General features: G+C 42.8%; 12 protein-coding genes across 22 annotated transcripts; 10 read left to right on the top strand and 2 right to left on the bottom strand.

Moving 5' to 3' along the window:
• The first annotated feature begins 7,508 nt into the window (after positions 1–7,508).
• On the top strand, positions 7,509–38,605 carry LOC115153569 (putative zinc finger protein 286B). 5 transcript variants are annotated; one of them, XM_029699160.1, is made up of 6 exons: positions 7,509–7,590; positions 12,377–12,480; positions 13,042–13,144; positions 13,508–13,611; positions 18,458–18,554; positions 18,940–21,602. In XM_029699160.1, exons 5-6 carry the CDS (start codon positions 18,461–18,463, stop codon positions 19,818–19,820), a joined length of 975 nt encoding a protein of 324 aa, XP_029555020.1. In that variant the 5' UTR covers positions 7,509–7,590; positions 12,377–12,480; positions 13,042–13,144; positions 13,508–13,611; positions 18,458–18,460; the 3' UTR covers positions 19,821–21,602. The 5 variants fall into 5 exon arrangements, with proteins under 5 accessions (XP_029555020.1, XP_029555016.1, XP_029555021.1 ...); XM_029699156.1 differs by having other exon boundaries at positions 7,519–8,012; XM_029699161.1 differs by lacking the exon at positions 18,940–21,602 and adding an exon at positions 37,102–38,605 and having other exon boundaries at positions 7,523–8,012.
• Positions 38,606–45,439: 6,834 nt separating this feature from the next.
• On the bottom strand, positions 45,440–49,336 carry LOC115153568 (zinc finger protein 616-like). Its single transcript, XM_029699155.1, has 4 exons — positions 48,399–49,336; positions 48,155–48,258; positions 47,477–47,579; positions 45,440–47,169 (listed from the first exon to the last, which is right to left on the bottom strand). Exons 1-4 carry the CDS (start codon positions 48,682–48,684, stop codon positions 46,226–46,228), a joined length of 1,437 nt encoding a protein of 478 aa, XP_029555015.1. The 5' UTR covers positions 48,685–49,336; the 3' UTR covers positions 45,440–46,225.
• Positions 49,337–72,496: 23,160 nt separating this feature from the next.
• On the top strand, positions 72,497–76,174 carry mettl9 (methyltransferase 9, His-X-His N1-histidine). 2 transcript variants are annotated; one of them, XM_029699152.1, is made up of 6 exons: positions 72,499–72,868; positions 73,073–73,234; positions 73,545–73,735; positions 73,890–74,099; positions 74,160–74,344; positions 74,604–76,174. In XM_029699152.1, the coding sequence occupies exons 2-6, from the start codon at positions 73,139–73,141 to the stop codon at positions 74,813–74,815; spliced, it is 894 nt and encodes a 297-aa protein (XP_029555012.1). In that variant the 5' UTR covers positions 72,499–72,868; positions 73,073–73,138; the 3' UTR covers positions 74,816–76,174. The 2 variants fall into 2 exon arrangements, with proteins under 2 accessions (XP_029555011.1, XP_029555012.1); XM_029699151.1 differs by having other exon boundaries at positions 72,497–73,234.
• A 296-nt stretch (positions 76,175–76,470) lies between these two features.
• LOC115153567 (ER lumen protein-retaining receptor 2) lies at positions 76,471–86,281 on the top strand. The gene is made up of 5 exons (XM_029699154.1): positions 76,471–76,775; positions 78,536–78,636; positions 83,401–83,559; positions 83,679–83,931; positions 85,172–86,281. The coding sequence occupies exons 1-5, from the start codon at positions 76,685–76,687 to the stop codon at positions 85,204–85,206; spliced, it is 639 nt and encodes a 212-aa protein (XP_029555014.1). The 5' UTR covers positions 76,471–76,684; the 3' UTR covers positions 85,207–86,281.
• A 273-nt stretch (positions 86,282–86,554) lies between these two features.
• Positions 86,555–97,502, bottom strand: LOC115153561 (zinc finger protein 665). Of its 2 annotated transcripts, XM_029699145.1 has the most exons (8): positions 96,889–97,502; positions 96,298–96,500; positions 94,293–94,394; positions 90,019–90,114; positions 89,810–89,920; positions 89,584–89,707; positions 88,952–89,453; positions 86,555–88,210 (listed from the first exon to the last, which is right to left on the bottom strand). In XM_029699145.1, exons 1-8 carry the CDS (start codon positions 96,914–96,916, stop codon positions 86,734–86,736), a joined length of 2,643 nt encoding a protein of 880 aa, XP_029555005.1. In that variant the 5' UTR covers positions 96,917–97,502; the 3' UTR covers positions 86,555–86,733. The 2 variants fall into 2 exon arrangements, with proteins under 2 accessions (XP_029555005.1, XP_029555004.1); XM_029699144.1 differs by having other exon boundaries at positions 86,555–89,453.
• A 3-nt stretch (positions 97,503–97,505) lies between these two features.
• LOC115153562 (zinc finger protein 709) lies at positions 97,506–104,029 on the top strand. Its single transcript, XM_029699146.1, has 7 exons — positions 97,506–97,667; positions 100,162–100,364; positions 100,475–100,576; positions 100,742–100,837; positions 100,950–101,060; positions 101,170–101,293; positions 101,390–104,029. The coding sequence occupies exons 1-7, from the start codon at positions 97,640–97,642 to the stop codon at positions 103,840–103,842; spliced, it is 3,117 nt and encodes a 1,038-aa protein (XP_029555006.1). The 5' UTR covers positions 97,506–97,639; the 3' UTR covers positions 103,843–104,029.
• A 528-nt stretch (positions 104,030–104,557) lies between these two features.
• LOC115153563 (sn1-specific diacylglycerol lipase beta) lies at positions 104,558–115,733 on the top strand. Of its 2 annotated transcripts, XM_029699148.1 has the most exons (16): positions 105,239–105,329; positions 105,444–105,534; positions 105,711–105,862; positions 106,045–106,219; positions 106,372–106,639; positions 106,725–106,847; positions 106,929–107,056; positions 108,834–108,960; positions 109,074–109,157; positions 109,234–109,311; positions 109,578–109,658; positions 109,745–109,872; positions 109,989–110,057; positions 111,838–111,910; positions 112,043–112,293; positions 114,564–115,733. In XM_029699148.1, the coding sequence occupies exons 4-16, from the start codon at positions 106,104–106,106 to the stop codon at positions 114,757–114,759; spliced, it is 1,722 nt and encodes a 573-aa protein (XP_029555008.1). In that variant the 5' UTR covers positions 105,239–105,329; positions 105,444–105,534; positions 105,711–105,862; positions 106,045–106,103; the 3' UTR covers positions 114,760–115,733. The 2 variants fall into 2 exon arrangements, with proteins under 2 accessions (XP_029555007.1, XP_029555008.1); XM_029699147.1 differs by lacking the exon at positions 105,444–105,534 and having other exon boundaries at positions 104,558–105,329.
• A 259-nt stretch (positions 115,734–115,992) lies between these two features.
• On the top strand, positions 115,993–179,228 carry LOC115153560 (C-Jun-amino-terminal kinase-interacting protein 4-like). 4 transcript variants are annotated; one of them, XM_029699140.1, is made up of 29 exons: positions 115,993–116,639; positions 134,097–134,217; positions 139,348–139,418; positions 140,153–140,235; positions 154,577–154,721; positions 162,278–162,346; positions 162,997–163,510; positions 163,703–163,799; positions 164,052–164,188; positions 164,850–164,907; positions 165,311–165,463; positions 165,615–165,672; positions 165,765–165,895; positions 166,451–166,504; positions 169,345–169,524; positions 169,731–169,863; positions 169,984–170,079; positions 172,394–172,561; positions 172,669–172,840; positions 172,988–173,203; positions 173,830–173,998; positions 174,070–174,198; positions 174,285–174,433; positions 174,694–174,842; positions 175,808–175,979; positions 176,179–176,292; positions 176,445–176,618; positions 176,694–176,831; positions 176,953–179,228. In XM_029699140.1, exons 1-29 carry the CDS (start codon positions 116,340–116,342, stop codon positions 177,072–177,074), a joined length of 4,272 nt encoding a protein of 1,423 aa, XP_029555000.1. In that variant the 5' UTR covers positions 115,993–116,339; the 3' UTR covers positions 177,075–179,228. The 4 variants fall into 4 exon arrangements, with proteins under 4 accessions (XP_029555000.1, XP_029554999.1, XP_029555002.1 ...); XM_029699139.1 differs by having other exon boundaries at positions 166,451–166,507; XM_029699142.1 differs by lacking the exon at positions 162,278–162,346 and having other exon boundaries at positions 115,994–116,639; positions 166,451–166,507.
• A 2,379-nt stretch (positions 179,229–181,607) lies between these two features.
• On the top strand, positions 181,608–184,442 carry LOC115153564 (probable vesicular acetylcholine transporter-A). Its single transcript, XM_029699149.1, has one exon. The coding sequence runs from the start codon at positions 181,965–181,967 to the stop codon at positions 183,558–183,560; it is 1,596 nt and encodes a 531-aa protein (XP_029555009.1). The 5' UTR covers positions 181,608–181,964; the 3' UTR covers positions 183,561–184,442.
• Positions 184,443–185,269: 827 nt separating this feature from the next.
• LOC115153566 (C-Jun-amino-terminal kinase-interacting protein 4-like) lies at positions 185,270–190,082 on the top strand. The gene is made up of 7 exons (XM_029699153.1): positions 185,270–185,281; positions 185,542–185,690; positions 186,656–186,827; positions 187,027–187,140; positions 187,293–187,466; positions 187,542–187,679; positions 187,801–190,082. The coding sequence occupies exons 2-7, from the start codon at positions 185,610–185,612 to the stop codon at positions 187,920–187,922; spliced, it is 801 nt and encodes a 266-aa protein (XP_029555013.1). The 5' UTR covers positions 185,270–185,281; positions 185,542–185,609; the 3' UTR covers positions 187,923–190,082.
• Positions 190,083–192,122: 2,040 nt separating this feature from the next.
• LOC115153559 (probable vesicular acetylcholine transporter-A) lies at positions 192,123–195,296 on the top strand. The gene has a single exon (XM_029699138.1). The coding sequence runs from the start codon at positions 192,819–192,821 to the stop codon at positions 194,412–194,414; it is 1,596 nt and encodes a 531-aa protein (XP_029554998.1). The 5' UTR covers positions 192,123–192,818; the 3' UTR covers positions 194,415–195,296.
• Positions 195,297–196,308: 1,012 nt separating this feature from the next.
• LOC115153558 (choline O-acetyltransferase) lies at positions 196,309–222,903 on the top strand. The gene is made up of 15 exons (XM_029699137.1): positions 196,309–196,566; positions 196,926–197,040; positions 199,345–199,536; positions 203,003–203,121; positions 207,880–207,933; positions 208,578–208,755; positions 213,586–213,763; positions 213,952–214,121; positions 214,359–214,459; positions 214,729–214,857; positions 215,081–215,203; positions 215,450–215,591; positions 215,920–215,982; positions 216,551–216,688; positions 220,120–222,903. The coding sequence occupies exons 2-15, from the start codon at positions 196,993–196,995 to the stop codon at positions 220,420–220,422; spliced, it is 1,938 nt and encodes a 645-aa protein (XP_029554997.1). The 5' UTR covers positions 196,309–196,566; positions 196,926–196,992; the 3' UTR covers positions 220,423–222,903.
• Positions 222,904–249,706: the final 26,803 nt, after the last annotated feature.

Raw genomic sequence — 249,706 nt, 5'->3', positions numbered from 1 at the left:
ACGGATGGCACTGTGATAGACTGCATCCACATTATTGAGGTTGTTAATGTAACCGATGTGAAATGGCTAGTTAGTTAGCGGTGGTGCGCGCTAATAGCATTTCAATCAGTGACGTCACTCGCTCTGAGACTTGAAGTAGGGTTTCCCCTTGCGTTGCAAGAGCCGCGGCTTTTGTGGCGCGATGGGTAACGATGCTTCGGTGGGTGTCAGTTGTTGATGTGTGCAAGGGTCCCTGGTTCGAGCCCGGGTTGGGGCGAAGAGAGGGACGGAACCTACACTGTTACATTGATGCTGTTGACCCGGATCATTGGTTGCTGCGGAAAAGGAGGAGGTCAAAGGGGGGGTGAGTGTAACCGATGTGAAATGGCTAGTTAGTTAGCGGTGGTGCGCGCTAATAGCATTTCAATCAGTGACGTCACTCGCTCTGAGACTTGAAGTAGGGTTTCCCCTTGCGTTGCAAGGGCCGTGGCTTTTGTGGCGCGATGGGTAACGATGCTTCGGTGGGTGTCAGTTGTTGATGTGTGCAAGGGTCCCTGGTTCGAGCCCGGGTTGGGGCGAAGAGAGGGATGGAACCTACACTGTTACATTAACACAGTGTCCAAAGAAGGGCCAGAAGTATACAGAATGGTGTCGTCTGCATAGAGGTGGATCAGAGAATCACCAGCAGCAAGAGCGACATCATTGATGTATACAGAGAAAAGAGTTGGCCCAAGAATTGAACCCTGTGGCACCCCCATAGAGTCTACCAGAGGCCCGGACAACAGGCCATCCGATTTGGCACATTGAACTCTATCAGAGAAGTAGTTGGTGAACCAGGCGAGGCAATCATTTGAGAAACCAAGGCTTTTGAGTCTGCCGATAAGGGTGTGGTGATTGACAGAGTCGAAAGCCTTGGCCAGGTCAATGAATACGGCAGCACAGTATTGTTTCTTATTGATGGCGGTTACGATATCGTTTAGGACCTTGAGCGTGGCTGAGATGCACCCATGACCAGCTCTGAAACTAGATTGCATAGCGGAGAAGGTGCGGTGGGATTCGAAATGGTCGGTAATCTGTTTGTTGACTTGGCTTTCGAAGACCTTAGAAAGGCAGGGTAGGATAGATATAGGTCTGTAGCAGTTTGGGTCAAGAGTGTCCCCCCCTTTGAAGAGGGGGATGACTGCAGCTGCTTTCCAATCTTTGGGAATCTCAGACGACACAAAAGAGAGTTTGGACAGGCTAGTAATAGGGGTTGCAACAATTTTGGCAGATAATTTTAGAAAGAAAGGGTCCAGATTGTCTAGCCTGGCCAATTTGTAGGGGTCCATATTTTGCAGCTCTTTCAGAACATCAGCTGACTGGATTTGGGAGAAGAAGAAATGGGGAAGGCTTGGGCGAGTTGCTGTGGGGGGTGCAGTGCTGTTGACCGGAGTAGGGGTAACCAGGTGGAAAGCATGGCCAGCCGTAGAAAAATGCTTATTGAAATTCTCAATTATAGTGGATTTATCAGTGGTGACAGAGTTTCCTATCCTCAGTGCAGTGGGCAGCTGGGAGGAGGTGTTCTTATTCTCCATGGACTACAGTGTCCCAGAACTTTTTTGAGTTTGTGTTGCAGGAAGTAAATTTCTGCTTGAAAAAGCTAGCCTTGGCTTTTCTAACTGCCTGTGTATATTGGTTTCTAACTTCCCTGAAAAGTTGAATATCGCGGGGGCTGTTCGATGCTAATGCAGAACGCCACAGAATGTTTTTGTGTTGGTTAAGGGCAGTCAGGTCTGGAGAGAACCAAGGGCTATATCTGTTCCTGGTTCTAAATTTCTTGAATGGGGCATGCTTATTTAAGATGGGGAGGAAGGCATTTTTTTTTAAATAACCAGGCATCCTCTACTGAAGGGATGAGGTCAATATCCTTCCAGAATACCCGGGCCAGGTTGATTAGAAATTCTTGCTCGCTGAAGTGTTTCAGGGTGCGTTTGACAGTGATGAGTGGAGGTCGTTTGACCGCTGACCCATTACGGATGCAGGCAATGAGGCAGTGATCGCTGAGATCTTGGTTGAAAACAGCAGAGGTGTATTTAGAGGGCAAGTTGATTAGGATGATATCTATGAGGGTGCCCGTGTTTACGGCTTTGGGGTGGTACCTGGTAGGATCATTGATAATTTGTGTGAGATTGAGGGCATCAAGCTTAGATTGTAGGATGGCTGGGGTGTTAAGCATGTCCCAGTTTAGGTCACCTAGCAGCACGAGCTCTGAAGATAGATGGGGGGCAATCAGTTCACATATGGAGTCCAGAGCACAGCTGGGGGCAGAGGGTGGTCTATAGCAGGCGGCAGCGGTGAGAGACTCTTTTTTAGAGAGATGGGTTTTTAAAAGTAGAAGTTCAAATTGTTTGGTACAGACCTGGATAGTAGGACAGAACTCTGCAGGCTATCTCTGCAGTAGATTGCAACACCGCCCCCTTTGGCCGTTCTATCTTGTCTGAAAATGTTGTAGTTGGGGATGAAGATTTTAGTTTTTGGTGGTCTTCCTAAGCCAGGATTCAGACACGGCTAGGACATCCGGGTTGGCAGAGTGTGCTAAAGCAGTGAATAAAACAAACTTAGGGAGGAGGCTTTTAATGTTAACATGCATGAAACCAAGGCTAATACGGTTACAGAAGTCATCAAAAGAGAGCGCCTGGGGAATAGGAGTGGAGCTAGGCACTGCAGGGCTTGGATTCACCTCTACATCACCAGAGGAACAGAGGAGGAGTAGGGTAAGGGTATGGCTAAAAGCTATGAGAATTGGTTGTCTATGACGTCCGGAATAGAGAGTAAAAGGAGCAGGTTTCTGGGGGCGATAAAATAGCTTCAAGGTATATTAATGTACAGACAAAGGTATGGTAGAATGTGAATACAGTGGAGGTAAACCTAGGCATTGAGTGATGATGAGGGAGATATTGTCTGTAGAAACATCATTGAAACTAGAAGATGTCATAGCATGTGTGGGTGGTGGAACTGAAAGGTTAGATAAGGTATAATGAGCAGGGCTAGAGGCTCTACAGTGAAATAAGCCAATAAACACTAACCAGAACAGCAATGGACAAGGCATATTGACATTAAGGAGAGGCATGCTTAGCCGAGTGATCATAAGGGTCCAGTGAGATTCAGACAGCTAGCCGGGCCATAGGTAGCAAGCTGGCAGAAGATGGAGGGAGGTCTGTTTTTAGCCACCTCGTGCATTTCCGTCTGTAGATTAGTGGGGTTCCGTGTGGTAGGGGGGACCAATCCAAAACGAAAAATAGTTATAGTTATAGTGGCCCAAGAAAATTGTCCGATAGACCTATTCAGATAGCAGCCGATAAGACAGCTAACGATTAGCGGGCCGCAGATGGGCGTTCAGGCTATGTCGCGATGGAGGGGCCAGTTGGATAACTCCCTCGGGCAGATAACGTTGGTAGTCCAGTCGTGAAGGCCCAATGGGGCTCTGCATCGGCAGTAAAACGGACCCGGATAGGTGATTGTAGCCCAGGAGTGGCTGATGGAACTCTTCAGCTGGCTAGCTCCGGAATAACGGATGTTAGCTCCGGGACCGACGTTAGCCAATAGTCACTCGGATAGCAGCTAGTTGGCTGCAAAATCCAGGTGTAAATATCCAGAGCTTGCGGTAGAAATCCAGGGATATGGAGAGAAAATAGGTCCATTATGCTCTGGTCTGAGTCGCGTTGTACAAAACTGGCGATAGCTTTTCGAGCTAAGGGATAGCTGATGACCTCCAACCGTGGTTAGCTGAATTCTAACGTTAGCTAGTGAACTGGCTAACTTCTGGCTAGCTTCTGTTGTGGATTTCAGATTTGAGGTAAATAATACTTTTAGTTTTTTTTAAATTGGTGAGTCGGGTTGCAGGAGAGTGTTTTGAGGTTGAGTTTTTAGAAAAATATATATAAAAAGATATGCGAAGGAAAGATGTAAATACACTGCTCCAAAAAATAAAGGGAACACTAAAACAACACAATGTACCTCCAAGTCAATCACACTTCTGTGAAATCAAACTGTCCACTTAGGAAGCAACACTGATTGACAATACATTTCACATGCTGTTGTGCAAATGGAATAGACAACAGGTGGAAATTATAGGCAATTAGCAAGACACCCCCAATAAAGGAGTGGTTCTGCAGGTGGTGACCACAGAGCACTTCTCAGTTCCTATGCTTCCTGGCTGATGTTTTGGTCACTTTTGAATGCTGGCGGTGCTTTCACTCTAGCGGTAGCATGAGACGGAGTCTAGAACCCACACAAGTGGCTCAGGTAGTGCAACTCATCCAGGATGGCACATCAATGCGAGCTGTGGCAAGAAGGTTTGCTGTGTCTGTCAGCGTAGTGTCCAGAGCATGGAGGTGCTACCAGAAGACAGGCCAGTACATCAGGAGACGTGGAGGAGGCCGTAGGAGGGCAACAACCCAGCAGCAGGACCGCTACCTCCGCCTTTGTGCAAGGAGGAGCAGGAGGAGCACTGCCAGAGCCCTGCAAAATGACCTCCAGCAGGCCACAAATGTGCATGTGTCTGCTCAAACGGTCAGAAACAGACTCCATGAGGGTGGTATGAGGGCCCGACGTCCACAGGTGGGGGTTGTGCTTACAGCCCAACACCGTGCAGGACGTTTGGCATTTGCCAGAGAACACCAAGATTGGCAAATTTGCCACTGGCGCCCTATGCTCTTCACAGATGAAAGCAGGTTCACACTGAGCACATTTGACAGACGTGACAGAGTCTGGAGACGCCGTGGAGAACGTTCTGCTGCCTGCAACATCCTCCAGCATGACCGGTTTGGCGGTGGGTCAGTCATGGTATGGGGTGGCATTTCTTTGGGGGGCCGCACAGCCCTCCATGTGCTCGCCAGAGGTAGCCTGACTGCCATTAGGTACCGAGATGAGATCCTCAGACCCCTTGTGAGACCATATGCTGGTGCGGTTGGCCCTGGGTTTCTCCTAATGCAAGACAATGCTAGACCTCATGTGGCTGGAGTGTGTCAGCAGTTCCTGCAAGAGGAAGCCATTGATGCTATGGACTGGCCCGCCCGTTCCCCAGACCTGAATCCAATTGAGCACATCTGGGACATCATGTCTCGCTCCATCCACCAACGCCACATTGCACCACAGACTGTCCAGAAGTTGGCGGATGCTTTAGTCCAGGTCTGGAGGAGATCCCTCAGGAGACCATCCGCCACCTCATCAGGAGCATGCCCAGGCGTTGTAGCGAAGTCATACAGGCACGTGGAGGCCACACACACTACTGAGCCTAATTTTGACTTGTTTTAAGGACATTACATCAAAGTTGGATCAGCCTGTAGTGTGGTTTTCCACTTTAATTTTGAGTGTGACTCCAAATCCAGACCTCCATTCGTTGATAAATTGGATTTCCATTGATTATTTTTGTGTGATTTTGTTGTCAGCACATTCAACTATGTAAAGAAAAAAGTATTTAATAAGATTATTTCATTCATTCAGATCTAGGATGTGTTATTTTAGTGTTCCCTTTATTTTTTTGAGCAGTGTATTTATATATACACGGGACACGACAAGACGAAGACAAAGGATGTCTGACTGCTATGCCGTCTTGGAGAAATATCATGTGGATCGGACTCTACTGGAAGACTTCTACCAGAATGCGGCAGTGGTCCAATGGGGACCCCTTTCCATACTGTGTGTCTGAGCCTCAACTGGGTGCTAGTAACTGCTGCTCCCTGACCTGTAAGGCACACATTATACAGCACACTGATGAAATTAAGCTATAAGCTTAATAATTAAATAATATTTAAATATAAATATGTTTTTTATTTAATGTAGTGGTGGGCACCAATATGGATAATTTGATATATCAATACATGATATCGATATGAGCAAGGCATATCGTGATATTGGTTTATTCTTCCTGTTAACTGTAAAAAAAAGCATACATGACACAGGCTGCTTAACAAAAAAAAATGAACACTAAAACAAAAACGGGCTGCTTAGCATACTTCATTTTCTGCTGATGGGACATCAACTGTAGATGGGCTTCCCATCGTATTAAAACTGGTTAAGTAGATTTATGCCACCAGAACACATCTGGCCCATGGGAAATCCACAAGCAGTTGTCTGGACATCACTGAAAACTTCAGTTGCAATGTATGTACCATGAATCACAACTGATATTGTTATAGTATTTCCATACTGGTGCCCATCACTACTTTAATGGATTTATTTAATGAGTGATTGTAATGACTGAATGTATCATAGACTGTGTCAGACCATACATTTTTAACTGACACATTTATTGAAATGGGTGATTGAAACAAACAAATGCATCAAAGTGTGTTAGATCATTAATTTTTTGCCAAAACATTTTATGAAATGGGGGACTGTAATGAATGAATGTATCCTAGAGGTAGTTTTACCATTCATTTGAACTGACACATTTTATAAAATTGGTGACTAGTGATGGTGTACCTATAGCCTGCTTGATATTTAATGCGAATGAATTGTAAATAAACAAGATTTAAATTTTGACTAAAAAGTTTGCTTATGTGTTGACGTCAGGACCATGGACAGCACTCGGTCATTTGAAGGTGATTTCTACTGACTGCACTGAGTACTCCCGACCACACTTTTACCTCTGCACATAAAATCATTCTTTCCCTCTATAAGCCACTAAGTAATTTATCGGTCTACAGTGTATTGCATTGGGACCAATGGAGATGGTGGAGTAGAAAGTGTTGCTCGGCATATAAACCTCAACTGCTATGAAAGAACACCATATATAGATTTTACAGACCATAATGAGTAATACCAACCCCACTTTTACTTCAGCAGAATAGTTTGGGTTTAAAAATATTTTCCAAGGTCAAATTCTGGGGAATTTGACCTTGGAAAATATTTTTAAACCCAAATGTGTTGCAAATATCACTTAAATATGAACAAATATGTATCATTGTTAATGTATAGACACGTTTTAATTTCATGAATAAATACAGGTTAATTATAATGTTATACTATTACGTGGAGGACGTTTATTTTGAAAATGTCCTAAATTCCGGAAGTAACGTTACATTTATAATGTTGCTAACGACACCGTCGAGATTGACCAACTAACCCAAGAAAGACCAGAGCCTGTCGTTTCCAATAGGGAAAAATGAATCATCGTAAGAACAAACAAGGAGGTGGGCAGAGCCAAGCACGAGCTAGTGAGATTTTATTGGCGCGTTCTAGCATGTATTTGCACTTTGCGTTAGGGAACGCCTACTCTGAAGTGGCGTGTGCAATATGTCAATTCTCCCTTGCACACAAAACAACGCAAAGGGTCATGCATACAAATCGCAGAGCTCTCTGTTACACGTTTTAGAAACTGAATACTGTATAGAGATGAAATGTTTAATCGATGAGAAAATTTGCAGAACGTTGGCCAAAATCCATCTCGCGCCATTATCTCACACTGTGCTTCTTCTGGTAGTGAGTGGAAACGCGAACCGGATGCTTCACATTTATACATCCGGTGAAATACCTGGCTCATTGTTGTATCTATGGTCAAAGTGGACGAGACGCTGAATCGCTTCCCGTCTGTATTAGTGACGGCCAGATGCTGAAGAAACACTGCCGGTACTCTTTTGACATTTTAGTCTTGCTGCACTAAATTTGACTTCGAGGCGTCGGCATCTATACTTTTCAACAGCCTATTTCTTCTACACTTCACCCAATAACAATTACTTATTCTGAGGGCATTTTCGATCAAATAATGGCAAATTCCGTTGCCTTTCACACTCAGCTAGCCTCCATCATGGAGGTTTTGGCTAACGCGGCCGTGGCTGAAATCTGCGAGCTTGTTGACAATGGCTATGCGGTCCTGCATTTGGAGATATCTCAAGGGCAGAAGGAGAATGAAGCGTTGAGGAGAAAACTACGGATGATGGAGCTGAAAGTGTCTCGTGCGAGTGTCATGAGAGCGGGAATGGGAAGCTCAATCCTCGCGCACAGTCGCTTTCGAACTCACTTTGGCATGGAATCGAAAAGGACATCAAGCAGTAAGATTAGCGTTCCAATAGAGAGCAATAGTAATGGCGTCTTTTTGTAGGCACTAACTCCGCCTATGGGAAATTAATAGCGTTTTTGTAGAGTTTTTGGATAAACGCCGAAAATGTCTACAAGCGTACATTTTATACGTTTTGTTCTGAGATAATCTTCATCAGCTAGTCACTTTTTAAAACATTTAAGCATTTGTAATATAAAAAAGCACAAAGGCTTCATAATTCATAAAGGTAAGGTAAACTGACTGATATTTTCTTATAGAACAAAACGTTTAATATCTCCTAAACCTGTGTTAAACTCAGACCTTATTTTCAACGTTTATCCCAAAACCCAATAATTTCCCCCATCGGAATAGTGCCCCACAGTGGACACGTCATAAAACCCATACTATCTAGTGGTCAACACGGAAATAGTTCCAGTCTGTTTGTTCACTATTAATTCCCATAGGGAATTTTAGATCCACTTCAAACAAGGTTTGTTTCATGTAGGCTTTCCCGGGCGAGACGTTTTGAAAACTGTAAATCTCTCGGACAAGGTGACTTTTATAAATATGTTCTGCTTTATTTACTCTCAGATTCGAAAATGCTAATTAGCAAATAGTGAACCATGCATACATATGTCTTTCATATGTAACATATAAACATCTAACTTGAAGTAAAGATACAATTATTTATTCGTCAATACCACAAACCCGGGACATCGAAGAGCACCATATTAACTATTATTACTATCCGAGCGCGCACAGATTCTTCTGCTTGTCCATTTTGGGAATTGGACCATCACAAATAACACAATGTAAAACAGCATATTGCGATTTATGGTGGGTGAGTTAAAAATGGAGAAAAAAATGGCTAAGGTAGGTTAAATATAAAATACTGTGTCAACTCAAGTAGAATGAGAAACGCACTCAAGACTAAAAACAAGGTAGCCATGCCAAAACGCAGCTTTTTCAACATCCTTCTTGTCAATTTAACAGGTCCATTTTGCTGCTGTCAATTGTGAGCAGCACATTTGACACTGCATTGTCAAAACCCCAGAATACGCAGCAGGACAGCATTACACAGGTGAAAAAAAGTAGCAAAAACAGTAGTACACAGCAACACTTTTAAACGTGTTAATGAGTCTAGATGTTATCAAATCAGGAGAACAACAAGTGAAAGAAGCAGCATAGGGAAAATGGGTGCAGGTAGGGTGGACCATGGGGCATAAAAGGCCATGTGGAATATGGGGTAGCTAGAGGGATTGTTGGCCATGGAATAAATATAAAATGGTTTGCTTCTGCACCCCTTTTAGGTCGTTGTCACATATCCGGCCCATGTCCAGTTATACTCGGGGTCTCAGCGCGTGTCCCTCGACATCATTCCGTCTCTGTTGCAGCCTCGTGGTCATTGTGTGTCTGTGAATCACATTAAAGATGTTGACTGATCACAGCATTTCCACAAAAAGAGCCATACCCAATACAACTTAAGCATTGAGGACAGAATTTTGTTGACAACATGGTGGTTCACACTGTCTACTGTGTGAATAATGGAAGAATCTTACCCCAGCTGTAGGTCCATTTGAGTGTGTGGTCACTTAGGCCTGCACATCAACCAGTACTGGGACCATTGGAGACTTGGGATGCTTGCTCTCAAAGTTCTGCTTGAATGTCTTCGGGTCTGTGTCTAGAAAGGTCAAGTACAACATGGAGGAAGTTAATCTGTGGCTTCGATTGACTTGACATTTTACACAAATGATAAACTAAGCAATATGATTCAACAAACTACACATATAACAGACTGTGCCACACAGTACAGTCCAATAGCCTACACATGGAGAGGAACCTAAAAGCACATACAGTACCAACCAACACTACTCACCCAACAGACAGGGCAGGTGTGGATCAGTGCTGCCTTGGCTGCAGTCTTCTGGTTTGCAACTGCATCCTTAGCAGCCTCTGCCTTGGCATCAGTCAACAAGGTCAACTTGAGAGTGGAGCATGCGTTATATTAGTTGAGTGGCGACTGGTGTGAGGGGACTGGAGCTCCGTTAATTGCGGGTGGGCTATTCTTTGGATGCTGAAATCAGTCGTTTTTCATATGTGACGTCGGAGCTCCAGTCCGCCCACACTAGTTGCTGCTCAACTCCATCGTTAATTGTGGAATTGAGTCGGAAAGGCCCGACTAACTTTTTTCATCACTGTCCCAGAATCATCTGGAAGTGCAATTTAAACTGTCCCAAACTGAAGATGAACCTTCCCATAATAAAATACTTATTAAAAAAAGTAAACATTGATATGCCAACATGGGCCTACTCTAGGACCTAGGTCATTCACAGTGATTTAAAAGGCTAATAAATGGATCAATGGGGCTGTCAACTGAGCCAGAAATTCACATAACAAAAATTGCCTCTAAAAGGGCCATTGGAATAGTATTTCCATATATTTTACATAAATGTAGATACATAATTAGCCTACATGTAAAAATGTCACCTAGGTTATATGCATATTGGCTACAGCCTCTCATGTCCACGCTGACATGAGGGACACTAGAAAATGTAGGCAAACTTTAATGAGACTTAAATATAGGCTGACCGCCAGTCATGTTTGACAATTATCAAGTAGGATAATTAACACATTAGCGTCTAAAGGTTTGATTCTGTTGACATAGCTTTCTCGAGGCACAGTTAGTTTAGATCAAATGGTCACGAGCGTAGAGTGAAGGGCAGTGCCTGTTGCGCACTGCACACATCACACACCTTGAAATCCGAACGGAGGCAGTCAGCATTTTGAAACTATTTAACCATAAAGGTGATTGTTTAAAACCTGGAAGTTGTCCTTTTTTAGGCATATCTTAGCTTGTTTCAAAGTACCCTATAGCCAAAATCAGATCATAGAAATGTTGAGGGAATTGTTTATAAAAATGTCCTTATGCCATAGAAACCAGCATTTCTATGTTCTATTGGTTTTCAAACCAACTTTCTCTATTTTCCAGAAGGCAAAGACAACATCCTAGTCATATTAGTAACCCAAGCTAGTTGTTGCATCTTTAGATCGCTCCTCTTTCTAAATTTCTAACTGATATTTTCATCTTTGTCACATCAAACCTGCTCACATTTGTAGTGCATTTATTTTTTATATCTTTATTTTTGTAGAACTGTGTTCCTGCTAATTGTATTTTGGAACATTTACGCTAGGCTACTGCTGTGTGTGCATTTCTGTGCTTATAATGTGAACAAAATAATAGTTTATCAACATTTTAAGCTAAACCTTCTGATCTATTGCGCATTTGCCTCATTGCTTTTAAAATTGTACAGTAGTTGTATGCATTTTGGATCTATTGTCTCAGAACTACATATTTTTTTATCGTCGACGGGACAACCTCAATTTCGAGACCTGGCTACATACCCAGAGAGAAAGTACATCGTTCGATCCTCTCTTCCTTTCTCTGAAACTGTTGGATGATTGTTTCTCAGTTTCTCACCTTTCCTGTGTTGGCTCTAGTAATGATTGGTAGGTCTAGGGGCGGTCAGGATACAACAAACGAGGCAAACAAGAATTATGAGGGAGAAGTATGTAGCTAGCGAGTTAATTAGTTAGTTTTTCTCACATCACTTGTCATGACTACCTGCTGCAGCACTCTCTCAACTCTGGCCCACCCCTCCCTCCCCACCACTCAATTACTCACGCACTCATCAACAGCCTGCCTCACTGCCTGACTGTCAGCAGTAGCAGGTAACAGTGAAATTAAAAAAATAATAATTAAAGAGAAATGCAATTTAGAAGTAGCCAAAAAACCTGCAAACCACGACCAATACATTTTCACCCACAACATCGTTTTCAAAGTAGCCCAATTTTGCAAGAAAACCGCGGACATGGCAACCCTGCTCATTGGCCAAACCCTATGGAGAAATTAATTTGATTTCTTTTGTTGCAATTAGTGTATATGTATTTTGGGGATAAACACAGAAAATTAGGTATGTGGGAAACACAGGCTTAGGAGATCTGATACGTTTTGTTCTGAGAATCTTCATCAGCTAACGTCACTTTTGTAATCAAAACCAACACATAACGGCTTCATAATTCCGAAAGTTCATTTCTATTATCCCATAGAACAAAATGTATAAGATCTCCTAAGCCTGTGTTAACCGCAGACCTTTATTTTTGTTGTTTATCCCAAAATCCCATTCTCCAATGGGAATGGCTGAAGAACCAGAGGTAACTAATTTCAGTTTTTTTAGGACTACAAGCTGGCGAGCGCTATAGAACATATAGTAGCTACATTTATTGGTTACATCATTTTAGAAATGAACTTATCAAGACACCATTGATAAAGTGTGTTGTGTGTGAATGTAAACAATTTCTCTTGTCTGCTAATTTTAGGCGAGGTACATTGTCGGAGAGAAGTTGATTCCCAGTTGGTCACCAGCCTGTTTAGGGACGGAAAGTCCTCAGGTGATACTGGACAGACTACCACACAGAGAAAGGTAAGCATTTGTCCACACTTGTTTCAGAAAGGGCAGCCTAATATTTCAGTGGTTATCAACACAACCTAGGTCTGAATGTAAATATGACATATAGCTTACCCATGCAAGTGGTAGTCTTGCGATCCTGTGTTATCTGTTTACTGTTCTGTTAGTGTTCTTGTGTTACATATTTTTTTTCAGCTGTCTTTGACTGTGACTGTACAGAGTACATTTTCTCACAGTTAGTGGATTATTCCCAGTTATAAACTGTGTGGTTCCAGCCCTGAATGCTGATTGGCAGACAGCCACGGTATATCAGACTGTATACCATGGGTATGACAAAACATTTATTTTTGTTTTACGTTGGTAACCAGTTCATAATAGAAATAAGGCACCTCAGGGGTTTGTGGTATATGGCCAATATACCACGGCTAAGGGTTGTGTCCAGGCACTCTGCGATGCGTTGTGCATAAGAACAGCACTTAGCCGTGGTATATTGGTCATATACCACACCCCCTCGTGCCTTATTGCTTAATTATATCTTGCGTCCCAATTGATTTTACCCAACCTTGTGTCCAACAGCCTGCTGCGTTGGATGAGATAAAGCCCAAATCACTTACCATCAAAGAGGAGAGGCGGGAAGAAGCCTGGGACAATCATGACCAACGAGAGAGACTGAGTACCGGTAATTAAATGGGAAACGGGCTTAATCAAGTGTTTTCATTATGCCTTTTGGAAAGAAGTGTTGTATTACACACATCTCACTCCACTTAGGTTCTGGGCTGTACCATTTATCCTTTTCCCATAAATATGTTATACTGGTAAAAAAACATGATCAATTAATACTGTCATGTAAAATGATTGCAATAATGTTAGACGGCATACAATTCATAAATTGATTTAATAATAAGTACAACTGATTTCATGCCAATATTTTTGGCGTTCATATAGACTATAAATGGCTCATCCTTTGACTGATTTGTGATATTTGATAACCTTCATGAGCATCCAGTTCATAGTGATTCACATACTGTTGTTGATTTTGTAGGAGCTTTAAATCACAGTATTGATGGGGGAGAAAGGCATTCCAACATCGTCACAGAGGCTACTCAACCAATCAGCAAACAGGAGAATGCCAGCTCTTGTAAATGGGTGAGTGGCGAAACCGACAACAATGAAAACCTGAGTGTGAACAAAAGATCTCAAACCCCAGCATTGGAAGATGGTGATGGAATACTTGACCATGTGGGCTTTGATTGTATGATGTTTGAGCCCCCCAGACAACTTGGGGCCCTTAGCACCCAGGGTCCTGGGGCTGATCTTCCCGAGTGCTCTTACTCTCATGTGGATGTTGTACATATTAATTCTGATTCAGAGAATAGTTTTCCCTTTTCGATGAACAAGGTGAGTCACTCCATAACTGAGCACAAACAACCTGTAGCTTACAGAGACAATAGACAGAGGGTGCCGTTGCCCTCAGATGAGCCTCACATGACTGTGCGAAAAGGCATGGAGACTGGATCCAATGCCTTGGTAATGACGGATGGTTGGGTCTCCCGTGACAGTCATAATAACGACGCTGTGAATTACAACCAAGACGGCACAGCAGGTAACCGGTTCATTTGTAGTTTCTGTGGTAAGACTTTGGCTTGTCTAAAGAACCTCAAGACACACCTTAGGGTTCACACCGGGGAGAAGCCGTTCAGCTGCATGCAGTGCGGGAAGCGCTTCTCTGACTCCAGCAACCTCAAGCGACACCAGAGCGTTCACACAGGGGAGAGACGCTATGGCTGCAGCCACTGTGGCAAGCGCTTCGCCCAGTCGGGGCACCTTAAAGTGCACCTTAGCGTACACACAGGATGCAAGCAGTTCAGATGCCCACAGTGTGGAAAGACTTTCATATCGGCCAATCATCTCAAGAGACACATCAGTGTCCACGATGGAGAAGAAAGTATTTTACCAACCACTTTTCAGTGAGTGAAAGCATACTCAAACGTGCTCCAACCCAGCTTGAACGAAAAAAAGGAATCGGGGGCTCGACTGAAGGAGATGATCATCCAAAAAGTATTCCCATACACTTTTGAATGAGTGTTTTTGTAACTTATATCATTGAAGTTGTTTATCACTCATCCTCAGCCCACTGTGTAAAAATCAGTTTGCGGACTCAAGGTGTCTCGTCAGACACAACTGTTCACACAGGAGAAAGACCCTCCATCTGCATACAGTCTGGGTGAGGAGCTTACTGCGAAACACAACCTTACACTTCACCTATAGAGAAGCCATTCTGGTTGCTCAAGTGCTGGAGATGTATTGTCACTGACTATACCAGGAACACGATCATGAATAATTCTACTTTTTAACATTTTGACTGAACACATTTTTGTCTGTAGGCTATTTGTCATTTACAGTTTAGGAGTAGTCTTATAACGAAACAAAAACAATGGAATCAACAAATAATTTGTGTGCGTCCATTAATATTAATATTTCAAGTGCTGCAAGCAATATATGAAAGGTGCAGTACAAACAGTTACAACTATTGTTAATGTAAAAAATGCTACCTCTCTTTAGGAAAAACACTCCTCCAAGCCAATCACTAGTCAAATGCTATCTCGCAAAGGCTCACATATGACATTTTTGTAATAAGTATTCTGTTGCACACATTATTTTTTTCAGAATTGCCCCTGAAAATTGATGTTTTTGTGAAATAAACAATTTTAAGAAAAAGGCCACCACATTCCTGACTTTCTTGACTCTCATCCAGTAGGATGCAGAACCAGCTTCTCGTCAGCAACGCAAAAGAAGCACTTCCGGGTCATGTAATTTCTGAAATCTTCAAAAGTCTCCCACGTAATAGTAGAAGTGTCAATAACCTGTATTTATTCATGATATATGAAAATTGTCTAAACATTAACAATGAATCATATTTAAGTGAAATTTGCATTAAAGTTTGGTTTTTAAAACTTGTTCCAGGGTCAAATAAAGAATAACGCATATCGAAATACAGCACATACAAATATTGCACTGTACAGGAGAACATATTGATTGTATGTCATAAAACTACTATAGACCCTAGAATACAAAACAGATGACTTTGAACAAAAAGCTAGATCATAGGAAGTGTTGCTGGCTTTTCACTCTGCCCCTTCCATAGCCCACAATGCAACACACTATATGGCCAGCCAGCAGCATACCACCCTGCATCCAACTGCTGGCATGCTACAGAAGCTAAGCAGGGTTGGTCCCTGGATGGGTGACCAGATGCTGCTGGAGGTGGTGTTGGAGGGCCAGTAGGAGGCATTCTTTCCTCCGGTCAAAAAATAAATAAAGATCCCAATGCCTCAGGGCAGTGATTCGGGACATTGCTCTGCATGGTGCCGTCTTTCAGATGTGACGTTAAACGGGTGTCCTACCTCTCTGGACACTAAAGATCCCATGGCACTTAACATACCATCATGGCCACCTAATGATCCTCAGCTTCCAATTGGCTTATTCATCTCCTCTCCTGAGTCACTATTTCCCAGGTCGTGGCTTTAAATAAGAATGTGTTCTCAGTCAACTTACCTGGTAAAATAAGGGTTATACTATTTTATATATATATACATATTTTACTGTAGAGAATAATTTTACTGCTTGTCTCAGAGAAACTGGGGTGGAAAATACTCAGTAGGGTCTCTACTAACCAAACATAATTAGTTTAGGAGGGGGACTTTGTCATACAGATTGTTGCTGGCTTTCACTCCACCACCTCCATTGCCGCCAGTGGATAGATGCAGCTACATGTAGCTGATATAATGGAAGTCCTGTGGGCAAAGAGTTGAACAACTTTTGCAGGGATGGGGAGCATTCAAGCAAAGAAGATGAAGATTCTGTAAAACAGTCTTGTGCTGTTATGAAGGTAGATGACTAATAATGTGACAAAATGTATAATATCTCTTACCTGGGAAATGTTTACTACGGTTTCAGGCACCCTAGTTAAAATGCAGTACGTTACAGCCTTATTCTAAAATGGATTAAATATTTTCCCCCGCAACCTACACACAATACCCCATAATGACAGCAAAAACAGGATTTTAGACATTTTTGCTAATTTATTAAAAATAAACAGAAATATCTTATTTACATAAGTATTCAGAGTCTCTCCCATATTTAACCTAGATAGTTTGTGTATATGTATTGATATGTAGGCAACGTGCCTTTTTAATACATTTTTTTAATTGATGTAGTTCTTGTCTATTCATTTTATGTATTGTGTTTTGCGTGGACCCCAGGAAGAGTAGCTGCTGCTTTTGCAACAGCTAATGGGGATCCTAATAAAATACAAATACCAAGACCCTTTGCTATCAGACTCAAACTTGAGCTCAGATGCATCCTGTTTCCATTGATCATCCTTGAGATGTCTTGATTGGAGTCCACCTGTGGTAAATTCAATTGATTGGACATTATTTGGAAAGGTACACACCTGTCTATATAAGGTTCCACAGTTGACAGTGCATGTCAGAGCATAAACCAAGCCATGAGGTCGAAGGAATTGTCCGTAGAGCTTCGAGACAGGATTCTGTGGAGGCACAGATTTGGGGAAGGATGCCAAAAAATGTCTGAAGCTTCGAAGGTCCCCAAGAACACAGTGGCCTTCATCATTCTTAAATGGATGAAGTTTGGAAGCACCAAGACTCTTCCTAGAGCTGGCCGACCGGCCAAACTGAGCAATCGGCGGAGAAGGGCCTTGGTCAGGGAGGTGACCAAGAACCTGATAGTCACTCTGACAGAGCTCCACAGTTCCCCTGTGGAGATGGGAGAACCTTCCAGAAGTACAACCGTTTCTGCAGCACTCCACCAACCAGGCCTTTATAGTAGAGTGGCCAGACGGAACCACTCATCAGTAAAAGGCACATGACAGCCCGGTTGGAGTTTGCCAAAAGGCACCTGAAGGACTCTCAGGCATTGAGAAACAGGATTCTCTGGTCTGATGAAACCAATATTGAACTCTTTGGCCTGAATGTCAAGCGTCACGTCTGGAGGAAACCTGGCACCATCCCTATGGTGAATCATGGTGGTGGCAGCATAATGCTGTGGGGATGTTTTTCAGTGGCAGGGACTAGGAGACTAGTCAGGATCAAGGGAAAGATGAATGGAACAAAGTACAGAGAGATCCTTGATGAAAACCTGCTCCGGATCGTTCAGGACCGCAGACTGGGGTGAAGGTTCACCTTCCAACAGGACAATGACCCTAAGCACAAAGCCAATACAACGCAGCAGTGACTTCGGGACAGGTCTGAATGTCCTTGAATGGCCCAGCCAGAGCCCGGACTTGAACACGATCGAACATCTCTGGAGAGACCTGAAAATAGCTGTGCAGCGACGCTCCCCATCCAACCTGACAGAGCTTGAGAGGATCTGCCGAAAAGATTGGGAAAAACTCCCCAAATACAGGTGTGCCAACTTGTGGCGTCACATCCAATAAGACTTGAGGCTGTAATCACTGCCAAAGGTGCTTCAATAAAGTACTGAGTAAAGGGTCTGAATACTTATGTAAATGTGACATTTCAGTTGTTTATTTTTAATACATTTGCAAAAATGTCTAAGCTATTTTTGCTTTGTCATTATGGGGTATTGTGTGTAGATTGATGGGGGGAAATAAACAATTTAATCTGTTTTAGAATAAGGCTGTAATGTAACAATGTGGAAAAAGTCAAGGGGTCTGAATATTTTCTGAATGCACTGTATATATTTTGTCCTTGGTCTGCCATGGCTTGGAGAAACAGAATATTACAGTTCTTCAGATCACGTTGATAAGATAGTCTCGAACTGTGCTCGTCCAGTTTATTCTCCAGTGATTGAACGTTCGCCAATAGAACGGTTCATCCACTCGCCGACGTAGTCTCGTCAGGTATCCCGCAGGCCATCCTCTATAACAATACAGACCGTACTAACATAATTATCTATGAGACGTCATATTATTGAAAGCTTTTAAGAAAGAATGAATCTGGTTCCCTTACAGTATATGGTGAAGGAGATGAATAAGCCTGAGTGCATCCAATTCAAAGAGGAAAGACAGGAGGACACCATAAGCCTACAGAATGACTCAAGGACAAAAGGTGGGTGCTTATATTTGTCCTATTTCACACATGCACAAATTAATACGCATGTGTGAATTGAAAATGTGTTTTTTGCATATCCCACTCTCCCTGAGACACCCTCGGCGAGGGGTCAAGGCCATGGTCTGCCATTCAACGTTGACCGTGGAGCAATTAGGATTAAGTGCCTTGCTCAAGTGCAGATCGACAGATTTTTCACTTTGTCGGCTCAGGGAGAGTAAGTGCAATGCAGGCCTATAATAAAATGTAAAATGCCAGTCGTATGGAATGGATGATTTATCTATACTAAAAAATACCACCCCATCTTAGAATGATTTCTCCAAAAGTCAAGGAAAGGCAATTATCCACAATTTAGTATATTTTATCAATTATTTCCTCTCTATAGGCAGTGTTGAATCAGGTGCTGATGAAGACAAAAGGGGTGTGATTGGACACACTCAGACCGACAGTCTCTTTGAGGACTATGATCCGCACATCAACGCAGACCAAGAGAGGGAGCGCAAGATCCAGAAGTTTCAGCATACGAATGTTGCACACCGCCTACGGAGGCAGGGATACTCAGGCTTTTGGACACCAAGAAGCACTGAAACAGATTCTGAGGATCCAGCTTGCTCTTATTCTGAGGAAATTAGCCCCACTCATGTCAAAGCTCACACAAAGCAACAACAACAGACTTCCGTAGCTGAGGAAAGCAATTTGTTCGCTGTTGAATCTCACAATGTGAAACCAGTGTCTGCAATGCTTGATTCTGAACCCTATGAAGAAAAATATAAATCTAGCAGTAATGATAATGATTATTATGATAATGATAGCAGTAATAATTTGCATCTGCAAAACAGCATCTCTTATGAGACTAGTGAAAACTTTGGAAATCTTGCTGGGAGGTGTTTCTCTAACAGTCAAGTAAATATTAGAGGGAACACAGCAAGGCCAAAGATGGGCATAGTTCAACGCTACATGGCAGGACATAAAATGCAACACGGGGTTGGCAAGCGAGAAAAACGGTTTGTTTGTGGCTTCTGCAGAAAAAGTTTCACTTGTCCAAAGTATCTTCAGTCTCACCAGCGGGTTCACACGGGAGAAAAACCCTTCAGCTGCTCTCAGTGTGGGAAGAGGTTCGGCCAAGCTGTTTATCTGAAGAAACATCAGAACGTCCACACGGGAGAGAAACCATTTGTTTGCCCACTGTGTGGAAAGCAGTTTGCGGATGCAAGTAATCTCATCAGACACAAGAGTGTTCATACAGGAGAAAGACCCTTCATCTGAATACAATACTATGCATTGCTTGTTTTGTCACATAATCTGATATTAGTCGAAATATTCTAATTTTTGCAACCAGGAAATGACGGAGTGATTTCTGCATATTGCACCTTTTTAATATTCATATTTCAGAAGTGCTGTAAGCAATATATGAAAGGTGTAAAACAAACAGCAATTGTTACAACTATTAGTAATATGAAAAAATACTACCTCTATTTAGGAAAACCACTCGTCCAAGCCAATCACTCGAGTAAAATGATATCCTACAAAGGCTAACATATCACATTTTTCAACAATTTAAGAAATGCCACCACATTCCTGACTTTCCAGGCTCTCATCCAGTTAGGATACAGAACCAGTATCTTGTCAGCAACAGTTAATCACACCAGGCTGTTGGAAGTTCTGACATTTTCAATATAAAAGCACCCCACGTAATAGTGGAAAAGTGTCAATAACCTGTATTTATTCATGATATGAAAATACATTTTCTAAACATTAACAATGATTTATATTTGTTCATATTTAAGTGACATCTGCATTAAATGTGGATTTTAAATTGTTTTCTAAGGTCAAATAAAGAATAACATTTCTGTATGCAGAACATACAAATATTGCACTGTACAGGAAAAAATGTTGAAACCAGGGTCCAGTCTACTCACTATAGTCCCTAGAATACAAAATAGATGAGTTTGAACAAAAATCTAGGTCATAAGAAGTGTTGCTGGATTTTTACTCCTCCCCCTCCATAGCCTCCAATGCAATTCACTGTATTTGGAATACATATTGGACTGTAGAGAATACACTTTACACCCTGTCTCAAATAAACTGGGGTGGAAAAAATACTCAGTAGGGTCTCTACTAACCAAATATGGTAGTCTGGACCCTGATTTTATGGACACACAATCGATTGTTTTCCCCGCACATTGATACATTTGTACTGTATAATGTCCAGGCACCCCACATTAAGCTGTTTGACCACAGTAAAAGTCCAGTAATACTTGCTATGACCTAGCTTTTTGTTCAAAGTCATTTGTTTTGTATTCTAGGGACTCTAGTGAGTAGACTGGACCCTGGTTTCATGGACACACAATCAATATTTTTCCCTGTACAGTGTAATATTTGTACCGTATAGTGTCCAGGCATCCCATTTCAAGCTGTTTGACCACAGTAAAAGTCCAACAACACTTCCTTTTACCTAGATTTTTGTTCACTCACCATTTGTATTCTAGGGACTCTAGTGAGTAGACTGGACCCTGGTTTTATGGACACACAATCAATAGTTTTTCCCTGTACAGTGCAATTTGTTTGTGCAATACAACAAAAATACAGTAAGACTTTGCTTAAACACTACATTTCAAAATTGCATCCTTGAACAATAGCACCAGTAAATTAACAAGATGTATATAATAAAAATGCTTTATCTTTATTTTATTGAAGGTTTTTTAACCAGTAGACTATTATGTTCCTTACATTAATTTACTTAAGCTCCAACCATTTTTCAATGAGCTGCAATTTATATTTTTTCTTATATAAAGTAGAAACTCTTTTTAGTTTAGAGTTTTCCCCAATGTAGTTATAATTTTGTAACAATTTTAATATTATGTACTTTGCAAAGCTGCAAAAAATATTGATTTTGAATCATACACAGCGTTTTACTGCAGACTTTTATTTTGAAGGCCAAATACAAAAAACGGAAGTCTTAATGTGGCTAGATGAAGCTACATGTTGCTGCTATATCTGGAGTCCCGTGGGTAAAGAGTTGAACAATAAAAAAAACATCCCACGTTATGTCAAGATCATGACTTATTTATCTCATGAGCACTACATAACAAAAGTTGTTTTGTCGAGATACGAGATAGAAAAGTTCCAAGCATAATCCATTAATTTGTTCGGATGCACGATCACATCATGAAGGAGTCCTGTGACTGCTTTGATCAAAAATCTGGGCATTTAAGCCCTGAACGATGCCGGACAGTCAGGCCTGACTCCCAGGCTTCGTTCAGCCCCCAAGACCACTGCATGTCAAATCAAATCAAATGTATTTGTCACATACACATGGTTAGCAGGTGTTAATGCAAGCGTAGCGAAATGCTTGTGCTTCTAGTTCCGACCTTGCAGAAATATCTAACAAGTAATATAACCTAACAATTTCACAACAACTACCTTATACACACAAGTGTAAAGGAATGAATACGAATATGTACATAAAAATATATAAATGAGTGATGGCCGAACGGCATAGGCAAGATGTAATAGATGGTATGGAGTACAGTATATACATATGAGATGAGTATTGTAGGGTATGAAAACATATAAAGCGGCATTGTTTAAGGTGGCTAGTGATACATTACATCAAGATGCAGTAGATGGAATAGAGTACAGTATATACATATGAGATGAGTAATGTAGGTTATGAAAACATATAAAGTGGCATTGTTTAAAGTGGCTAGTGATACATCTAATTACATCAAGATGGCAAGATGCAGTAGATGGTATGGCGTACAGTATATACATATGAGATTAATAATGTAGGTTATGTAAACATTATCTAATATAAATAATATAAAGTGGCAAGTGATAAATTGATTACATACATTTTCCCATTATAAAAGTGGCTTGAGTTGAGTCAGTATGTTGGCAGCAGCCACTCAATGTTAGTGATGGCTGTTTAACAGTCTGATGGCCTTGAGATAGAAGCTGTTTTTCAGTCTCTCGGTCCCAGCTTTGATGCACCTGTACTGACCTCGCCTTCTGGATGTTAGCGGGGTGACCAGGCAGTGGCTCGGGTGGTTGCTGTCCTTGATGATCTTTTTGGCCTTCCTGTGACATCGGATGGTGTAGGTGTCCTGGAGGGCAGGTAGTTTGCACCCGGTGATGCATTGTGCAGACCTCACTACCCTCTGGAGAGCCTTCCGGTTATGGGCGGAGCAGCTGCCATACCAGGCGGTGATACAGCCCGACAGGATGCTCTCGATTGTGCATCTGTAAAGGTTTGTGAGTGTTTTTGGTGACAAGCCACATTTCTTCAGCCTCCTGAGGTTGAAGAGGCGCTGCTGCGCCTTCTTCACCACGCTGTCTGTGTGGGTGGACCATTTCAGTTTGTCCGTGATGTGTACGCCGAGGAACTTAAAACTCTCCACCCTCTCCACTACTGTCCCGTCAATGTAGATAGGGGGCTGCTCCCTCTGCTGTTTCCTGAAGTCCACGATCATCTCTTTTGTTTTGTTGACATTGAGTGCGAGGTTATTTTCCTGACACCACAATCCGAGGGCCCTCACCTCCTCCCTGTAGGCCGTCTCGTCGTTGTTGGTAATCAAGCCTACCACTGTAGTGTCGTCTGCAAACTTGATGATTGAGTTGGATGCGTGCATGGCCACGCAGTCGTGGGTGAACAGGGAGTACAGAAGAGGGCTGAGAACGCACCCTTGTGGGGACCCAGTGTTGAGGATCAGCGGGGTGGAGATGTTGTTACCTACCCTCACCACCTGGGGGCGGCCCGTCAGGAAGTCCAGGACCCAGTTGCACAGGGCGGGGTCGAGACCCAGGGTCTCGAGTCTTAATGACGAGTTTGGAGGGTACTATGGTGTTAAATGCTGAGCTGTAATCGATGAACAGCATTCTTACATAGGTATTCCTCTTGTCCAGATGGGTTAGGGCAGTGTGCAGTGTGATGGCGATTGCGTCGTCTGTGGACCTATTGGGTCGGTAAGCAAATTGGAGTGGGTCTAGGGTGTCAGGTAGGGTGAAGGTGATATGATCCTTGACTACTCTCTCAAAGCACTTCATGATGATGGAAGTGAGTGCTACAGGGCGATAGTCATTTAGCTCAGTTACCTTAGCTTTCTTGGGAACAGGAACAATGGTGGCCCTCTTGAAGCATGTGGGGACAGCAGACTGGGATAAGGATTGATTGAATATGTCCGTAAACACACCAGTCAGCTGGTCTGCACATGCTCTGAGGACGTGGCCGGGGATGCCGTCTGGGCCTGCAGCCTTGCGAGGGTTAACACGTTTAAATGTTTTACTCGCGTTGGCTGCAGTGAACGAGAGCCCGCAGGTTTTGGTAGCAGGCCGTGTTAGTGGCACTGTATTGTCCTCAAAGCGAGCAAAAAACTTGTTTAGTCTGTCTGAGAGCAAGGCATCGTGATCCGCGACGGGGCTGATTTTTCTTTTGTAGTCCGTGATTGACTGTAGACCCTGCCACATACCTCTCGTGTCTGAGCCGTTGAATTGCGACTCCACTTTGTCTCTGTACTGACGCTTAGCTTGTTTGATTGCCTTGCGGAGGGAATAGCTACACTGTTTATATTCGGTCATGTTTCCAGTCACTTTGCCCTGATTAAAAACAGTGGTTCGCGCGTTCAGTTTTGCGCGAATGCTGCCATCAATCCACGGTTTCTGAAAGGCCGCTCAGCAAGGAAGAAGCCACTGCTCCAAAACAGCCATAAAAAAGCCAGACTACGGTTTGCAACTGCACATGGTGACAAAGATCGTACTTTTTGGAGAAATGTCCTCTGGTCTGATGAAACAAACTGTTTGGCCATAATGACCATCGTTATGTTTAGAGGCTTGCAAGCCGAAGAACACCATCCCAACCATGAAGCACAGGGGTGGCAGCATCATGTTGTGGGGGTGCTTTGCTGTAGGAGGGACTGGTGCACTTCACAAAATCATCCTGAGGAAGTAAAATTATGTGGATATATTGAAGCAACATCTCAAGACAGCAGTCAGGAAGTTAAAGCTTGGTCGCAAATGGGTCTTCCAAATGGACAATGACTCCAAGCATGCTTCCAAAGTTGTGGCAAAATGGCTTAAGGACAACAAAGTCAAGGCATTGGAGTGGCCATCACAAAACCCTGACCTCAATCCTATAGAAAATTTGTGAGCAGAACTGAAAAAGTGTGTGTGAGCAAGGAGGCCTACAATCCTGACTCAGTTACACCAGCTCTGTCAGGAGGAATGGGCCAAAATTCACCCAACTTATTGTGGGAAGCTTGTGGAAGGCTACCTGAAACGTTTGACCCAAGTTAAACTATTTAAAGGCAATGCTACCAAATACTAATTCATTGTACGTAAACCTCTGACCCACTGGGAATGTGATGAAAGAAATAAAAGCTGAAATATATAATTCTCTCTACTATTATTCTGACATTTCACATTCTTAAAATAAAGTGGTGATCCTAACTGACCTAAGACAGGGAATTTTTACTAGGATTAAATGTCAGGAATTGTGAAAAACTGAGTTTAAATGTATTTGGCTAAGGTGTATGTAAACTTCAGACCTCAACTGTATATGCCTCGTCACAATTATATCTCGGAGCTCTACGGACGGTTTCTTTGACTTCATGGTATAGTTTCTGGTCTGGCATTCACTGTCGACAGGTGTGTTTCTTTCTAAACCATGTCCAAACAATTGAATTGGCAACAGGTGGACTCCAAACAAGTTGTAGTGACATCTCAAGGATGATCAAAGAAAATTGGATGCACCTCAGCTCAATTTGGAGTGTTATAGAAAAGGGGTGTGAATACTTGTGTAAATGAGATTTTTCTGTATTTCATTTTCTAAAAAGATGTTTTCACTTTGTCATTATTCTCATGCCCTAATCTGTTTCACCTGTCTTTGTGATTGTCTCCACCCACCTCCAGGCGTCACCCGTTTTCCCCATTAGTCCCAGGGTATTTATTCCAGTGTTCCCTGTTTGTCTGTTGCCAGTTCGTCTTGTCAAGTCAACCAGTGTGTTTTTTCCGTGCTTCTGCTTTTTCTTATCTCTCTATGATACAGTATGTGTATAATTAGAATGGACACTTCATGTTTTGTGGATAATATTTACAGTGCGTGAACTGTGGCGGTCAGAAAATTTAATCAGCGGTGACTGCCAAGCAAATAACTGCTGGTCTCACGGTAATTGACCGTTAATTAACATAAACACATTTATCATCTCCTGGCTTCCACACAGCCTTTGGAACATCTACATTTTAAAAAGTCTAATAACTCCATATAAAATTGCCTACACCTTCACAATAAATCAGTTATTTATTATAGACGGGTCTAAATAAACATGATATGAAGAATATGCAGTCTATTTCAGAAAAACCGAATAGCATGTGTTAGGTCCTGATCTGGCTATGCCATATGGCTGTAGGCTATACTAGTTCATTTAGCAGACAAGATTTGCTTAAAATTCTGTGGAACAGATTATTGTATGAAGAATACAACAATTGAACAAAGCTGAATTGAATAGAAAGGTGAATGTTCCATTGGCGGGAAAACGCCATTATCAAAAGTGACCGCAAATGCGATTATGCGTGTAATGCTTTTATTATAAAGGTGCATTTTTATGGTGAAAATAATCTTCCCCAAACATTAAACTCATGCGCTGCTTATGTATGCAAGGTAGGCTCTACACCCCTTATAAAGTGTATTAATGTGCTTAATTTTAAGTTATATGACCACTTTAGTTGTGATACAAACATTATCAAAACATATAGGCCTATGTGTGCAACTATTATTAGAAAAAGTTGCGAAAAAATTGGCATTGTTTCTTACCTTAGGCTGGGCATTATTCACAAGTGATAATATATCATTCACAAGTGAAAGGCTAATATTGTCACCCATCACAATTTTATTGATTTAATCTTGTCTTTACATATACTAAATAATATACAGTACCAGTCAAATGTTTGGACACACCTACTCATTCAAGGGTTTTTCTTTATTGTTACTATTTTCTACATTGTAGAATATTAGTGAGGACATCAAAACTACGAAATAACACATATGGAATCATGTAGTAACCAAAAAAGTGTTAAACATATCTAAATATATTTTAGATTCTTCAAAGTAGCCACCCTTTGCCTTGATGACAGCTTTGCACACTCTTGGCATTCTTTCAACCAGCTTCACCTGAAATGCTTTTGCAACAGTCTTGAAGGAGTTCCTACATATGCTGAGCACTTGTTGGCTGCTTTTCCTTCACTCTGCGGTCCAACTCATCCCAAACCATCTCAATTAGACGGTAGCGTCTCACCTGGCCAACATCTGGTGAAATTGCAGAGTGCGAAATTCAAAAATACCAAATTCAAATATTTAACATTCTTGAAAATGTGTTATACATCAAAATAAAGCTTAACTTCTTGTTAGTCCAGCCGCTGGGTCAGATTTCAAAAAGGCTTTACGGTGAAAGCAAACCATGCGATTATCTGAGGACAGCGCCCCCATACAAACACATGTAAATCATATTTCAACCAGGCAGGTGCGCCACAAAAGTCAGAAATAGCGATATAATTAATGCCTTACCTTTTGAAGATCTTCTTCTGCTGGCACTCCAAAATGTCCCAGAAACATCACAAATGGTCCTTTTGTTCGATAATGTCCTTCTTTATGTCCCAAAATTGTCAATTTATTTGGCACGTTTGATTCAGAAATACAGTGGTTTCAACTTGCCCAACATGCCTACAAAGTATCTAATAAGTTACCTGTAAACTTGGTCCAAACATGTCACACAATGTTCCTAATCCAATTTCAGGTACCCTAAAACGTAAATAATCGATAAAATTTAAGACGGAATAAACTGTTTCTAATACCGGATAAAAACAACGTGAAGCATGCTCCAGTTCACGCGTACCAAAACAGTAGAGTCCACCTGGAGTGACACTTAAAATGAATAGGACTACTTCTTTATTTCTCAAAAGAAAAACATCAAAGAATTTCTAAAGACTGTTGACATCTAGTGGAAGCCATAGGAACTGCAACCAGGTTCCTAATAATAAGGGTATCCCATAGAAAATCATTGAAAAATCCAATGACCTCAATTTTTTCCCCCTGGATGGTTTGTCCTCGGGGTTTCGCCTGCCATATCAGTTCTGTTATACTCACAGACATTATTTGAACAGTTTTAGAAACTTTAGAGTGTTTTCTATCCAAATCTACCAATTATATGCATATCCTAGCTTCTGGGCCTGAGTAACAGGCCGTTTACTTTGGGCACGCTTTTCATCCGGAGGTGAAAATACTGCCCCCTACCCAAGAGAGGTTAACATCTCGGACTCAGCGACCGCCTGCAGGGAGAAACGTTGTTATCGGGGCAGAGGAAAAAGAAGGAGGAGCATCGGGGCTAGTCGCATTAGAAGGGGTGGGAGATGGGGAAATGTTGGATGGCAAGGAGGCATGGCTGAGTCAAATAGGAATCCTGACTTAATGAAGTGGTGATTAAAGAGCTCAGCCATGTGCTTCTTGTCAGTAACAACCACATCATCAACTTTAAGGGACATGGGCAGCTGTGAGGAGGGTTTATTCTCCAGGTCTTTAACCATTTTCTATAACTTCTTGGGGTTAGACCCACAGAGAGAAAACTGCTCCTTAAAGTAACTAACTTTGGCCTTCCGTTTTGCCTGCGTGCACTTATTTCTCATTTGCCTGAACGAGAGCCAGTCAGCCTGAGTGTGTGTGTGCCGAGTGTTTCGACAAATGCAATTCTTGAGGTGGAGTAACTCTGCAAGATCACGGTCGAAGCAGGGGCTGAACCTGTTTTTAATTCTCATTTTCTTTTTGGAGGTGTGTTTGTTAACTGTCGTTTCTCTTTGCTCATTTGAGCTGTTCTTGCCGTAATATGGACCTGGTCTTTTACCAAATAGGGCTATCTTCTGTATACCACCCCTACTGTGTCACAACACAATTTCACTTCTAGATTAGACTACTGGAATGCTCTACTTTCTGGTTACCCGGATAAAGCACTAAATACACTTAAATTAGTGCTAAACACGGCTGCAAGAATCTTGACTAGAACCAAAAAAGAATCTCATTATTACGCCAGTGCTAGCCTCTCTACACTGGCTTCCTGTTAAGGCTAGGGCTGATTTTAAGGTTTTACTACTAACCTACAAAGCTTGCTCCTACCTATCTCTCTGATTTGGTCCTGCCGTACATACCTACTCGTACGCTACGGTCACAAGACGCAGGCCTCCTTATTGTCCCTAGAATTTCTAAGCAAACAGCTGGAGGCAGGGCTTCCTCCTATGGAGCTCCATTTTTATGGAACGGTCTGCCTATCCATGTGAGAGATACAGTCTCGGTCTCAACCTTTAAGTCTTTATTGAAGACTCATCTCTTCAATAGGTCCTATGATTGAGTGTAGTCTAGCCCAGGGATGTGAAGGTGAAAGGAAACGCACTGGAGCGATGAACCGCACTTGCTGTCTCCACCGGGATTCTCTGCCTCTAACCCTATTACGGGGGCTGAATCACTGGCTTACTGGTGCTCTTCCATGCCGTCCCGAGGAGGGGTACGTCACTTGAGTGGGTTGAGTCACTTACGTAATCTTCCTGTCCGGGTTCGCGCCCACCCTCGGGTTCGTGCCGTGGGGGAGATCTTCGTGGGCTATACTGTCTCAGGGTAGTAAGTTTGTGGTTGAAGATATCCCTCTACTGGTGTGGGGGCTGTGCTTTGGCAAAGTGGGTTATATACTGCCTGGTTGGCCCTGTCCGAGGGTATCGTCGGATGGGGCCACAGTGTCTCCTGACCCCTCCTGTCTCAGCCTCCAGTATTTATGCTGCAATAGTTTGTGTCGGTCTGGGTCAGTCTGTTATATCTGGAGTATTTCTCCTGTCTTTTCCGGTGTCCTGTGTAAATGTAAGTATGCTCCCTCTAATTCCCTCTCTCTCTTTCCATCCCCTCCCGGAGGACCTGAGCCCTGGGACCATGCCTCAGGACTACCTGGCCTGATGACCTTGCTGCCCCCAGTCCACCTGGTCGTACTGCTGCTCCAGTTTCAACTGTTCTGCCTGCGGCTATGGAACCCTGACCTTGTCCCGGACCTGCTGTTTTCGACTCTCTCTCTCTACCGCACCTGCTGTCTCGAACTCTGAATGCTCGGGAATGAAAAGCTAACTGACATTTACTCCTGATGTGCTGACCTGTTGCACCCTCTACAACCACTTATTATGGTCATCTATGAGCATTTGAACATCTTGGCCATGTACTGTTATAATCTAAACCCGGCACAACCAGAAGAGGACTGGCCACCCCTCAGAGCATGGTTCCTCTCTAGGTTTCTTCCTAGATTCCTGCCTTTCTAGGGAGTTTTTCCTAGCCACCGTGCTTCTACATCTGCATTGCTTGCTGTTTGGGGTTTTAGGCTGGGTTTATGTGGAGTACTTTATGACCTCAACTGATGTAAAAAGGGTTTTAAAAATACATTTGCTTGATTGGTCAGTTAAGTTGGCTAATGTTCTCAACATTTATCTGGCTAACTAACCTCAAACTTCCAAATGCCAGTTGTTTTTCGGTTACAGCTCACGAAGTACACTTCATCACCTTCTCACCCCCGTCTCCGTGATCAGGCTTCTCACCTACCTCTTCGTTATCGTTCAGGGGATGTGCTGCTGTAACTGGCAAACTGCCTTTCCACTCTCCGCTGTCTTTCCAGAGTGTACGTAGATGCTGTAACTAGCAAATTGGTTGTCTCTTCTCTCTTCAGTCGCATTCTGTTATGTGAACGATTGGCTGAGCCTTCGACACAGACAGTATTGCTCCAAACGCGCATCACTCGTTCGCATACAGCAAGTAGTAATCCAAAGCCCCCCCCCCCGTCCAAACTTTTCTCACCGGACCTATTTTCTCAAGTCACCTATTTTGGATTCAAAACAGCGAATTTCGCCCGAAAGGTGACTAGTTTGCATCCCTGATAAAGGTATCCGGATCTGGCCGTAAGCTCCCAGATAAGTAAGGCCAGGCCAGTTGTGTGTTTCTGCCCTACATTTTACCACACAACCCAGTTGTTAGTGATGCTAATGTCGTGTTTGATTTTTTTATTGTGTCGGGTCTTTTTAATCTGGTTGTGAACTGGGTAGGCAGAATGATGGATATGTTTGAGATGTTTTTAAATGGTTTCTGAAGTACAGGGACAGAAAATACTTAATGGTGTTGAATGACCTTTGTCCTGACTTTCAGGTGAGGCCTGATCGACCTAACTTGAAATGATAGACATTAGGTGAGATTTAAGTATAATATAAATGAGGGACACCTGTCTCTAGTCTATTTTACCATTACCTTATGGGATACAATTATTTCCTTATGGAATTATCAAGTGTTGTAATTCTTAATTCTAATTTGATTTGTTATTCTAATTTAAAAAAAAATTTTGTAACAGTAATTTTTGGGGAATTTCACAATTTTCACCCATATTAACCTCTATGGGCTAGGTGGGACGTTAGCGTCCCACTCTATTCAACAGCCAGTGGAATCGCGTGGCGCAAAAAACAAATACCTCAAATGCAATAATTTCAATATTTCAAACATATGACTATTTTACACCATTTGAAAGATAAGATTCTCGTTAATCTAACCACATTGTCCGATTTCAAAAAGGCTTTACAGCAAAAGCAAAATATTTGATTATGTTAGGAGAGTACATAGACACAAATAACCACACAGCCATTTTTCAAGCAAGCATATATCACAAAAACCAAAAACACAGCTAAATGCAGCACTAACCTTTGATGATCTTCATCAGATGACACTCCTAGGACATTATGTTATACAATACATGCATGTTTTGTTCAATCAAGTTCATATTTATATCAAAAAACTGCTTTTTACATTGGCGTGTGATGTTCAGAAATTGTATTCCCACCGAAAACTTCTGGTGAATTTACAAAACTACTCATGATAAACGCTGACAAAATACATAAGAATTATAGATACAGAACTCCTTTATGCAATCGCTATGTCAGATTTTAAAATAGCTTTTCGGCAAAAGCACATTTTGCAATATTCTGAGTACATAGCTCAGCCATCACGGCTAGCTAATTTGACATCCACCAAGTTTGGCCCTCACCAAATACTATTAGAAAAATTGGATTACCTTTGCTGTTCTTCGTCAGAATGCACTCCCAGGACTGCTACTTCCACAGCAAATGTTGTTTTTGTTACAAATAATCCATAGTTATGTGCAAATATCCCCGTTTTGTTCGTGCGTTCAGGTCACTATCCAAAGGGTAACGCGCGAGCGCATTTCGAGACAAATTTCAAAATGTTCCTTTACCGTACTTAGAAGCATGTCAAACGCTGTTTAAAATCAATTTTTATGGTATTTTTCTTGTAAAATAGCGATAATATTCTAACCGGACAATGCTGTATTCATTCAAAAAGGAAGAGAAAAAATGTTGAGGTCTCGTGAACGCGCATTTCCCATCTCTTAGCCACCAGGCAGTCCACTGACAAACTGTGCTCCGGTACTCTGCCCGGAGACAGGAGACGAGTCAATCCGGTTTCTGAAGGCTTTAGAGAGCCAATGGAAGCCTTAGAAAGTGTCATGTAACAGCTAAGATACTGTAATTTCGATAGAGATGCAACAGAAGGACTACAAATTGTCAGACAGGCCACTTCCTGCTTGGAATTTTCTCAGGTTTTTGCCTGCCATATGAGTTCTGTTATACTCACAGACACCATTCAAACAGTTTTAGAAACTTTAATAATATGCATATTCTCGTTTCTGGGAAAGAGTAGTAACCAGTTTAATTCGGGTACATTTTTTTATCCGGCCGTGAAAATACTGCCCCCTAGCCCAGACAGGTTAAGAGAGACAAAGCAAAAAAACAGCACTCACTTACACATGCCTGCGCATATATATATATATATATACATACATACATACATACATACATACATACATACATACATACATACATACACCATCTTCCTCTCCCCGCTTGGCGATTCTCTCACCCCATTCCCATCATTGCGTCTCTCAATACAAACAGAAATTAAACAAAAAAGCTCAGTTTAAACCAAGAAGTTAGGTTCCTCACATGGAACGTACAGTGTAATTCTGAAATGCATAGCTCACCACCATTCTAAGAGAATCCTTGCAGCATAATAGCTGATACCTCAGGTTCTAGGTAATTTAGATAAGGTTCCCATACTTTGTAGGACTGATCTGTTTTAGAATGCAATTTACATGTCAGATATTCTAGTGGCACCCATTCAAATAGTATCTTATGCCAGTCTTTAATAGAAGGAACCTTATCACTAATCCACTGTAAAAGGATGTTTTTCCTCACTGCGAAGGTAAGGATGTTGTAAAGCCTCCTCTTACCCACAGAAGTAACATGCCTACTAGGGAGACCTAACAGTAAAGAAACTGGGTCCAATTCTATATCAACCCCTAGGATCTTTTCAATTTCTTGCAGAAAACCAGACCAGTATCTTTGTATTTTGGTACATGACCATAAACAATGTGTTAGGGTGCCTGTATCAGTTTTACTTTAAGACACGGAGGAGAAGAAGAAGAAGGGGGGCTAAAAGCATGTCTGCGATTTGGGGATATATGCAATCTGTGTATTATTCTTAATTGGATTCCTCTAGTACGATTACATATAGATATTGTTTTTGCATATCTCCAAATGTCCTCCCACATCTCTTTGTCAATAGTAACAGACAATAATTTCTCCCACACTTGTTTTACCCTCTGTGTGTAGACAGCATATGTTTGAAAAATTGAAGTTTTTGGATTTTCGAGGAGTTTGTATTTCGCGCCACGCCCTATCATTGGATATTGGAGTGGTGTTCCGCTAGCGGAACGTCTAGATGTAAGAGGTTATTAAACCAGAAGATAATCGGCCTATACTATAATATAATATATAATGTTATAATATAGGAAAGTTATATTAGGAAAATTATAACTTTGTAATCTGAATATTTTCCTTGGTGCCCCGATCTCCTAGTTAATTACAGTTAAACGATTAATCAGTTTAATCGCGTGATAATAATAACAGGGAGTTATTTTGATAAACATGTCTTCAGTTAATGGTGCCCAAAGACACGACAAGAGCGATGGGCTCTGTCCAGCTTCACACGACCAGCCTTAGTGTCCATTTGCAGGTAGCCAGGGATCCATTCCTCAAAAACATTTACTGAACGTGTCCCTTCAGAATTTTCCGGGAGTCCCACAACACGGATATTGCATCTGCGTCCTCGATTATCCAAGTCGTCAATGTGCTCCGCCATTTCGCACACCTGTTTCTCAAGTGCTTTTATCTTAGTGTCCATAGATGTAGTTGAAGTTTCCACAGTAGCATTTCTTCCTTCTGCCTCATCCACACATTTGACAACCCTCTGTAGTTCAGCTGAATGGCCTGCTATTGCTTCCATGTCCTATCCCACCGATCACTTTAGTAATGTTATCCGTCATCCTTTGAATCACCAGGTCCATTGTACCTGGATCCGCAATGGTGTAAGTTTGGATAACGTTAGCTAGCTCCTCCTGCACATCTACAGCGATGGTGGTTTTGGTCGAGTTCTTAGTAGTTCTGTTGGGCATGTTGTCGGAGACTTTTGAGAAATAGCCATCAAGACTCATTGTAGGATAACTTATTTAGCCAATTCTACCACTTTTTCAAGCTAGGAGATTAATGTAAAAATATAAATTTACGAATGACATGGGAGCTTGCTGAAACACAGTGTTCTCTCTACGGCGCCATTTTGTCCCCCCCTAATTTGTTTATTTTTGATGTGTTTTTTGTTGTTGCATGAATCACGATGTGAGTCGTGTTCAAAGGGGAAATTACCGTTCCCTGGGGCCCTGGCCCTGTTGTAAATATGCAAATGGTTTTTGTTTAGTCTGCAAATAAAATAAAAAGATATGTTGATAATGGTTGACAATTACTCCAAATGGATTGAGGTTTTCCCCACCTTAAGTGATGTATTAAGGCTGTTGTTCTGGTTCTTGTTTTATGTCTTTGTTTCAATACAAATCTTACCAGATTGGGTCTGCTGTGTTGTCGGGATTTCTCCCTAAGGGTTAGCGCTCTAACTCCCTGACCCGGTAACTCTGTGGTGAGGTCGCCAGTATGATAAGGGAGTATAAGCCAATTTGGAAAATGGTTTCAACAGTGTGTTGTTATGCTCTTGGACATTTGTCTTAGAGATTTTGGTATTAATAAAATTGGGAATGTAAAAATTTGTCATACGGTGAATAGTTGGTCTGGATTTCCAGAATCAGAAATGTCTTAAACTGTTGTTTTGCTCTGTCCTCTCTCGGATTATGGCGAAGTGACCACAGATGGTGTCTTGATGCATGGAAGGGATAATTTGACCAAGAATAGTGTGAACCTAACCTGCTGAAGAAATAGTGACAAAGGCATTCACTACGACCTTGTCTTTCACCACTTCTACCTGTGATCTGAGTCCGAGCCAGCAACCTGTGTACGAGCGGCAGGAGTGGGGCATGAATCCTGAGACTGTGCCTGTGGAGTGAGCAGGGAAAGGGATCAAGTTCAAACTCCTCTCATGCTGCTGGTGCACTGGTTGGAAAATAGACCAGACAGAATAGACTGTACAGAATGGTGGTGGTGGCTCAGGTGAGAGATTTGTGTGCTTGGGAAAATCTTATTATTCCCCAGATAGTGAAGCCGGGACATTATCATGGGCCATCAGCTGTGACAGGCATGAGTTACATATGTGCCGTTGGGAAGATGAACTGTAACGCTATCTGAAGAAGAAAATTAAGATACAACAGAAGATGAGTGCCGGGAAGAAGGGGGGGTGGTCAACTGTGCCCGTGAATTGATTTAGGGTTGCCCTAAACTGTTTATTTGTGGTATTAGGTTGATTTTGGAGGTCTAAACACAGGGAAAATCATTGTAATTTAGGTTAAAAATGCATTGAGATACCGATCTGTCATTAACATGCCACTCGCGACAGTAAAACAGGGACAAACGGGGTCCGTAATGAGAAAAGTTAATATCTGTAATATAAGTAGTACATACTGTTTATGTATTTTCCCTGTTTGTAAATGTACATTCTAACAGTGTCAGTTGAGGGTCTTGAATTTGAGTGATAGACTCAATGTGAAGCACTAAGGACTGTCATTCTAAATTTGGGTTGGATAAGTTATGAAGTGTTTAATAATGATTCGGAAAGGAGAGAAAGAGAGACGCTGCCCCTAAGCTGTGAGGAGAGCACAAAGTGAACGGAGTGTGCACTACTCAGATTTATTGAGTCTAGGGAGGATTTCGTCCCAGGAAACCTTCTGTTAGTGTCCTCTGAGAGGGAGGTTATTAGAGAACCACTAAAACAGATGATAGCTTGGGTTAACTATGAGGGGGTATTTGATAGTAGGGGTTTAATTTTACCATGCCATCAGATTCCTAATGTTAAAGCGTATCAATACATATGGCTTGCTGGATGATACAGTACAATTAATTACGTACAAGGCTCATAGTCTGTCTTGCTTTGACACCCGAGGATGAAGACTAGCATTCCATTGGCATAGAACAGAACGGATGGACGGTTCTTTCCCCAGTCTTATTCGCATCAAGGGTGGTGTGAAATTATTAAACATGTATTTTCTATATCTATATCCACAGTAAAACGAGTCCTATATCGACATAACCTGAAAGGCCGCTCAGCAAGGAAGAAGCCACTGCTCCAAAACCACCATTAAAAAAAGCCAGACTACGGTTTGGAACTGCACACGGGGACAAAGATCATACTTTCTGAAGAAATGTCCTCTGGCCTGATGAAACAAAAACAGAACTGTTTGGCCATAATGACCATTGTTATGTTTGGAGGAAAAATGGGGAGGCTTGCTAGCCGAAGAACAGCATCCCAACCATGAAGCACGGGGGTTGCAGCATCATGTTGTGGGGGTGCTTTTCTGCAGGAGGGACTGGTGCACTTCACAAAATAGATGGCATCATGAGGAGGGATAATTATGTGGATATATTGAAGCAACATCTCAAGACATCAGTCAGGAAGTTAAAGCTTGGTCGCAAATGGGTCTTCCAAAAGGACAATGACCACAAGCATACTTCCAAAGTTGTGGAAAAATGGCTTAAGGACAACAAAGTCAAGGTATTGGAGTGGCCATCACAAAGCCCTGACCTCAACCCTATAGAAAATTTGTGGCCAGAACTGAAAAAGAGTATGTGAGCATGGAGGCCTACAAACCTGACTCAGATAACCAGCTCTGTCAGGAGGAATGGGCCAAAATTCACCCAACTTATTGTGGGAAGCTTGTGGAAGGCTACCTGACATGTTTGACCCAAGTTAAACCATTTTTAAAGGTAATGCTACCAAACACAAATTGAGTGTATGTAAACCTCTGACCCACTGGGAATGTGATGAAAGAAATACAAGCTGAAATAAATAATTCTCTCTACTGTAATTCTGACATTTCAGGGACAGGGAATTTTTACTCATTAAATGTCAGGAATTGGGAAAAACTGAGCTTAAATGTATTTGGCTAAGGTGTATGTAAGCTTCTAACTTCAACTGTATGTTTTCTAGGTGTCATGGAACGAGTGATCATTGTTCCAGAGGAGGGATTGTTGGAAATTGACTTTAGAAGTGACTAATGTGTTATGGGTAAGATGGAATGATTTATGTGCAAATGTATTTGTGGCTGGAGGCAAGGTATTGGAGACAGGATGTTTGCATAAGGGTGTTAATTGCAGTCTGGCAAGACCATATCAGTGTATTATGTGGAGTCCCAAAAACCAAGGCATTAACATTATAGGGAATTGGGAGAGCGGAATGGAATGTGACTAAGGAGATCTGTGTGGCTCATAAATTAAGGAAGGAGGTAGTATACCACTCCGCTGTGTATAATGATATCAGGAAATAGCTCGTAGGAGAGGAAGGACAGCTAACTGCACAATATAGAGACTACGAAGTTAAATTGAAAGTCACACACACCCAGATCATGGTGGGAGTAGCAGAGATAGTGTGATCATTTCAGACACCATTGTCAAATTTCAATGATGGGTTCGTCAAAGGTACAATGCTTATGGATGCTATAGTAATAGCATGGAACTGGACTATAGTGCAAATTAGGAGATTTTGAAGTTTTCATCATGGGCAGTATTAGTAGTAGCAGGGGTTACCTTAGTGGCATTGTTGGTTGGGATATCATCTTCTGAGGGCATTGATGTGAAATGTATGTACAGTGCTGAGTTACCTCAAGATGAGGTAAAGTTGATTAGGGCCACCGCACGTGTATATCGATCGGGTGGCCATGGAGGAGATGGGGAGCGAAGTGAAAATTACATGGCTTGGGAACACCTCTTGGAACCTGTGGCCGGACGGGGGAAGACTGGGTGAAAGCATGAGGTTTTTTAGGGCCTTCATTTTTGTGGTCCCCAGCAGAACAGTATCCTGAAGGTATAGTCAGGTGAAGAGTGGGAATCGTCATGTTATCAAACTTTGGTTTTTCTTATATAATTATGCATAGCTTAGCACATTTTTAATACTTGTTATATTTTGTTTTTTCTTTTCAAGTCTTGTTATCACTCTCTTAGGAACCAGAAGGAGAAAAATAAAATAAAAAATTGTTTATGTAATTTCCAAGTTTATATAATGTTGAACAGTGGAATTATTGTTCAAAAACGGGGGACTGATGGGTTCTGACTTCTAAACTTGAAAATATGACATATCCTTATTCATGTCACTGAGGGATAGAGGGGAATGCAGAATGTTAACATTCTGTCAGAACATGTTATTGTTAGACATCAGGTATCCTATGGAAAAGAGAAGGTCCACAGTCTGTTACAAGTCAACAGGACAGCCGTGAGTTGGGGAGGAGTGAGGAATTTGGGCCGAGGTCAGGTCAGATGAAGTGAGAAAGAACAGGCATCACTAAAGTCCAGTCTAGCAACCGAGATGTATTGACTGTCCAGATGTTTAAGGAGGAGACTCAGCATAGGACGAAGGTTAAATACCAGTGCTTGTGTAAATATGTCTTTGTCTTATGCAACTGTGACCTAGTGGGTGAATAAATTTGGTTTGAGCTTTACTAGTCGTCTGAGTTTTTACTCTATTTATTTAGAACCTAACACTGGTAATGTGAATGTGTCTTTCAAATCTTGGAATGTTCTTAAACCATTATTGTCCATGATATCTGCAAGGGTACGGATGCCACATCTGAACCATTGGCGGGGATGCAAAAGGCCGCCCTCCAGATCACAAGGCGTTATTGTGAAATACTGGAGTATGGACAAGCCATTTTGATTCCCAGTTACATTGTTTTTCAATAATAGGACCAAAGCGTAGTTTACATTGTTTAAGGTGTGTGTGTGTGTGTATATATATATATATATATATATATATATATATATATATATATATATATATCAGTAAAGACCACCTCTTCCAGGGCAATAGGAGACACCACATTTCTCTCTATACTCAGCCAGAAAGCTGAAGAATCATGTCTAAACCAATTTAGGATGGGGTGAAATGCTAGTTCATCAATCGATTGTTTTTCTTGTGCAGTGCAAATTGTTTGTGCAATACAACACAAATACAGTAAGACTTTGCTGAAACATTACATTTCAAAATGTGATTTAAAGGGGAATGGAAACACTTTAGGACGTGATATCCCAAGTATAAATACAGTAAAGTACACACACTAAAGGGAGAAAAAAAATGGTCTGACAAAATAGTGTTTCTTAGACACAATTGCAAGCTTCAAGGAGTTGGTTTGATGGTAAGTGGCGATGTCATCGGCGATGTCAGCAGTAAGACTGTCAAGACTCACCTGGACCACCTATTGTGATGTGCCTTTTGTTAAGTAAATTAGGTTAAAAGGAGACTGGAGTGCCACTTTAATGTGGATAGATCATAGAGATAGATATAGGACATATTTGTATATGTGACATTATAGTGTCTGTAACAGCATGGGCAGCGCCATTGAGGCTATCTCCCTTTTAAAGCAGGGGTTGGAACCAAAATCATTTTCTGATTGTTTTGATCTGAACAGAACCATTATTTTGGGGGGTCAATTCCACTGTTCGGAAAAGCAAAATAATGTTCTGAACCGGTTTGAAACAAAAAAAGTACTGGTTTATATCGTTCCTTTTTAATGCTCTGAAATCTTTATTTTATTTAGCTCAACATTAAAATTACTTCACCAATCAGTGTGGATAGAGCAGCTTGCTATGGAGCAGGAAGGCTATTTAATCTGTATAGGAAAGTCGATAAGAGCTAATTGTATTTTGCCATAACAGCATGGTTAAATCATGATGAAAGACAAACAAACACTGTGCTGCCAGTCACTATGGACAGACAAGTGTAGGCCACGAGATGCGACTGACATTTTGCGGGTGGGGAGAAAGCGAAAGTGGGTGGAGTAGGCGGCTTCGCTTGAAGCGCTGGTCATATTGTTATGACATGCATTATCTGAATTAGGCCCACAGAATTACACCTCTGGAGGAACTTTGAATGTTTTTGAACTTCTGAGAGTTGGCTTAACATTGGACCAGAGCTAACGTTAGCTAGCTAGCTAACAAGCTTGTGTGTGCAGAGCAGCACGAGAATTAAAAACACACCTTACCTTTTTGTAGTTAATAAATCCAATGTGAAATGTGATAATGTCTTCAGTTGGCTACAGAAACTTATGCTTCGGAGGGGGAGGGGGGGGGGCAGGTAGTACACGCGCACACTGTCAAAGATTTCCAGCTGGCAGGCAGACACTGGAATAAGTTTGAGTGACAGAGTGAGGGCTTTGCATAGGCACTTTGTTGCGATTTTTGTGGGACTGGGAAAAAATGCAGCGAAAAAAAAATAACTTTATTAACCAGTTCCCATGCATTTTTAAATAATGGTTCTGTTCTGGAACAGTATAAATCCCTTTCATTGCCGGTTCTGATTCTGTTCCTCATATAATTGTTATTTTTGGTTCTGTTCCATCCCGTTTAAAAGTAGTACATTTTCTTCCTATATCTACTTTAGTGGTGGATGGCAATGTCCATGCTAAAATGGGCAATGTCCATGAGTCCCCTATCTATCTCTATGGGATAGATGCAGCTACATCAGAGATTTGGATATAATGAGGAGATGCCTAACAATGGGATTCGTTGTCTACAGAGCGGAACGGCAGGCTGTCAACAACCGCCTGTTCTCAATGGAGAGTGAGATGCTATGCTATCCTCGTGAATATGCATAGGCCGTCTCGAATTTCTACAGGGACAGCACTGATATAAAGTGTTTTTTTCCGGGTTAAGCTGGCGGGTGTTAAGGAGCGCGGTTAGGCGGGTCATGTTTCGGAGGCCGTGGGGGGGTTGCAGCGATGAGACAAGATCGAAAATTGGGGAGAAAAAGGGTGTAAATATAACAATAATAAATTTATAACATCAATTTTAAGGGCCAATTCTGGAAAAAAATAATGTGTGCAAAAGAATACATATTTAAAAATGTCATGTGAGCCTTTGTGAGATATAATTTTACTAGAGTGATTGGCTTGGAGGAGTGTTTTTCCTAAAGAGGTAGTATTTTTTATATTAATAATAATAATAGTAGTAACAATCACTGTTTGTATGGCACCTTTCATATATTGCTTAAGCACTTTTGAAATATGAATCACACATTTTGTCTGTAGGCTATTTGTCATTTCCATTTGAGGACTATTGTAACAAAATGTGTGATTCATATTTCAAAAGTGCTTAAGCAATATATGAAAGGTGCCATACAAACAGTGATTTGTAATTTCCATTTGTCATTTCAAATGGAAATGACAAATAGCCTACAGACAAAATGTGTTCAGTAAAAATGTTTAAACAATTTAATCATTCATGACTAATTGTGTTCATGGTATGCTGACAATACAATCTCCAGCACTTGAGCAACCTGAATGTTCTCTCTAGGTGAATTCTAAGGTTGTGCTTTTGCAGCAAACCTCTCCCCAGACTGTATTCAGATGAAGGGTCTTTCTCCTGTATGAACACTCTTGTATCTAATGAGATTACTTGAGTCCACTAATTGCTTTCCACACAGTGGGCAAACAAATGGTTTCTCTCGTGTGGACGCTCTGATGTTTCTTCAGATAACCAGGTTGGCTGAACCTTGTGGTGGAAGAATCTGAATTAGTTGTGTAACATAGATAATTAAGATGTCTTATCTGCGTAATATGCTTATGTGATATACTTATTAGAATGTATCCCTTCGGACTCTTGTGTTGGCAGTTGCACTTCTTCCTTCAGTTGGGGCTCAGTCACCCGGGGCCCAGAGAGGAGAGGTCAGGCTTGTCTTTCACATGTCCCTGGTGCTATGCAGAATATCAGAAAGGGAAGAGGGCAGGAGGGATCATTGTCTTCATATGTGAATGTGTTTACCTATTCTTAAACCATGTGAAGGGATGGCGTGAATAATGGGGAACCAATTACTTGTCTCCACAATGTCTGTGCGCCAGTCACTCCCTCCCTCCTTTGGCATTGGGGGATGTGTGTGGTAGTGTCTGGAACCATTGTATGGCATCTCTGATGTTGCACTTATCCTGGGCTAGTGTATGACCTAGAGGCTCACTACCCTCAGTGACCTTGTCAAGGAGTGGGGTCAAGAAGGGGTTTTACTTGAGATGGGAGTATCTGGAGTTGACAATTGATTTATGCCATTGGATGAGTTGGTGTTTTTGTGCTATGAAGTACCAGGAACGAGACTGGAACCTCGTCTTAGGGGCCAAACTGAACGATAATTAATAGCGAATGCTATTTGGCTACGCCTTTCTCATTTAAAAAGTCTCACCTTGTGACCCGTTCAAAACATCTGTGGTTTGTTATGTCGACTAGGGGGTGGATCTTTGCTATAAAAGATCTCAGTAGCCTTTGTCTCGCCGCTCTCAACGGATCATCAGAAACGGTGATTCGTCGACCAGCCATTGCTATTGCAAAGCTCTCACTATTAAAGATTTTGTTTAAGTATAACTCTGACTTGTGTGATAAGTTTGTCTCTCCTCATTTGATAGTAAAGAAATTAACCACCACAACCTCTACCCACACAGAGCAGCTGAAGGGTTTCTCTCCTGCGTGAACCCGCTGGTGAGACTGAAGATACTTAAAACAAATTAAGCTTTTTCTGTAGAAAAACAAAATGTTTTACTTGCTTGCAAACCCTGTGTTACATTTTATATCCTGGAAGAGATGGAGACCAGCACACTGTCGAAAAAAGGAAAACATCCAAAACTGAGCCTTGAATGGAAAATCCAGATATTTATTAGAACACGGTGCCCAAAAAATCATAGTGCAAGAAAGGTTTAAACAAAACAGGTCATCCTCAGTGTAAATCGTCGGCACACAAAGTTGCTCATCCGTGTCCTAGTCTATTATACCAGTACTGCATTTTAACTAGGGTGCCTAAAACCGTATTAAACATTTCCCAGACAAGAGATATTATGGACTGTCACATTATTAGTCATCTACCTTCATAACAGCACAAGACTGTTTTACAGAATCTTCATTTTCCTTGCTTGGATGCTCCCAAACCTGCAAAAGTTGTTCCAACACTTTGCCCACAGGACTTCCATTATATCAGCAACATGTACAGTTGAAGTCGGAAGTTTACATACACCTTAGCCAAATACATTTAAACTCAGTTTTTCACAATTCCTGACATTTAATCCTAGTAAAAATTCCCCGTCTTAGGTCAGTTGGGATCACCACTTTATTTTAAGAATGTAAAATGTCAGAATAACAGTAGAGAGAATTATTTATTTCAGCTTGTATTTCTTTCATCACATTCCCAGTGGTTCAAAAGTTTACATACACTCAATTACTATTTGGTAGCATTGCCTTTAAATTGTTTAACTTGGGTCAAACGTTTCAGGTAGCCTTCCACAAGCTTCCCACAATAAGTTGGGTGAATTTTGGCCCATTCCTCCTGACAGAGCTGGTGTAACTGAGTCAGGTGTGCAGTTCCAAACCGTAGTCTGGCTTTTTTATGGCGGTTTTGGAGCAGTGGCATCTTCCTTGCTGAGCGGCCTTTCAGGTTATGTCGATATAGGACTCGTTTTACTGTGGATATAGATACTTTTGTACCCGTTTCCTCCAGCATCTTCACAAGGGTCTTTGCTGTTGTTCTGGGATTGATTTGCATTTTTCGCACCAAAGTACGTTCATCTCTAGGAGACAGAACGCTTCTCCTTCCTGAGTGGTATGACGGCTGCGTGGTCCCATGGTGTTTATACTTGCGTACTATTGTTTGTACAGATGAATGTGGTACCTTCAGGCGTTTGGAAATTGCTTCCAAGGATGAACCAGACTTGTGGAGGTCTACATTTTTTTTTACTGAGGTCTTGGCTGATTTCTTTTGATTTTCCCATTGAAATACATCCAAAAGGTACACCTCCAATTGGCTCAAATGATGTCAATTAGCCTATCAGAAGCTTCTAAAGCCATGACATAATTTTCTGGAATTTTCCAAGCTGTTTAAAGGCACAGTCAACTTAGTGTATGTAAACTTCTGACCCACTGGAATTCTAAGTTAAATAATCTGTCTGTAAACAATTGTTGGAAAAATTACTTGTGTCATGCATAAAGTAGTCCTAACCGACTTGACAAAACTATAGTTTGTTAACAAAAAATTTGTGGTTGAAAAACGAGTTTTAATGACTCCAACCTAAGTGTATGTAAACGTCTGACTTCAACTGTAGCTGCATCTATCCAAATTAAAAACTTCAAGTTTTCAGATTTTGCTTTCAAAATTAAAAGTCCACTGTAAACGCTATGTGTATTATAAGAAATCAAGATTTTTTGTAGATTTGCATAATGCTAGAACTGTTACAAAATGACAGCCAACTTCATCATGGAAAAATCTAAACCAAAGAGAATTACTACTTTATATACGATAAATAATATTATAAATTGGAGCACATTGAGAAATGGTTGGAGCTTAAGTCAATTCATGTAAGGAACATAATAGTCTACTGGTAAGAAAATAAAACAATAATACAAAAAAAGATTGTATAATTACTGTTAATTTACTGGTGCGATTGTTCAAGGATGCCTTTTGAAATGTAATGTTTAAGCAAAGTCTTACAGTATTTTTGTTGTATTGCACAAACAAATTGCACTATACAGGTAAAAACTATTGATGGTGTGTTCATAAAACCATGGTCCAGTCTACTCACTTGAGTTCCTAGTATACAAAACAGTTTGAGCAAAAAGCTAGGTCAATGGAAGTGTTGCTGGCCTTTTACTGTGTTCAAACAGCTAAAGTGGGGTGCCTGAACAGTACAAAAACAGCCCTGTACAGAAAAAAATTGTGTGTGCATAAAACCAGAGTCCAGTCTACCATATTTGGTTAGTAGAGAACCTACTGACTATTTTCCACATCACTTAAGCTGAGACAGGTAATAAAGTTTATTCTCTACAGTCTAATATGTATTCCATATTCGGTCAATTGCCAATGGCCGCTATGGAGGGGGAAGAGTAAAAAGCCAGCAACACTTCTTATGAACTAGCTTTTTGTTCAAACTCATCTGCTTTGTATTCTCGGGACTATAGTGAGTAGACTGGACCCTGGTTTTATGGAGACACAAATCAATAGTTTTTCCTGTACAGTGCAATATTTGTATACAGAAATGTGTTATTATTTGATCTTAGAACATGTTTTAAAACCCAACTAATGCTAATCTCACTTAAATATGAACAAAAATGAATCATTATTATTGTTTAGGCAATCATTTTTCATATGCCATGACTAAATACAGGTTATTTACACTTTTCTACTATTACGTGGGGGACTTTTTATTTAGATATTTTCAGAAATGTCATGACCCGGAAGTGCTTACTTTGTGTTGCTGACGAGAGGCTGGTTCTGCATCCTACTGGATGAGTCAAAAAAGTCAGCAATGTACTGGCCTTTTTCTTACAATTGTTTATTTCACAAAACCACATTTTCAGAGGAAATGTTTACAAAAATAATGTGTGCAAGATAATTCATATTTCAAAATGTCATACATGGGCCTTTGGGAGATATCATTTTACTAGACTGGTTGGCTTGGAGGAGTGTTTTTCCTAAAGAGAGGTAGTATTTTTTATATTACTACTACTACTACTACTACTACTACTACTACTACTACTACTACTACTACTACTACTAATAATAATAATAATAGTAGTAACAATCACTGTTTGTATTGTTCATATATTTCTTGCAGCACTTTTGAAATAATAATGGAGGTACACATACAAAATCATTTGTTTTAATTCCATTCCTTTTGTTATAAGACTACTCCTAAACTGTAAATAACAAATAGCCCAATAGAGACAAAATGTGTTCAGTCAAAATGTTCAAGTAGAATTATTCATGAATAGGTATACTCAGTAACAATACAATCTCCAGCACTAGAGCAACCAGAATAGTTTCTCTCTAGGTGAATTCTAAGAATGTGCTTCGCAGCAAACCTCTCACCCCACTGTATGTAGTATCTGGTGTGACTAATGAGATTACTTTGAGTCCACAAACTGCTTTTCACACAGTGGGCTGAGGATGAGTGATAAACAACTTCAATGATAAGAGTTACAAAAACACTCATTCAAAAGTGTATGGAATACTTTTTGGATGATTAACTCCTTCAGTCGAGCACCCGATTCCTTTTTTTGTTCAAGCTGGGCTGAAGCACGTTTGGGTATGCTTTCACTCACTGAAAAGTGGTTGGTAAAATACTTTCTTCTCCATCGTGGACACTGATGTGTCTCTTGAGGTGATTGGCCGATATGAAAGTCTTTTCACACTGTGGGCATCGGAACTGCTTGCATCCTTTATGTATGCTAAGGTGGACTTTGAGTGAGCCTGACTGGGCGAAGCGCTTGCCGCAGTGGCTGCAGCCATAGCGTCTCTCCCCTGTGTGAACGCTCTGGTGTCGCTTGAGGTTGCTGGAGTCGGAGAAGCACTTCCCGCACTGCATGCAGCTGAACGGCTTCTCCCCGGTGTGAACCCTAAGGTGTGTCTTAAGGTTCTTCAGACAAGCCAAAGTCTTACCACAGAAACTACAAATGAACCGGTTACCTGCTGTGCCGTCTTGGTTGTAATTCACAGCTTCGTTATTATGACTGTCATGGGAGACCCAACCATCCGTCATTACCAAGGCATTGGATCCAGTCTCCATGCCTTTTCGCACAGTCATGTGAGGCTCATCTGAGGGCAACGGCACCCTCTGTCTATTGTCTCTGTAAGCTACAGGTTGTTTGTGCTCAGTTATGGAGTGACTCACCTTGTTCATCGAAAAGGGAAAACTATTCTCTGAATCAGAATTAATATGTACAACATCCACATGAGAGTAAGAGCACTCGGGAAGATCAGCCCCAGGACCCTGGGTGTTAAGGGCCCCAAGTTGTCTGGGGGGCTCAAACATCATACAATCAAAGCCCACATGGTCAAGTATTCCATCACCATCTTCCAATGCTGGGGTTTGAGATCTTTTGTTCACACTCAGATTTTCATTTGATTCTGGCAAGAGGCTTGGGTCCGTTTCACCACTCACCCATATACAAGAGCTGGCGTTCTCCTGTTTGCTGATTGATTGAGCAGCCTCCGTGTCGATGTTGGAATGCCTTTCTCCTCCAACACTGGGATTTAAAGCTCCTACAACATCAACAACACAGTGTGTGAATCACTGAACTGGATGCTAATGAAGGTAATCAAATACTACACATCAGTCAAAGGATATGAGCAATTTCTGAGAAATGTATTAGTATAAATCTAGTCTATATGAAAGCCAAAAATATTGGCATGAAATCTGTTCTACTTATAATTAAATCAATTTATGAATTGTATGCAGTACAGTCTAACATTATTGCAATCATTTTACATGACAGTATTCATTTATCATGTTTTTTTCCCAAAAGGCATAATGAAGACACTTTATTAAGCCCGTCTCCCATTTAATTACCGGTACTCAGTCTCTCTCGTTGGTCATGATTGTCCCAGGCTTCTTCCCGCCTCTCCTCTTTGATGGTAAGTGATTTGGGCTTTATCTCATCCAACGCAGCAGGCTGTTGGACACAAGGTTGGGTAAAATCAATTGGGACGCAAGATATAATTAAGCAATAAGGCACGAGGGGTTGTGGTATATGACCAATATACCACGGCTAAAGGCTGTTCTTAGGCGCGACGCATCGCAGAGTGCCTGGACACAGCCCTTAGCCGTGGTATATTGGCCATATACCACAAACCCCCGAGGTGCCTTATTGCTATTATAAACTGGTTACCAACGTAATTAGAGCAGTAAAACTAAATGTTTTGTAATACCCATGGTATACAGTCTGATATACCATGGCTGTCTGCCAATCAGCATTCAGGGCTGGAACCACACAGTTTATAACTGGGAATAATCCACTAACTGTGAGAAAATGTACTCTGTACAGTCACAGTCAAAGACAGCTGAAAAAAATATGTAACACAAGAACACTAACAGAACAGTAAACAGATAACACAGGATGACTTGATTGCAAGATTACCACTTGCATGGGTAAGCTATATGTCATATTTACATTCAGACCTAGGTTATGTTGATAACCACTGAAATATTAAGCTGCCCTTTCTGAAACAAGTGTGGACAAATGCTTACCTTTCTCTGTGTGGTAGTCTGTCCAGTATCACCTGAGGACTTTCCGTCCCTAAACAGGCTGGTGACCAACTGGGAATCAACTCCTCTCCGACAATGTACCTCGCCTAAAATTAGCAGACAAGAGAAATTGTTTACATTCACACACAACACACTTTATCAATGGTGTCTTGATAAGTTCATTTCTAAAATGATGTAACCGATACATGTAGTTAGTATGTGTTCTATTGGAACCGCCGAATCTTACCGCTTGATGTCCTTTTCGATTCCATGCCAAAGTGAGTTCGAGAACGACTGTGCGCGAGGATTGAGCTTCCCATTCCCGCTCTCGGAGCACTCGCACGAGACACTTTCAGCTCCATCATCCGTAGTTTTCTCCTCAACGCTTCATTCTCCTTCTGCCCTTGAGATATCTCCAAATGCAGGACCGCATAGCCATTGTCAACAAGCTCGCAGATTTCAGCCACGGCCGCGTTAGCCAAAACCTCCATGATGGAGGCTAGCTGAGTGTGAAAAGCAACGTCATTTGCCATTATTTGACCGAAAATGGTCTTCGAATAAGTAATTGTTAATGGACGTGTAGTGTAGAAGCAATAGACTGTTGAAAAGTACAGCTAGATGCAGACACCTCGAAATCAAATTTAGTGTAGTTCACTAAAAAGTAAACAGAGGACCACCAGCGTCTGTCGCCTTTTCTTCTTTGATAAGGTTTAATGACAGTTGGCATCCAATAAATGTTGCATTACCGCCACCTACTAGACTGGAGTACAACTCCCTTATACTTTGCTTGAAAAAAAAAAATAAACAAATACCTTACCATCTACACCACTCACAAAAAAATCTAATAATAAAAAAGTAACACCACCAAACTCCACGATTTAATTGTATTTAGTCCTACCTCAGGCCAACAACCTGAAAGGATGGGAAACCCTGTAACTCTTCTGATGTCAAGTCTCGTATACCCAAATATCTCTCTGCAGCTGCCAACATAACCTACATTTTCTGCGACTTACATTCCATCCGTGCAGTACAGTTGATAACAATTTCAATAAATGCAAAAAATCAAATCTTACTGAAACATATCAATTGTTGGCCTATCCCTCTGTACTGGTACAGATCTACTACACACACCACTCCTTAACGTACGTCCTCTCAGGATCCCTCCCCCTTGACCCATCTTCCTCTACTTTCTTCACTGCCTCAGCATATGACAACTTCTGCACTACTCTAACCCTGGAAACCTCAACCTGCTTCTCTCACACGGGACATTTCTGATCCCCAGCCCCATGGGCACCCCTACAATTAACACATACCACTACTTTCCCCAATTTCTTCTTCTTCTTTTAGCTTTATTGGCAGACTACAATCGATACGGTGTATTGCTGCCACCTACTGTACGGGTAGTGAAAAAAATATATACAAATCCATAGCAACCATAAGCGTCTCTTGTCAGTACCAGGGTCTTCTTCTTCGTGGGAGAGGCTATACCAAAGATGTTTTATAACTAACCCAAGATAGACCAGAGCCTGTCGTTTCCAATGGGAGCAAATCAATTAAATCATAGTGGGCAGAACAAGAACAAGCAAGGAGGTGAACAGGGCCAAGCACGAGCTAGTGAGATCCTATTGGCGCGTTCTAGCATTTAATTGTATATTTCTGTTATGGAACGCCTACAATCAATCAAATGTCTTTATAAAGCCCTTTTTACATCAGCCAATGTCACAAAGTGCTATACAGAAACCCAGCCTAAAACCCCCAAACAGCAAGCAATGTGATGTGCGAGTGTGCAATAACTAAATTCGCCTTTGCACTCCTCAACAACATTTTTTTTTTTACTTTGGCAAAGGGTAAAGTCTACAAAACGCAGTCCACTCTGTTTGTTACAGATTCTAGTTTTGGAAACAGAAAATACTGTGGAGATCAAATGTTTCATTGATGAGAAAATTTGCAGAATGGCCAAAATCCATATTGGCTATGTTCTCCCCCTGGCTGCCACTAGGCTTCCTCCCACCACCATATTTGGTAGCGAGTGGAAATGCCAACTGGATGCTTCACATTTATACATCTGGTGAAACATCTGTATGGAGCAAGATACCTGCCAAAAGGTTTCACGTACGTATCGTTAGGCTCGTAAGAAAATCCATACGTAAATTGTTAGGATCGTAAGAAAAGCCATGCATGAAACATTACACGTAAATGTAAAATTACGTCTGTGAACATACAAACACCATGTTGCGATTACGGACTAACATTTTAGGCTTGAACAAATCATGTGTTGCAACTCTGATGTACAATAATACCTTTTAGAGTTTTGGCAGTTTCATCTCACCTACAAAAAAACGTACACCAAACGGCCTGTGAGGAGTGCTACGAGAACAAGCATAACACAGTAAAAAAAACAGAAGTCAAGGAAACCGGAAAGAGTTATCCTGCACGCTTTCAAGTTAAAAGTCTCCATTCTCTATTACTCAGTTGAGTTTACTTCACATTTAGGTAGCTAACGTAATGGATTTGTTTGCCAGCGTGAGTCTAGATAGCACTAGCTGTATTGTGCCTACAACAGTGAAGTTTCAGTCCGCTAGGTGTATCTCCACAGCATTGGCATCCCCATGCATGCACCTTATTAAAATATGACTAATCCAATATCGCACCATCCCATTCACTGGGCTCTGTCTGCAATCATAACCAGTAGTATCTACCAGGAATAATAAATCATAACCAGTAGTATCTACCAGTAATAATGAATCATAACCAATAGTATCTACCAGGAATAATGAATCATAACCAGTAGTATCTACCAGGAATAATGAAACATAGAATAATAATAGATGTTAGGTGAATCTATGAATTATGTATAAACACTGGAGTCTTTCCCACTGTTTATTTCATCTCTCAAAATCTTGCCAAAGCATATTCTTTAGGATTGGTTAATATGAATTTTAAATAATTGCAAATTATTTAACCGGGGTCATGAACTTGTGGACTTTGAAATGAACAAGGGAGAGGTTAAATGTTGACTAAGTCTGGCATAAGCTTATTCCAACACTTTACGATAACTCTGTTGCAGTGGTCTTAGGTCGTCTCCGTATAGGCTATTCCCTCCATCGCGACACTGCTGCCCAGTTGAAGAGCTTGTGATCTTCATGCAGAACCACAGCATCATGTGCCTTCAGAAAAGCACCCCTCAGCCTCAGAAGATGCCCTTCTGTAGGCATGCAGCCATAGAGTAATTATACCCTAATGTAAGCCTATTTGGCTACTAGCCAAATAAAGTGCAGAGCATGCATGATGCGTGCAACTTGTTTATTTATAAAGCACTTCTTTTAAAACTACCTCCATATATATCATCATTATTTTCCACTAGATATACTAATTTTAAAACCAGATCACAGATGTGGATTACATTAGAGACTCCTGCGGTCTCCACAGAGTTGGGTAGGACTGCCTTTAGTTCCTTTGCACCTTATTTATTGAACAAAATGCAGATCCAACTTAAGTTAGACACTCTGGTGTCCCTTGCCCATTTCAAAAATGTTATGGAGGATCAATATGATGTTGTCTGTGATTGTTTCTGTTGAATTGTGTCTTTGTTTTGTATGTTTGAAATGTTCTTGTCTGTATGCCTAAAACTGTACATGTCAACATGTTTACACAGGGCACAGCCGTAAAAGAGATCCAGGTCTCAGTCTGTATTCCCTGTTAAAATAAAGATTTTTAAAAAATGTTTAAAATAAACTTGTCATTCCAACATATTTGAACATTTAATTCATCCTTCATTCAGTTCAGTGAGTCAGTATGTCATCCATTCAGTAATTTGTCTGAGTTGCAATAGGAACTAAATCAAAGAGAATAGAACAGTCTTATCCATTTCATTATTGAAATCCATGTGTGTATTTAAAATTATGTTATTTAGCCTATCACTTTAATAATTCAACGTTTTAATTTAGGCATATCCAAATAAAAAATAGTCTTTCTACTTGTAGGCATTGCAATTTCGGCTATCATTTTGGGTACTGGTGTCTTGCGGAATCATTTTTGAATTCTATTTGTGTTTTAGAACTTTTTATTATTATAAGACTCCCCTTAAAAAGAGACCCTAGCTCACAGGCCTCTAAAAGTAGCAGATAAATCTGGCACTCTGTTTGATAGGTTTATAACAACATTTTTTTTTTTACTTTGGCAAAGGGTAAAGTCTACAAAACGCAGTCCACTCTGTTTGTTACAGATTCTAGTTTTGGAAACAGAAAATGTTGTTAGGCAAAGTTATTGTCAATTAATAAATCTTGTGACTAAGCTAAATAAAGGAAAGAAGAAGGGATTCTATCAGCACAAAATGTATGAAGTAAAGGCAGATGGGAAAAACTGTGGAGAACGTTGAACACTATTATGGGTAGGAATTTGAACGTCTGCCTCTTTTGTTGAATCAGAGGGTATATTACAAAACCACATGACATCACAAACTACTTTCATGAATATTTTACAGGCAAAGTGGACAAGTTGAGGAATGCTATGATTCCAACATATGTCATATACCCTTATAAAAGATTGTATCATGAAGGAGAGGCATTGCATGTTTGAATTTCATACACGTAGATCCCCTGAACGCAGCTCACTTTCCAGCTCACGTTCCAGCCCACACTCTCAAACACATAGATCCCCTGAACTTAGCTCAATCTCCAGATCCCAATCACCTGAATTCTGATCACCTGTTCACACACCTGTATGTCATTATCACACACTATTTAGTTCAGTTCTTTGCACCACATCATTGTGAGGCATTGTTTGTTTTTTGACACCCTTCTATTTGGAGTGCTCGGTTTCCTGTGAATGATAGTTTTTGCATGCATCACTAATGAAGCCTTTTACCTATTCCCTGCCTGTACTTTAGCCTATCGGATTTCCTGTTATCAACCTATTGCCTGATCTCCCGGACTACGTTACTAGCCTTTTCCCTGCCTGTACTGTTGCCTTTTTGGACCCACTGTGTATGACCTTCTGCCTGCCCCTGGACCCAGCTACCTGCCTCCTCCTGTGGTCCTTTACAATGAACACCTGCTGCGCCCTGCGCTTGAAACCAGCTCTCTGTCTCCCATCGTGTTCATTACATGCACCTGTACCCATGGCGCCTCTAATCCATTCCACATTAAGTCTGTACGTTGTTTTGCTGTAATATGACTCTGGATGAAACTGCACCTCCACCCCCATATCTATTTCTGTCCCTCCCGAACAAATTGTTTCCATGTACAGAGATCTCAGCATCCTCAAAAGTAGAGTCCAAGTGAGTCTCTGATATTGCCAATACATTAATATTGTTTGACTGCACTAGACAGCATATTTCATGAATTTTGTTCCTTAAACTACATATATTCAAGTGAGTAATTAACAGACCTTTCTTTGGTAGATTTACAGTATTTTTATGTCCAAACATGAATCAGCAGTTGGAATCTGAGAGAGAAAGTCAGTGTGTGTGGTGGTCTGGAATTACTTGTCTGTCGCTCCTCCTAACTCCTTGAGAGGGAGGGTTAACAATCAGTTTGTCATACCTCAGATATGCTATGTCACCTCATTCTCGTGCAGCCTTCATAGCTGGTATTAGTTCCTTTCTTCTTTGACGGACTGCATCTGAGAAATCCTCATTGACGATGAAGGACCCTTTAAGAATTTCACTACAATTGACCTGGGTCTGGTTCCATTGGCACCATCAGTGCCCTCTGGTTTCCCAGACCAGTGAGCACGTTCCAGCTCAACCTGTTGATCCAATTGTAGCTCCTCAGAAAACAGATTTTGAACTTTGTCCTCTGATTCTGCCCATGTCTCACTTTGGCTCTCCTGGATACCATCTATTATAAGATTATTTCTCCTCGATTGTCCATCCAGGTAATCAGCCTTCCCAGACATGTTCTGGAGGGCCTCCCTGACTGTGGTGATTTCATTCCGCATAGAGGAACAGTTCATGGAAAGTGTATCCTGTGTGGTCTTCAATACATCCACATCCTTCTGTGTGAACTGAAGGCTGGTTTTAATGTCTGGTACATCTTTAGTCAGGTCGTCCAGCCGTTTGTTGGTAGACTCCATGATCATTTGTATGAAGCTTTTAAAGTTATTTTCCTGCTGAAGTATCTTTTCCTTATAGAAAACGTTCTGCTTCTCCAAGAGTTCACGTACCTGCCCAGCAGAGATGTGATCCTCGTCTTTTTTCGAAGGCATGATAGTACTGATAGTAGGACGAGCCCGCTATTCACTCCGTGAAATGAGAGACACCGGCAGTAGAAAACTCTGGAAATCGGAGGTCCTAAAACTGAGACAAATAAAAGTGCCGCCCAAAGCCACAAGGGCTAACCGCTTAGCATGCTTGGTATCCGGCAATAGTAGACCAGGTTGCCTAGCTTGATTGCTAGCAGCTAGGTTAGCTGCTTCGCCAATGTAGTACCACCTTGTTTGAGCAAGGATCCTGGGACATATATCAGCGGTCCCAGCGTTAACGCTAAATGCGTCCCAGGATCCAGATATGAATAGGAAAACTATAGTAAACTTTTATTAGTTAACTAGGTAGTTTGTTCAAGTAAAACAAACCAAGTCTCTAGTCTTGTACTGATCGTGTTGATGATGTCGTCCTGCGTAGTCCCATAGAGTGTCTCATAAGGGTGGCGCACAATTGGCCCAGCGTCGTCCGGCGTGATGGGGTTGTGCAAGGCAAAAGGCTATAACAAGCCTTCACTAAAACAACTGTCAAAATGCCTAATATAAGGCCTACAGTCCATTCTCCCAAATACTGGAAAAAAGTGTGATTCATTAGGTTACATTATCAACACAGTAGCCCCAAGCAGATATAAACAATATATGCAATTATGTGGCCATTAAATAACACACAACATCATGGCATATTTAGATAGCGGAATAGGCCTAGCCTAAATAATATAAACTTTTTTGCTGCTCAGGCGGTTATTTTAGAAAAGGCTCTTCTGTGTCTATAATTATCTCACAAGTCATTTGCTGAAGGCCCATCTACTGGTATAACGCCGTTATTGAATGCAGTTCTAAAACAAGCTCTAACGTCTGGGCTGGAGTTGCTTGATTGACTTGCTATGTTCGGTTCATGTTCTTTGCAGATGTGGGTGCGGCAGGTAGCCTAGTGGTTAGAGCGTTGGGCCAGTAACCGAAGGTTGCAAGATAGATTCCAGTCGTTCTGCCCCTGAACAAGGCAGGTAACTGTTCCTAGGCCGTCATTGTAAATAAGAATTTGTTCTTAACTGACATGCCTTGTTAAACAAAGGTTAAATAGAAAATGCCACATTACTGACAAAAGTTTGTAAGTTTAAAAAAGCTCTGTATCCGAGTAATGGAATAATTTGTAAGTCGCTCTGGATAAGAGCGTCTGCTAAATGACGTAAATGTAAAATGTAAGATTTGAATGTGTAAATGTTCATTCATAGTCTTAACATAGGATTTGTACGTTTACAGATCTAATTTTACGTTTCACGTATTGGCTTCTCTTGCGATCCTAACAATATGGATTTTCTTACAATCCGAACAATACATATGTTCAACCTTTTGGCAGCTATCTCAGGGACAAAGTTGTGGAGAAGTACAGAACAGGGTTGGGTTATAAAAACAAATCTGAAACTTTGAACATCCCACGGAGCACCATTAAATCCATTATTCAAAAATTGAAAGAATATGGCACCACAACAAACCTGCCAAGAGAGGGCCGCCCACCAAAACTCACGGACCATGCAAGGTGGGCATTAATCAGAGAGGCAACAAAGAGACCAAAGATAACCCTGAAGGAGCTGCAAAGCTCCACAGCGGAGATTGGAGTATCTGTCCATTGGACCACTTTAAGCCGTACACTCCACAGAGCTGGGCTTTACGGAAGTGTGGCCAGAAAAAAGCCATTGCTTAAAGAAAAAAATAAGCAAGCACGCTTTGTTTTCGCCAAAAGGCATGTGGGAGACTCACCAAACATATGGAAGAAGGTACTCTTGTCAGATGAGACTAAAATGTAGCTTTTTGGCCATCAAGGAAAACGCTATGTCTGGTGCAAACCCAACACTTCTCATCACCCAGAGAATACCATCCCCACAGTGAAGCATGGTGGTGGCAGCATCATGCTGTGGGGATGTTTTTCATTGGCAGGGACTGGGAAACTGGTCAGAATGAAGGAATGATGGATGGCGCTAAATTCAGGGAAATTCTAGAGGGAAACCTGTTTCAGTCTTCCAGAGATTTGAGACTGGGGCGGAGGTTCACCTTCCAGCAGGACAATGACCCTAAGCATACTGCTAAAGCAACACTCGAGTGGTTTAAGGGGAAATATTTGAATGTCTTGGAATGGCCTAGTCAAAGCCCAGACCTCAATCCAATTGAGAATCTGTGGTATGACTTAAAGATTGCTGTACACAAGCGGAACCAATCCAACTTGAAGGAGCTGGAGCAGTTTTGCCTGGAAGAATGGGCAAAAGTCCCAGTGGCTAGATGTGCCAAGCTTATAGGGACATACCCCCAAGAGACTTGCAGCTGTAATTGCTGCAGAAGGTGGCTCTACAAAGTATTGACTTTGGGGGGGTGAATAGTTATGTGTAACCGATGTGAAATGGCTAGTTAGTTAGCGGTGGTGCGCGCTAATAGCGTTTCAATCGGTGACGTCACTCGCTCTGAGACCTGAAGTGATTGTTCCCCTTGCGTTGCAAGAGCCGCGGCTTTTGTGCCGCGATAGGTAACGATGCTTCGTGGGTGTCAGTTGTTGATGTGTGCAAGGGTCCCTGGTTCGAGCCCAGGTTGGGGCGAAGAGAGGGACGGAACCTACACTGTTACATATGCACGCTCAAGTTTTCTGTTTTCTGTTTTTTGTGTTATTTCTTGTTTGTTTCACAGGAAAAAATATTTAGCATCTTGTGTAAATCAAATGATGCAAACCCCCAAAAAATATATTTTAATTCCAGGTTGTAAGGCAACAAAATAGGAAAAATGCCAAGGGGGGTGAATACTTTCGCAAGCCACTGTACGTCACACATTTTGGGCACTAGGTGTGGCCATATAGCCTCTCCCCATCTTCTTTTTATTCTTTGAGGTTTATTGGCAGACTACAACCGATAAGGTGTATTGCCGCCACCTACTGTACGGCGTTGTAAACAATAGGAAAAAAATCCAATGTAAGTGGTGAAAAAAAACAAAATACAAAAATAGACACTTTAAAAACCATCCCACTCCTCCAGTCACAGTCCAATTCAAATCACATCCCTACATGCTCAGGGGCCTGTGAGGGTGGAACATTCTTCGACAGGACTCCTTGCATGGCCTCAGCTGTAAAATCACTGATTCACAAAATACGTTCAGCTGCTCTCACAATGATGCCAATTTTCTCCGATTGCTTCTCTATTTGCACTGTGCAGTTTATGGACATTGCAATAAATTATTCAAAGTCCACCTTTTTAACATGCATTATATCAGGATCCCTCGGCTGACGAGAAACATTAACGGGGGCAGGCTGTACTCAGATAACAATTCTAGGGGGAGAGAACATTTTTGTACTGTTCCCTGTAATGTTCCTGAGATGTTTGAGTGTCCAGTTTTCTGTTCAGGGAACATTCTATGAATGTTAGCAAAAACCTCCTGAGAATCTATACTGAACAAAAATATAAAAGCAACATGCAACAACTTCAAATATTTTACTGAGTTACAGTTCATATAAGGAAATCAGTCAGTTGAAATAAATTCATTATGCCCTAATCTATGGATTTCACATGACAGGGCAGGGGTGCAGCCATGGGTGTGCCTGGGTGGGCATAGGCCTACCAACCTGGCAGCCAGGCCCACCCACTGGGAAGCCATCAGGCCCAGCCAATCAGAATGAGTTTTTCCCCTCAAAAGGGCTTTATTACAGACAGAAATACTCCTCAGCAATTGCACGCTCCCTCAAAACGTGATCCCCTCTATGATGATCACAGGCTGCACTGGACATGTTAGAAGGGAGTGTCACAAAAACAAGATTTGCCCCTCATAAGAATATAGCTGAATAGCTCTGTCATAGCCCTTCTAAGGATATCCTTTCCACTCCCTATTAATCTTTCTCTTGTGACAAACTGGGATTGAACCAGGTCTCCTCCATGTCACAAGACTGTGTTAGCACACTTAGCTAAAGTCCATAGGGATGAGTTCAGGAAGCTAACACAAGTCTTCAAGTCTCCAGCAAGTTTACTCATCAAAAGAGCATGGTTCATCGAACCACCTCAGTTACATTTCACACACCCCTTTGACCTTATACTCAGAGATCACGGCACCAATATAATTGACTGGGTTCTAAATCAGGCTTACTGCACAACAACAACACTTTCTGTGGCAAACAGAAGGAGACACATATGTGAACCCCATTTAATGAGAGTGCAACAGAGGTGGTTTGGTGATCCATGCATGTGATGAGTAACCTTGCCTGAGACCAGAAGACGTGTTAGTTTGACTGATGGGGTTCTAAGCCAGGTCTTCTGTGCGCCAGACAATGCAACTTTTCGGGTGTCAGACAAGTTAGTCATCACACGAGTGTGATCACCGATCCACCTGTGTTACACTTCACCCCCTTGTGACCTCCTTGAAGGGACCCATCCAAGTCACAGGACTAATGCCTAGGCATTAGCTCAGCAGGCAAATGTAGTCTTAACCCAGTCAGTCACATGTTACCCTTATAATGACTACCCTTGCCAGAGACTTGAAACTAACATGTCTAACACAAACTAACATTTGTCAAACTAACACGTTTTCAGGTCTCAGGCAAGGTTGGTCATCACATAAGCATGGACCACCAAACCGCGCTCTTTTGATGAGTAACCTTGCTGGATCTTGAAGACTTATTAGTGTAGCAGAACGGGATCTGTGAAACTGACTACTCAGCCTATAGTATTGCCCCTTGCGCAATTGAAAAAAGCCCTTTTTAATAGCAAGATGGGTTAGAATGCTTCAGGAGGGCGGTCAAGTATGTTTCCGAGGCAGAAGTCTTGATTTCAAATCTCCATATGAGCTGAATCAGGGGTAAGAGGTACTCGCTAAGCAGGCAGCGGGTTGTCCTTTACATTAACTTCCTGAACTTATACCTAGAATCAAAATTAAATACAAATTTTAGGCTTTAGCTAATTGGGCTAACACAGTCTTGTGACATGTAGGAGACCTGGTTTGAACCCAGTCAGTCACAAGAGCAAGATTTTTTTATTTTATGTATTTTTATTTCACCTTTATTTAACCAGGTAGGCCAGTTGAGAACAAGTTCTCATTTACAACTGCGACCTGGCCAAGATAAAGCAAAGCAGTGCAACAAAAACAACAACACAGAGCTACACATAAACAAACATACAGTCAATAACACAAAATAAAAGAAAAATAGAAAAATCAATGTACAGTGTGTGCAAATGTAAAAGAGTAGGGAGGTAGGCAATACATAGAATATAGAGGCTAAAATAATTACAATTTAGCATTAATACTGGAGTGATATGTGCAGATGATGATGTGCAAGTAGAGATACTGGGGTGCAAAAAAGCAAGAGGGTAAGTAATAAAATGGGGATGAGGTAGTTGGGTGTGCTATTTACAGATTGGCTGTGTACAGGTATAGTGATCGTTAAGCTGCTCTGACAGCTGATGCTTAAAGTTAGAGAGGGAGATATAAGACTCCAGCTTCAGAGATTTTTCCAATTCGTTCCAGTCATTGGCAGCAGAGAACTGTAAGGAAAGGCAGAGAAAGGAAGTGTTGGCTTTGGGGATGACCAGTGCAATATACCTGCTGGAGCGCGCGCTTCTGGTGGGTGTTGCTATGGTGACCAGTGAGCTGAGATAAGGCGGGGCTTTACCTAGCAAAGACTTATAGATGACCTGGAGCCAGTGGGTTTGGCAACGGATATGTAGTGAGGGCCAGCTAATGAGAGCAAACAGGTCGCAGTGGTGGGTAGAATATGGGGCTTTGGTGATAAAATGGATGGCACGGTGATAGACTACATCCAATTTGCTGAGTAGAGTGTTGGGGGCTATTTGGTAAATGACATCGCCTAAGTCAAGGATCGGTAGGATAGTCAGTTTTACGATTAATAGGGAGTGGAAAGGCTATCCTTAGAAGGGCTGACAGGGCTATTCAACTATATTCTTATCCTGTCTGGGCCAGTGGGACGCTTGCGTCCCACCCTAATCAACAGCCAGTGGAATCGCGTCGCGCTAAATGCAAAACCTCATAAATGCTATAACTTCAATTTCTCAAACATATGACTATTTTACACCATTTTATAGATACACCTCTCCTGAATCGAACCACGTTGTCCGATTTCAAAAAGGCTTTACAGCAAAAGCAAAACATTAGATTATGTCAGCAGAGTACCCAGCCAGAAATAATCACACAGCCATTTTCAAAGCAACTAGCATGCATCACAAATACCCAAAACACAGCTAAATGCAGCACTAACCTTTGACAGCCTTCATCAGATGACACTCCTAGGACATCATGTTACACAATACATGCATTTTTCGTTCGATAAAGTTCATATTTATATATAAAAACAGCATTTTACATGGCTCATGACGTTCAGAAAATCTTTTCCCTCAAATGCTTCCGGTGAATTAGCGCTACAATTTACAAAATTACTATTCAAAAACATTGTTAAAATGTAATATTGTCATTCAAAGACTTATAGATTAACATGTCTTGAATGCCATCGCTATGCCAGATTTAAAAATAACTTTACTGGGAAATCACACTTTGCAATAAACGACGTGGTATGCCCAGAAAAAAAGTCTAGGCTATACATGTTGGAGCCAACTTGGAACGATCAACCATCAAAAATACTATTGTAAATAATACCTTACCTTTGATTATCTTTATCAGAAGGCACTTCTAGGAATCCCAGGTCCATAACAAATGTAGTTTTGTTCAAAAAAGTTAATAATTTATGTCCCAATAGTGTTAGCGCGCTCCGAAGGCTAGTGAAAATGTACCGTGTGCGTCTGACTTGTCGTCAGGAATGAACAAAAAAATATATATTTAAGTTCGTTCAAACATGTCAAACGTTGTATAACATAAATCTTTAGGGGCTTTTTCAACCAGGGCTTCAATAATATTCCATTGGGACGGTTGCATTGTTTTTCAAAACGTTTCGAAAAGGGAGAGTAGTCATGGGCGCAGACGTCACAATGGTAATGGCCCATCCCCTGTGACCAAGTGCCACAGCCTCTCTTTGGGTCAGTTACTACCATAGGAGACTCAAACCACTTTGTAAAGACTGGGGACATCTAGTGGAAGCCATAGGAAGTGCTAAATGATTCACAAGCCCCTGTGTGTTTCAATGGCAAATGTTTGAAGTGATATCCACACATCAGATTTCAGTTTCCTGTCAGGATTTGTCTCAGGGTTTTGACTGCCATATGAGTTCTGTTATACTCACAGACACCATTCAAACAGTTTTAGAAACTTTAGGGTGTTTTCTATCCAAATCAAACAATTATATGCATATTCTAGTTACTGGGCAGGAGTAGTAACCAGATTAAATCGGGTACGTTTTTTATCCGGCCGTGCAAATACTGCCCCCTATCCCCAACAGGTTTTAAGGGGGCCAAATTTAGATTTTTGTGACACTCCCTCCTAACGTGTCCTGCGCGGCATGTGATCATCGTAGATGAGAAGAGAATGCACGTCCATGTTCCAGAGAGTCTTAGCTTTCAGAAATAATAGCTAACAGCCAAAACGGTTGACACACTAGAGACAAATTGTTTGTTTTGTAGAGATCACAAGATAATTTTCTTATGATCACGACATAACAAAAGTTGTTTTGTCAAGATCACAAGATAAACTCTATAAATAGGTGTGGACGTACTGATGATAGATTGACAGTATGGCTGAGGTGGCAGAGCCCACGGTGGATCAATACATGTTTTTTTTTACTTAGGGATGGTGCATTTCATTCTAACATCATGCTTATAAGATGGCGCCGAAGACCATGGCTAACGTTTTACATTCTCCCAACCAATTGTGCAAATATATATATTTTTTGCATTTTGTGTAATCTATTTTTTAACTTATTGTATACATAATGTTGCTGCTACTGTCTCTTGTGAGCGAAAATAACTTGTGGACATCAGAAAAGTGATTACTCACCGCGGACTGGAATAAACTTTTTCATTTAACGAGTCCGACGAGAAGGATATCCTGCTTTCACTGGAACAGGCCCAGACCCAAGCCTTTTGCGTGAAGAAAAGACACCGGAAAAGGGGACGCAGATCGGGGATCCTTCTGAGAATCCGGAGGCGAGCGAGTAAACTCCCAATGCCTTTCATTCTTCTTGCTAACGTGCAATCATTAGAAAATAAAATTGATGACCTAATAATAACATTATCCTACCAACGGGACATTAAAAACGGCAACATCTTATGTTTCACTGAGACGTGGCTGAACGAAGAAACGGACAATATAGAGCTGGCGGGATTTTCCATGCACCGGCAGAACAGAGAAGCTACCTCTGGTAAGACGAGGGGTGGGGGTGTGTGTCTTTTTGTCAATTACAGCTGGTGCGCGATGTCTAATACTAAAGAAGTCTTGAGGTATTGCTCTCCTGAGGTACAGTACCTAATCATAAGCTGTCGACCGCACTATCTACCAAGAGAGTTCTCATCTGTATTATTCGTAGCCGTCTATTTACCATCACAAAGCGAAGCTGGCACTAAGACCGCTCTCAACCAACTCTATCAGGCCATAAGCAATAAAGAAAATGCTCACCCAGAAGCGGTGATCCTGGTGGCCGGGGACTTTAATGCAGGCAAACTTAAATCAGTTTTACCAAATTTTTACAAGCATGTCACGTGCAACCAGGGGGGGAAAAAAATCATAGACCACCTTTACTCCACACACAGAGATACATACAAAGCTCTCCCCCGCCCTCCATTTGGCAAATCTGACCATAATTCTATCTTCCTGATTCCTGCTTACAAGCAAAAATTTTAAGCATGAAGTACCAGTGACTCGCTCAATATGGAAGTGGTCAGATGACGTGGATGCTACACTACAGGACTGTTTTGCTAGCACAGACTGGAATATGTTCCGGGATTCATCCAATGGCATTGAGGAATACACCACCTCAGTCATCGGCTTCATCAATAAGTGCATCTATGACGTCGTCCCCACAGTGACTATATGTACATAGCCCAACCAGAAGCCATGGATTACAGGCAACATCTGCATCGAGCTAAAGGCTAGAGTTGCCGCTTTCAAGGAGCGGGAGACTAATCCGGACGCTTATAAGAAATCCCTCTATGCCCTCAGACGGACCATCAAACAAGCTAAGCATCAATACAGGATTAAGATTGAATCCTACTATACTGGCTCTGATGCTCGTCGGATGTGGCAGGGCTTGAAAACTATTACGGACTACAAAGGGAAACCCAGACGCGAGCTGCCCAGTGACACGAGCCTACCAGACAAGTTAAATGCCTTTTATGCTTGCTTCGAGGCAAGCAACACTGAAGCATGCACGAGAGCACCAGCTGTTCTGGATGACTGTGTGAAAACACTCTCCGTAGCCGATGTGAACAAAACCTTTAAACAGGTCAACATTCACAAAAACGCTGGGCCAGACGGATTACCAGGACGTGTACTCAAAGCATGCACGGACCAACTGTCAAGTGTCTTCACTGACATTTTCAACCTCTCCCTGACCGAGTCTGTAATACCTACATGTTTCAAGCAGACCACAGTAGTCCCTGTGCACAAGGAAACAAAGGTAACCTGCCTAAATGATTACCGCCCCGTTCAACACCATAGTGCCCACAAAGCTCATCTCTAAGCTAAGGACTCTGGGACTAAACACACCTCCCTCTGCAACTTGATCCTGGACTTCCTGATGGGCTGCCCGCAGGTGGTAAGAGTAGGCAACAACACGTCTGCCACACTAATCCTTAACATTGGGGCCCCACAGGGGTGTGTACTTAGTCCCCTCCTGTATTCCCTGTTCACCCACGACTGCGTGGCCAAACACGACTCCAACACCATTGAGTTTGCTGACGACACAACAGTGGTAGGCCTGATCACCAACAATGATGAGACGGCCTATAGGGAGGAGGTCAGAGAACTGGCAGTGTGAAGCCAGGACAACAACCTCTCCCTCAATGTGAGCAAGACAAAGGAGCTGATCATGGACTACAGGAAAAGGGAGGCCAAACAGGCCCCCATTAACATCGACGGGGCTGTAGTGGAGCGAGTTGAGAGTTTCAAGTTCCTTGGTGTCCACATCACCAACGAACTATCGTTGTCCAAACATACCAAGACAGTCGTGAAGAGGGCACGACAAAACCTTTTCCCCCTCAGGAGACTGAAAGGATTTGGCATGGGCCCCCAGATCCTCAAAAGGTTTTACAGCTGCACTATCGAGAGCATCCTGACCGGTTGCATCACTGCCTGGTATGGCAACTGCTCGGCATCTGACCATAAGGCCCTACAGAGGGTAGTGCGAACGGCCCAGTACATCAATGGGGCCAAGCTTCCTGCCATCTAGGACCTATATAATAAGCAGTGTCAGAGGAAAGCCCATCAAATTGTCAGAGACTCCAGTCACCCAAGTTATAGACTGTTTTCTCCGCTACCACCTGGCAAGCCGTACCAGAGCACCAAGTCTACGACCAAAAGGCTCCTCAACAGCTTCTACCCCCAAGCCATTAGACTGCTGAACAATTCATAAAAATCCCCACCGGACAATTTACATTGACCCCCCCCTCTTGTACACTGCTGCTACTCGCTGTTTGTTTGTTACCTATGCATAGTCACCTTGCCCCCACCGACATGTACAGATTACCTCAACTAGCCTGTACCCCTGCACACTGACTCGGTACCGGTGCCCCCTGTATATAGCCTCGTTATTGTTATTCTTATTGTGTTACTTTTTATTATAACTTTTTATTTTAGCCTACTTGGTAAATATTTTCTTCTTCTTGAACTGCACTGTTGGTTAAGGGCTTGTAAGTAAGCATTTCACGGTAAAGTCTATACTTGTATTCGGCGCATATGGCAAATTAAGTTTGATTTGAAACACGAGCAATGGACATTAGACCAGTGGAAATCTGTCCTTTGGTCTGAAGAGTCCAAGTTTGCAATTTTTGGTTCCAACCGCCTTGTCTTTGTGAGACGCAGAGTAGGTGAACGGATGATCTCTGCATGTGTAGTTCCCACCGTGAAGCATGGAGGAGGAGGTGTGATGGTGAGGGGGTGCTTTGCTGGTGACACTGTCTGTGATTCATTTAGAATTCAAGGAACACTTAACCAGCATGGCTACCACAGCATTCTGCAGCGATACACCATCCCCTCCAGTTTGCGGTTAGTGGGACTATCATTTGTTTTTCAACAGGGCAATGACCCAACATACCTCCAGGCTGTGTAAGGGCTAATTGACAAAGAAGGAGAGTGATGGAGTGCTGCATCAGAGGACCTGGCCTCAACTATGACCCGACCTCAACTCAATTGAGATGGTTTGGGATGAGTTGGACCTTAGAGTGAAGGAAAAGCAGCTAACAAGTGTATGTGGGAACTCCTTCAAGACTGTTGGAAAAGCATTCCATGTGAAGCTGGTTGAGAGAATGCCAAGAGTGTGCAAAGCTGTCATCAAGGCAAAGGGTGGCTACTTTGAAGAATCTAAAATACATTTTGATTTTTTTAACACATTTTTGCTTACTACATGATTCCATATGTGTTATTTCATAGATTTGATGTCTTCAATATTATTCTACAATGTAGAATATGGTAAAAATAAAGAAAAACCCTTGAAGAGTATGTGTGTCCAAACTTTTGAAATGGTACTGTACAGCATATATACTGAACAAAAATTTTAACGCAACATGCAACTATTTAAAAGATTTTACTGAGTTACAGTTCATAGAAGGGAATCAGTCAATTGAAATAAATTCATTAGGCCCTAATCTATGGATTTCACATGACTGGGAATACAAATATGCCTCTGTTGTCACAGACACCTTAAATAATAAAGGTAGGGGCGTGACAGAAAGCCAGTCAGTATCTGTTGTGACCACCATTTGCCTCATGCAGCGCGACACATCTCCTTAGCATAGCGTTGATCAGGCTGTTGATTGTAGAATGTGGAATGTAGTTCCTCTCCTCTTCTATGGTTGTGCGAAGTTGCTGTATATTGGCGAGAACTGGAACACGCTATCGAGTATACCAATCCAGAGCATCCCAAACAGGCTCAATGGGTGCCATGTCTGGTGAGTATGCAGGCCATGGAAGAACTGGGACATTTTCAGCTTCCAGGAATTATGTACAGATCCTTGCCACATGGGGCCGTGCATTATCATGCTGAAACATGATCTGATGGTGGCGGATTAATGGCATGACAATGGGCCTCAGGATCTCGTCACGGTATCTCTGTGCATTCAAATTGCCATCGATAAAATTATGTTTATTTTATGCAATTATGTTCGTTGTCTGTAGTTTATGCCTGCCCATACCATAATCCCACCACCACCATGGGTTCACAACGTTGACATCAGCAAACCACTCATCCACATAACGCCATCTGCCCGGTACAGTTGAAAGTGGGATTCATCCGTGAAGAGCACACTTCTCCAGCGTGCCAGTGGCCATCGAAGGTGGTGCTCCTGTGTAATGATCATGTTGTTTTGGATGCTACAGATGATTTAGTGTTAAGACCGATTTTCGGGATGTCTCATGGTCTGACAAACACCTCTCTAGCTTTCCCACCTTTCACCACAGATGAGGAAGTGCAACATCTGCGTATGCGTTGGATTGAGTCGCATCCAATGCAAAAAAAACGTGTCTTTAGCTTAAATTTATGGATTTTGATGGGCATTAAGTCAAAACTGTAAATAGGCCACTCAGGAACATTCAATGTCCTCTTGGTAAGCAAGTCCAGTATAGATTTGGCCTTGGGTTATAGGTTATTGTCCTAATGAAAGGTGAATATGTCTCCCTCTCCGGCCTCTAGGTCATTAGGCTGCTGATTATCCCGCAGCCTGATGACCTCGTCTCGCGCACCTACGCCTCATGACACTCACCTGGACTCCATCCCCTCCTTGATTATTTTCCCTATATCTGTCACTCCCCTTGGTCCTTTCCTCAGGTGTTATTGACTCTCTTTTCATGTTGGTGCGTTGGTTGTGTTAAGTGGTTAATTTATTTTTTAAAACAGTCACTCCCTGAACTTGTGTCCCGACTCTCAGTGCACTCGTTACAGTCTATTGGAAAGCAAACTAAACCAGGTTTTCCTCTAGGATTTTGCCTATGCTTCTAGCTGTATTCCATATATTTTTATTGTTAAAAAAAATATCCCTAGGCCTTGCCGATGCAACCACCGCCATGCTTGAAAATATGAAGAGTGGTATTCAGTTATGTGTTTTGGATTTTCCCCAAACATAACACTTTGTATTCAGGACAAAAAGTTAATTGCTTTGCCACAGTTTTTGCAGAAATTAGTTAATTGCCTTGTTGCAAACAGGATGTATGTTTTGGAATAATTTTATTCTGTACAGGCTTCCTTCTTTTCACTCTGTCATTTAGGTTAGTGTTGTGCAGTAACTACAATGTTGTTGATCCATCCTCAGTTTTCTTATATCGCAAACATTAAACTCTGTAACTGTTTTAGAATCACCATTGGCCTCATGGTGAAATTCTGGAGCAGTTTCCTTCCTTTCTGGCAACTGAATTAGGAAGGACATCTGTATCTTTGTAATGACTGCGTGTATTGATACAGCATCCAAAGTGTAATTAATAACATCACCATAGTGCTTTATAATGTTAAGTTTACAAACATTGGTTGTGGTAAGAATAATTGAAACTACGGTATCATTATGGTAAGTGGGGAAATAAGTATAGTCAGTTACAATTTTAATGGCTTAGCAGAACATTTAAAAAAATGTTTTTACCTCGCTAAAAGAGAGAATATATTATTTCTTGTTTACAGGAAACTCACTCTACAAATATAGATGAGGTTGGGTGGAAAAAGGATTGGGAGGGAGAAATATATTTTTGTCATGGGCAAAGAAACTCAAAAGGGGTGATTATACAAATACATTTTTAAATAATTGATCCAATTGTGCAAACTGTGCAAATAGATCCTCAAGGAAGATGGATTATTTTAAATATGCTATTGGACCAAAAACAGATCTGGCTAATGAATCTATATGGGCCAAATAATAATGACACTTCTTTGAAAATAAATATAATAATCTATTGAGCTCACAAGCAAAGAATGAATCTATTATTATGGTGGGGTTTATAATTCGCTGTTAAGTACCTCAATGGATCGTAAAGGAAATCACAATTTGTGGGGCGGCAGGTAGCCTAGTGGTTAGAGCATTGGACTAGTAACTGAAAGGTTGCAAGATTGAATCCCCGAGCTGACAAGGTAAAAATCTGTCGTTCTGTCCCTGAACAAGGCAGTTAACACAAACCGACTTGCCTAGTTAAATAAAGGTAAAAAAGGAAATCACACTACAAACTATCGAACTTAAGGAGATCACAAAGATCATGGATACATCAAAACTAGAGCATATATGGATGCTGAAAAACCTTGACCTAGTGAGAAATACATGGAGGAGGCTTAATCAAGCTAGCCGTCTTGATTACTGGTCTCGTTCTTGCTGGCATCAAAAGTTTAAAAAAGTATTAATAGGAGTCCGAATGCGATTGGTCCACCATCTAATTGGCCTCCATATACCTCTTACAGCAATTCCACATGGACGGGGATATTGGACATTTTATCAAAGCCTATTGGATGACAATTTGTTCTTAACTAAGACAAAATAATTCATTATTTACTTTTTTCTGCACAACATAGGTACAGCAGATCCCCTTTTTGTGTGGGACACTTTTAAATGTACTTTTAAAGAACATTCAATATAATACACATTAAAACAAAAGCAGTTTAGGTCAAAAGAGATTAGACTAATAAAGGAAATAACAGCGCAGGTAGATGGTAATGGAAACTGTACTATTGAGGCACAAAATATGTTAGAGGAAAAACAAAGAGAAATGGAAGGAACTTATACAAGAACAATCACGTGTAATGTATTACAAAAATAAGTCATCCCTGATTCACCAAATTATATTTGGAAAATATTTTAAGCAGATGTTTTCTTTTCAATCTCTTCCATTTCCACTGAATGATGTTAACTGTAAGGATTTCTTTCCTGAAATGAATAATAAGAATGTCAAAATTAACAAATTTACAGAAAGGCCCGTATGAAGGCCAACTTACAGAAGTGGTACTTTTTGAGGCAATTTTTTTTGAGGCAAACCTTTTTTGATGTACTCAAAGATCCATTATTATTAGCATTATTAGCATATTTTAATTACTCCTATAAAAATGTTAGACTTTCAGTTACTCAACAAGAAGATCTGATTTCATTACTATTAAAACAGGACCGAGGTGGTAAGTATAAAGATCCAGTCCATTTAAAAAACTGGAGGCCTCTTACACTTCAATGTTGTGATGTGAAAATCCTGCCGAAATGCATAGCACATAGAATAAAAAAGGTTTTACCAGATAGTTAATTCTGATCAGACAGGTTTTTTACATGGACGATTTATTGGAGATAAGACAATTAAGACAATTACTTGAAACAATTGAACATTATGAAACATCAAAGATACCAGGGCTGGTCTTCACAGCAGATTTTGAAAAGGCATTTGACAAAGTACTACAAGAGTTTATATACATATGCCTGGATTAGTTTAATTTCAGTGAATATCTTATACGATTGGTTAAAGTTATGTACAGCAACCCCAGATGTAAAATAGTAAATAATGGTTACTTCTCAGAAAGTATTGGGCTTTTAGGAGGAGTAAAACAAGGCTGTCCTTTGTCTCCATATCTATTTATTATGGCCATTGAAATGCTAGCTATTAAAATTAGATCCAACAAGAACATCAAGGGGTTAGAAATTCAGGGGATAAAAACAAAAGTGTCAATGTATGCCGGTGACTCAAGTTTTTCTAAAGTCTGCAATCTGGATCCCTGCACAGTCTCATTGAAGATCTTGATCACTTTTCTAGCCTCTCTGGACTAAAACCTAATTATGACAAGTGTACCATATTACATATTGTAATATTCATATGTGAATACATACTGAATCGTTAAAAGACACAGTGTTTACACTACCTTGTAGTTTACCAATAAAATGGGCGGATGGTGAAGTAGACATACTTGGTATTCACATCTCAAAAAATATGAATTAACTTACCACAATCGATTTCAATAAAGTTTGCAAAAATAGATAAGATTCTGCAAACATGGAGAGGTAAATACTTGTCTTTTTCTGGTAAAATCATGTTGATTAACGCTTTGGTCCTATTACAGTTTACTTACTTACTAATGGCGCTGTCTACTCCAGTCGACTCATTTTTTAAATCCTATGAGAAAAATTTCTCTACAGCCAATATGTATTCCATACACAGTGAATTGCATTGGGGGCTATGGAGGGGGCTGAGTAAAAGCCAGCAACAGTCTGTACGACACAGTCCCCCTCCAAAACGAATTATGTTTGGTTAGTAGAAACCCCACTGAGTATTTTCCACCCCAGTTTATTTGAGACAGGTAGTAAAGTAGTTTTTTCTCTACAGTCCAATATGTGTTCCATATACAATGAATTGCATTGGAGGCTATGGAGGGGCGGAGTAAAAAGCCAGCAACACTTAAAATGACCTAGCTTTTGTTCAAACTCATCTGTTTTGTATTGTAGGGACTATAGTGAGTAGACTGGACCCTGGTTTTATAGAGACACAATCAATAGTTTTTCCTGTACAGTGCAATATTTGTATGTGCGGTATACAGAAATGTTATTCTTAGTTTACTTGACTTTGGAACGTGTTTGTTTTGAAACCCACATTTAATGCAAATTTCATTTAAATATGAACAAATATGAATAAGTATTAATGTTTATACAATTATGTTTACTCTATTATGAATAAATACAAGTTATTGACACTTTTCTAATATTACGTGGGGGACTTTTATTTCGAAAATGACAGAAATTCCGTGGCCCGGAAATGCTTTTTTTTAGTGTTGCCAAAGATTTGTATAACTAAATCAAGATAGACCACAGCCTGTCGTTTCAAATGGGAAGAGATGAGTCATAGTGGACAGAACAAGCAAGAAGGTGGGCAGAGCCAAGCACAAGCTAGCGAGATCCTATTGCCCGATCTAGCATACACATGTATATTTCCGTTACGGAACGCCTACTATGTGAAATGCGCGTGTGCCATACTTTTTTACAACTTTGGCGAAGGCTAAAGTCTACAAAACTTAGTCCACTCTGTTCATAACATATTCTAGTTTTGGGAACAGAACACTGCATTGAGATCAAATGTTTAACCGATGAGAACATTTGCAGAATGTAGGCCAAAATCCATCTCTTTCCATCTTCTGCCACTGCTCGCTAGTGGGCTTCCTCTCACTACCATATTTGATAGTGAGTGGAATCGCCAAGCGAATTCTTCATATTTATACATCCAGTGAAATATCTGTCTCATTGTTCTATCTGTGGTGTTGCTGACGATACGCTGGTCATGGTGACAGTTCCCGCACAATGCAGCAGGAAGTTAGTCAGCTTGCTACACGTCCTACCAAACTCCAGTAGCGTATGTATAATTAAGCAATAAGGCACGACGGGGTGTGGTATATGGCCAATATACCACGGCTAAGGGCTGTTCTTACGTACGACACATCGCAGAGTGCCTGGACACAGCCCTTTTTAGTCGTGGTATATTGGCCATATACCACAAACACCAGAGGTGCCTTATTGCTATTATAAACTGGTTACCAACGTAATTAGCGTAGTCAAACTAAACGTTTTCTCATACCCGTGGTATATGTCAGCATTCAGGGCTGGAACCACACAGTTAATAACTACAAATATGCTACCTCCCCAGAAATGTCTCTGTGAGTCTTGCCTCTCCACTTAACGTTAAGTCACACCAGACAAATTAAACTGTGTTACATTTAAGTCATTTAGCAGACGCTCTTATCCCGAGCGACTTACACTAGTGAATGCATACATTTAATTTCATGCATTTTTTGGGGGGACTGGCCACCCGTGGGAATCGAACCCACAACCCTGGCGTTGCACACACCATGCTGGCGTTGCAAACACCTTGCGCTACCAACTGAGCCACAGGGAAGCCGTTGAGGTGTTCGAAAATGCCATCCATCTCTGCCGATGTGTGGTTTGGGGTGTTGTTATTGTTAAATAAAGGTTAAAGAAAAAAGAAAACAATGAATTGTTGTACAAGACTGTGTGGGAAATATTTAGATGTAACACAGGAAGCAAACGTGTATTTCCAGATTTTTGCCCCCTATCCTTTTTGTAGGTTTATGGTGCTTTCAAGACAACTTGGGAACTCGGATAAAAACGAGGTCGAATCATGACGTCAGCGAACTTCAGGTCGGAAAGTCGGAGCTCTAGAAAGAGGCCCGGAATTGGAATTCCGGGTGGATGACTGTTGAAAACGAATTTTAACCAGTCGGGGGTCGTTATTTTCCGAGTTCCTAGTTGTTTTGAATGTACAGAACTCGGAAATGTGATATTTCCCAGTTGTTTTGAACGCAGCATTGCTAGGCTGGCAGTCTTCAAATGTGACCGTCACAAGACAATTCGAATTGAGCTGAAAGTATTTGCACAACGGATTAAGATGTCAAATGAATAACATGTGGGCTCCGAAAGGTCACCACGCCTTCAGGTTTGTGTGTTTGTTATGTTTGGACCTGAAGGTATGCACTGCGTGTGCTATCACAATTGGATACTCTGGCTAGCTTATCTAATATTACATCTGTCTAACAACTTGAAAATCTAGTGACCAGTTAGTGAACAACCAGGCTGCCGCAGTCACTTTTCCCATAGCTGCCAAATCTGTTGCGTTATTGTTAGTATGTGTCATCTACAGCTGAGGACATTGCTTTTTGTAGCGTGGGTGTTGGGCTACATCGCATTTCTGCTCGCTACTAGAAAGATGTGGACAGGAAAATACGTGCGCAGTCCACTCGCTCGTTCACTTTTCATGAACATGATAGGCGAAAGCGAAGAAGCCGGACAAGAAACCCAAGAGGTAAGTGTCTAACTACAGAGTTACCTTTAAACAAAGAAACAACTATTTACTGGCAGAATAGCACACTTCTCCCTGACATCATTTTGCCGAAGTGAGCATTTTAAAGGAAAAATGGTGCATTCAGCAAGAACCAGCGACTGTAGTTCCTTGGTTGCCAGGTGGAATAGAAGTCATATTTCATAATCAAATATTAAAGAGCTTTTATTTTATGTCCTTGTTTATGAAGAGATTGACACAAATAACTGCATAAACCAGTGTTGTGGTAATAACCACCTCCAATTTCTCCTCCTTTCCCCTCCCTGCTCATCAGTGGTACAAGTGCTCTCCAGACCTGTTGGGGGAGGTGGTTAGGCCTCTGTTTGTGCAGAGCCATCTGGACCAGGACACCCAGGCTTTTCTGAGACGCAGCATAGAAAAGTCTGGCTGGATGTTCACCCAGTTCTACCACTCCTTCATCTCCACTGTCCTCAGCCCCCTGGTGTCACGCACATCCATCAATGGGTAGGTAAACAGTGTTTTAATGCTGTCATTCTCTGTCTTTCTCATGCCCTCCTGTTTTGGGTCTCTGCTTGCTCTTTTCTCGCCTCTTTCAATATTTTTTGTCCAGGTGCCGTACCCCTCACTCATTATTCTCCTTTCTCTACTTCTCTCCCAGGTTCCTAGGTCGTGGCTCGATGTTTGTGTTCTCTGCGGATCAGCTCCAGCAGCTGCTTCGCATCGCCCCCGAGTGGCGAGGGGAGAGACTGCTGGACCTAGGGGCCGGGGATGGGGGCGTCACTGAGGTGATGGGAGCCCACTTCAGAGAGGTCTACGCCACTGAGGTTTCTCCTCCCATGAAGTGGCACCTCCAGAGGAAGAAGTACAGGTAAGTGATACACACATTATACACCACACACAGTCTCTGATGTTCTCTTCCTTCTCTTAGGCTTTTAGGCATTGATGAATGGCAGCATACTGGGTTCCAGTATGACCTGATCAGCTGTCTGAACCTGCTGGACCGCTGTGACGACCCCCTGGAGCTCCTCAGGGGCATCCACCGCTCGCTGGTGCCCAGCACGGGAAGACTCATCCTGGCCGCTGTCCTGCCCTTCCAGCCCTGGGTGGAGATAGGTGAGATGGCGCACAGATCAGTGATACAGGTTGAAGACTTAGGGCCATGTCCTTACTTGAGACTTCCAGCTAAATCATATGTTGATGTCAATGAGATATTTGTGTGAATGTGTATGGAACTGCTTTCGTCCTTTCGGGCTAGATAGTAACAGTATTTAAAATAAAATGTATGGGGACACGTAGAATACTTTTATTGTTTTGGCTGCCACATGGCCTTTTCTAGATTGGTCTCCTGAATCTGTGTATTTTCTGTCTCTAGGTGGGAAGTGGCAGCGCCCTAGAGAGCACATCAAAGTGAAGGGGAAGAAATGGGAGGAGCAAGTCACCAACCTGTCCAATGAGGTGTTCCGGGAAGTGGGGTTTGAGGTGGAGGCAGTGACTCGGCTGCCGTACCTGTGTGAGGGAGACATGTACAAAGATTACTATGTACTGGATGATGCTGTCTTCGTCCTGAAACCTGTGGAGGAGTGAAGTCAGTTACTGTATCTTGGGGTGCATCTCAATTATCCAAATTTGCATCCTTGTCTCTTTCCTCCATCTGCATTATCTTAAAACAACCAACCGTCCTTCCAACGGGACTGAACCATAGATAATGGGCTGGTTCCACAGTGTAGGCGACTGCTGACTTGCTGATCTAGAAATGATTTAGCACCATAAATAACAACTCGTTTATTATTTTTAGATCGTTCGGTCAGTCACCATTTACCCACAATGCATCATGGATTTGATGCTTTCAAACACGGCCAAAAGGCTGTATTAGCATGGGCAGGGCCATTTGGGGCTTCCACCATTTTAATGTTGTCAACTGGGTGGGACTTCCAACTTAATTGGCTCATTCCTATTGGTGACCCTGTTGGAGTCATGCCCAACCGGGTCATCAGTAGGGATCAGCCAATCGTGAAGAAAATGGACATTGCCTCAATGCTGCTATAATAGCACAGATACAAAGAGGAGTCCTAGGGACTGGACAAGAGGCTTTTGCCATGTTGCTTTTACCCATCCTCTGTTTTCAGATGAGTGCAGACCGAAGAGAGGAAACAACTTTAGACTATTGAGATGCATCAGCAGACCTTTCTTAGAGCATCTGTGTACAGTAGATACAGTAGAAAGCTATCTGACTGGCTGCTGGATTTGTATTGAATTAGTGGAGGTTAAGTAAGATTTTCTTAATTACATTGAGAGTATTTCTCATTTACATTACCACTTTATCTCTTTAAAGTCAGCTGGGGAATCCTGGTTTGAAACTCGGGTAGCTCCACTGTTTACCAACTGTCGTGTCATACCTCTACATTCTAAGCAACAACAAAAAAACACAAAATGGATGTTTGCCATTGAATATAATAACTTGATTGGAATATAAAAACACAGCTTTGTAAATGATAGGGAGGATCTCATCTTCTGTGCCAACATATCACTGTGGAAATTGTCTGTTCTTGGTTTAAGTATAGTGATGTAAATGTATTGTCTTATTCTGGGTTAGTTGGTTATTTCCCCAACAATAACATTGTGATACTGTACATATGAACCGGTTGATCTAATTGGTTTAGTCAAGCACAGATTGAGGGAATTCCTTCCCCCCCTATTTGTCTTAAGGTTTAACTATAAGCACACTGTTTCTAACTGTTGTATTATCAACTGGGCAGTAACGTTCTGTTACAATGACATCTGGATTGATTATTTATAGCAATGTGAGGCCTTGTCAGTGAATATCTCCCATCTACAGTTTTATAGGCAGCAGAACAACTTTACTTTAATGTTCCAGTCAGTGTATTTTACGTAAAGTAACATCACCTCAACATTGAAAATATTTATAAAGTGCAGTGGACGTTTGAGATGACGTATGTGCAGTATGTATCAGATAGGATGTCATTTGCATGAAGGATGTCTTGGATGCCAGTGTAATGTATTATGCCCATTTGAGTGACTTAGTCTATTTAAGCTTATTTGAATATATTCTCCAATGTAGTTGTTAAATCCAATGTCAAATTCTCAGTTCGGTCTGTGGATTAGTTCGTTTTTAAAATAAATATACTAGTTTAAAATAATGAATAGAAATTCAATTTCTGTGATCACGGACGTGCCCCTCCTATGGGCGTGTCCCATTGCGCGAACGTCAAGTTTTTCCCGACTTGCATTTGGGCGCCGCTATCTTTGGCCACGTCGCGCATTACTCGACATTTTCCCCATTCAGACCGATGAAAAAGTATATTTAGGTGCCTGACAGAACCTCTTGTAAGGTTTTAAAACGGTCAGTAACGGGGGCTAGAAGGTCGAATTTGTTTTGACGGGCATAAGTTCGTACTAGCGAAGGCAAAGCCGCCTGCAACACCCAGCAGAATCATGAACATTTTCAGACTCACCGGCGATCTTTCCCATTTAGCAGCCATCATTATTCTACTTCTAAAAATATGGAAAACCAGGTCCTGTGCCGGTGAGTAAGAGTCCCATTTGGAGTATTTGCAGGCTGCACACATCTCCGATTGATGTCTTCATTCCAGCTAGCAACGTTTCCTTGCAGTGGATTCTTGTGTTGACAAGTTAGCTCGGTAATGACGTTAGCGCTTGCGGCTTAATCAAACCAGATTGTTAACATTGATGCTAGCACGGCCTTGTTAACAATGTTGGGAAAGGCCGAAATACACGTAGCCACATTAAATCACCCAAATCCCAGTGATCATGACACATTTGGTTGGTTATCGTTAGTTAGCTTGTACAGCTAATTAACAAGAAACAAACAACTAGTTGAGTCCCATTCATTTACTGACCAGCTAGCTGCTAGTGATGTCAGGCAACAGATCTGCGCATGTCAGTTTGGGGGCACCCATCAGTGCAGCGGGCGAGTGCGCCACTATTAACCCGTTTCCGTGTGTGATATGTCATGCATCAGGTAGCCTAGTGGGAGATCGAATCCCCGAGCTGACGAGGTAAAAATGTCGTTCTGCCCCTGTACAAGGCAGTTAACCCACTTCCTAGGCCGTAATTGCAAATAAGACTTTGTTCTTAACTGACTTGGCTAGTTAAATAACGGTAAAACAAAAATAAATAAAATTATACCTGTTGTAGTACAGAAACTGGGAACTCGGAAACAAACGAGCTCAGATTGGGAAAATCGATATGGCCGGCCATCCAACTCGGATTCCAACTCGAAAACGTACGCCTCTTTCTAGTCTTTAGATTTTCCGACCTTAATCGTCACTGACGTCATGATTTGACCTGGTATTTTTCCGAGTTCCCAGTTGATTTGAACGCCGATACTGGCCTGACCTGTGACGTGGCAGCGCTTTTATTAAACGCGGATAAGAAAAATAGCTGTCGAATGCACAGCTAGAGCAGAATATTGACTTTACCATATACAAAATTAAATGAGTTCCATTCCAATGTCCCCTGGGAATACAAGGTTTGTTGTGAGAATTGGTTTGGGGTTGAAGGTCAGGTTTAGGATGCATTATCTGAGCTGTCAGTCACCACTGAAACCTGTCATGTATCAACAATTTGAGCTTGGCCCACAAGAGTTTGGATTTGTGACACCAATTCCAGTCAGGCAAAAATCTGTTTATGCTCAGGTACTGGGCCTGTCATTAGGAACATAAACACACCACTGCAAGCACTGAAGTTGAATACGTTCTTTAGTATACTCAAGACTAGCGGTGTTATTAATGTATTGGGAGGTTGACCACAAATGGGTGTGAGGGGACATGTTGCCACTTGACAGTGTTTGCAGGCAGGCCTTCTGAGGGGCAGCTGTGAGTCTATGCCTGTTTAGATTGCCTGTAATAAAACACCTTGGAAGTCTTACAGTTCTTATCACAGTCGTCACTATCTGGCCATGCTAGCGAGGACATAAGCCTGGTGTAGGGTCTAACTGGGTTAGCCTGTGAAATGGGATAACATTTGCTTGCCAGGTTTGGATTCCTATCAAGAGGCCACCACAGTCCCTGTTCCTCTCTGGGAAGTTACACTGATCTGACTGGATAGCAGAAAGCAAGGATTCCACTTCTTATCCTCACACCAACCCTGTCACGTCACATCAGTGGTCACTAAGGAAGGATGCACAACAATTTCAGATGAAAGACAAGAAGAGGAAGTTCCTAAGGCTTTTGAGATGCACTCTTGGGGGACTGTTGTGAGTTTGGCAGAGAAGAGCAACATCTGACGTCTCATACACCTGTTGGTTGGTTGTCTCTCTGACAGGTATCTCCGGGAAGAGTCAGATCCTGTTCGCCTTGTTGTTCACCACGCGCTACCTGGACCTGCTCACCTCCTTCATCTCCCTCTACAACACCACAATGAAGGTGAGACAACCACACCATACACCCCCTCACCTCCATGAGGTGGCAGGCTCATCCTCTTACAGCTCTTTGTGCAAGCAACACGCCCCACCCCTGCTCTGTAGTAGAGCGATCTACTCACCAGTCAATATTGAAGTACTGATAAGTTGACACACCCTTGTATATCCAAGGTTCATTGGTGTATGTGAGTGGGTGTGTCCAAAACGTGTACCTCTAACTATGGATACCGCTAGTTAGTAATTTTTAAAACCCAACAAGCAGATCATTTGCTAAATGTTCTCATCTGTATCTGAGGTTGCTTTCAGTAAGATGTTGACAGTGCCTTCAAAAACTATTCAAAACCCTTCATTTATTCAACATTTTGTTACAGCCTGAATTCAAAATGCATAAAATGTTCTATTTTTCTCACCCCTCTACACACAGTACCGCATGACAGTGAAAACATGTTTGCAAATGTATTTAAAATGAAATACAGAAATAACTCATTTACTTAAGTATTGACATCCATTTGCTATGACACTCCAAATTGAGCTCGGGTGCATCCAATTTCCTTTGATCTTTCTTCCTGTCACAACTTGTTTGGATGTGATTTAGAAAGAAACACACCTGTCTATATAAGGTCCCACAGTTGACAGTGCATGTCAGAGCAGAAACTATACCATGAAGTTGAAGGAACAGTCCATAGATCTGCAAGATTAAATTGTGATGCATACAGTGGCAAGAAAAAGTATGTGAACCCTTTGGAATTACCTGGATTTCTGCATAAATTTGACTAAATCTGTTCATCTTAAGTCACAACAATAGACAAACTAATAACACACAAATTATTGTATTTTTCTTGTCTATATTGAATACATCATTTAAACATTCAGTGTTGGTTGGAAAATGTATGTGAACCCATAGGCTAATGACTTCTCCAAAAGCTAATTGCAGTCAGGAGTCCGCTAACCTGGAGTCCAATGAGACGAGATTGGAGATTTTGGTTAGAGCTGCTCTGCCCCATTAAACACTTTCTTTTTGAGTTTGCTCAAAGCATTGCCTGAGAAGAACCAGGCCTCGAACAAAAGAGATCTCAGAAGGAATTGTTAACTTGCATAAAGCTGGAAAAGATTACAAAAGTATCTCAAAGCCTTGATGTTCATCAGTCCACGGTAAGACAAATTGTCTATAAATGGAGAAAGTTCAGCACTGTTGCTACTCTCCCTAGGAGTGGCCGTCCTGCAAAGATGACTGCAAGAGCACAGTGCAGAATGCGCAATGAGGTTAAGAAGAATTTTAGCGTGTCAGCTAAAGACTAAGCATCTTCTGTAAGTCTTTCTCTAACATCTCTGATGAGTCTACAATACGTAAAACACTAAAGAAGAATGGTGTTTGTGGGTGGACACCACAGAAGAAGCCACTGCTGTCAAAAAAAATTACTGCACGTCTGAAGTTCGCAAAAGAGTACCTGGATGTTCCACAGTGCTACTGGCAAAATATTCTGTGGACAGATGAAACTACAGTTGAGTAGTTTGGAAGGAACACACAACACTGTGTGGAGAAAAAAAGGCCCAGCACACCAACATCAAATCCTCATCCCAACTGTAAAGTATGGTGGAGGGAGCATCATGGTTTGGGGCTGCTTTGCTGCCTCAGGGCCTGGACAGCTTGCTATCATCGACAGAAAAACTTGGGAATTCATTTATCAAGACATTTTGCAGTTGGATGTCCACAGGACAACAACCCAAAACACAGAAGTAAATCAACAACAGAATTGCTTCAACAGAAGAAAATGCGCCTTCTGGAGTGGCCCAGTCATAGTCCTGACCTCAACCTGATTGAGATGCTGTGGCATGACCTCAAGAGAGCAGTTCACACCAGACATCCCAAGAATATTGCTGAACTGAAGCAGTTTTGTAAAGAGGAATGGTCCAAAATTCCTCCTGACCGTTGTGCAGGTCTGATCCGCAACTACAGAACATTTGGTTGAGGTTATTGCTGCCAACGGAGGGTCAACCAGTTATTAAATCCAAGGGGTCACATACTTTTCCCACCCTGCACTGTGAATATTTAAACGGTGTGTTCAAGAAAGACATGAAAAAGTATAGTTGTTTGTTATTAGTTTAAGCAGACTGTCTATTGTTGTGACTTAGATGAAGATCATAACATTTTATGACCAATTTATGCAGAAATCCAGGTAATTCTAAAGGGTTCACCTTCTTCCTACTGTATATCTGGGGAAGGGTATAAAACAATTTCTAGAGTGTTGAAAATTTCCACAGTGGTCTCCATTGGGAAATGGAAAAAAACATGAACTACCCAGACTCTGCCTAGCTGGCTGTCCAACCAAACTGAGTACCGGGCAAGAAGGACCTTGGTCAGGGAGGTGACCAATAACCCAATGACCACTCTGACAGAACTACACAGTTCCTTGGCTGAGATGGGAGAACCTGCTAGATGGACAACAGTCTCTACAGCACTTCACCAATCTGGGCCTTGAGAGAGTGGCCAGATGGAAGGCACTCCTGCGAAAAAGGCACATGACAGTACACCTGGAGTTTGCAAAAAGGCAGGTGAAAGACATGCTGACTGGACCGCGTGCGTCATCGTGCGCATGTTGATTTTTGTCAAGACGCGACCAGGACACGCTGGTTGAAATATCAAAACGAACTCCGAACCAATTATATTAATTTGGGGACTGGTCGAAAAGCATTAAATATTCATGGCAATTTAGCTAGCTAGCGTGCTGTTGCTAGCTAATTTGTCCTGGGATATAAACATTGAGTTGTAATTTTACGTGAAATGCACAATGTCCTCTACTCCGACAATTAAAGGTAAACAGAGTTCGTTTCTAGTAATCTCTTCTTTGAACTTTATATGGCGGTTGGCAACCGACTAAGGTGCATCACCACCAACTGAACTGGAGTGTAGACCTCAGTTAATCGTTCAATCACCCACGTGGGTATATGCTCCTAAAAACCAATGAAGAGATGGGACTTTCAGCTATGTTAGCGCCTGGCCATGTAGACATGAGTGAGCAGTGTGGATACAATGATTGAATAACATATGTAATTTTATTTTGCAACGCTCGTCGTGCACGTAACGCAAGTGCTGTGGTCAGCATGAAAGGCAAAATATTCTCTGGTCTGAGACAAAAATAACTGTTTGGCCTGAATGCAAGTGCTATGTCTGGAGAACCAGGCACAGCTCATCACACTTCTAACACCATCCCTACTGTGAAGCATGGTGGTGGCGGCAGCATGCTATGGGGATGCTTTTCAGTAGCAGAGACTAGGAGCCAAGTACAGGGAAATCCCAGACGTGAATCCTATTGAAAATCTGTGGAAGAACTTGAAGATAGATGGGGAGCTGCGTTGAACAGCAAACTTAAAAGAGCGTGAGAAAATCTACAAGGAAGAATGGTAGAAAATCCCCAAATCCAGATGTGCAAAGCTGATAGACATACAGCACCAAAGACAACAAAGCTGTAATTGCCGCCAAAGGTGCTTCTACAACGTGTGAATTCTTAAGTAAATTGTATATTTATGCATTTCATTTTCAATAAAGTTGCTAACATTTTCACTTTGTCATTATGGGGTTATTGTGTGTAGATGGATGAGAGAATCTATTTTAATATATTTTCAGGATATAACACTGAGGAATAAGTCAATGGGTATGAATACTTTCTGAAGACTCTGGTTAACTCGGGTCTGCAACCTTTTCTTGTGTGTGTATATGTGTGTGTGTGTGTGTATATATATATATATATATATATATATATATATATATATATATACACATACACACACACACATTTCTTAAACCTTTTGCTAGCTCTAAAGTTAACCTTTTTTTTATAGCTTTCAAATTGTCATTCTTCTCTACCCTGCAACTCTTCCCTGGGTCTGTGATGTACAATATGTTTTCTGTCAATATACCTGCTAAATAATTAAGGGGACCCCATAAAATGTTTAGTATTTTCCCAAATTCAGTTTGCTGTTTTTATTTTGTTACTCAATATTACATTTTCATTGTTTCGCTATGAATAATTGTATGTTCTGAGTCCATGAAAATATTTAAATTGCATCAGAAGACCATTATTGAGGTCTGATTTAGATTTTTCTGTAGGTGTAATTCCCCTTTAATTGCTCATCTAGCAAGAGCGGAATGTGTAGGTCTAGCAATTTTCTGCTGTTGGCCTACTGCTGCTGCACGTCATGGCAGTTTGAGAAACAATGGTCAACCAATGATTATGTGTATCAATAGTGCTGTCAGGTAAGCCTACTTTGCAGTTAACATTTCAATGAGATTTGAGTTTTTTTGGGGAAACTCATTCGGTCTACCTACAAGATGGTTATCATTAGCATCGCTAACTGTCTTGATAGACACGCGCACACCAAACACACGGCGGCAATATTGCTGAACATTTATTGGCGGATGTTACATTTGGCTTTTTAAGGCAATAGTGGCTAACCAGAGGTGGGATAATGTCAATGTGGCTTTGATTGGATAGTAGCTAGGAGATTTATGTTTGACAGTTTGCATCGGAACACTTTAAATGCATGTACTTTCAGAATTGATTGGCGAGTTACTCATAGGTGAGCTGCGAGCTAATCTACCTGTTGGAGACCCCTGGGTTAAAGTAATTTGGATGTAAACACACACACACACACACACACACACACACACACACACACACTCGCCTTCCAAGTTCACAGTGAAGGGATCATCTAATCAGAGTGCTGTATGTATCCTCACCCTTGACTAGTGGATTGTATTATGTTTCAGGTCATTTACATTGGCTGTGCGTATGCCACCGTGTACCTGATCTACACTAAGTTCAAGGCCACCTACGACGGTAACCATGACACCTTCAGAGTGGAGTTCCTGGTCGTCCCCGTGGGAGGGCTGGCTTTCCTTGTCAACCACGACTTCTCTCCTCTCGAGGTAAGGCACCACACACACGTCTCGGTATGATAAGTGCATACTGCATCAGTGTCTTATACAGCAACTGATTTAGAGCCACACACTCCACCTCTCTCTCTCACCATCTTCTCTCCCTCCAGATCCTGTGGACGTTCTCCATCTACTTGGAGTCGGTGGCCATCTTGCCCCAGCTCTTCATGATCAGTAAGACTGGCGAGGCAGAGACTATCACCACCCACTACCTGTTCTTCCTGGGCCTGTACCGGGCTCTCTACCTCATCAACTGGATCTGGCGCTTCTATTTCGAGGGGTTCTTCGACATGATCGCTATCGTGGCCGGTGTCGTTCAGACAATCCTCTATTGCGACTTCTTCTATCTGTATGTAACGAAAGGTGAGTCGAGTTGCAGTCTTCCAACTTATTTCCTAAGTACGTTTGGTGCCAAGTGTGACGCTGTAGTGTCCTTTTACTCACTTCTCTTACAGTCGCCGAAACTGTTACAAAAAGTGCTTAAGAGTAATGCCCCATTCACATTGTGACTTATTTCATTATGCCGTATGCAATCTGGTTCCGCTACTGGACGGCGAGCATACTTCTCCATCCAGTAATGAAACCAGATTGCATGAAGATGACAACGCAAGACAAGATTGAGGAGAGTCTCTAGTCAGAGATCAAATTTATTTTGGAAGATTGCAAAATGACTTTCATTCTAGACAGGAGAAACATTGTTTCAGGTGATAATAGAACATTTTATTTTAGTGTTTCCTAGACTTGTTTCTCAAATTTTCTACCAAGTTAAACTAGCTTACAGAGCAGCTAGCTAACGGTAGCTAAAAGCTAGGCTGAAGATATTGTAGCTAGCGACCTACACCTAATAATTAGAATAAAAATCAAACTCAAATGGGAGGCAAGTTATATAGAATAATGGGCTAACGGTCAATGTGTATTTAACAATACTATTAAAATAGTACTCACTTATAGGAATGATTAATTGTTTATAAGCCACTAGCTATCCCATAAAACCATTGCTGAAAATCACCTCTTGTTCACCTGTATTTAGCTTCTTGTTTTTATTTAATTTCTCGTTTGTTTTTGTTCTACGTTATTTTTAGTGCTACATTGATATTGATTACTGCATTGTTGGGATTAGAGCTGGCTAGAAAGTCATTTCACTGTACTTGCACACGGACTCTGGCTGCACTGAAGCACACTGATGACAACGCAAAGTTTGGAAAAAATGTAAAAGTATGCACATCCGTTTCACAAGAGCCTTCAACTGCAGGGTGCGCTGTGATACAACACTGTTGCATACGGTCCCCATTTAAATGACATCTGGCACATCTCTACAGACTGCTCAGATGTAATGTGAATGAGGCATTAAGTATTCTGAGGTACTAGTTTTGACAAAAAGCTAAATGTAAGAAAATGGGCTGGGTGTATCGCGCAATGGTGACTTAATGGTGTGGAAGTTGGTGTGGAAGCCTAGGGTCTTAAAGTCCAGTATATATGATTGGCTTGTCACTTTCAACACTCACCAGGAGCCTCTGGTATCTGTTGTTACAGATGTGAAGAAAATGTGCTGAGCATCGGTGGAACAGGAGCGTTGAACCTAAACATCTCTCCTCTGTTTCAGTACTGAAAGGAAAGAAGCTGAGTCTGCCAGCATAAGTGCCAAAGGTCATCCATTTGGCAGACTCGTGGACGGCGCGACAAAGGAAACCATTGCTGCCATCCCACCCCCTCTACTCCCCCCACCAGTGTAAGATGCGTGAGACAGAGAGCGAGACTTTTACAGTTTGTCCTGTCTCCTGACCACTATCAGCGACACCCATGGGCCTGTTCAGGGAGGTGCAAACGTAAGGGCTCTCAGAAAGAAATGTACTGTGTAGAACAGATGATTATGTAGAACTAGAAAATAGTTGTCAGCTCAATTCATTATATTTCTATCTGCAACGCTTTGAATGCTTCACCTCGCTGAATACACCCCGGAATCAACCTGAAGAGGCCATCCTGCAGCTTTCAGTTTGATACATCTTGCCTTTTTTTATCACTCTGTATAAAGGAATAATTTTTCTACATAAGTGTACTCTGATTTGACACATTAGCGAAAGAGTTGAAAACAAATTGCCTTTGATTTGGCACTGTAAAATATTGGAGCCAACTTGGGGTGGGATATTAACTAAAACCGTTTGTAAGAGTATTTGCTATCTCAAATGTACATAGTATTTTTTTCCTGAATCCCAATGGAGCGGCAGTGTAATGGAGGCGTTGTATCCCTTGGCTTTGGCTGGAAAACCTTTTTGTTTTATTTGTCTTTCTGACCCAGTGTACATTCCTGTATAAAGATGGCAGTTAAAACTGTTCATGTCCTAGTCAATACTTAATATTTCCCCAAACTGACTTTTTTATGTATTTTTTTTGAATGAAGTTGGAATTTACCAGTAACTGTCACCTGTTATTTGAATTAACTGTACATTTTCAGTGGATATGAGATCTCACTGATACAGTAACTGCATTGCTGTAAATGGCTTTCATTTCAATTCACATTTACGTCAACATTTTCTTACAATGGGCTAGCTATATTTATCATAGTCTGTCATTTCAAAATGGCTCTTCTGAAATTAGTTCATTCAATGGCAATATACTGTAGGCTACCAAGGCAGAAATCAACTCCTGAAGCCATTCATGTTCTATTCAGATATTTTGTGTATCTTTCCTTTCAATAAAAGATCATGTCCATAGACTTGTCTACATGATGTGCATATTCTTGAGCTCACTTTAGAAGAGATCTAGCTGTTTATCTTTGTGACAAACATGATTCTACGGGCATTGTTAAATTGGAACCAGAATGAGTAGACATCTGCCATGACTTTGTCTTCACATGCAGATCATGCCAAATAAAGGATATGTTTTTTTTTCCTGAACTTTCTTTTTGCATGATGTTGCCATCAAAGATTTTACAGGAAACATTTGACTCTGGCTTCCTGACTTGACTGAATGAGAAGTGAGAGAGGTGTTGAGATGACTACTTTATTAATCGCAGGAGAAATTAATCACTACAGCCTTAGTAAAAAATTAAATGCAACATTATGCATGTTCAATTCAGGCAGTGTTATTTGCTACTAGCTACATAATAAGCTACATATTTTGCAGTTAATTTACAGTTGGATAAGATAAGCATTTATATAACATTGACTAATAAGCTGGGTGGCATTTGTCTTGATGAGTCCGCAAACGGTCTCCACGATTGAAAGCTTTCCCGCAATCCATGCATTGGTATGGCTTCTCTCCCGTGTGAGTTTTCATGTGTCTGCTCAACTGATGGGAGGTGCCGAAGGACTTGTCACAGGTGAGACACGGATAAGGCTTCTCCCCGGTATGACTTCGTCGGTGTATGGTGAGATAATGGGCTTGAACGAAACCCTTCCCACAGTCCTTGCACTTGAATGGCCGCTCTCCAGTATGGTATCTCATGTGTATCCTCAGTTCAGATGCTGATTTGAAAACCCTTGTACACTCCTTATATGTGCAGGAATAAGGATTCTCCCCTGTGTGAATCAGCACGTGTCTTGCCAATGGGGCAGGGCTGTAGAACCCCTTACCACAGTAGGAACACGGGTAACGCAGCCCTTTGTGGTAAACATTCTCATGCATCTTCATTTGACCTTTGTCCCTGAAAACTTTAGTACACTGGGAACAAGGGATGCGTTTCACCTGAGGAGTGTGAACACGATTCATGTGAGATTTCAGAATCCCCTTGGATTGGAAGGTCTTACCACACTCCCAGCAAAGGCACGGTTTCTCTCCCGTGTGATTTCTCTGGTGTGTAACAAGAGCAGTTTCAAAATGGAACTTCTTTGGACAGTGGGAGCACTTGTATGGGGGCTCCCCGCCAGTGTGAATCCTCTGGTGTCTGATGAGAGCTGCTAAATCAGCGTAGCTTCTCTCACAGTAGGTGCAGCGGAATGGACCACTGAACTGATGGTCATCGACGTAGTGTCTGGAGAGGTACCTTATCACATTGAAGCTCTTCTCACACATGGTGCATTGAACCGGTTTGTGCTCTACCTTGTGTACCGCAAGTGTTTCTTGGTCTGGGAACATCCTTCGGCAATAGGCGCAGCGGAGCGGGTTGTGGATGCGCTTGTGTGCCGTCAGTGTGGATTTTAGCCCGAATTCCTTACCACATTCATTACACTTATGGACTTTCTTTTCCCCTAATTCAACAGGTTCACCCTTCTTCACCTTGCAGAACAGTCTCATGTGCCTCCTCAACACAAAGTCAAATTTGTACTTCGACCCACAACGAGGGCAAGCATGTGGGCGCTCATCTGAGTGAGATAGAATGTGATATCGCAAGTATCCCAATATAAATTTATGGCAAATAGGACACCTTGCACAACGTTTGGATGATCCTATAGGTGCGCTGGGTTCCGGGGAAGAAGATTCAGTTGCATTGGTGGAGGACAACTCACTGTCCTTAGGCGTTTCCTCAATAGGAAATACACATCTTTCAATATGTTTCTGGAAGCTTCTCAAGGTCTTGTAAATCTTCTTACAGGTGGGACATCGATAGGGCCAGTCACCAGTGTGAGTCACCATGTGTTTCCTCAAGACTGCAGGACGCTGAACGACCTTACCACACACCTTGCATGTCCTACGCTCCAGGGACCTTTTGGCCCTTGCGGATGACCCCTCCACAGAATGCATGTAGGTGAAGGCAGAATTCTGTTTGCTCAGAGTGGCAGAGAGTTGTAGGATTTCTGGTTCAATTTTCACGCTCTGCTGGTGTGTACTGCCCGATGGCCCTGGGTCTGTCTGACCCGTAGCTGGAAGACCACTGCTCTCTCCAAGCTCCCCTTGTTGACGACTCAGAAACAGACAAGCCTCTTCATGAGCCTTCACACTGTAATCGTGCTTGAAAGTCCTCTCACAGTTACTACATTGATGGATGCCTTTCTTCGGATGGGACTCCATGTGGATCTTCAGTTCGGAAGGGTTAGGGAAGACCTGTTCGCACACTCTGCACTTTTTGGGCTCGGTGTGAATAATCTGATGCCTCTTCATGCTCGAACTTGTGGCTAAAGTTTTCCCACAAACAGGACATGTCTTGCAGACAATGCGTTTTAGTTTTTTTTCGTTTTGTACTGGCGGATGTGGTAAAATTTTCTTCAACATCAGACCCTTGTATTGCATTACTGATATGGGCGCCTCACTTTCCTCAGGCGTTTCCTCAATAGGAAAGACACATTTTTCAGTATGTTCCTGGAAGCTTCCCAAGGTCTTGTAAATCTTCTCACAGGTAGGACATTGATAGGGCCAGTCACCAGTGTGAGTCACCATGTGTTTCCTCAAGACTGCAGGACGCTGAACGACCTTACCACACACCTTGCATGTCCTACGCTCCAGGGACCTTTTTGCTCTCCCAACCTTTTGACTGGATTTGGGGGCCTGTGTTACGTTAGCGATAACAACCCCTTGTAGGTCCACTGAGGGCTTTTGTATCATGGAGGACATGATTGCTTCAGACACGCCTATGCTTATCTTTTGTCCAGGTTTGACTGTTATTCTGCATTTTTCACCATGGGTTTCCCCTTTCTTTTGGGGGTGCTTTTTGAGAAGTTTGAAAGGTTTCTCTATCCCATCTTCCCCTATAACCATCACTGTTTCATACTCCGGATCTCTCTCTGCCACTTGGTCAGCAAACTCTGCATCATCCTCTGCCTCCTCGTCACTAACAGAGGATCTTTTGTTTTTCTCACATTCCCCTGTCCTGCTATCCACCCTCTCTTCTCTTTCTTTTACACCCATACTTTTTCCTTCTTTCTCCACCTCTGTTGCAATCACCACCCATTCCCCAGGAGGAAGACAGAGAGCTGAGAGAATGCAGTCCCCATCGGTGGAAGATGGAGGGTCTGTGAAAGAAGGAAAAAGGGAACCAAAACTCAACCCAGTAATGCTCGATAGACGTAATTTGCCATTGGGTGTGTCAAAACGAACCCATCATATTAAGCATGAAAATGATGGATTCTGAAAGATGCCTACCATGGTTGTCCAGCTGGCCGAGGTCTCTGTGGTACTGAAGTAGGGTTTTCAACTGCTGAGGGTGAGACACGGACTCAACACATTCCTCCAGAACAGAGGGAACATCGCCGAGCAGTGAGGAAGCCTGACAATGAGGGATACTGTTAGAAAGAACATAGGTATAATTCCCACAAAGCCTAAGTGCCAAGCCCATGGTTCCTCTATATGATTTTATTTCTACTAGTACCTGTTGGAAGTTTGACATGGGAAGCAGCTTCTCAAGTCTCGAAAGAAATTGCCACATGAGATTCTGTATGGCTGTGTCATAACTGGGACCAAATTCCACAGGAAAAATATCCTAAAACAGAGTAAAGAAATATGAGCTATGAAAACCTCTCAGAGGAGACTATTATTTCATTTGTGGAAATGACACACAGCTATTTCATACCCACTGACCTGAAAGAAATGATTCCTCTCATCTGGGTCTTTCAGAAGGGTCTGAACTAGCCCCAGGAAGTTGGATTCAGATAACCCTACCTCTGCATCAGTCGCCTGAAACACAGAATATAAACATGTTGCCTTCTTCAGGACATCTAGATGATAACATGTCATTCAGGCTGCATATGTTTTTGCCATAATGTATCATTGTTAGTGATGCACCGATATGACATTTTTGGCTGAAACCGATATCCGATATTTTCCTTGACAAGAAATTTGATACCGATAACCAATATTTAAAATTTTAACGGCCTTTTAAGCATTCTAGTACAGTTAAATAGTTAACACACACACATGGACGCAGTGGTCTAAGGCACTGCATGTCAGTGTAAGAGACGTAACAACAGTCCCTGGTTCGAAACCAGGTTGTATCACATCCGGTCGTGATTGGGAGTCCCATAGTGCGGAGCACAATTGGCCCAGTGTCGTCCGGGCTAACCATTGTAAATAAGAATTACTTCTTAACTGACTTGCCTAGTTAAAAAAAAGGTTACACACACACCACACTGACCAAAAAGTTATTTTGTTGGCATTTGCGTATGTCCCCCATTACCAGTAAAACATCATCAAAACTTATTTCTTTCACATACTTGCTGTGCTGTTTCGTTGTTCAGTCGTTTCATTCTCAACCAGGATTTCTATGGAACGCTGTTTGGGTCTTTGCGTGTCAAAAAAGATACACGTCAAATAACACAATTTGACATGTCAAATAAGCTTGTTGACCAACCAGGACCTGAATATGCGTTCATTAATTTTTACACGTTGATTACACTATCCCTCGTATTTCATATGTCACAACAATTCATCGATAGTATGCTATGATGCTGGTAAAGTTGTCTCACGCACCTACAGTGCTGGTCATAAAAAAAGCTAGCAAGCTCATGGATGCAAACAATGTTCTTCCCCAAAAACATAGCAAAACAACAATCTGTTTCAGTAGCTATAGTTAGCTAGCAAACTATATAGCTAGTTGTCATCTAAAATAATTTATAAGACAGTTCTTATTTGATTGATGGTCGTCGGACACATCTATGTCAAGCTAGGCACAATATGGATTAGCCACAATAGTGGACTTTGCAGTTAGCCTTCAAAATAAAACTATGGCATAATTCTACTATTTGTATTCATTTGCATCACTGTCAATGACATACTTTTATTTGGAAGGCAAACCGCAAATTCCACTATTGTGCCAAATCCTTATTGTGGCTAGCTTCACAACACGATCCGGCCTCACTAGCCAGATGAAGCTAGCTGGCTGCTTATAACATTAGCTTTGGGCAACAGGGTTAAGTAGCTGGCTAGCTATTTATTTTCATGAACTGAAGTTCAATTTCAATAGGCGAACAACAAGTGGCAACCTCGCTAATACTTACAAGGATTCCTAAATCATTGCTAAGAATAATGAAAATGACTGCAGTTTCTACTGGTCATTGTTTTCAGGCTGGTTGTATTGATGCTAGCTAGGTACCAAGCTAAAGCTAACTACCCCAGAAGTTGCGGTCGAACGAATGATGCTTTATTACTAACGCGGTATTGTAAACACATCGTTCGTGGCTGGTGTTTGCAGACTTTTTTGTACAGCTTTGACAGTGCTAGTGTATCTTTGTTGACACGCAAAGACCCAAACGGTGTTCCATAGTATGCATGTCGTGAAGCGAATAGCAGTGAAGCTTCTACTGCGTAACTCCGGTAGGGCAACATCTGAAAAATAGCGCACTCGGTGCTCGACCAGTCGGCTTAAGCCAACATGACCCACGACAGAGAACGGTTGATTGTCAAGGGCAATGAATTCCATTATCTTGGCTTTAATGGACTTCGTCTCTGAGTTGTTTCGCTGAAATGTTCTTACTCTTTCAAACGACTGCTCCATTTGTTCACTGCTCAATCCACACAGCAGACATTGTGTTGGCTAGGTTAGGAATGCTGTGTTGCACGTGTAGTGCAAAATGTTACGCGCCGTTATTACGTCATGTACCTAAGTTATATAGGTATGCACTAGAGGTCAACCGATTAATCGGAATGGCCGATTAATTAGGGCCGATTTCAAGTTTTCGTAACAATCGGAAATCGGTATTTTTGGACACCGATTGTGCCGTTTTTTTTTTACACCTTTATTTAACGGCAAGTCAGTTTAGAACACATTCTTATTTTCAATGACGTCCTAGGAACGGTGGGTTAACCGCCTTGTTCAGGGGCAGAACGACAGATTTTTACCTTGTCAGCTCGGGGATTCGTTTTTGCAACCTTCTGGTTGGGTTAGCGGTTAGCCTAGTGGTTAGAGTGTTGGACTGGTAACCGAAAGGTTGCAAGATCGAATCCCTGAGCTGACAAGGTACAATTCTGTCATTCTGCCCCTGAACAAGGCAGTTAACCCACTGTTCCTAGGCAGTCATTGAAAATAAGAATTTGTTCTTAACTGACTTGCCTAGTTAAATAAAGGTAAAATAAAACTAGTCCAACGCTCTAACCACCTGCCTTACATTGCACTCCACGAGGAGCCTGCGTGGCAGGCTGACTACCTGTTACACGAGGGCAGCAAGAAGCCAAGGTAAGTTGCTAGCTAGCATTAAACTTACCTTATAAAAAAATCATTCTTAACATAATCACTAGTTAACTACACATGGTTGATGATATTACTAGTTTATCTAGCATGTCCTGCTTTGCATATAATCGATGCGGTGCCTGTTAATTTCTCATCGAATCACAGCCTACTTTGCCAAACGGGTGATGATTTAGCACTGTCGTTGCACCAATGTGTACCTAACCATAAACATCAATGCCTTTCTTTAAAATCAATATACAAGTATATATTTTTAAACCTGCATATTTAGTTAATATTGCCTGCTAACATGAATTTCTTATAATTAGGGAAATTGTGTCACTTCTCTTGCGTTCCATGCAAGAAGTCAGGGTATATGCAGCAGTTTGGGCCGCCTGGCTCGTTGCGAACTGTGTGAAGTCCATTTATTCCTAACAAAGACCGTAATTAATTTGCCAGAATTGTACATAATTATGACATAACATTGAAGGTTGTACAATGTAACAGCAATATTTAGACTTAGGGATGCCATCCGTTAGATAAAATTATAGTTTCCGGATTCGACCATATTAATGACCTAAGGCTCGTATTTCTGTGTGTTGTTATAATTAAGTCTATGATTTGATATTTGATAGAGCAGTCTGACTGAGCGATGGTAGGCAGCAGCAGGCTTGTAAGCATTCATTCAAACAGCACTTTCCTGCGTTTGCCAGCAGCTCTTCGCTGTGCTTCAAGCATTGAGCTGTTTATGACTTCAAGCCTATCAACTCCCGAGATTAGGCTGGTGTAACCGATGTGAAATGGCTAGCCAGTTAGCAGGGTGCGCGCTAAAAGCGTTTCAATTGGTGACGTCACTCGCCTTGAGACTTGGAGTAGTTGTTCCCCTTGCTCTGCAAGGGCTGCGGCTTTTGTGGAGCGATGGGTAACGATGCTTCGAGGGTGGCTGTTGTCGATGTGTTCCTGGTTCGAGCCCAGGTAGGGGGGAGGAGAGGGACGGAAGCTATACTCTTACACTGTCAATACTAAAGTGCCTATAAGAACAGTCAAAGGTATATGAAATACAAATTGTATAGAGAAATAGTCCTATAATAACTACAACCTAAAACTTCTTACCTGGGAATATTGAAGACTCATGTTAAAAGGAACCACCAGCTTTCATATGTTCTCATGTTCTGAGCAAGGAACTTCAACGTTAGCTTTTTTACATGGCACATATTGCACTTTTACTTTCTTCTCCAACACTGTGTTTTTGCATTATTTAAACCAAATTGAACATGTTTCATTATTTATTTGAGTCTAAATTGATTTTATTGTTGTATTATATTAAGTTAAAATAAGTGTTCATTCAGTATTATTGTAATTGTCATTATTACAATTTTTTTTTTTTTAAATGGAAAACAAATTTGGCCGATTAATTGGTTATGGCTTTTTTTGGTCCTCCACTAATCGGTATTGGCGTTGAAAAATCATAATTGGTCAACCTCTAGTATGCACGGTAGCTTTGACATCGGTTTTTAACATCGGTGTTAAACTAGACATCGGGTCGATACCGATGTTGGCATTTTGGGCTAATATCGTCCGTTTCCGATATGCTCACCAATATATCGTGCATCCCTAATCAATGTCTTAACAAAAATATGCCTATGACTGACTGATTTAAACAATAGCTGAGTCTCTGCCCTAAGCAGCTCACCTGTGTCCCCCAGAGAGGTGTGAGGGTCTGTATCCTGTCCAGGTGTGGCTGAATGGTCTGGAGGTCTGTGATCGGCTTGGAACGACACAACTCTAGGACCAGCTGAAACCAGCGCAAACAAGTCGGGAGACTTATTTGAGACAAAGATGACTAAATATTTTCATATTACATCATTCCCCACATAATGCAGCAGAGAACTGGAAGGAAAGGCAGCCAAAGGAAGTGTTGGCTTTGGGGATGACCAGTGAAATATACCTGCTGGAGCGCTTGCCACAAGTGGGTGTTGCTATGGTGACCAGTGAGCTGAGATAAGGCAGGGCTTTACCTAGCAAAGACTTATAGATGACCTGTTGCCTGTGGGTTTGGTGACGAATATTTATTTATTTGTATTTATTTCACCTTTATTTAACCAGGTAGGCAAGTTGAGAACAAGTTCTCATTTACAATTGCGACCTGGCCAAGATAAAGCAAAACAGTTCGACAACATACAACAACACAGAGTTACACATGGAGTAAAACAAATATACAGTCAATAATACAGTAGAAAATAAGTCTATGTACAATGTGAGCAAATGACGTGAGATAAGGGAGGTAAAGGCAAAAAAAAGTCCATGGTGGCAAAGTAAATACAATATAGCAAGTAAAACACTGGAATGGTAGATTTGTGATAGACTACATCCAGTTTGCTGAGTAGTGTGTTGGAGGCTATTTTCTAAATGACATCGCCAAAGTCAAGGATCGGTAGGATAGTCAGTTTTACCAGGGTATGTTTGGCAGCATGAATGAAGGAGGCTTTGTTGCGAAATAGGAAGCCGATTATAGATTTAATTTTGGATTGGAGATGCTTAATGTGAGTCTGGAAGGAGAGTTTACAGTCTAACCAGACACCTAGGTATTTGTAGTTGTCCACATATTCTAGGTCAGAACCGTCCAGAGTAGTGATGTTAGTCGGGCGGGGGCAGCAATCAGTTGAAGAGCATGCATTTAGTTTTACTAGCATTTAAAAGCAGTTGGAGGCCACGGAAGGAGTGTTGTATGGCATTGAAGCTCGTTTGGAGGTTTGTTAACACAGTGTCCAAAGAAAGGCCAGATGTATACAGAATGGTGTCATCTGCGTAAAGGTGGATCAGAGAATCACCAGCATCTAGCGACATCATTGATATATACAGAGGAAAGAGTCGGCCCGAGAATTGAACCCTGTGGCACCCCCATAGAGACTGCCAGAGGTCCGGACAACAGGCCCTCCGATTTGACACACTGAACTCGATCTGAGAAGTAGTTGGTGAACCAGGCGAGGCAGTCATTTGAGAAACCAAGGCTATTGAGTCTGCCGATAAGAATGCGGTGATTGACAGAGTCGAAAGTCTTGGCCAGGTTGATGAAGACGGCTGCACAGTACTGTCTTTTATCGATGCCGGTTATGATATTGTTTAGGACCTTGAGCGTGACTGAGGTGCACCCATGACCAACTCGGAAACCAGATTGCATAGTGAAGAAGGTACGGCGGGATTCGAAATGGTCGGTGATCTGTTTGTTAACTTGGCTTTCGAAGATTTTACAAAGGCAGGGCAGGATGGATATAGGTCAACAACAGTTTGGGTCTAGAGTGTCTCCCCCTTTGAAGAGGGGGATGACTGCGGCAGCTTTCCAGTCTTTGGGGATCTCAGACAATACGAAAGAGAGGTTGAACAGGCTAGTAATAGGGGTTGCAACAATTTCAGCGAATAATTTTAGAAATAGAGGGTCCAGATTATCTAGCCCAGCTGATTTGTAGGGATCCAGATTTTGCAGCTCTTTCAGGTCCTGTGTGGCTCAGTTGGTAGAGCATGGTGTTTGCAACGCCAGGGTTGTGGGTTCGATTCCCACGGGGGACCAGTACGGAGAAAAAAATGCATGAAATGTATGCATTCACTACTGTAAGTTGCTCTGGATAAGAGCATCTGCTAAATGACTAAAATGTAATGTAAAATGTATGATGAGCACTAGTTCTGTCTCTTCTTCTCACCCTTGCTCGAAGACCCAGAATAAGTTGTGCCCTCTGTCTGAGGTTCAGAAGCTCTGGAACCATCTCCGTGACCATGGTAACAAACTCCTCCAGCATCCCATAATCCATCACGTGTCTCAGCTGGATTGTTTGCCAGATGGCTGCAGAGACCAGCCGCAGTGGTGGAACCATGAGGCGCAGCGAGGGGAGAGGAAGAGGGGGACCTGAAACACAGAAGTTGTTCACAAATCAATTTATAAGTACCTATTATTGCACATTACATCAAACTCTAGCAGGATGAACAAACTATAAAACACTAAAAGATGTGAGAACGATGAGTAACTATTAGTTAATGAATCAAAAATATTTTATAAAGCCCTTATTACATCAGCAGTTGTCACAAAGGGCTATACAGATACCCAGCCTACAACCCCAAACAGCAAGTAATGCAGTTGCAACTGACTGTGATAAATATATGTTCTTTGTTATTGCTCTTCAACATTCGGTTTCAGGAAGTTAGCCACTTTGCTAGCTAGCTCGTCATGTAGCTGCTATACTGATTTCTTTCTATCCACTGTCTAGCTACCTCTTTAGCTAAAAGTCCTGTTTTACCTTTTCCCCCGTGGATGCGTGTTTCCATATTGAGTGTTCCTTGCCGTTACATCCGAAAACCGTAGGTGTGAAAATGATGTTAATAATAGCCACGTTTACTCGTAAGTTTGCACCCAAAAAAAATGTTAGGTCGTTACGTTATCTTTTGTAACTCAATCAAAGATGGTGGCTCAATGGTCGTTAATGGAACCTATTTTTACATCCGTGTGGAAGCTATATCGACATTGCAATGGTTCCGCACAAGCTCGCTAGAGCAAAACAAAAAAATAACTCGCTGCGCAGAACTTTTGAGCGGCGCGATCAATTCCATACGGAATAATTTTAGAGCAAGACTGCCGACAAGCGCTTCCGTTAATAGCGCAATGACAAAGATGTTCTATTATATTGACAAGATAGTCGAGCAACCACTCAACAATGGAAATAATCCGATTAGTAACAACCTAACCTTTACGAAACTAATATTCGATCAAATAAGACACACGTAGCAATTAAATGTTTTTGTTGACCAAATTCGATACTCTCATTGACCTCCATACATAAAATCCTCACTTCGTGGTTTTATTTTCGTGGACAGATTTTGGGCGGAGTAAACTCTCTCACTTCGCCTCTTCCTCTCTGTCAATGAGCGCTTCCCGAGGCAAATCTTTGGCGCCTCACATTCACGAACTTTAAGACCGGAAATTAATTTGATAAACCATAAAACAACACCACAGTTTTTGAGTATAGATGTGACTGGAGCGAATACCACACGATGAGCGGACACATTTCAGGAAAAAATGGTAAAATGCAGCAGAATTTGTGATCCAAACTAGTAACGCTACAGAGAAGCTAGCTATCTAACTTAGCTAACGTTAGCCAGCGAAGTGCACGTCCTTTTCTCTTTTACCTAACGCTAGCCAGTGAAGTTCACGTCCTTTTCTCTTTGCTAAACCTGCGAACTGTCCCGGTCGAATTGCATTTATTTTAGCCATGTGTAGCTTTACCAAAGAACTCAAGCTAGCTAGTCATGTATTAGCTTAGCCATCCACCATCCATGTTTGCATTGTTCATCGCAGCGTAGAACGACTGCCCCTTCTCATTAATGCCACGAAGTTCAAGGCCAACCGCGATAATGCAGGCTGTTGTTTCCAGAAAGCAGGGGACTGATTTAACACCCCGTGCCTAGATGTTTTACTACATTCTGGAGTAAATGGAGATTCTAGAAGTAGCCTGCCCCACACATTTTTGGGATTTAAAGGTATACTTCGGCTTCTTGCAAATTAAGCTTTTTATCTACTTTCCCAGAGTCAAATGCCCGTGTGGATGCCATTTCTATGTATCTGTGTTCAGTATGATGGAAGTTGGATGTAGTTTTGTGAGCCAATGCCAACTAGCGTTAGCGCAATGATTGGACGTCTATTGGTATTTTTATTTTATTTAACTTGGCAAGTCTGTTAAGGACAAATTCTTATTTACACCGGTTAAATCTGGATGATGCTGGGCCAATTGTGCGCCGCCCTATGGGACTCCCAAGCACAGCCGGTTGTGATACAGCCTGGAATCGAACCAGGGTGTCTGTGGCGACGTCTCAATTACTTAGATGCAGTGTCTTAGACCGCTGTGGCACTCGGGAGCCCACTAAGGGTATCTGTTAAGTTAGTTAACAATTACACCAGCACGAGTTAGCAACTTCCTTCAAACTGCAGGCTGAGACATAACAATTGTGTCCAAGAGTTAATCTGACTGGGGAAGTACACAAATCGCCTCTGCCATAATCCCAAAGTATCTCTTTAACTGTTTTCATTGATACATTTTATGGTAACAAAAACAGAATAGAACATTTGATAACTTTTCTGTAGAGGTGTGGGCAGAATGTTTTAATCTTTTGCAGTGACTTCTTCAAACAAAATGCATGCATATAGCGAGTGCCAAACACTGGCCTTTCATTCTGCAAGATTTGTCTATTGAACAATTTTAAAGTAAATGCTGCCAACAGCCCACATGTCTATGCAAAAGGTGAATTGTTTCATATTTTGTTTATTAGAAACACAATCATGTATTATCTCCTGCCTTGGTATAGACTCTGAGATTAAATAGGCTACTATATTGAGCTCCTATTGCACAGCAATACTGTAGCCTACCCATACTGGGCAGCACCCACTCGTAGCACGCGCTCCAGCAGGTATATCTCACTGGTCATCCCCCCCAAAGCCAATTCCTCCTTTGGTCGTCTTTCCTTCCAGTTCTCTGCTGCCAATGACTGGAACGAACTGCAAAAATCTCTGAAGCTGAAGACTCATATATCCCTCACTAGCTTTAAGCACCAGCTGTCAGAGCAGCTCACAGATCACTGCACCTGTACATAGCCCATCTGTAAACAGCCCATCTATCTACCTACCTCATCCCCATACTTTATTTATTTATCTTGCTCCTTTGCACCCTAGTATCTCTACTTGCACATTCATCTTCTGCACATCTACCATTTGTGTTTAATTGCTATATTGTAATTACTTCGCCACCATGGCCTATTTATTGCCTTAAATTACCTCATTTGCACTCACTGTATATAGACTTTTTGTTTTCTTTTGTTCTACTCTATTATTGACTGTATGTTTTGTTTATTCCATGTGTAACTCTGTGTTGTTGTATGTGTCGAATTGCTATGCTTTATCTTGGCCAGGTCGCAGTTGTAAATGAGAACTTGTTCTCAACAAGCCTACCTGGTTAAATAAAGGTAAAATAAATAAATACTGTCATAGACTACCGGTCTATTTACGTTTGAGCATGGTTGGCAATTGAATGAGCGACGAATAAATAGCCTAATATTTATTGTGGAGCGGGAATACACAAGTCTTGTCAGAAAAAGAGAGACATGCCCTGCAATATGATTTAGGCCTACGTAAAATAAATGGCTCCCGAGTGGTGCAGCTGTCTAAGGCACTGCATCTCAGTGCAAGAGGTGTCACTACAGTCCCTGGTATAAATCCAGGCTGTATCACATCCGGGCGTTTTAAAGTATGCTACATTTTGGAAATGTTAAACTTTGTTCTACTGTTTAGGACGCTTCCTTGAGTAGCTCAAAAACCGCATTCAATGTTTCCAAAAACTACTCCATGAAGCAAGATGGTGAAGCGTTAAAACGACACTACTTGATCTTGAAATGTGCAACTGAGACTTCACATAGGAAACAATGGGGTGGCGTTATCGATGACTCAGTCTATGGTTCATCTGAACGGAATCAGTTGTAACAAAACTGGCACTGCTGTCCTCGTCAACCAAATTCTCTGTTTTCAGGTCCCCCTCTTCCTCTCCCCTCTCTACGCCTCATGGTTCCACCACTGCGGCTGGTCTCAGCAGCCATCTGGCAAACGGTCCAGCAGAGACAAGTGATGGATTATGGGATGCTGGAGGAGTTTGTTACCATGGTCACAGAGATGGTTCCAGAGCTTCTGAATCACAGTCAGAGGGCCCAACTTATTCTGGGTCTTCGAGCGCGTGTGAGGAAGGGGGGGGGGCTAGTGTTAATCAAACCATTGGAAAGATGAGATGATCATATTTAGTATTATTGTACCCACTATGTCTCCTGACTGGTTTGCTCTGGTTTCAGCTGGTCCTGGAGTTGTGTTGCTCCAAGCCAATCACAGACCTCCAGACCATTCAGCCACACCTGGACAGGATACAGACCCTCACACCTCTCTGGGGGACACAGGTGAGCTGCTTAGGGCAGAGACTCAGCTAATGTCTAAATCAGTCAGTCTTAGCGATATTTCTGATAAGACATTGGTGCATTTTTGTAAAAACATATGCAGCCTAAATGACAAGTTATCATCTAGATGTCCTAATGAAAGCAACATGTTTATATTCTGTGTTTCAGGCGACTGATGCAGAGGTAGGATTATCTGAATCCAACTTCCTGGGGCTGGTTCAAACCCTTCTGAAAGACCCTGATGAGAGAGAACATTTCTTCCAGGTCAGTCAGTATGTGGGTATGGAATAGCAGTGGGCCTGCTGTGTATTTAATTTTTTTTAAATAATCTCTTCTGAGAGGTTTTCATAGCTCATATTTCTTTACTCTGTTTTAGGATGTTTTTCCTGTAGAATTTGGTCCCAGTTATGACGAAGCTATCCAGAAACTCGTATGGCAATTTCTTTCGAGACTTGAGAAGCTGCTTCCCGTATCAAGTTTCCAACAGGTACTAGTTGAAATAAACTAAGATCATATAGAGGAACCATGGACTTGACATTTAGGCACTGTGGGAATTCTACCTATATTCCTTCTAACTCTGTATTCGTCATTGTCAGGCTTCCTCGCTGCTCAGCAATGTCCCCTCTGTTCTGGAGGAATGTGTTGAGTCTGTGTCTCACCCTCAAGAGTTGAAAACCCTGCTTCAGTACCACAGAGACCTCGGCCTGCTAGACAACCATGGTAGGCATCTTTCAGGACTCATGTAGATGTTAGATTTTTTTTTCAGTTGGGGACATTAACATTTATTCTTTATTTAACCATACTATCCTTTTCTAGATACTCTGTCTTCCACCGACGGGGACTGCATTCTCTCAGCTCTCTGTCTCCCTCCTGTAGAAAGGGTGGTGATTGCAACAGAACAGACAGAGTCAGAAACACCAGTGTCATCCTTGAATGTCTTCATGGATACATTCACCAAAGAGTTGGAGGTGGACTCTGCAACATTGACAGAGTACACAGAGATGGAACCGGGGACAAGTATGGATGTAGTAGAAAGAGAGGAGAGCGTGGAATGTGAGAGAAAGGAAAATAAGGAGGATGATGATGCAGAGTTTGCTGACCCAGAGACTGAAGAGGTGGAACCAGTGTATGAAACTGTGACGGTTTTAGGGGAAGATGGGACGATGGAGCCTTTAGTCAAGAAGAATAAGCTCAAAAGGCACAGAGAGAGAATTGATGCCAGTGGCATGCCTCATGGAAAGAAACACAGAGAACCTAGCCCTGCAGAAATGAAAAGCATAGACCTGTCTGATAGGATCATAACATCCATGCTTCACAAGCCCTCAGTGGAGATACAAAGGATTAATACCACTAACCTAACATTGCCCTTAAGACCAGTGAGAAGAAACAGGGGGTGTAAGATGAAGACATTTCTAGCAGGAGAATGGAAACAAACCAAAACTGAATTTTCAGAAGAGAAACGCAGTGTCTGCAAAAGAGTTAAAACACCCCAAAACCCCAATACATGCACAGTGTGTGGGCGTGTCTTATCCCGCTTTTCAGACATGAAAAAGCACATGCAAACCCATAACAACGGTCGCACCTATCAATGTCGCAATTGTCAGAAGACTTTCAAGCACTTGTACAATTTGCAAACTCACAGAAAGTCATGTCTGTTTGGAACTGAGCAAAAAGAGGAGGTTCCCTCTGGAGAGGGCAGTAGTGCTCCGTTTACTACGTGTGAGACAGAATTCGCACAATCCTCCATAGACCGTAGAACGTGCAAAGTGTGCGGCAAGATTGTGCATCGCATTGGATACTTGAGTACCCACATGAAGATTCACTCAGAGAATCGCCACTGTTCTCTTGGAGAAGCGGAAACAGTCCAGAAACCATCACCTGAAGGAGGGGACACAGAGCCGTCCAGTGGTCTTCCTCTTGAGGCAACACCTGAGGACAGTGACTCGTCCTTCACCAGCAGTACACACCAGGACCTGTCTTACGACCCAGAACCCAGCCAGATCAAAAGACCCAAGTGTTCCAGCACAGCAAAGAAGCCTGACCGAAAAACTTTCCAAAAACATATTTGCCGTATTTGTGGTAAAAGTGTGACTGCTGGCGCCTTTGAGTATCACATGAGAACTCACTCAGGCGAGCGCCCTTTCTCCTGCCCTCATCCTCAGTGTGGGATGAAATTCATACACAGCGGAGGTTTGAGGGCCCATCTCAGACGCTATTGCAAGGTTCAGACAGTTGACGCTGCTGAGCTCGACAGCTTCGACATACGTTTTGAGTGTGACAAATGTGAGAAGACATTCACTATCCAATCAAAACTAAGGAAACACAAACTTATCCACGGCCCGCTCTACTGCGCAGGGTGCAGAAAGGTATTGCCTGACTTACAAACTTTAACCAGACACAAGCTCTGGCACCGGCCTGTTCAGTGCAGCATGTGTGAGGAGAGCTTCATGCTCACAAACCTCAGAACGCACTATCTGGATGTCCATAAGTTCAGCGGGCCGTTCGTCTGCACCCATTGTCCGAAAAGCTACAAGAAGTTCCATTCCCTCATCAAACACGAGATGGTTCACACCGGAAACCTCCCCTTACAGTGCTCCCAGTGTCCAAAAAGATTCATCTACAATTATGACCTAGTCGAACACGAGAAAAGGCACTCCGACGAAAGGCCTTGTCTCTGCTGGGAGTGTGGCAAGGCCTTTTATACCAACATTGACCTGAAACAACACATGCAGAATAGCCATGGTGAAAAATCCACAGAGTATCGCTTCCCATGCCGCCATTGTGGGAAACCTTTCAGGCTTAGTAATTCCCGTGCGAACCACGAGAAGACTCAGCACGGCGGGGTGCGTTACCCGTGTACGTACTGTGGTAAGCAGTTTGTTTGTGCAGATTCATTGAAAAGGCATGATCTGATTCACACGGGGGAGAGGCCTTTTAAATGCAATCATAAGAATTGCGATAAGGCTTTCAGGTCGAGAGCTGAACTAAAGATACACATGAGATACCATACTGGAGAGCGGCCGTTCAAGTGCAACGTCTGTGGAAAGGGCTTTGTTCAAGCCAATTTTCTCACTACGCACTACAGGACTCATACAGGGGAGAAGCCGTATTCATGTTCCCTCTGTGACAAACGCTTTAACTACCATGACTCCCTGAAGAGACACATGTCTACACACTCAAACGAGAAGCCTTATAAGTGCCTGGATTGTGGAAAAGCTTTCGAACGCAAAACACTGTTGAATGTACATCAACGATCATGTACATCATAGTATTGAAATGTATTTTTTTTTGCATAATATAAGATGTGTACAGAGTTGATAAGATTGTGGCCTGATAAATAATTTCCCAGTTTGTTTTGTTTAACATGGTCAATCTGTAAATGTTCTTTTCATATTACTGCAGTTATACTTTTCTTCCATAAGTGAAATTTTAATAAAAGTAGAATCCAATACCTAATTGGAGTTGTATGGTTTTGTGTATGTGTAACCACACACACTAGGAGCTCAGATGCAAAAATGTAACGTCTGTTTTAATATGAGAATTAACCAATAATATCAGGCCACACCCGGCCATGATTACAGACACCTGTGTGTGTCTTTTGAGATTATATAAACGAGTCACCCCGCAGTATTTGACATTATACCCTGATGAAGACAGCTTGTATGTCGAAACGTTGGACATTCAATTTTTGCATCTGAGCTCCTAGAGTGTGAGGCTCTCCTTTATTTTTCAAGTGTTCCACTCCGATAGCCAGCGCCTCGTCTAAATAGGTGTGCGTTTCTTTCGCCTCTAGATTTGTGTATGTGTAACCATGGTCCTTTAGTCACTCTCTTTGCCTCAACCAGGCCTATAAAAATAATTTAGTATGCAAGTATTTTTACATTGTCTTGTGCTTAGAACACAAAACAATTAAAGTACTTGGAGACTTTATTTTTCTTATGAAAACGCCATAACATAGAATTAGCTCATTCAACACAAATCTCATGAACCTCATGGAAATATGTAAATGTTGGACAACCGATGTGGAACTGATATTCACATCACATCGTTTGATTGGGGTCTTTTAACAGTCGGACACAATCACAAGAAGAAAAACATTTCGAGCAGCCTATGAGTAGCTTTGTTGTCTGCTCCTATACTGTACTGTCAGCCTGCTAACTATATTAATCATTCTTTTTGGGAGCTTTTTTTGTACTTTTCCTCAAATGTATAAATCTACGTTGACGATGGCTTCCAGGAATTTACCAGGAATTAAATGACAGGTCAAGCTGGTGCGCAATCGCAGTATCATTAGCGCACTGCTTGATAAATTAGCTAGCAAATTGAATTCAACGAAGCAAAAATGATCTAGCTGTTTTTTGTTACAAATCCGTGACATTACAATTAGATTGTGAAGAAGTGTGCGGTAGTTTAGCTATAAACGACCTCTTAAAATTGCGGCCGGTGACGTTCTAGCTAGCGAAGCAGTCCAATGTCAACACATTAACGACGTCCCCTTGGCTTTACATCAACAACAATTGGTCGATCGAGGGTGTTGCGAAATGGCAATCTTAAAAAAGTAGTTTCTTCACCCAGAGATAACAATTCAGAATTTCTAACGTTGGCCAGTTGGCTAGCTGTTCACTTTTACTTGCTAGATAGGGAGATTTCTCTCTGTCAAGATGCCTGGAATGGTAGCGTTTGGCCGGCGATGGGGAATTGCGAGCGACGATCTGGTCTTTCCCGGCTCCTTTGAGCTGTTCGTCAGGGTTCTATGGTAAGTGTTGTTGCCACACAATTAAACTTGTCCTATCAAAAGTGAGCTCGACATTAATGGTACGATATTTAAACGGAGGGATGATTCATAAGTGTTGTCATTTCCCACGTGCAGTATTAAAGACTGCTGTCAGTCATAGCTGCCTCGATCCCACACACTGTAGCAACTAGCAAGGCAGCAGCTGAAGGCCTATTCTCTCCTCTTGGTTTGTATTTATTTTATTCGAAAATTATAAAAGCAAGAAAATCAATGATATCCTCCTTGCTGTGCCCAACCCACAACCACACCCTTCCAAAGGTTGCTGCAGTGACCTCTGCTGGTATTGCATTGATGTTTTAATGATCTAATAAAATCTATATGTACCTCTGTCCTGCCCTACAGGTGGATAGGGACACTCTCACTGTACACTCTCCATAAGGGGAAATTTGACTGTTCTGGTGGGAGAGTTCTACACAGCTACCTGGTGGTTCTACTCATCCTGTTGGCTTTCATCATCCTGTCTCTATGTGCCATCGTCTACGTCAGCGCTCAAGGTGAACCCGGCACACTTTTACTGTTATGATATGATGAGGAATTTACATGAATTATCCACAGAGTTTAGAATTGGTGTGATATGTAAATTATTTTTGTTTACCACTCATAATAATATATTCAAAATAAACAGGTCTGTTTATCGTCAACATGGAACTCATCTCTGATTGCTTTGTTTCCCTAGGGACTATCACTAACCCAGGCCCGCGACGCTCCATCCCGGTGCTGGTGTACGTGCGGGCGATGCTGTACGTCCCTGAGCTAATTTGGGCCATCCTGGGGGCCATCTGGGTGTCTGATGACAGCCAGGGCTGTCGGCCTGCTGAGGTGGGGGCCGTCATCGCTGCAGTGGTCGCCAGGTGGGTTGGAAGAACTCATTTTTTCCCCCTGAACATATACTGTGGTATGTTTACGTGTGGTTAAGGGCAACACATATAGGCCTACATGCCCCATGAATACACATTGTCAGTTTACATGATGTGAAACATTCTCCCGTCTCCCTCCCTGGCAGTTGGATTCTGCTGCTGTCCACAGGGGTGGGGGTGCTGTTTGTGTTTGACCCGCTAGGCACCACCCATCCTGGGTCTCAGTCCCAGGAGCTGCTGGGAGTAAGGGACCTGGAGAGCAGTCAGGGCTCCCAGCTCCTGTCCACTGCCCGCTCCGTGGCTGTCAGGGTGTGGGAGAGCAGGCTGAGGCTCCTCTGCTGCTGCCTGCCTCGGGATGAGAGCCACAGAGCTGCCTTCTCCAGCATAGCTCAGCTTGTCAGTGGATTCTTCTCGGTGAGTAAAGGAAACAGGGTGTGTGTACGTGCATGCACATCTTGTTCATTTTTGAAGTAATCATGTTTTCTTTGTGTAATTGTAGGATACAGACCTGGTTCCCAGTGACATCGCAGCAGGTCTGGCTCTGCTACACCAGGAGCAGGATAAGATGGAGCAGTGTAGAGATCCAGACGAGGCCCTATCTCACAGTCCCTCATCACCTATCGTAAGTACTGGAGTCAGTCAATTAATCAGTGAGTCTGTCAATCAATCAATCAGTTGCCTTGGTGTGTGTGTTTTTCCGTAGGCAGAAGATCTTCAGGCAGAGCTGGAGAAGGCAGCCCACTGTATGCAATTTGCTGTAGCTGCATATGGCTGGCCCATGTATGTCTACTCCAACCCTCTCACCGGAGCCTGCAAACTCAGCAGGGACTGGTAAGACTGTGGTACCTCTAATTTAATGTGCTCATCGATTTTTGAGCCGGGGTGTGAAAGTAATTTGTCCTACATATTTGTTAACAGCAATATCAAAAACACTGGACATCAGTGTATTAAGCAACTACATGAACAAAAACACAGGCACACATATGTACTGTAAACACATACAGTGGCAAGAAAAAGTATGTGAACCCTCTGGAATTACCTGGATTTCTGCACTAATTGGTCATACATTTTTTTTATCTGATCTTCATCTAAGTCACAACAATAGTCAAACACAGGGTGTTTAAACTAATAACACACAAATTATTGTATTTTTCTTGTCTGTATTGAATACATAATTTAAACATTCACAGTGTAGGTTGGAAAATGTATGTCAACCCATAGACTTCTCCAAAAGCTAATTGGAGTCAGGAGTCAGCTAACCTGGAGTCCAATCAATAAGATGAGATTGGAGATGTTGGTTAGAGCTTCCCTATAAAAACACTTACACAATTTGAGTTTGCTATTCACAAGAAGCATTGCCTGATGTGAACCATGCCTCCAACAAAAGAGATCTCAGAAAACCTAAGATTAAGAATTGTTGACTTGCATAAAGCTGGAAAGGGTTACAAAAGTATCTCTAAAAGCCTTGATGTTCATCAGTCCACGGTAAGACAAATTGTCTATAAATGGAGAAAGTTCAGCACTGTTCCTACTCTCCCTAGGAGTGGCCATCCTGCAAAGATGACTGCAAGAGCACAGTGCAGAATGCTCAATGAAGTTAAGAATCCTAGAGTCAGCTAAAGACTTACAGAAGTCTCTGGAACATGCTAACATCTCTTATTGACGAGTATACGATACGTAAAATACTAAACAAGAATGGTGTTTGTGGGAGGACACCACGGAAGAAGCCACTGCTGTCCAAAAAAACATTGCTGCATGTCTGAAGTTCACAAAAGAGTACCTGGTTGTTCCACAGCGCTACTGGCAAAATATTCTGTGGACAGATGGAACTACAGTTGAGTTGTTTGGAAGGAACACACAACATCAAATCCTCATCCCAACTGTAAAGTTTGGTGGAGGGAGCATCATGGTTTGGGGCTGCTTTGCTGCCTCAGGGCCTGGACAGCTCGCTATCATCGTCCAGGAAAATGAATTCCCAAGTTTATCAAGACATTTTGCAGGAGAATGTAAGGCTATCTGTCCGCCAATTGAAGCTCAACAGAAGTTGGGTGATGCAACAGGACAACGACCCAAAACACAGAAGTAAATCAACAACAGAATTGCTTCAACAGAAGAAAATACGCCTTCTGGAGTGGCCCAGTCATAGTCCTGACCTCAACCCGATTGAGATGCTGTGGCATGACCTCGAGCAGTTCACACCAGACATCCCAAGAATATTGCTGAACTGAAGCAGTTTTGGAAAGACGAATGGTCCAAAATTCCTCCTGACCATTGTGCCGGTCTGAACTGTAACTACAAAAAACATTTGGTTGAGTTTATTGCTGCCAAAGGAGGCTCAACCAGTTATTAAATCCAAAGGTTCACATACTTGTTCTCACCCTGCACTGTGAATGTTTACACGGTGTGTTCAATAAAGCCATGAAAACGTATAATTGTTTGTGTTATTAGTTTAAGCAGACTGTTTGTCTATTGTTGTGACTTAGATGATCAGACCAAATTTTATGACCAATTAGTGCAGAAATCCAGGTATTTCCAAAGGGTTCACATACTTTTTCTTGCCACTGTATGTACTGTAAACACCTATATGCCCATATACTGTATGTTTCAGCTGTAAGACCCAGTCTGCTGAGTACGACATTGTCGGAGGAGACAATATGGGCTGCCATTTCTCCTCCGTCCTCCACAGCACCGGTCTACAGTACAGAGACTTCATCTACGTTAGCTTTCACAACCAGGTACTTCAACTCAGGGCAAAGCTCAAGTGAGATCCTATTCCCCCATTAGTGTGCTGCTCGTTGGCCAGTGTTGAATTCTCTAGTACTGATAAATATAACTCTGTCTGTTCCAGATCTATGAGATTCCGTTCTTTGTGGCTCTGGACCATAAGAGAGAGGCAGTACTGGTGGCTATCAGAGGAACACTGTCACTACGGGTAAGACTTCTCATCACTCCAAACCTCCTGTCTATCCATCTCAATCTTTCACTAGTTAATGTACATTTCTGTGTAGGATTTGCTGACTGACCTGTCTGCAGACTGTGAGAACCTGCCAGTAGAGGGAGTGTCAGGAACATGCTATGCTCACAAGGTGGGTGGAATAATCACGTTACATTTACATTTTAGTCAGTTAGCAGTCGCTCTCATCCAGAAGGACTTACAGTAGTGAGTGGGTACCTTTTCGTACTGGCCCCCGTGGGAATCGAACCCACAACCCTGGTGCTGCCAGCGGGGCCACGGGACTAAACTTAACTTCTGTTGAGCTTTCATTTCTTAGAATTTCTATCATATCATAACTCATCTGCGAAGGGAGGTATTGGTAGACATGAGCTGGTTGTAACCTCTTATGTTCCACAGGGCATGTCTCAGGCAGCCAGCTACATCTGTAAGAAACTCCTCAACGACGGCATTCTAAACCAGGCTTTCACCATCGCACCTGTAAGAACCCTTACCTTTCCTCTTTCAGAGAAAGTACATTTGTTGTATATAAACGTAAAACTGTGTGTGTTTGTGTGTTTTTTCAGGAGTACAAGCTAGTCATCACAGGCCACAGTCTTGGAGGGGGTACAGCCTCTCTCCTGGCCATTCTATTACGGAGCTCCTTTCCCACCCTGCGGTGTTACGCCTTCTCTCCACCAGGGGGACTCATGAGGTAACAAGTTCAACACACGTAAAAAGAACGCATGCTTAGCATTTCATCAAGCGTTGTTTTAACTTGGTGTAATGTACATAGTATTAGATTGATTTCCCTCTGTGCTCTCTCTGCAGTAAAGCCCTGGCTGATTACTCCAAGGAGTTTGTAGTGTCTGTGGTGCTGGGGAAGGACTTGGTGCCAAGGTGAGGAGGAGAGGAGCCCCCCTCAACCCATCCCTCTGGTTATGGAGACCCTCTGTGCTCCCATGTTTATCTCAGACAAATTGTTTCCCTGAAACAAACTGTGTTCTATTAATGAGTTTCTGTTATGAGTTTCTCACTATTACACATTATTAGGGGCGGCAGGTAGCCTACTAGTGGTTAGAGCGTTGGACTAGTAACCGATAGGTTGCAAGATCGAATCCCCGAGCTGACAAGGTCAAAATCTGTCGTTCTGCCCCTGAACAAGGCAGTTGACCCACTGTTCCTAGGCCGTCATTGAAAATAAGAATTTGTTCTTAACTGACTTGCCTAGTTAAATAAAGGTTAAAAAAAGTATAATTATACTACTACACACAGTGGACCAGGATAGGGACTGGGAAACACTTGTTCCTCCGCATGTAATAATAATAATATGGGCCATTTAGCTGATGCTTTTCATCCAGTGACTTAGTCATGCGTACATACATTTTACGTATGGGTGGCCCCGGAAATCGAACCCACAACCCTAGCAGTGCATGCTCTACCGACTGATCTACAGAGGACCATGCTCTACCGACTGATCTACAGGGGACCAATCTAGAATTGGCTTCCTATTTCGCAACAAAGCCTCCTTCACTCATGCTGCCAAACTTACCCTCGTTAAACTGATTATCCTACCGATCCTTGACTTCAGCGATGTCATTTACAAATTAGCCTCCAACACTCTACTCAGACTGCATCCAATTTGCTATCACAGTGTCATCCGTTTTGTCACCAAAGCCCCATATACTACCCACCACTGCGACCTGTATGCTCTTGTTGGCTGGTCCTCGCTACATATTTGCCGCCAAACCCACTGGCTCCAGGTCATCTATAAGTCTTTGCAAGGTAAAGCTCCGCCTTATCCCAGCTCACTGGTCACCATAGCAACACCCACCCGTAGCACGCGCTCCAGCAGGTATATTTCAGTGGTCATCCCCAAAAGCCAACACCTCTTTTGGCCGCCTTTCCTTCCAGTTCTCTGCTGCCAATGACTGGAACGAATTGCAAAAATCTCTGAAGTTGGAGTCTTATATCTCCCTCACTAACTTTAAGCGTCATCTGTCAGAGCAGCTTACCGATCGCCGCAGCTGTACACAGCCCATCTGTAAATAGCCCATCCAACCAACTACCTACCTCATCCCGTTTTTGTTTTTCTGCTTTTTTTCACACCAGTATTTCTACTTTCACATCCTCATTTGCACATATATCACTCCAGTGTAAATTGCTAAATTGTAATTACTTCGCCACTTGGCCTATTTATTGCCTTACCTCCTTACTTCATTTGCACACACTGTATACAGATTTTTCAATTGTGTTGTTGACTGTATGTTTGTTTATCCCATGTGTAACTCTGTTGTTTTTGTCGCACAGCTTTGCTTTGTTGGTCAGCTGGCAGTTGTAAATGAGAACTTGTTCTCAACTGGCCTACCTGGTTAAATAAAATGTTTTTTAAAAATGCTCTACTGACTGAGCTGCAGAGGACCATGCTCTACCGACTGTCAGTGTGTCGACTCCAGTGGAAACTCCTGATTTCTGAGTCTGAATGTGAAAGGGCTATGGTGTACGATGGAGACGATATATTTAGGATCTGTCCCCTTGTTACAGGCACACAGAAAATGACAGCAACTCCACCGCCCTCTCAAGCTATTTTTTCCTCTCTGAGTTAGCGTTCAAGTGCTTGTTCTGTGTTTTGTTGAAAGGCTGCACAGATTTCATTTTCTCTCTGTCCTCCATCTCTCAGGTTGAGCTATCCCAACATGGAGGACTTGAAGAGGAGAATACTAAAAATGGTTTCTAATTGCAATAAGCCCAAGGTGAGAACATTATCATTCAAATCCAAAATGAAGTTTATTATGAGTAAAATGATATGGGCAGAATCCTAACTTTGGAGAGGGACCTTGATGATTTCTGATGACTTCTTCCTTTTCTCTCCCACTCCCTCTCAGTACCGTATCCTGCTCCAGGGCTGTTGGTATGAGTTGTTTGGGGGAGAGCCTGATGACTTCCCTACTGAGATGGACAACAGACGGAAGGAGGAGCTTAACCAACCGCTTTTGGGGGAGGAGTCACTGCTGATTCGCAGCTCATCGTCCTATCAAGGCCTGGCTTCCGAGGAGTCACCTGTACACGGCTCCCACCTGCCACTTTTCTTACCGGGACGTATACTGCACATTACAGAGGACGGGCCGTCACGGAGGTGTGTATGAGGCACACGCACACAAAGTTTACTTTTTTACAACCAGATCTGTATTTAGGATTTTATAGAAGTGTTCAGACACTTTTTGTGATGTCACTTGTTTTTGAGAAACTTAGTCCAACCGGTGAGACTTCCTCGTTCTGCAGTATGGGGGCTCGTACAAAACATGAACAAATGCTCCAAAAACACCCAAAGACATCATTTTAGAAACGGAAACACTCAGTATAGGGATGCGGGTCTTTTAGATGTTGTACACATGAAATTGTGTGATTCTGACTTTATCTGCAACGTTTTGTTCCATTTTGTTGCGACTTGAGTGATACCTCTCCCTCCATTCTCCACGCGGCCTACACAGAGAATGGAACACCTGGATAGGGGAAACTGCTCGAGTCATACAAAATGGAATATAACGTTACTGAAGTTCAGGAGTACACCATTTTGGTTGTAAAAAAAAAAGTACATTTCTCCTTGCATGGAGTCTTTAATGTTGAAATCATCACTTTGTCTTAATAAATCACTGTTTATTTATTGAAAATAATTTTGGATCATTTATTTCCCTGAGCCTCCTTTGTTTCTTGAAATGTTCAGGCTGATCGTGTGGGCATTAGGAAACAAATTTTAAGATACAGTTGAAGTCGGAAGTTTACATACACTTAGGTTGGGGTCATTAAAACTCGTTTTTCAACCACTCCACAAATTTCTTGTTAACAAACTACAGTTTTGGCAAGTCGGTTAGGACATCTACTTTGTGCATGACACAAGTCATTTTTCCATCAATTGTTTACAGACAGATTATTTCACTTATAATTCCCTGTATCACAATTCCAGTGGGTCAGAAGTTTACATACACTAAGTTGACTGTGCCTTTAAACAGCTTGGAAAATTCCAGAAAATTATGCCATGGCTTTAGAAGCTTCTCATAGGCTAAGTGACTTCATTTGAGTCAATTGGAAGTGTACCTGTGGATGTATTTCAAGGCCTACATTCAAACTCAGTGCCTCTTTGCTTGACATCATGGGAACATCAAAAGAAATCGGCCAAAGACCCCAGGAAAATAAATTGTAGACCTCCACAAGTCTGGTACATCCTTGGGAGCAATTTCCAAATGCCTGAAGGTACCACGTTCATCTGTACAAACAATAGTACGCAAGTATAAACACTATGGGACCACGCAGCCGTCATACCGCTCAGGAAGGAGACGAGTTCTGTCTTCTAGAGATGAACGTACTTTGGTGCGAAAAGTGCAAATCAATCCCAGAACAACAGCAAAGGACCTTGTGAAGATGCTGGAGGAAACCGGTACAAAAGTATCTATATCCACAGTAAAACAAGTCCTATATCGACATGACCTGAAAGGCTGCTCAGCAAGGAAGAAGCCACTGCTCCAAAACCACCATAAAAAAGCCAGACTACGGTTTGCAACTGCACATGGAGACAAAGAAAATACTTTTTGGAGAAATTTCCTCTGGTCTGATGAAACAAAAATAGAACTGTTTGGTCATAATGACCATCGTTATGTTTGGAGGAAAAAGGGGGAGGCTTGCTAGCCGAAGAACTCCATCCCAACCGTGAAGCACGGGGGTTGCAGCATCATGTTGTGGGGGTGCTTTGCTGCAGGAGGGACTGGTGCACTTCACAAAATAGATAGCATCATGAGGAGGAAAATTGTGGATCTATTGAAGCAACATTTCAAGACATCAGTCAGGAAGATAAAGCTTGGTCGCAACTGGGTCTTCCAAATGGACAATGACCCCAAGCATACTTCCAAAGTTGTGGCAAAATGGCTTAAGGACAACAAAGTCAAGGTATTGGAGTGGCCATCACAAATCCCTGACCTCAATCCTATAGAACATTTGTGGGCAGAACTGAAAAAGCTTGTGTGAGCAAGGAGGCCTACAAACCTGACTCAGTTACACCAGCTCTGTCAGGAGGAATGGGCTAAAATTCACCCAGCTTATTGTGGGAAGCTTGTGGAAGGCTACCCGAAATGTTTGACCCAAGTTAAACAATTTAAAGGCAATGCTACCAAATACGAATTGAGTGTATGTACATTTCTGACCCACTGGGAATGTGATGAAAGATATAATCGCTGAAATAAATCATTCTCTCTACTATTATTCTGACATTTCACATTCTTAAAATAAAGTGGTGATCCTAACTGACCTAAGACAGCGAATTTTTACTTGGATTAAATGTCAGGAATTACATCCATGTCTGCCTTTGTCATTGACCAAAGTCCTCCACTTTTTCTTTCCCTTCCCTCCTCCTAGGTCCTGTTTTTCCCAGGTGCGTTACCGGGTGCAGTGGTCCAGTGAAACGGCGTTCCGTAGTGTTCTCATCAGCCCCAGGATGATGGCCGACCACATGCCTGACGCTGTGCTCCTGTCGCTTCGCAGTCTGACACAGGACAGGCCCTTCAACCTCTGCCCCTCGTCGCTTAGCAACAGCCACCTCAACGTCATCTGATTCACACTGCTACACACACACACACCCCTGAACAGGACAAGCCTGACTGTCTTTCGCTAGTCTGACCCCATTCTGTCCCCAGTCCTTCTGTTCCAGTCCTGTTTCTTCCTTTCCCCTGTCTTAAATCCCCCCCAGCTTCTGTCCTTGTTTTGTCCCCACCCCATGAGGGGTTCCTCAACAGCCAAGTCAAAGGGGCAAGACAATTAGACTCATCAATAAAAGGAATGTGCAGGACTGTCTTTCTCACTATGACTTTGGAAAGGGGGTTGCAATTTGATTATTTATTTGTTGTCATAATTTGTTGCCAATTCATTGGTTATTGCTTTCTTCTTTTGAGTAATTCCATGAAAAACTGTCAGTGTCATTAACATCAATTGTGCTTTGTGTACATAGTTTGATATTATTGCAGTGTAACTGTAATTCCAAAAGTGTACATGCAGATTTTATTTTGACTATTTTTTTATGTTGCTGGTTTTGAAGAGATTGTTGATTGTTTAACTGTGGTTTGTCTTTGTTCTGTGCTGAATGTCTGAGACTTGAGGAAGAAATTGTCCTGGACCACAGATCTAAGATCAGATTATCCTCCCCCTAACCATTAGGGTGATGAACAATATCTGACCCTGTATAAGTGGTTGGGGACAACTTCTACCTCAAAGATCAGGGTGAATAGTGCCTATGCATCGCATAACAAGTCTCACCAATACTCTCGATGCTTGACCAGTGTTTGTTTTGCTCCTTGTATGCAGTGCATGAAACAAATGAGTTCATTTGCATGAAAACAACTTCCGGGTGATACGAGGTAACCTAAATTACTCCAGTTTCCAAACATATTTTCTGTTAACTTGCTATTTACATATTACATCATCAGGTAATTGAACATTGATAACAGAAAGTCAAAGTAATGTAGTTTACATCCTGAATTGTGTATTATTTAGTTTGACGATACAAATAAAAGCATGTCATGTTTCTGTAGTTATTTTTGTATCTGGAGGCAGCTTACGTTATTTATCAAACATTTGCAAAGTTCCGAAGCAGTTTTTTTTTAGACTACCTGTTGAGCTAAAACAACAGTACATTGATGAGGCACATTGAATAAAGATGGCCAATTACAGCTATGACCAATATTGACGTGAATGAAAACTGGCACAAATTACAAAATGTTTCCAAAATATCAAAAATGATAACATTTCCCCCCTCATGCCCAGCCCTCTTTTAGCATGTGACGTCACCATGACGGGGGCCAGTCAACAACACAGGAGCTCATCTGTTGGGAAGTCGGGAGGGTAAACTAAAAAGCGGAGCCAAGTAGCAAGCAAGATACTTTTCTATTTAGCACCTTTGTAAGTCAACTGTCCATATGAGAAAGGGACCGCAACTTGTTGAACGTCGTTCATTTTACTATTGTTTATCTTCTCCGTAGCTAATGGTAACTCGGTTATATTTTAGGGACACTATTTGGTCTCGCTGCACCACAGAACTATAAGGTGGGTTGCTGCTGGCAGGCTTTCACAAGTAGCGTAACGTTTTCCTCGGCTACTGTTAGCCCGCTAGCTGGCGAGAAGAGAGTGGGGGACAAGAAAATGGAGTTGGACGATGGAGTTCTTTACCAGGACGACTCTGGCAGTTCGGCGATGATGTCTGAACGGGTTTCGGGTCTGGCGAGCTCAATTTACCGAGAGTTTGAACGGTTGATCTGTCAGTACGACGAGGACGTTGTGAAAGAACTCATGCCGCTCGTCGTCGCAGTGTTGGAGAACTTGGACGCAGTGTTCGCGGACAACCAGGAGCACGAAGTCGAGTTGGAGCTTCTGAAAGAGGATAACGAACAACTTGTTACCCAGTATGAACGGGAGAAATCGCTCAGAAAATCTACAGAAGAGGTGGGTTTAAGTCCTCGACTGTCAAAGAGGGAAAAGGACAAGAGTTCGTTGATGGAAAAGCTTTGCATGCTTCCAACTGCTAGACCACTAAAGTTAGCTTTGACAGTTCAAGCACAAGTAATATACCACAACAAGCAGCACATACATACTGTACCCAATACTGTATGTAGCTAGTAAGTTCGCCAATTTGAGAACTTGCACCTAGTAGTGCATGTTTCTTAGGAGAACTTGCGAACCGTTTGCTAGCTATATATACGCTTGTTTGTTCGCTAGCTTTAATCCCCTAATATGCTAGCATGCATGCAAACTATGGCAATGTTGGTAGCCTGTAAGCTAACCTTAAAGCTATAGCAGTCTGAAGCTAGGAAGATAATGTCATCTGGCTGCAACAGCTGATACATATGACTCATTTAGCACTGTTGCAAATATTATGGCCGGTGACACATTACTGTACTTCAATAATTTACACTATACAAATGCAGCTTCACCCAAGGAGAATGACATGTTTCTCATATAAGTCTCGGCTGACTCCGTTTAGGTCACAGCTCCAGATAGCTGTAAACAGGGTTGCCAGGTCTAGCAAAAATGTGTAGCCCAATGACCCATCAAAAACGGCTCACATGGCCGGGAAAACTAGCCCAACATTATTTTTCTGCAGCAAAAGACTGGCATTTATCCAAGAAACCAAAAGACTGGCATCATTTATCCAAGAAACCCTTTTTCGATAATGCTATGAACGAATTAGGAAGGAATATCGCTGCAACGACGTAGGCTAAGAAGCAAAATGTGTTTTTCCTTTAAAATAATAATTACAGTGAGTTTAAGAATGTCAGAAGAGAAAAAATATAATTTGTCCATATTAGATAATTTTCCATCAATGGATGTTGATTATCTTGTTTTGACTTCTATGATTAAGCAATAAGGCCTGAGGAGGTGTGGTATTTGGCCAATATACCACTGCTGAGGACTGTTCTTAGGACACAGCCCTTAGCCCTGGTATATTGGCCATATACCACAAACCACTGCCTTATTGGTATTATAAACTGGTTACCAACGTAATTAAAACAGTAAAGGTCATTTTTTGTCATACTCATGGTACATGGTCTGATATACCATTGCGTTCAACCAATCAGCATTCAGGGCTCAAACAACCCAGTTTATAATTGTAAATAAATCCAGTTTGCATGTACATAACTACAGATACATCTCTGACAGGAGAGTGATAAAAGTTGGACAGACATAAAAAAATGAGTCTTTGGCAATTTTCTGTCAATTGTGCTGTTATGTGCCAGATGTTAAGACTACAACCCGTTACAAATTGCCTATTTGCGAGTGATGCATTTCAATAGGCATAGACTGGCTACTGACTAAAATCTGAGTTAATAATTGCAATTCAACTTTGCCATGGTTTGCTGAGCTAGATGCAGGTAGCCTATGGCTCCTGATATCCCAGTATCTCATTTTAGGCAAAAGTCCACAATGAAACTGACATTAAATGTGGAGAATGATATATTTGCGATAGCGCTTTGACCATGATTACAATTGATTACTTCCAATTTAATTAAACATGGCTATTAATAATATCATAATAACACAAGGCTACAACAACAAACTGAAGTTATAAGCTATTTATTAAATCTGTTTGCCAGTTCTGGTAGGTTCCACAAGTGGCACAAATTGATTTTCAATGACTCCAGTGATATTGTAATTTCAACATATTTATTGTATGGAATTGTAGGCAACAGTAGCCTATTAATAGCCTACTGGATGGCCAACAGATGAAAAACTATCGTTCTCCATATTTAATGTCAGTTTTTGTGGATTTTTTTCCCCCCATAACAGAAGCACGTAACATAACTTCCATTTCAAATTTTACTCGTGCAGGACTCAAGTCCCAAGAACTGAGCATGCATAAAACCCTATGCTTTATATGGTTTTCCATAAGAAATGTTGACATTAGAATGCAGTTTATTTATACCACCTCTGAGCGAATTTATCTAAAGCGCTCTAGTGCGCCTAAAGTCGTTTTCCAGAGCTTTGTTGCCGTTATATCAGTTTTTACGCTTTAATATGTTTTATGGAAAAAGATTTGAAAATAAGTGTCTCCACAATGACCAATGTAAATAGCCTACCTACAATTGGTAAGAAGTTGCCATGATGTGTGCGATTGCTGCTCTATCTCTGTGAATCAGTTGCCCGCTGCAGCAGTCTCAACCAGTGCTCTCAACACTCACTCAGTAACAGCCTACCTCACTGCCTGATAGTCAGCAGCAGCAGGTTATATTCTTTTATTTTTTTAAGAGAAATGCCATGGCGGCCACAGTGCAATTTAGAAGTATCCCAAAAACCCGCAACCCACAACATTGTTTTGAAAGTAGCCCAATTTCACAAGGGAACCGCAAACATGGCAATAAGTATGGCTAGGTTCAAGCTTTCTGGCTAGGGACATTTATCTGGTTGACTTGCTACTCTCTTTCCCTTTCATACTCTCTACCAACTGTGGCTCAGTTGGTAGAGCATGGTGTTTGCAACGCCAGGGTTGTGGGTTCGATTCCCACGGGGGATCAGTACGGAGAGGAAATTTTTTTAATGAAATGTATGCATTCACTACTGTAAGTCGCTCTGGATAAGAGCGTCTGCTAAATGACTAAAATGTAAAATGTAAATGTAATACACAAACCAAAATCCCACAAATTTACTATGCCCAATTTTTATACAAGCTTTTTTTTGTATATCTGAAAGTGGTAATGTGTAAAAACCATGGAAAATGAAGAGCCACCTATACCCATTTCAGACAGAAGATGTGTTATATTATGTGTAAAAATAAATAAAAAAACACACAAAAAATATATATTGATAGAGCCATGTTTATAACCCCATTTCAAGCAGCCCCTTATTTATCACTTTGTTGCAGGTATAGCAAGATGGCGCTGAAAGATAGGGCAGTCGTTCTTCTTGCTCCATGAACAACTTTGCAGTTTTTCGTTTTTTTATGTGTTATTTCTTACATTGCTAGCTCAAATGTTTTGTGTTATTACATACAACCGGAAATAACTTTTGGATATCAGAGCGGCGGTAACTCACCAGCATTACGATCAGTAATACGACTTTCCCGAATTGGATCCTTTGTTTGTACCCCCAGGGCAATTGAACTTATTCCAGAGGCTGCTCCAAAACACTGCTGGCGGAGAAGAGGTATTCGTAGTGGACTCCTAGTCCGACTCAGGAGGCGTGCACACCACCCACTGCTTCCGAGTATATCACTCGCTAATGTTCAGGCTCTGGATAATAAAGTTGACGAGCTCAGGGCGAGGATTTCCTTCCAGAGAGACATCAGGGATTGTAACATATTCTGTTGAGAGCATCCTGTCGGGCTGTATCACCGTCTGGGACGGCAACTGCACCGCCCGCAACCACAGGGCTCTCCAGAGGGTGGTGTGGTCTGCCCAACGCACCCGATGTCACAGGAAGGCCAGAAAGATCATCAAGGACAACAATCACCCGACCAACTGCCTTTTCACCCACGCTACCATCCAGAAGGCAAGGTCTGTACAGGTGCATCAAAGCTGGGACCGAGAGACTGAAAGAAGCAGTTTATCTCAAGGCCATCAGACTGTTAAATAGCCATCACTTGGACCTAAGAGGCTGCCCTATATACATCGACTTGAAATCACTGGCCACTTTAATAATTGGAACACTAGTCACTTTAATAATGTTTACGTATTTTGCACTACTCATATGTATATACTGTATCATATTCTGTGTTTTAGTCTATGCCGCTTCGACGTTGCTCGTCCAAATATTTATATATTCTTAATTCCATTCCTTTACTTTAAATGTGTGTATTGTTAGATATTACTGCACTGTTGGCGCTAGAAACACAAGCATTTCTGCTAAACCTGTATGCGACCAATAAAATGATTTTGATTCATGCAAATTAGGAGTTGGTGGGGGGTGTAAAACAATGGGGTCAGTTTGCATTTCAAATTAGGGAAGTGTTCATGAGTTTACCTGCAAAAAGCAGAAAACCAGAAAACCATTCACACAGATCTGATACCTGTATTTTGGTTACAGGGTCTGTGAAAATGCAGGAATCATGAGTAGGTCTTTAGGTGGCATTTCCATTTATTTTACCCCCTACCCCTTTCAGATATATGAAAAGGCTGGTATAAAAAGCAGGCATGGTCATTTATTGGGATTTAGGAGTCCTGTGTGGCTCACTTGGTAGAGCATGGCGCTTGCAACGCCAGGGTTGTGGGTTCAATTCCCACTGGGGACAGTACGAAAATATATGTACTCGCTCTGGATAAGAGCGTCTGCAAATGACAAACCTTTTTATATGTATGTGTACCTGTCTGAAGGTTGGACACACCTACTCATTCAAGGGTTTTTCTTTATTTTTACTATTTTCTACATTGTAGAATAGTGAAGACATCAACTAGGAAATTACACATGGAATCATGTAGTAACCAAAAAAGTGTTAAACAAATCTAAATATATTTACATTTCTTCAAAGTAGCGACCTTTTGCCTTGATGACAGCTTTACACACTCCTGGTATTCTCTCAACCAGGTTAACAGTCCTGAAGGAGTTCTCACATACGCTGAGCACTTGTTGGCTGCTTTTCCTTCTCAATTGGGTTGAGGTTGAGTGATTTGTGGAGGCCAGGTCATCTGATGCAGCACTCCATCACTTTCCTTCTTGGTCAAATAGCACTTACACAGCCTGAATGATGCTGAGACTCAGATTTTTCACTTTAAAATGTATGCTAAACCAAAATCTTTATTTTCACAGACACTGTAACCAAAATACACGTATTGGGTCTGTGTGAATGGTTCTCTGCATTTTGCAGGTAAACTCATGACCACTTCCATTTAACAACACCTACGTGCTAGAAAGTGGTAAATAAGGGGCTGTTTGAAATGGGGTCATATAAACCTTGCCTTAAATATGTTGACAGGTAATATAGTACATCTTCTGTCATTCCCCTTAGGTGGAGCTCCATTTGTATGGTGTAAATTACTGAAGTACAGTAATGTTGTCACAACCATAATATTATGGGTAACCTTGTCATCAGCTGTTGCATCCAGATGACATATCCTCCTAGCTTCAGACTGCTCTCTTTCGCTCTCCTGCTGCAACTGAACAGTTGTTTGTTCTGCCACCAACGCATTATGCAGTCTATCTACTACTCTCTTTCTGTCCCCCTGTTGCTCTCTCTCTCTCTCCCCCCCGGTTCTCTGCCTTTCACCCACTAGGCTATCCATATGTTCTCTGTCTCTTTATAATCACGCTGTTCTAGTGTGGTTGTATTTCAACCCCTGTCTGTGTCGTTGAACTCTCTTTAGTCCCATAACTGCTGTTGTGGAAAATTCGATCCAAAGATTAAGGCAAAGACTATTCAATGATATAATAGAATCATCTTTAACACAAGCAGCTACAAGGGGAGCTCTATCTCTGATTTCACAGGGATGAACTCCAAGAAGAAATGGTTACGTGTCCCTTATATAGTGGGAGGTGATAATACAATCATATTGTTTGCACAACAGTTCTTTGAATAAAAGCAACTGTTCCAGAACACAATGGCCTTGTGTTAGGCTGCAGACATACCAGGAGTCTCTGAAAAGCATAACACAGAACATGTCCCTTGAAGTTACAACAGCTCACCCTAAATTCTGCCACCACACCGCCAAAGTGAAAGCTCCTTTCCTCTCCTATAGATGGGTTCATTTACAGATCAGGTGATCCTTGTTTAGCAGTTGACAGCAGCAATGCTGTTGGCTTGACCTGTTTTTAAATGTGTTTTGCTTTCTCTGAGCATGGTTTAGGAGCCCTCTTTTGTAGTGTTGGTTATGGATTGTGTGTGGTCCTGTGCCCTTCAACTTCATTCACTATTCGCGTTAACTCCGAAATAACACCACTTTAGACAACATTTGAAGGTCGCAGTGTAATGTTCCAAATCTGCGACTTATCTCTCACTTTGTCTTGTCACGGCATTTTCTGCCATTAGCCACCAATACTGAGAGCTCTTGTAGTACACTGAGTATGTAGGCCTACTTTTTATTAGACGTGTCATGATTTGCACACTTGGTGGGTCTGGACAGGTGTGTGTGTGTGTGTGTCCAGTCATTTGCTTTGCACTGCTCTTGACGTTCTCCTCAGAGTTGCAGTTCATTGGCATGTGGAATTACAACAAGAATCGAGAGAGTTCGTAAGTAGTTAATAAACGGGGAAAGTACTTCATAAGCACTTTTATAAACAAATAGAAAAAGCATGAGTCCAATGTTAAATTCTTTACCAGTGTGATGCCTAGGTGTTTACTTCGAGGTTGAAAACTGCGTCTGCTTAATTTGCTTTACATACAGGCCTGGCTAACTCAGTCATGTTGTTCGTTAGGCTCTAGAAAACCCATTCACATTCGCAGGACTGTAAAAACCCAGACACCTGCTAGGCTGTAAGTAGAGACATGATGGTTCTCAGTTAGTGAGCAACACTGCAGATGAACACCCCGGTCACAAGTACTTCTACAACCCATTCAATACTATTGGGACTCAAGCAACAGACAGACCCAAACAGTCTCAGTAAGTCTAGTGTTGCACTGGTCTCTCCCAGAGCTGAACCCAGAGGAACTCTTCCGAGATGGACTGTTACTCTTCACTACAGACGGAGAGCGGAAGAGAGCAGGGCCAGGCAGGAAATTCCTGGGAAAACAAGACTTCCTGAGTTCCTCTCTCTGGCCAGGATACTCCTGGGGCACATTCCTCAAGACATCCTGAGGTCACGGACCGGTTCAGGATGATGATGTCAGAGGGTTATGTCATTTGTCAGACCCACAGCACACTCATGCCTTTTCCACCATATCCCAGTTGTCAGTTCACAGCAGTTATCAGGAGCGACTAAAAAAGCATGTCATTGAATTGGGGCTGGAAAACCGAGGTCGGGGCGAGTTTGCACTTATCTGAAGCGAACTTTCCAGGAGTCGTCCTTGTCCTACTAGTCAGTGGATGTGTGACGAATAGGTTTATAGACGTGTCAAACCCAGGCTCTAGTCCAGCTGTGTCAGTTTCTCACAGGTTTATAGACGCGTCAAACCCAGGCTCTAGTCCAGCTGTGTCAGTTTCTCACAGGTTTATAGACGCGTCAAACCCAGGCTCTAGTCCAGCTGTGTCAGTTTCTCACAGGTTTATAGACGCGTCAAACCCAGGCTCTAGTCCAGCTGTGTCAGTTTCTCACAGGTTTATAGACGCGTCAAACCCAGGCTCTAGTCCAGCTGTGTCAGTTTCTCACAGGTTTATAGACGCGTCAAACCCAGGCTCTAGTCCAGCTGTGCCAGTTTCTCACAGGTTTATAGACGTGTCAAACCCAGGCTCTAGTCCAGCTGTGTCAGTTTCTCACAGGTTTATAGACACGTCAAACCCAGGCTCTAGGCCAGCTGTGTCAGTTTCTCACAGGTTTATAGATGCGTCAAACCCAGGCTCTAGTCCAGCTGTGTCAGTTTCTCACAGGTTTATAGACGCGTCAAACCCAGGCTCTAGTCCAGCTGTGTCAGTTTCTCACAGGTTTATAGATGCGTCAAACCCAGGCTCTAGTCCAGCTGTGTCAGTTTCTCACAGGTTTATAGACGTGTCAAACCCAGGCTCTAGTCCAGCTGTGTCAGTTTCTCACAGGTTTATAGACGTGTCAAACCCAGGCTCTAGTCCAGCTGTGTCAGTTTCTCACAGGTTTATAGACTCGTCAAACCCAGGCTCTAGTCCAGCTGTGTCAGTTTCTCACAGGTTTATAGAAGCGTCAAACCCAGGCTCTAGTCCAGCTGTGTCAGTTTCTCACAGGTTTATAGACGTGTCAAACCCAGGCTCTAGTCCAGCTGTGTCAGTTTCTCACAGGTTTATAGACACGTCAAACCCAGGCTCTAGTCCAGCTGTGTCAGTTTCTCACAGGTTTATAGAAGCGTCAAACCCAGGCTCTAGGCCAGCTGTGTCAGTTTCTCATAGGTTTATAGACACGTCAAACTAGGGCTGGGCGATATGGCAACTAAATTATCACGATATCCGCTACCGTTCAAAGGTTTGGGATTACTTAGAAGTGTCCTTGTTTTTGAAAGAATAACTTTTTGTCCATTTTTAAAATAACATCAAGTTGATCAGAAATACAGTGTAGACATTGTTAATGTTGTAAATGAATTTTGTAGCTTGAAACGGCAGATGCATTTAAAAAAAAAAATGGAATATCTACATCGGCGTACAGAGTCCCATTATCAGCAACCATCACTCATGTCTTCCAATGGCATGTTGTGTTAGCTAATCCAAGTTTTATAATTTTAAGGCTAATTGATCATTAGAAAATTGCAAAAGGGTTATGTTAGCACAGCTGAAAACTGTTGTTCTGATTAAAGAAGCAATAAAACTGGCCTTCTTTAGACTGGTTGAGTATCTGGAGCATCAGCATTTGGGCTCAATTACAGGCTCAAAATGGCCAGAAACAAAGCACTTTCTTCTGAAACTTGTCAGTCTATTCTTGTTCTGAGAAATTAAGGCTATTCCATGCGAGAAATTGCCAAGAAACTGAAGATCTCGTACAATGTTGTGTACTACTCCCTTCACAGAACAGCGCAAACTGGCTCTAACCAGAATAGAAAGAGTGGGAGGCCCCGGTGCACAACTGAGCAAGAGGACAAGTACATTGGTGTGTAGTTTGAGAAACAGACGCCTCACAAGTCCTCAACTGGCAGCTTTATTAAATAGTACCCGCAAAACACCAGTTTCAACGTCAACAGTGAAGAGGCAACTCCTGGATGCTGGCCTTCTAGGCAGAGTTCCTCTGTCCGGTGGCTCTTTCTTTTGCCCATCTTAATAATTTATTTTTATTGGCCAGTCTGAGATATGGCTTTTTCTTTGCAACTCTGCCTAGAAGGCCAGCGTCCTGGAGTCGCCTCTTCACTGTTGACGTTGAGACTGGTGTTTTGCGGGTACTATTTAATGATCAACTTGATGTTATTTTAATGGACACATTTTTTTGCTTTTCTTGCAAAAATAAGGACATTGCTAAGTGACCCCAAACTTTTGAATGGGTGTGTTTGGGGTCACTTAGGAATGTCCTTGTTTTTGCAAGAAAAGTTTTTTTTTTTTTTCATTATCACGATATTAATCAAATAATGTTTAAAAGGTGGGTTTGGGTTTTCATGTCCCTCATTGACCATCTCTGAGATAGCTCTTGCTTTTATGTGGCCCACCTTCTCTTTGATGTAATGTGTTTTCAACCGAGGGTCGACCAACGAGGCTATGTCCAGGAGGTCATCTGTGGCTAGGTCATCATATTTATCATTTGTTTTGATGGTTTGGGTGAGCCCTGTTTCCTGACCTCTGTATTGAACAGGTATAGTACTGGCTTCAGGTAAGACACACTGACATAAGACTCACCAGACAGAGCATCTGTGAATTCTAGGAGTTGGGTCAATGCCTGGTTGATGGACTCAAGAACATCAATATCTGTATAGATGGGAGCTAAGTGCCGGGTCGTCTTGTCACTGGACAAGACCTGTGAAATGGCTCTCTCCTGCTCCAGTACTCTTTGCACCACCTTTTGATGTGATCCCCACCTGGTAGGCGGCTCTGTCACCAACTTGTGTAGGTTGTGTTCTTTTTGATCAACTGCCAGGTCTCTAATTTTCCACCAATACGGAAAGGCACCTACCACAGGGAAAGGCACCTACCACAGGGAAAGGCACCTACCACAGGGAAAGGCACCTACCACAGGGAAAGGCACCTACCACAGGGAAAGGCACCTACCACAGGGAAAGGCACCTACCACTTTCTTACACACACCAATTGCTTGATCTACACGTTTGCCTCTACCCACTCTCTGTAAGAGAAATCAAGACATTTTAATAAAATGTTAATCACAATAATCCATTTAGTTATGTAGAAATGTAATATTTAACTTAATCAGTTGATGAAAAAAATGCACATTTAGTTTATTCTATCCAATCACTTCAATATACACAATTGACAAGGTTACTTACCAATGGCCAAGTGCAGACGATGTCCAAAACATTGCAGTCGGGTCCATTTGTTGATTTGAGCGCCTTCACAATGTTTGCACCACTATCCGTTGTAATGCAGACCTGTCTGTCTTGAATGAGCCCCTCTGCTATAGCTTCACCCGTGTGGTCATCTGGAAAGTATGATGTTTGAAGGCATTTATTACGAAGATTCCACTGTCAATATAGTGGATAGTTAGGCTAATTTAAGGCTCTGATGTGCGACTAGACCACAGATCGGTAGTAGTAGCAAAATACATCATCTGTCTTGAGCTGTTCCTCAACTTTTTCCCTACACTCGGTGTAGTTTAGGCAGTGCGATGTGAGAGAAATGTTTGCGGCCAGGGAGCACGTACCTGGGGTCAATTAAATTGATAAGCCACTTGAAACCTTCCTTTTCGACTGTGCTAATTGGTAGCATGTCCTTAGCAATGCAATGCATACTAGCGTTTGTGATGTCCTTGTGTCTTTTCGATGTTTGCTTGTAGGCTATAAACGCTGTCAGTGTTGACTGCTTCGGGCGAACATCCCTAGATTGGCTGGTGCTTGAGGGGCGTTTATCAATACCGTGGCGCAAACTCAAACTATGCACGTTCCAAAGAGTGATTTTGCTTCAGATGGTGAAAAAGGTTTGTCGTATTACCAGATTTGGTAGCCACCTGTCTACGGCATGATTTGCACCGAGCATTGCTCTGCTAACTGAAACATTTGGACCCTTTTTATCAATAATTTCTTCGACGGAAGCTGCTTCTTCTCCATGGCTTACTGCCACTGTTTTTGCCTAAATCACACATTTTTCGTGGTTAATAGTGGCTCCTCCATCACTCGAGGTGCTAAGTGGTTTTTAGTGCGCGTATACCTCTCCACGTGCATATTGTCACTTTTCCGCACGTTCCTGCTACATCAGAGGTGAAATGGACTGCTGTACCTAATTATTCTATATCGACATTGTTGAAAAAGTAATCTAAACGTTTTTATATCGTTATTGATGGAAGTAGTTACCTCTATTGATATTGATTTATCGCCCAGCACCACGTCAAACCCAGGCTCTAGTCCAGCTGTCAGTTTGTCACACTACTGTACTAAAACAAACCCCACAGTCGGTCAGCCCCTACTTTGCTGTAGTTAGCTGATGATAGGGTGAACAGAGCAGACCCTCCCTAAGCTATGGGCCTGTTAAAGGCAGGAGCTCTTACTCTCTTGCATCTGTACCCAGGATGAGTAGGCGCAGTCAGGACTGACACACAAACACACCACATACAGAGAGTCAGGTCTACCAACGTGGCTCTCTGGATTAGACCTAAGTTTCTGCTGTAAAAAGACGTGCTGTTTCAATTAACCTACTTGTGTAACCGACCAGGTATTGAACCCGATTCATCAGTTGAAATGAAGTTAGCCCCACAGTTGAATTTCACAGCCTAAACCATTCATATTGTGTTTGTTGATTTGGACAATGATTGGGATGTTTGATGTTGAGCCAGTTCTGAATTCATATTATTGGGATTTGAAAAAATGATAACGGGCGTTAATTGAATACCCCCTGGCTGTTATTGACTTGTTGAAAGTGAAAAGGTCTTTGTGTTCCTGTTCACATGATGTTTGTTCTTATAGTGTTGTCTCACTGGAAGTTCACAAACGCTCTGACAGATCGTGTTGTGACCTGCTCCAACCCCAGACACATCAATGAACGCATAATACACACACACACACTTGACCCTCAAACCAAGGAACACATTTATAACACAATATTTTAAGTTGATTGCGTGTTTAATAAACACCCTCAAATCTAACTCTTCAGGATCTTGCCAACCACAGATGTGTGACCCCTTTTAGTGACTTCCAGATCTGTGATATCTGATCTCCTTTCTGGCAGCGCCATCCTGCTAACCCAGCTGCCCTGTTCTACCCAGGCAGCAACCCAAAGAAGACTCCGTGCACTTAATAAAACTCCCCGTCAATATAATGTGGATACACTGGGGCACTTTGTGCGTGTGAGAGAGAAAGAGAGCTGTGTGAGATGGAGCGTGTGTGTGTCTGTTTGATAGAGCTGTGTGTGTGAGAGAGAGAGGGAGAGTTTGTGTGTGTGTGTGAAGGGACAAAGGGAGCATTATGCATGGTCAGGAGGAGAGGGGGAAGAGGAGGTAGATGGAGACTAGAGAAACTCTTTCTCTGGAGCGTTGTCTTATGAACACCCAACTATGGGTCATATGATGAGCAGCACGGAGAAAGTGTGTGTGTGTGTGGGGGGGGGGAGTCTAAGGGATTAGGAAGAGGGGGTGAGGTTCTAGGGATTGATGTTGGGTATTATGCTTTTATGACAGTTAAAACCATCTGTGACGAGCAGCCTTGTGTTTAGTGTTGTTGACAGATCAAGTCCTCCTCTTGCTCCTCTCCCAGCCCTCTTGTTCAGTCCAGGCCTCATGTAGCCTAATACTCTTATTAGATTTGCTGTTTTACTTGGAGTTTACTGTGAGGAAGTCTGTCTTTTCTTTACTGCCCTTCAGACCCTCTCTCATACCTTCCCACATCGTTTTCTTAATCCATTTCTCTCTTTCTTGCCCTCTCGTCCTCACGCTGTTCTTATGGTTTCCTAACCATTTGAACAGGGCCTTGAATACACCTGCAGCCAAACTAATGATTTAATGTTCGTCAAAGGCATTCTGAGGAATGCCTTCATCTGCTTTCTGACACAAAGTTGCCTTCATGTAGAGAAGAGCCTATTTGTTCCAGTAGGCCTCCGGCAGAGCAGGGGACTCGGGTGAGTCAATCCCGTAGCAGATGACTGCTCATCCCAGCCGATGGGCTCAGGTCGATAAGCCCTTCATCCACACACAGCTCTATGATCACAAGACTCAAGACTGTTTACGTGTGTCGGCGGTAAATGAGGGCAGACTTTAGTTCCAGCCTTGTGTTATAACACCGGATTCACCTCAATCTAGTGTCAGGTGTGTTGGTGCTGGGCCAGACCCAAAGCCTAGAACACCGCTCTAACAGGTCTCTAAACTGTCACCGGCTGGTTCAGCTCTTTTACTGTACATTTGTAATAAGCTAGGTGGTATGCAGTTGCTCTTTGAGGGTGGGTGTGTCACACACTGCTCTAAGCTGCGAAGTAGACCGTTGAAGGTCCTCCAGAGTGGCGCAGAGGTCTAAGACACTGTATCGCAGTGCTATCTGCGTCATTACAGATCCTGGTTCGATCCCAGTCTGTGTCGCAGCTGGCCGCGACTGGGAGACCCATGAGGTGGTGCACAATTGGCCCAGCGTCGTCCAGGTTAGGGGAGGGTTTGGCCGGCTGGGTTGTCCTTGTCCCATCGCGCTCTAGCGACTCCTGTGGCAGGCAGGGTGCAGTGCACGCTGACACGTCGCCAGGTGTACAGTCATAACCAAAGGTTTTGAGAATGACACATTAATTTCCACAAAGTTTGCTGCTTCAGTGTATTTAGATATTTTTGTCAGATGTTACTATGGAATACTGAAGTATAATTACAAGCATTTCATAAGTGTCAAAGGCTTTTATTGACAAGTACATGAAGTTGATGCAGAGTCATTATTTGCAGTGTTGACCCTTCTTTTTCAAGACCTCTGCAATCCACCCTGGCATGCTGTCAATTAACTTCTGGGCCACATCCTGACTGATGGCAGCCCATCCTTGCATAATCAATGCTTGGAGTTTGTCAGAGTATGTGGGTTTTTGTTTGTCCACCCGCCTCTTGAGGATTGACTACAAGTTCTCAATGGGATTAAGGTCTGGGGAGTTTCTGGACATGGACCCAAAATATTGATGTTTTGTTCCCCGAGCCACTTAGTTATCACGTTTGCCTTATGGCAAGGTGCTCCATCATGCTGGAAAAGGCATTGTTCGTCACCAAACTGTTCCTGGATGGTTGGGAGAAGTTGCTCTCGGAGGATGTGTTGGTATCATTCTTTATTCATGGCTGTTTTCTTAAGCAAAATTGTGAGTGAGCCCACTCCCTTGGTTGAGAAGCAACCCCACACATGAATGGTCTCAGGATGCTTTACTGTTGGCATGACACAGGACTGATGGTAGCGCTCACCTTGTCTTCTCCGGACAAGCTTTTTTCCGGATGCCCCAAACAATCAGAAAGGGGATTCATCAGAGAAAATGACTTTACCTCAGTCCTCAGCAGTCCAATCCCTGTACTTTTTGCAGAATATCAGCCTGTTCCTGATGTTTTTCCTGGAGAGAAGTGGCTTCTTTGCTGCCCTTCTTGACACCAGGCCATCCTCAAAGTCTTCGCCTCACTGTGCGTGCAGATGCACTCACACCTGCCTGCTGCCATTCCTGAGCAAGCTCTGTACTGGTGGTGCCCCGATCCTGCAGCTGAATCAACTTTAGGAGACGGCCCTGGTGCTTGCTGGACTTTCTTGGCCGCCCTGAAGCCTTCTTCACAACAATTGAACCGCTCTCCTTGAAGTTTTTGATGATCCGATAAATGGTTGATTTAGGTGCAATCTTACTCGCAGCAATATCCTTGCCTGTGAAGCCCTTTTTGTGCAAAGCAATGATGACGGCATGTGTTTATTTGCAGGTAACCATGTTTGACAGAGGAAGAACAATGATTCCAAACACCACCCTCCTTTTGAAGCTTCCAGTCTGTTATTCGAACTCAATCAGCATGACAGTGATCTCCAGCCTTGTCCTCACTCACACTTGTGTTAACGAGAGAATCACTGACATGATGTCAGCTGGTCCTTTTGTGGCAGGGCTGAAATGCAGTGGAAATATGTTTTTGGGATTCAATTCATTTGCATGGCAAAAAGGGACTTTGCAATTCATCTGATCACTCTTCATAACATTCTGGAGTATATGCAAATTGCCATCATACAAACTGAGGCAGCAGACTTTTTTAAAATGAATATTTGTGTCATTCTCAAAACTTTTGGCCACGACTGTACAGTGTTTCCTCCAACAAATTGGTGCGGCTGGCTTCCGGGTTAAGCGAGCATTGTGTTAACTACCAATTGGATATCGCGAAATTGGGGGAAAAAATGGTTATTTAAAAGTAGACAGTTGATCAGTATGTGTTGGGAGGGGGGGGTTTATGTCTCGCTAGGTTATGTCATAACTCCTCAGCCTGTTTTTGCTAGCAGCGGCAGAGGGAGTTCTCCAGTTACAGACAGATTCTCTCATTCCCATCAACGGAAAAACTACAACAATTGTCGATCTGAAGATACTGGTGCTGAGCTCTAATGGACAACAACAAGAAGACTTACTGCCGGACACTGATCTGTCAGTACAACACACACACACACACACACACACACTCTGGTGTGTGTGGGCACCAAGGAGCTGGCGCTCTGAACCTGTTGTCTGACATCCACTGAATGGAACTGAAGACCGACTGACTCTTCATGTTGACCTCAGACCTGTTACACAGACACAAAACAACACACTGAATGGAGCTGCAGGCAAACCCACGCAAAACAACACACTGAATGGAGCTGCAGGCAGACGCACGCAAAACAACACACTGAATGGAGCTGCAGGCAGACGCACGCAAAACAACACACTGAATGGAGCTGCAGGCAGACGCACGCAAAACAACACACTGAATGGAGCTGCAGGCAGACGCACGCAAAACAACACACTGAATGGAGCTGCAGGCAGACGCACGCAAAACAACACACTGAATGGAGCTGCAGGCAGACGCACGCAAAACAACACACTGAATGGAGCTGCAGGCAGACACACACAAAACAACATACTGAATGGAGCTGCAGGCAGGCAGACACACACAAACAACACACTGAATGGAGCTGCAGGCAGACGCACGCAAAACAACACACTGAATGGAGCTGCAGGCAGACGCACGCAAAACAACACACTGAATGGAGCTGCAGGCAGACGCACGCAAAACAACACACTGAATGGAGCTGCAGGCAGACGCACGCAAAACAACACACTGAATGGAGCTGCAGGCAGACGCACGCAAAACAACACACTGAATGGAGCTGCAGGCAGACGCACGCAAAACAATACACTGAATGGAGCTGCAGGCAGACGCACGCAAAACAACACACTGAATGGAGCTGCAGGCAGACGCACGCAAAACAACACACTGAATGGAGCTGCAGGCAGACGCACGCAAAACAACACACTGAATGGAGCTGCAGGCAGACGCACGCCAAACAACACACTGAATGGAGCTGCAGGCAGACGCACGCCAAACAACACACTGAATGGAGCTGCAGGCAGACGCACGCCAAACAACACACTGAATGGAGCTGCAGGCAGACGCACGCCAAACAACACACTGAATGGAGCTGCAGGCAGACGCACGCAAAACAACACACTGAATGGAGCTGCAGGCAGACCCACGCAAAACAACACACTGAATGGAGCTGCAGGCAGACACCCGCAAAACAACACACTGAATGGAGCTGCAGGCAGACACCCGCAAAACAACACACTGAATGAAGCTGCAGGCAGACGCACGCAAAACAACACACTGAATGGAGCTGCAGGCAGACGCACGCAAAACAACACACTGAATGGAGCTGCAGGCAGACGCACGCAAAACAACACACTGAATGGAGCTGCAGGCAGACGCACGCCAAACAACACACTGAATGGAGCTGCAGGCAGACGCACGCCAAACAACACACTGAATGGAGCTGCAGGCAGACGCACGCCAAACAACACACTGAATGGAGCTGCAGGCAGACGCACGCAAAACAACACACTGAATGGAGCTGCAGGCAGACGCACGCAAAACAACACACTGAATGGAGCTGCAGGCAGACGCACGCAAAACAACACACTGAATGGAGCTGCAGGCAGACGCACGCAAAACAACACACTGAATGGAGCTGCAGGCAGACGCACGCAAAACAACACACTGAATGGAGCTGCAGGCAGACGCACGCAAAACAACACACTGAATGGAGCTGCAGGCAGACCCACGCAAAACAACACACTGAATGGAGCTGCAGGCAGACACACGCAAAACAACATACTGAATGGAGCTGCAGGCAGACTCACGCAAAACAACACACTGAATGAAGCTGCAGGCAGACACACACAAAACAACATACTGAATGGAGCTGCAGGCAGGCAGACACACACAAAACAACACACTGAATGGAGCTGCAGACAGACACACACACAGGCAGACAGGTGGGTTTTGTCTCATTGATCTCACTCCAGATTTGAGTCAGTCCCTAGTCTCTCCCAATTCACTTCTGTGTGTGTGTGTGTGTGTGTGTGTCTCTGTCTGTCTCTGTCTCTAAGGATCACAGGAGGTGGTGGCAGAATGAATCTGACAAACATGATGCATACAGCTAGCAATGTGTCCTGTCTGTTGGCTAGAGATCAATGACCTTTCTCACAAGTACTTAACACACATGGACACATGCCATTGTGTTATACACAGTGTTTTAACAACTCTGTCTGTCTGTAGAGGTACATGGTGTTTGAGGACAGTCAGGACATGGAGAAGAAGGACCTTCAGGGTCGACTGGTGATGCTGGAGTCTCACACACGTCAAATGGAGCTCAAGACCAGGAACTACTCGGACCAGAGTGAGTCTTAACAAACACACAAACGAACAGATTCATACTGTGGTGGTTAATTTCTTTATTATCAAATGAGGAGAGACAAACTTGTCACACAAGTCAGAGTTATACTTAAACTAAATCTTTAATCACTTATTAATAAGGGAGCAGGTCAATACAACACACAAACATAAAGTGAATTGATTGAGTGCTCTACGATAATGATGGCTTGTCGACGAATCACCCTCAGATGATTCGTTGAGAGCCCCAAGACAAAAGGAAAATGGTATTTTTATAGCCAAGATACACCCCTTTCAACCTACATGACGAACAACAGATGTATAGAACGGGTCACAAGGGTTAAGATTTGTATGAAAGATACTAATAATTCACAGCAGACAGTATCTGCTGTAAAAACAGTTCTCATTGTGTAGACTCCAAGGTCTGACCCTGGGGTCATCTCTCCCTGGTACCTTATAGAACAGAAACGTTAACTCGTGCTCTGGAATGCGGTCTCTTTAGGTTTTGTCACCCAAAAGACATGGTAAATCTCCTGTCAGTGTTATCTCCCAGAGGCCCATCCTCAGTAGAACACACACAGATGAGCGTTCTAACAACCCCTTATTCTGTTGCATAAAACAACCATTTGATGCAATGAAGGTATTATAAAATAATCTTGTAATTTCCACCATAATACTCAATCAGTTACATAATTGATCAATCAATCATTGTCTTTTAGGACTGGAGCTGTGAACCCTTAATCAGTGTCTCCCCTAGGATTATTTTCAGCAGTGGTGGGGGGTTTGTTCAGATGTGTCTAATTTTGTAAAAAAAAAAAAAAATGTCTATAAGGGGGTTGTTTGGAGGGTGTCTATAAGGGGGTTGTTTGGAGGGTGTCTATAAGGGGGTTGTTTGGAGGGTGTCTATAAGGGGGTTGTTTGGAGGGTGTCTATAAGGGGGTTGTTTGGAGGGTGTAGATAAGGGGGTTGTTTGGAGGGTGTCTATAAGGGGGTTGTTTGGAGGGTGTCTATAAGGGGGTTGTTTGGAGGGTGTCTATAAGGGGGTTGTTTGGAGGGTGTCTATAAGGGGGTTGTTTGGAGGGTGTCTATAAGGGGGTTGTTTGGAGGGTGTCTATAAGGGGGTTGTTTGGAGGGTGTCTATAAGGGGGTTGTTTGGAGGGTGTCTATAAGGGGGTTGTTTGGAGGGTGTCTATAAGGGGGTTGTTTGGAGGGTGTCTATAAGGGGGTTGTTTGGAGGGTGTCTAAGGGGGTTGTTTGGAGGGTGTCTATAAGGGGGTTGTTTGGAGGGTGTCTATAAGGGGGTTGTTTGGAGGGTGTAGATAAGGGGGTTGTTTGGAGGGTGTAGATAAGGGGGTTGTTTGGAGGGTGTAGATAAGGGGGTTGTTTGGAGGGTGTAGATAAGGGGGTTGTTTGGAGGGTGTCTATAAGGGGGTTGTTTGGAGGGTGTCTATAAGGGGGTTGTTTGGAGGGTGTCTATAAGGGGGTTGTTTGGAGGGTGTAGATAAGGGGGTTGTTTGGAGGGTGTAGATAAGGGGGTTGTTTGGAGGGTGTAGATAAGGGGGTTGTTTGGAGGGTGTAGATAAGGGGGTTGTTTGGAGGGTGTAGATAAGGGGGTTGTTTGGAGGGTGTCTATAAGGGGGTTGTTTGGAGGGTGTATATAAGGGGGTTGTTTGGAGGGTGTCTATAAGAGGGTTGTTTGGAGGGTGTAGATAAGGGGGTTGTTTGGAGGGTGTAGATAAGGGGGTTGTTTGGAGGGTGTAGATAAGGGGGTTGTTTGGAGGGTGTCTATAAGTGCAGTCTTCAATAGAGACTTTAATTTAATTCTGCATCACACATCAAAGTAAGTTTATTCCGGTCTGCTGAGTTGGTGTTTGACTCTGATCGGGTTAACTAACCACTTTATGGGGAAGTACAGTGGGGGGAAAAAGTATTTGATCCCCTGCTGATTTTGTATGTTTGCCCACTGACAAAGAAATGAGCAGTCTATAATTTTAGTGGTAGGTTTATTTGAACAGTGAGAGACAGAATAACAACAAAAATATACAGAAAAATGCATGTCAAAAATGTTATAAATTGATTTGCATTTTAATGAGGGAAATAAGTATTTGACCCCCTCTCAATCAGAAAGATTTCTGGCTCCCAGGTGTCTTTTATACAGGTAACGAGCTGAGATTAACCTAACCGCAGCTTGTTACCTGTATAAAAGACACCTGTCCACAGAAGCAATCAATCAATTAGATTCCAAACTCTCCACCATGGCCAAGACCAAAGAGCTCTCCAAGGATGTCAGGGACAAGATTGTAGACCTACACAGGCTGGAATGGGCTACAAGACCATCGCCAAGCAGCTTGGTGGGAAGTTGACAACAGTTGGTGCGATTATTCGCAAATGGAACAAACACAAAAGAACTGTCAATCTCCCTTGGCCTGGGGCTCCATGCAAGATCTCACCTCGTGGAGTTGCAATGATCATGAGAAAGGTGAGGAATCCGCCCAGAACTACACGGGAGGATCTTGTCAATGATCTCAAGGCAGCTGGGACCATAATCACCAAGAAAACAATCGGTAACACACTACGCCGTGAAGGACTGAAATCCTGCTGCGCCTGCAAGGTCCCCCTGCTCAAGAATACATATACATGCCCGTCTGAAGTTTGCAAATGAACATCTGAATGTTTCAGAGGACGACTGGGTGAAAGTGTTGTGGTCAGATGAGACCAAAATAGAGCTCTTTGGCATCAACTCAACTCGCCGTGTTTGGAGGAGGAGGAATGCTGCCTATTACCCCAAGAACACCATCTCCACCGTCAAACATAGAGGTGGAAACATTATGCTTTGGGGGTGTTTTTCTGCTAAAGGGACAGGACATCTTCACCGCATCATTTGACGGGGCCATGTACCGTCAAATCTTGGGTGAGAACCTCCTTCCCTTAGCCAGGGCATTGAAAATGGGTCGTGGATGGGTATTCCAGCATGACAATGACCCAAAACACACAGCCAAGGCAACAAAGGAGTGGCTCAAGAAGAAGCACATTAAGGTCCTGGAGTGGCCTAGCCAGTCTCCAGACCTTAATCCCATAGAAAATCTGTGGAGGGAGCTGAAGGTTCGAGTTGCCAAACGTCAGTCTCGAAACCTTAATGACTTGGAGAAGATCTGCAGAGGAGTGGGACAAAATCCCTCTTGAGATGTGTGCAAACCTGGTGGCCAACTACAAGAAACGTCTGACCTCTGTGATTGCCAACAAGGGTTTTGCCACCAAGTACTAAGTCATGTTTTGCAGAGGGGTCAAATACTTATTTCCCTCCATTAAAATGCAAATCAATTTATAACATTTTTTACATGCATTTTTCTGGATTTGTTTGTTGTTATTCTGTCTCACTGTTCATATAAACCTACCATTAAAATGATAGACTGATCATTTCTTTGTCAGTGGGCAAACGTACAAAATCAGCAGGGGATGAAATACTTTTTCCCCCCACTGTACATGTATAGCTCTCTGCCAACTGACCCTGACTGAGTGTGCACACACACACACACACACACACACACACACACACACACTACCGGACTTGATATTCACCAACACTCACCGCCAGGTCCACAGGCCTTGTTCTCTCCAATGTTGTCTTTCTCCCCCTTCCCCTGTCACCACCTCTTCCTTTCTTTTATTTCACTTCTTTCAGCCGTTTGTTATCTCTCTATCTCTCTATCTCTCTATCATCTCTCTCACTCGATAGGGAGAGGCTGAGCAGTAATACGCATGTGTTGAGTCATTTAGATGTGAGAACACTCCTCATGAGGCCAGCTCATAGTTCAGATTGCTCATCAGGTGTGGGTAGAGTAGATGACGAACAGGACAGATATAGTAGACCACAAGCCCTAAACACACTTCCACTTTCCAATACATACACAGCAGGTGAATTCCTAAAGGGTTATTTCTGTCTGTTCATTCTCTACTTGGTTCCTCTTTGTCTACCAGTAGTCACTTGTCATGGTAACAAGTAACTCACAAATCACATAGACAGCAGAGCTAGGCATTCACTAAACCACCTCTGATGGTCTGGGTTAGAAGCCTGTGTTCTACTGAAGCAAATCCCAGACCTATATCATATTCCACTAAGAGCCAACGACAGAAAAACACAGTCCGCTGTTAGCCGTGCTATCATAGAGAAATGTAGAGGGGGGGTAGCAGATTTGATTTAGATAACGGTGTTAGTATTTACTGACACAAACACCTCACGCTGTGTTGGGAGGGTCATTGTCAATGACCAGATGGTATGCCTGCTTGGGTTAGTGTCTCTGTCTCACACATTCTGCCTTTGTGAAGGCATTGGTCGAGATCGTTTCGCATGTCCCGGGTGGGCGGAGTTAGCTAATTTTAGACCATTCCATTGGTCCTTTAATTGAAATCTCCACCCACCCAGGGCACCGGTCTTGCAAATACAAATTCCACCATAGTTAGGCTGGGCAGTCATCTGAACACTCACACAGGATATTGTCATGGTGTTTTCACTATAAACAGTCCAAGCCAGCCAAGTTTCCTACAGTGGATTAAGTTACAGAGCTCAGAGCTATGTGTTATACTGAAATAGAGTAGAGTTGATTCTAATGTATGCTAGTGTGTTTGGGTTCCTGCTTGAGCTTTTTTTTATCGTACAGTTTAAACATGGCTTCCGAGTGTGTGATGAATGGTACGACTTTGTGTATGAAACGGCATAGAATTCCTGACATTTTTCATAGGGAAACGTTTTTACTCATGGCAGGATTATGGCTGCTCAGGGACCCCTAACCCAAAGCTGTGTAAAATATCTCTGCATGACTGTTTGAGTGAGCCAGACAGTGTTGTTACTAGTGCACGAATGACACCTGGTGGTCATGCATTGCTACTACAACGGACAGCAGTTTGGTACTTTATTTGGTTTCTCATCTTGGAAGCCTGTTTTTAGAAGGATATTACTGATGTTCGCGGACAGATGTTACTGATGTTCGCGGACAGATGTTACTGATGTTCAAAGATTGCATTCACTTTTAACTAACTGGACACAAAAGGCTTTTCTATGTTCTTTATAACAGTTAGTGTTATTTTGCCTCATTGACCATGTTATGTTTTAACTGAGATCACACGTTCTCTCTTTCAGTCGGTAGAATGGAGGAACGAGAAGCCGAGTTGAAGAAGGAGTACAATGCCCTCCACCAGAGGCACACCGAGGTATGAGGAGGGAAGGGAAGTGTGTTATAGTGCGTGTTGGGGTCAATTTCATATCAATTCAGAAATTCCAATGAAATTCCAATTCTCTTCCAATGCTTTTCAGTTAGGAAAATGTGGAATTGGAATTTAGTTTACTTTCAGAATTGACTCCATCCGTGATTGGGACTGTTCCATTCTTTCCATTGTGCTGGGAACTAAAATCAAGTAAAACTCAAGTATTTGTAACTATATGACATATGTTTGAGACCCAGGTCTGCAGACTATTGCATCCTATTGTTGAGAGAGACTCCCTACATTTTAAATATGTTGCCTCAACTCAGTCTGTCTAAAGTTTGTTTTCCATAATGTATTACACATTGGCCCAGACGCCAAAACAAACCACTCTTGCCTGCATAGAGAACAACATTTTAAATATGGAAGGAAATTAGATTTTAGAAACTGGCACAGTTGACAGCTGAATACTCCACATGCCAGGAGGCTGTCTGTTCCAGCTGTACCCCACATGCCAGGAGGCTGTCTGTTCCAGCTGTACATGGTACCCCACATGCCAGGAGGCTGTCTGTTCCAGCTGTACATGGTACCCCACATGTCAGGAGGCTATCTGTTCCAGCTGTATATGGATACAAAAACCTCATAAACATTAGGCATCATGGCCATCTTCAACAATGTATTTGAATAGGGACACTCCCTGTCCACGCTAACCCCCCCGTCTCCCTGTGGTATGTCCTATGCAGATGATCCACAGTTACATGGAGCACTTGGAACGTACCAAACACCAGCAGGAGACACCCTCGGACACAAGCACAAGCAGATCAAGGTAAGGTCATTTACAGCACCAGTCAAAAGTTTGGAGACACCTGCAATTAAGGGTTTTTCAATATTTTACTATTTTCTACATTGTAGAATAATAGTGAAGACATGAACTATGTAATAACACATTTGGAATCATGTAGTAAACAAATCAAAATATATTTGAGATTTTTCAAAGTAGCCACCTTTTGCCTTGATAACTTTTCACCGTCTTGGCATTCTCTCAACCAGCTTCACTTGGAATGCATTTCAATTAACAGGTGTGCCTTGTTAAACGTTTCTCTTTGGAATGTCTTTCCTTAATGCTTCTGAGCCAATCAGTTGTGTTGTGACAAGGTAGTAGGGGTGGTATGCAGAAGATGGCTCTATTTGGTAAAAGACCAAGTCCGTAATTATAGCAAGAACAGCTCAATGAACAGTCCATCATTACTTTAAGACATGAAGTTCAGTCAATCTAGAAAATGTCAAGAACTTTGAAAGTTTCTTCAAGTGCAGTTGTAAAAACCATGAAGTGCTATGATGAAACTGGCTCTCATGAGGACTGCCACAGGAAAGGAATACCCAGATTTACCTCTGCTGCAGAGGATAAGTTCATTAGAGTTAACTGCCCCTCAGATTGCAGCCCAAATAAATGCTTCACAGAGTTCAAGTAACGGACACACATCAACATCAACTGTTCAGAGGAGACTGCGTGAATCAGGCCTTCATGGTTGAATTGCTGCAAAGAAACCACTACTAAAGGACACCAATAATAAGAAGACTTGCTTGGGCCAAGAAAAATGAGCAATGGACATGAGACCGGTGGAAATCTGTCCTTTGGTCTGATGAGTCCAAATTGGAGATTTTTGGTTCTAACTGCCGTGTCTTTGTGAGATGCAGAGTAGGTGAACGGATTATCTGCGCATGTGGGGTTCCCACCGTGAAGCATGGAGGAGGAGGTGTGATGTTGTGGGGGTGCTTTGCTGGTGACACTCTGTCATTTATTTAGAATTCAAGGCACACTTAACCAGCATGGTTATCATAGCTTCACAGATCTTCATTGTAAAGGGTTTAAACACTGTTTCCCATGATTGTTCAATGAATCATAAACAATTAATGAACATGCACCTGTGGACCGGTCTTTAAGACACTAACAGCTTACAGATGGTAGGCAATTAAGGTCACAGTTATGAAAACTTATAACACTAAAGAGGACTTTCTACTGACTCTGAAAAACGCCAAAAGAAAGATGCCCAGGGTCCCTGCTCATCAGCGTGAACGTGCCTTAGGCATGCTGCAAGGAGGCATGAGGACTGCAGATGTGGCCAGGGCAATAAATTGCAATGTCTGTACTGTGAGACGCCTAAGACAGCGCTACAGGGAGACAGGACGGACAGCTGATCGTCCTTGCAGTGGCATACCACGTGTAACAACACCTGCACAGGATCGGTACATCCGAACATTACACTTGCGGGACAGGATGGCAACAACTGCCTGAGTTACACCAAGAATGCACAATCCCTCCATCAGTGCTCAGACTGTCCGCAATAGGCTGAGAGGCTGGACTGAGGGCTTGCAGGCCTGTTGTAAGGCAGTTCCTCACCAGACATTACCGGCAACAACGTTGCCTATGGGCACAAACCTGCTGTCGCTGGACCAGACAGGACTGGCAAAAAGTGCTCTTCACTGACGAGTCGCGGTTTTGTCTCACCAGGGGTGATGGTTGGATTCGCGTTTGTCGTTGAAGGAATGAGCGTTACACCGAGGCCTGTACTCTGGAGTGGGATCAATTTGGAGGTGGAGGGTCCGTCATGGTCTGGGGCGGTGTGTCACAGCATCATCGTACTGAGCTTGTCATTGCAGGCAATCTAAACACTGTGCATTACAGGGAAGACATCCTCCTCCCTCATGTGGCGCCCTTCCTGTAGGCTCATCCTGACATGACCCTCCAGCATGACAATACCACCAGCCATTCCTGCAAGGCAGGAATGTCAGTGTTCTGCCATGGCCAGCGAAGAGCCCGGATCTCAATCCCATTGAGCACGTCTGGGACCTGTTGGATCGGAGGGTGAGGGCTTGGGCCATTTCTCCCAGAAATGTCCGGGAACTTGCAGGTGCCTTGGTAGAAGAGTGGGGTAACATCTCACAGCAAGAACTGGCAAATCTGGTGCAGTCCATGAGGAGGAGATGTACTGCAGTACTTAATGCAGCTGGTGCCACACCAGATACTGACTGTTACTTTTGATTTTGACCCCCCCCCCCCCCTTTGTTCAGGGACATATTATTAAATTTCTGTTAGTCACATGTCTGTGGAACTTGTTCAGTTTGTCTGTTGAATCTTGTTATGTTCATATAAATATTTACACATGTTAAGTTTGCTGAAAATAAACGCAGTTGACAGTGAGAGGACTTTTCTTTTTTTGCTGAGTTTATTTTGATTTTAACACTTTGTTTTTAGTTACTACATGATTCCATATGCGTTATTTCCTAGTTTTGATATCTTCACTATTATACAATGTATAAAATAGTAAAAATAAAGAAAAACCCTTGAATGAGTAGGTGTGTCCAAACTTTTGACTGGTACTGTATACAACTATCAAAGTCCCATGCCAAAATCACTGCGTGTACAGTATCATATAGCAGTGTTTCCCAAATACACTGCTGGTTTGTGGCCAGTACATCCTGGGTAGCGTGTGTGTTTTTGTATTTTAGTATACAGTGTCCGTATCAGTATAGCACATCAAGATTCATTGGCATAGTTGGCTCCTCACCCTGAGAGAGTAAGTTGATGTGAGGTGCTTCATCACTTCAGGCAACACTCCTATGCTTGCTGCTCTCCACAGGCAGTTCAATGTAGGTCAGCACCTGATGGAGGAAAGAAGAGAGGAGAGGGCAGGCAAGGAAATGGGAGAGGGGATGGGGAGAGGGCAAGCGAGGAGGGGATGGGATGGGCAGAGCAGAGGGAGAGGGCAGGCAAAAGAGGAGAGGATAGGAGGGGATGGCATTTTAGTGGATCTGAGTTGATGGGAGTGGAGGAGGATGAAGAGGAGATTGGGATATAGAGATTGAGTGGGACTATTATGTTGTGTATATAAACCAGCCAGAAGTTGTCAGCTGCAGTAATCTCAGTGTGCTGATTAGAGGGATTCAGAGCTGTAGTGTGTTAGTCTGCTGAGCAGATCAGACTAGGGAGTGAAACGGAAGTGAAAAGAGGTCATGGTCTCACCCTGGATAAGCCTCCGTTTTGAACGGTCTAGAGAGGGATGTTTACTTTTGACCACTACATCAAAGCAGATTGTGATGCTTTTTAGATTGAAACAGATTTAAACATTTTGTTTTTGTTCACAAGGCACTCATTTGTGATTTTCAGCGGTTTCCCCTAACACAGGTGTTACATTATGTGTGTGGCAGCAGCCCTCCAGTCTTTCAGTAGTAGCAGGCGCTGCCAGTATCCACAGGTTTGTCCTCCCAGTCTCTCCCTGGCTCAGCCAATCAGCATCGAGCTGGGAGGAGGCATATGTTACCAGCTCTAATGCTGCCTCAGCATCCGAAAGGGAGGGATAAGGGGGGTGGGAGGCGGGGGGAGAGAGAAAGAGGGAGGGGAGAGCGAGAATTCTAGACTGTACAGCGGCAGCGGTGTCGCAGCTTAGCAAAGAAAGAAGGACAAGCAAGAGTATCGTCTGACAGAAAGAAGATACAATACATCAGAGTGAAGAAAGGGAAAACCACACTCTCTCTCTCTCTCTCTCTCTCTCTCTCTGCATGATGTCACAGTAGTGTTGAACTGAAGCCGGCATCACTCTACAGTAGCAGTTGCTGCTCTGTCTCTCTCTGCCGCCGCCACCGCTGCTGCTAATGGGATTGCTGCTGCTGTTGTTGTTTCTGTGGCCGTTGCTCGTTGGCCTGCTGGTCTGAGCTCACATAGCTCGAGACCGCTCTACTCTGAACCAGATCTCCTGTACCTGACCATTCTTCTCACTCCAGCAGTCAGCGACAGACCATGTGTATGTCAGGTGTACTTTGTTGACAGACACCAAGGGGAAGTATACTTCTTTGCGTTGTGATCCAGGGACAGTGTGTAAAAGCTTCAGAGGCGTGTGTTTTAGCCCCCCTCCCCTGGTCCCAGCATTGTGGGACGCTGGGCCATGTTCAGGGAGGGCCATGAGCCCGGGGCGTATACTGTTGTTTGTCTTTGGCTTTGTGGGGGGGGCTGTGGTCATTAACTCTGCCGTGCTGGTCTCTCTGTCTGTCCTGCTGCTGGTGCACTACTCTGTCTCTACTGGCCTCCCTGCCCTGCCACGACCCAACAGGTACTGTACGACCGTGTGTGTGTGTGTGTGTGAGAGAGACAGAAACGCAGCCTACTTTAAGTCGCCTCACTCCTGAAGGTAACTCTCTGTGAAAGGGATAAGTGTGTTTACCTCTTTCTCCTTCCTGTCCTCTTCTCCATCTCTGCTCTTTCTCTGTTCCTACTCTGTCCTCTTATCCTCTCTTCTCCTTGTTTCACGCTGTACATTTATCTGCTTGCTTACCCCTCTAACTCCACCTCATCCCTCTTTCCCTTGCTTGTTTACTTCCTGTGGGTTAAAGCCAGTTGCCATTATATTAACATGTGGTTACCATGCTGTTGCTGTGTTTATGACAGACAGCCAGGCATTATGGTTCTGCAGGCTGAAAGTAGGTCAGGTGAGAGAACCTTCTCAGACAGTAGATACTCAGACACACTCATCCATTCTAACATTGCATATTATTTATGTTGATGTATAATTTATTTATACAGTTGATTCCATTTGATAAATAAAACATCTCCTTTACAAGAGGGACCTGTCACAGCTGTATGCTATTTTTGGTTTTAGGATATTTCTGTGAGAGTTGAAAAAATATAGTTGATTTTTAGTTAAGCTTCTCTCCATTTTATGTCCAATGGCAGGCAGTGAGGCCTGTCTTTGTCTCTCCAAAGTGGTGTGTCGATTGTCTATGGGCTGCTATTAAGTACAGCTTGCTCTTTTTAACATGGAAGCCATTGTTTCTGCCTACGGTACTTTACTGTTAGCTCCTCATTGATGTGGGTGGGTTAATATTGAGCTCCACTTCCATTGATGTTTAAAGTAGGCTTGGGCGGTGTACCATTTACTGGGGTATTTAGAAATTGCCACGGGAGGGTTTTTCAATACCTTTTGGAACTGTTTCAAATCAAATGTTATTTGTCACATGCGCCAAATACAATAGGTACCTTACAGTGAAATGCTTACTTACAAGCCCTTAACCAACAATGCAGTTCAATAAATGGAGTTAAGAAAATATGTTCTAGATAAACTAAACAAACAAAAAAATTTGAATAAAAAGTAACACAACAAAATAACGAGGCCATATAAGGGGTTCCGGTAGTCGAAGTAATTTGTACATATAGGTAGTGGTAAAGTGACTATGTATAGATGACAAACAGCGAGGGGGGGGGGGGGTCAATGTAAATAGTCTGGGTGGCCATTTGATTAATTGTTTTGCAGTCTTACAGCTTGGGGGTAGAAGCTGTTAAGGAGCGTTTTGGACCTAGACTTGACGCTCTGGTACCGCTTGCCGTGCGGTAGCAGAGAGAACAGTCTCTAAGACTTGGGTGACTGGAGTCTTTGCCCTAGTATATAGGTCCTGGATGGCAGGAAGCTTGGCCCCAGTGATGTACTGGGCCATAAGCAAAACCCTCTGTGGTGCCTTAGTCGGATGCCGAGCAGTTGCCATAAAGCCATGGCCCAGTTATGGCCCAGTTATGGCAACTGCTCGGCATCCGACTAAGGCACCACAGAGGGTTTTGCTTATGGCCCAGTACATCACCAAGCCATGTCAGGATGCTCTCAATGGTGCAGCTGTAGAACTTTTTGAGGATCTAGGGACCCATGCCAAATCTTTTCAGTCTCCTGAGGGGGAAAAGGTGTTGTCGTGCCCTCTTCGTGACTGGCTTGGTGTGTTTGGACCATGATAGTTTGTTGGTGAGATGAACACCAAGAAACTTGAAGCTCTCGACCCGCTCCACTACAGCCCCGTCGATGTGAATGGGGGCGTGTTATGCCCTCCTTTTCCATCCTCTTCCACGATCAGCTCTTTTGTCTTGCTCACATTGAGGGAGAGGTTGTTGTCCTGCCACCACACTGCCAGGTCTCTGACCTCCTCCCTATAGGCTACCTCATCGTTGTCGGTGATCAGGCCTACCACTTTTGTCGTCAGCAAACTTAATGATGGTGTTGGAGTCGTGCTTAGCCACACAGTCTTGGGTGAGCAGGGAGTATAGGAGGGGACTAATCAGGCACACCTGAGGGGCCCCAGTGTTGAGGATCAGGGTCCTTAGCTTAGTGATGAGTTTTGTGAGCACTGTGGTGTTTGAATGCTGAGCTGTAGTCAATGAACAGCATTCTCACATAGGTGTTCCTTTTGTCCAGGTGGGAGAGGGCAGCGTGGAGTGCGATTGAGATTGCGTCATCTGTGGATCTGATGGGATGGTATGCGAATTAGGGTTTCTGGGATGATGGTGTTGATGTGAGCCATGACCAGCCTTTCAAAGCACTTAATGGCTACCGATGTGAGTGCTACGGGGCGGTATTCATTTAGGCAGGTTCCCTTTGCTTTCTTGGGCACAGGGAATATGGTGGTCTGCTTGAAACATGTCAATATTACAGATTCGGTAAGGGAGGGGTTGAAAATGTCAATGAGACACTTACCAGTTGGTCCAGACATGCTCTGAGTACATGTCCTGGTAATCCGTCTGGCCCTGCAGCCTTGTGCGGCAGCAGGTAGCCTAGTGGTTAGAGCATTGTTCTAGTAACCGGAAGGTTGCAAGATCAAATCCCTGAGCTGACAAGGTACAAATCTGTCGGTCTGCCTCTGAACAAGGCAGTTAACCCACTGTTCCTAGGCCGTCATTGAAAATAAGAATTTGTTCTTAACTGACTTGCTTCGTTAAATAAAGGTCAAATAAAAAATGACATACATTTTTTTTAACCTGTTTTAAAGGTCTTGCTCACATCGGCTAGGGAGAGCGTGATCACCCAGTCGTCCGGAACAGCTGGTGCTCTCATGCATGCTTCAGTGTTGCTTGCCTCGAATCGAACATAAAAGGCATTTAGCCTGTCTGGTAGGCTCACGTCACTGGGCAGCTTGTGGCTGGGTTTCCCTTTGTAGTCCGTAATAGTTTGCAAGCCCTGCCACATCCAACGAGCGTCGGAGCCGGTGTAGTATGATTCAATCTTAGTCCTGTATTGAAGCTTTGCTTGTTTGATGGTTCGTCTGAGGGCATAGCGGTATTTCCTAAAAGCGTCCGGATTAGTGTCCCCCTCCTTGAAAGCGGCAGCTCTAGCCTTTAGCTCGGTGCGGATGTTGCATGTAATCCATGGCTTCTGGTTGGGATATGCACGTGTGGGGACGACGTCGTAGATGCACTTCTTGATGATGCCGGTGACTGAGGTGGTATACTCCTCAATGCCATTAGATGAATCACGGAACATATTCCAGTCTGTGCTACCAAAACTGTCCTGTAGCATCTGCGTCATCTGACCACTTCCATATTAAGCGAGTCACTGGTACTTCCTTCTTTATTTTTTGCTTGTAAGCAGGAATCAGGAGTATATAATTATGGTCAGATTTGCCAATTGGAGTGGGAGGGAGTGCTTTGTATGCGTCTGTGTGTGGAGTAAAGGTGGTCTAGAGTTTATTTTCCTCTGGTTGCACATGTGACATGCTGGTAGAAATTAGAGGTTGACCGATTAATCGGCATGGCCAATTAGTTAGGGCCGATTTCAGGTTTTCATAACAATCGGTAATTGGCGTTTTTGCATGCCGATTTTGGCCGATTACATTGCAATCCACGATGAGACTGCATGGCAGGCTGACCACCTGTTATGCGAGTGCAGCATCAAAAGGACCTGGTGGCTGCAAGGAGCCACGGTAAGTTGCTAGCTAGCATTAAACTTGTCTTATTAAAAACATTCAGTCTTAACATAATCACTAGTTAACTACACATTGTTGATGATATTACTAGTTTAACTAGCTTGTCCTGCGTTGCATATAATCAATGCAGTGCCTGTTAATTTATCATCGAATCACAGCCTACTTCAACTTCGCCAAACGGGTGATAATTTAACAAAAGCGCATTTGTGAAAAAAGCACAATCGTTGCACCAATGTACCTAACCATAAACATCAATGCACTTTTTCACTTTTCTTAAAATCAATACACTAGCATATTTTTTGAAACCTGCATATTTAGTTAAAAGAAATTCATGTTAGCAGGCAATATTGACTAGGGAAATTGTATCACTTCTCTTGCATTCAGTGCAAGCCGAGTCAGGGTATATGCAGCAGTTTGGGCCGCCTGGCTCGTTGGGAACTGTCTGAAGACCATTTCTTCCTAACAAAGACCGTAATTAGTTTGCCAGAATTTTACAGAATTACAACATAACATTGAAGGTTGTGCAATGTAACAGCAATATTTAGACTTAGTGTTGCCACCCGTTCAATAAAATACGGAACGGTTCCATATTTCACTGAAAGAATAAACTTTTTGATTCCGAAATGATAGTTTACGGATTTGACCATATTAATGACCTAAGGCTCGTATTTTTGTGTTTATATTTCAATTATGTCTATGATTTGATAGAGCAGTCTGACTGAGCGGTGGAAGGCAGCAGCAGGCTCGTAAGCATTAAATCAAACAGCGCTTTCCTGCGTTTGCCAGCAGCTCTTAGCAATGCTTGAAGCACAGCGCTGTTTATGACTTCAAGCCTATCAACTCCCGAGATTAGGCTGGCAATACTATAGTGCCTATAAGAACATCCAATAGTCAAAGGTGTATATAAAATACAAAAATAGTTGACGCGTCATAATGCCTATAATAATGACAACCTAAAACTTAACTGGAATTTTGTATTTTTTTTTATTTCACCTTTATTTAACCAGGTAGGCAAGTTGAGAACAAGTTCTCATTTACAATTGCGACCTGGCCAAGATAAAGCAAAGCAGTTCGACACATACAACAACACAGAGTTACACATGGAGTAAAACAAACATACAGTAGAAAAATAAGTCTATATACAATGTCAGCAAATGAGGTGAGATAAGGGAATTAAAGGCAAAAAAGGCCATGGTGGCAAAGGAAATACAATATAGCAAGTAAAACACTGGAATGGCAGATTTGTAGTGGAAGAAAGTGCAAAGTAGAAATAGAAATAATGGGGTGCAAAGGAGCTAAATAAATAAATACAGTAGGGAAAGAGGTAGTTGTTTGGGCTAAATTATAGATGGGCTATGTACAGGTGCAGTGATCTGTGAGCTGCTCAGACAGCTGGTGCTTAAAGCTAGTGAGGGAGATAAGTGTTTCCAGTTTCAGAGATTTATGTAGTTCGTTCCAGTCATTGGCAGCAGAGAACTGGAAGGAGAGACGGCCAAAGGAGGAATTGGCTTTGGGGTGACCAGAGAGCTATACCTGCTGGAGCGCGTGCTACAGGTGGGTGCTGCTATGGTGACCAGTGAGCGGAGATAAGGGGGGACTTTACCTAGCAGGGTCTTGTAGATGACCTGGAGCCAGTGGGTTTGGCGACGAGTATGAAGCGAGGGCCAGCCAACGAGAGCGTACAGGTCGCAGTGGTGGGTAGTATATGGGGCTTTGGTGACAAAACGGATGGCACTGTGATAGACTGCATCCAGTTTATTGAGTAGGGTATTGGAGGCTATTTTGTAAATGATGTCGCCGAAGTCGAGGATCGGTAGGATGGTCAGTTTTACGAGGGTATGTTTGGCAGCATGAGTGAAGGATGCTTTGTTGTGAAATAGGAAGCCAATTCTAGATTTAACTTTGGATTGGAGATGTTTGATGTGAGTCTGGAAGGAGAGTTTACAGTCTAACCAGACACCTAGAATATGTGGACAACTACAAATACTTAAGTCAGAACCGTCCAGAGTAGTGATGCTGGACGGGCGGGCAGGTGCAGGCAGCGATTGGTTGAAGAGCATGCATTTAGTTTTACTTGTATTTAAGAGCAGTTGGAGGCCACGGAAGGAGAGTTGTATGGCATTGAAGCTCGTCTGGAGGGTTGTTAACAAAGTGTCCAAAGAAGGGCCAGAAGTATACAGAATGGTGTCGTCTGCGTAGAGGTGGATCAGAGAATCACCAGCAGCAAGAGCGACATCATTGATGTATACAGAGAAACGAGTTGGCCCAAGAATTGAACCCTGTGGCACCCCCATAGAGACTACCAGAGGCCCGGACAACAGGCCATCCGATTTGACACATTGAACTCTATCAGAGAAGTAGTTGGTGAACCAGGCGAGGCAATCATTTGAGAAACCAAGGCTATTGAGTCTGCCGATGAGGATGTGGTGATTGACAGTCGAAAGCCTTGGCCAGGTCAATGAATACGGCAGCACAGTATTGTTTCTTATCGATGGCGGTTACGATATCGTTTAGGACCTTGAGCGTGGCTGAGGTGCACCCATGACCAGCTCTGAAACCAGATTGCATAGCGGAGAAGGTGCGGTGGGATTCGAAATGGTCGGTAATTTGTTTGTTGACTTGGCTTTCGAAGACCTTAGAAAGGCAGGGTAGGATACATATAGGTCTGTAGCAGTTTGGGTCAAGAGTGTCCCCTCCTTTGAAGAGGGGGATGACAGCAGCAGCTTTCCAATCTTTTGGAATCTCAGACGACACGAAAGAGAGGTTGAACAGGCTAGTAATAGGGGTTGCAACAATTTCGGCAGATAATTTTAGAAAGAAGGGTCCAGATTGTCTAGCCCGGCTGATTTGTAGGGGTCCAGATCTTGCAGCTCTTTCAGAACATCAGCTGACTGGATTTGGGAGAAGGAGAAATGGGTAAGGCTTGGGAGAGTAGCTGGGGGGTGCAGTGTTGTTGACCGCGGTAGCCAGGTGTAAAGCATGGCCAGCCGTAGAAAAATGCTTATTGAAATTTTCGATTATAGTGGATTTATCGGAGGTGACAGAGTTTCCTATCCTTAGTGCAGTGGGCAGCTGGAAGGAGGTGTTCTTATTCTCCATGGACTTTACAGTGTCCCAGAACGTTTTTTAGTTTGTGTTGCAGGAAGCAAATTTCTGCTTGAAAAAGCTAGCCTTGGCTTTTCTAACTGCCTGTGTATATTGGTTTTTAACTTCCCTGAAAAGTTGCAAATCACGGGGGCTGTTCGATGCTAATGCAGAACGCCACAGGATGTTTTTGTGTTGGTTAAGGGCAGTCAGGTCTGGAGAGAACCAAGGCCTATATCTGTTCTTGGTTCTAAATTTCTTGAATGGGGCAAGCTTATTTAAGATGGTGAGGAAGGCATTCAAAAAAAATAACCAGGCATCCTCTACTGACGGGATGAGGTCAATATCCTTCCAGGATACCCGGGCCAGGTCGATTAGAAAGGCTTGCTCGCTGAAATGTTTCAGGGAGCGTTTGACAGTGATGAGTGGAGGTTGTTTGACCGCTGACCCATTACGGATGCAGGCAATGAGGCAGTGATCGCTGAGATCTTGGTTGAAAACAGCAGAGGTGTATTTAGAGGGCAAGTTGGTTAGGATGATATCTATGAGGGTGCCCGTGTTTACGGCTTTGGGGTGGTACCTGGTAGGTTCATTGATAATTTGTGTGAGATTGAGGGCATCAAGCTTAGATTGTAGGATGGCTGGGGTGTTAAGCATGTCCCAGTTTAGGTCACCTAGCAGCACGAGCTCTGAAGATCGATGGGGGGCAATCAGTTCACATATGGTGTCCAGAGCACAGCTGGGGGTAGAGGGTGGTCTATAGCAGGCGGCAATGGTGAGAGACTTGTTTTTAGAGAGATGGATTTTTAAAAGTAGAAGTTCAAATTGTTTGGGTACAGACCTGGATAGTAGGACAGAACTCTGCAGGCTATCTCTGCAGTAGATTGCAACACCGCCCCCTTTGGCCGTTCTATCTTGTCTGAAAATGTTGTAGTTCGGGATGAAGATTTCAGAATTTTTGGTGGACTTCCTAAGCCAGGATTCAGACACGGCTAGGACATCCGGGTTGGCAGAGTGTGCTAAAGCAGTGAATAAAACAAACTTAGGGAGGAGGCTTCTAATGTTAACATGCATGAAACCAAGGCTATTACGGTTACAGAAGTCATCAAAAGAGAGCGCCTGGGGAATAGGAGTGGAGCTAGGCACTGCAGGGCCTGGATTCACCTCTACATTACCAGAGGAACAGAGGAGGAGGAGGATAAGGGTACGGCTAAAAGCTATGAGAATTGGTCGTCTATGACGTCCAGAATAGAGAGTAAAAGGAGCAGGTTTCTGGGGGCGATAAAATAGCTTCAAGGTATAATGTACAGACAAAGGTATGGTAGGATGTGAATACAGTGGCGGTAAACCTTGGCATGGAGTGATGATGAGAGAGATATTGGAATATGGAAGACTCATGTTAAAAGGAACCACCAGCTTTCATATGTTCTGAGCAAGGAACTTAAACGTTAGTTTTTTTTACATGGCACATATTGCACTTTTACTTTCTTCTCCTACACTGTGTTGCATTATTTAATCCAAATTGAACATGTTTCATTATTTATTTGAGACTAAATGTATTTTCTTTATGTACTATAATAAGTGTTCATTGTTTATTCGGTGTTGTTGTAGTTGTCATTATTACAAATACATACAGTGAGGGGAAAAAAGTATTTGATCCCCTGCTGATTTTGTACGTTTGCCCACTGACAAAGAAATGAGCAGTCTATAATTTTAATGGTAGGTTTATTTGAAAAGTGAGAGACAGAATAACAACAAAAAAATCCAGAAAAACGCATGTAAAAAATGTTATAAATTGATTTGCCGTTTAATGAGGGAAATAAGTATTTGACCCCCTCTCAATCAGAAAGATTTCTGGCTCCCAGGTGTCTTTTATACATGTAACGAGCTGAGATTAGGAGCACACACTTAAAGGGAGTGCTCCTAATCTCAGTTTGTTACCTGTATAAAAGACACTTGTCCACAGAAGCAATCAATCAATCAGATTCCAAACTCTTCACCATGACCAAGACCAAAGAGCTCTCCAAGGATGTCAGGGACAAGATTGTAGACCTACACAAGGCTGGAATGGGCTACAAGACCATCGCCAAGCAGCTTGGTGAGAAGGTGACAACAGTTGGTGCGATTATTCGCAAATGGATGAAACACAAAAGAACTGTCAATCTCCCTCGTCCTGGGGTTCCATGCAAGATCTCACCTCGAGGAGTTGCAATGATCATGAGAAAGTTGAGGAATCAGCCCAGAACTACACGGGAGGATCTTGTCAATGATTTCAAGGCAGCTGGGACCATATTCACCAAGAAAACAATTGGTAACACACTACGCCGTGAAGGACTGGAATCCTGCAGCGCCCCCAAGGTCCCCCTGCTCAAGAAAGCACGTATACATGCCCGTCTGAAGTTTGCCAATGAACATCTGAATGATTCAGAGGACAACTGGGTGAAAGTGTTGTGGTCAGATGAGACCAAAATGGAGCTCTTTGGCATCAACTCAACTCACCGTGTTTGGAGGAGGAGGAATGATGCCTATGACCCCAAGAACACCATCCCCACCGTCATGGAGGTGGAAACATTTTGCTTTGGGGGTGTTTTTCTGCTAAGGGGATAGGACAACTTCACCGCATCAAAGGGACGATGGACGGGGCCATGTACCGTCAAATCTTGGGTGAGAACCTCCTTCCCTCAGCCAGGGCACTGAAAAGGGGTCTTGGATGGGTATTCCAGCATGAAGGTTCGAGTTGCCAAACGTCAGCCTCGAAACCTTAATGATTTGGAGAAGATCTGCAAAGAGGAGTGGGACAAAATCCCTCCTGAGATGTGTGCAAACCTGGTGGCTAACTAAAAGAAACGTCTGACCTCTGATTGCCAACAAGGGTTTTGCCACCAAGTACTAAGTCATGTTTTGCAGAGGGGTCAAATACTTATTTCCCTCATTAAAATGCAAATCAATTTATAACATTTTTGACATGTGTTTTTTCGTTATTCTGTCTCTCACTGTTCAAATAAACCTAACATTAAAATTACAGACTGATCATTTCTTTGTCAGTGGGCAAATGTACAAAATCAGCAGGGGATCAAATACTTTGCCCCCTCACTGTATATATAAAAATCGGCTGATTAATCGGTATCGGCATATTTTGGTCCTCCAGTAATCGGAATCGGCATGGAAAAATCATAATCGGTCAACCTCTAGTAGAAATGAGATAAAAACGGATTTAAGTTCATAGCTCTATGACTCACAGACAGTGCAAATAAGGAAAAAAAATAACCCTATGGAGATGTGACCAGCAATCAACAATCCACCTCTTCTCCCCGTCTTTATTCCTCCCCCTCTTCTTTCTCTGAATCCAGGAAGGAACGTCCCATCTCCATGGGGTTATTCCAGTTACCAGGAAGTGATTTGACCCCTGACCCGCAGAGGGAAACTGTGGAAACGCCGTCTGAATCCTGGAGATATAACGACCTGAGCCACCCTCACTCCAACACCAGCCTTAAGGTAACAATCTACTTCCCACCTGTTAATCGCTTTTCTCAGATGCCAACATTGTTCTAACATGCAGCCACTGTTTTGGACAGACTTTTCACAAATTCACTGTGTTCACAAAGTGTACTCGGTGGTTTAAGTCTGCAATCTAAGATGAATGACCGTACCCTCAGACCTGACCATCCCCCATGCCTCCTCTCCTCTTAGTATTTCCCAGAACTCTGTGGGGTGACGTAAGGCAGGGGTAATTTGGCCCAGAGTAGATACTCTGTGTCTTTGTGGAAACATACGCTTTCAACCCGTCACTCTGCCGAAGGACGGGAAGGCTTATTGAAAAGGAAGCTTGATTCAGTGCGTCTGCAGTACCAAAGCACGATTGAGAGGGAGACTTGAATCAGTGTGCCTGGAATGCCTAAGCAGGGGGGTGGGGTAAGAGTGTGTCTGTGTGTGGCTGAGGGCCCATGGAGAGAGAGGATTTGGGGCCAGGAGCAGGGGAAGAGTAGGAGAGAGGGAGAGAACAGGGGAACAGAGGAGCGAGAGAAGAGGGGAAGAGTCTAACAGAGAAACAGGACAGAGTGTCTGAGCAGACCGAAGGGCTGCTTTCTGCCAGGGCCACGCTAGAACCTCCCCACTGTTGCCCATAGAAACCACGCTGTGAGAAAAGTTCTATCATGAATACTCATTCATGATGGGCTGATTTTAAGTATTCATTTGTTGTGATATTTTTCTACACGGGGGTCAAATGGAATGATTCAGGTACCAGGAAGAGGGGTCTTTCATGTCAGAAGTTGCAAGACAACATTTGACGTAAGATATAGGACTGGCACTTAAGTTTCATCTACTTATGTTGAAGCTCAGTCCTGGCTGCTGCTAAATCATATTTTCTACAAAATCCTCCTCCCTTCTCTCTATCAAACCTTTGCTTTCTTTATCCCTGATCCCAGTAAACTGTCTCTTTCTCACTTTAGATGCCTCTGGCACAATAGAGGTGTCGCTGTGGATCTCTCACGCTGAGTTTTTAGCACACACACACAGCCTTTTCATCAGGCTCCCACAGTTCAGACTCACAGGGATGCCTTTGTGTGACACCTCCGATTCGACATTTCCAAAAGATTTACAGTTTTTGGTTACACTCCTCCCCCCTCTCCCACTCTCTCTTTCTCCCTCTCCCCCGCCGATTCGATCTGTCTCAAGTTTGCACACACACCAGTGTTTCCCATAGGATTTGTTTTCAGTACTTCAACCACTCCACAAATGTATTGTTAACAAACCTTAGTTTTGGCAGGTCGGTTAGGACATTTACTTTGTGCATGACACAAGTCATTTTTCCAACAATTGTTTACAAACAGGTTATTTCACTTATAATTCACTTATTCACTTATATTCATTATTTCACTTATATCACAATTCCAGTGAGTCAGAAGTTTACATACACTAAGTTGCCTGTGCCTTTAAACAGCTTTGGAAATTCCAGATAATGATGTCATGTCTTTAGAAGCTTCTCATAGGCTAATTGACTTCATTTGAGTCAATTGGAGGTGTACCTGTGGATGTATTTCAAGGCCTACCTTCAAACGCAGTGCCTCTTTGCTTGACATCATGGAAAAATCAAAAATCAACCAAGACCTCAGAAAAAAATGGTGGACCTCCACAAGTCTGGTTCATCCTTGTGAGCAATTTCCAAAGGCCTGAAGGTACCACGTTCATGTGTACAAACAATAGTACGCAAGTATAAACACCATGGGACCACGCAGCCGTCATACCGCTCAGGAAGGGAGACGCATTCTGTCTCCTAGTGATGAACGTACTTAGGTGCAAGAATGTGCAAATCAATCCCAGAACAACAGCAAAGAACCTTGTGAAGATGCTGAAGGAAACGGGTACAAAAGTATCTCTATCCACAGTAAAACGAGTCCTATATTGACATAACCTGAAAGGCCGCTCAGCAAGGAAGAAGCCACTGCTCAAAAACCACCATAAAAAAGCCAGACTACGGTTTGCAACTGCACATGGAGACAAAGAAAATACTTTTTGGAGAAATTTCCTCTGGTCTGATGAAACAAAAATAGGACTGTTTAGCCATAATGACCATCGTTATGTTTGGAGGAAAAAGGGGGAGGCTTGCTAGCCGAAGAACTCCATCCCAACCGTGAAGCACGGGGGTTGCAGCATCATGTTGTGGGGGTGCTTTGCTGCAGGAGGGACTGGTGCACTTCACAAAATAGATAGCATCATGAGGAGGAAAATTGTGGATCTATTGAAGCAACATTTCAAGACATCAGTCAGGAAGATAAAGCTTGGTCGCAACTAGGTCTTCCAAATGGACAATGACCCCAAGCATACTTCCAAAGTTGTGGCAAAATGGCTTAAGGACAACAAAGTCAAGGTATTGGAGTGGCCATCACAAAGCCCTGACCTCAATCCTATAGAACATTTGTGGGCAGAACTGAAAAAGCGTGTGCGAGCAAGGAGACCTACCAACCTGACTCCGTTACACCAGCTCTGTCAGGAGGATTGGGCCAAAATTCACCCAAATTATTCTGGGAAGCTTGTGGAAGGCTACTCGAAATGTTTGACCCAAGTTAAACAATTTAAAGGCAATGCTACCAAATACTGAGTGTGTGTAAACTTCTGACCCACGGTGAATGTGATGAAAGAAATAAAAGCTGAAATAAATCACTCTCTACTATTATTCTGACATTTCACATTCTTAAAATAAAGTGGTGATCCTAACTGACCTAAGACAGGGAATTTTTACAAGGATTAAATGTCAGGAATTGTGAAAAACTGAGTTTAAATGTATTTGGCTAAGATGTATGTAAACTTCAGACTTCAACTGTTTGTCTGTCTGTAAACAATTGTTGGAAAATGACTTGTGTCATGCACAAAGTAGATGTCCTAACCGACTTGCCAAAACTATAGTTTGTAAACAAGAAATTTGTGGCGTGATTTGAAAAACAAGTTTTAATGACTCCAACCTAAGTGTATGTAAACTTCCTATTTCAACTGTAGGCGTACAGTGGCCCATTATCAGCAACCATCACTCCTGTGTTCCAATGGCACGTTGTGTTCGCTAATTCAAGTTGATCATTAGAAAACCCTTTTGCAATTATGTTAGCACAGCTGAAAACTGTTGTGCTGATTTTAAGAAGCAATAAAACTGTCCTTAGACTGGTTGAGTATCTGGAGCATCAGCATTTGTGGGTTTGATTACAGGCTCAAAATGGCCAAAAAAGAATTTTCTTCTGAACTCGTCAGTCTATTCTTGCGCTACGAAATGAGGGCTATTCCATGCGAGAAATTGCCAAGATGCTGGCCTTCTAGGCATAGTTTCTCTGTCCAGTGTCTGTGTTCTTTTGCCCATTTAATCTTTTCTTTTTATTGGCCCGTCTGAGATATGGCTTTTTCTTTGCAACTCTGCCTAGAAGGCCAGCATCCTGGAGTCGCCTCTTCACTGTTGATGTTGAGACTGGTGTTTTGCGGGTACTGTTTAATGAAGCTGCCAGTTCCCACTCTTTCTGTTCTGGTTAGAACCAGTTTGCGCTGTTCTGTGAAGGGAGTAGTACACAGCGTTGTACGAGATCTTCAGTTGAGGACTTGAGGCGTCCGTTTCTCAAACTGGCAATTTCTCGCATGGAATAGCCTTCATTTCTCAGAACAAGAATAGACTGACGAGTTGCTGAAGAAAGTTATTTGTTTCTGGCCATTTTGAGCCTGTAATCGAACCCACAAATGCTAATGCTCCAGATACTCAACTAGTCTAAAGAAGGCCAGTTTTATTGCTTCTTTAACAGCACAATCGTTTTCAGCTGTGCTAACATAATTGCAAAATGTTTTTTTAATGATCAATTAGACTTTAAACATGATCAACTTGGATTAGCTAACACAACGTACCATTGGAACACATAAGTGATGGTTGCTGATAATGGGCCTTTACGCCTACAGTGGCTGGCGAAAATATTCACCCCTCTTGGCATTTTTCCTATTTTGTTGCCTTACAACCTGAAATTAAAATTCATTTTTGGGGGGCTTGTATCATGTGATTCACACCAATATGCCTACCACTTTGAAGATGAAAAATATTTTTTGTGAAACAAACAAGAAATAAGACAACAACTGAACTTGAGCGTGCATAACTATTCACCCCCAAAGTCAATACTTTGTAGAGCCACCTTCTGCAGCAATTACAGCTGCAATTCTCTTGGGGTATGTCTCTAAGTTTGGCTCATCTAGCCATTGGGATTTTTGCCCATTCTTCAAGGCAAAACTGCTCCAGCTCCTTCAAGTTGGATGGGTTCTGCTGGATTGAGGTCTGGGCTTTGACTAGGCCATTCCAAGATATTCAAATATTTCCCCTTAAACCACTCGAGTGTTGCTTTAGCAGTATGCTTAGGGTCATTGTCCTGCTGGAAGGTGAACGTCCGTTCTAGTCTCAAATCTCTGGAAGACTGAAACAGGTTTCCCTCAAGAATTTACCTGAATTTAGCGACATCATCATTCCTTCAATTCTGACCAGTTTCCCAGTCCCTGCCAATGAAAAACATCCCCACAGCATGATGCTGCCACCACCATGCTTCACTGTGGGGATAGTGTTCTCGGTGTGATGAGAGGTGTTGGATTTGCGCCAGACATAGTGTTTTCCTTGATGGCCAAAAAGCGAAATTTTAGTCTCATCTGACCAGAGTACCTTCTTCCATATATTTGGAGAGTCTCCCACATGCCTTTTGGTGTTCGCCAAAAGTGTTTGCTTATTTTTTTTCTTAAAGAAATTACTTTTTCTCTGGCCACTCTTCCGTAAAGCCCAGCTCTGTGGAGTGTACGGCTTAAAGTGGTCCTATGGACAGATACTCCAATTTTCACAGTGGAGCTTTGCAGCTCCTTCGGGGTTATTTTTGGTCTCTTTGTTGCCTCTCTGATTAATGCCCTCCTTGCCTTGTCTGTGAGTTTTGGTGGGCAGCCCTCTCTTGGCAGGTTTGTTGTGGTGTCATATTCTTTCAATTTTTTTTATAATGGAATTAACAGTGCTCCGTGGGATGTTTAAAAGTTTCTGATATTTTTTTATAACCCAACCCTGATCTGTACTTCTCCACAACTTTGTCCTTGACCTGTTTGGAGAGCTCCTTGGTATTCATGGTGCCCCTTGCTTGGGGGTGCCCCTTGTTTGGTGGTGTTGCAGAATATGGGGCCTTTCAGAACGTGTGTGTGTGTGTGTGTGTATGTATGTGTATATATATATGTATATGTGTGTATATATATATATATATGTGTGTATATATATATATATGTGTGTATATATATATGTGTGTGTGTGTGTGTGTGTGTGTGTGTGTGTGTGTATATATATATATATATATATATATATATATATACTGAGATCATGTGACACTGCACACATATTGCACACAGGTGGACTTCATTTAACTAATTATGTGACTTCTGAAGGTAATTGGTTTCACCAGATCTTATTTAGGGGCTTCATACATATGCACACACCACTTTTCTGTGATTTTTTTTTTTTTAATTGTTTTGAAATAAGTTTTTTTTTTTCACTTCACCAATTTGGACTATTTTTGATCAATTTCATGTTATTTTAATGGAAAAATGTTTGATTTTTCTTTCAAAACAAGGACATTTCTAAGTGACACTAAACTTTTGAATGGTAATGTACACACACACACACACACACACACACACACACACACACACACACACACACACACACAGTACCAGTCAAATGTTTGGACACCTACTCATTCAAGGGTTTTTCTTTATTTTCACTATTTTCTACATTGTAGAATAATAGTGAAGACATTAAAACTATGAAATAACACATGGAATCATGTAGTAACCAAAACGGTGTTAAACAAATAGACATATTTGAGATTCTTCAAAGTAGCCACCCTTTGCCTGGATGGCAACTGCACACACTTGGCATTCTCTCAACCAGCTTCATGAGGTAGTCACCTGGAATGCATTTCAATTAACAGGTGTGCCTTGGTAAAAGATGATTTGTGGAATGTCTTTCTTAATGCGTTTTGAGCCAATCAGTTGTGTTCTGACAAGGTAGGGTGGTATGCTATTGGTAAAAGACCAAGTCCATATTATGGTAAGAAATGCTCGAATAAGCAAAGAGAAACGACAGTCCATTACTTTAAGACATGAAGTTCAGTCAATCCGTTAAATTTCAAGTGCAGTTGCAAAAACCATCAAGTGCTATGATGAAACTGGCTCTCATGAGGACCGCCACAGAGTTACCTCTGCTGCAGAAGATAAGTTCATTAGAGTTAACTACACCTCAGATTGCAGTCCAAATAAATGCTTCACAGAGTTCAAGTAACAGAAACATCTCAACATCAACTGTTCAGAGGAGACTACATGAAACAGGCCTTCGTGGTCAAATTGCTACAAAGAAACCACTACTAAAGGACACCAATAAGAAGAGGAGACTTGCTTGGGCCAAGAAACATGAGCAATGGACATTAGACCAGTGGAAATCTGTCATTTTGGTCTGAGTCCAAATTTGAGATTTTGGGTTCCAACCGCCTTGTCATTGTGAGATGCAGAGTAGGTGACCGGATGATCTCCTCATGTGTGGTTCCCACCGTGAAGCAAGGAGGAGGTGGTGTGGTGGTGCTTTTCTGGTGACACTGTCTGTGATTTTATTTAGAATTCAAGGCACACTTAACCAGCATGGCTGCCACAGCATTCTGCAGCGATACGCCATCCCATCTGGTTTGTGCTTTGTGGGCCTATAATTTGTTTTTCAACAGGACAATGACCCAACACACCTCCAGGCTTTGTAAGGGCTATTTGACCAAAAAGGAGTGGGATGGAGAGCTGCATCAGATGACCTGGCCTCCACAATCACCTGACCTCAACCTGTTTGGGATGAGTTGAACTGCAACAATTTAAAAGATTTTACTGAGTTACAGTTCGTATAAGGAAATAAGTCAATTGAAATAAATTCATTAGGCCTTAATCTATGGATTTCACATGACTGGAGGGCATAGGCCCACCCACTTGGGAGCTGGGATTGTGAGGCCGGTTGGATGTACTGCCAAATTCTCTAAAATTACGTTAGAGGCAGTTTATGGTAGAGAAATTAACATTTCATTCTCTGGCAGCAGCTCTGGTAGATATTCCTGCAGCCAGCATGCCAATTGCAATCTCCCTCAACTTGTGGCATTTTGACATCTGTGGCATTGTGTTGTGTGACAAACCTGCACATTTTAAAGTGGCCCTTTATTGTCCACAACACAAGGTGCACCTGTGTAATGATCATGCTGTTTAATCAGCTTCTTGATATGCCAGACCTGTCAGGTGGATGGATTATCTTGGCACAGGAAACATGTTGCATTTTTATTTTTGTTCAGTGTGTGTGTATATATATAGATAGATACTTAATTAATGACTTTGCAATAATCTTGTTTCAACATAAATCTGCTGTTCTATCAATTCTGATTGCCCCCCCTCCCCTTGTAATCTTTATACCTCTGTGTTTTGATTATGTGGCCAGTTGTGATCGCGGCTCTAAAACAGGCCTTCGTTGTAATTTTTCTCTTAACCAGTTGGGGGCACCAGACTCCCCAAGCAGATGGCAGAGGCATTCAGCCAATCAGCAGGCTGAACAGAACCAGGTCCAAACTACCGCGTTGTTGTTTTTATGGCCTGTAATTGCTGTGTTGTAGACGACGACGTCGTCTCATAAAAGCTTAATCTAGCCTTTATGCCACCGTAGATCATAGTACATTGCCAACCGCATGCAACCCAAGCAGGTTACTCACCTGGACCGTGGTGTGACCGTGGGGCGGAAGCTTAAATGATCCCTATGTAGTGCATTACTTTTAGCCCTATGGGGCTCTGACCAAAAGTAGTACACTATATAGGGAGTAGGGTGCCATTTCAGATGCATCGCAGTCTTTTTCAGGGGTTCAGTCGGCTTGCTAGGAATGCGTAGAGGGCACCAGCTGTACGTCAACCCAATCAACTAGCCTTAGCTGTAGAATATATTACAACATGTTTGTTTTGTTTTCTAACTGTGTGATCTAACAACTTTGATTTGAATTGAGGTGTTTTTCTGGTTGGTTTAAACTGCATTTAGTTTTCTTGGTTTGTTTTATGCACTTTTATACCACTGCCTTTTGACTGAGCATTAATGGTTTTGTTGCATTGGCCAACTTTTTTTCAAATATGCTTATTCCTTTTTGAGGGAAAGAAGCTGACTTGAGATATAGCACTTGACCATCTGTCATTTATTTCATTTATACTTCCTCTTTCTCTTCGGTAGGATGAGATGTCAAATGCTAACCGTGGAGGCTCCAAGTCCAACCCACCTATGTCTCCTAAAGGGGGCTCCAAGTCGGGGACCCCCATGTCCAGCCAAGGAGCAGGCTCCAAAATGTCCTCGCAACAAGGTGGCTCTAAATCGGCTACCCTGATGTCTTCTCAAGGAGATTCCAAATCCGGTACCCCTATTTCATCTCAAGGGGTGGACTCAAAGTCGGTTACCCCAATGTCCACGCAAAGCGGCGGCTCCAAATCTGTCACCCCAATGTCCAGTCAAGGGGGCGGGTCTATGTCGGCCACTCCCGTGTCTACTTCCGCATCTGATGTTGCCATGGCATCTGTGGGCACGCCCCACCAGGAAGAGTTAGAGGAAGTGGGCGAGGGTCTGAACAGGAACCTGGACAGAAGCGACAGGAAGCCAGAGAACATCAGCAGTAAGAACACCACAGTACACGAGGGACAGGACTCCGAGCTGAGAGGAGCAGGAGTCAGAGGAGGGTCAGAACCTCTCACAGGTCAGTACTGCAGCTACAGGGCATAAACTGAGAACATGGGGATTGGCTATGTTGGGGTACTTGGATTTTGTTACGTTAGAAAACATACTAAAATGTGTTTGGCATCACATTGGCCTCACCACTGTATTCACCATGTCAAACGTACCCGTTTGTCCCAGAAGGATAGTACATGTTATTCCATCTCCTCTCCAGACGCAGCAGATGATAACACTGAGTCATCAGAGGTGCAGTCCATCATAGAGTCCACTCCTGAACTGGACATGGACCTCAGTGGCTACAAAGATGCCAGGTAGGGTCAACAGGAACTAGTGTTTCTATCGCCATCTCTGCATCTCTATCCTGAACACTCAATCATCATTTATCTGTCAAACTGTACAGACAATCGCTTCCAGCTTGGTGATTGCAGCCGGATATGAAAACAAACACTTTATTTTATGATGCAGTGTATTGAAGCTGTGGTCACTCAGATGACCTCCCGCTCTCTCCCTCCCCCATCCATCTCTCCCCCCTTCCACCTCCCTCCTCCCATCCCTCTCTCCAGTACTCCTTCTAAAGGAGTAGGTATAGAAAACATGGCGTTCGACAGGAACACAGAGTCTTTGTTTGCGGAGCTGTCCTCGGCAGGACCCGACATGGAAGTAGACATAGCAGACATGGACGAGGGGGCCGACCTGCTCGGTAAGACACGCCCACCTTAGACACTTGCCGCTCACCTATTCCAAGACCACCATCTCATACCCACACCTTGGGTAAATCTGGAGAACTCTACCTCAGTCCCAAATGAATGGCAAAAACTCGACTGGCACTTGTGTGTACTTGCCATATATACTAGGATGGACTCCCCTATTTGCCATTTCTCCCCTATCACATTAACTTTATTTCCATACTTCATACTTCGTCTCATTATTTTATATTTTTCTTGGTTCTTCTCTTCAGATGAGTTTTCTGGTGTGTATCAATCATTCCATTCACCCCCTTTGCACTTTATCCCCTATCACTCATCACCCTCTCCCTAGTTCTCCCTTTTTTAGCTTCCAAACTAAAATATACAGTGGGTCTCCCTCTGTCAGGTTGTAGGTTAGGTGTTCTTTAGGCTGTATATTGACCTGGTAGAGTCCCCATAGAGTCAAGTTGTGCTGTAAGACGATCTTGTCAAGTTAATCAGTTTTGTTTTCTACCTCACATTGCCAGCGTGGGTGTCAGACTCAGACCTTAACTTTATTGGTAAGACTGAAGGAGTGTGTGTATCATGTTGTTGTTATATCGTTCCATTTTAGACTGGAGGAATTCCCATTTCTTATTAAAAATGTTTCCTTTTCATCCCTCCTTTTCTTCGAAGGTATGGGCCGTGAAGTAGAGCACCTCATCCATGAGAACACTCAGCTGCTGGAGACCAAGTAAGGCGTGTTTTCAAAATCACCTGCATCCATGCTCAAGAAATCAATGGAACATTATACATTTGCCAGAGCAAGAATGTCCCACGTTGTGTAGTAAATTCACACTACTGCCACCTTCTGGTCACGGAGGGATTTAGCTTTCATCAGAGTTCACCTAGCGCAGTGTTTCTGCATCCTGGTATCAAAGGGGTGCACATTTCTGTTTTTGTCCTAGCACTAAACACCCAATTCTATTAAGCAAAGTTTTGATTATCAGTTGATTAGTGGAATCGGGTGTGTAATGCTAGGACAAAAACAGAAATGTGCACCCCTTTGATACCAGGATGCAGAAACACTGGCCCAGAGAAACTGGGTGTAGGGCCTAATGATCGTGCTGACTAATCTGTCCTCACGGTTGCGTCAGAAATGCGTTGAACGTGGTGAAGAATGACCTGATAGCGCGCGTAGATGAGCTGTCGTGTGAGAAGGAGGTGCTGCAGGGAGAGCTGGAGGCTGTGACTCAGGCCAAGACCAGACTGGAGGAGAAAAACAAGGAGCTAGAGGAGGAACTCAGGAGGTCAGTCTTGACTCTGCCTTCCTTCTCTCTGTCTGTTCGTTCCCCTGTTGAGATTAATATGGGATCCCAAGGCATCTCCAGTGTGTGTCTGTTGTGTGTGTTCATCTCAAGCATGTGTGTGTGTTCATCACATGGTGTGTTTCTCTCTTAGGATTCGGGTGGCAGAGAAAGACAAAGTGAAGACCAAGAGTGAGAACAGTGAGGAAGATGTGAGTTGGTTGTGTGTGTGTGAGTTGTTTGTGTGTGTGAGTTGTTTGTGGACGTGTGTGTCTAATGAGGGTGCTGATACCACTCCTGGCAGGCGGATGTTCCCACGGCTCAGAGGAAGAGGTTTACCAGAGTAGAGATGGCCAGAGTCCTGATGGAGAGGAACCAGTACAAGGAGAGACTGATGGAGCTACAGGAAGCTGTACGATGGACAGAGATGATACGGTGAGGGGGGAGGAAGCGAGAGGGAGGAGGGGAATCTTCTAACTAAGAGCCAATTTATGCCTGATTCAAAATGTGGTTGTAGGCTTCGTATGGATGGTGTGACGCAGTTGCGGAGCCTCCAGAGGCATTCAAAGGCCAAATTTAGTGCCGCTGTGGGCCTCCCAAATTTTGTAACAATGCGGAGGGCTCCGTATAGCTCCACATTGACATGATTGGTTGACGGTAGGTGGCGGCTGGAGGTCCTGTATAAACACAAACTCACTTGACGACAGCTCTGCTCAACAGATCTGCGCTGCTCTGTGAAGCGCAGGAAGTATGAATGCCCTGACTTCTGCAGAGGCCGCATGACCGCCAATGCAGACGTCGGATTGACCAAGCCGCGCCTTGAAGAGTTTTTGTCTTCTGTGTTCCACCCACACATTGTTCTTATTGATAAACAAGCACCCCTTCTGGTGCGTTCCCTCCATGGCGATTCCAGCTAGTTGAGTAACGAGATCGTTTTTGTCTCAGCTGAATAGTGATGACTCCATGAAATATGTTGTTATCTTCCCTCAGAGCGTCTAGAGAGAACCCTGCCGCCGCAGACAAGAAGAAATCCAGCATCTGGCAGTTGTAAGATTCCCTTCTTTTTCACCACCACTCCTTTCCTACTACCACTCCTTTCCTACTACCACTCCTTTCCTACTACCACTCCTTTCCTACTACCACTCCTTTCTTACTCCCACTCTTTTCTTTCTACCACTCCTTTCCTACTACCACTCCTTTCCTACTACCACTCCTTTCCTACTACCACTCCTTTCCTACTACCACTCCTTTTTCTACTACCACTCCTTTCCTACTACCACTCCTTTCTTACTACCACTCCTTTCCTACTACCACTCCTTTCCTACTACCACTCCTTTCCTACTACCACTCCTTTCCCTACTACCACTCATTTTTCTACTACCAATCCTTTCTTACTACCACTCCTTTCTTACTACCACTCCTTTCTTACTACCACTCCTTTCTTACTACCACTCCTTTCTTACTACCACTCCTTTCCTACTACCACTCCTTTCTTACTACCACTCCTTTCCTACCACTACCACTCCTTTCCTACCACTACCACTCCTTTCCTACCACTACCACTCCTTTCCTACCACTACCACTCCTTTCCTACTACCACTCCTTTTTCTACTACCACTCCTTTCTTACTACCACTCCTTTCTTACTACCACTCCTTTCTTACTACCACTCCTTTCTTACTACCACTCCTTTCTTACTACCACTCCTTTCCTACTACCACTCCTTTCTTACTACCACTCCTTTCTTACTACCACTCCTTTCTTACTACCACTCCTTTCCTACTACCACTCCTTTTTCTTACTTCCACTCCTTTCTTACTACCCCTCCTTTTCTACTATCCACTCCTTTTCTACTATCCCCTCCTTTTCTACTATCCCCTCCTTTTCTACTATCCCCTCCTTTTCTACTATCCCCTCCTTTCCTACTATCCCCTCCTTTCCTACTATCCCCTCCTTTCCTACTATCCCCTCCTTTCCTACTACCACTCCTTTCTTACTACCACTCCTTTCCTACTACCACTCCTTTCTTACTACCACTCCTTTCCTACTACCACTCCTTTCCTACTACCACTCCTTTCCTACTACCACTCCTTTTCCTACTACCACTCCTTTTCCTACTACCACTCCTTTCTTACTACCACTCCTTTCTTACTACCACTCCTTTCCTACTACCACTCCTTTCTTACTACCACTCCTTTCCTACTACCACTCCTTTCCTACTACCACTCCTTTCCTACTACCACTCCTTTCCTACTACCACTCCTTTCCTACTACCACTCCTTTCTTACTACCACTCCTTTCCTACTACCACTCCTTTCCTACTACCACTCCTTTCCTACTACCACTCCTTTTCTACTATCCCCTCTTTCTACTATCCCCTCCTTTCCTACTATCCCCTCCTTTCCTACTATCCCCTCCTACTACCACTACTTTCTATCTAATTTTCTTTACTCTTTTCTTTTTTGTCTCTGCTTTTTTTGTTCTCTCCTTTTCGCCGTACACTCCTCATCTCAGAAGTGTCATACCATACCTGAAGCTAAAGTCACTACGATGATTGTTGACCATCATTGATTCTGTTTTCCCCTTTTTGTTTTAAATGTTTTCTTCATTTTTTTTTAAATCACGTTTTGATCACCAGCGTGTAGGTAAACTTTTGCTATGCTAAGGGTCTTCTTGAATCTGGTTTTTAACAAACAACATTAACAAAACATGCAGGGAGTGCCTGCCTGATCAGGGAATGGCTTTTTACTTCAAGTGACATTTTGTTTTCATTTAAAGTCGGAGTGAGTTCACATTTTTTGAAAACTCCGAAGGGAAACCAACACTTATCCTCTGTCAAAAGTTTTGAATACGATTCACCTACAATCAGAAGGTGTGTGTGTGTGTGTGTGTGTGTGTGTGTGTACCTAGTACACATATAAAAAATATTTAACTGAAATGTCTTGTAAATGGCCATTTCCCAATACAGGCTCTCCCTGTTGAGTTTCAGTAGGAATGGCTATGGTGTGTGGTTCATTTATGAATGACATGTATTGTTGGAGAGTGTTGTAATGCATCTGACTAATAATTTACTTATATTTTAGGCAGAGGGTAAAGCATTTATTTCTTGAAGAGGTGGTGTGTGCGTGAAATGTTAAATGCATGTTTATTTATGAAGAAATCCCTTGTCTTTCCTGTTGCCCTCTGGTCCCTCTGTCTCTGTTATCATGCCTGTGGTTGTTGTTGGATGTCATATGTGTGCAGGAGGTGTGTTGGGATGTGGGAGGGTGTGTGTGATGGGGTTGGGATGAGGAGAAAGAGGGCATACGGTGGAATAGATGGTTGTATTTCAGAGTCAGATGCAGTATGCCATCTGTGATTGGACAGATTTCTGAATTGACACACTAAGGTTGTTTCCAAGAGGGTAGGCTATTTTCTGCTATATGGAGAGGGTCATGAAGTCTATGTTTTGACCTGATGGACTATAGATATTTGATCTTAAACAGAAAGAATCCTGATATTTTTGCATCTAGTCTTCTCATCTCACTCTTACTTAACAAGCGTTGTCTAGAGCTGGGATTAGCAGTAATAGTTTAACTTTTGTTGTGTTCTGTGTTGACATACTAACTGCCTGGTTCGTGTTACAGTATTAACCAATGCATTCCCTGCTCTCCCATCCCCTGTAAAATTGCTGAGTGGAGACTGGCTCGCTGTTAAACCCTCCTTTTGGTCATTGGTGTAGTCTTGGGGGGGTGTAAATCAACCCTTGATTTTAATATTTATCCCTTAAACCCTGCCGCTGCTGCTTTGTCCACCCCTCTATATGTCTCTGTCTGCTCTTTCTTTCTACCTTCTCCCTCCCTCCATCCCTGTATCCCTCTCTCCATCCCTCCCTCCGTCCTCCAGTTTCAGCCGGTTGTTCAGTTCAAGTGGCGGAGCAGCTAAGAAGCCAGCGGAGGCGGCTCCAGTCAATGTGAAGTACAACGCCCCCTCGTCCCAGGTCCAGCCCACCGTGAAGAAGAAGAGTGCAGCGCTTCAACAGTTACCCAGTGACAAGAGCAAGGCCTTCGACTTCCTCAATGAGGAGTGAGTGTTAGAGACATCTACTCATCTGTCCATTCACTCATGACCCACCCAATTATTAATGCAGCTTTTCACTCATTCGAGATTTAATCCTCCTTTGGCCCCACCTCCATGCCCCTATCCATTCAGTTTATTTATCTATCTACGCCAGATTGTGTGTCCAGAATAGATGGGATGTTTTTTTGATGCATCCCCCCCCCCCCGTTCAGGTCTGAGGCAGGCAACACGGTGTCTCGTAGGGAGCAGAAGAGAGCCCAGTACAGACAGGTGAAAGCCCACGTTGAGAAGGAAGAGGACGGCCGGGTACAGGCCTACGGGTGGAGCCTGCCACAGAAATTCAAGGTAGTTGAAGTCTCTTTATGGGTTACTTAATATGGCTGACTTTCAATATACGGGCTGTAGGTTACGTGAGGTTAGGTTAAGCGACTCCAGGTATTTTGACCACGCAGTTTTATTTTGCAGGTGGCCAACGGTGGTCAGACGTCAGAGAGCAAGATGAAGAATCTACCTGTTCCGGTCTACCTCCGACCACTGGATGAGAAAGATGCTACCATGAAGGTGTGTATACCAGAGTATGTGAACTGGAGTGGAGCTGGAGCGGAGTGTCCCCCAATTTGACTGGAGCGTGGAGCGAGTTTCCCAAAGGCTGGAGCTTCGGCCTTCTCGCCCGCTCCAGTAGCGCTCCAGTAGCGTTCACTTCACAAGCTCAGGCCATGCCCAGCCCAGCATGCATTTGTAGTCTACTTGTGTGCTGCTAATAGCCCCTTGCTTTAGTTTCTGTCATCTAGTATGCTAAATATTTTCAGAAAGAAACTGAAAACACACAGGTGCAAAATCAAGGTGACTTCCAAAGATAAGAAGGTCCAAGCACAAGAGAGGGTGTGTGGTGATGTAGTGTCCACAACTAAAGAATCATTATGGGGTCAGAAAAGACTGGTGTCCCGAAAGCATGATAGTGTACTTAGTACGTGTAGATACTAACAGAAAGGAACGAGGTGGGTAGCTAGCTGTGTCATTGTAGCAAAGTATTTATAAACTAAAAATCAGATCTCTTTAAGTTTGGTTCATTTTTGTTCTATTATCTATACAATGGGCCATCATTGATTTTTATTTTCTTTATTTATTTATTTCACCTTTATTTAACCAGGAAGGCAAGTTGAGAATAAGTTCTCATTTACAATTGCGACCTGGCCAAGATAAAGCAAGCGGTTTGACACATACAACAACACAGAGTTACACATGGAGTAAAACAAACATACAGTCAATAATATAGTAGAAAAATAAGTCTATATACAAAGTGAGCAAATGAGGTGAGATAAGGGAGGTAAAGGCAAAAAAGTCCATGGTGGGGAAGTAAATACAATATAGCAAGTAAAACACTGGAATGGTAGATTTGTAGTGGAAGAAAGTAGAAATAGAAATAATTGGGTGCAAAGGAGCAAAATAAATAAATACAGTAGGGGAAGAGGTAGTTGTTTGGGCTAAAATATAGATCGGCTATGTTGGTGAACCAGGCGAGGCAATCATTTGAGAAACCAAGGCATTTTGGCCCAATAGGCCGGGCATATTACCTCTTTCAAGGAGCTTTATCTGTTTTGATAGGGTTGTTTTACCTAAAATCCTTTTAGGCCTACCTACAAAAAAGAAAAAGAAAAACGCATTCCTGCCCAACCTGGCAAGAATGGCCCAAAGGGTGTTTAGCGTCCCCAGTGGTTCTGCAAGTGCTTAGAGGGTATTCTCCGCTGCTGGCCTGTTCTCCAGGCACTGTAGACTGAGCCTAATAAGGCATTTTTTTGTTTAATTTCTAATGAATTCTAAGTCAAAGCATATATATATATGCAATTTATAGAATATAATTCTTTAATATGTTGGGTTGTAGTTTAAAATACTTTCTACACTAGAAGTTAATGGTTACATGTATTAGGAATGTATATGGTGGGGTCAATGGAGGGTGGTATGGGTCCGGAGAGTTACTAATTAAGGGAAAAGGAAATCACTTGGTTGCGGTCACTGATAAGGTTGGATAGCTATGGATTAGTGAGGAATGTGGGCCGAGGTCAGGTCAGATGAAGGCAGAAGGAACAGTTGAATTTTTTTTCTTTTTTATTATTACACTTAACTTAACATGCCTGGCAACAACGATGTAGTGTTTAGAGGTGCAAGGAGGAGACTCCGCCTAAAGGAGGGTATAAATACTTGTGCTGGGTTAGACATGTCTTTGTCTTTTCAGCTGTTTGACCCAGTGGGTGAACAAACTTGGTTTAAGCTTTGATTAGTTGTCCGTTAGGTTCTGACAAACAGAGTGAAAAACTAACAAATACAGCGAAATGTTGTTTTCAAATGCTGAGCACTTTATGTCCCTGCCAGCCTGGTGTAGCCCTCGCTAATGCTTCACAATGTATTTCTTTGTAGCCTATAGCCTTGACATTTTTTAAATAATATAGGCTAAGTAATTCAATTTTGTTCCTTCTTAGTCTCCCTGTCTGGCTCCTGACCTATTTAGTGTTTATGTGCTGTTTAATATGACATGTAGCCTATTTGAAATGGTGAGCGCTTCTTACATTCATCTTTTCATGTTTATTCAAGTACTTTTCCTTCAGATCATATGGTTTGGTTTCAATACTTCAAAACAAAATGGTAGGTCTGGGTAGTCACAAAAATAGATGGGTGTTGGTTCAATTGTGATTTTTAATGAATGGAGCGAATTTGGAGCAGCAGGTTCTCTTCCTGTGAGCGATGAGTGGTTTTTAGCAGAGCGGTAAGAAAGGACCGCTCAGCTCCGCTCACAAACTGGTCTGTACACCTATTCTTACCTTTGTATGTCTCTCTATATACAGGGACATATTGCTAACTGTGTGTCTCCCTCCCGTAGCTGTGGTGTGCTGTCGGTGTGAACCTGTCAGGGGGTAAGACTCGTGACGGGGGGTCAATAGTAGGAGCCAGTGTGTTCTACAGTGACCTGACCAGCCCTGGTCCTGAGAGCCGTCGCAGGAAGGTAGGATCACAGAGCAGTCTGGACAAACTGGACCAGGACCTGAAGGTACATGTACACAACACACGTGGTCAGCCAGCACACACACACATGCGCTCATACAATACAGGCACGCTCATACAATACAGGCACGCTCATACAATACTGGTGTGTAGGAGCAGGAGAAGGAGCTGCATCACCAGGAGGAGCTGTCCTCTCTGGTCTGGATCTGTACCAGTACTCAGGCCACCACTAAGGTCATCGTCATCGACGCCAACCAGCCTGGGAACGTCCTGGAGAACTTCTTTGTCTGCAACTCCCACGTCCTCTGCATGGCTAGCGTGCCAGGTCTGTGTTTGTGTGCGTTTTTATATGATCACTCAAGACCAAGCAAAATATGTATATGTATTTTGATTGTAGCTAACCATAACATGTTTGTTTGTACATGTTTATATATGGTGGTCTTTGGTGTATATGTGCTTGCGTGTGTGTCAGGTGCCAGAGAGACCGACTACCCAGCAGGGGAGGAGGTACCCCATAACCTGGAGGCGGGGTCGGGTGCTGAGGGCGGGACTCTCGAAGCCAGCACAACCAGTAGTGGCTCAGGGGGTGAAGCTGGAGTGCTGGCAGGGATCAATGTGGTTGGCTGCTCTACCGAGGGGGCGGTGGCTACCCCCCAGACAGCAAGCACAGAGAATGAGACAGACACAGGTAAGAGACGTCCCTCTGAAGTTTCTACTGATCTAGTCACACTGGACTGATGTGCTGAGTTAGTGGATACTTTGCTAGTTCCAGAAGTGGGTGATTGCTGGGTTTGCTAGCTAGAGGTCATGGACCCGGACCTGAACGAACCCGAGAACAATCAGACCGGAACCCGAATGGAACCTAGACCCGATTTGGACCGGAGTGACAAAAATGTTATGTTTATCAGCCAAGTTGGTCTACTGGTTAACAAGTAGGTCTTTATATGTCAGCTAGGCCTTCTATAAGTTAATACATTCACCTTATTAGCATAAAATAAATATGCTATAGTCTATGCAGAGCTGTGGTCAGGTCCATTCAGTCTGTCAGCTTTAGTTACATAGACCAAGACCCGATGACAATCAAACAGGACCCGACCCGGTCCCGAGGGACAAGTTAGAACTGTCGGGTATATCAGGCCCACTCGGACCAGTGAAGACCTCTAAACTAAACCCTTTCACCCCACTTTCTCCATGGAATGATCCTCTGAATTCCTAGGTCTACCCTACAGGGTTAAAGAAACATGTGATTTGGGCAATTGGTTCCCAAATGGGATTCCCTGTCCATTTAAAAATCCCTCTCTCCTCCCTGTGTAGACTCCAAGGCTGCAGAGGAGGCTACTGAAGCTACAGAGGCCAGTGCAGGTCCTGCAGGCCCGGAGCATGACTTAAGTCAGAGGGGAGTCTACACTGAACATGTCTTCACTGACCCTCTGGGTGTTCAGAGTACTAGCCCAGGGAAGTCGCCAGCCAACTACACACAGAGGTATGGACAAACACGGACAAACAAAAACACACACACAAACACTCATTATAACATCCTGTTTCCATTCTCAGGGAGTCTGATCTGGTGAAGGACGGTGTGAGCTCCAACCCTAACCCAGAGGAACAGGACCTGATGAGAGAAGAAGCCCAGAAGATGAGCAGTGTTTTACCCACCATGTGGCTAGGGGCACAGAACGGATGGTGAGATGCCAATCTGCTAATTAATCAATCAGATCTGTTTATCAATCTCATATTGATCCCATTAGTCAAACTGGTGTGTGTTTTAGTGTGTACGTGCACTCGTCAGTGGCCCAGTGGAGGAAGTGTCTCCACTCTATAAAGCTGAAGGACTCTGTCCTGGGCATCGTCCATGTGAAGGGGAGAGTGTTGGTGTCTCTGGCTGATGGAACACTGGCTATCTTCCACAGAGGAGTGGGTAAGGCTGACGTGTTTCCATATGCTTTCTTACATGCGTTTGTGTGTCCGTTGATCTACTTGAATCCCATATAAGGGGATTCAACTGTTTTTGCTTTGTCATTAGTATTGGGTATTGTGTGTAGATTGAGGGTGGGGGAAAAAATGATTTCATCCATTTTAGAATAAGGCTGTAACATAACAGTGGAAAAAGTCAAGGGGTCTTAATGCTTTCTGAATGCACTGTATATGCTGGTGCTAACCCCACCCCTTCCCCTCCAGATGGTCAGTGGGATCTGACCAACTACCACCTGTTAGACCTGGGCAGACCCCACCACTCTATCCGCTGTATGACTGTGGTTCACGACAAGGTCTGGTGTGGCTTCAGGAACAAGATCTACGTGGTCCAGCCCAAAGCCATGAAGATAGAGGCACGCCTGACACACACACGGAATCATGCAGGCTCAGACGGACTGACCCGCGTACTGAACACACGGGCTCAGACGGACTGACTCGCGTACTGAACACACGGGCTCAGACGGACTGACTCGCGTACTGAACACACGGGCTCAGACGGACTGACTCGCGTACTGAACACACGGGCTCAGACGGACTGACTCGCGTACTGAACACACGGGCTCAGACGGACTGACTCGCGTACTGAACACACGGGCTCAGACGGACTGACTCGCGTACTGAACACACGGGCTCAGACGGACTGACTCGCGTACTGAACACACGGGCTCAGACGGACTGACTCGCGTACTGAACACACGGGCTCAGACGGACTGACTCGCGTACTGAACACACGGGCTCAGACGGACTGACTCGCGTACTGAACACACGGGCTCAGACGGACTGACTCGCGTACTGAACACACGGGCTCAGACGGACTGACTCGCGTACTGAACACACGGGCTCAGACGGACTGACTCGCGTACTGAACACACGTGCTCAGACGGACTGACCCGCGTACTGAACACACGGGCTCAGACGGACTGACCCGCGTACTGAACACACGGGCTCAGACGGACTGACCCGCGTACTGAACACACGGGCTCAGACGGACTGACTCGCGTACTGAACACACGGGCTCAGACGGACTGACCCGCGTACTGAACACACGGGCTCAGACGGACTGACCCGCGTACTGAACACACTGGCTCAGACGGACTGACCCGCGTACTGAACACACGGGCTCAGACGGACTGACTCGCGTACTGAACACACGGGCTCAGACGGACTGACCCGCGTACTGAACACACGGGCTCAGACGGACTGACTCGCGTACTGAACACACGGGCTCAGACGGACTGACTCGCGTACTGAACACACAAGTTTAACCATCCACAGATTATACTTGTAACCCTCCTCTCCTATCTCTCTCCCCCCGTAGAAGTCATTTGATGCCCACCCCCGTAAGGAGAGCCAGGTGAGACAGCTGGCGTGGGATGGAGATGGTATCTGGGTGTCGATCCGACTGGACTCTACTCTGAGACTGTTCCACGCCCACACACATCAACACCTGCAGGACGTCGACATAGAACCCTACGTCAGCAAGATGCTGGGTGAGGAACCCAGGGCATTTAAACACCTGTTGTTGTGTTCTATGCTTCTAATGCAACTTGTTTGAGTTTGTTTCCTCGTTAGCTGATTAATATGGGACAGGGATTCATGGCGTTAGAAAGCCCAAGTCATGTACAGGAAATATAGACCCGTACTTCATAATTTATTTTCTTAATAATGAGTCATGTTAATCTCCCTCAGGTACGGGGAAGCTGGGCTTCTCGTTTGTTAGGATCACAGCTCTCATGGTGTCCTGTAACCGTCTCTGGGTCGGCACCGGCAACGGTGTTATCATCTCTATACCTCTCACTGACAGTAAGGGGAAGTAATGCATCTCTCTCTCCATCACCGTCTCTTTACCCGTCTCTTTCCCCTCTCTCTATGTAATTATTCATTTCTCTCTCATCCCTCCATCTATTCACCCTTTCTCTATTTAATGATTCATCTCTCTCTCGCTCTGTCTCTAGCCAATAAGGTGACGGCGGGGCCAGGTAAACCTGGTGGAGTGATCCGTGTGTATGGTGATGAAAACAGTGACAAGGTGACAGCTGGAACCTCTGTACCCTTCTGCTCCATGGCTCACGCTCAGCTCTGTTTCCATGGTCACCGAGATGCCGTCAAGTTCTTCACGGCTGTCCCAGGTAATTTCACTTCTCTTCCCTCTCTTCTTCTCCTCCTCCTGCCTTTTAACTGGATGAAGGTCCTCCCTCCCCCAGGTCAGGTGATCCCGTCAGGTGCTGGCGGAGCAGCAGAGGTGGGGAGTGACAAGGGGGTAGAGGAGCACCCTCAACAACAGCAGGAAAGGTCTGTTCTAGTGATGAGTGGTGGAGAGGGATACATCGACTTCAGGATGGGTGAGTTGGCTAGGACCATCATATCAGACAATCAATTGACAAGTACTGTCTGTATATGGCAGGGCATGAAAACATCCAGATTTGTTTAAATTGAAGTGGCTTAATGTTTGTCTGTGTGTAGGTGACGAGGCTGGGGAGACTGAGGAGCCACTGGATGAGCACACTCTGAAGCTGCAGCCGTTCCTGGCTAAAGCTGAGAGGAGTCACCTGATCGTCTGGCAGGTCATGGGCAGTCAGGCCTGAACTTTTAACCCTTGATCTCTAACCCTGCCACAGAGATGAAGAATGGGAGGAGCCTGCTCGAAGCAGGAACAAAGCTGGCCAATCAGATTCACTCTTCTGCATGTTTCTTTTTGTTTTACGGTTATTTTTTATTTAATTTGTAATTTTACTGATTGTATTGAATTTGAAATCTGATACAAGCCTGTTGCTCTTTTATTATTATTATTATTATTATTATTATTATTATTATTACTACTACTACTACTATTATTGAAAACAAAATCATTTCTGTTTATTTAATTTTCTTAGGTCATGTTTTGCACTTGGTTTTATATTGTATGCCTAGTGTCCAACCCCTCTGTACAAATACTGCGTGGTGATTGGTGGGAATCGATGTAGGTTCAGGGTGTGTCTTTGGCCACACCCCTGTCCTCATCTTTGCTTCCTTTCAGTAAAGGACCGATTGGACAGAGGAGACAATACTGTATGAAACTGTACAAGAAACCTGCACACAGGAGAATAATGATGTTGGTGTTTGAACTGCAAAACCAAATCAACCGCATGATGTCCAATAAGAAAGCAAGTATTACAGAACAATCCAGCGACGGAGCCAATCCTGTGTGTCCTAAATGATACAGGTGTGCTCTTCTTGCATGATCATTTTTATTTTATTTTGTGAGAACATGGATGTTGATTGTACGCAATACAGTTTAATCGATTGTCAGTTTTCTGGACTTGGGATCAGTGTTGTTCTCCATGACTATGGTCTATGGAAAACCTGATAGATCGCAGATCAATCATGTCTGTAGCTGCAGGGTCAGAGAATCGCCCTATTCCAACACCTAAAAATGCATCCTCCCTTCCTAGGGGTAATTACAACTGGATTGGATTGATGATTGAGACAGATTAGTAGTTAATTACAGGGTTGCACTTTAAGTGTGTTGGAACAGGGTCTCTGACTTTAGTTTCTGGGCCGCTGCTCTCCCACCTTCCTTCCCATCAGCTCGAGCTTGCAGACATTTTACAAAAATCAACTGTTGCCTTAGGTTTGAAAGTAAAAGAAAGGAAATGTTTAAAAGTACATTATGGACTTTTGAAGTGTGACTGATTTATGTATACCTATGTGAAAGAATGTTACCAAAGGAAAACTCATTTCAGTTGATCAGAATAAAGTAAATGTACAGCGTTGTAGCAGCATTTTCAACCCGTCTCTATGTAGATACAATAACATTTTGACAGACCGTCTTTGTTATAAGGCTCATGGTGTATGGATAGATAAATATATTTTTAAGCCATCATCTCTGCACATGCAGAGATGTGATTGTGTATAATAGCTGGTTTCTCTGCTTTTGGAGTCTTTTGTATGCTGAGAGTAGATGTTACCCATGGGCACAGATCTAGGATCAATTTACCCTCCGCAAATCCCAACGTGAACAATTAGGGGAGGAACTACTCAACACTGACATTAGATGAGCGTCTAGGGGCAACGTCTTCCTTTTACCTTTTGTACACTGGGGACAGGGTGACTGATCTCTGACCAAACAGGATCCCTCCTGATAGGTTGATATGATACTGAAGCCTATTTTTATTATTGACTTTTTGTATGTTTGTCTTTTCGACCCTAATCTGTGGTTGCGTCTAGATGGGGAGTAAGGTGACATTTAATCTGTAGTTGCGTCTAGATGCGGAGTAAGGTGTCATTTAATCTGTGGTTGCGTCTAGATGGGGAGTAAGGTGACATTTAATCTGTGGTTGCGTCTAGATGGGGAGTAAGGTGACATTTAATCTGTGGTTGCGTCTAGATGGGGAGTAAGGTGTCATTTAATCTGTGGTTGCGTCTGGATGGGGAGTAAAGTGACATTTAATCTGTGGATGCGTCTAGATGCGGAGTAAGGTGTCATTTGACACACTCGGCCGGAGTCTGGTCTGTGTACCAGCAGATTGTGCTGGTGAGTGTTACTACGGTGTCTGTCCTGAGGAACGAGGGCGTGTGTGTGCCTTTGTGCCGGTCTGTGTGTGTCTGTCTGTCTGCTCTCCAGGAGAAGAGATGCTTCATATCGCAGTTTAGCCATTTCAGTATTTATTTCTATGAAAGAGTCTTTGCAGTTCAGAATGTAACTTTGTACAATATGAAATATGACTATATGAATATAAATTGTATATGAAACATTGAAATGTCTTGGTTTTATTGTTTTGACAATGAGTGTAATTGGAATGGTTGAATTAGAGAAAGAGAGAGACTACTGCGCTATACACTACCCTGCTTGTACAAAACATTAAGAACACCTTCCTAATATTGAGTTGCACCCCCTTTTGCCCTCAGAACAGCCTCAATTCATCGGTCATGGACTCTACAAGGTGTCAAACGTTCCACAGGGATGCATGTTGACTCCAATGCATACCACAGTTGTGTCAAGTTTGCTGGATGTCCTTTGGGTGGTGGTGGACCAATCTTGATACACACAGGAAACTTGTGTGAAAAACCATTCTTACCCATTTATCCTCTGAATGGCACACATACACAATCCATGTCTCAATTGCCTTGAGGATTAAAAATCATATTTTAACCTGTCTCCTCCCCTTCATCTACACTGATTTGAAGTGGCTTTAACAAGTGGCATCAATAAGCTTTCAACTGGATTCACCTTGTCAGTCTGTCATGGAAAGAGCAGGTGTTCCTAATGTTTTGTACACTCCAAAGGGGGATGTTGAGTGCGCTGGGTGGAAGTTGGCATTAAGCACAGATCTGGGGCCAGTGTATCTTCACAAAATCCTTCATTACTGCTCAGGAAAATGTGAAACTGACTTTAGGTCAGTGCCTAAGATCAACTTCTTCCAACTCCTGTGTTGATGAACAGGTCAAGGTCACCCCCAAAACTTGTGTTGCCGTGACTATGGTTGTCCCCAGTGACAGTTCATCCATCACCTATCTATGTACTGATACAGCATATCTTTAGCCTTTCATTATTTTAACTATCAATTAAACTGACTTGTGAGGAAACTTGTGTCTGCTCCGCTTTTGGCTTTTTACAAGATTTCCAAGAATTTTGGAAGCACTGTCAGCTGCTCTTTAACAGACCTGGGTCTTTCCAATACATGAGGTGTGTTTAAAATCGACCCTTTGAAATGTACATTTTTTTTAAATTAAAAAAAACCGCATACATGCAGTGAACTCAAAGTATTGGGACAGTGACAAATACTTTAATTTGAGGGTATTTTCATCCATATCGAGTGAACCATTTAGGAATTACAGCACTTTTTGTACATGGTATCTCATAGCTCTGGTTCATCGTGAGTCTCCTGTAACGCCCTGGACCAGAGCTACTCGGGTACCAGTGTCCAAGAGGTTGTTACAATCCCAGCTGCATCCTGTAGAGCACTCAAACTCAACTCTGGACCTCGAAGCCAGTACCACTACGTGATTTCATTGTTGCCCTCTCATTGGGAACTGATTTAGACCTGGGACACCAGGTGGGTGCAATTAATTATCAGGTAGAACCGAAAACCAGCAGGCTCGAACCTCGTAGGGTCGGAGTTGAATAACCCTGGAATAGAGTATAGCGATACTACGCCTGTAGTAGTTTTAGTGACCACTAGATTGCACCATTGTCTTGTGTATGTAGTCAACCTCTTCAGGAGTACTTAGTCACTATGCAACCTCAATGCTCTATGGCAGAGAAAAATACTTGCTTGCTTTATGTGCATGTAACACTGGGATTCCTGACCTGGCGTGGGATCAGGAACCGTTTTACCTGAGAAATTCGAACACTTCCGGGAATGTTTCATATAACTTCGATTTTAGGTGAGAGTCAAAAGAAGCCCGTGCAACTAGTGTAGGCTAGTCATTTAAATTGGATGCGTTTTAGATTATTCTTTAATATTAATTTGACAAAGGCTGTGTAGAGAAATACAGTATGCTACTGATTTGATCATTGTACAAAGCCAAATGCGTGGGCTGTCTGACTGTGCACTGGACAGGAGCTGTCCACTCCGCTGTGGTGCTGAATATAAGAACGTTTGGGATGGCGCGAATCCGGGTGCCACAGCCACGATCATCCCAGAGCAACGCGCAAGAGAAACGCCGTGATTAGGGAATTGTAAAGAAACAGTGATAAATTAAAACTCCAATAATAGGCTAATAACTTGGGCCAATACATCTGGAATGTCAATCAGTGTACCTTGCTGGGAGGGTTTTCCCGTGATCGTGTAGGATTTGAGACGTCATGATGATGCTCACTCTTATTGGTTAAGGGACTGCCATGTTCTGAATTAGCATAAAGGACGCATCTGGAAAAGGATCCACTTGGGGGTAAGCTGGTGATGCGTCACAGCCCTTGGTGAAAGAGAGAAAAAAAACTCAAAATATCGACAAACCTGCGAATCAATGCGTACCAATGGCAACGAAACCATTCGTGATCTCAAAACGGAACCCAAACGTGCTACAGGTGATTCGAGGCATGAGCATTGGAATCGAAGATATCCGGGGTCCCAAGTTCCATAAACAACTTATACAAACGTTCAATAGAAACTTGACATGGCGTATTAGCGGTTGAAGTCCTACACCGTGTAGAGAAGAGCACAATATTTCACCACGTCACTTCTCGAGACCATGAAACAGCACCGAATGTGAGCGCGAGGGAGTGAAACAAGAACAAGTTGAGGCTGAGCTATCCACCAACCGCCGAAGAAGCCAGCAGCCTCGCGCGCTGTCAGAAAATCACAAGGAGAAAAGTTCCAAGCCTGCTGAGCCTTTGTCTTTCGCATCGCGTAAGTGAACTAAAAAAAACAGCTACATAAATGTACAGGGACAGTATTATCTGTCTTGCTGAGATATCAGAATAGCAGCAGAGAACAGAGGAAAATAAAACAACTGCTGTTTTGTATTGACAACAACAATAATAGCAGATCATCATGGATACAGGGGGGTCCTCCGGGCTGGCCAAAACAGCCGCTGTAAAACTGTCCGAGATGGGAGAAAGAACGAAACAGTTTGGCAACGCAATGAAAGCCCCCGACCATCAAAGACGGATCATTTTAGTGATCGTCTGCGTGGCTCTTCTTCTAGACAATATGCTCTATATGGTTATAGTCCCGATTATTCCCGATTACCTTGCTGATTTAGAGCTTGAGCAAGCAGAGCACGTCCACGTAGTTATCCATCCTAATTCTTCAATCAACAGCACAATGAGCTCAGCCCAAGCCAAAAGCAACAGGGACAATTTAGACGTCCAAATAGGAGTACTTTTTGCGTCGAAGGCTATCTTGCAGCTCTTGGTGAACCCTTTGTCAGGAACTTTCATAGACCGCGTTGGATACGACATTCCACTCCTCATAGGATTAACCGTCATGTTCTTTTCCACATGCATATTTGCTTTCGCTGAGAACTACGCGACGCTGTTTTTTGCCCGTAGTTTGCAAGGTCTGGGCTCAGCTTTCGCCGACACCTCAGGAATTGCCATGATCGCAGATAAATACACCGAAGAATCGGAGAGAAGTAAAGCCCTTGGTATCGCCCTGGCGTTCATCTCTTTCGGGAGCCTGGTAGCGCCACCCTTCGGGGGTATCCTGTACGAGTTTGCCGGTAAAAGAGTACCGTTTATCGTTCTCGCAGTTGTTTGCCTTATAGACGGGATTCTGCTCTTGACCGTGATCAAGCCGTTCTCGAACAGGACTAGAGACAATATGCCGGTGGGTACCCCCATCTACAAACTAATGGTTGACCCCTACATAGCTGTCGTGGCAGGTGCCCTAACAGTGTGCAACATCCCCCTGGCCTTTCTGGAGCCCACCATAGCCAACTGGATGGAGAGCACCATGCATTCAACTAAGTGGGAAATGGGATTATGTTGGCTGCCTGCTTTCTTCCCACATGTTCTGGGTGTCTACATGACCGTCAAACTGGCTTCTAAGTACCCCAACCTGCAGTGGTTCTATGGAGCCTTGGGCATGGTCATTATCGGGGCCAGCTCGTGCACCGTTCCAGCGTGCAAAACATTCGGCCAGTTAATCGCCCCGTTATGCGGCATATGTTTCGGTATCGCTCTCGTGGACACTGCCCTGTTGCCAACACTTGCCTTTCTGGTCGACGTGCGTCATGTGTCCGTGTACGGCAGCGTCTACGCTTTAGCTGACATCTCCTATTCTGTCGCGTATGCCATGGGTCCTATCGTGGCGGGGAATATAGTGCACAACTATGGGTTTGTCCAACTCAACCTGGGCATGGGCCTCGTCAATGTCCTGTACGCACCGGCCCTTCTGCTGCTCCGGAATGTGTGCCAAATGAAGCCGTCCTACTCCGAGAGAGATAACCTGTTGGTGGACGATGATGAACCTGAGGGTCTGTATGACACCATGAAGATGGAGGAGCGGAAAGGCAAGAAGAAGGGTTATAGTTCGGCAGGGAACTGCTTGCCTGTGGTGGTGGTGGATGAGAATGGAGGGTTTGACCCGTTTAGAGCACAAACACGTGCCTCTTCAGAGGAATCCTTTGGTCCAGAGTACAGTTAGAATACTCAGAGTACAGCTAGAATACTGTATCACAACATAGAACTACAGCTAGAATGGAGTACAACTTAGAACGGCCGAATACACTGAGAGTTCGAGAGTTAGGACTTATGGACCTGCCAAAAGAGGGTAGACAGTCACTTCACTCTGTAATATACTCATGTGCAATATAGAAATACCCAATCACCCAATCATACTTGTGCGACCCGTTTCCAAAGTTGATTTAATTTCATTGTAATTGAACAAGTCTTCTCTGTATGTATTGTTTCTTATGGTCGTCTAAATGGAGTACTATTGTGAGAGGTCTATCAAATACAGTTGACTATGTGTGCATTACTACTGCAGAGTATTGTAAAAAAGTAAATAGATAAATGTATGTACAAGATTATATTGATATTATAAATACACGTCCAACTGCCAACGCATCAACTAGCCTTTTGTGCAAAAAACAACAACTATTTTTTAGTACTGGCAACCATTGATTTCCTTTCTTAATTTCGTTGACATATTGACTATCATTTGTATTTTGCTTTTGTTTTGTTTTCCTTTTCCATATCTAATATCGAAACGTTGCCTAATTGTGACCTCTGTATTTTTGTAATTTCATTTTGTGATGTTTTTGTTTTTCTTCGTAAAATGTAGTGTATTATAAACAAATGCGTGTTGTACATATGTGGATATTTACATAGTAAATGATTCAATTGTATTTGGGCCTATGCATATTTGAGTGTGTGCGTGATGTATGCGTGTATGTTGAAACGGTGTATTGTCAAAACGTAATGAAGTGATTATCCGTCATAGCTCATTAACAACTTCCTAAATTGAGCACATATATGTTAATATATCGATAATAGTTATAATAAAATTGTATTTAAATATAACGTGTTTTGTGTGTGTCATAATTATTTATAGTCAGATTATAAAATCATCTTTAAATCCTACTTGTTATTCAGTTCTGAATCAAACGAAGAGCGTTTGATTAGGTGCGTAATGGTAGCTAGCTAGCAATGTTACCAAATTAACTGGTTGATAGAAATCCTTAATGTTGGCTGTCCTACACCCAATCCCTATGTTGAAGAGAATAGACAAGACCCCGTCGGATCCTGATTGAATCAACGGTTCAGTTACAGTCATTAGTTAACAATCTCTATTACAAAATTACAATTTCTGTGCGTCATTTTGATTTAGGTGTAAACGCTTTGTAATCAGAGATTTGAGAGAAAATGACAGTTACAGGGGTGGATTGTTATTCAACCCATACTGTAAAGATAACCAACGAATAGTTTACCCTTTTGAAATACGGGTATAGAAAATGATACTTCAACCAACTGATTGTTTCACTGTGGGGTTTACAGATTACATCATTCATCAAAAGCTTTACGCACGAGAGACAAAGAGAGAGAGAGAGTGCGTGTTTTATGGGTGTGTGAGTGAGAGGGGCAGAGAGAGAGCGAGAGAGAGAAATGCGAATCGTATTCTTATTATTTAAGAATGATATAGTTCCTGTAACGTCATGTAAACGTCTACTTGGTGGTGCGTAAAGTCATGGTGCAACTAGCTGGTGCGCAGCGCTGTCCGTGGTTCTGAAAGTTGACACGCGCTGTGAAAGCTCGCAGCAGACGCCCCACAAGGAGAAACGGTTCTAACGATATTGTTCTCTCCACAACCAAGTGTAGGTAGTCAAGCTATTCGTTGATTTTCAGCTCTCTTCCACAGAGGAGTGGGTAAGGCTGACGTGTTTCCATATGCTTTCTTACATGCGTTTGTGTGTCCGTTGATCTACTTGAATCCCATATAAGGGGATTCAACTGTTTTTGCTTTGTCATTAGTATTGGGTATTGTGTGTAGATTGAGGGTGGGGGAAAAAATGATTTCATCCATTTTAGAATAAGGCTGTAACATAACAGTGGAAAAAGTCAAGGGGTCTTAATGCTTTCTGAATGCACTGTATATGCTGGTGCTAACCCCACCCCTTCCCCTCCAGATGGTCAGTGGGATCTGACCAACTACCACCTGTTAGACCTGGGCAGACCCCACCACTCTATCCGCTGTATGACTGTGGTTCACGACAAGGTCTGGTGTGGCTTCAGGAACAAGATCTACGTGGTCCAGCCCAAAGCCATGAAGATAGAGGCACGCCTGACACACACACGGAATCATGCAGGCTCAGACGGACTGACCCGCGTACTGAACACACGGGCTCAGACGGACTGACTCGCGTACTGAACACACGGGCTCAGACGGACTGACTCGCGTACTGAACACACGGGCTCAGACGGACTGACTCGCGTACTGAACACACGGGCTCAGACGGACTGACTCGCGTACTGAACACACGGGCTCAGACGGACTGACTCGCGTACTGAACACACGGGCTCAGACGGACTGACTCGCGTACTGAACACACGGGCTCAGACGGACTGACTCGCGTACTGAACACACGGGCTCAGACGGACTGACCCGCGTACTGAACACACGGGCTCAGACGGACTGACTCGCGTACTGAACACACGGGCTCAGACGGACTGACTCGCGTACTGAACACACGGGCTCAGACGGACTGACTCGCGTACTGAACACACGGGCTCAGACGGACTGACTCGCGTACTGAACACACGGGCTCAGACGGACTGACTCGCGTACTGAACACACGTGCTCAGACGGACTGACCCGCGTACTGAACACACGGGCTCAGACGGACTGACCCGCGTACTGAACACACGGGCTCAGACGGACTGACCCGCGTACTGAACACACGGGCTCAGACGGACTGACTCGCGTACTGAACACACGGGCTCAGACGGACTGACCCGCGTACTGAACACACGGGCTCAGACGGACTGACCCGCGTACTGAACACACTGGCTCAGACGGACTGACCCGCGTACTGAACACACGGGCTCAGACGGACTGACTCGCGTACTGAACACACGGGCTCAGACGGACTGACCCGCGTACTGAACACACGGGCTCAGACGGACTGACTCGCGTACTGAACACACGGGCTCAGACGGACTGACTCGCGTACTGAACACACAAGTTTAACCATCCACAGATTATACTTGTAACCCTCCTCTCCTATCTCTCTCCCCCCGTAGAAGTCATTTGATGCCCACCCCCGTAAGGAGAGCCAGGTGAGACAGCTGGCGTGGGATGGAGATGGTATCTGGGTGTCGATCCGACTGGACTCTACTCTGAGACTGTTCCACGCCCACACACATCAACACCTGCAGGACGTCGACATAGAACCCTACGTCAGCAAGATGCTGGGTGAGGAACCCAGGGCATTTAAACACCTGTTGTTGTGTTCTATGCTTCTAATGCAACTTGTTTGAGTTTGTTTCCTCGTTAGCTGATTAATATGGGACAGGGATTCATGGCGTTAGAAAGCCCAAGTCATGTACAGGAAATATAGACCCGTACTTCATAATTTATTTTCTTAATAATGAGTCATGTTAATCTCCCTCAGGTACGGGGAAGCTGGGCTTCTCGTTTGTTAGGATCACAGCTCTCATGGTGTCCTGTAACCGTCTCTGGGTCGGCACCGGCAACGGTGTTATCATCTCTATACCTCTCACTGACAGTAAGGGGAAGTAATGCATCTCTCTCTCCATCACCGTCTCTTTACCCGTCTCTTTCCCCTCTCTCTATGTAATTATTCATTTCTCTCTCATCCCTCCATCTATTCACCCTTTCTCTATTTAATGATTCATCTCTCTCTCGCTCTGTCTCTAGCCAATAAGGTGACGGCGGGGCCAGGTAAACCTGGTGGAGTGATCCGTGTGTATGGTGATGAAAACAGTGACAAGGTGACAGCTGGAACCTCTGTACCCTTCTGCTCCATGGCTCACGCTCAGCTCTGTTTCCATGGTCACCGAGATGCCGTCAAGTTCTTCACGGCTGTCCCAGGTAATTTCACTTCTCTTCCCTCTCTTCTTCTCCTCCTCCTGCCTTTTAACTGGATGAAGGTCCTCCCTCCCCCAGGTCAGGTGATCCCGTCAGGTGCTGGCGGAGCAGCAGAGGTGGGGAGTGACAAGGGGGTAGAGGAGCACCCTCAACAACAGCAGGAAAGGTCTGTTCTAGTGATGAGTGGTGGAGAGGGATACATCGACTTCAGGATGGGTGAGTTGGCTAGGACCATCATATCAGACAATCAATTGACAAGTACTGTCTGTATATGGCAGGGCATGAAAACATCCAGATTTGTTTAAATTGAAGTGGCTTAATGTTTGTCTGTGTGTAGGTGACGAGGCTGGGGAGACTGAGGAGCCACTGGATGAGCACACTCTGAAGCTGCAGCCGTTCCTGGCTAAAGCTGAGAGGAGTCACCTGATCGTCTGGCAGGTCATGGGCAGTCAGGCCTGAACTTTTAACCCTTGATCTCTAACCCTGCCACAGAGATGAAGAATGGGAGGAGCCTGCTCGAAGCAGGAACAAAGCTGGCCAATCAGATTCACTCTTCTGCATGTTTCTTTTTGTTTTACGGTTATTTTTTATTTAATTTGTAATTTTACTGATTGTATTGAATTTGAAATCTGATACAAGCCTGTTGCTCTTTTATTATTATTATTATTATTATTATTATTATTATTATTATTATTACTACTACTACTACTATTATTGAAAACAAAATCATTTCTGTTTATTTAATTTTCTTAGGTCATGTTTTGCACTTGGTTTTATATTGTATGCCTAGTGTCCAACCCCTCTGTACAAATACTGCGTGGTGATTGGTGGGAATCGATGTAGGTTCAGGGTGTGTCTTTGGCCACACCCCTGTCCTCATCTTTGCTTCCTTTCAGTAAAGGACCGATTGGACAGAGGAGACAATACTGTATGAAACTGTACAAGAAACCTGCACACAGGAGAATAATGATGTTGGTGTTTGAACTGCAAAACCAAATCAACCGCATGATGTCCAATAAGAAAGCAAGTATTACAGAACAATCCAGCGACGGAGCCAATCCTGTGTGTCCTAAATGATACAGGTGTGCTCTTCTTGCATGATCATTTTTATTTTATTTTGTGAGAACATGGATGTTGATTGTACGCAATACAGTTTAATCGATTGTCAGTTTTCTGGACTTGGGATCAGTGTTGTTCTCCATGACTATGGTCTATGGAAAACCTGATAGATCGCAGATCAATCATGTCTGTAGCTGCAGGGTCAGAGAATCGCCCTATTCCAACACCTAAAAATGCATCCTCCCTTCCTAGGGGTAATTACAACTGGATTGGATTGATGATTGAGACAGATTAGTAGTTAATTACAGGGTTGCACTTTAAGTGTGTTGGAACAGGGTCTCTGACTTTAGTTTCTGGGCCGCTGCTCTCCCACCTTCCTTCCCATCAGCTCGAGCTTGCAGACATTTTACAAAAATCAACTGTTGCCTTAGGTTTGAAAGTAAAAGAAAGGAAATGTTTAAAAGTACATTATGGACTTTTGAAGTGTGACTGATTTATGTATACCTATGTGAAAGAATGTTACCAAAGGAAAACTCATTTCAGTTGATCAGAATAAAGTAAATGTACAGCGTTGTAGCAGCATTTTCAACCCGTCTCTATGTAGATACAATAACATTTTGACAGACCGTCTTTGTTATAAGGCTCATGGTGTATGGATAGATAAATATATTTTTAAGCCATCATCTCTGCACATGCAGAGATGTGATTGTGTATAATAGCTGGTTTCTCTGCTTTTGGAGTCTTTTGTATGCTGAGAGTAGATGTTACCCATGGGCACAGATCTAGGATCAATTTACCCTCCGCAAATCCCAACGTGAACAATTAGGGGAGGAACTACTCAACACTGACATTAGATGAGCGTCTAGGGGCAACGTCTTCCTTTTACCTTTTGTACACTGGGGACAGGGTGACTGATCTCTGACCAAACAGGATCCCTCCTGATAGGTTGATATGATACTGAAGCCTATTTTTATTATTGACTTTTTGTATGTTTGTCTTTTCGACCCTAATCTGTGGTTGCGTCTAGATGGGGAGTAAGGTGACATTTAATCTGTAGTTGCGTCTAGATGCGGAGTAAGGTGTCATTTAATCTGTGGTTGCGTCTAGATGGGGAGTAAGGTGACATTTAATCTGTGGTTGCGTCTAGATGGGGAGTAAGGTGACATTTAATCTGTGGTTGCGTCTAGATGGGGAGTAAGGTGTCATTTAATCTGTGGTTGCGTCTGGATGGGGAGTAAAGTGACATTTAATCTGTGGATGCGTCTAGATGCGGAGTAAGGTGTCATTTGACACACTCGGCCGGAGTCTGGTCTGTGTACCAGCAGATTGTGCTGGTGAGTGTTACTACGGTGTCTGTCCTGAGGAACGAGGGCGTGTGTGTGCCTTTGTGCCGGTCTGTGTGTGTCTGTCTGTCTGCTCTCCAGGAGAAGAGATGCTTCATATCGCAGTTTAGCCATTTCAGTATTTATTTCTATGAAAGAGTCTTTGCAGTTCAGAATGTAACTTTGTACAATATGAAATATGACTATATGAATATAAATTGTATATGAAACATTGAAATGTCTTGGTTTTATTGTTTTGACAATGAGTGTAATTGGAATGGTTGAATTAGAGAAAGAGAGAGACTACTGCGCTATACACTACCCTGCTTGTACAAAACATTAAGAACACCTTCCTAATATTGAGTTGCACCCCCTTTTGCCCTCAGAACAGCCTCAATTCATCGGTCATGGACTCTACAAGGTGTCAAACGTTCCACAGGGATGCATGTTGACTCCAATGCATACCACAGTTGTGTCAAGTTTGCTGGATGTCCTTTGGGTGGTGGTGGACCAATCTTGATACACACAGGAAACTTGTGTGAAAAACCATTCTTACCCATTTATCCTCTGAATGGCACACATACACAATCCATGTCTCAATTGCCTTGAGGATTAAAAATCATATTTTAACCTGTCTCCTCCCCTTCATCTACACTGATTTGAAGTGGCTTTAACAAGTGGCATCAATAAGCTTTCAACTGGATTCACCTTGTCAGTCTGTCATGGAAAGAGCAGGTGTTCCTAATGTTTTGTACACTCCAAAGGGGGATGTTGAGTGCGCTGGGTGGAAGTTGGCATTAAGCACAGATCTGGGGCCAGTGTATCTTCACAAAATCCTTCATTACTGCTCAGGAAAATGTGAAACTGACTTTAGGTCAGTGCCTAAGATCAACTTCTTCCAACTCCTGTGTTGATGAACAGGTCAAGGTCACCCCCAAAACTTGTGTTGCCGTGACTATGGTTGTCCCCAGTGACAGTTCATCCATCACCTATCTATGTACTGATACAGCATATCTTTAGCCTTTCATTATTTTAACTATCAATTAAACTGACTTGTGAGGAAACTTGTGTCTGCTCCGCTTTTGGCTTTTTACAAGATTTCCAAGAATTTTGGAAGCACTGTCAGCTGCTCTTTAACAGACCTGGGTCTTTCCAATACATGAGGTGTGTTTAAAATCGACCCTTTGAAATGTACATTTTTTTTAAATTAAAAAAAACCGCATACATGCAGTGAACTCAAAGTATTGGGACAGTGACAAATACTTTAATTTGAGGGTATTTTCATCCATATCGAGTGAACCATTTAGGAATTACAGCACTTTTTGTACATGGTATCTCATAGCTCTGGTTCATCGTGAGTCTCCTGTAACGCCCTGGACCAGAGCTACTCGGGTACCAGTGTCCAAGAGGTTGTTACAATCCCAGCTGCATCCTGTAGAGCACTCAAACTCAACTCTGGACCTCGAAGCCAGTACCACTACGTGATTTCATTGTTGCCCTCTCATTGGGAACTGATTTAGACCTGGGACACCAGGTGGGTGCAATTAATTATCAGGTAGAACCGAAAACCAGCAGGCTCGAACCTCGTAGGGTCGGAGTTGAATAACCCTGGAATAGAGTATAGCGATACTACGCCTGTAGTAGTTTTAGTGACCACTAGATTGCACCATTGTCTTGTGTATGTAGTCAACCTCTTCAGGAGTACTTAGTCACTATGCAACCTCAATGCTCTATGGCAGAGAAAAATACTTGCTTGCTTTATGTGCATGTAACACTGGGATTCCTGACCTGGCGTGGGATCAGGAACCGTTTTACCTGAGAAATTCGAACACTTCCGGGAATGTTTCATATAACTTCGATTTTAGGTGAGAGTCAAAAGAAGCCCGTGCAACTAGTGTAGGCTAGTCATTTAAATTGGATGCGTTTTAGATTATTCTTTAATATTAATTTGACAAAGGCTGTGTAGAGAAATACAGTATGCTACTGATTTGATCATTGTACAAAGCCAAATGCGTGGGCTGTCTGACTGTGCACTGGACAGGAGCTGTCCACTCCGCTGTGGTGCTGAATATAAGAACGTTTGGGATGGCGCGAATCCGGGTGCCACAGCCACGATCATCCCAGAGCAACGCGCAAGAGAAACGCCGTGATTAGGGAATTGTAAAGAAACAGTGATAAATTAAAACTCCAATAATAGGCTAATAACTTGGGCCAATACATCTGGAATGTCAATCAGTGTACCTTGCTGGGAGGGTTTTCCCGTGATCGTGTAGGATTTGAGACGTCATGATGATGCTCACTCTTATTGGTTAAGGGACTGCCATGTTCTGAATTAGCATAAAGGACGCATCTGGAAAAGGATCCACTTGGGGGTAAGCTGGTGATGCGTCACAGCCCTTGGTGAAAGAGAGAAAAAAAACTCAAAATATCGACAAACCTGCGAATCAATGCGTACCAATGGCAACGAAACCATTCGTGATCTCAAAACGGAACACAAACGTGCTACAGGTGATTCGAGGCATGAGCATTGGAATCGAAGATATCCGGGGTCCCAAGTTCCATAAACAACTTATACAAACGTTCAATAGAAACTTGACATGGAGTATTAGCGGTTGAAGTCCTACACCGTGTAGAGAAGAGCACAATATTTCACCACGTCACTTCTCGAGACCATGAAACAGCACCGAATGTGAGCGCGAGGGAGTGAAACAAGAACAAGTTGAGGCTGAGCTATCCACCAACCGCCGAAGAAGCCAGCAGCCTCGCGCGCTGTCAGAAAATCACAAGGAGAAAAGTTCCAAGCCTGCTGAGCCTTTGTCTTTCGCATCGCGTAAGTGAACTAAAAAAAACAGCTACATAAATGTACAGGGACAGTATTATCTGTCTTGCTGAGATATCAGAATAGCAGCAGAGAACAGAGGAAAATAAAACAACTGCTGTTTTGTATTGACAACAACAATAATAGCAGATCATCATGGATACAGGGGGGTCCTCCGGGCTGGCCAAAACAGCCGCTGTAAAACTGTCCGAGATGGGAGAAAGAACGAAACAGTTTGGCAACGCAATGAAAGCCCCCGACCATCAAAGACGGATCATTTTAGTGATCGTCTGCGTGGCTCTTCTTCTAGACAATATGCTCTATATGGTTATAGTCCCGATTATTCCCGATTACCTTGCTGATTTAGAGCTTGAGCAAGCAGAGCACGTCCACGTAGTTATCCATCCTAATTCTTCAATCAACAGCACAATGAGCTCAGCCCAAGCCAAAAGCAACAGGGACAATTTAGACGTCCAAATAGGAGTACTTTTTGCGTCGAAGGCTATCTTGCAGCTCTTGGTGAACCCTTTGTCAGGAACTTTCATAGACCGCGTTGGATACGACATTCCACTCCTCATAGGATTAACCGTCATGTTCTTTTCCACATGCATATTTGCTTTCGCTGAGAACTACGCGACGCTGTTTTTTGCCCGTAGTTTGCAAGGTCTGGGCTCAGCTTTCGCCGACACCTCAGGAATTGCCATGATCGCAGATAAATACACCGAAGAATCGGAGAGAAGTAAAGCCCTTGGTATCGCCCTGGCGTTCATCTCTTTCGGGAGCCTGGTAGCGCCACCCTTCGGGGGTATCCTGTACGAGTTTGCCGGTAAAAGAGTACCGTTTATCGTTCTCGCAGTTGTTTGCCTTATAGACGGGATTCTGCTCTTGACCGTGATCAAGCCGTTCTCGAACAGGACTAGAGACAATATGCCGGTGGGTACCCCCATCTACAAACTAATGGTTGACCCCTACATAGCTGTCGTGGCAGGTGCCCTAACAGTGTGCAACATCCCCCTGGCCTTTCTGGAGCCCACCATAGCCAACTGGATGGAGAGCACCATGCATTCAACTAAGTGGGAAATGGGATTATGTTGGCTGCCTGCTTTCTTCCCACATGTTCTGGGTGTCTACATGACCGTCAAACTGGCTTCTAAGTACCCCAACCTGCAGTGGTTCTATGGAGCCTTGGGCATGGTCATTATCGGGGCCAGCTCGTGCACCGTTCCAGCGTGCAAAACATTCGGCCAGTTAATCGCCCCGTTATGCGGCATATGTTTCGGTATCGCTCTCGTGGACACTGCCCTGTTGCCAACACTTGCCTTTCTGGTCGACGTGCGTCATGTGTCCGTGTACGGCAGCGTCTACGCTTTAGCTGACATCTCCTATTCTGTCGCGTATGCCATGGGTCCTATCGTGGCGGGGAATATAGTGCACAACTATGGGTTTGTCCAACTCAACCTGGGCATGGGCCTCGTCAATGTCCTGTACGCACCGGCCCTTCTGCTGCTCCGGAATGTGTGCCAAATGAAGCCGTCCTACTCCGAGAGAGATAACCTGTTGGTGGACGATGATGAACCTGAGGGTCTGTATGACACCATGAAGATGGAGGAGCGGAAAGGCAAGAAGAAGGGTTATAGTTCGGCAGGGAACTGCTTGCCTGTGGTGGTGGTGGATGAGAATGGAGGGTTTGACCCGTTTAGAGCACAAACACGTGCCTCTTCAGAGGAATCCTTTGGTCCAGAGTACAGTTAGAATACTCAGAGTACAGCTAGAATACTGTATCACAACATAGAACTACAGCTAGAATGGAGTACAACTTAGAACGGCCGAATACACTGAGAGTTCGAGAGTTAGGACTTATGGACCTGCCAAAAGAGGGTAGACAGTCACTTCACTCTGTAATATACTCATGTGCAATATAGAAATACCCAATCACCCAATCATACTTGTGCGACCCGTTTCCAAAGTTGATTTAATTTCATTGTAATTGAACAAGTCTTCTCTGTATGTATTGTTTCTTATGGTCGTCTAAATGGAGTACTATTGTGAGAGGTCTATCAAATACAGTTGACTATGTGTGCATTACTACTGCAGAGTATTGTAAAAAAGTAAATAGATAAATGTATGTACAAGATTATATTGATATTATAAATACACGTCCAACTGCCAACGCATCAACTAGCCTTTTGTGCAAAAAACAACAACTATTTTTTAGTACTGGCAACCATTGATTTCCTTTCTTAATTTCGTTGACATATTGACTATCATTTGTATTTTGCTTTTGTTTTGTTTTCCTTTTCCATATCTAATATCGAAACGTTGCCTAATTGTGACCTCTGTATTTTTGTAATTTCATTTTGTGATGTTTTTGTTTTTCTTCGTAAAATGTAGTGTATTATAAACAAATGCGTGTTGTACATATGTGGATATTTACATAGTAAATGATTCAATTGTATTTGGGCCTATGCATATTTGAGTGTGTGCGTGATGTATGCGTGTATGTTGAAACGGTGTATTGTCAAAACGTAATGAAGTGATTATCCGTCATAGCTCATTAACAACTTCCTAAATTGAGCACATATATGTTAATATATCGATAATAGTTATAATAAAATTGTATTTAAATATAACGTGTTTTGTGTGTGTCATAATTATTTATAGTCAGATTATAAAATCATCTTTAAATCCTACTTGTTATTCAGTTCTGAATCAAACGAAGAGCGTTTGATTAGGTGCGTAATGGTAGCTAGCTAGCAATGTTACCAAATTAACTGGTTGATAGAAATCCTTAATGTTGGCTGTCCTACACCCAATCCCTATGTTGAAGAGAATAGACAAGACCCCGTCGGATCCTGATTGAATCAACGGTTCAGTTACAGTCATTAGTTAACAATCTCTATTACAAAATTACAATTTCTGTGCGTCATTTTGATTTAGGTGTAAACGCTTTGTAATCAGAGATTTGAGAGAAAATGACAGTTACAGGGGTGGATTGTTATTCAACCCATACTGTAAAGATAACCAACGAATAGTTTACCCTTTTGAAATACGGGTATAGAAAATGATACTTCAACCAACTGATTGTTTCACTGTGGGGTTTACAGATTACATCATTCATCAAAAGCTTTACGCACGAGAGACAAAGAGAGAGAGAGAGTGCGTGTTTTATGGGTGTGTGAGTGAGAGGGGCAGAGAGAGAGCGAGAGAGAGAAATGCGAATCGTATTCTTATTATTTAAGAATGATATAGTTCCTGTAACGTCATGTAAACGTCTACTTGGTGGTGCGTAAAGTCATGGTGCAACTAGCTGGTGCGCAGCGCTGTCCGTGGTTCTGAAAGTTGACACGCGCTGTGAAAGCTCGCAGCAGACGCCCCACAAGGAGAAACGGTTCTAACGATATTGTTCTCTCCACAACCAAGTGTAGGTAGTCAAGCTATTCGTTGATTTTCAGCTCTCAAACTCAGAAAAAGCCCCTTCTTTCCCCCGACACACTCTAAACTCAACAATAAAGTCATACGGGCTAACCCGGCTTGTAGTTGCTACTATCTCAAGATCAGTTTCATACTTTGTCAGAGGTGGGCAGGGGAAGCAAGCCAAGCTGTCAAATAATATGTTCCACGAATAGATTTCGATGGGAGGAGTTTGCTGCTTGCGGGGTAGGTAGAGACAGACAAACACCTAGAGCATCTTTACTAAGCAAGCGCGCTTTAAAAGTCAAAGCCTTGCAATGGGTGTGAGCTAGGAGTGAATATCATGAAGAGTGAGACAGAAAGGGGAACGATCATTCGTTCGCGTCAAAGGATGTAGTTATGTTAGTTCTATGCACGTACGCGGGACACTATTTCATCTTGTTGCAAACCTTTTTGACCTATTGAGGAGTGAAGGAAGGCATCCATTTCTCAGGTAAGCGGAAATCTTTTCTCTGATTCTCATCATTCACAAATATGCCTAGTTCAGTAAGTTAACAGGTGCACGATGTGCTTAGTTTGGATGACTTGGAAGGAGACAGCTCCTCGATTAATACTTATGGAAAGATTGTGATTGTGGTTATGTATCTATAATCTATCTATGCTGAATCCAATAATATATTATATTTAACACTAATGCATACCCTATCAACACCTGGTGATAAGATTTTGGTTTTTAAATCTAATTTATAATACGAACTCGTCAGTGACAGTTAAAACGTAGCAATCCTATTTTAAAGTAATCACTTTTTTTCCCTTTGTTTTGAATGATTTGGATGTACCGGCTTCATGCAGAAGGCTGAACTTCAACCAACTCTTGTGAGTTTGTATTCCTCCTGACCGATCCTGACTGGATAACAACATGCCCATCCTGGAGAGAGAGCCGCCGAAAGGCCGAAGGGAAAGCTATGTATGAAAGTCTTTAGGTTATATATATATCGATATACTAATACTCTTTATGCACTAAATCATGTAGCCCGATACATTATAGTTTTTTAAAACACTGAGGGTAATGAATTGTTTAATAAGGATTGTGTCTGGCTGTAACTTGCTATCAACTATTTCTAAATCAAATCTTTGCTTTATCTATATTATGAAAATGTAGGCTTTATCGGACAACATTATAAGGTGAATTGTAATAGGTCTATGTTATTCAGGTCGTCGCAAAAGTGAATAACAATAACTGAATCGATAGTCATTTATTGGTGGATAATTAGCATAACCTAACATCTGTTTGCTTTACTTGTTTCACTCAGTTTCCATTGGTGCTGTTTTATCACAATGTTGCTTGTGACTGACAAAGTACCGTTGCTGAGACACTATTTTAGGGAATTCGTTTCTTACCTTGATATGTACCACAGTCCTTTTTGTAGCCTTAATTGTTTTCCAAAGTATGCATTTATTGATACAAATTGGCTTCTTACTTGTTCTATTTCTTAACAAATTGTAATGAGAAGTGATTTTCATGAGTGTCTTGCAGAACTAACGCACTGATTATCAATAGAAAAAGTATGCAGCAACAAGCTTGAAAGCTATTCCAAGTGTAACAGGTACAGGCGCTGCCATGGGACTGGAAAGAACATGGATGCTGAAACGTTGGGTCCTTGTACTGACCGCTAGGGGCAGAAACTAGAGAACTTGAAGGCTTTTATTACACTGGTATTAACAAAACTGGGAAATTAAAATACCCTCTCAGACTTGATGTAATGCAAATGTATGATCCAACACAGAGCTTTGGAAGCCGTGATACTTGCGCCCAAATTATTGTTCTCTGTCTAAACTTTTATCATGTAAAAGCCAATTTATCGAGGCTTTTTTTGTTGGAAGATATACACATTCTGCGAATTGTAAAGAATACCGAGAAGTAATCCGGGAAGTCAAACGTCTCAACAATTCACGTTTCTGTTGCCAGAGCACTTTAGCTATATGCCACTAGAATTTACACAGCACCATTGGTTTAGTTTAAGGCGAATATGAACGAAGCACAAGCCCGTGGTGACACTTCAATTTCCCACTGGGGATCAATTAATTAAACAAAATTGAATTCATAACGATACGATTCTAATGGATCTCCCCCAAGAGTGACCATTCGCTTGGGGCTAATTCCAAGGTAAAATATCACCAACCTATCCATTCAATCATACCTATTTCACATTTGATTTACACACCAAAAAATAAGGGTTCCTTAAAGGTCTTTGGGAAGGGTGGTGGTTATATGTGGAACCATAATGACCCAAATAATCCCTTCGAGCCCTTCAATGGTTATTTGCAGTTCAGATAAGGGTTCTTTCCTCTTTTAGTGATGATTTACATGTAGGGCAGTTGGTTCATTAGAATATGCTGGGGCGTGGTTTGTGCAACCGTGAGTGAGAGTGTCATTCCAGTTTGTTTAATCTGTTGTGTTGTATTATAATGTGTTACTTATGCCTATGGCCAGTGATTGTGTCTTGTTAAAGACTCACATATGGCCTTGTGTCAATTGAGAACGGTTGTCTAAATGCTGGCACACTTTATTCAACCCCATCAATAAAAACAGTAGTAAAGTCTTGCAGAAGTTTAACAATGCATTATGGCTATTAAACCCTAATTAAAAACCCTGTATTGTTCTTCAAAGAACATTTCAGATTGAAAACATTATTTATAGAGCCATTCTCCATAAATGTTCTATATAGCACCAAAAAGGGTTCCACTATGGTTACAAGCCATTTTTTAACCCTTATTTGGCTCTATATAGAAGCCTTTTATTTTAGTGTGTAGGTACACTGGCAAGAATGACAGAACTGATTCATACATATCAGGCCAAATTGGGACAAATAATTAGTCAACACTCAACACACTTACTCCCACTCCATATACAGCACTTTCCATTAGCATTTTATTCAATATAAAATAACCATAGCTGTTTCGATCAAAAGGAGCGTTTTCGTATCCCACAGGGCGCTGTAAAATTAATTCTCGACTTGGCTTCAAGCAGTTCGAATGAATAATTCACTCAGGTTCTAAGAATACAAGCTTTAAAGAGAAACTTCAGGAAGAAAAGTAGGTATTTTACTGCTCAGACGAATGAATACATGCCTACAGGCAGGAAAACAGCTTCCTTATAATGATGAACACATTTTGTCCTTTTGGGTGCAGCATCATTGAGTCAATATTTATCACAATCCAACCATTACAGAGGGTCTGATTGATTGATGGATTGATCTCACAATGTTAGGTCCTGCCCAAGGTGCCTGTCCCACCCCTGAAGCAGACTCTGGACATGTACCTGAGCTGTATGAAACACCTGGTGAAGGAGGAACAATATCAGAAGACTAAAGCCATCGTGGTGAAGTTTGGAGAGCCAGGCGGCACTGGAGAGCTGCTGCAGAAGAAACTACTGGAGAGGAGTGACAAGACATACAACTGGGTAAACTCCCTCCCTCACTCAGACAAACACTGTGTCCCAAATGGCACCCTATTGCCTATATAATGCGAGGGCTCTGGTCAAAGGTAGTGTGCACTATAGGGAATAAGGTGTCGTTTGGGAGGCAGATAAGACCCTCAGTAAATGTAAACATTCAAATACATTCTGTTAGCCACTGTGGGAGTGTGATCCTTGTTAGGTTTCTATTGTTTTGAAACAGAAGTCAGATTTGGTGTGAGATGGGATGCCAGTTTACCTTTTAGTTCCCACATGTGTGAAGCATGCAAAGTAGTATACTTTGTTTTTCCAAATGTTTCCAAATTAATTAAAAAATAAAATTCTGAAATGTCTTGAGTCTATAAGTATTCAACCCCTTTGTTATTGCAAGCCTAAATACGTTCAGGAGTAAACATGTGCTTAACAAGTCACATAAGAAGTTGCAGGACAATAATAGTGCTTAACATCATTTTTTAATGACTACCTCATCTCTGTACCCAAGATATACAATTATCTGTAATGTCCCTCAGTCGAGCAGTGAATTTAAAACATAGATTGAATCACAAAGACCAGGAAGTTTTTTCGATGCTTCGCAGAGATGAGTAAAATAAAATAAAAAAGTAAGCAGACATTGAATATCCCTTTGAGCATGGTGAAGTTATTAATTACACTTTGGATGGTGTATCAATACACCCAGTCACTACAAAGAAACAGGCGTCCTTCCTAACTCAGTTGCCGAAGAGGAAGGAAACCGCTCAGGGATTTTACCATGAGGCCAATGGTGACTTAAAAAACAGTTACAGAGTTTAATGGCTGTGATAGGAGAAAACTGAGGATGGATCAACAATATTGTAGTTATTCCACAATACTAACCTAATTGACAGAGTGAAAAGAAGGAAGCCTGTACAGAATAAAATATTCCAAAACATGCATCCTGTTTGCAACAAGGCATGAAAGTAATACTGAAATAATTCAATTTTTGTCATGAATACAAAGTGTTATGTTTGGGGCAAATCCAATACTGAGTACCACTCTCCATATTTTCAAGTAAAGTGGTGGCTGCATCATGTTATGGGTATGTTTGTAATCGTTATGGACTGGGGAGTTTTTTCAGGATAAAACATTTACTGACTGGAGCTAAGCAAAGGCAAAATCCTATAGGAAAACCTGGTTCAGTCTGCTTTCCACCAGACACTGGGAGATGAATTCTCCTTTCAGCCAGACAATACCCTAAAAACACATGGCCGATATACACTAGAGTTGCTTATCAAGAAGACAGTGAATGTTCCTGAGATGCCGAGTTACATTTTTTACTTAAATCTACTTGAATAATTTTGAAAATAATAAATTGGCAAATGTTGCACAATCCAGGTGTGGAAAGCTCTTAGAGACTTACCCAGAAAGACTCACAGTTGTAATCAAGTGCTTCTACAAATGATTGACTCAGGGGTGTGAATACTTATGTAAATGAGATATTTCTGTATTTCATTTTCAATACATTTGCTACAATTTCTAAAAACATGTTTTCACTTTGAAATTATGGGGTATTGTGTGTAGATGGGTGAGAAAAAAATATATGTAATCCATTTGGAATTCAGGCTGTAACACAACAAAATGTGGAATAAGTCAAGGGGTATGAATTCTTTCTGAAGGCACTGTAGAACCCTTTCTACAGAATATTCTACATGGAACCCAAAAGGGTTCTACATGGAACCAAAAAGGGTTTTACCTGGAACCAAAAAAGGTGTTCCTATGGGGACAGCCAGATAACCCTTTTGAAACCCTTTTTTCTAAGAGTGTACAGTATACTTCGACATCACTTCAGGTTGAAACATTGTAGAGCACAAGTAGAAGTAAACACGACCTAAAGGTGTGATATATCAGGAGTGTGTCGATAACGGAAAGCTAAACAATCTCCTTTGATAACCCATTGGAGACCTGTCCATAAAGTCTGTAGTCTCCACACTGTGATTGAAGACACTATCAACGCCATAAATGGCCCAATACACTTGGACCATCAATAACAGCTGGCAACGGAAGGAGGAAAGAACTAAAGCTGTGGCCATAGATCTATCAGATCTGCCACTTGGTGTCTGCAGGACCGATCCGTCACTGGCCACTTAGATGATCAGTCAGTCCTGAATTAAAGTAGCTTTCTGATATCTATCAAACTCCCACTCCTCCACCACAGCCTCTCTCCTCCGCGAGTTCTTTTGTCCTCTCTTTCTCTCTGTTATCTATCAAACTCCCACTCGTCCTGCTGCAGCCTCTCTCCTCTTCTCCTCTTCTCCTCTAGTCCTTTTGTCCTCTCTTTCTCTCTGTTATCTATCAAACCCTCACTCATCCTGCTGCAGCCTCTCTCCTCTTCTCCTCTAGTTCTTTTGTCCTCTCTTTCTCTCTGTTATCTATCAAACCCTCACTCATCCTGCTGCAGCCTCTCTCCTCTTCTCCTCTAGTTCTTTTGTCCTCTCTTTCTCTCTGTTATCTATCAAACTCCCACTCGTCCTGCTGCAGCCTCTCTCCTCTTCTCCTCTAGTTCTTTTGTCCTCTCTTTCTCTCTGTTATCTATCAAACCCTCACTCATCCTGCTGCAGCCTCTCTCCTCCGCGAGTTCTTTTGTCCTCTCTTTCTCTCTGTTATCTATCAAACTCCCACTCGTCCTGCTGCAGCCTCTCTCCTCTTCTCCTCTTCTCCTCTAGTCCTTTTGTCCTCTCTTTCTCTCTGTTATCTATCAAACCCTCACTCATCCTGCTGCAGCCTCTCTCCTCTTCTCCTCTAGTTCTTTTGTCCTCTCTTTCTCTCTGTTATCTATCAAACCCTCACTCATCCTGCTGCAGCCTCTCTCCTCTTCTCCTCTTCTCCTCTAGTCCTTTTGTCCTCTCTTTCTCTCTGTTATCTATCAAACTCCCACTCATCCTGCTGCAGCCTCTCTCCTCTTCTCCTCTTCTCCTCTAGTCCTTTTGTCCTCTCTTTCTCTCTGTTATCTATCAAACCCTCACTCGTCCTGCTGCAGCCTCTCTCCTCTTCTCCTCTTCTCCTCTAGTCCTTTTGTCCTCTCTTTCTCTCTGTTATCTATCAAACTCCCACTCCTGCTGCAGCCTCTCTACTCCTCTCCTCCTGTAGTCTTTTTGTCCTCTCTTTCTCTCTGTTCTCTATCAAACTCCCACTCCTCCTGCTGCAGTCTCTCACCTCCTCTACTCCCCTCCATCTTGCTATGATATCCAGTGCACTCATGATATTGATGGCTTCTCACACTGATGCCCATGAGATTCCCTTCTAAGAATACGTTTTCAGTAATGTGTTTAAAGCCAGTTCAACAAAGCCACAGTTTAAAAACCTGCAGGAGCAGTTTTTGGCACCTTGTCAACATGGATGGACAAAGTGGAGGCCTTGTTCTCTCTCTCTCTCTCTCTCTCTCTCTCTCTCCCTCTCTCTCTCTCTCTCTCGCCATCTCTGTCTCTCGCTCTCTCAGGTTTATGACTACTGGCTAGAAGATATGTATTTGAATCAGAGATTGGCCCTACCAGTCAACTCCAATCCTGCCATGGTCTTCCCAAAACAAAACTTTAAAGATCGCAAAGACTCGCTCAGGTATGTGAAATATTCCCTCAGGTATGTGAAAGACTCAGTCAGGTATGTGACAGACTCACTTCCTCAGTGTGAATAAGATTAGTGCTGTTTGACTGACAACCAGTTGGATTATACTTGACAACAGGGTGTAATGTACATACTGTAGTAATCTCGGCACCCAAAACCAAATCAGCTACTCTGACGAGAGACTATGTACATTGAGATGATTTTGACTGTTTGAACCAGGCACTTACTTATTTAGATAGTTAAAATATTTTGTTGTTCTTGCATTTTCTCATCCTGAATCCCTCCACAACTAGAAGCTGTCCAACTATATAATGGTAAATACAATATACAGAGTACAATATTGTATTATACTGCAATATACAATGGTGCTGGTGCAATGCAATACATAGCTACTATGCTTCCTGTCCTGTACTGTAAACCAAACTTGGTGAGAGATTTACAACAATGTTTTCAGCATGCATAAACCAAACCAGATTTACAACAATGTTTTCAGCATGCATAAACCAAACCAGATTTACAACAATGTTTTCAGCAGGCACAAACCAAACCAGATTTACAACAATGTTTTCAGCATGCATAAACCAAACCAGATTTACAACAATGTTTTCAGCAGGCATAAACCAAACCAGATTTACAACAATGTTTTCAGCAGGCACAAACCAAACCAGATTTACAACAATGTTTTCAGCAGGCACAAACCAAACCAGATTTACAACAATGTTTTCAGCAGGCATAAACCAAACCAGATTTACAACAATGTTTTCAGCATGCATAAACCAAACCAGATTTACAACAATGTTTTCAGCAGGCACAAACCAAACCAGATTTACAACAATGTTTTCAGCATGCATAAACCAAACCAGATTTACAACAATGTTTTCAGCAGGCATAAACCAAACCAGATTTACAACAATGTTTTCAGCAGGCACAAACCAAACCAGATTTACAACAATGTTTTCAGCAGCCATAAACCAAACCAGATTTACAACAATGTTTTCAGCAGGCACAAACCAAACCAGATTTACAACAATGTTTTCAGCAGGCATAAACCAAACCCGATTTACAACAATGTTTTCAGCATGCATAAACCAAACCAGATTTACAACAATGTTTTCAGCAGGCACAAACCAAACCAAATGTACAACAATGTTTTCAGCAGGCATAAACCAAACCAGATTTACAACAATGTTTTCAGCAGGCACAAACCAAACCAGATTTACAACAATGTTTTCAGCAGGCACAAACCAAACCAGATTTACAACAATGTTTTCAGCAGGCATAAACCAAACCAGATTTACAACAATGTTTTCAGCAGGCACAAACCAAACCAGATTTACAACAATGTTTTCAGCATGCATAAACCAAACCAGATTTACAACAATGTTTTCAGCAGGCATAAACCAAACCAGATTTACAACAATGTTTTCAGCATGCATAAACCAAACCAGATTTACAACAATGTTTTCAGCAGGCATAAACCAAACCAGATTTACAACAATGTTTTCAGCACGCATAAACCAAACCAGATTTACAACAATGTTTTCAGCACACATAAACCAAACCAGATTTACAACAATGTTTTCAGCAGGCACAAACCAAACCAGATTTACAACAATGTTTTCAGCTGGCATAAACCAAACCAGATTTACAACAATGTTTTCAGCAGGCATAAACCAAACCAGATTTACAACAATGTTTTCAGCAGGCATAAACCAAACCAGATTTACAAGCTGCAATATGTGGAGAGTATCAGTAGCCAGTCTGCATCATCTCTTCTCTACATCTCTGCTGCTTATTAAATGAGCTGTGGTCTGCCAGCCTGACAGACAACACACAAACACACACACACAAACACACACACGCACACACGCACACACGCACACACATACACACACACGCAAGACCATCCAGATACAGACTGTGTACTGTAAGTCAACAATGGCTTTTGTCAGCTCACAGTGAGCTAAGTGAAAACTAGCAGGACCTTCAGAACAGCCTCCTAATAGACCGACAGAGACTCTTATTAGATTGGGAGTGAAAGATCTAAGCAGTCCGCTGAGACTGGTGGCCTGCTTAGCTGGCTGCCCTCCTCCTCCCCATCCTCAGCTTCCATCCAGGGGTGTGGTGGTGAATGTGTGGTTGGGGGGGGGGTGTAATAAGTATCTGTGTGTGTATGTTTGTGTGTGTGTGGTGTAGCCCACTTTGTGTATTGATCTGGGGTTTGAACACATAAACACTGAGACAAATGACAGAAAACACCAGGGCTGACGTGGCACTGTGTTTTGCTCCCTATCTAGATACACACGCACGCACGCAAACACATACAACACGCGCACACACGCACACGCACGCACACGCGCACACACATGCGCACACGCACACACATGCGCACACGCACACACACAGCATAGCCCTATAATCTAGTAGAAATGTAATTATAGCTCTCCAATGAGGAAAGGGGGGAGGGGGTTGTGGTGTGTCTTGCGTGCATTTGAAGCATCATGAGCAGATGGAGATGTTAAAGTAACAGCCTGTAACTGTTTGTCAATCAGTGTATGTGGATATTTAAATTAGGAATGTGGATAAATAAAATATCCACATGCAGAACTATTATATAGTTACAATTCAGTAATACATATTTTAATTCTTTGTTTAACCAGGCAAGTCAGTTAAGAACAAATTCTTATTTACAATCAAGGCCTAGGAAGAGTGGGTCAACTGCCTTGTTCAGGGACAGAACCACAGATCTTTACCTTGTCAGTTCTGGGATTCGATCTAGCAACCTTTCGGTTACTGGCCCATTGCTCTAACCACTAGGCTACCTGCCTCCCATATATACTGTACATATATGGAGAAAAGTGTAAGAAGAAGAGTATATTGTAGAGTATAGTATATAGTATATTGTAGAGTATAGTGTAGAGTATAGTGTGGAGTATATGGTAGAGTATAGTATATAGTATATTGTAGAGTATGGCGTGGAGTATATTGTAGAGTATAGTGTAAAGTATATTGTGTAGTACATGGCAGAGTATAGTATATAGTATATTGTAGAGTATAGTGTAGAGTATATTGTAGAGTATAGTGCAGAGTATAATGTAGAGTGTATTGTAGAGTATATCGCTGCGTATATCATAGAGCATAGTGTAGAGTATATTGTCGCGTATATTGTGGAGTATTGTGTGGAGTACATGGTAGAGTATAGTATATAGTACAGTGTAGAGTATCGTGTAGAATATAGTGTAGAGTATAGTGTGGAGTATAGTATACAGTATATAGTATATTGTATAGTGTAGAGTATATTGTAGAGGGTAGTGTAGAGTATATTGTAGAGTATTTTGTGGAGTATATGGCAGAGTGTAGTATATAGTATATTGTAGAGTATATTGTGGACTATAGTGTATAGTATATTGTAGAGTATAGTGTATAGTATAGTGTAGAGTATATTGTAGAGCATAGTGTATAGTATAGTGTAGAGTATACTTTAGAGTATTGTGTGGAGTATAGTGTGGAGTATATTGTGTGGAGTATATGGTAGAGTATAGTATATAGTATATTGTGGAGTATGGTGTGGAGTATACTGTAGAGTATAGTGTAAAGTATATTGTGTAGTACATGGCAGAGTATAGTATATAGTATATTGTAGAGTATAGTGTAGAGTATAGTGTGGAGTACAGTGTAGAGTATAGTGCAGAGTATAGTGTGGAGTGTATTGTGGAGTATATCGCTGAGTATATCGTAGAGTATAGTGTAGAGTATATTGTAGCGTATATTGTGGAGTATTGTGTGGAGTACATGGTAGAGTATAGTATATAGTACAGTGTAGAGTATAGTGTAGAATATAGTGTAGAGTATAGTGTGGAGTATAGTGTGGAGTATAGTATACAGTATATTGTAGAGTATAGTGTGGAGTATAGTGTAGAGTATAGTATAGAGTATATTGTAGAGGGTAGTGTAGAGTATATTGTAGAGTATTTTGTGGAGTATATGGCAGAGTGTAGTATATAGTATATTGTAGAGTATATTGTGGGCTATAGTGTATAGTATATTGTAGAGTATAGTGTATAGTATAGTGTGGAGTATATTGTAGAGCATAGTGTATAGTATAGTGTAGAGTATATTGTAGAGTATTGTGTGGAGTATATGGCAGAGTGTAGTATATAGTATATTGTAGAGTATAGTGGAGAGTATATTGTAGACTATAGTGTATAGTATATTGCAGAGTATAGCATAGAGTATAGTGTAGAGTCTATTGTAGAGTATTGTGCAGAGTATATGGTAGAGTATAGTATTTTGTAAATTGTGGAGTATAGTGTAGAGTATATTGTGGAGTACAGTGTAGAGTATAGTGCAGATTATATTGTAGAGTATAGTGTAGAGTATAGTGTGGAGTATATTGTAGAGTATCGTGCAGAGCATAGTGCAAAGTATAGTTTGGGGTATATTGTAGAGTACAGTGTAAAGTATATTGTAGAGTATGGTGTAGAGTATAGTGCATAGTATAGTGTAGAATATATTGTAGAGTATATCACTGAGTATATCGTAGAGCATAATGTAGAGTATATTGTAGAGTATATTGTAGAGTATAGTGTAGAGTATATTGTATGTTGTAAATTGTATAAGAAGAGTATATTTTAATAATGGATGCCAGTAATTAAATGACTCTACTGTTACATGTACACTTTGTATTGTGCCAGTCTTATTGATGTTGTGTGCTGTGTGCTGAATCAGTCTTTCTATTCTCCATCTTCTCAGATTCGCTGCTCACCTCATCACAGGAGTTCTGGAGTACAAGGAACGTATTGACACGTGAGTGCCCTTAAATACAGTTTGTCCACCTTATAGCGCTTCTATTCTATTCTATACTGTAGAAGGAGAGTATGAAGATAATCTATATTCTAGAATATAAAGGGGGAAAATAACACTTTTATTTATAAACACAATATACAGACAATCTAGAACAGAGGTATTCAACAATTATCTTATGAGGTCCAGAGCCTGCTGGTTTTGTGATCTACCTGATAACTAATTGCACACACCTGGTGTCCCAGGTCTAAATCAGTCCCTGATTAGAAGAGAACAATTAAAGGATGCAGTGGAACTGGCTTCGAGGTTCAGAGTTGAGTTTGAAGGATCTAGAATGTAAGTGGATAAAACGGCCCTGTAGAGCAGCTGAGGTTGTCTGAGGTCCCATGCCTCTGTGTCTCTGTGTGTTTCCTGGGCCTGCTGCCTGACACACGGAGGTTGCCTGTGGACTATTTATCATAAACACAAATAACACATAGAAACAGGGTATACAGACCTCATCTAGAAAATAAAACAAACAAGTATTTATTTATTTCTACAGAAACAGAGTACACATACCATGTAGAATATAAATGTCCTCTCCAGAGCAGCTGAGGGTTGTCTGAGTCTCTGTGTCTGTGTGTCTCCTGGGCCTTGGGGTCTGACAGGCGGGTGTTGCCTGTGGACTTTGCTCGGGGCCAGCTGGCTGGGACCCCTCTGTGTATGAAGCAGTATTACCGTCTCTTCAACACATACCGTCTGCCCGGCCACAAGAGGGATACCCTCGTCATCCACAAGCCTGGGTCGACTGAGCAGGAGTACATCATCGTGGCATGCAAGAACCAGGTCAGAGCGAGACTAAGGGCTCGATTCAATCCATAGCGGCGTGATTGAAATGTAAAGGTAATTTCCGATTGAGCCGACGTATGCACCGTTTACCGTGAATGCAGTCTAAGCGAACACGGAAACAACAATCCATGGTCCCGTGTGGCTCAGTTGGTAGAGCATGGTGTTTGCAACGCCAGGGTTGTGGGTTCGATTCCCACGGGGGACCAGAAGAAAAACAAATGTATGAAATGTATGCAATGTAAGTTGCTCTGGATAAGAGCGTCTGCTAAATGACTAAAATGTAATTAAAATGTAAATTACCTTTAAATGTATATTATGCTGTAGCGCAGGTCTTTAGCGCTACGGATTGAACTGAGCCCTAAGATTGCGTATCAAATGGCACCCTTTTCCTATCCTTATGGACCCTGGTCAAAAGTAGTGCATTATATCAAATCTAATTATACAATTTTCTTCGTCACATGCTTCGTAAACAACAGGTGTGGACTAACAGTGAAATGCTTAATTGCGGGCCCTTCCCCATAATGCAGATAGAAAGAAAAGAGAGAAATAATAGAAAGTCAAACATAATAATAAAAATAATAATAAATATAAAATGAGTAACGATAGCTTGGCTATATACACGGGGTGCAAGTACTGAGTCCATGTGCAGGAGTACGAGGTAATTGAGATGGATATGTACATATAGGTAGGGATAAAGTGACAGATAATAAACAGTAGCAGCAGCGTATGTGATGAATCAAAAAAGTTAGTGCAAAAAGGGTCAATGCAAATAGTCCTGCAAGCTATTTGGTTAACTATTTAAAGCTCCAATATACTTTTTGGACGACCCGACCAAATTCACATAGAAAGGTGAGTTTTAGATCTGTCATTCTCATTGAAAGCAAGTGTAAGAAGCGGTAGATCTGTTTAATATGCACTATTTCTATGCTTCCCGTTCTTAATGTAACTGTGTAGGTTCCGTCCCTCTCTTCGCCCCAACCTGGGCTCGAACCAGGGACTCACCCCCCTTTTGAACTCCTCCTTTTCCGCAGCAACCAATGATCCGGGTCAACAGCATCAATGTAACAGTGTAGGTTCCGTCCCTCTCTTCGCCCCAACCCGGGCTCGAACCAGGGACTCTTGCACACATCAACAACTGACACCCACCGAAGCATCGTTACCCATCGCGCCACAAAAGCCACGGCTGCTCTTGCAACGCAAGGGGAAACCCTACTTCAAGTCTCAGAGCAAGTGACGTCACTGATTGAAACGCTATTAGCGCGCACCACCGCTAACTAACTAGCCATTTCACATCGGTTACATTAAGTTTCATTTTTGCATCTTTTACTTTCGTTTTTTTACACCAGCTCCAGCTGAAAATACTATATTTTTGATTATGGAGAAGATATTTCACAACGGTTTAGATGGTACAATGATTCTCTATACGTGAATGTTTTGTCACATAAACATAAAATTAGGTGAACTATTAGAATTTTAGCAACCAGGAAATGGTGGAGCGATTTCTGCATAGTGTACCTTTTAATTAACTATTTTTCAGTCTTATGGCTTGGGGGGTAGAAGCTGTTCAGGGTCCTGTTGGTTCCAGACTTGGTGCATCGGTACCACTTTCCGTGTGGTAGCAGAGAGAACAGTCTATGACTTGGGTGGTTGGAGTTTTTGACAATTTTTAGGGCCTTCCTTTGACATCGCCTGGTAGATCCTGGATGGTAGGGAGCTAGGCCCCAGTGATGTCCTGGGCTGTATGCACTACCTTCTGTAGCGCCTTGTGGTCGGATGCCAAGCAGTTGCCATACCAAGCGGTGATACAGAAGTCAAGATGCTCTCAATGCTGCAGCTGAAAACTCCTTAGTGATGTGGACACAGAGGAACTTGAAGCACTTGACCCGCTCTACTACAGCTCTGTCGATGTGAATGTGGGAGTGCTGCCACGTTGTGTCTTCTGCAAATTTCATGATGGGTGTTGGAGTTGTGTGCGACCATGCAGTCATGGGTGAACAGGGAGTACAGGAAGGGACTAAACACGCACCCCTGGGGAGCCCCCGTGTTGAGTGTCAGCATGGCGGATGTGTGGTTGCCTACCCTCACCACCTCGGGGCGGCCTATCAGGAAGTCCAGTTGCAGGAGGTGTTCAGTCCCAATGTCTTAGCTTAGTGATAAGTTTGGATGGCACTATAGTGTTGAACGCTGAGCATTCTCACATACAGTGCCTTCAGAAAGTATTACATTACAGACTTATTCTAAAATTGATTAAAAAAAAAATCCTCTTCAATCTACACACAATACCCCATAATGACAAAATAAAAACAGGTTGTTATACATTTTTGCAAATGTATTACAAAAAAGTAAATAATCACATTAACATACATACCCTTTACTCAGTACTTTGTTGAAGCACCTTTGGCAGCGATTACAGCATTGAGTCTTTTTGAGTATGACACTATAAGCTTGGCACACCTGTGTTTGGGGAGTTTCTCCCATTCTTCTCTGTAGATCTTCTCAAGCTCTGTCAGGTTGAATTGGGAGCGTTGCTACACAGCTATTTTCAGGTCTCTCCAGAGATGTTCAATCGGGTTCAAGTCCTGGCTCTTGCTGGGCCACTCAAGGACATTCAGAGACTTGTCCCGAAGCCACTCCTGCGTTGTCTTGGCTGTGTGCTTAGGATTGTTGTCCTCTTGGAAGGTGAACCTTTGCCCCAGTCTGAGGTCCTCTGGAGCAGGTTTTCATCAAAGATCTCCATGTACTTTGCTCCGTTCATCTTTGCCTTGATTCTGACCAGTCTCCCAGTCCCTGCCTCTGAAAACATCCCCACAGCATGATGCTGCCACCACCATGCTTCACAGTAGGGATAGTGCCAGGTTTCCTCCAGACGTGACGCTTGGCATTCAGGCCAAAGAGTTCAATCTTGGTTTCGTCAGAACAGAGAATCTTGTTTCTCATGGTCTGTGAGTTTTTAGGTGCCTTTTGGCAAACTCCAAGCAAGCTGTCATGTGCATTTTACTGAGGAGTGAGTGGCTTCCGTCTGGCCGCTCTACCATAAAGTCCTGATTAGTGGAATTCTGCAGAGATGGTTGTTCTTCTGGAATGTTCTCCCACCTCCACAGAGGAACTCTAGAGCTCTGTAGGAGTAACCATCGGGTTCTTGGTCACCTCCATGACCAAGGCCCTTCTCCCCTGATTGCTCAGTTTGGCCAGGAGGCCAGCTCTAGGAAGAGTCTTGGTGGTTCCAAACTTCTTCCATTTAAGAATGATGGAGCCACCGTGTTCTTGGGGACCTTCAATGCTGCCAACATTTTCTGGTACCCTTCCCCAGATCTGTGCCTCGACACAATCCTGTCTCGGAGCTCCACGGACAATTCCTTCAACTTCATGGCTTGGTTTTTGCTCTGACATGCACTGTCCACTGTGGGACCTTATATAGACAGGTGGGTGCCTTTCCAAATCATGTCCAATCAATTGAATTTACCACAGGTGGACTCCAAACATGTTGTAGACACATCTCAATTATTATCAATGGAAACAGGATGCACCTTAGCTCAATTTTAAGTCTCATAGCAAAGGGTCTGAATACTTATGTAAATAAGGTATTTTATATTTGCAGAAGGGTCTGAATACTTTCCGAAGGGAATGTATATTATTTATGTCATGGTTCAAAGTTCATAAAGGGAAAATGTCAGAAACGTCAACATAAACAATAAACAATGTGAAGACCGTCAAAGTAACCGTGACTATGAGGGTGGGAAGCCAAGAGTTATCTTTTACAATGAATCTCACTCCCACCACACGAAAAGGCTGAAAGGGAGGCGGAGGAAAAGAGAGTCTTTCCGTACCTGGAGATGGTTCCAGGAACTATCAATCAGTGGCACATATTAAGAAGACATCCCTGTGGAGAAACAGAAGATTCAATTAAATTACTGATTGAATCTGCCATTTTGTCTGAGAGCCACCTTGAGTCACAAGGACAATTGATCAGGCTGAGTCCCAAATGCCACCCTATTCCCTATGTAGTGCAATACTTTTGACCAGGACCCATAGCACTTTAGTTAGCCAGCTGTTGTATGGACCGATGTACAGCAGAAGTTTAGCTAGCCAACTACCGTATGGACTGATGTACAGCAGGACTTTAGTTAGCATGCTACCGTATGGACCGATGTACAGCAGAAGTTTAGTTAGCATGCTACCATATGGACCGATGTACAGCAGGACTTTAGTTAGCATGCTACCGTATGGACCGATGTACAGCAGAAGTTTAGTTAGCATGCTACCGTATGGACCGATGTACAGCAGAAGTTTAGTTAGCATGCTACCGTATGGACCGATGTACAGCAGAAGTTTAGTTAGCATGCTACCATATGGACCGATGTACAGCAGAAGTTTAGTTAGCATGCTACCGTATGGACCGATGTACAGCAGAAGTTTAGTTAGCATGCTACCGTATGGACCGATGTACAGCAGGACTTTAGTTAGCCAGCTACCGTATGGACCGATGTACAGCAGAAGTTTAGTTAGCATGCTACCGTATGGACCGATGTACAGCAGGACTTTAGTTAGCATGCTACCGTATGGACCGATGTACAGCAGGACTTTAGTTAGCCTGCTACCGTATGGACCGATGTACAGCAGGACTTTAGTTAGCATGCTACCGTATGGACAGATGTACAGCAGGATTTTAGATTAATCTATTTTGAGGTCCTATAATAAAGCACATCAAATCAGATGTATGTTTTAACCTGTAAATATTCTAACACCTTTTAATGTTCATGACAAATTTCCCCTCGGGGAAAATAAAATGAATCCTAATCCAAACATTTTTGTTTTTCCTCTTCTCAGTTCTTTGTGTTGGACCTAGTGGTAAATAAGAAAAAGCTGAAAGAAATGGACATCTTAACCCAGTTGGAGAAGATAGTGAAGATGGCGGAGAACTCAGAGGAGAGACAGCCTCCATTTGGTCTGCTGACGTCTGATGGAAGAACAGAATGGGCCCAGGCTAGAGAAGTGCTGATCAAAGGTTTCACTTTAGACACCTTACAGTCTGCATTATATCATAACTATAATAATAACGCAGATATCAAGTGACAATATCCTCATAGTAATAACTCAAAATAAATCCCGGCAAGACTATGAAAACACATATGTTTGCATAAACTGACCTAGTCTGTCTGTCTCCCTTCCTCCGTCCCTCCCTCCCTCCCTTAGATTCAGTAAACAGAGAGTCATTGGCTGTGATTGAGAAGTGTCTGTGTGTGTTGTGTCTGGACAACCCCAGTGGGATGGAGGTTGGGGATACCAGCCGAGCCCTGCTGATGCTCCATGGAGGAGGCCATGAGAAGATGGGGGCGAACCGCTGGTATGACAAGCCAATGCAGGTAAGGCCATGCCAATGGCACTACGACCCATATTCATAAAGTGTCTCAGACTCCGAGTGCTGATCTAGGACCAGTTTTTCCTTTTACAGAAGATAATACAGTAGAAGATAATATGGATGGATGGGGTTGACCTGATCCTAGATCAGCACTTATAAATAAAGGCCCGGGGCCCGTGGAATGGAGTAGAAAGAAGCGTAGACAGTTCCATGTAGGATGTGTAACCCTCCTCTCTTTCAGTTTATTGTAGGGGAGGACGGAGTCTGCGGAACGGTATGCGAGCACTCACCCTTCGAGGGCATCGTTCTGGTGGCATGTACTGAATACCTGATGAAATTTATGTAAGCAAAGGAACAAAACATGAATGCATCCGTATGGTGGTAGATTTATGTGGAGTTGACAACTGGTATCCCCCAAGGTTCTATTGTGGGTTCTGTGCAATATAGTTAACAGTCAGTTTATTACATTACATCTTAAATCAGATGTTTCACATTTACAGCTAATGTATTATTTGAGGTTTGTCATAAAGCAGCATGCTGTTGATGAATAATACATTTATAAATAATAATACATGATTCTAAGGAAGTCATGTGACGTGCTCTCTCCACAGGACTGGAAGTCCCTCCAAGATGGGGAGGGCCACCAGCGTGTCGGAGCTTCCTACTCCTGCCAGACTGCTCTGGAAGACCACACCTCACATCCAGGGCCTTCTGAAGGCCTCTGCTGAGAGACTACAGAGGTAAGACACACACACACACACACACACACACACACACACACACACACACACACACACACACACACACACACACACACACACACACACACACACACACACACACACACACAGCATAGCCCTACCATCTAGCAATCTACCCTTAATCTTACCCCCTCACTACAATAACCAATGCATTTTGAATCCAAACGTTGTTTCATATTCATCCATGTTTTCTATTCCTCAGGCTGGTTAGAGATCTGGACATGGATGTGCACAAGTTTGAGGTCTATGGAAAAGAATTCATCAAGAAACAGAAGATGAGCCCAGATGCATACATACAGGTGGCTCTACAACTTGCATTCTACAGGTACAGTACACCTGTATGAAATGTATCTAAAATGACATGTGGTTGGTTGTTTTGACAAATTAAGACTTATTATACTGTATCAGCACACTATTCATTTTAATACATTGTTTTCTAATTAATGACAGTAATTTTAAAACAACAAAAACCTCAAGGAACTTTGTTTCGTTGGTCACACATAAAGTGAATTTATGGAAGTGTCTCCATTGATATACAGTAATTATATATTTTTTCTTTTTGATTTCTCAGATGCAATGGAAGGCTGGTGTCCACTTATGAAAGTGCGTCTATCCGTCGTTTCCATGAGGGCCGGGTGGACAACATCCGCTCAGCGACCTCCGAGGCTCTGGCCTTTGTGAAGGCCATGACGGACCAGAAGGCATCTCTCTCTGTGAGTCATTTTTCTTACTTAGACCCCCAATTACTGGGCTACTCCCATTATACTGTTCATCATGTCCTCTTAACTGGTGCCACCGCCTCCCTCCCACCAGAGTCGAGAGTCCGTTGTTCCAGCCATAAACACACAAGCAATGCACAGAAGCACACACACACACACACACACACACAAAAGCAGCTGATCCCTCTACATATTTCAAGCACAATCTCTCATATGACTCCTTGTCTCCTCTCATAACATGTTCAAGGTGGAGTAATCATATTTAGCTCATAAGACTTAATGTAATTATTTATTGTGATCTTGTTTGTATTCAATTTTACAGGATTCTGAAAAGATGAAACGATTGTGGGATGCAATTAACGCCCAGACAAATTACACAATCACAGTAAGTGCAGATATTTGAATAAACTATCCATTGCATAAGTCCATTTGATAAAGAGAAACATCTTATTTAAGGCCTAGATTCAATCAGATCAAGCATTAACCGGCGATAGCTGATGTTTTGCCGTTGTTGGCGGTGGAACGGCATTGGAGCTGTCAAATCAGAGCAGCTGCTCTTGTGATCCTTGTCACGAAGCCACACCCGCATTAAAAGTTCAGAATGAGAGAGTGTAGCCTATATAGAAATAATGATGCTCAAATTGAAAATCATTAAACTAAATAATGAGGATTTCTATCAGCCTAATCGAGGTGTAGATTACATCTCACATTCCAGTGTTCGAACTTGTAAACAAGGCTGCATGGGATTTCTCTTAATGCAACTCTGTGCTGCCAGTGGCAATGTCCGCTTTAGTTATAATGCCGGTAGCCACTTGTGGATTTGACAGCTCTAACGCAGTTCCACCTCAGACACCGCCAAAAGCTATGCAGATGTTGGCTAAAACAGATCTGATTGAATTGGGCCCTAACTAGCTTAAATACATGGAGCGCTAAGGGTTCTTGGTGTTTCACAGGCTATTACAGGGTTGGGAATAGACAATCACCTTCTAGGACTCAGAGAGATCGCACAAGAGCTCAAGATGGAGATGCCGGAGATCTTCACAGATGAAACCTATGTGGCCAGTAACCAGTTCATTCTCTCCACGAGTCAGGTATACCCTCTAGTCATTGCTTTGCTATGTGGCTATTGCTAGTGCAGCCATAATATATACTATATAATATGTGCAATTTAGCAGACGCTTTTATCCAAAATCATGCATGCATACCTCTAATCTCAGTATTTGACAAGCAGCTAGATGACAATAACATTATTTCAACCAATTGTGTTATAACTATTTATTACATATAAATATAAATCATCTATGAAGTAATCAGCAACAGTTTATATAACTACTTATAAATCCCTAGTTAAAGTATACCTGAGTATACCTGAGTAGATGGCAGTAGCAATTTTAGCAATATTAACACAGAGCTAAAGGCTAGAGCTGCCGCTTTCAAGGAGCGGGACACTAATCTGGACACTTGTAAGAAATCCCACAATGCCCTCCGATGAACCATCAAACAGGCAAAGCGTTAATACCTGCCTAAATTACTACCGCCCTGTAGCACTCACGTCTGTAGCCATTAAGTACTTTGAAAGGTTGGTCTTGGCTCACACAACACCATCAACACCATCATCCCGGAAATCCTAGACCCACTCCAACTTGCATACCGCCCCAACAAATCCACAAAGATAACACAATCAAAATTACACTCCACACTGCCCTGTCCTACCTGGACAAAAGAAACATCTATGTGAGAATGCTGTTCATTGACTACAGCTCAGTGTTCAACACCATAGTGCCCACAAAGCTAATCACTAAGTTAAGGACCCTGAGACTAAACACTTCCCTCTGAAACTAGATCCTGGACTTCCTGGTGGGCAACTCCCAGGTGGTAAGGCAACAACACATCTGCCACGCTGATCAACAACACGGGGGCCCCTCAGGGGTGCGTGCTCAGTCCCCTCCTGTACTCCCTGTTCACCCACAACTGTGTGGCCAAGCACGACTCCAACACCATCATTAAGTTTGCTGACGACACAACGGTGGTAGGCCTGATCACCGATAATGATGAGAGCCTATAGGGAGGAAGTCAAAGACCTGGCAGTGTGGTGCCAGGACAACAAACTCTACCTTAACGTGAGCAAGACAAAGGAGCTGATCGTGGACTACAGGAAAAGGAGGGCCGAACACACCCCCATTCACATCGATTGGGCTGTAGTGGAGCGGGTCGAGAGCTTCAAGTTCCTTGGTGTCCATATCACCAATGAACTAACACGGTCCAAACACACCAAGACAGTCGTGAAGAGGGCATGACAACACCTATTTCCACTCAGGAGACTGAAAAGATTTGGCATGGGTCCCCAGATCCTCAAAAATGTCTACAGCTGCAACATCGAGAGCATCCTGACCGGTTGTATCACCTCCTGGTATTGCAACTGCTCGGCATCCGACCATAAGGTGCTACAGAGGTTAGTGTGTCTGGGGCCAGAGGTTAGTGTGTCACTCGGGCCAAGCTTCCTGCCATCCAGGACCTCTATACTAGGTGTTGTTAGAGGAAGGCCCCAACATTTTTTAAAGACTCCAGTCACTCAAGTCATAGACTGTTCTCTCTGCTACCGCATGGCAAGCGGTACCAGAGCGCCAAGTCTAGGTCCAAAAGGATCCTTAACAGCTTCTACCCCCAAGCCATAAGACCGCTGAACAGTTAATCAAATGGCCACCCAGACTATTTGCATTGACCCCCCCCCAACCCCACTGCTGCTACTCGCTGTTTATTATCTATGCCTAGTCACTTTACCCCGACCTACATGTACAAATTGCCTGAACTACCTCGACTAACCTGTACCCTCACACATTGACTCCGTACCAGTACCGCCTGCTGTGCACACTTGAACAGGAAGGTGGTGCGACGGTCCTTGTTGTGGGCAGATTTTGTCATCAAACTTTGTCATCAAAGTCTGGCATTCACTGGATTTATGGCGCTTTCAAGACAAATGGGAACTCGAAAAAAAACATGGTCGAATCATGATGTCAGTGATCTTCAAATCAGAGCTCTAGAAAGAGGCGCGAGTTCTTTACTTTGAATTCCCAGTTGGATGACCGTTCAAAACATATTTTCCCAGTCGGAGCTAGTTTTTTTATGAGTTCCCAGTTGTCTTGAATTCACTGAAGTCTGAGATTTCCCAGTTCCAAGTTCCCAGTTGTCTTGAATTCACTGAAGTCTGAGATTTCCCAGTTCCAAGTTCCCAGTTGTCTTGAATTCACTGAAGTCTGAGATTTCCCAGTTCCAAGTTTCCAGTTGTCTTGAATTCACTGAAGTCTGAGATTTCCCAGTTCCAAGTTTCCAGTTGTTTTGAATTCACTGAAGTCTGAGATTTCCCAGTTCCAAGTTTCCAGTTGTTTTGAACGTGGCAGAAGTCATGCTGGATTGACAGCATGGCCAATGTATTCAACCTTTTCTGGTCCATGGTGTTGCATGTGAATGTTTATCCTTTTAAGCTTGGAAGAGAGACCCTTAAACCCAGACTTGGACTACACACCCTCTCCACTGAATAGCAGGCTAGTGACTGCTTTGCAATGCTTGCAGTTAGCCCCTGATTCCTTCCAACCCATCATTGTTGAATTTGAATGTTTATGTCCAATAGCCGATGAGCACCGATACGTTTTATCTATAATTTTTCTTCATATGACAAGGATTGAAAAGGATTTGCCAGTAGATTGTCGACTTGATTCATGATAATGACTGCTTGTCTAGCTTGCCAGCTAAGATTTTGAAAGTATGATATTGACATGATCAGTCCAGTCAAAGCTTCGGTAGATTTGACATTATTTTATCTGCACCCAAGGATCTTGAGCTTTCTTGGATGGGCATTGCCAATCCCTACACTCTGTGTTGTTTGCTGGCTGCCCCTCCACCACAGAAAGCACTGAACTAGGCTGAAACACCTGCATTTTGGAGCTGCCTTACACAAGAAAGCAAAAAAGAGACCATGCTTGTATGTGGCTTTATTAACTGAATGATTATTTACATTGTTTGCAAACTGATATGTAACACATATTAATGCCAAAATAACATGCAAAACAGACAACAAAAAGGTGCCCCACCTGCCCTGAATGACGGGGCAGGTAGATGGGTATTAACTACTGGTAGATGGGTATTAACCACTGGTAAATGGGTATTAACCACTGGTAGATGGGTATTAACCCCTGGTAGATGGGTATTAACCACTGGTAGATGGGTATTAACCACTGGTAGATGGGTATTAACCACTGGTAGATGGGTATTAACCACTGGTAGATGGGTATTAACCACTGGTAGATGGGTATTAACCCCTGGTAGATGGGTATTAACCACTGGTAGATGGGTATTAACTACTGGTAGATGGGTATTAACCACTGGTAGATGGGTATTAACCACTGGTAGATGGGTATTAACCCCTGGTAGATGGGTATTAACCACTGGTAGATGGGTATTAACCACTGGTAGATGGGTATTAACCACTGGTAGATGGGTATTAACTGGTATACATCCTCCTCAGGTCCCAACCACAGTGGAGATGTTCTGCTGCTATGGCCCGGTTGTTCCTAACGGTTACGGGTGCTGCTATAACCCCCAGTCAGACCACCTCCTCTTCAGCGTGACCAGCTTCCACGGCAGCACCGAGACCTGCTCGGCAGTGTTCATCAAGGCTCTGGACGAGGGCCTCGTAGAGATGAGGGATCTGTGCAGGAAGAGTAATAAGCCTCAGAGCAGCGCTGCTCCTGCTGCCTCGAAGGTGGCTGAGAATAACCAAGGAGCAGGCAGCAAGCTTCCAAGCACACTTCCGAAAACAGGGAAGTAATTCATACCAATGTAACTTTACAGTGTCCATATTATGACAGCTTCAGAGTCACACTCAACTTCCGACGCATTCCGGTGTGTCGTAAAAGGAGCGTTAACTAGTTGTCCTGCGTGTATTTTCATGTTTGTGCAATCAGGTTTTTGTTTTACAACTTATTTTCTCAATTCAATCAGAAAATATGAAGCCTTAACTATGTAGCTATGTATATAAAACTAAGAGTTAAAAAATGTAGCTATGACTACAAAGAATTAAACATGGAAAAAAACATAGATGTAGACTCTCATTCATCATTGACACTGTGTGGGAGTCTAGACAGAGCAGAGATATCTGGTCTACTAATAGGAAACTAAAGCCATGCCTGCTATTTCAGCACTGTAGTGACGGACAGCTCCTCTTCACCGAGAGGATGAATGAACTAGCTCCTAAATCATCTCAGTGTATGTACGCTCAATATATATTCATCAGCTTTGTTGAAACAACTCCTAAATATATACCGGAATATACCATTATTTTTCACATTTGTCATGCAAACAATCATATTGTAACTAATGGGATTAAAGTAAACTAGGTTTAAGATCGTCAACATAAGGACGATGGCAAAAAGGGATTTCTATCAGGTAAAGTCTAAAGGATGACAGGCACTTTAATGTTCTATATTTTTGACTTACGTTTGTTAAGAAATTATATGAAATACATGATATGTGAAGAATAACAGTTGACGGATATACAGGAGCTCATTGCTTGAGAAAAAAAATACTTCAATGATTCTTAATTCAGTAGCAACAGTTGCTATGTATCAGTATATTTGTGCTGTGAACCATATTTGTCATGTCCTATATGTGTATATGTGACGCAATAGTTTGAGTAATGAAAATGTCTGTGTTACCTACTGCATCCGTTCAGTAGGATGAACTGAGCTTTACTCACTAAGTTCAGTAGGATGAACTGAGCTTTACTCACTAAGTGGTGATAATGTAACGTGAATCATTATGTGTCTGTTTTTATAGTATACTTGTTGTAGTGTAGAAACATTAAGAATAAAATACAGTCATTCAAGGCTATACTGTGCAATAATAAAATAGCTTACGCAGGCAAGGCTTGCACATGCAATTCATTTGAAATCTATTCATTATCTTAGCTATTTTTGGTACTCAGCAATATTTTGGTCACAGTAGAATGTAGAACGTGTTAGAACATATAGTAATGTCCTCTTGTGTGAAATAGAGAAGTGTCTTATTGTAACAATCAAAACCCTGCATGTTTTTGATGATGGTCTCATGTTCGAAACCTGTCAGTTTGTCCTTGTAAATGTTTCATTACTATCACAAATATCGAAGTCAAGAGTGATTAAATGTTAATTGTTACTGTTACATGTTATTGTTGTTTTGTGTTAATAATGTATTTTGCTGGACATTTGAATGTGAACCAGGTGACAGTGCAAGTATTTTATCAGATGTACTTCTCACTTTATACCTCACATATTCACCCTCTCCTCCATTCTCTCTCTAGTTCCCTATGCATGCACAATGAGGAAAAAAAGCTTAAAAATCTATTAAAAAATGTCTACTTGTTTTTGTACCTGTAAATGAGTCCATACAAAACGTAAACAGATTTGCCTTAAACGTTTGAGTGATATGCTTACAGTACAGTATTTCTAAAGGTATTTCCATAGGTATAGGTAGTAGAGATTATGTGCAGGATTGTCTCACACCGTTTCATTAAGTGGATGTGGTGATTCTGTGGAAGAAGAAATTTGTTACCTGTTTGTGTGACGTATGCAAATGATTGGGAATGCAGTAGTGGTGTTGATATGCTGGTTTTTGAGTTTCTTATTTTGATTGCTTCCCTAATGGCACCCTTTTCCTTTTATATTGCACAACTTTTGACCAGGACTTTGCTCAAAAGCAGTGCACTATATAGGGAATAGGCTGCCATTTGGGATAAATGCTTTCTCTATATATTGATAATGATCTAATGTGTGGTTCCACTCATATTATGGAATCTAAGGCATTGATTCAATCAGTAGCGCAGAATATCAGCGTTATAGCTTGATTCACATTTAAAGGCAATGTTTCCCTTTTCGTGACGCCCTCTATTCACGGTAAACGCTGCATATGTCAGCTCAATCGGAAATTAACTTTACATTTCAACCACGCTACAATGCAGATCTTCAGCGCTACGGATTGAATCGAGCCCTAAGTCCATGCTCATGTTATCGTTAGTGATAGGGAGAGTACTGTAGTTTGTGCTGTATCAATTGCATTTATTTGATATAGTCAATTGAATTTTCAGTGAATACATACAAATCTAGTAAAACATTGAAAAGCTTATTTATTTTTGTAGTTAAATACATACATTTATTTTCATCCAAAAATCGATATGATATATACACTTGAATTGTATTGGAGATATTTATGAGAATATATTGTAACCTTTTGCTGTGTAGAGAATACTGCGATAAATAAAATGGATTCCAAAATATCACGAGGCTAGCTTCTCCTTTGAATAACACACTCAATTCCTAGGTCCATCCTCAGCTGTGAATGGGGGTGCAAGAGAGCGAGTGTATCCCAAATGGCGCCCTATTCCCTACATAATGCTCTAACATGAAAGTACTGCACTCTATAGGGAATAGGGTGCCATTTGGGACAAACGAGGACACAATCCGTTAAATATAAAGTACATGGGAGTAGCCTACAGTATAATGTAGTAAGTCTCTCTAATGAACATCTATGTGTCAACTGCCACAATAAGTGGAGGTATAACAACCAGCCTGTTTTGCCTGAGTCAATCTGTGTGTATTATGAGGTCACATTTCTAACCCATAGAAATATCAAAACTAGAATGGAGATCCATTCCTGGGTATATTCAAAATGGACGCCGGTCCACCCATCACAGAACATAGACTTGAATGGGTATTCCCATTCTAGTCATTCAATTTCAATGTTTTACCCATTCCATAGACGGGTTGGTTGTTAAGCCACAAAACCTATGCGTGCGCAACTATAGGGCAAAACAGACGAGGTTGGCTTAGATTTTTGACAACATGTAAACTATATTTAGTTTCAATGTTTATTGAAAACATAAATACATTTGCACAATGAACACTTGTTGTCTCTCAAATGCATCGTTATAGTTGTTGGCTACTTAGCTAGCCAATGTTAGCGTTATTAGCATTGACATAAAATCAGTCAAAACAAGACATGGTATAAAGAACAAGATAACACAAGCTTAAACAAGCCGCCTACGATTCCCTAAATGGCAGCTTCTTGTCATTGTTGCTAGCTATCTGATCGTTCAGAATCATAACAATACGCGGCTTGCGGCCACATCGATGCGCGCTTCATTTTTGTGACGTTGTCAGCCAACCCGTCAATACAGAAGATGGCTTAGTTCCACTGGCATCTGATTGGGTCTAAATTATTTTATGTGAGAGAGATACACACACTATGAAACTGTACCTCACATTAGCACAACAGACAGGAAGCCTATGAGCTCTGGAGCTTTCCAGAGAATTATCTAAGTTGATATATTATATGACAGTATTTCTCAACTCCAGTCCTTGAATACCAATGGGCTCCCGAGTGTCACAGCGGTCTAAGACACTGTGTTAGAGGTGCCACTACAGACCCTGGTTCGATTCCAGGCTGTATCACAACCGGGCCGTAATTGGGGGTACCATAGGTTGGTGCACAATTGGCCCAGCATTGTCCAGTGTAGGCCGTCATTGTAAATAAGAATTTGTTCTTAACTGACATTTCTAGTTAAATAAATAAAATCCCCCGAACAGCACACATTTTTTGTTGTAGTACATCTTTTTGTTGTGGCCCCGGACAAGCACAACTGATTCAACTTGTCAAGGATTTGATGATTAGTTGACAGGTAGAAATAGGTGTGCTTGTCCATGACCACAACAAAAGTATGTACTGTTGGGGGTACTGGAAGAACGGAGTTGGGAAACATTCAGATATGATATTGTATTTCATTATATAAATTCTATGAATTTGTACAAATGACTACATAAAATGATGGATGCCACTTTCCCCACATTCTGGCACCTTAAAGCACCTGAAACGAACTGAGAAGAGCTGAAAATAAAAACTTGACAACACAAAATCTAAGCAGGTCCTGGAAGGTGACAATGCTCCAGTACCGGAGACAAAATGTTCCATTATACTAGATTATCCACACATGCACCTTAAAATGTTTATATTTTTGTACCCCAGAGAACAATATTGTACCCTAACTGTACCCTTATTTCTGAGAATGTGGAAGAGTGTGTGTTATAATAATAATAATAATAATAATAATAACAATGATATTTAATTAAGCAGACGCTTTTATCCAAAGGGACTTAGTCATGCGTGCATATAGTTTACGTATCGAACCCATTATCCTAAAGCTGCAAGTGCCATGCTCTACCAACTGAGCTGTTGACTAGGCAGCCGTTGACCAGTCCAGTCCAGATGGACTTGGACAGGTTAGGATCCATGGATGTAGGAAGCCCACCTGTGGATGGGTGATGTGGGAACATCAGTGCCTCTCGGTGTCTGCCACGCAGCAGACAGAGAGACAGGCTCACCTGCTGACTGCTATTGACTGACTGGTGCTCAGAGCTGACCTCTACACTGTTGTTTACATCTCTACCCTGTTAGGAGACAGGCTGATTATGTGGTTCTGTTATGAAACAGTGTTCTAGAGCAGAGCATAGTAGAGTAGAGTGGAGTGGAGTGGAGAAGAGTAACAGACTCATTTACCCAAAGCAACAAACAGAACTGTCAACATGGACAGGGACACATATATTCAATACATGTGGCCCATGCAGGAATTGAACTATAACCCCTGCTGCTATTTGTATTTGTATTTATTATGGATCCCCATTCCCACTCTTCCTGGGGTCCAGCAAAATTAAGGCAGTTTATACAATTTCTTTTAATTTGAATAAAATACCCATTTGAAAGCAAATGTGTATTTTTAGGTCCATTACTGAGAGACATACACTGTTAATACAGTACTAGCCTATTCTATTCTGTTTTATTATTTTCTATTCTATTCTATTCTATTCTATTGTCTCAGACAGGATAGAAACTAGACGAGTCCAAATGCCCAGCCCACACACAGTTTGTTCATAATGACCATTTATTCAATAGGCTGTCCTTTGTCATCATTTGTACAGTATTCAGCTCTAATGTTGCAACGGCTGATCACCCTTTCGTTTGAATCACCTTCTCTAATTGAGCATTTGCACATGGATCAGAAATGATAGCCACAAGGAAACCATGAGTCCATTCAATGGGCAATTATCCTGTTTCATACCAACCAAAACTAGAACTGTCATCGAAATATGTTGTTCAACTCCATTGATTTATGAATATGATTCAGAGCTTCAACAACAGTCATGATGCAGCCAGTCATCTCTGAAAAGCAAACTGAGCATGATGACATTTCTATTTCTTTCTGGAAATGAATCCGGACGTGCATCTCAAATGGCATACTGTATAGTGCACTACTTTTGACCAGTGCTCTATGGGCCCTAGTCAAATGGAGTGCACTAAATAGGGAATAGGGTGTCATTTGGGACACAATCGATAGCAAACATTCTCACACAGTCGCCTTGTGTTTCAGTTATTCAGACAATTCAGTCAGTGACATTTGTAAGTAAATTCAAAGAAAATAATACTGTCTACCACACTAGACTGCCATTCTTAAAATCGTTAAATTAAGCCAGACTATGGCTGTCTGTTTTCCTCACTAAAGGATCTTGATAATAACCTTCCTGGCATTTCTGAAGGAGCTGTTCTTCAGGAAGAGGTTCCTATCTGGCTCTGTTTTTATACAACGTCTCAGAGCCTAATTGGCCGAGAAGTGAAGGCCTATTAACTAATAGCTATCTTTTACAGTTATATGCCAAGAGCTGAGTCAAGGATTGCATCCCAAATGGCACCCTATTCACTATTTACTGCACTATGGGTAAAGAAGTGCACTAAATAGGGAAAAAAGTGCCATTTGGGATGCAGCCCAGGTATTGTAATGTATCCCCACCTCAGAACTTAGATCTCAGAACTCCATTTAAAAGTCAGATAGAAGTACAAGTACTGATATGTACCTCTTGTCACTTTATCCAATCATCCATAGACATTCTTACACTGAAAAGTATTTGATTTATTTAATTTTGACTGGTTGCTTTTAAGACTTGGACTACTTTGAAAGAGTTGTATTATTAATGTTTGCTATAGAATGGAAATGATACTGTATCCATATAAAGCATTGAAAATAAACCCTGGTAATGGTTGAGTGCTCTTTCTGCACATGAATAACCATAGAAACTAATCACATCCCAAAAACAGATAAGGATAGGATTGGAAAATGTCGGTAACCTTCCCAAAATTACCAGGTTTTCCAGAAATTCTGGTCGGAGGTATCTTTATTTCCTGCTTATAAAAAAAGTTATGGTAGAAGACATAATTTTCACAATGCGGCATTCTACTGTCAGAAAGATTCTCTTCAAACACTTATCTTCAGTGTGTTACTATTACTATAATGTTTTTTAATTCTATGGTTTGACAAGAGGTAAAGCCTGAGAATCTCTTTCAGTGTCATTTCATACTATACATTGTATCATGCTTACTCAATTTTGAATGGCACCTATGCGTTTATTTGCTTACAGTACCTAAACAGATATCTTCATCCGCATTTCAGCTCTAATCCAAATGGTATTACTATAAATATATCTAAACAGTGTTGGCAACATGTGATTCATATCCTCATGGTTCTAAACAGTGTTGGCAACACGTGATTCATATCCTCATGGTTCTAAACAGTGTTGGCAACACATGATTCATATCCTCATGGTTCTAAACAGTGTTGGCAACACGTGATTCATATCCTCATGGTTCTAAACAGTGTTGACAACACGTGATTCATATCCTCATGGTTCTAAACAGTGTTGGCAACACATGATGGTTCTAAACAGTGTTGGCAACACGTGATTCATATCCTCATCTTTCTAAATAGTGTTGGCAACACGTGATTCATATCCTCATGGTTCTAAACAGTGTTAACAACAAGTGATTCATATCCTCATGGTTCTAAACAGTGTTGGCAACACGTGATTCATATCCTCATGGTTCTAAACAGTGTTGGCAACACGTGATTCATATCCTCATGGTTCTAAACAGTGTTGGCAACACGTGATTCATATCCTCATGGTTCTAAACAGTGTTGGCAACACGTGATTCATATCCTCATGGTTCTAAACACTGTTGGCAACACGTGATTCATATCCTCATGGTTCTAAACAGTGTTGGCAACACGTGATTCATATCCTCATGGTTCTAAACAGTGTTGGCAACACATGATTCATATCCTCATGGTTCTAAACAGTGTTGACAACACATGATTCATATCCTCATGGTTCTAAACAGTGTTGGCAACATGTGCTTCATATCCTCATCTTTCTAAACAGTGTTGGCAACACATGATTCATATCCTCATCGTAAAATCAATAACCAATTTGAGGGTTGACATTGTGGAGTGGTTCCAGATTGCAGGCCATGCTTAGACATGGGTGTAAATCTTAGCCTGTTGGACACGGTGCAGGACGAGGATGCCATTGGAGTGATTTATGCTTTTGTGTGTGCGTGTGTGTGTGTGTGTGTGTGCCGCAGCGTTCGGGCTCCTACTAAATGACCGGGGCTAATTTGAGTGGTCTCCGAGGTGGAGAGAGGCCCTTGGTGACCAGCGGGAGGGGCTGGTTGGTAAAACAGCACGGTGTGTGTGTGTGTGTGTGTGTGTGTGTGTGTGTGTGTGTGTGTGTGTGTGTGTGTGTGTAGAAAGGTACGTGACGTGAGGCAGGCGGGGGTCTTAGTCATCAACAGGAAAGGCCCCAGCAGGGCTCTGATTAGTAAGGAGATAAGAACCCCTAATGAGGGACCCACTAGCATCTTCATCTGCATCATTCACACCCATCATCATCATCATCAGGTCTGGTTCCTATTTTCCACTGATTTCCCGTCCTCAGAAAAAAATTAAATAGTACTGTACTCAGTTGGAAGTGAATAGAGAAGACTGTGTGATTTTACTGTACCATTTGTATAGATTTGGATAGACATTTTGTTTATGTAAACTGTGCCCACGATACAACAAGACAGGACACCCTTCTGGAATACAGCCTTGAACAGGATAAGGGACTATATATATATCCCCCTAAACCAACTCAGCTATCACACTCTGCATCTCTCTCTCTCTCTCTCTCTCTCTCTCTCGCTCTCTCTCTCTCGCTCTCTCTCTCTCGCTCTCTCTCTCTCTCAATCCCTCAAGAGAGTTTTGACCAGGGTGCAGAGAGAAAGAGAGAGGGAGAGAAGAGAGAGAGAAAGAGTGAGATGGAGAGATATGGAGAGAGAGAAACAGAGAGAGGGAGAAAGAGAGAGCGAGATGGAGAGGGAGAATGAGAGAGAGATAGATAGAGAGAGATGCAGAGCGAGCAGCCACATGACTAGATGAGAGTTGAGAGTCTCTCAGGAGAATAAGTGGTTGTGCCAGGCTGTCATCTTAAGAGAAGACTCAACCATCCACAAAAGCATTACAAGGAGACAATCATTTAATTCTAATCTTCGCATCAGAGTAACGATTCTGGGCTGCCTGCCCTGGTCTCACAGCGTAGCATGAGAGGAGAGCAGCTCAGAGAGGAGAAGAGAGGAGAGCCAGTTGCATAAGTCTCCACTATATAGATCAATCCGAGTCGCCAGGACAGAGAGAGAAGTTAAGATAGAAAGCTCCTCATTAAGGACAGTGCATAGTGACTCCTCTACTGCTTGCCTCACAAGACCCGTCTCACTGATGCATATTTGTGGACTGGTGAGTTCTCTGAAGGACATTGCATCATAGTCGTCATGACTTGTAGGTGAACAGAGACTGTATATACGCCACTAATATCCCACTTGTCAAGGGAGGGTAAACCAGAATGCATAAGTTTGCAGTTTGCATGCATGTAGACTGTCATTTAGGTCATATGGACCTATACTGCTGTTAAGGTCCTTTCCCCCCAACTTTCTGCTTCTGTGTACAGATGATTTGTGAGAGGGGTGGAAAAAGTCGGATGGAGGGAGAGGGACGGAGGGAGTGGGATGGAGGGAGAGGGATGGAAGGAGTGGGATGGAGGGAGAGGGATGGAAGGAGTGGGATGGAGCGAGAGGGATGGAGGGAGAGGGATGGAAGGAGTGGGATGGAGGGAGAGGGATGGAGGGAGAGGGATGGAAGGAGTGGGATGGAGGGAGAGGGATGGAAGGAGTGGGATGGAGGGAGAGGAATGAGGGAGAGGGATGGAGGGAGACGGATGGAAGGAGAGGAATGAGGGAGAGGGATGGAGGGAGACGGATGGAGGGAGAGGGACGGAAGGAGTGGGATGGAGGGAAAGGGATGGAAGGAGAGGGATGGAGGGAGAGGAATGAAGGAGAGGAATGAGGGAGAGGGATGGAGGGAGACGGATGGAGGGAGAGAAATGAGGGAGAGGGATGGAGGGAGAGGAATGCGGGAGAGGGATGGAGGGAGAGGGATGGAAGGAGAGGGATGGAAGGAGTGAGATGGAGGGAGAGGGATGGAAGGAGTGGGATGGAGGGAGAGGAATGGAATGAGTGGGATGGAGGGACAGGAATGGAATGAGTGGGAAGGAGGGAGAGGGATGGAGGGAGAGGGATGGAAGGAGAGGGATGGAGGGAGAGGGATGGAAGGAGTGAGATGGTGGGAGAGGAATGGAAGGAGTGGGAAAGAGGGATAGAGGGAGAGGGGTGAGGGAGAGGGATGGAGGGAGAGGGGTGGAGGGAAAGGGATGGAAGGAGTGGGATGGAAGGAGAGGGATGGAAGGAGAGGGATAAAGGGGGAGGGGGAGGGATGGAAGGAGAGGGAGAGGGATGGAAGGAGAGGGATGGAAGGAGAGGGATGGAAGGAGAGGGATGGAGGGAGAGGAATGAGGGAGAGGGATGGAAGGAGAGGGATGGAATAAGTGGGATGGAGGGAGAGGGATGGAAGGAGTGGGATGGAAGGAGAGGGATTGAAAGAGTGGGATGGAGGGAGAGGGATGGAAGTAGTGGGATGGAGGGAGAGGGATGGAAGGAGTGGGATGGAGGGAGAGGAATGGATGGAGAGGGATGGAAGGAGAGGGATGGAGGGAGAGGGATGGAAGGAGTGGGATGGAGGGAGAGGGATGGATGGAGAGGGATGGAAGGAGAGGGATGGAGGGAGAGGAATGAGGGAGAGGGATGGAGGGAGAGGGATGGAAGGAGAGGGATGGAGGGAGAGGAGTGAGGGAGAGGAATGGAGGGAGAGGAGTGAGGGAGAGGGATGGAGGGAGAGAGATGGAAGGAGAGAGATGGAGGGAGAGGAATGAGGGAGAGGGATGGAGGGAGAGGAATGAGGGAGAGGGATGACGGGAGAGGGATGGAAGGAGTGAGATGGAGGGAGAGGGATGGAAGGAGTGGGATGGAGGGAGAGGAATGGAAGGAGTGGGAAGGAGGGAGAGGGAGGGATGGAAGGAGTGGGATGGAGGGAGAGGGATAGAAGGAGAGGGATGGAGGGAGAGAGATGGAAGGAGAGGAATGAGGGAGAGGGATGGAGGGAGAGGAATGGAGGGAGAGGGATGGAAGGAGTGGGATGTAAGAGGGATGAAGGGAGAGTCAGCCGCAGGGCAGGAGAGGCTGACTGAGGAGAGAAAAGGAGTGAGTAGAGCTTCATTACAGACCGTGGATGGTTCCAGCACTCTGTCCCAGACGAGAGAGGAGACAAACAGAGGCTCTCCCCAAAGTCCAAGCCCACCACAACCCCACAGCAGACCCCCATCCTCACAACCAACAGCCGCCCCTCCAGCCGCTCCCCAGCCCAACGACCACAGTCCCCCAACCAACCTCCACATACGCCCCCCCACCCCCAGCCAACTCCATACCACCAACCCCCATCCCCAGCCTCTCCCCAGCCAACATTACATCTCCGCATCCACCCCCCACCTCCCACCCCTCAGCCAACCATCACTTCCCCATAGCTTTTAGCTACTCCATCAATCAGTCCTCATCCCACAACCACATGCCGTAGAGCATCTGATCACTACTCGCTAGCCCACAACACCGGCCGGCAACCAACGACTCAGCCAATTATAGTGATCCATTAAAGCATGAGCAACTGACGGGTGCACAAAAAGATGGAAGCACCTCCCCAATGCCACGGCAACGGTAGCCAATGTGTTCCAGTGCTCCATCTACAGCCAGCCAGTTTGTTGTTGTTGACAGAGAGAGAAGAGACAAAAGCTATTCTGCTGTTGATACACGTCCTGTCCTCCGACCAGGGGAGGAGAATAAATCACAAGGCCAGAACGAGTGGAGAGGAGAGATTAATAATGTCTTGCTTGGTGTGTTTGGGTTGTGTCAAGCCTCACCTTTTCTATGTTCCTTAAAAAGAGGTAATGTCCCAATTGGCACCCTATTCCCTACATAGTACACTAGCGGCCTTATAAAAATAAAAACAACAGTAAAAAGACAGCGAGAAATAACAGTAAAAAGGCTATATACAGTAGCGAGGCTATATACAGACACCGGTTAGTCAGGCTAATTGAGGTAATATGTACATGTAGGTATGGTCAAAGTGACTATGCATGTATGATAAACAGAGAGTAGCAGTAGCGTAAAAGAGGGATGGGGGGGCGGGACAATGCAAATAGTCCGGATAGCCATTTGATTACTTGTTCAGAAGTCTTATGTCTTGGGGGCTGTTGAGAAGCCTTTCGGTCCTAGACTTGGCGCTCCGGTACCCCTTGCCATGCAGTAGTAGAGAGAACATTCTATGACTGGGGTGGCTGAGGTCTTTGACAATTGTAGGGCCTTTCTCTGACACCACCTGGTGTAGAGGTCCTTGATGGCAGGTAGCTTAGTCCCAGTGATGTACCGAGCCGTACGCACTACCCTCTGTAGTGCCTTGCGGTCGGAGGCCGAGCAGTTGCCATACCAAGCAGTGATGCAACCAGTCAGGATGCTCTCGATGTTTCAGCTGTAGTACCTTTTGAGGATCTGAGGACCCATGCCAAATCTTTTTACTTTCCTGAGGGGGAATAGGCTTTGTCGTGCCCTTTTCACGACTGTCTTGGTGTTTTTGGACCATTGTAGTTTGTTGTTGATGTGGACACCAAGGAACTTGAAGCTCTCAACCTGTACCACTACAGCCCCGTCGATGAGAATGGGGGCGTGCTCGGTCCTCCTTTTCCTGTAGTCCACAATCATCTCCTTTGTCTTGATTATGATAGGTTGTTAGTCTGGCACCACCCGGCCAGGTCTCTGACCTCCTCCCTATAGGCTGTTTCGTCATTGTCAGTGATCAGGCCTATCACTGTTGTGTCGTTGGCAAACTTAATGATGGTGTTGGAGTCGTGCCTGGCCACAATGTCGTGGGTGAACAGGGAGTACAGAAGGGGACTGAGCACACACTCCTGAGGAGCTCCACTGTTGAGGATCAGTGTGGCGGATGTGTTGCTACCTACCCTCACCACCTGGGGGCAGCCCGTCAGGAAGTCCAGGATCCAGTTGCAGAGGGAGGTGTTTAGTCCCAGGATCCTTAGCTTAGTGATGAGCTTTGAGGGTACTATGGTGTTGAACGCTGAGCTGTAGTCAATGAACTGCATTCTCACATAGGTGTTCCTTTTGTCCAGGTGGGAAAGGGCAGTGTGGAGTGCAATAGAGATTGCGTCATCTGTGGATCTGTTTGGGCGGTATGCAAGTTGGAGTGAGTCTAGGGTTTCTGTGATAATGGTGTTAATGTGAACCATTACCAGCCTTTAAAAAAAATTAATGGCTACAGACGTGAGTGCTACAGGTCTGTAGTCATTTAGGCAGATTTCCTTAGTGTTCTTGGGCACAGGGACTATGGTGGTCTGCTTGAAACATGTTGTTATTACAAACTCAATCAGGGACATGTTGAAAATGTCAGTGAAGACACCTGCCAGTTGGTCAGCACATGCCCGGAGCACACGTCCTGGTAATCCGTTTGGCCCCACAGCCTTGTTATTGTTGACCTGTTTAAAGGTCTTACTCACGTCGGCTACGGAGAGCGTGTTCACGCAGTCGTCCGGAACACCTGATACTCTCATGCATGCCTCAGTGTTGCTTGCCTCGAAGCAATTTAGCTTGTCTGGTAGGCTCGTGTCACTGGGCAGATCACGGCTGTGCTTCCCTTTGTAGTCTGTAATGGTTTGCAAGCCCTGCCACATAAGACAAGCATCAGAGCTGGTGTAGTACGATTCAATATTAGCCCTGTATTGGCACTTTGCCTGTTTGATGGTTCATCAGACAGCATAGTAGGATTTCTTATAAGCTTCCAGGTTAGTTAAGAACAAATTCTTATTTACAATGATGGCCTACCCTGGACAACACTGGGCAAGCTGTATGCCACCCTATGGGACTCCCAATCACAACCAGATGTGATACAGCCTGGAGTCGAACCAGGGACTGAGATTCAGTGCCTTAGACCACTGCGCCACTCGGGAGCCACATCATAGAAAGCAGGACACATGGGAGTCTTTGATCAAACGCACACATTACACAGTATGGCCCACTAGGGATCCCAGTGCAATAAGCCTCTTACCCACAACACACTGGCAAATTATGAGATATGATAAGAGAGCATTAAAAAACCAATGGGCCATACAGCCCATAAAGTAACATTGGTGCTTTTCACAGCTAGGCTATGGCTCAGGAGCTTTACCTCAGACTTTGTGTGCATTCCAAATGGCCCCCTATTCCCATATAGTGCACTCATTTTGACTAGAGCCCTATGGGCCATAGTAAAAAGTAGTCAATAGGAAGAAGGGTCCCATTTGGGATGTAGCCTCTGTTTACAAGTGAGTTGTTTATATTTACTTCCAGAGGGCTGTTATGTGAAGACTGCAGGAGGAAGTGGAGGTGGTGAAGGTATATAGCAAGATGACGCTTTTAAAGTAATGAGTCCTTCTTTGATAGGAGGCTGGGGACAGGACAGCATTGGTTGGTGACAGAGAGAGAGAGAAAGAGAGGAGGAAGAGAGAGGGAGTGAGAGAAGGAAGAAAGAGAGAAAGAGAGAGAGAGAGCGAAAAAGAGAGAGAGAGGTACTCCATCATGGCGGAGGCTAGGAAACTCATCCTATGATCCTAAATCACAGTGTTATTGCTCTAAACAGATCACAGCACCAAGATGGCTCCCCTGAGACCACTGCTCGGCTCCAGGTTTATAGGTTACTTGGGTAATTGAACAGCAGGAGGTAAAAGGTTTAATACACCAATCTGTTAAGGGAAGTGTAGCCTCAGCTACTCACTAAACCATGGGTAGATGGAGTCTTTTCATTTTTCTTTTTTTTCTCTCCGTCTCTCTCTCTTTCTATCCATCTCTCTATGTCTTTTCCTTGCTAGATCTCTTTTATCTACTTCTCTCGTTCTTTCTCTCGCTCCTTGTTGATGTGTTCTTGTTGTGATGGGGCGTTAGAGGGATGGAGAGACGGAGGGATGGTATCATAAGTGGGATGTATGTCTCAGTGTAAATAAGCCTGCCACACAGCACAGATGGGGTCCTTGCTGTGGGATGGTGATGGTCCTGTAGCTACTGCAGAGTAGAGGGATGGCTGTGTCTTCACTTTATTGCTTTTAGAAGGGAAACTTGTCAGGAAAACTAGCTCTGAGCAGGCTGGAGTGTGGACAATTGAATGACAATTTTTGGAGAGTGGCCAATATAACTGCAAATTGTCTCCACGTGTTTACAGTTACCCAAAAGAAACACATATCAAAAGTTGTGTTAAAACAAACTGGAAGGGACTGTTCTCATTTGCATATGGTTGAGTTTGGTTATTGCCAGGTCGCCGCGTTGCCTCTGGGAAGATGTCACAGTAGGCGATGTTCTTCGCTTCCAGTATGCTTGTGACGATTGTCACCTAAGCTAAAGTTAGGCTTGATCATGAATAACCAGACAATGTTAATGAAACTGTTTATTAGACGGACAAGTACTTTCGGAATATAATGTGGGATCAGCGATATATTTCAATGTCTTGATTGTTGACCTGCAAACGTGTGGTTGAATGCCGTCAATGGGTTTGTGTGAACAAAACCTGTTGTCATGCGTCGCCCAGTATAGAACTTTATCACAGGAGGTTGGTGGCACCTTAATTGGGGAGAACGGGCTCGTGGTAATGACTGGAGAGGAATTTGTGGAATGGTATCAAATATATCAAACACATGGTTTCCAGATGTCTGATACCATTCCATTTGCTCCGTTCCAGACATTATTATCTGCCGTTCTCCCCTCAGCAGCCTCCTGTGAACTTTATGTTCATGTATTTATGATCAGGAAGTACAACTGCGATGTAATGATGTTTGATGATTTAATTGTGAGGGTTATCCTTAAATGTAGATGCTTACCTTGTTTTCCTTGTTTATTGAAGAGGGTTCATTTCCTGGTCTGAGAATTGACAATCAAGAGCGCATAGAGCAGGGGTGTCAAACTGATTCCACAGAGGGCCTAGTGTCTGCTGGTTTTTGGTTTTTCCTTTCAGTTAAGACCTAGACAACCAGGTGAGGGGAGTTCCTTACTAATCAGTGACGTTAATTCATCAAGCAAGTCCAAACCATTAGTGTGGGAATAGGAAAGGATATGGTCACGTGTCAAATGTTTGCAGACGGGAGAAGTATGATATTGAAGATGTAACTGTGGTGGGGATCATACTCCGGACTTCCTTGAGTGCCCTGTTAGGTGGAACGAGGTAGAGGTGTCAAGGATCAAGGCTGTACAGCAGGTCTCCTACATGGAGGCAGTGAAGACGGTAGAAAGGGGCAAGAGGCAACAGTGTTGAAGATACGGCGGTAGATGCATTGCAACCACTTACTAGTGTTTGAAGTCAATTGAGTGATCTGGATACACTCATTGTGAAGAATGTAGATTGCGTGGCGTTTATAGCCACAGTGATTAATTGTACAGCACAAGGGTCTAAGAAGCTGGACATCATCATATCTGCAGCCCAGAAGTTTTTGGGGCTCCAAGACCTCACGGCAGAAGCACTGCAAGGACTATTGTCGTTAGGAAATGTCCGGCCCTCACTGGGGCCTTTTGAGCCTGTGTTGTTTTTGTTTAGTTCATTTATTTTTTGATAGCTTGCATGATGTTTGATTTATTTTCACCCACTTTATTTACTTTTTGGAGATCCTTATTATTCGCCCGAACAGTAGGTTGTGGAATGCACATCAAATTGTTGCGAACGCCATTATACTATAGAAGAACAAGAAGAATGGACACTGTCCTCTGTGGAATGAGTTTGACACACATGGCATACAGTATTGTAGTGCGGTGGTTTTTATTTATTTATTTATTTTATTTGGATCTCTTTTAGTCCCCATTTGGACTAATCTTCCAAGAGTCCTTAAATATTAAAATACAATTTATATACGAACACAATTTCACATATAACACACTATTACAAACATACATAATATACTAACGTAATAAACAAATAAATAATCAATCTAAAAATATGAATTCTTCATCTACTGTAATCCCACAATATTTCTGTGTATTATATTTAAATTGTTTTAAAATAATGTTTAAATTTATATATTGAAAGGTTTCTGGTTTGCTCAGTTAATTTCTTCCATTTCTTTATTGCTCTAAATCGAAATGTTCTTTTGCCTATTTCTCTTTTCTGTCTGGATAACGCATAGATGGTGGACAATCTATTCCTAGTATTTACGGAATGTCTGTCTCTTACCAACTAATTACCGTTGTGAATTGTACTTGGCCGTTTTAAATGATGTATATTATGAAATAAAATAAGCATGTTTTTTTCAATTATCTTGTCGATTGATGACCAACCAAGAACATTGTGTATGACTGCAACAGAAAAACCATATCTCCACCGTAAAACAATCCTAGCTGCTTTGTTCTGTGCAATCTGCAGCCTCCTAACTTCACTTGATGATGCATTTCCCCAGACCACAGAACAGTAGTTCACTTGACTCTCAATTAAAGCTTGTGTTATTTGCTTAAGAATTTTTCCTGGTAAATATTTAGCTATCCTTCTGATTATGCATGCTCTTTTAATAATTTTTTTACATAGATTAGTTATTTGAGATGGCCATGATAAGCAGTTGTCTAGCTGCACTCCTAATAGTTTGGTTTCTGCCACTTCTTCAATTTGTACTCCTCCCATACTTAATTGTATCCCATGCTGTTTTGGCCTTTTCCTAGTGGAACAGACCAACATAACTTTGGTTTTCTTGGTGTTTAAAACAAGTTTATTCTGGCAAACCCACTCCCTAATATTGTGGTAGCTTATCTAAAGCATGGGTTTAGCACAGTTATTGATATGTGTGCTGTTATAAATACATATGTTAATTATTTAAACTTGTATGTATGATATTTGCTTTGAATGTTCACTGACCAGATATGTATAATGGTTTCCCATTGGTCAGTTGCATCATGGGATTTTGTATTTAGGCACCTGTCATTTCTTTGTTTGTGGGACAGAGTCAGGGTAAGGTTGGCATGTTGTCGGGTTAAACAGGCATATTATTGAGACTGGGGTTTTCCGTTGAAAGAGCTCTACTTATTTTGATGAACATTGTCTTTGATCAACGTCACAAATTATGTCAGACGTTCCGGAAAACCCCGCCACAGTGAGGAGTGCAGTCAAGCTATAAGATGGAGGAAGGTGATGTGAGGCTCGAGTTGGCAAACACTGCTGACTGGTGGCATACCTGTTCAAAGGGGCTACAGAGGTCATCAGGGCCTCTTTCCAAGGAATTCCCACAGGCTTGGCAGCACTGGGCAGACATTTACCTGGCCGACTCACTGCTGGAGCAGCTCATCCAAGTGTAGCGGTTTCTGCTAGAGGTGATGGGGCGAGGCCTGTGTCTGGGGAAGGAGCTGTGTGACTGTGATACCTTCCCAGGCAGCTCAATTCTGATATTCTTTTCACTAATAGGTATTTTGACCAATCAGATCAGCTCTGAAAAACCTCTGAAGTGAAAAGACCTGATGTGATTGGTCAAGATCAATTAGTGGAAAAAAATATTAGAATTCGGCTGCCTGTGTAAATGGAGCCTAGGAGAAGCTGTGCATGTGACTGGGAAGTCTTACCTTGTGGCAAAGTCTGATGTTACCACTGCAACAAGCACGGACACATACTGGCTACCTGTGTGTTCCATGGAGGGTCGAGGCCACCCACTGTAGAGGCCCCACAGTCAAGGCCTGTATCGATGATAAGATGCCCACTCTGTTGTCTCCTTTGCTGGAAGGGGAGGATGAGCCTTGACGGTCTACTGGTGAGAGCCCTGTGATTGATGTACTGCTCTCTGCTGGGGGTGAGTCTGAGCTGCAGTGCTGAACTCCTGATGGAGGTGGCTGTTTCTGAGCCGATGATGGTTCCAGTGTTTTAATCCTCTGAAGGAGGGGAGTGTGCAGAGCTTCCTGTCTCTCTACCAGCTGTGCTACAGGCTGTGGTGCCCGAGACGAGACCCTAGTGGCGCTGCAGGTTTCTGTTGATGAGCTGGTGGCTAGCCAACAGTCCATTGCCAATACTGCTGAGCGGATGGATGGCGGTGGGGTGGAGTCTCTGCCTGTTGCTGCCTGTTAAGAGTGAAGAGCCTCGCTCGCCACTTCCTACGAGTTGTGACATTACTGCGCTGTGCGCTGGGGAGGGGTCTGACCCTGTTCTTGGGCCTGCTGGGGTACTAGCAGTAGAAATTGAACATGGCTTACCCGCTCTGCAAATGGTGACTGTGCCAAAAAGGGTGGACATGCCCTCGCCAACCAAGCAGCTCAGTGGCGGTCTGTTTTCTGACCTGGGCTTAAAGCTCAAGATGAAATCATCCAGAGTTCAGGTTCTCATTGTTTCAGATGATGTTGCTCATTCTTGTGTTCCACCTGTGTTCAGTTATGCAGTGTCAGTACTCTGGTCAGTTAAAATACCAGCATGCTCCTGTTCTTGTAATGTCTGGTTATACAGACGCAAAACCCCTGTCTGTGTTTAAATCCTGTGTGTGTGTGTCTGTGTTTAAATCCTGTGTGTGTGTGTTTAAATCCCTGTGTGTATGTTTAAACCCCTGTGTGTGTGTGTGTGTGTGTGTGTAAACCCCTGTGTGTGTGTTTAAACCCCTGTGTGTGGGTGTGTGTGTAAACCCCTGTGTGTGTGTGTGTGTGTGTGTGTGTGTGTGTGTGTGTGTGTGTGTGTCTGTGTGTGTCTGTGTGTGTGTGTGTGTGTGTGTGTGTGTGTGTGTGTGGGTGTGTGTGTGTGTGGGTGTGTGTGTGTGTGTGTGTGTGTGTGTGTGTGTGTGTGTGTGTGTGTGTGTGTGTGTGTGTGTGTGTGTGTGTGTGTGTGTGTGTGTGTGTGTGTGTTTAAAGCCATATCTGAGGAGTGCTTCTCCGCAGCACTTTAGGCACCTCTCATTTCTTTGTTTGTCGGACAGAGGCAGGGGAAGGTTGGCATGCTGCCGTGTTAAACAGGCATATCTGAAGCCTGGGTTTCTTTTTGAGTTACTCTAACCTATGTGGTTTCAGTAGGTGTATTAGGCCTCTATTGTTGCGACTTACAGTTTCTTTTACTTAGTAAATATTTGTACAGTTTGTGCCAGCTATTTATTTTAACATTTGCTAATAAAAGCCTCACTCTGGGCAGAAAAAAACCATTGTCATTGTCATCCTCTATTGTTCTAATCCAGCCGCTGGGTCAACCTCACAATTACCATTATTACTATAATCATTAGTGAATAATCACAGAGCATTGAGTTATGGAACAGATGTTTTATAATATGAATTTATTACAACTGAATTGCATCCCTGCTATGTCCCACTCCCTAAAAACACAGTCCATGGATGAGTCCCAAATGGCACGCTATTCCCTATATAGTGTACTACTTTTGACCAGGACCATTGACGATACAAAGTTAAATCGGCACTTTTCGCAACAATACAATGAGAGAGGGCAATCAAAGATAAAATGATCTATCTATACATTTCTCATCTCAATTAGAATTCACACAATCCCTTGTGTTTTTAAGGGTACTTGCAATAATTTTAAAATCTATCATAAATGGTTTGATTATAAGGGATGTTTCTGTATAAAAACCCGAGGGCCTTTAGAGGAGAAGATCCAATCCATTCCTATTCAGTATGGAAGCCCAGCAGGGAATCATTTTTAACTGAGAAACACTGGAAAAATGACCATGCAGTTGATATCCTATTATGGCATACTGTGAAGCAGCCCTTTTCTACCATTGTATTAGCCTTGTACTACAGAAATAGATATTACAGAGAAATTGTAGACAAACAAATGGATATTGAATGAAGAAACACATTGGCTAAAATGTGTTTCTTTCTACTTTCAAAACCACACAGGAGTTAGAATATGTACACTACCGTTCATAAGTTTGGGGTCACTTAGAAATGTCCTTGTTTTTGAAAGAAAAGCACATTCTTTTGTCCATTAAAATAACATCAAATTGATCAGAAATACAGAGTAGACACTGTTAATGTTGTAAATGACTATTGTAGCTGGAAACGGCAGATTTGTTTTTTTATGGAATATCTACATAGGCGTACAGAGGCCCATTATCAGCAACAATCACTCCTTTGTTCCAATGGCACGTTGTGTTAGCTAATCCAAGTTGATCATTTTAAAAGGCTAATTGATCATTAGAAAACCCTTTTCCAATTATGTTAGCACAGCTGAAAACGGTTGTGCTGAATAAAGAAGCAATAAAACTGGCCTTCTCTGGACTAGTTGAGCATCTGGAGCATCACCATTTGTGTGTTCAATTACAGGCTCAAAATGGCCAGAAACAAAGAACTTTCTTCTGAAACTCGTCAGTCTATTCTTGTTCTGAGAAATGAAGGCTATTCCCTACGAGAAATTGCCAATAAACTGAAAATTGCGTACAATGCTGTGTACTACTCCCTCACAGAACAGTGCAAACTGTCTCTAACCAGAATAGAAAGAGGAGTGTGAGGCCCCGGTGCACAACTGAGCAAGAGAACAAGTACATTACAGTGTCTAGTTTGAGAAACAAGTCCTCAACTGGTAGCTTCATTAAATACTACCCGCAAAACATCAGTCTCAATGTCAACAGTGAAGAGGCGACTCCAGGATGCCCTCCACATCTCCCCCTTCACCCCCAGGCAGAGAGCTGTTCACTGGGGCTGTGGCATGGTGTGCTGCCCTGCCCCAGCCCAGCAGTGACAGCTCCTTAATGAGCCTAGTGCATGGAGAGGACCTGGAGGTTCACACTGCCAATACAACACTGACTAGCCTGACAGCCACTCAACCCCCTGTTTACAAAGCCAGTGGAGGTCCACTCTGCCAATACAACACTGACTAGCCTGACAGCCACTCAACCCCCTGTTTACAAAGCCAGTGGAGGTCCTTGCCACACACTCCCACACACACACTCTCTCTATTCTCTCCACAGGCCAGTGTCACAAATCCTGCTCAGCCAAAGGTACAGACCCCACTGTATAACATTAACAGTGATAAATAAATATGGCGAGGAAAGGGCTGCACCTGACCAGTAACTACCCAAATCTAACAAAGTCGAAACAGCAATCCCTCTGCAAAACTTCCTTGCTAGACTGCAACTTTCTCCACTGAAAAGTCTTATTTCCCCCTCTGAAACAGATGTGTAGGGAATCTAATCATATCCTAAAAAAAATTATCAAGGGCCAAAACCTGGCAAAATGTCTCCTTTGAAATGTGGAAGAAAACATCTGTCAATGGCTGCTTTGATATGACAGAAACACAGCTGTCGCTGCTACGCTGTTGACTTCGGTTGACTTCCATAGCTTTGCATGGCAATATAGTCAACATTATACTGCACACCTGTTCTCTCCCTCACGGCCTTACCGAACCCTAGGATTCCAACATCCTGATCCTATTAGAAACTCTCATGCAATTTTTAAAGCTAAAATAATGTTCCCTTGTGTTCCCGTAATAAGCTGCTGCCTGTGGCACTTTGAAATCACTGCCAGAGGAGAGAGAGAGATGGAGGAAAAGAGAGAATCTGTTTCGCTTTCTGATATGATTGGTCGACTAGTGTGGACACAGCAGATGGTGTTATGTAGTGCATGGAGAGAAGACGTTGCAACAAGTGTGCAATTACAGGCCCAACGAGGTGCTACTGCTGGGGTTCAAAACAAGCTCCAGGAGAGAAAGATTATTCAATGGCAATGCAAAACTACACTTCAAATCCAGCCTGTGCCATTGGACAGTTTTGGGCTGAGTCCCAAATGGCACCCTTCCCCTATATAGTTTGCTACTTTTGACCAGAGCCTGTATAGGGAATAGGGTGCTATTTGGGAGGCAGCCTGCATTTATGCCCCCCTTGACTTGACAACGAAAATGGTAATTCAATGTTTTAATCATCATGCTACTGTCTTGTGAAAGGCTGACAATCAGTTTCTTTATGCAGCCCCTAAGTGGTAAGCACTAGTGTCATATTATTATGTGAATGTGATCATGTACATGTATCATTACGGTCAAAAAGTTAATTTGGCAATAATATGTCATCTTTCCCACACAGACGCCAGACCATTTCATTTGCTCACCCAGCTGTTTTGTTACACTTGGTGAAATTGTGTGTTTTATTTTGAAGTATGAATACTGAATGTCTTCAACCAGGCGTCATACTAAACTCAGATGTATGGTATTGGGTCCTCCTGCTTGGCCATCAGCGCTCAGCTGCTTCATACTTCACCTCCAGCTACCTCAGTCAATATCCATCCTCCCTCACTGTCATCAAGATGAGAAAAAAAGAAACTCAGCAAATGCCGGATGTGATTTCCCAAACCTAACTATTTTCGCTGCATGGCCTTGAGCGTGTATGAACTCTGACCTAAATATTTCACTTTCATTCTGTCTTCCTCTTTCTCCTCTGCGGATTTTCAGAGGTAGGAGCGGTGCCACTGTTCCTGCCCTAGTGGTGTGTGAGTATAATTTGTCTCTCCTGTGGCCCTGGCTGTAACATGCTGAGATGGTTCCTGGTCCAAAGGCAACTTCCTCCTTCAGAACCACTGATTCTGCAGTATTCTGATTATAACCTCGAGTCCAACAATGAGGAGAATACACGAAGGAGGAGTGGAAATCCGAACCATCAGCAATGCTATTGTTTATGTGTTCTAAACAGGCCAGCCTACAATAGCATAGCACTCGCTAGTATCATACTCACTGTCACACTATGCATATGCATAGGGTTGATACTCATTTAAGGGCCAAAACAACTCTTGCTAACCCCTACCTTGTGTAACAACTGTTTGGCTGATGTTGCAATGTCAAAGATGAACTGGACCAAAGACGATTTAGCGAAATACCCTGCACTTCAAACTATTTGTATTGACGCCCATTGAGTACGTTGCCCGTGTGTTGTCAATGGGCTGTGCAGTGCATTCTGGGAGATTCTGGTTCAAGGAGTCAATTGGCCTATGAGTAAACTTGTTCTCTGTAAAATCGTATATATTTGGAATTGTGACATTACATACTCTGGAGCTAAATAAGCACTTCCTCAACTTTCTACAAGGGATGCTCCAAGCATTATTAATTTCTCCACTCACTGGCCAAAAAGATTAGCATCTTCTCGTTTCTTGGAGTATCTTTGACTGTACCGTCATCCAATGTGCTAGCAACCCTCCAGCAAGAGGTAGCAGTGATGGAAGCTTGCCAAAATACCAATTTCTTAATGAATCCCTTCGATGATTAATTAGCTGTATACCACCTGTATCATCTGAATAATTTCTTTTGATATTCATTTTTTTCCCAGTCTTGTCAGTTACTGTAGCTACCAGTATCTAAGTTTTGAAATTGGTAGGTGCTAATGCCATTGTGATGCACTTCGCATAAAGCTATCCTAGTTATTGAAACAATTAACATTAACAAAACTAGGGAAAATAAAAAGAAAGTGTACAAAACATGAAGAACACCTGCTCTATTCATGACAGACTGACCAACTAAATAATAGGAAGATGTCCTTAATGTTTTGTACACTCAGTGTACAGTTGAAGTCGGAAGTTTACATACACTTAGGTTGGAATTATTAAACTCGTCCACAAATTTCTTGTTAACAAACTATAGTTTTGGCAAGTCGGTTAGGGCATCTACTTTGTGCATGACACAAGTAATTTTTCCAACAATTGTTTACTGACAGATTATTTAACTTATAATTCACTGTATCACAATTCCAGAAGTTTACATACACTAAGTTGACTGTGCCTTTAAACATCTACTGTGTGCATGACACAAGTCCTTTTGTTTAGAGACAGATTATTTCACTTATAATTTACTGTATCACAATTCCAGTGGGTCAGACGTTTACATACACTAAGTTGACTGTGCCTTTAAACAGCTTGGAAAATTCCAGAAAAGAATGTCATGGCTTTAGCAGCTTCTGATAGGCTAATTGACATCATTTGAGTCAATTGGAGGTGTACCTGTGGATGTATTTCAAGGCCTACCTTCAAACTCAGTGCCTCTTTGCTTGACATCATGGGAAAATAAAAAGAAATCAGCTAAGACCTCAGAAGAAAATTGTAGACCTCCACAAGTCTGGTTTATCCTTGGGAGCAATTTCCAAACGCCTGAAGGTACCACGTTCATCTGTACAAACAATAGTACGCAAGTATAAAGACCATGGGACCACGCTGCCATCATACCGTTCAGGAAGGAGATGCGTTCTGTCTTCTAGAGATGAACATACTTTGGTGCGAAAAGTGCAAAGCAATCCCAGAACAGACAGGATTAATCCTAGGATTAAATGTCAGGAATTGTGAGTTTAAATGTATTTGGCTAAGGTGTATGTAAACTTACGACTTCAACTGCATATGGTTATGTATTTTTATGTCTTTTGCCTTGAATCGATAGATAATTTAAAGGAACCAAATAAAAATTGTTGCATGAAACAGATCAACATTCTGTTGATAATGTCTCTTATCTGGAGCCAACGGAAGCTTGAAACCATCCTCCACGTACTGTAGAGATTCATCAGTTATTATCAAATATACTATGCAAATGCTATGCAAATATGATCAATATGAATTTCAACATCTTGGCTATTCACTATAAATACAACTACGTTAGCAATTACCTTTTGGGATACAGCTGTATAAATGACATAAAGATTGAATTGCTTTTTTTCCCAGAATGAACTTCAGTTGTGGCAAGTTGGATAAGGTTAAATATATAGTAGGCATATAACAGCAACATTCACATGACTGATACAAATCCTGACAAGGTATATACAAGATAAGTCACAAGATAAGATAAGTCACAAGATAAGTTACAAGACAAGATAAGTCACAAAAAACGTTTTAATTAAAGAGCCGTGTTGTACAAGATAAACACAAGTCACACATACATTTTCATTTTAAAGCCGTACTGATGCCGGTATAATACTGTTAGTGGCTCTCTTGGGGTTTAAGAGGTAAAGACCGGAGTCTGTTCCCAGATGGCAGTACATATTGGCAGTTCAGTGGATGTGTAAGATCCATAATGATTTCTTTACCCCTTTTACGTGCTCTCGTTGTAAATGTCTCGGATAGCCTTTTGCTTTCTCCCTACAATCTTACCACTGTCCTGCACAATCCCCTCCAGGGTATTCTGACTTGCCCATGTTAGGGAGCCAAACCAGGCAACGACACTAAATGTTAAAACAGGCTCTATAAAACATCTGTAAAAGGACTAAATAATCAACTCCACTCTACTGTACCTCAAAAGGAATAAATAGCCCACAATAGTAAACATGTCTTATATAATACATTTTCTGTGGCACAACTGTCATGGTTAATGTATTTACTTCTGTGAGATAACAGTTGGTTTGTTTAGCGGCTGATGATGCAGGCATAGAAATAGAATGAATAGAATAGAATCACTATTTCTATGGATACAGGTTGGGTTGAGGCTGCTTCAACGGCAGCAGAATCACAGCAGTCCTGTATACTGCAGTGTGTTGGGTTGGTGAGCTCTGGTTTCAGGATCCCTCTTTGTCTGTCCAGACACCATCCTCCTCTCTGTCTCTCTCTCATTCAGTCTCTCTCTCATTCAGTCTCTCTCTCATTCAGTCTCTCTCTCTCTCTCTCTCTCTCTCTTTGTTGACTTTGTTGTCCTTAAGCCATTTTGCCACAACTTTGGAAGTATGCTTGGGGTCATTGTCCATTTGGAAGACCCATTTGCGACCTAGTTTAATGTGCTGTTGCAAACCGTAGTCTGGCTATTTTATGGCGGTTTTTGAGCAGTGGCTTCTTCCTTGCTGAGAGGCCTAAACAGCTTGGAAAATTCCAGAAAATTATGTCATGGCTTTAGAAGCTTCTGATAGGCTAATTGACATCATTTGAGTCATTTGGAGGTGTACCTGTGGATGTATTCCAAGGCCTACCTTCAAACTCGCGTTCTGTCTCCTAGAGATGAACGTACTTTGGTGCGAAAAGTGCAAATCAATCCCATAACAACAGCAAAGGACCTTGTGAAGATGCTGGAGGAAGCATGTACAAAAGTATCTATATCCACAGTAAAACGAGTCCTATGTCGACATAACCTGAAAGGCCACTCAGCAAGGAAGAAGCCACTGCTCCAAAACCACCATAAAAATGCCAGACTTTTTCTTAAAATAAAGTGGTGATCCTAACTGACCTATGACAGGGAATTTTTATTCGGATTAAATGTCAGGAATTGTGAAAGACTAAGTTTAAATGTATTTGGCTAAGGTGTATGTAAACTTCCGACTTCAACTGTACATGATCTCAACATTCTAATGATTCTTTATGACACGAAAGCTTAGCAGTTACAGTAAGATATGAAGCCTTTGCAGTACAGGGCTCCCCCTAATCAATGTTTAGAACTACTCTAAACGTGAGATGGTAAGCGAGATATCAAGCTTTAATTTATGATAATGCTGTGCAAAAACTGGCCCTGATCACTTACATGATAAACATGTACTTGATCATGTTTGGTGACAGATGGTGTCTGAAAGGTCACAGACACACACGTATGGGGTCCCATCAAATAAGGAACAATCCATGAGCTTCTCTGCTTTGCTCTGGAGGGTCTCCCTTGTGAAGGCTGCCACCAAAGAGCCTTTTGATATCAGCATGCTACAGAGGTAGACCCCCACACCAGGCTCTAATTCCATAGACACACAGCCCCCTTCCCTGTGGATGGAGGGAGATATTGCTGTCATTCACATATACCTGGTGAGCAGTCGATACTCAACACCCTGGGGAAGCATTCATTGGATATTCATCCTGTTTCGTATACAGTAATTATTATACAATACAGGATCGGGGCGTTTATTCCTCATACAAACAAATGATCTATTAATATCTCAAATGCCTTTGAAAAGCTAAATCATGCATTCTCCATCAATAATACCAAAGATTGTCTATTATAAGGACAAGATAGTCGAGTGACCGCACTACTTTAAAAATGGTGGAAGCTTCATTGGCATTGTCCATGCTAAAACAGGTTATATCCATGATGAGTACTCCATCTTTCCCTATTACAACAGGCACAACTCGATATATATATATATTTTTTCAAAGTTGCCAAAATGCATTCGTAACAACCTAACCATTACGAAACACCTATTCAATGAAATAAGCCTCACGTAGAAAATGTTTAATTACATTTTTTGTTGTCGCCACTCTCTCATTGACCTTCATAAAAAAATTCCTTACTTCGTGGGCTTATTTTCGTGGACAGATTTTGGGCTGAATAAAACCTCTCACTTGCCTCTTCCTCTCTGATAATACTATCCTTTTATGAGTGTTTGGATATTTCACAACTGATTAGGCACTAAACCAAAATCAATAAAAAAACTGTAGAAAGAGTCGTGTTTGTGTCTTTCTTCACAAAACATCCCCAATATCAGCTCTTGTTATCTTTGAACATATTTTATCAACAAACTGAGAGACACTTCACACACTGTAGGGGAGAGTTGGGTAAGTTGAGCCAAAGGGGTAAATTGAGCACCCTTGTTTCTAGGAAACCGTACACAAAATGAACCATCTGACCAAATATTTAGGAAGAGGTAATCATTTCATGGAGTCTGTGAAGGAAGAAACCACATGGAAAAAGTAGTAGGCAAGTTAGGTACAAAAAAACTATTTTCACCAAGTCAAATCAATTTGTTTTGAGGTTTCATGATGCTTGCGTCTAAACCAAAGTAGATACTTTTAAGATTGTTCTATACATCAGTTGGGGTCTATAAGCTTCAATATGAGCGTCCAGTGTGCGCTCTGAACACTCCGAGAGCGAAAAGCTCTGAATTTACAAACAGACAATCTGACAACTCTCTGAGTTTACAGACACGCAGAGCACACTCTGGCGCTCTAGATTAAATTTACGACACACCCATAGTATAAATCAGCCTTTTTTAGTCTTGACATCTTTGGTTGTTTAGTACATTGCCTCATATGTGAATCCTTAAAGAGATGGGTGGGGCTAAAGCTTAAGAGGGTGTGAACGATGTTGAATGGGTGTAGACAAAGAAGAGCTCTCCAGTAAGTACCAAAAATATTCAAGGTCCATTTTCTCAAAAGTTTTCAACTTTCAAAGAATAATTACTTTCCCATTGTTCCTCAACTGAAGTGTATGATATACCATTTTCTAGCTCTGAGTCTTTACTTTTATCCAATGTAAAAAAACGCTATCAAATTTTGCCACATAAGACCGAATTGTGCCGGTTGGTCACATAATAGGGAATAGGGTGTCATTTGGGATGCAGTCCTGCTCTTGATTTATATGAAAATAAGACACATTTGTAGCTGGCAGGGAAATCAACCCTCATCCTCCCTCTAGCTAGCAGCCTGACTGAGACTGACTAGATCTTGTCGTTACTTAATGAGGTGTCATGTACAGTTTATATAAAAGGTATGACCTTATTAAACTAACAGTGAAAGGGCAAGACGATGTTTCTGAGAGGATTTAAAACATTAAAGCTGAGCTGTATGGGGACTGGAACTACCTGGGACTCGGCCTGTCTATAACCTAATGTCCACCGGAATAGAACCGTCAGTCATTGACGTTATTAAGGTGTCATTATAACCTGTGCCGTTGTTTCTGTGAATATAATTCATGGACATTTTTGTAGGGGTTGATACATTTTTTGTTTGGGCAAATCAAGTCATTTTATAGTGTAAATTACAAACTTTATGAAGTATTAAAAAAGCCATTTGAAAGGCAGTACAATGTTATATTCAGTATTGGTGCCTAGGATCATACTACAAACTGAAGACAGAAACAATTATTATGAAACAATTATTGT

Source organism: Salmo trutta, chromosome 18 (assembly GCF_901001165.1).
Source record: "Salmo trutta chromosome 18, fSalTru1.1, whole genome shotgun sequence".
NCBI lineage: Eukaryota > Metazoa > Chordata > Actinopteri > Salmoniformes > Salmonidae > Salmo > Salmo trutta.
The sequence above is the reverse complement of the archived record's forward strand: the minus strand, read 5'-3'. Positions and strand labels throughout refer to the sequence as shown.

Bases quoted from the DNA above. Each gene is read 5' to 3' on its own strand.
- LOC115153566 (XM_029699153.1), top strand. From the start codon at position 185,610: ATGACTGTGGTTCACGACAAGGTCTGGTGTGGCTTCAGGAACAAGATC. The intron at 186,828-187,026 runs GTGAGGAACCCA...AATCTCCCTCAG, and splicing joins CTACGTCAGCAAGATGCTGG to GTACGGGGAAGCTGGGCTTC. The intron at 187,467-187,541 runs GTAATTTCACTT...TCCCTCCCCCAG, and splicing joins GTTCTTCACGGCTGTCCCAG to GTCAGGTGATCCCGTCAGGT.
- mettl9 (XM_029699151.1), top strand. From the start codon at position 73,058: ATGTGTCATCTACAGCTGAGGACATTGCTTTTTGTAGCGTGGGTGTTG. The intron at 73,235-73,544 runs GTAAGTGTCTAA...CCTGCTCATCAG, and splicing joins CCGGACAAGAAACCCAAGAG to TGGTACAAGTGCTCTCCAGA. The intron at 73,736-73,889 runs GTAGGTAAACAG...CTTCTCTCCCAG, and splicing joins TCACGCACATCCATCAATGG to GTTCCTAGGTCGTGGCTCGA.
- LOC115153567 (XM_029699154.1), top strand. From the start codon at position 76,685: ATGAACATTTTCAGACTCACCGGCGATCTTTCCCATTTAGCAGCCATC. The intron at 78,637-83,400 runs GTGAGACAACCA...ATTATGTTTCAG, and splicing joins TCTACAACACCACAATGAAG to GTCATTTACATTGGCTGTGC. The intron at 83,932-85,171 runs GTGAGTCGAGTT...CCTCTGTTTCAG, and splicing joins CTATCTGTATGTAACGAAAG to TACTGAAAGGAAAGAAGCTG.
- LOC115153563 (XM_029699147.1), top strand. From the start codon at position 105,235: ATGCCTGGAATGGTAGCGTTTGGCCGGCGATGGGGAATTGCGAGCGAC. The intron at 109,659-109,744 runs GTAAGAACCCTT...GTGTTTTTTCAG, and splicing joins AGGCTTTCACCATCGCACCT to GAGTACAAGCTAGTCATCAC. The intron at 109,873-109,988 runs GTAACAAGTTCA...CTCTCTCTGCAG, and splicing joins CCACCAGGGGGACTCATGAG to TAAAGCCCTGGCTGATTACT.
- LOC115153564 (XM_029699149.1), top strand. From the start codon at position 181,965: ATGGATACAGGGGGGTCCTCCGGGCTGGCCAAAACAGCCGCTGTAAAA.
- LOC115153568 (XM_029699155.1), bottom strand. From the start codon at position 48,684: ATGGCAAATGACGTTGCTTTTCACACTCAGCTAGCCTCCATCATGGAG. The intron at 48,259-48,398 runs GTAAGATTCGGC...TGCTAATTTTAG, and splicing joins ATCGAAAAGGACATCAAGCG to GCGAGGTACATTGTCGGAGA. The intron at 47,170-47,476 runs GTAATTAAATGG...TTGATGTTGTAG, and splicing joins ACGAGAGAGACTGAGTACCG to GAGCTTTAAATCCCAGTGTT.
- LOC115153559 (XM_029699138.1), top strand. From the start codon at position 192,819: ATGGATACAGGGGGGTCCTCCGGGCTGGCCAAAACAGCCGCTGTAAAA.
- LOC115153560 (XM_029699139.1), top strand. From the start codon at position 116,340: ATGGAGTTGGACGATGGAGTTCTTTACCAGGACGACTCTGGCAGTTCG. The intron at 173,204-173,829 runs GTAAGAGACGTC...CTCCCTGTGTAG, and splicing joins AGAGAATGAGACAGACACAG to ACTCCAAGGCTGCAGAGGAG. The intron at 176,293-176,444 runs GTAAGGGGAAGT...CTCTGTCTCTAG, and splicing joins CTCTATACCTCTCACTGACA to CCAATAAGGTGACGGCGGGG.
- LOC115153562 (XM_029699146.1), top strand. From the start codon at position 97,640: ATGAGCGGACACATTTCAGGAAAAAATG. The intron at 97,668-100,161 runs GTAAAATGCAGC...CTCTGTTTTCAG, and splicing joins ACACATTTCAGGAAAAAATG to GTCCCCCTCTTCCTCTCCCC. The intron at 100,365-100,474 runs GTGAGGAAGGGG...CTCTGGTTTCAG, and splicing joins TTCTGGGTCTTCGAGCGCGT to CTGGTCCTGGAGTTGTGTTG.
- LOC115153558 (XM_029699137.1), top strand. From the start codon at position 196,993: ATGCCCATCCTGGAGAGAGAGCCGCCGAAAGGCCGAAGGGAAAGCTAT. The intron at 213,764-213,951 runs GTTTCACTTTAG...TCCCTCCCTTAG, and splicing joins TAGAGAAGTGCTGATCAAAG to ATTCAGTAAACAGAGAGTCA. The intron at 215,983-216,550 runs GTAAGTGCAGAT...GGTGTTTCACAG, and splicing joins AGACAAATTACACAATCACA to GCTATTACAGGGTTGGGAAT.
- LOC115153561 (XM_029699144.1), bottom strand. From the start codon at position 96,916: ATGGAAACACGCATCCACGGGGGAAAAG. The intron at 94,395-96,297 runs GTGAGAAGAAGA...CGCTGGTTTCAG, and splicing joins TTCTGGGTCTTCGAGCAAGG to CTGGTCCTAGAGTTGTGTCG. The intron at 89,454-89,583 runs GTAGGCATCTTT...CTTCTTTCACAG, and splicing joins CGGCCAGCTGGACAACCATG to ACCCTCCATCTTCCACCGAT.
- LOC115153569 (XM_029699156.1), top strand. From the start codon at position 7,727: ATGGCAAATTCCGTTGCCTTTCACACTCAGCTAGCCTCCATCATGGAG. The intron at 13,145-13,507 runs GTAATTAAATGG...TTGATTTTGTAG, and splicing joins ACGAGAGAGACTGAGTACCG to GAGCTTTAAATCACAGTATT. The intron at 13,612-18,457 runs GTGAGTGGCGAA...GTTCCCTTACAG, and splicing joins ATGCCAGCTCTTGTAAATGG to TATATGGTGAAGGAGATGAA.